The 288358-nt window shown below is 41.2% G+C and overlaps 5 protein-coding genes across 8 annotated transcripts; 3 read left to right on the plus strand and 2 right to left on the minus strand.

Moving 5' to 3' along the window:
- Positions 1–9731: 9731 nt before the first annotated feature.
- Positions 9732–14131, minus strand: LOC115786203 (ubiquitin carboxyl-terminal hydrolase 37-like). Its single transcript, XM_030738257.1, has 14 exons — positions 14088–14131; positions 13637–13751; positions 13497–13525; positions 13285–13342; positions 12734–13164; positions 12171–12335; positions 11937–12068; positions 11713–11836; positions 11467–11618; positions 10738–10837; positions 10527–10603; positions 10260–10368; positions 10105–10162; positions 9732–9975 (listed from the first exon to the last, which is right to left on the minus strand). Exons 1-14 carry the CDS (start codon positions 14114–14116, stop codon positions 9803–9805), a joined length of 1752 nt encoding a protein of 583 aa, XP_030594117.1. The 5' UTR covers positions 14117–14131; the 3' UTR covers positions 9732–9802.
- A 24319-nt stretch (positions 14132–38450) lies between these two features.
- Positions 38451–177185, plus strand: arvcfb (ARVCF delta catenin family member b). Its single transcript, XM_030737112.1, has 18 exons — positions 38451–38657; positions 85066–85224; positions 85724–85744; positions 92791–93431; positions 102286–102791; positions 116542–116725; positions 127328–127445; positions 127598–127769; positions 129248–129265; positions 133351–133422; positions 159272–159399; positions 161368–161518; positions 161787–161979; positions 162917–163028; positions 163424–163511; positions 167998–168089; positions 170465–170577; positions 174126–177185. The coding sequence occupies exons 1-17, from the start codon at positions 38466–38468 to the stop codon at positions 170564–170566; spliced, it is 2949 nt and encodes a 982-aa protein (XP_030592972.1). The 5' UTR covers positions 38451–38465; the 3' UTR covers positions 170567–170577; positions 174126–177185.
- A 2338-nt stretch (positions 177186–179523) lies between these two features.
- Positions 179524–201707, plus strand: txnrd2.2 (thioredoxin reductase 2, tandem duplicate 2). The gene is made up of 18 exons (XM_030737728.1): positions 179524–179614; positions 181522–181587; positions 181670–181726; positions 181836–181980; positions 182242–182316; positions 183436–183514; positions 184001–184063; positions 184200–184270; positions 188429–188448; positions 188595–188686; positions 188784–188958; positions 193790–193926; positions 196497–196592; positions 197137–197229; positions 198416–198487; positions 198853–198950; positions 199385–199502; positions 200996–201707. Exons 1-18 carry the CDS (start codon positions 179539–179541, stop codon positions 200999–201001), a joined length of 1539 nt encoding a protein of 512 aa, XP_030593588.1. The 5' UTR covers positions 179524–179538; the 3' UTR covers positions 201002–201707.
- Positions 201708–210393: 8686 nt separating this feature from the next.
- Positions 210394–233264, plus strand: gnb1l (guanine nucleotide binding protein (G protein), beta polypeptide 1-like). 2 transcript variants are annotated; one of them, XM_030738058.1, is made up of 7 exons: positions 210394–210474; positions 216160–216331; positions 216519–216644; positions 216857–217019; positions 220134–220226; positions 226974–227189; positions 232575–233264. In XM_030738058.1, exons 2-7 carry the CDS (start codon positions 216222–216224, stop codon positions 232851–232853), a joined length of 987 nt encoding a protein of 328 aa, XP_030593918.1. In that variant the 5' UTR covers positions 210394–210474; positions 216160–216221; the 3' UTR covers positions 232854–233264. The 2 variants fall into 2 exon arrangements, with proteins under 2 accessions (XP_030593918.1, XP_030593919.1); XM_030738059.1 differs by having other exon boundaries at positions 210457–210592.
- A 4773-nt stretch (positions 233265–238037) lies between these two features.
- Positions 238038–247907, minus strand: tbx1 (T-box transcription factor 1). 3 transcript variants are annotated; one of them, XM_030737685.1, is made up of 8 exons: positions 247292–247907; positions 245738–246077; positions 243468–243569; positions 242870–243041; positions 241570–241725; positions 240411–240478; positions 239715–239815; positions 238038–239088 (listed from the first exon to the last, which is right to left on the minus strand). In XM_030737685.1, the coding sequence occupies exons 1-8, from the start codon at positions 247473–247475 to the stop codon at positions 238706–238708; spliced, it is 1506 nt and encodes a 501-aa protein (XP_030593545.1). In that variant the 5' UTR covers positions 247476–247907; the 3' UTR covers positions 238038–238705. The 3 variants fall into 3 exon arrangements, with proteins under 3 accessions (XP_030593545.1, XP_030593546.1, XP_030593544.1); XM_030737686.1 differs by having other exon boundaries at positions 239715–239736; positions 240473–240478; positions 245738–246128; XM_030737684.1 differs by having other exon boundaries at positions 245738–246128.
- Between the last annotated feature and the right edge of the window lie 40451 nt (positions 247908–288358).

Below are 288358 nucleotides of genomic sequence, written 5' to 3' on the forward strand. Positions count from 1 at the left end.
GAGTTTAAGGTGAAGCTCCAAGTATTAGAACACTGATGAAGAGTACCCCAATGCCATTGCAGGGGGCATTATTAAGCCATTTTTTCCACACACCTACAATTCTTCTTAATACATGAAATCTCTGTGTGTCTGTTTGCCTGTGAACTCTTCCTGTACGATCAGGACTTGAGCAACCGAAACTGGCACGCAGGCACACTTTAAGCCCCTGATGGTTCTTATCTATATCAAATGTTATGATGTCATAATGTTGCCTCTCATCCACCTACAGTACCAAGAGGCTAATATGACTTAATTGGAGTGTTATGCGCCTATAACACTTCCTAAAAGCATTGTGTCATTTTAATTTCATGACAGTAACATCTCATTTATATCTACAACACTTGAGTCATGCATGCGATATTATTATGTCATCATGTTGCCTAGCAAACACCTAACAACAGGCTAAAATCACAGACCAAACAACACTGTAGCTTAGGCATGTCTTAAAAGTGCAACCGTATTGACAGATGTTCCTATTTTCATTCATTTTGGGGCCACATTAACCCCTCAATTTTCTTTTTTTTTTTTTTTGGTTAAGATGCATGATGATAAGCATTTCCAGACAAAGCTCAGTTGTTTTAATCGTGTGAATGCTGATGAATCAGATCATTTCGCTTACATTGTTATTGCTGTTATTAGGCAAAATCTTTTTACTGCCCTTTTTTTCTATCACAGTGATGAACACACAGAGAATTATGACCACATTCTGCAGCTCTGCTTGGTTTACAGGTCTAAAAACCCAGTGGCACATTATCTGGACTACACTGAAAGGCAGAACAGCCACTCATTTAACAGCATTATGACTCCTTTTTTTGCTAATGTTCAGGTTGACATTTACTGGGTGACAGTTAAGTTAGCTCTTGGCTGTAAATGCTAACAGTTTTCTGCCTGTAACACAGACAGAAGGGTTGGTGTTAATGTTAATATTCTCACCTAATTCTCAAGATAGTGCCTATTTTTCAAAATATTACTTTAAATAAACATGGGAGGGAAATGTACATTACTATTATATGTTCTGGAAATACTCAAGTCAGGTAATATGTACTTCAAAATGACAGTAAAAACTACCTCTGCGAACAGCTGCTTACTATAGTGTAGCTGTGATCTCCCAGAGACCACTGCCTTCCCGTTTATGGTCCTCATGCCTTAAAGTGACTCATGTTCCTTTTTTAAATGCATTCACTTTAAAATGTTTTGTATTATGGAGACCTGTTGAATGTCCTTGTTTTGAGATATGTCAGCTGCAAGGAGTAGAGCTTTATGAGTCATTGTGACATCCTATGGGATCGCATGCACTGAGAACTCACCTCACAGGTCCCTGAGAGATGAAGACTGTGTGAATCACACTGCACAGCTGTATGGTTTATCTGTTTTGGTGAGAGTCATAGACCATACCTCTCTGTGTGGTGCTGGGCCCTGGAGGAGAGTTGTCCCCCCCCATTCGCTTGTGGAAAGCAAGCAACGGCGTCGTCAGCCTGCAACTCGTAAATTCAACCTTGCATGACTGATGCAGAGAAGCTGAAGGAGAACAGCAACCTCTGCCACGTCACATACCCTCTGTTCTTAAGGATAATTAAGAGTTTTCTTTGTTTGTATAAGCTCACATTTGGGATTTTGCTCAGTCTGAGAAGTCTGTTGCAGATTTAACTGTCAGCACTTTGATCAGAGTGAGGCCTCATGTCTAAGCAAACATGCGTGCACTCCTTCGCAGCCAAAATATGAGACTAATTTGCGTTTTGTTTTTGTGATACCCTACAGCTGACGCTTCTCAGTCAGCTGAGAGCCTCCCTGTAGCAGACCATTCTAGCCCAGGCTTCAGCTGTGATAAGAATGCCGTACGTGCATCATTTCGACTATGTCCATAGCTTGCCTTTATTTCCCCAGACACATCTGTAATTGCCATTCCAAGAATGCTCTTTGATTCCTGCTATCACGCCAGGCAGCTCTGTGATTCTGACTGCATGTTAAGCATAATTTGCCTCTGTTACTGGTACAAAACAATCTCATATTCCAGAGATCATTGTATGCATGTTGTTTTTGAAAGCATGAAGCATATCTATCTTTGTTCTGATGTGATTGTGTGAATGTGATAGAGCGATCAAAGCTGATAGAAATCTGTCTTTGAACTTTATCTCTGTTATCAGAAGTGACTCGGCTCCCATGATCACATTTGTCTCCTCTTTGAGTCTTGAGTGACGTTTTATCTCTAATTTGTTGGACCTATTTTGCTTCCGTTTGCCTAAGGAAAAAAAAAAAGCCCGTCTTTACTAATCAATACTGAACATTGTGTTTGTAATCACTGCTACAACACTGAAAACCAGCTTTCCAAAATTCTAATGTGCCAAATGGCCTCCTTAGAATCTGTCGATACTCACTATGAGCCCTTTATGTGTAAATCTTTGATGTTTAGCTTTGTTTTCGGCGTTTGTGTGATTAACCCTCATTAGAGTGCATTTCACAGGTGTTCTGGGACACGTGCCAGCGTTTCCCCATTGTCATCACGACAGATCGTCTATAAACATGTGGCAGGTTATCCTTGTTTATGAATGAGGGTGGACATGAACCAGTTCAATCAATGCCACTTATGTCCCGGCTCATTTCTTTCTTCCCCACCTCCCCCCTCCTCCTCTTCCTTCAGGTTTTCACCCCTTTCACCTCCTGCAGGTGCAGGATAACAGTAGCTTTGGTGATCGTCTTATTTGGATTATACTGTTTGCATATAACCTACCCTTGCCATGAATAAACTGATTATTAGACAAGAGCATTGCTGTCCATGCTTCCTCCTTTGACTGTAGTGGTTACCTGTAATACATAATGGTCATGTTTATCCTCTATCCTAGCTATAATCTGTAAATATTCTGGCAATTTAATATTTAACTCTAGAAGCACCTTTTGCAGTCCAAAAAAAAAATAAATTTTTTTCCACATTTTCTAAATGCACCCAAACAAAGTGACAATGTCACAGAAGCAATGTACAAGCTTCTAACCCTTTTAATTAGTTTTTAGCTCTTGCTCCACAGCAGGAAATATCACCAGGGACTACAAACCTTTGGAGAAACTACAGGGACCAGAGCCTAAATTAAGTTCTGGGGAAGTTATTTAACTTGTCCCAAGGGTTACTCCTTTCTCAAAGTTCAGGAACTTTGGGGGTGGGACTTGAGAAGCTTTTCTAATTGGTTGGGCTTTTTGTGCCAGCCAGTTCAACTCAGTCATCTCACTGTCAGTCTTCACAGTTACTTGGGAAATCCATTTGCTTGCATAAAGTCTAACATTTAGGGCATTTTAGATCAGTTTTGCTGCTATGGTTCATTTGCAAAGCAGTAAATTATGACGTATTACTACCTGAGGAGACCTTTTAGTTCCTTGAAAAGCTTGGGTGGAAATACAACCTCTGTGTAATAGGGATGTAATTTGAACTTAATTAAGGTCATTTTGAAGCTGCAGACTTTTGGAATCTGGATGGGATACATACGCCTAGTATGTTTCATGCTGCAATTAGCAAAAAAGCTCTAATTAGTCCCCAGAAATTTGCATTACATTTAGGAAAATGTAGTTGAATGGAACAACCTGGGGAGAACCCAACGCAGGCACAGGGAGAACATGTAAACTTCACGCAGCTGGGGGTCAAAACAGGAACCTTTTTGCTGTGACGTAACGGTGATACTGACAGTATATATTTGCAGAACTGCTTTTTCTGTCCTAAGGATATTTTAGCATCTTCTGGCTAATCTTGTATGGCTTTGAGTTAAACGGCCATAATATGAACATAGTTACATATAAAGAAATACACCCTGTGTTGCCTTAAAGAGAGTTCAGTTCTACTGCACATAAAGGACAAAAAACAGTCACTTCTTGTTCTGTCAGCTCTTTTTTTAATGATCATCGAGCAATGTACAGATGTATGTCAAAATGCTGTTTGAATGAAGTTCCCACTGCACGGGATATATTATTGTGTCTTTATCGATCCTTGTGTTACACAGGGCAGCAGTTCTTTGACGTGCTTGTATCGTACCTGTTAAACATAAGAACAACAGGGCACTTGAACTGTGTTTGAAGTTTTAATTCAGAGCCTGGTTGCTCGTGTAACAATGTAACCTCGATGCCCTCAGTTTGCATACATTTGAATTTGTTCAAAGAGTTACATCACAGCGTAGCCTCTTGCAGGGTGACTCTGCGTGTTTGTGTGTGTGCTTTTGTTGTCAGGGCTCCAGCGCAGTATTCTCAAAAAGAGCAGTTGTACATTTTATCCCAGGAGGGGGCAACGCTCTGACCCCAGAGGGGAGCCAAGGTAGTGCAGGGTCAATGGAGATGTAACACCCCAGCTGCACAATCTGACAGACCTAATGCAGCTATTTGTAATGGGATTCTTCCCCTTCAGCTCCGGCCCTGTTATCAGTGGCCAGGCGAGCTTGCTGCAGCAGGGCGGAGGCCAGCTCATCAGTGCATCGCTCTCTCAGTGTCTTCTGGGTGCTAAACAAATGATCACATTAGGCTGAGTGAACTGTGGCTGTGTCTTTGAGTTTTTCCCTTTTTCAACTTCAAATTCATTTTTTTAAAAAACCAACATCAGGAGCACAGGAGATATCGGCAAACAAGAGAAAGTTTAATGAAAGAAGAAAATAGATTCACCCAAAGGAACATTGATCATTAGAAGCATTAAATCATCCTTAAACGTCGTCTAAAAACGGATAAGTACTCTGACATCTTTGGTATTATAAGCTGTTGCTTTCTGACACCTTAATCTGACAGCTTTAAAATAAAATGCCCGTCCTGTTATTGTCTGTCTTTTAGACGTCTGTGGATTTTACGGTCTGTGGACTAAACATTAGCAACACACTAAACTGGCCTGATGCTGAATCCACGTACAGTCATTTTTAGAGGCAGTGGGAGAAGCTTTAAACTACCATTATAAACTTGATGTGTTAACTGCGCATGTGGAAAGCTGCCAATTTGCACCTCGAGCGGCTTATTATTTATTTGGAGTTGTGTTTTTTTGGTCACCTGGCAAATTCCACATTCACTTTATTCCACTAACCTCTGTGGTGTGTTTGCTGCTAAATTGTCCACTATATTCACCTGCTAATTGTTAACTTTCCATTTGCTGCTGAGCGGGTTGTGTGCAGCAGGTAGAATGTTTATCAGAAATTTTTCACAGAAAATGATCTGCCTGCTGTGACGGGAAGGGAAATGGATGAGAACAATGAGAGCGAAAGAAAACAGGAAAGTCAGCTGTGGCGCTCTAACAGTGACAGTCTTCACATTATGCATACTAATTTCATTTTTTGTTGATATAAAAATGGATTAGAGCAGCTTAAAGCATATAAATGTGAATATGCACCTTCTTAGACTTTCATAACAATACCAAAGCTTTGTTTACTTTGTCTTCCTTCCCTGCGCTGCCTGTGCTGACCTAGAGAAAGGTCACTCATGTCAGCTCACACTGTAGTCATAAACTAATTTTCAAATCAAATTAAAGTTTAAAAGATGAATAGCCCTCTAGCTCTAAAGGACATTTTTTCCCAAGTATATAATCAGATAGGAAATTGCTTTAATATATCTGAAATGCTTAGGGAGAATGATATACATCAACATATCAACTCTCATTTGCCCTTGACAAGCCAGTTGTAATAATCATGGTGTGTAGCTCTTTGTTTTCTGTTAAGTCTGTGCCCCACCTTCACAAGGTTTTGGTCATAAAAATTGGAGCTCCCCAAGTCAGCTTCCTGCTCCATCTTAATGCAGCTGAAAAAGCCTTTTTAATCACCTAGATAGTGCTGATAGATTCTTCTGGGCTTTGCACAGATTAAGAGAACATTATCTAAAACGAGGGTGAGAAAATGGTCTTTGGTCCTTTAAATACTCACCAGAGAGTCTCACCATTACAGCCTTTTATTTTTGTAATTTTCCTTTAGCCTATGTTTATCCATGGGCAGTTTTTGCACACTCTGTTTTTTTGTTAACCCGCCCACTCTCTACTTGCTAGATAAAGACATTTATTTCATTTTCGTAGAAGCTATTTTCTGTCAGCAGTGTGCTGCTTAGTGTTAAGTCAAACATCAGGTGTACAACATGGTTGGGAGATGCTAGCAGAAATAGGCCTGTACTCAACCACTGAATACACAGGATCTGAACACCTTTAAAGACCTGCCTGCCCATAGTATTCCTTATCACAGACCATGTGTAAACGAAACAGCTCCTCCGGAAAATTGAGCAACATCGGCCTCCTTGTTAATATATACAACAAGGATGCTGATTGGCTGTTTCTGACTTTATGTGAACTCTGCAACCAAACAGATAATCTAACCCAAATTGGCATCGGGCATTGTCTGGGATGCTCGACAGTCATCGGTCTTCTCTACATTACTACATGTTATAGTATGTATTCCCAGTGTCAGAAAAAATATATATATTCTTCATTTATCAAGGACCAGGCGCACACAAACAGCTCTCATAGTAAGGAGTTCAATTTCTTGCAAGAAAGGAGCAGAATACATACACAAAGAAGTTGTCTGCATGTGCTCACTCAAGAGAGGTCTGAGAAGCATTTATACACTTGATTACGTGCAAACACATGACCTCAGATGACAGAAGGAATGCGGATAAGAAGGAAGCTGTTAGTTGATACAGTTTCACCAGCTGCAAGTAGTAGTCCTTGGTGAAGTACAGTCTGTTGTACCTGTTAACTGTGTGCATGCGTGCGTGCGTGCGCATGTGCGCGCGCACACACCGCGCTGCTCCTCAAAGTAACGGTAGCGGTCTGCAGAGAAAGCAGCAGAGTCCCATGTAGAGTTTTTTTTTTTACTAGGATAGCACAGATAGCAGCGTGTCTTGTTGTGGATGATGAAAAATGTGCGGAACACTTCTCAGTCAGGAAAAAAAACCCACCAACATCAAAGTAGACCTGAGAAGCCTTCGAAACCGCTCTCATCCTACGAGGTAACCTGGGGTGCACCTCCAGAGAAACGTGACTACTCTTCGGGTCCAGGCAGCCCGCAACCTTGTGATTAACCTGTTTAGTCCTTGTGCGTTTCCGGCTACTTTATCAGTCAGATAATAACAATCAGGAATAATAATCAACGCATCAATATAAGGACTCACAAATGTCAGCAAATTCCTGGACGGAGACTGCTTAAACTAAAGGAATGGACGTGAGGGAATGAAGAAAGTGAAAAAACAGGAACAAATATGTTTGCAGCCAAAAAACCCCCAGCACACAACCACAAGGTAATTAACACACATAATCCAGCTACACATGCATAAATGCGGACATGAGGTCAGCCACTTCCGTAGACTACAGAGGCCGCAAAGCCCCTGCAAGTCTAATTAGCCAGCATCTAACCAAGCTAGCTCCAAAACAGAAGCAGCTTCAGGTGGTGGAGAACATCAGGATGCAGCTGGATTTGAGCTTTGACTCCTTCAAAGAGTTTGCTTTTGTCAAACACCACATGTAGGTGTTGTTAATCTGCTGCACTGATGCTGAACTTTATTGGGAGTTTATTGTAGAATTTATTGAGTTTTGGAGTTCATATTTTTCTTTGTTTCTCCCTGTTGATGTTCATGTGTGTCCTTAATATTACACACATTTAGCACATAGTGCTGCTGTGTTGTGAACAGTTGGTTGTTGAATATATTTCTTTAAAGGGTACCTGATTAAGTATGAAAATACTAAAACTAATACTGAAACTAACTAAAACTAAGCATAAAACCAAAAATAAAAACAAGCAAAACCACTCTAATTAAACTGATTAAAACTAATTAAAACTAACTGAATTAGAGAAAAAAAAGTACAAACTAAAACTAAACTATAATGTAAAATCCAAAATTATTATAACCCTGCTTAGCACATTTTAATATTGTCCTTTCAAGGTTTGAAAAGTGCTTGAATTTTGGATATAGTGATTGAAACTGCTTGAAATTGTAACCACTTTTTAAAAAATAGAATAAAAAAAAAACTGATTGACTAGTCAGCTAATGAACTGGGGAAAGAAAATGTATGGAAGCCTGTTTCTGCCACTAAAAAAAAAAAAAAATTTTTTTTAAATCGCCATCCGTAACTTGAAATTTCAAGTTAAATAATAATTTAAATGACAAATTTTTGTGTTAATAACTCGAAATTTCAGCTTAGCGCTGCCAATCAGGTAGCTCTAAGAACGAGGTTATTTTCTTGTTACTCAGAAGCAGATACTGTCAGTGCATGCACACTCAAAATGGGGTAGTGGCAATATCAGTGAGCTAGCAGTTTCTAGCAAACTTGAACAAACTGTTGGCACCTTTTTGACCGTCAACAGTCAAAATGTCTTCTAGCAAAAAACAGCTTCATAAAAGGTAAGGAATCAATATTTTTATGTTGATCTGTTGAACAGTTGATACCTTCAGCTTCCTGCTTTCTGGTTAACAAGGAAATGATGTACGGATCACGGAGCTTCCTGATTGGCAGTGCTAAGTCAAAAATATTACTCAATTTATATTGTAAATTTGTTCATATTGTACTGTAATTTTGTGAAATAAAGAATTTTAAAAAAGTGCTAAGTCAAAATTTTGAGTTATTAACATTTTGACTTAACTTGAAATTTGGGGTTATTTTTTCAAAATTTTGAGAAAACTACTTGAAATTTCAAGTTACTAAGTCTAAATTTCTGTGAAGAAACTGACTTTTGACCATTTGGGCAGAGCCTATGGAGTCTAATGTCTAAGAGCTGTTTTAAACTGGATTTGCTCAGAATCTGTAGAATAAAGTTTCCTGTATTAACTATCAGTATTTATTGTTTTCTGTCAAGTGACTTATGGCATAAAATCATCATTTTAATGTGATTAAAAAATATGAAATAATTTTAGGGATGGATGTATTTGTATAAAAATGTATCACAGTGTTAATGTGCTGGAAAATCTTGAAAATGAACCTTGAAAGTGTTTAAAAAGTGCTTGAATTTGATCCTGGAAAAGGTGTATGAACCCTGTATCTTGAATACAATTTTTTTTTGACGGTGCACCTGACAAATAAACTATGAAAAACTAACAAAAACCACTCTAAAAACTAATTAAAACTAACACAATTAGAGTAACAAAAGTTAAAATGAAATAAAACTAAACTATAATGTAAAATCCAAAACTATTGTAACCCAGCTAATTGCTGCTAAAAAGTTGTAGCAATTAGCTTTAATAATATGTTCTTATCAGTCTTTTCTTTAAATTTTTTATTTATTTATTTATTATATTATATTATTATAATGTAAAATCCAAAACTATTGTAACCCAGCTAATTGCTGCTAAAAAGTTGTAGCAATTAGCTTTAATAATATGTTCTTATCAGTCTTTTTTTTTAATTTTTTATTTATTTATTTATTATTTTATTTATTTCATCCCAGAGAGCAAGCCAAACACTGTTTCAAAGAAGAACCCTCTCTACTAGTGAGAAATGACGGTATGATTTGGAAATCAGTCATTTCTCTTATCAATAGATGGTTTGTTCTCTGTAACAGTGAATGTGGGGCGACGGTGGCAAGAAAAAACTCCCTCTTGGAGGAAGAAATCCTGGGAGGAACCAGGCTCTCTGGGGGAATACCCATCCTCCTAAGGGCAGGGGCTAGCAACAGTTGTTCCAGGGGGTCAATAACGATGGTTTCAGATCTTCATTCTTCCCCAACCTGTAGCCTAATACTCTGCTCTCCCATTTTGGCATTCTAGACCTGAGGATGAAGACAAAATACATGTGTTTAACAAGGTGCCAACATATTTTAAAATTCTCTCAGTTCAGGATGTGATGTCACTGCTTCCTTACAATTCTCTTGTAAAACAAGATGTAGGCCAAACGCTGCTGTTGCTCACAGACGTCAAATCCAGTTGTTTCAGAGACTTGTGCATCATTAAAAGTGAGCCAACAGTCTCTTGTACTTTCTGGCCTGTCTTCGGGATGGACTGAATTGCAGGTGTAGTGCCCTAAAAAGATAATAAAAAACAGTCCAAATCAGAAACTTAAAATTACAATTATGGGTATAATTATAATTATAATAATTATAATAATTATAATAATACTTGTATGTATGTAACAAGTCAGATTTTTCTTACCCATTTCTGTGCTTCCATAATGGTTTATGACGCTAACCAGACTAAAGCACGCACCACCCTGAGAAGGAACAAAGCAAAAGAGTTAGTGTCACACAGTCTTAAATCATTTTGGTGTTTAATCTGGTTATCTGAGATGTTTTGCATTCTGCTTTTACCTCTTTAGATGAAACTATCAGGTCCCTCTGCAGCCAGATGGGGTTATGCAGCTTCTCCAGATTGTAAGATGGAGTAATGCAAAACCTCTTGAGATGCAAGATGAGAACTCTGGAAGACAAAAAGATACAACAGAGGAAGATTGAGTGTCAAAGAAGATGGAAGAAAATGATTTCTGAATTATTTTGTTCATAACCCCAGAGGATCAGTGGACCACAGTTGAGAAACTGCTCAGGTCAGTTGATTAGCTCTGATGTGACATCACTCACCTTGGCAGGCTATCGAAGGATGACTCCATTCCCGATATCATCCCTCCGCATTCACATCTAAACTCTAACTCTTTTTCCTGAAGAACAGCACAGAGACAACAGGCTGTATGTTAGAAACAGTCACAACATATGCTCATACACTATAAACACTAACAAAACAGGTGTGTTTAGATAAGTGAAAATACAACTGTGTGGGAACTGGTGATCTTACCTTCAGGTATACCTCTAACATGCCCATGATGGAGCCTTCTGGAACGAGGTCTAACGATAAACCCGTGAAGTCCTCCTTGTGTGATGACTGGACTCCACAACTACACATTAAAAAAAGGATGAAAATGCAGGTCAGACCACAATATTCAGTCTCATGCCTTAATATGAAATAGTCAAGACAAGTCAATATATTTATTTGTGGACACCAATAGTCCAAAAATGGGTGGGTGTTATATTTGAACCCAGTCTATGATCTTTTCCTGACCTTATGAAGTACTTTTATTACCCAAACCTATCAGAGTAGTTTCTAAGGATAGTTAATGATTAATTAATTAAACTGCAAAACTCTGTCCCTATGAGAATCTCAAAAGGAGGTGTAAAACAGCAATGCCTACCCATCCCAATGTGGACATATGGAAAACATTAATTTTGTGTTAATGGACATGAATCAGTATATAAGAGACCAGCCTGATGATAAAAGTCCAGAAAAACAAAGACTTAAAAATTCATGTCTGGAAACACTGACTAGATTAAAAGTCACGACTATTTCATAAACTACTGGTCAAGCACTGGCACCACAGACTTACTGGACCCAAAGTTGTAACCAGTGAGAAACTAACTAAAATGAGTGCTGGTTGTTAGGCACTACCAAAAAAAAACTGGAAAAGAAATGTATAAGAACCGGACCTGCCTTTTCGACAGAGCGCAGCTGTCCACTGCGTTCACTTACCTCTTGCATGTCCTCGTGTTTTCCATTTGGAAAAAGAAGTTGCCTTCCACTGGGCAGGTGTAGCTTTGGCCCAAGACAGCTGCATGCTGCTGCAGGTGAGGGGACATCATTTGGATATGATTCACCAGCAACATTAAAAACTCATGAGCATCCTGGGAACAGAGAAACACATAGAGGAGTTTTCAAACAGAACATAAGCAATCAGAAAGGTGAGCAAAAAACTAAACATCCAACGAGCTGACTCACTTTCTGTCGACTGTCTCCGTAGTCTAAAGCATAGGTGGCGAATGCACGCTTAAAGGACCAGAGGCGGCTGTTTTTAACGCCATAATCTGTCGACTCACGGCAGTCCCTGATGTCAATGAGTCGCCTGTAGAAAGAAAAGGAAAACAGACATTTCTGCTGTTAGATCTGTTGTTTCGCTTTGTTCTTTAGATTTGTGAGGAAACTTTAAGGGTGATGTAGCATACCTTAAGAGCTGAGCCTCAGGAACTGAACTCCACAAATCCTCCTGGCAGCTGATATCACCAATGAAATCCTGTATGCTGAGGAGGCTCTGCAGGCAGGAGTTCATGTAGCAACTGTTTCCGATATTTGGAAACCTGACACACAAACACAAAAGTGATAACGTCAGTGTTAACTCATTCATTTACTTCAGTTTGATTTCTGAATGTGAGCCTTGGCTCTTGTGCCCGTGTACTCACCCAAAAGGGTCGTTAGAGTTGATCTTGATGCATATCCTTTTTCCACCTTCCAAAAAAGAGGATGTAAACAGGGGGGATGTTGCAGGGTGCTGGTGTTGGTCCTGCAGTTTAGGCAGTGTTTCTGCTTTTGTAGGTGCACCATCTTCATTGGAGGTCACGTTTAAACTGCAAAAATGTTCAAAAGGATGGTAAGTATCAAAATGGTAAATGGACTAGCTCTTATATAGCACTTTTCTACTCAGTATGAGCACTCAAAGTGCTATTACAACATGTTTACATTCACCCATGCACTCCCATTCATACAAGCACTTCCATGTTTGCTAAGCTAAGTGCTTTTTAATTAACTATCATTCACACACATTCATACTCCGACGGGACGGTCGGAGAGCAACTTGGGGTTAAGTATCTTGCCCACGGATACATTGGCATGTAGCCTGGAGTAGCCAGGAATCAAACCGCTGACCTTCTGATCAGTAGGTGACCTGCTCTACCTACTGAGCTACAGCCACCAATGGCATCCACAAAGATCCCAGCAGAATTTAGCATTTTAAAATTCGCTTTACCTGGAGCTAGTTTCATCTGCTGCATTTCCTGGGTCTGATTGGTTCGTCTCAGACTCGGGCTCAGACTCGGACTCAGACTCAGACTCGGGCTCAGACTCGGACTCGGGCTCAGACTCAGACTCGGGCTCAGACTCAGACTCAGACTCGGATTCGGACTTGGAGTCGGAGTCGGACTCGGACTCGGACTCAAATGTTTCATCTGCTGCATTTCCTGGGTCTGATTGTTTTGTCTCTGACTCAGACTTGGGCTCGGGCTCGGACTCTGGCTCGGGCTCTGATTCGGACTCGGACTCGGACTCAAATGTTTCATCTGCTGCATTTCCTGGGTCTGATTGTTTTGTCTCTGACTCAGACTTGGGCTCGGACTCTGGCTCGGGCTCTGATTCGGACTCGGACTCAGACTCAAATGCTGGACTGACCCGATTGTTTTTCTGCAGAAAGAAACGAATGGTTCAATTACGCAAAGACAGGGCAATAAATTGTGCTAAGATGTTGTCATTTAGTCCTGATCTTTAATGTCTGATGACAGGGACCTTTTCTATAAAACTTACCTTCCAGAATTTAAAATGCCAGTTGGACCGTTTCTTTGACTGCGGTGCAGTGGTCTCACTAATGAGAGAGAGAAACAAGTTTAGTTTGACTGCTCTGATTCTTCACTGAGGTTAAATCATATAAACATGCGTGCAAGTGGAAATTTTCAGAAAACATGTTAAAAAAATATTTTAAAATGTAAAAAGAATTAATAAAGTAACTAGTTTCTTACCTGGCCTCTGCAACAGAATCACAGTCCTTCTGTAGAGAAAGAAGAAACAAAATGTTATTTTAAAAAAAAAAAAGTTACTTAAAAGTAAAAAGTAAATGTGGAGTCAATGTAAAACTTATACACTTTCTGTCAAACCATACCTGAAAGAGACTCCAGAGGCGATTTTTCCATGTCCTCTTTGTTTTTTTAGTTTTTTCAGCCTTTGGTGGTGAGGCTGAAGATGTTGCAGCATCAGCAACAGCATCCAGGACACTGCTGAGGAAGAAAGGATGAATATTAGTTTCAACAGTGGAATTGTTTTAACAAAGAGTACATCCTGGAAATAACAATAATTGTCATATAATCTCAAAATTTTCACCACAAAAATCATACATTTTATACATTTCTAACACTCATCTCTAAATCTGTGTAAACAATGGACAGCAATATTTATGGTCAAAAGACTAAAAGTGGTGGAAAAAGCTGTAATATTACAGTATTATACAGAGGCAAAGTGAATCACTATACACAAACTAAACAAAGTAGTTCAGACTAAACCACTGCTATTAACAAGCATGAAGCTTTAAATGAAAAAGTTGCCCATTTCTTTACCTCTGCTGAGACGGGTCATGTTTTCCCATGTTTGCTGCCGTGTATTTCTGATTTGATTTCTGTTAAGGAAAAAAAGAAAGAAGAAAACATCAGTAATGGCATAAAAAAAACATAACAAGTCTTTCCATAAAAAGTTTCCAGTTTGGGTCCCAGAGGATATTATTCTTTGCAGTATAATTTTGCTCTCACATCATGTTTGAGATAATGCTCAATAACAGTTGAATAAAATCTGTCCCTCTTTATGGGAAATGTAGTAGTTATTGTTTTCTTTTTAAATAAATGTTCTTGGTTAAAATAGTAGGATTTATGTCCATAATTTTCAGCTCCACCCCATCATATGTCAGCAATTTGTCACAATTTTAAACCTTTTTAGACAATTTCTTTTGAATTTCTTAACTCCATCACAGGCTTTAGTTTTATGTATTGGCCCATGAAGGGGCCATACACAAATGTATTTAAATTAAAAAAAAGATTATGCTGAACTTGGTTAACTGGAGGCCTAAAACAGTCACTGTTTTAGGCCTCCAATTAACCAAGTTCAGACAGAAATCAGAAAATTTCACAGGACTCATCCGTGAAGCACTTAGCTCAATGTAAAATTTCCAAAATACCAACTTTTGGGACCCAAACCCACATTTGCTATTTAAAAAAATTTACAGAAAGATGTGTTTTAGGTCTGTTAAAACTTGCCTTTCGTAGAAAACGTAAACCAACCATGCTTGAATGTGATTTGATCGCCTTAGAACGTTTCTCTTCTCTTCAAAAGTTCAGCTGAAAGTGATATGTCAGGGACCTTCTCTTTAAAGTTCAGTGTGTGACATCATAATGAATATTCCTTTGAAGTTGGCATATTCTGAAGTGAATAACCATCAAACTGTACGGAACTCATCTCCTAGCAACTCCTTTAGATGTTTTGATTTGACTGCACCTGCTGCTGTTTGAGTTACTGTCAGTCAAAAAGAGCCAACATGTCAGAAAATTAAATAACTTTCTGTACTGGAAACAAAATGTAAGTAGCTTGAAAAAAGCTAATTAACAAGACTGCTCCAAAAAAAAAAAAAAACAAAAAAAAAAAGGTGTTGACTAGTCATTTTAATATAGCGAGCATTTAATTTTGAAAATCCAGAACATTTACAGGCATCCTGTTTCAGTAATGGTCATGAGTCGAGCTACAGGAAACACCTTTCTAAGGCCCTTCTGACAGTCCCGCTGCCTAAATGTTGGTTAGTCTTCCTTTAATGTCAAAATAACATGTAGAGACTGTTTATCACCAAATGTCTGAGTGTTTTAAAATTAGGTTTTATTATTAAGTGGGTTTTATTTTGAAAGGACAACACACATTACCACATCCTGTTTACACTAAAGTAATCATAACCACTAAAGCAGCCACACAAGAGTTCATTATATGCAGAAAAGCCAGCATCTTTTATAAGCCTCAGTACAGCTGCAGTCAGAGTGTGCAGGTTATGTCTGATACTGGGAGAATCTAATTTTTAATTTATTGTTTGCTGAGATGTTACTTATTTAGACCTACAATTTTTTTTTCCTGTCAGTTACAGCTTGATATTTTGATATAGCCTATACATTTCTTTACACTTTGATATTGTGCAAAAGTCCCGAGCTGCCCATCATTTTTTCCATAGTTTGCATAGGAGAATCCAGACTTTCACCTACTGTGATTTAAAAAAAAACAAAGCCTTCCAGGCTCTGTGAAGGTCTTTCAGGGTTCTTCTTTGGCTGCTTTTTAAATCATTTGCAGTGCAGTCCTTGTACCTGAAGAGGAATGTGTGTATGTTTGTTTTTTAACAATGAATTATGAATTATTAAAACAAAGCACTTAACAATGGGTTTTATGGAGTGATGAACCCAAATAGCTCGAGTTTTTCACAGCATGGTTCACTCATCACAGCATGATGAGTGAACCATGCAAAAAAGGTGCATTAGACCAGTGTTACCTTGATACATGTAGATGTGTGTAGTGTGTATCTGTGATCAACATTAGAAAACTACTAATAAAATGCCATCTAGACAAGGTTTTCCAACTCGATATTCAATTTTTGTTGTTTTTTTTTTTTTCGTTTTTTTTTTTTTTGCTGTTTAACGTGGCAGTTCTCCCAAGGATGCTCTCACTATTGCCCCAAGTTACTAAGAGTGATCTTCTGATGTTCTCTCTAAGAGGACAACAGACTGTGTTCACCTGGGCATGGAGGGAGATTACTGCAGTATTAGGTTGGACACTTTTTTGAAGGACGTGTCCAATATCTGTTGTTGCAATATCTTTGGATTGTTACAATGAATCAAGCAAAGGTGATATACTAACATTAGCAGCACACAACACGCACGCATACAGTATAGTTGTGCAGTCCCAGTCCTCTCTGCTGGATTCGCTCCTTTGTATCACATCTAAAATGCACCCTTCACTGACAGGACCCTGCAATAATCAATTCATGTTTAAATTTCGATTTTTACTTTGTGTTTCAAAACATTAGCAGTGCGGTTAAATAATCAATTTATGTTCAGAAACATTAGTCAGCAATAACCAGCCAGGCCATTTGAAATGACTGTACAGTGATACCTGGGAGCTGCTTTGGAGAAAGCACTCTTTTGAGGTTTGGTGCTTTGCCCAAAGGACTTGTTGAGACAGCGGAGAGTTAGATAAGATAAGATCGTTTTTATTTGTCACATGCGCAGTTATACACAGTACAATGCACAGTGAAATGTATTTTGTACCTGCAACCATATATACACACACATATACAGTAAAAAAGAAGAATAAAAATAATTCACACCATACACTACATACTATACACACTTTACATGGAATTATAGAATATTATAATATTTACATTGTGCAGTAATAGTCCAGTTAGGGCTCAGAGTTGAGCAGATGGATGGCTTGTGGGTAATAAACTGCACTCTCTGAATGCTCATATCAGATACTGGGATGCAGTTCAGCAAGACGTCTTTGATCATCCACACCGACAAATTCCCTCAGAAAGATTCACTTGTTTTTTTTTTCTTTTTTTCTTGCCGTTTCAGTTTTTATTTGTAGACGACTGTTACATTCATGCACAGATACTGACGTTTTTGTCAGACTTCCAGGTTTTTCCCATCAATGTCAACAAAAATTAAGGCTCTTATTGACATCTCCGTGCCTCTCATTTTCCCCCTCTCTATAATCATTACTTGTTTGTTGGCTCTGATGTGTGTATGTCATATAATGACTGTTACACAGCAGCAGGACAGCTTTTTCTTCCAGCCGGCAAAAAGCTACAAACACCAGCCAAAAAGCACAACAAAGAAAGGATGCAAATCTTTTCGGAGGGCATCCTTTTATTTGGATTCATCGCTCTGACTCTGGTAATCGCCATCAACAATAGGCTTTTTGTAAATAAAATGCCCGGTAGTAGCTCTTCAAAAAAAAAAAAAAAGAATGTCTATTTTTCCAGGATAGTTAATGATTCATTTGGGTACACAAGGATTTAATTGTCTTTCTGGTAAGGCTTGTGTACAATGCCCTGACATCTGATGTTAGATTATAGCTATAAAACTGTGGGCAGTGTTAGAGCCAAGCTGGCATAGAGTGTGGGACCTGTTCAATTAAGAAGTGCGCTGCAAAAGAGTCACATTGTTCTTAGGAGAGACAAACGTATGACAAACAATACTGACTTTCTTAGCTGGAATGTGAGGAAAACCTGCAGTATAATACCCAGAAATATATTTGTGTATAAAACAAACAAACAAAAAAAACCCAGAAACAAATCAAAGATGTTTTTATTGATGGAAAACTTCAACCACACTCGTTTGACAGCAGTGACATTTGGATGCAGCTGAATCTAGGTTGGATTGATTTGAGGTATGACTCTGCAAACACCCTCAAAGGTAAGAAGGGAGTAGGTGCAGGGTTTCTTTTGGTGTGAGGCTTTTTCATCAATAGTGAAGGAGCAGAGCAGGACGGGGCTGAATAGTGAGCAGTGATGGATTGAGGCTCCCTGTCTAGCTGGGTGACGGCTCAGAGACAGTTTGCATTACCCAAGCATTGGTGCCACTGCCCCAGCCTGCACACAGTGAAAGAATATATATACAGCATGAATCCTTTAGCCCTTTGCACAAGTTTCATCCCACCCTGCATCACCTTCCACCTCTCTCCAGACTGAATGCAGCTTTCAAAATTGCTGATTCATAGAAGCTTTGAACCAAAAGACTGTGCAGTGAGACTGACACTAACAGCACAAGTGAAGCAGGCTGAAGAGCAGGTGGTTGACAGGAATTCCTCAGCTTCAAGCTCAGTCTGCAGCATTTCCATCCAGTGCTACGTTATACTTTTACCACACAACATGTAAGATGTGTTGTATTCCTTTTTAAATTGATTTGTTGTTTTTTCATGCTTAAGATCTTCTTTTTGGATTACGATTTTACAGAACATCCCCTCAGTGCTCTGTTGATTTCATCTTGTGTTACATTTTGGTACAGTTTTTTATTATTATTATTTCTATTTTTTCTTTCTTCTCAGAGATGCATTGATCTTTAGCAGGAGTGTAGCACAACACGGATGTGAACGCAGTGTTATGTTTGTGTGACAGAGCAAAAAAAACCCAACATTTTAGTGACAGAATTCAATTAACACTCGTGACAAGTAGTTGTGATTATCATTTAGCATTGCTGTAGAGGATGACAGTAATACTTTCCTCACACTTTACAACATATTTACCTCCTCTTACAAAAAGAAAAAGCACAAGTGTGCACACATCCAGGCTTTAAAATCTAGGTGGAAGGAAGAAAAGATCACAAACAGGAAAAAATGTCTGTGCACTATGTTTGGCTACATTAAATCCAATCCATTAAAAATGCTCCAAAAGGCACCAAAAGCATAAACACAGTAGAGAGGTCTGATTCAGTGACTGTAATTAGCAGATGTTAGCAGAGGGATCAGCTCCAGCTACCTGTGTTGGGACACCTGTCAATGAATGTGCTGGCTGATGAAGCCTTTAAAAAAATCATCTCACTTGGGGGGGGGGGGGACTATCCATAGAGGCCAAAACTTTTTTTTTTTTTTTGCCAGGTTGTAAATAACTCTTTATTCCCATGTGGTTGGGCATTTTAACATTGGAGTCTATGGGGACCTAGTACATTTTGGATTCAGCCTCAAGTGGAAGTTGAAAGTTGCATTATTGATTGATTTATTTATTTTTTGCCACTTCGAAGTTGACTTCATTTTTCATAGACCTTGGAATATTGCAGAAAATAAACAAATGTTTGTGATACAAATTTTGTTAATCTTCACAGAGGAAAGCAACATTTAACATTAAAACTATTTAAAAAAATACCATAGTTGCCTGCCATCGTTAGCAGCACATAAACATTAACTTTGGGATATATGGAGTGGGGTATTTATTTAATATTTGCATTAGAACAAAACAAAACACTCATGTTAACTATGGACCTTATTTCACATGTGTAACTTAAGAACTTACCTCCCAAAAAAATGAATGACAATGCTAATTCATTTCCAGGTTTTAGGATACATTCCTTATGTGCGCCGTTATTGGGATTATTATCAAAGAATGAAACCCCTCTCATATGTAGCACTTTGTGATGAAGTCCTTGTAGTAAGGGTTAGTTAATAGGTAATAAGCAATTCATATGGTGTTATTAGAGGCTTACTAACATATATTGTTTATTAAGACTATTAAAGTGTGTATAGTAGCAGATAGCACTCCATGTTGTAGTGGTTTACACATTTGCATGACAAATGAAAGATCCCCAGTTTGGAGGAGACACAAATCCTGAAGGGCAACTGGTGTAAAAACTCTGTCAAAGTTAGCATGTGGCGCTACCTACTGTGGTGACCCCTTGTGAATGAGGGCTCAGCCACAAGTAGCTTTTCATAAGAACCTAGGGTACTATAAAATCTATTTTCATTTTAGTCTTTAAAATCTATTTATTTGGGATTACACACACCCTGGACAATGTCTTTTTGGCACCCTCCCCTCCGGTAGGCTCAGGGTCATGAGGGCACAAACAAAGACTTAAACACAGCTTCTTCCACAGAGCCATAAAAGCTCTGCTGCAAGCCAGAAAACAGAGTTGACACTTTGTATCTCACTGGATCTTGCAGTTCACACTCTGCATCTTACTCCACACTTAATGGACATCTAGGCCTGTATTATCTTATTTTTGTTGCTACGAATTTATATTTATTCATATTTGTTGCTATTTTTTGTTTCTGTTCTTGTTTCTTGTGCTTATTTATATGCTTGTGAAATTTATATCTAGTTTTCATTTATATTCTGCTATGAAAAAAGTGTGAGCTGTCCAACAGAATTTCATTGCGTGGAAATGTGAAATGATAATAAAGAGCTGGGATAGGAATGGATGGATGGATAAATGGAAATGTGTAATGATAATAAAGAATTTCTGAAAAAGCTTTATGGGTCCTGGTATAGCTCATCAGGTTGCCCAGGTGACCATCATGATGTAAGACTAGTGCAAAGGCCCAGGTATGAATCCACCTCAGGGCCATCTCCTATGTGTCTTCCCTCCCAGCTTTCCTGTCTTTGCTCCATTGTCCTGTCTCAGTAAAGGCTAAAAAAGCTGTTATTTAATTGTTAAACCTTTACTTATGTTGAGTGGTCAACCTCTAGGTGCCTACTTTCAATTGCGAGGTGATTGCACAGGTTGCCGGGTGGGAGGCAGTCTGTCTCCAAACAACTGCACTCACTCTCAGTTTGGCAAAGTTTTGCAAATAACTCCCATCTCTAATTCAGACTGCCAACACATTGCAATCAGTCTGAGTCAGTGTGCGCTAACAAACGCAACTTGCCCATGACAACTTGCCTCTTTGCAATAGGGGACTCAACTCAACTGGTTGTTAACTCATTCTGTTCTGGTTAAATTCCTATATAACATCAAGGTTGTCAACTGCCTGTGCCATTGTACAGTTAAAGCACCATCCTGCTTGCCATAGTGTCACAAATTGCCAACTTGACCCCAATCACTCACCAACTGATAGCAGACTGACTCCAGCGGTTGATCTCCAACCTGTTTTCCCTAGTGTGACTGTAGCATATGCTTGCTTTAAAATTAATACTTTATTATTCAATCATCAGCAGTTTGCGATGCACTTATTAAGAATTAATTGTGTGTTTTTCCCAACTCAACAATATGCTGTCATGGTTAGTAAACTGTGAAAAATACACATAATTGCTTACTTTACTGTCATTATTTTCACGTTAACAGTAATCACATGTAACTACAAATCCATTTACCCCCAATTAGCCATATTGATAGTCATAAGTTTGTCTTGTGAGCCTTTTTAGAAGCCTTCAATGAACTAAATTACCATTAAAGTAGTTTAGACTAGGTCCTATTGAGCTGGCTAGGGTGAAATACTACATGCACAATCATTATGAAAAGTATAATAATATATGTGTGTGTCTATATATATATATATATATATATATATATATATATATATATATATAGACACACACACACACACTACTCTTTGTGCAGGTCTCCATATGTGCATGTGGTGATTGTGGCCCCAACTAGAGCTAGCACCACTGTTAAAGCACCTATTTCACTTTTAACTCTTTTGTTAGATGAGGACTGCAGCAGTGAATTACTCCTCCAGAAAATGGAAATATGCAGAACATATAATTGAATCCGAGACTTTGTGGACACAAGTCTGGAAATCTCATGACTGGATTTTCCTTTTTCATTAATGGAAGGTGGCTAGTGGTTTGCAGTGTAATCATATATGACTAAAAAAGAAACGTGGTCCCATATGGGATCATGTAGCCATTACATTGGTATGTGCTTTTAGTCTCTGCTCACTCCAGCTGAGCCACCTTTTTTGTGCCAAATTCAGGAAATTGTGTGTGTTTCTAAAAGTAGCTGCTTCCTTTAACCAGAAGTGTGGTGGTAGCTGGTTGCATTTAGATTTTCTCCCACATGGTGCTGTCCTTTTAACAGCTGAATGGTATCTTTGTGTCTGATCTAGATATATTTTGAGATGGATAGGACTGTGCAAAAGTCTTAAGTCACCTCTCCTTTCTTTATATTTTGCCAAGAAAATGGGAAATAGATCAAGCAAGTTAGGAAACATGCAAACATAAATGGAAATATAGTATATAAAGCAAAAACAGAGTTTGTACAATTCTAATGAGGTTTAAAGCCAATATTTGGTATGACCACCTTTATTCTTCAGCACAGCCTGAACTCTCTCAGGTAGCTTTCTGTCATTTCTTTAAGTAGTCTCCAGGAATAGTTCTTCAGGCTTCTTGAGGACATTCAAAGCTCTTTGAATTTTGGCTGCCTTTTGTTCTGTTCTCTGTCAAGATGATCCCATACTGCTTCAATAATGCTGAGGTCCAGGGAGTGGGGAGGCCAAGCCATTGCATGTTCCATTGCATGTTTTTCTAGCCAGGTATGCTTTTACTGCACTGGCAGTGTGTTTGGGATCATTTTTACGCTGAAAAATGAAGCCAGTGCCAATTAGATGTTTTCCAGATTGTATTGCACGGTGGATCAAAATCTAATGGTACTTTTGTGCATTCATAATTCCATCAATTTTGACAAGATCCCCAACACCACTGGTTGAAAATCTCCAAACTATGACAGCGCCTCCACAACGTTTTACAGATGGCTGTAGACATTCACATACCTCTTTTCTGACCTCCTCCATAAATTGGATTCATCTCTCCACAAGACCAGGAGTGATGAATCCAATCAGTGATGGTGCCACTGATTTTCAGTCCAGTTCTTGTGTAATTTGGCATACCTCAGCCTTTTCTCTCTGTTTCCCTTCCTTAAGAATAGCTTCTTGACAGCCACCCTTCCACTGAGACCAATTACAACAAAATCTGGCTCCTTGAAAGCAAAGTATGAAGAAATAGGGGGTGGCTCAAGACTTTTGCACAGTACTGCAATTGCCTCTTCCTTTTTGGGGAAGAAAAGTTCCTGATGGACGTGGTGCCTGCCAGTGTTGAGGCACCTGTAGTGACTCTTCAGGTACACTCCAAACACACACACACACACACACACACACACACACACACACACACACACACACACACACACACACACACACACACACACACGGTTTCAAGCCTCATTTCGCATGAATGGCTGTGTTGTTGTGGTGTTTTTCACCAGTTAACTGCAATTAGACTTTGGATTGTCAACAATTAATCATTTGTTCTTCCCTGGAGTTTTTATCCACTTTCTACTGCTAACAATATGTCCTTCATAATTAGACAGTAATCAGTATAAACAGTGTTTATTTTTCTGTAATGAACTGTGACTCATAACAAAAAAACAAAAAAAACAAAACAAGAAAGGAGAGCAAAATATGAAGTGTCACAGTCACCTTTAATTCACAGTTGCTAGCAGGAATTCAGTGCATTCTTTAAATCAACCAGAGCGCAAAATGCGTGAAGTCTTTTGTATCAAACATTTTACACTGATTTTAATTTCAACAGCTTCAAGTCTTTGTGTTTGTGATTTGTTGCCTGTCAGCCGGCTTCTATTTGAAGAAATGGCTGAAAATTAAAGGATTTTCTGTCATTTTAATCCATTTTTGTCCATATCACTGTTTACATTCTGATGGGTATATCTTGTAGTTTGCACACATTTTTTTGTAGTTGGTAAAAATAGTGTGACTGACTTAGTGTGATGGCTCATGTTCTTACTTCTGCTGCAAACAGGGACAGGACAATGTTTGATTTTGTCAGAGCTTTGACGCCCTCCAGCACACACCTGCCTCCTTCCTTACTCATCTCTCCCTCCCTCCCTCCCTCCCTCCCACCGCTCATTTTCTGATACCCCAGATACCGTCTTCTGCTGTCTTTGCATATACCGACAAGAGGCGAGTGTTTCGTCAGGCTGCAGTGGTACACATTACATAACTGACAAATGCAGGATTGAGGCTGCCTGTCATGGGCAAATCCTCAGTTGGATGTTTGAGAGAAAACAGCAGTAAAATACAAAATAAACTCTTCACACAGATACCAAAAGAATTCCATAAATCCATACTGTGTGCTTTATTCAATCACCCCCTGGATGTTATCATTCAATCATACTAAAACTGAGATTATCTGATATGTCATGGTGTTATCATTCAAGGGCTTTACGTTACCGATTATTCATCAAACTGTGACAGGATTTTTAGTGGGTTGGCGCTATTAATCATTTTGAAGGAGAAGTTGTCAGCTTCTTTTTTTATTATCGAGGTTGCGTGACATCATTTAAGTCCACTTACAACAGCTGAATATTATGTTCTTGAAAATTATGATGAATGATTTCCTGACTTTACAGACAGTAATCAGAGATAGACTGATTTACTTTCACTACCTCTAATAATAATATCCATTTAAGTCTACAGGAGTTTCTACTAACCTCATCTGCCACATCTAATACTGAAATTTTGTCTCTCAGCTGGCACAGTAAAACTGTGTGTCACAGGAGAGTGGACTCAAGCAGCAAAATGGATCTGGTAACAGACTTCGTGCTGTGCCAAAGGCCCAGAACCCCTCAACACTGAGTTTGGCATTAAACCATGCAGAGACAAGAAGTAGTGCATTTTAGGATGGTGCTTTTACAGCTTACTTTGGACACAACCAGTTTTTCAACATAGCATTTCTAAACATACTGGTTTTCTTAAGAAAGCATAAATTATTTCTGTTTGTACACAATAACAGAATTATTTCAGAAAAATGAACAAGGTTAATGTTACTGACTTTTTTATTGAGCCATAGCACAAACCACTGTGCAACGATGCGTGTTAACTTTGTAATGCTCAAAGCTATAAAATCAAGTTCAAACTGAGGGTTTATTTACACACAGTATAAAAACTTAAGCAAGAGTTTGAGCTATCGGTTGAGAAAGCATCGTGCCAAAAAACTGAAATAAATCAGTTTAGAGTTCAGAAAAAGAATTGCTGATGCTCACAAAGCAGGAGATGGAGGTACAAAGTTATCATAGTGTTTCCAAAAGAACTGGACAGAGAAGTATCATCAAGAAATTCAAAGAGAGCCTGTGGTAGTTTTTGGTTTTTGTGAAATTATTTTGTTTCTGTGTGCAAAGTAAAATAATGTAAGCGTCCAAAATACAACTAGGCTAAGATGGTGGAAAAGCTGTGCTAGAAATTGCTTGCTTTGTTTAACACTTGGAAAATACTTTAAAAAATTAATAATTCTGTCCTCATCTGTAATTCAGGCTTCAGGTCTTTCCACATCTCTGTTGGCTTTAGGTCAGGACTTTGACCTGGTCATTTTCTTATTAGATTGTGTTCACAGAAAGATTTTTCTTTAGAATTTGCTTGTATAATTCAGAATTCATCTCTCCATCAATGATAACAAGCCTTGCGGGCTCAGATGCAACAAAAAGCCCTCCAAAGCCCTGCTAATACTATCACGATGTTTCACAGCTGCGATAAGGTTCTTCTGCTGAACTGCAGTGTTAATTTAAACTAAAAACTTTTATTTCAGCCCCCAAACACTGTTCCAGTTGCCTTTTGAGATATTCATGTGATCTTTAGCAAACTGCTGTTGCACAGCAGAGTCCTTTGTTCCAGTGGCCTTCTCCCTGCAGCCCTGCCATTTACTCTGTTCTCCTGAACCTCGGCCAGTGCGAGAGCAGCCTTTAGATGCTTAAACGGGGTGGCCAGTGACACCTGATTATCGCTCCATTGATTGAAACTGTGTGACTCTTCACCTTCATATTAACCACTTATCCTTGAGGTTCTTGCCACTGGCAGCAGTTGCAGCTGTTTGTTGAGAAAGCTTACCTGACAGACATCTAAGGATAATATCATTTCTTTAATCAGGTCTTTTTCATCTAGTTTTAGGAGCTGTGTGAAAATCTGATGACGTATATTTAAGGGGGTGGGGGCTTAAAAACGTGAAAAATTAATGCTAAAATCTCCTCTATTGTATTTAAAAACAACTTACATGCACATTTAGGTTTTAGTCTAACATTTATAAACCAAACCCCCCAGTGATTATTCTGTGAGCACCGTGATATAATCTTAATCCGTACAGTGCTGACTTTAGTTTTGCTGTTTTTTTGAATACCTACAGGGATGAGTAATGCCATTGTATATTCTCTAGATAATCTGGTGTCAGCTACTGTCACAAGGTCAGTGATTGCAGTGGGGAGCTCAAACATGAAGCTGAATGAGGTAACGTACTAAAAGTGATGTCTTCATTCTCACAGTCTGCCTGTAATCAATCTGTAACAAATTCAACTTTAAGTAGACTGCTGAAATGTACAAGAAAGAACACTAAATCCGTGCGCAGTCCAAATAACAAATAAGCCGGGCAGTTTCTCCTCCTTCCCACTGTGTACCTTTCAAACTCCTCAGCGAGCTCGCTTACATTGTTTTGGCAGGAAATCTTTCTCCCTCTGCCTGGATTTTTCTTTTTTCTTTCTTTCTTTCTTTTTTTTTTGATCACTTGTTCTTAGTTAACATCTTGAGAGGCATTTAGTTCTGATGAGGTGGAATAATTCCTTTCTGCCATAAATTAAAGCAGCGTTAGCCAAGGTCAACTCTTTATCATGACTCTTGAAACCTGAGTTTCTTGTCTTTTCCATGTGAGGCAAGCCTCCCTGTTTGCCTGGACTAGCAGTGATGCTCTGTAGTTTCCTTCTGTAGCTGCTGCACTTTACACACACTGCACACAGGGGGAGCATTTACAGTACAATGTGTCTTTGCTTTCAGCTTAGCAGTTACCTTGAAATGCAGAGCTGTCAGGGGATTCTGTCTTAGAACAGCATGTTCCAAACAAGCTCCAATATGGTGCAAGATTTTTTTTTTATGTATGAGAAGAGAGAGAAGGATATTTGAGTCATATGTAATCCCGAGGCATAACAATAGTCCTTTCACTGGCTTTAGCTGCCGAGAAGTGTCCGCATAATAAAGTTTGTTGTTGTGTTTGTACAGTAGGTCTTCCTTATAATGCTGCGTGGGCCAACATGCAGAACTGTGCCTTAATGCCTCCCGTTGGGAGCACAGTTGTGAATCCCAACCACATTCTGGTTTTTGTTGCTTAGCTCCGATGTTCATGAATGACTGATGGTTAAGTTTCTTTGGATATGAGGTTTGTCCTTCTGGCTTCTACTGATCCCAAAGGTAAATCTTAGCTCCTGGATCTTTGTGAAGGTGCTGTAAAATAAACACAGCAAATGTTGTCATTGTCATATTTTAGCATGCACATTTAGCATTTCGTTTATATACTTGCCCAAAAAATTAGTCAGATTGCTCAAATGCAACCGCCAGCAACCTTCGTATGTGACTCCAGTTTTTCTGTTTGAGTGCAATGAGGCTCTGACAGCTAAGGAAAGGCCTTGATCAGTGGTAGCATTCCCCAGACAGTCAGGCCTTCACTCAGTCAGTCAGCTCGCTAGCTAACCCTCACTCATTCATTATTAATCACAGAATTAGACTGGGGCGCTCTCTCCAAACGAAGGGGGACAAGTCGTGATAGAATATGCAATTGTCTGCATAATACACAGCAGGCGAGGTATCAGGCGCTGATATGAAGCATAAATATTGCATGAGATTTATGCACTTATTATTGTCAAATGATGGTGGCGGCATCAGGGGCAATAGTGAAGACTGTGAACACAACACAGAGCCAAGACCAGTGTAAATAAATTCTGATCAGATGGAGATATTGTGTGTATAAAAATCAGCTTGAGGCGTGCAATGATTTTTTATATCTTCATTCGCCCACAAAGAAAACTTTGAGCCTACAAGCTGATAAAAATCTCTTCTTACCCACACCCCTTCCTCCATGCTGCCCGGTGCTGGACATTGAAGTGTTATGACCTCCAAAACTTGAGCAATATGTTAGAAATGCCAATTTACCAACACCCCTTTAACCACAGGAACCCTGGCCTGCCAAGTGAATAATCATAGTCTCCCACTAATAACCTCTGGTCAGCTCCACAGAATTGTGTGGGAGGTAAGCACCATTAGCTAAGATGAGACAGGAGTATCATTCATTCATCACAAATGACTGTTGATCTTTTTATTCCCAAACCAGCTTGCTGTTCTGCTGACCTGCCACTTACAAGAGGATTGCATCACTCGTGTATTAATCAAAAGGATACTCTGAGCTGTGACTGTGTGTTGAGATAATCTCAATTCAAGAGCGATGTAAGGCCTCCTCTAGAATCCAAAGAGACAGAGAGCGAGTGAGAGAGAGAGACAAGGTGATAACTAATGCGGCCGGGTTTAGCTTCACCTTTGATGTTTGTACCAGCAATCCAAGGTGCTCAGAGCCTATCTGTCCTTGAAGTGAACACACCCAGGAATCCCTGGAGAGGGGAAGATATTATAATCCCAGAAAAAGCTAAAACCTGGAGAGGAAAGTTGACTTTTTTTTCTACCCCCTCCCTCCCCCTGCATCATAGTTAATGAAACATTGCGTGCCATCACCACTCACGATGCATATTTGGCTTGGAGCTGCATCTGGAAATACTTAACATGGCAAGTGCAGTAGTTCATGTAGCAAATTTTGACCATGAGTTCATGCAGACTTCAGGTGGCAACATTTGCAAAATTGTCCAAATAAAAAAAAAAAAAAAACCTCTTTAAAATTCAGATGATGTTGGATAAAAACAACTTTTTTTTCTTTCACGCTTCATCTACTTCACAGACTAGTAACTCTTTTAAAATGTTTTTTTTTTAATCAAAAATCAGTCTGAACCCCAGTTGTATCTACGCCTATCCACTATTTAATATTTTAGATGAACTACTGATGAACTCAATTTGGGAACTGTGTTTATTTTAAATATATATTCCACTTGAGCGCAGTGTTTCTTGATATGAGGCAATTTTTAAGGAACCATTACATTCTATTAAAACCATAGTCATGAAATGAAAGCTGGCCTGCGAGGAAGTGTGTAGACGGTCGTGTTTGATTTCATCATCAGTGACATCTTCAAGGGTGTAGTCAATCCAGTGGTTTTGCCGCCAGGCTTTTGTTTTCTCAGCCATCAAAGGAAGAAGAGCCTCTGGACAGGTTTACGTGTATGGCAGAATGATTCATCCCATGGTATGAAGCATCAAAACCAATTTGCACTGCAGTATCGGACACTGGCCTTTTCCTTTCTTTCTGTCTGTGATGTCTATATTTCTGAGGTGTTACAGTGTGAATATTGAGGTCAGCTTGACATATTGGTTTGCTGAAAGTAGAGAGCAAGTATTCCCTCATAGTTTGGAATCGCATATTCATCAGAGGGCCGTCTGTCTGCTATATTTATTTAAGAACGATCAGTGGGCACGGTTATTTATTTTTTTTTATTATTACTGTCTATTACTGTTTTGTATCTACTGATATCAACAAAAATGAAAATGCTTGTCTGAAAAAAAAAAGTAGAACACGAGTTCCCCAGGCAAAGTCAAAATGTGTGAAAATATGTTAAGAGCGCTACAATGCTGTGCAAAAGTCTATAGCCACTCCTCATTTCTTTATATTTTGCTTCCAAGGAGCCAAACTTTCTTGTAATTTTTTTAAAGTGGTCTTGAGCAATAGTTTTCCAGGCTGTCTGAGTTGCTTTCCAAGTTTTTCTTTCGACAACGGCTGCTTTCCTCCTCATTTTCCATCCATCCATTTTCAGAGTAATGTTTTTTTATTCAATTCAATTCATATTTTATTTATATAGAGCAAAACACAACAACAGTCACCTCAAGGCACTTTATATTGAAAGGTAGAGACCCTACAATAATTACAGAGAAAACTCAACAGTCAAAACGACCCTCTACAAGCAAGCACTGGTGACAGTGGGACGGAAAAAACTCCCTTTTAACAGAAAGAAACTTCTGGCAGAACCAGGCTCAGGGAGGGGCAGTCATCTGCCGCGACCAGTTGAGGCAGGTGATGGTTGTTTGTTTGCTTACACTGACCTATGAGTCATAGCATAAAAAAGGCACCCAACCCAATGTTGTGTCTACACATAACAGACAATGTAGCAAAGAACCAATTTTGAACTGTGTTTTTAGACACTTTGTTACTAGCAGCCTGTCACAAAAAAAGAAATAGAAAAATAATCCAGCAAAAACCTGACACAGGACCTGAGAGATACATCTGACCCTTCAGTGGATCCATCTGCGGTTCACTGAAGCCTCATCAGAAATGGCCTCAGTGGAAGGGTGGCTGTCAAGAAGCCGTTCTTAAGGAAGGGAAACAGGGAGAAAAGGCTGAGGTATGCCACATTACACAAGAACTGGACTTAAAATCAGTGGCAACAGGTCTTATGGTGAAGAGCTTTGAATGCCCTTCAAGAAGCCTGGAGGACTATTCCTGAAGACTACTTATGGAAATTATAAGAATGCTGCCTAAGAGAGTTCAGACTATGTTGAAAAATAAATGTGGTCACACCAAATATTGATTTTCCATGTATGTTTGCATGTTTCAATAAATTGTTGCACTAACTTCCCATTTACCTGGCAAAAAATAAAGGACAGTAGTGCACAGTAGTGTATCAGCAGTTGATTTCTTACCCTGATCTTATCTACTCTATGTGTCAGTACTACATTGTGCTCATAGCTGCACCTGCAGCCAACAAACATAACCTTCTGTGATGAGTCCCTTTAGTGGACGCAGCAATTGATATGCAACGCCTTTGTGCAACATCCCCTGACATCTGCATGTCACAATAAAGCCTCTCGACTGTGGCGAGCCCCAACATGTAGTGCAAGGGCCCAATTAGCCCTACTTGCGGCTTTAATTTTTCATGTTGTGTTTAATCCACAGATCTTCGTTGGCAGACTGAACAAACGAGTTGACTCCAGCAGAGCTACGCCTCTCTTTCGTGTACTTGTGGTCTGACGGCACTCACCAACATCAAAGGTAAACCCGCCTTTTTCTGTACACCTCCTGCTTCCATTAATCACTTTGCTCGAGTCATCGCTGCAGTAATTGCATTTCCTGATTTTTTTTTTCTTGTCTTGCAAATCCAAGACTTTGCTTTTTTCTGTTATCGCTCCTCGAAGGAGCTTCCTTTCAATTCACTTTGTCGCTCTGGTATCTTTTGTGATTTTTATGTCAATACATTCAGAGGCTTTTTCCTCCAGGAACAGTGCCCTTATTTCCTGAATCTACACAATTAAATCACTGGTGGTAAATGTAAGTAGAAAGGCAATGTTAGCTCTCTGCAAAGATTATAGTGTGTTTCAGAGGTGAACAGGAGATGACGTTGTTCTGATTCTGTTTCTAAAAACAAACTGTGTGACTGAGTGTGTGAAAAAGAGGTGAGAGTCAGTCGCATATGTGCAAGACACCAGGCTTAACGTTTGAGTCTCAATTAAGTTGCAGGTTGTTGTGATGGAAAGAAATCAATTCATGGCTTCTTCAGAAACTTTTAGAACAACAAATATCAAATATCTTGATCATCAGAAAATAATGCGTTATTATTATGAATGAATCAATGTCTGCAAGGCTTCAAAACTGTTTCTGTGATGCCTTGCTGTGGCTAATCTACCTAAGGTTGGGTCACCATATGAAAAACCTGTAGATTATGTGACTCGACAGGCTCACAGTTAATTTAGTTAGGGTGTTATCAGAGTGGCAACACCATTCAAATGAATGCAGCATTTAAGTTGTATTACATATATGTACAGTCATGGTAAAAAGAAAGTACACCCTGTTACCCTGTCAATTCTAAGGTCAGGACATAATAAGAAATTATCTAGTCTTTATTGCACTGTGTCACTACTTATTTTTTTATTTATTTAACAAAAACTAAGCCAAAATACAGAAGCAGTGTGAAACGCTGACTAACAGATCACATCACTTGACTCTAGAACACGATGGTATTCATGGTCGAATCAGTGACTGAAAGGTGCCCAGGCCTATGGCTGCAGGACCTGGGAACAAGGCCAAATCATCCCCCCTCCACCACTGTGCTGACATTTGGTTCCTGATATGTAAAATCTAAGAGCTGACAGAGAGTGTACTTATTTTTTTTTCACCATGACTATACTTTGTAAGTATGAAATACTTGCATAGAGTTCCAAATATTATACAGGGTTTGGTAAACACCAAGGGAATTTCTTTTCTTTTAGCTGTGAAAATGATCAGTTATGGACTCCACGCACCTCGCTAAGCTTTGCTTATCCTGGCATCACTCAACAATACTCTTGTGGGCATTAGCTCTCACTTTAATGTGCCTCAAAGAAATGACGACTGGAATGCTAATTTGAAGGAGAGGCTCAATCCTGGTGACAGTGCATTTCTTCTTTTTATTTCCTGTTGCATCTTTGTTGGAAGTGTTAGTCTCTGCACTACTTAGTGAGATACTCATTGGAAATGGGTAGTCATCTTCCAGTAACATTTATTACAGGGTGAACCTACCAATTCAACTTTTAAAATTTCATTTCTTTACTCTTTTCAAAAGCAAGTGGTATATGAAACCTGTGTCACTGTTTTCAAAGACAGTTGAAGAGATTAGCTATCGCTTCATCACTGTAGTATGTGCAACTGTCGGTAAGTCGTACTTCAGGCTGACTTTCATGTTCTCCAGTATTGCTTTTTAAGAGACACACAGCTTATAAAGCCTTTATGTGGGTGAGCAAAAATATCCAACACAGCAGCTGAGCATCTGTCATTATGATGAATGACTTGGCTGTCAGTTACACTCCATGAGAGTTTTGACATATTGGACTGCTTAGTAAAGGAGAAAAAAAAATCTCTTAAATGGCTGAAATTACTGGCTCTGAAATGACACTTTAAGGTGGAGCAGTACCACTAATATTTCCAATTTGTCTTCTGACTATATGAAACATCAACAGCAAAAGGAGATTAAAGACTGCTCCCAACACACACACACACACACACACACACACACACACACACACACACACACACACACACACACACACACACACACACACACACACACACACACACACACAGTGGGAGGAGCAGGTGTTTTTAAGTACCCAATTGTGCCACAGAGAGCTGTATCCTTAGATGTGCATCAGATGGGTTTAGGCAAGGAATTAATTTGAGCAGCCTCTAGAAGGGCAAATTGGCAGCAAGGGTGGTGGTGGGGGGGTCCCTAATCAGGTGAATGTTCCTAACTCAATATCGGGCACCAATGGTCACACTCAATTATCCTCATCCTCGACCTCCCAGTCCGTTCCCCCATTTCCCTAATAACCCCCTAGCCAACTCCCTCAAGATATACGGCTTCTGCTCTGGTTGGCCTCCTCGGGAGCTACAGATCCAGTTTGTCTCCAGTTTGATTCTTAAAATATACCAAAGTCAAAATGAAACCAGTGGACATTTGGGGAATGTGCTAAATTGTTTTTTTACTCTAGGTTTAAAGATCAATTCGTAGCATGAAAACTGGGAAAAGGGGGTAACAGCTAGCCCAGCTCTGCTGTAAGGTATTCTAATGTGAGTCTGAATGTCACAAATTGGAATGCCATATTGTCTCTTATATATCTGTTTGAACTGTACCATTGGCTGCAGATTAGATTGGGATATGCAACCAGCATTCAAAATAAATAAATAATTAAAATTGTAAAATCACATCATTTGACTACAAAGCATTAAGCGTTTAACACCCAGATGCATTTGGCAAGTTTCCACATTGGTGGTTTCAAACGACAGTATGGGACAACTGCTGGAATACAGCATGATCAGCCATAAATCCTGTTGTGCGTCTGCACGCAGCATACTCGTATCAGCGCTAGAGGAGGAAAAAGAGAGGACAGAGATAAAATCTCTGCCAATCCACCTTTCATTGGTCAGAGAGTTTGTGTAATTTAGGCAGATAACCAGACCACTGGCGCCTCACTCCTTTAAAGCTGTTCTTGAGAATAACATCAGTTCAAATGTCTGCCAGTTTACTACAGAGAGGGGTTTGATGTCATTGGAAGATTTGTTTTAGGGGAGTCCAATAGACCTGATGAATAAATTGCCAAGGATTTATTACCGGATTTTCCAGCAGGCCTTTGAAGTGAGCGACTGCTGCCTCTCATGTACCAATCCACGCTCAAAATTGTGGCCGCGTGGATATATTTATTACTGGGCTATTTTTAGAACGGAGAGTTTGTGCTGAAGTGCATTCACTGTTGAGGAAAAGCCTTGCCACAGCACAAGTGAAGTATCAGCTCTGCACATGGAATATGAGCTTGTTTTCCCTTTAATTAAAGATGTTTACGCCTTAAGAGTAGTGAGATCTAACCCACTTCTCTTTGTGGAATTAATTAAGCTTTTTTTTTTTTTTTTTAATATCATCTCTTTGATTAGTTTTCATCCCTTCCACATATAAACTTCATGTAGTGGCATCCACAAATGACACTCCTCACCCTTGGAGTTGTACTCTGATATGTTTCCACCACATAAAGTTTAGGAGTAAATAGGGCGTGTGTAATTGTGGATGGGGTTAAAAATGCAGACCTTGGCTATGTTTTTATCCCCTCTGACCCAGGCCATTAGCAAACATCTGCTGAACCAAAGGCAAAAAAAAAGAAAAAGGGCTGTCATGGTGGAAGAGGGGAATTTTTCAGATGCCCCCTCCCTGGCCATTCTGGGCTATTTTAAGTATGGCCAGAAGTTGGTGTTTAATGATAAGCTGTGGGGCGTAGCTGACATGCCTGCCATATAATTCCCTTTATGACTCAGGAAGTTACGTTGCCCCCCCAACCCTCTAGGGGTGTGAATCATTAGAGTCTGTCCTCAAGTATGTCCAATCAACATGGTTTATGGGACTCTATTTCTGCCACTTATCTCAAGTAGTGGATAACTTTGAAAACAGACAAGGATGCTATTTTTGAGTGCAGTCATTTCCCAGCTGTGTTTCCATTTTGAAACATGACCAGCTGATGACTGTAAACTCATACCAGCCGTAAATGTTTTAGGGAGAACAATTAATTTCAAAATGGTAGAGTCCCAAGAGTGGTAATGAGAGATGTTGTTCCTTTACATGGGGAGAAAAAGCTTTTTTTTTTTTTTTTTTGTTCAGACGGATGTGGAGTTTAACTTTGGAAACACGTTCTCCTTGGCAGTATTGCAAGAAAGAGTCAGACTCTACTCCAAATAAATAAATGATCAGTGTGTAACAAACTTCAAAGAGGGATTGTGTGCTTCAAAGGCCCTTATTGGCTCTCACCAGGTCCTATTGTAAAGAATGAACTTTTTATGCACGCGCATACACACACACACACACGCACACACACACACACACACACACACACTTTGAAACCCTGTTTTGGTACTCCGAGCTGTTTAAGATTCAAATGGTTGCATCTGCATTGATGATTCCCTGCTGAGCTAAACCACCCCTCCTCAAGACAAGATCGGCTGGAAAATATCCAGAATGCTTTGATATAATGCACCTCCTGACTTGGTGTCAGGGCTTGATTTTTACAAAGAACCTTCTCATTTAACCTTCAAGTGTCTAAAAAAGCATTCACATGACATAATTTCTAATATTAATAATATAGAAAAAACTGGTTGTTGACCCCCTGGCAGCCTTCCCGTTGCTGGGGAAAAATGTGTATTTCCCCAACCAGCTGGCGAGTGATTCCTGTAGGATGCTGGCAGTCACTGGGTGAAATCGGTCGCAAAGAGGGTGCTGCATTGCTGCAGTCACCCACAGTTTCGATGGAAGATGCCAGATTGTCTGCAAGCACTTGCTAACTAACCACCGAGCGGCAGGAAAAATCGGAAAGGTGCGAAGTAGCTGGAATGTTTGCCTTGAAACTAAAAGTTGTGCCTTACCTCTGAAACCAACACATTTCAGTGCGAATGGTCTTTGTTTCCACTCTGCATCCCACTCTTCACAGTTTCACTGCCACACAGTAAATAGTTGGTGAGTGTTTGCAGACAAGTCAGCGTTTTCCATACAAACCGCAGGTGATGGTGCTACTGTAGTGACAAAGCAATCACAAGCAATCAGGTTTTCGGTGCAGCAGCAAAGATCTCTTTGTGACCAATTTTGCTTAGCAACAGCAAGCACTCAACAACCAATTGGGAGATACACATTTTTCCCTAACAACAGGTGGTTACCAGGGGTCACTGACCAGTCTCTGAGTGTGTGTCACTGGGACTCTAGCAGTTGAGCTCATAGTGACTGCCTGCAACCGCTCACAACTATTAAGGGAAAATTCATTTTTCCCTAGCAATCAGTGGTTGCCAGTTGCCAACTGGGGTTTAGGCCTGTTTGACTGGAGTCTTAATTTCCCTTGAAGTGGCAGCTACAGCTGAACTAAATGCTAACTGTTGCGCTTTTGGAGCTGTAGCACCAGCATCGTTTTCCTCCCAAATGGACCTCAACTCTCCCCTCATGCTAGCTGGCCTGAGTGACCCAACCATAGGACAGGACTGTTACATTGTATTACAAGAAAATTTACACCCTCACTCTCATACTGTGATGTACTCATTTTGGCATTTTACTTATGCAACATATTTGTAAGATTTAGGTGTGAATGAAGTAAACATTACGTTCTGTAAAAGCAACCCCTGCAGAAGTAGTTACTGCTCTTTTTATTTTTCTTCATTTGGCTACACAACAGACATGAGCTGCCAGAGTTGTATATCACATTCACATCCAAAGGACACGCCACTTGTGCTGCATTTGTTAAAGGTGTTGCTTGCAAAATGGTATCGAGATCAAATATTTGCCAAGTGATTACACAAATTTGGGGATTGTGGGGTAAAAATCAACCAGGGCATCTGAAGTCCCCGCCCCAGCCTCACTCTGCACTATGTATCATGACTTGTAAATGATTGCAGATTTCTTTAGTGATGTTAACTGCATTAAAAAAATGACATGGTCTCTTAGTGTGGCAGGTCCTAAAAATTCAACCATCTGTCCTAAAATATATATTTTTTTTAATGGACAATCCCACAAATCAGAATTTGTGTCCACCTTGGCACATTACAAGTGGAGTATATTCAATTAATCACATTGTCACCATTCACCAGTGAACAGGGGAATGTGGGGGCCCTGGGATAGCTGCCATCTCTTCCAGGATTGATGTTCCAGCCATAAAAATAGACCTGTACTGTACTGAAGATTTTTGTTAAAAAATCAGTATAAAAAGCACATTTTATTCAAGAATCTTTAAGGAAACAATGTGGACAAATTACAGCTCTTTTTAAAATAATATGATGATGTTCAAATACTTTTTGCACCTGTTTCTTTACCTTTGAACTTACTACAAAATCAGATAGCTAAAAGAGCCATATGATGTTTTCACATCTGTTTTAATCTCTTGCATTTTTCTCTTTTGTCTTCCCTTTCTTTCTCTTTCCCTTCTCTCCCAGCTCTCTGTTCCTCTTTGCTGTTTCATCCCTCTGCTTCTGTTCTGAGTGAGGGATGTCTGTATTCTAACACCTCTCAGCCTGCTTATCTACTAGGTCTGTATTACTGTGGATTTGTATGTCCAACCACCCATTTGTTATTGTACCGTCAACCATCAAGTATGAATATGAGGGTGTGTGCGCGACACACGACGTTCACTGTGGCCTGCTAATGTTATTTGGAAATCATGATTGTTTATGATAGATGGCGGGTGTGCGCGCAGTTTTTATCAGGCCCGAGTGTCCGTTGGGGTAGCTGTGGGAATCTTGCATGTGTTGGATTTGTGCCTGCAACAGTGCTTGTGTGTCAAAATGCATTATGGCTCTCTGCATGACTATGTCCAATGACAGCACCGTTCCTCCACGCTGCCTATGACTGTTCATTTGTAGGGCTGAGATCATATCCAGAAACAAAAAAAATAAATCTTTGCTTTTTGTGAGTTTCCACTGTGCTGTTCCATCCCCTTCGCTGTTTTTAGAATTGGTGGATTAGGTGTTCATTTTTCATCCCTGATATTCTAGCAAATCCGTAGTGAATTTTATCTGTGGTGCCAGGATTGTCTTAATTATAAGAAAGGCTCAAACTTCTGAAAGCAAACACATAATTGGCACCCTGCAGTGCTTCCTCATTACTGTGTTTGCTGTGCTGGCCTGCAGTATCAGAGACTTTGTAGTCACCCTTTATGAGGAGAATTTGAGCGTGTCCCTTCAGGGTGTTGGCTCGAACAACCTCGGTCAGAGTTAAAAAGATTTGTCAGTAACAGATAGACGCTTTGTATTATGACCCTGCCTCCCTTACCCGGTCACCCACCCTAATTATTCCATTTTAATCTGTCACGGTGGTCTTTGTTAAAGCTTGTGTGTCCTATTTTGGCCGGTAAACAAACCTTTTATTTGACTTTGATCTGGAGGCATGCGTCAGCCATTTGAATGCCATTCATCCAGCCTGTTTGGGTCTGGGTGTGTTAAATGACCTGGTGCCCCCTCTTCCCCCTTTTCTTCCTTCCCTTCTCGACTTGGAAGATCTGTAAAACCGCAACCAACACTGGACATGGAGGACTATGATGTTCGCTCGGCCGCCAGCATCCTGGCCTCAGTGAAAGAGCAGGAGGCGCGTTTCGAGCAGCTGACCCGCGCCCTTGAGGAGGAGCGTCGCAACGTCAACCTGCAGCTAGAGCGTGCCAATCTGCCTCCCAACCCCCCCACCAGCCAACCGCTACCATGGCAGCAAGTGGTGATGCAGGTAAATGATGCCAGCTCACTGAACGAAACCTACCATGTATTTCCTTCCCTGCATCTCTCTCAAGAGTGACATTCGCCTCTCCTGCTCCCTCCTTCCATCTGAGCGGGCTCATCCCATCACCATGTTTGCTCACGGTCATTGCTTTTCATCATTCGTGGGACCCCGTAATCTCTCTGTTCAATTTCTCTGTAATTTGGACCCTTGTATCCATTGTATGCATCCACTGTCCTGGATGTTGTTTAATAATCTGCTCTGTGGTGACTCATCTTTAAAAGCGAGCTAATGAGATTCAACCTCTCATTCTGTCTTCCTTCGCCTCCTCTTTCTATGCCACTGCCATCCAATCCCATCTCCTTTCGCCCACTGGTCTTTGATATTGTCTGGTGGTGGTGCTGATTGGATGTGGCCTTTTGCCCAGCCCTGGCCAGCGTCTGGGGGACATTAGAGTCCTGGCCAGGGCTTCTATCAATACTGGCTGACTCTGCATGAGCAGGAAATGCAAGATGTAGAAATGAGACAGCTGCAATCTCCTAAAAATGACAGCAGTCACAACAAGCGCATTGATTTGCATGCTTCAAACTGGCGGAAAATGTTGCATTTAAAGCTTTCTTTGTTAATAACTCCCTGGTCAGGTGACATGATTATCCTGCTTATTTTCAGTCTTTGAGGATCTGACTAACATACACATTTCAATTGTGCTGACTTTCTGAGAGCACCCCCTCATATTTGGACTCTTGGGCATAATCACTTCTTTGAAGAAACCCTTTCAGACTGTACACATGTTTTACTAACTAGAGTTTGAAAGCACGGTTTGGTGATGCAGCACCTGTGGTGCTCGTATACATCACCCTTAATCACAGTGAAGGAGGTGGTCTCATGTATTATTGATGTAGCAAGACGTGCACAGATAGAACTGCTTTGTCTACATTTGCCTGTGGTTGTATTTGCCCTCAGTCAAATTTTGTTAACAGTCAGTGTTAGTGTTCATATTTTTAACGGGCTTGCTGCAAATTTGGACTCATGAAAGGATAATAAAGAGGATGCGGGTAAAGTAAATTAAATTTGTCAGCCCCTCGCCCACCAAAAAGATAATATATTGCTCTGTGTGTGTGAGAAAGAAGGAGGGAGAGAGACCCTCCCCTCCCCAGAGATTAGCCTAATTTGGAGGACAGTGAATTGGCTATCACTCACAGACATCTCCCTACCCCAACTGTTTTTGAACTAGGGGGTTAATTTGGCACAACTGGGTACTACTCATGCACCCATTTCCCTGTTTACATCACTTTGAAATGTCGTTCAGTCACCAGGAATCGTACTGCTGGCTTTATCATAAATGCTTAAATGCCAGACCAATTTGCATGTGGGCGTTGGAGGGTGGAAGGGGACGTTGATCAGTGTCTGCTCTAGGGCAAAAAGCACCAGAGTCCTTGGCAGCAACCTTTGCTCAGCCTTTCTGTGCCAGGTGTTACCGTGCCGCGAGATCCTCTCCATTCAAATAACAATGTGGCATGAGGGATGAGGAATTCATCAGGTTGATCTCTTTATCTCTGCCTCCTCCTCGTTCAGCTCCCAAACACACACACATTCACATACAACCCTCAAGCTGCGTGATGGATTACGATGGAGCATGGATCACTGACTGAAGGTTCAGATTCACAACCCTGGGGCCAGACTCAATGAATAATTATTTCAAGTTGAGGTCACAAAAAAAACCAAAAAACAGACCAGCTCTGATGAAAATCAAATGCAAGTAGACACCTAATGAGCGCAGTAAGCCACTGATGCAGGTAGCACCCCCGCTACAGGGAGCTCACCTCGGTACAGGCTGGGTCTCAACATCAGTGGGCAGTGCACGCTCGTTTATGCCTTTATCACTATTGCCAGCTTTTTAACAGGCTGCTCAGTAGGTAGCAAATAAATAGAAGCGATGGTTTATTTAAACATAGCCGCAGAGCACTGATGCTTTTAATGGTCTCAAGTTTCTTTTGTAAAGCCCTGAAAACAAATTGATTCAAATTAATCATATAAACATGGTTTTACAGGGTCATTTGGAAATATAACAGGGATTTCCACCTTAAATTTGAAGTCAGGACTGTATCATTTTTATGTTGTTTACCCTTTTTTAATATGTTGAATTTGGTGGTAAAGCTTTCGGCTGTATAAATAAACATTTGATCAGCCAATCTACAGTTTTGGTCCAGACTGAGATATCTCAGTGACTCTTGGCTGAATTGCTTTGGAATTTGGTCCATGTTTTCATCGTCTCCCGGAACATGAAGTTTACAGATTTTTTTTCCCCCTTTAAAGCCTTTTCATCTAACACACCATTAGATCGACTTTTTGGTATTTGTAAAATAGCTCAAAAACTATTAGATCAGTTGCCATGAAATTATGAACAAACATTCATGGCACACACAGGAAAAATCCTTGGAAAGGTACAATAAACTTTGATCATTTTTTATTTTTTAGTAGTATACTGAATGTATGAAAACATTACACAAACCCCGGAACTATTTTTTGTAAGAATAAAAAGGAAAAATAAATATACTGCATATAATGGAGCTCTGTCGAAGTGTTTGTCTGCTTACAGATAAAAATGTCTACATCAGACTGCAGGTGTTGAAGTTCTGCACCACCACACCAGGATGAGTCAAGTTTGAAAGGTGTGAAATACTTGTTTGATGGTCAGTTTTCATTTACAAATAGCCAGGATAGCTGGACAATTCTGCCTTAACCTGATGGGGGCTTGAGTTAATGAGTATCATGGCCATGGCCATGATACTCATTAACTCAAGCCAGTAATAAGATTGGTAAATATCCCCAATTTGGGATGGTACCATGGTATTTTACTGAGGGAACCATAAGCAGGATGAAAGGATTTCCCAGCATAATGACAGCATAATGTGTGGATTAACCTTCCAGCTGACTTCCAGCTCTTCTCTACAAAAGCCATTGTTTCTCTTATATTGTCTAGTCTCTCATCTTTCTCATCTAAGACTTTCTGGAGCAGTTGTTCAATTTTCCAGTCTTCCCTAGTCTTGATTTAGCTTTGCCACTGTAGTGTTTGTTTAGTATAACAACTTTCAGTGTGATTCCCATGTGCCAGGGCCTCTGCGTATGATTTGGCAAGTCTGTTTAAACTTTTTGGCTCGCGGTGTGCCTCCCAAATCGCTCCAGACATGCCTATAGCCACACCTTCACCTTCTCAGATTTGATTAAAGACTCTTGCACTGCTCCTGCAAGACCTGTAGGAGCTGCAGAGGAGTGTAACAGTTGGAAAGAAGTACTGGGCCACCTACATGCTACATCTGCAGGAGCTACTTGATGATGGAAACCCATTCCTTGAAGATCTCTGTGCACAGTTTTTGCGCTGATGTTAACGCCAGAGGAGCTCTTCGTGGCAGCTGAGCTGCTGTGGTTCCTAAATGCTTCCACTTTGCGATAATACCATTTACAGTTGATTGTGGAATATCTGTGAAGGAAGAAATTTCATAAACTGACTAGTTGCAGCAGTGGCATCCTATTACAGTACCACACCCGAATTCATTCAGCTTTTAAGAAAGACCCATTCTTTCATGAATGCTTGTAAAGGCAGACGGCATTGGCTAGGTGCTTGATTTTATATGCCTGTGGCGATGGGACTGAACACATCTGAATTCAAAGATTAAGAGGTGTGGCCCAGTGCTGCACATTTTCCTTTTCCTTGCTCTTCTGCCAGTCGGGACCCTGGCATAAGTGAAACCACAGTCAAATTTGAACTATGGTCTCTTCAAATTAAATGAAATTGAATTGCAGTAACCCAGAGCAGCATGAACATCTGAAACTTTATGCAGCCATTCCTCAGTCTATCAGTCTTTTTATTGCTGTTGCCTTTAGGTCAAATATTGTTCAATGTTTGCTCTTTGAGCACGCTGATTCAAAACTAATGGCATTAATTTCAGCTTCATGGATGGATGGATGGATGGATGGATGGAGTTTATTTGCTAATTAGCAAATGTTAGCAAATATACCAACATATTAAAGTAAAATAGTGAAAATGCTAAATATTACCACCCGCTGTCATTTAAGTCACCCCATGTAGTTGGAGTGCACACATCTGAACCGGAATATTCAGATTCAGCATGTTTCAAATATTTTCTTTTCTTTTGGACCTGCGTGATGTTAACACAAGTTACAAAAAAGGGAGATCACAACAATATGCTTTAATCTCTGCATTAAAAAAAAGGTTGTCATAAACAAAGCTGCCCTACTTTCTAATTGAATTCTAATCCTCATTCACTTCAATATAACACTTAATGAATTGCCGCCAAAGAAGAGAATTAGAGTGCTTATGCTACACTGTCCTGCGAGGAAAATCAGAACGGTGCTGTCGGACTCTCCATTAGCTTGTCCGATGAAATCATCGGCAGAGATTCAGTGACACGGACAGAGAAGCCTTAGAATCTGTATCCATCAATAGCTCCAACATGTGATTACTCACACTCTAAGATCACAACCTTTCTTTATTTGCTATCATATTTGCCGCTGGTAATTGATTTTGCCCTGAAGGAGCGTTATCACCAAAGCTCTTAAAGGTCAAGTGGTGCATCGTGACAGTCCTATGTGTTGAGAAAGGCAGACAGCACTCAGACAGCTACGTTGAGGGAGAAGGTGACCTCATTTTATATATACCAGACGGCTGATCTACACACGGCACTGCGCAGCATATGTGTAGATCATATTGAAAGGTGCCTATAGTCAACCTACTTCATTGAAAAGAAAACTTGGGGTAGTTTTTGCACCGTGGATACTATAAAGTGTTGGTGTTTGGTTTTCTGATACTACATTCAGTGGTCTTCTAGCATAGCAGAGGCATATCATCCCTTTGTGCAAATGATGTGGGAAGTTTTCAAAGGCTTGTGTGATTTAGAGAGAGGGAACAGTGCAGCCTTTGATCTGTGCTGCTGTCTGTGCTGAAGATGTACAGGCCCCGGCCCTGCAATGGTACCACAGTGCTCAACCAACAATCGCCCCAGCCTCCCTCCACCCACTTTCATCCCCAGAACACACAGCCCCCCAGCCCTGTCTAAGCACAATGGATACAAAGGGCTGAGGGTGCTATAGCGACAGAAGATCTATCCTTCCACTGGCAGGGCCCGGGAGCCCCTGTACCCTCGTAAATCACCTGCCTAACAATGAGCCTTAGTTTACCCCCTCCCCTCCTCTATCTTCCCCTGTCTTCTTCCCTTGCTGTGGCATCAAGAACCTTCTTGCCTCCCCGTAAACACCCTAATTACCTTGGTGTGAAAGTACCTCCTTTGTTTATTTTTGTATGCCACGCTGTTCCTGTATCCCTCCTACAACACTTTTGTCTCATTACAGAGCAGCCTGCAGAAAAGTCACATTAAAATTTTAATAATGTTGCTTCTTGTTTCCCGTGCTTCTATATGGAACACCTAATTATGTCTCAACCTCAGTTTAAAGGGTCTTTTGTCTGCTGGATATGACAGTCACAAAAAGTTTCTGTTCATATTTTCAAACAATCTTTAGAAAGAAACGCACATGAGACAAAACGAAAGGTACTACTGTTGTTCAGGTGGAAGGCTGGATTGTCAGTAATCTTAGTGTTGATGGTACAGTTTTTCTTTACAGCTTGTTAACATCTAAAGCAGTGTTTCTCAAAGGTTCTCGTTTCAAGATTTATTCATTTCCACAGGTTTTATCTATGATAGCAGCATGACTCTAGGGATGACAGCATAAGCTTTTCTGTTAGTTGCAGAGGTGCTTTGGTCCTGAACAAAATGACATTTGTTAGATGGATGCCATGAAATTTTTGTCACTGCGATGGCTGGCACTTAAAGTTTACATACTACTGTTGACTCTATAGACAGTGCAGTTTTTCTATGAACAACTCTCTGCAGAGTGTGTGTGTATTTTCTTGACAACTGCTTATCCAGTCTACTTCACATTTGTGGGGTGCACTCCTGAGGGCCAAACGACATCACCCCATTGGTGATAAAGGTGATAAAGGCCCTGCAGTTGTTATCAGTGAAAAGATGCCCTTCTCTACCTTAGTGGAAGAAGGATGAGGAAGCTGTTGTCTGTACAATTTATGTAGCCTTCTAACAACAATATGAAGACGTGCACATCTACTATTCACTGTTTTTGTAAACTAGCAAATGCAGCTTTGTAATGTCGTCAGAGATTAAATTTTAACTACGATCTTTTCCTAAGCCTGGTGCCTATCCCAGCTGTCATAGGTCACACCTATGGCGAATTTAGAATCACCAGTAAACCTAACAAGTAGCAAACGGTGAAAATAAATTGAAAGTCAAGTCCAGAAGATAAGCATGTTGACTGGGCTGCATACTTAGCGTGTCTTTATGTGTGCGCGTGTTGCAGCTTATTGATAACTGCACCTTTTTGTAAACCCAAATGGTTAATTCTCGCTTCAGTAACTGTCAGCTGTCCTGCAGTCTATTAAATCACTAAGGTGGTTCTATCAAAACAAGTAACCAGAGTAATATTTCTATTCTATTTTTTTTAATGGCTAGCTCAGTTAGCCAGGCTCATGTTGGAGTTTATTAGCAGTGGCAGAGGGCAAACTTTTTCAAGATTATATTAGATGTTAGCCTATAATGTAAATCTGGATATTGTCATAAATCTGTAATGCATTTAAGAGCTCTATTGTTAAATTATTGCAGCTAAATGTTGGCAACCTGAATCAGTTGTGTATTTTAATGGCACGCTCTGTTTCTTCTCCCACAAACGTCTGCCATCAGTCACTCATGCTGAGCACCTCAATCAACCCATTCTGCACAGGCTCATGCTGTGCAGAATTAAGTTTACAAATCTAATAAATGTATCATACACTTAAGTAGCAGAGACCTTGTCCCACTACACTGCTGAACCGAAAACTAAAATACAAAAGGCATGTACCATTATTGTTTTAGGTAATGTTTTATTCAACTCACCTCAGCATTAAGAGTCAAGTTTGTGGCAGTGACCCATGAATCACTGTGGTAACTGCTCAGAAGGGAAAGGGTAAGTCGTTTTTGTGTCATCTTGGTACAGGAGCTGACATGGAAGGACAGAAATTTTTATTCAAGGTTGGGGTTGTGCATATTCTTCTTGTTCAGGTGAACAGTAAGGGAGAGAGGTTCGGAGGGGAGCTTGTTGAAAAGCCTTTGTGTTGTGGGCTATTTATATTCCTCTGGGGCAGCTCAAACCTTCATCCTTCAAATCAGCTCCAACGCTGGTGGACTTAATGCCTGTCCTGTTGTACCTCCCTGCCATTTGATCACAATCCATTAAACCATTACGCTCACTAAAAGCACTAAGAGGAGCTTCTGAAATCCGCCTCCATTTCCTTTGCCACGCACCACATAGGTGTACAGACAGACTGAAGGGCACTGCCTCGGTGTGAAAGTTCTAGACAACATGGAAATCTACTCATGACGGACACAGTAGCCTAAACGACTGCTCAGCTTGGCTGTTAAATCCGAAGACTGAACTTGTGTTTAAAATAAAGCTCTTCTTTTGCACGAGACCCCAGTGCCGCCTGAGGAATGTGACCTAACCTTTTCCAGTGTCCAGCAAGATAACTAAACAAGGCTAAATGGAAAACAGTCCTCGAACTTTATAGAATAGCTGGAGGTGTTCAAAGTCTTGATTTAATTATCCCCATGAGTTTAACATACCGGTGTGACATTTTTTACTATGTGACTTACAAGCATGTAATCAGAGATCAAATGAGAAACAGAAGCAGCACTGAGCCTTGGTTTTTTTTTGGAGGTTTTACAGGAATAAATTCACGCTTTATTGCACAGAGTACTCCTTAAGGCCTTAAATGCCTTGATAGCTAAGATTTGGAATGAAATCTTTCTTTTCAATTTTGCTTCAGTGTTCTTTATTAAAGGATAATGCAGTGTGAATATTTAGGTGGCTTGCCAGATAAGGGAGTGAGTTTCATCCAGGCCTTTCACAGTATAAACTGCAAACTGTGTCCCCTCACTTTATTAGTGCTCAGCAAATCAATGCAATCATCTAAACTGGCCTTGGAAGTGAATATTAATCAATAAATAAAAATGCATATTTGTTTGGATGCCAGAGTTGCTTTTAAAGTTCTTAGGAAACAACCCAAACTCTGCATTTAGGAACACATCAAAGGCAGACTATGAAAAAATAAAGAACTGATGAATGAACTCAGGAGGGGAAGCCTTAATTCTCAGCAGGGTACTTTACCTGAAATTAGAGTAAAAGTTCAGCTCTTTTAATGGTAACACAAGCAAACCTCCTTGTGTTTGCTGCTTCCTGTAAAGCACCATGTTTTCACCTGTGTGCGTTGCAGCCAATGTGAGCACCCAAATTCTTTGAGTGTATGTGACTGTACCATCATAGCTCCATTCACGACTACCTGTTGACTCTTCGCTCTGCCTGACTGACTTGATGTGTTCTGGCATTGCCTCAGGCTGAGGCACACTACATATCTTGACAAACTGGGGAAAGACTGGACATCACACAGTCTGAAATTTACACACACACACACACATTAAAAAAATGGCATTTGTCTTAAACTGGAGCTGGGCTGTAGGGTCCTTGTTATTGCTGGGATGTTTGAAAAGGGGGGGTTGTGCAAAGAAAGAGGCTCTAGTATCTGAACTGCTTCACAGTGTCTAAAAGTGATTCTTGAACATAGAGGGTGATGGTAATGGCGCAGGAATGTGTAAAAATATCGGAACTTTGACACTCCTCCTTCTCCGGGGGCCTTATTCAAGCTGATCATTCCATACTGAGATAAACACATGCATCCATGGACTTTCATTACTTTTATCCATTAAGCTGATGTGCAAACATATACTGATGTTAATAAGTTATTAGATTTTAACTCCAGAAAGTATGCTGTGCAGTAGAGGCTCCATAGTGTCGAGGTTTACAAGCTTGCGTAACAAGCAAAAGATCCCCGGTTCAGTCCCTTTGGAGGTGTGTAAGGGAGGACATCTGCCAAATCAAACATGTGGAGCTGCCTGCTGTGGTAACCCCTGGTGAATAAGGAAGCATCTGAAAGTAGCTTCTTCTTCTAAAGTAAGCTGCTCATCTGTCTCAAGAGGAATTTCTCCAGCTTTTTTGGATAAAAGATGGACCTTAGGCCTTAGGGCAACTGAATATCTCAAATATAATCATATATAGCAGTAGACATTCTCTTCGAAAGACTCCATTACAGATACGAAAGATCTGTTCAGCTGAAACAAAGGTGACAGGAAACATATTTTGGGGTGTAAAAGTTAATGATTTGGTGCATGTCATCGTCAGACTGTTTCAGATTCTGTTGTTTGTACCTCTTTCAGTGTCCCAATTATGCATGACAAGATGGAAAACAAGGAAAGGCTTAATCCGGTTATAGCTGTTTTTATAAATCTTGCTGTGCAATTACAGCAGTACAACATAAAAACAGAAAATAGAACCTTTTGATCTGAAGTGATGTCATTTAAAAGAGCTTTATTTCCCCAAATGAAGGAAAATTGCCTTTTTGCAAGACAAAAGCCCCCAATAGATTGGACTCTAATCCTCTGCATCGCTGACTAGCCATTTTTCAAGGGGAAAATAAAACACGATAGTATTAGATAAGGGCTTTTTCTGCAAGCTGTGCCATTGTTAGGATAAACAGCAGTCAGCCTGCAGCGGAGCACATCATCTTGCCCTCGGATGGACATAATGTTTGCCATCAGGCCCCTACACTGTGCAGTGATTGTCCTAAAAAAGTGAGGCAGCAAAGTCAGATTTATATTTAAAATAACTTATTTATGCTTTTTTTTTTTGAAAGCCTGCTTTATGTATAGTGGCATATTTTGGTTGAACTTACTCACCTCTTTATTAAAGTTTTATGACAATGTACTGTTTCCTGTGAAATGTATTCTTGGCTGAGTGGGAAAGGAATTCAGAATTAAATGCCATTAAACCCTCCTTTGAAATAGAATATTCTGCAAACATTATTTTATGTAATGAAGCGCCACACATATTTTCAAACTGCTATAGCGGCTCTTACTCCTCAGTTTTTCCTCTCTGAGTTTTTCTACCATAATGAAAAGAGGTGAAAAAGCATAATTTTAACAGATGTAGCTTTATCTGAGTTATCTGGCTGTCAAAGCGTGCATTGTTGCCAAACATTAACCTTTCTACCATCTGTTAAACACCATGCGCCCTGACAGACTAAAGCTGACTTCTGGAGCTTTGATTACAACTCCTGGATTATTCATACACCTTGTACGTGTATTCTGCAAGGCCTTGGTGCGGGGTTAACTGGACTCAAGGGGACTATAGCATTTGTCTGACAGGAATCTTCCACACTGAACACATTTTAGGCTTGTATTATACTGTACTGCCCGGGGTTTTAGTGTACTGAATCATGTCCTCTCTGCCCTTCCTCTGTTGTTAATTGCTGGAAGAGAATTGCTGTTTGATAGCTGTCGAGGTAGAGTTGAAAATACTCGTTTGTCAGTGAAAGGATGGAGACTCAAATGTCTCAGCCACTCGTGGATTGTTTTGCAATTTTGCAGAGGCACTGATGATCCCAAAAGGATGAATCACTCTGACCATGGTGATCCCTTGACTTTCTTCTAGAGCCATCAGCAGGTTGGAGATTTCATGTAGCCAGACAGTTATCACTTTGTGATGTGCAGACACTCCCCGGACGATGAATCCTTCTGACTTTGCTTGTACCCTTTCTTTTTCCTCAGGGAGATTTTTGTGAAACATCTTAGAACATTCGTGCTCCCCTCAGGAATTATTGTAACTGCCTTGGTGGTTCTTTATGTTTTCATATAATGCTGTTATCAGGTCAGAATTTCAATTTGCAACCAACCAGTTTGAATGAATCACATTCCCATCAGCCTCTCCTGTACTGCGTTTAGTTCCAATAACCAAATGTTAACATGCTAAATGAAGATAGTGTGCAGGTGGCATGCTGATGTTAGTACAGCTCTGCCCAGGCCTTGCAGAACCACTTGGGTGGTTATGGATTTATAATCTTGATTAAACTGCACGGAAATCTGGCAGGCAATAAACACGGCATTAAAACAATAAATTGAGCACATGCAGAGCACGATTTATAGATAAAGTAAAGAGCATTGTTTCTTTTCTCATCTGCTCCCTTGAGCATTCCAAAGCACTTAATAGATTTTTAAACAGGGTTATGAAACTCACTCAGTGTCTAAATGGCTTAAATGGAATATGATATTGCAAATCGCATACAGGAAAGAAATGCACTGCAATTTTTTCTTTCTTTCTTATTTTTTTTCTAAAGGTAATGTTGCTTGGCAGAATTCTAAATAGTATTGTTGAAAGTAAATAGATCTAAATGCAGTGGTGCATGCTGGGCCAGGTCTTTCATTAAGAACAAATGGAGCAGTAACATTCTGGGACATGAACTGCCGAGCTGGTGGAATGCAAAACCTCAGCCATTTCACCTCCGTTTGGGATTTCTCCTTTCTCTGTTTGAATCTTTTAGTGCAGTCATCCTTTTTTCTCTCTCTCTGCTGTCTTTTCATACCTCTCTCAAAGTTGTCCTTAGTTAAGCTTCCATCTGGGTTATTAGATTAACATTCCTACTCGCTCTTGGTCACAGTCACAGATATTTGAATGTGAATTCTTTCACGTACGTCCCACCCCTCCCTTATATCAAGTGCAGTGAGAGGAACGCCACAAAGAGCTGGAGAAAAGGAGCTGTGTGTGTGTGTGTGTGTGTGTATGTGTGTGTGTGTGCAGGGTGTAAAAATTTGCAGAGTATGGGGTGCCTCCGCTTCAATAGGGGTAACTTTTGTTTTCTGTGTGAGCCCCTGTCTCTCTCCCCCTCCTCTTTCCCCCCCTCCTCTCTGTCTGTCTATGCCAACAAGGGGGAGGGGTCGACAGGCTGACAGACAGACGCAGCTGGAGTGCATAGATGGAGCTGGTCCCACCCCACTAAGATGCCAGAGATAGACCCAGTGAGAGAAAGAGAGGCAGGAAAGAGAGTGCCGCTACACTTCCAGCTCTTGCTGCCTGTCTGTGAACCCTCCTTTCTATTAACGCACCCAATTTTCTCAGCCCTGGAGGTTTTTATTCTCTAGCCGCCTAACTTTCTTTTTGTTGAGTGAGTATAGTGTGTGTACGTGCATAAGCACAAGAGTTCATTTCGCCCCAAGTCCTTTTCTTGGACTCCTGTTTTTGCTACTGAGGGAAGATCCTGCCTTTGTCCTCTGTCTCTCACCATTTCATAAGTAGCCCAAATCTAGCATCTCTGCAAAGGAGAAAGTAGGGGTTCTTTTTCAGCTATGTGAAACCAGCCTAACATAAGCAGAGTTACAGTGGATGTAAGTGAATTTTACTTTCAAAGTAAAAGCATTATGGTTTCCGCAAGAAATGCCTGTTGCGAACACATTTGTCAGTCTTCCCGCTGCCTTATGAACAAGCATATCAGCGATGTGGTCTCGTTGATCATGAATTCACAGGAATGCCCTTTGATCATTCTGCTTAAACTAGCAGTGCCATCTACATGCTACTGCAGTATTAGTACACGTTTAGTAAGATCAAGGTGCATTATGCTGATGTTCTGGAGTTATGTGTAGGATTATTCTGGTACTTTCAGTGTAAACACGTGTAAACGTGTCTCTTCAGGTACACACACTGTCATTCTGTAGACAGTGGCTACCACATCTACACTATAACTGCTATTATTAAAACATAACATTTTGAAGTCAAACATGAAATTAGAAACTGACCCTTTTATTACAGCTGACTTAATAATGTTTGCGTACACAGGATATACTACTACTCATGGACAACGAACATCGTGTGCGTGTGTGTGTGTATTTCAGGAATCTTATGTTTTAAACTGAAAAAGGGTCACAGATGATAGCGGACCTATACCTCTGCTTTCTGGTGCATTGTATAAATACTGTCTATACAGGCTGCGATAACACATCCGTAAAGCTGTGTTTTATGAGCGTGCGTAATGGTTTTATTTTGAAGGGCACGGCGCCACGCGTCCTGTGTTTCCCTCTGTAACTCCGTGTGGCTGAAGTCGCTGAGTAGAGGATGGCTGCCTGCATCTGAGCTGCTACCTCTGCGCTCACAGAGGGAAAACCCAGCGTAAATAAACAAGGAAAACGTGAGGAGACGAGAGGAGGAGAGGAGGGAAAGAAGAACTTTTTCCGACAGGAGGAAGTATCTGTCACACATTTCCCCGGGAGGTTTTTCTTTTTTCTTTCTTTCTTATTTTTTTTTTTTAATTTTGCGGGAACGAAACGGGATTTTGGACCATGCCTGCTGAAGTGAAACAGGTAGTGTTGCTGTGCCCGCCGGTCTCTCTTTTTCTGCCCTCTTATCGTATTTTCAGCCTCTCGGACTCTTCTTGTCTGTCTCCGGCTCCCAGTTAATTGTTTGGCTTCTGTTGCGTTACCGCTCTTTTATTATTATTATTATTATCGTGAAGCATCGCTCTTTATGGCTTTTAAGTGGGTTTCTTTTTTTTTTTTTTGTCACTCAAACATATGAGAGGAGAGCTTGACAGATTTATCGATGCCCTTCAGGAGGAAAACGCGTGCGTGTGACTGGTTTGCACATGCACTGTGTGTACACATGTGCATTCTGTGTGCATGTACAGTAATGTGTGTTTGTGTGTGGTATTTACATGCATGTGCACAGGCTGCTACAGGACATCAGATATAGGAGTATTTATTTACACCACTTAGTGACCATTTGGCTCCACAAACATGACCGTGAGATATGTTTAGTGGTGGCCCTGCGCAGCCGTGTGTGTGTGTGTGTGTGTGTGTGTGTGTGTGTTGGTATAGTTGTCGTGCACCAAAGCAGCACTGTGACTTATGAGTTCTCTGACACATTCATGGGCTCTGATGTGTCAGTAGCACCTATAGAATGACTGGTGACTCGGGGATAAGCAGTGAAGTATTGAAAGTTTGTCCCTGATCATCGCCTGCAAGGCTCTGAAAGAGCCCAGGCCAAGATTTATAGCTCACAGTGCTGTATTACCAGGAGTGTGAGAGACATGGCATTAAACCCCTTTGTCTTTCACTTGCACAGATACCGCAGGAATGTGCTTTTGTTAGCTCTTGCCAGTGTGTTACTGTGTCTGTGTGGGTGTGTGCGTACCAGGGCATGATGTGCATACATTATTGGAAGTGTTCCCTGTGTTTGAAGCGCATCCACAGACAGCCTACACCATCACAACACTCCTTCCCCAGCCAAGCTTGGCATCGCTCAGATGCATTTAAAAAAAAAAAAACAAAAAAAAAAAAACAGAAGAGAGACATCCAAAAAGAAGCAAAGTGAAAGGAAAAAAAATCTAACTGAAGAAGGTCAATTTATCATCAGTACTTCTTTCCTCCACTGGGTTGAGAAGGGTGGAGTTACTGAACCTGTGTCTGGCAGACAGAGAAGTATGCTGTCAGCTTTCCATATTGCTCTGATAATAGTACATTAACAGTTGCCCTGTGGATGAGTGCCACCTGATAACTGGAGTAGCCTTCGCCAAATAGAGATGCTGATTTTCCCGTCCAGATACATCTTGAAATGGGTCAGAGAGGTGCCCCATTGGGTCCGTGACCCTTGTAAGGTCGAGATGTTTCACATACTTTAGGCCAGGCCGGCATCATGATGTGACCTTTTAAACTCAGATGGAAATTCCTCAGCCAGAGAGCACCTGCTTGGGCAGCAGTGTAGCTAACGTGTGTTCAAGTCACACTTACGCCATAAATGGATTCATGTCACGGCCCGTGTTGTGTTTTGGTTGTTGCCATTACTGCTTTTCTGTTGGGTTTTTTAACAACAGTGTGGAGCAGGAGGTAACAACCCCCCCCCCCCCCCCCCCCCCCCCCCCCAAGATGTGTGGTGGCTTTAAATCACTTGTTATGCTCAGATGATGTACTTGGGGAAATGAGGGAGATGCTACTCTGTCTTGACCTCATCTTAATGCTGCAGGAGAGCTTATGGCAAATGAGTTTTAGCCCACTTAAGATTACTGCACAGTCCACAATTGGTGGGGGAGCCTGCAGCCGACCACGACTGAGTTAAATATAACCTGACCCTTATTTTAGAACTACACCAGCTGGGTTGCGCTCAAATCCTCTGAATTTAGTTGCAGAGGCCATAGCATCCTCAGCTCATGACAAATAGAATAGACCTGGAGAAAAGAAACTCTTTTAGGCAACCCAGTAGTCAACTTGCCAAGGTCTATCAAACCCAACTTTGCTTTGCAAACTAGAAGGGCCTGTCTGAGTAAGAAAATAGTTAATCAGTTATGCAGCCAGACCAAAAGAGGTCTCATCTTCAGGCAGTGGGTTACTGCCAGATTCCTGACAGCTAGTGGGGTTTTCAGCAGTTCAGCTTTCTCCTCCATATTTGATGCTGTTTGATTTCTTATAGAAATCTAAAAGCTGTCAAACTTATTTTTTGTGGGTGTTTTTTTTCTTTTTTCTTTTTAATGGCAGCTCACAAGTCTGGTGTGTCCTTTTTTAAAATTTATTTATTTATTATTATTCCATTCTTCAGGCTCCCCCTTTACAACTACTAAAGATGTTGGGCAGATCAATATTTGAAGACATGTAGAGCATGAGGAATGCCATTGTTCCAGAAGAGGAGGCCATACAGAAAAATAAATAAATAACGCCAGTGACCGGAAACATAGGAGCGCTTAATAGCTGCTGAGAATCCGTCAATGCAAAGGGGGCTGGGCGTAGGAGGAGAGATGGGGGGGTGTCATCATATGGCGATGCGTGGCTGGTGACTGGTGATACCAGATGGCCTTCCCATCAAACAGCCTGTCCATAATGGCCATACCCTGTATATTTCCCATACCGTTCCCATGGCTGCTCTTATTGCATGACCTATGACAGAACATGGCTTGACATGTCACAGTATCCACCCACCACTCACACCACCACCTACTGCGGGTCTGTTTTTGGTTTTAAGCAGCCTGAACTTAATTTACAAGGGGAAAGCTGACACCATATATGTACCTCTACATGATAACTGCCCATTGCTATCATGTGGCTCCTTCAATCAAGTATCTGGATCAGTCTATGGGTTCGATCTGTTCAGTTCTTTGTTATTCTATGTTTGTTATTCTATGTTAAACATTAAATACAATTTGTGATTTATGGGCAAACATGTTGTGGTCAGGTGGGTAGACAATGATAGAAAATCCTTACTGGCTTCTTGTTGTGTTGTTTCCTTTGCTGAAAATGATTCAGCTCAGGATGTTTTCTACAGTTGGTCTTTCTTAAATGTAGAAAGCATCAGGAAAGAGTTCGCTTCAGACATGTTCACACGTATTGAAAACTTGCTGGCAGTGAATCCATCATAATCACATTAACTTTGTCTTAGGGAGCTGGTCTGATCGTGTCAGACGTTTGTGTTCTCATGTGCACCTCTGCTGGGGTCCAAGAAAAGTTCAGGGCTTTAGTTTTTTTGTTTGTTACTATGACCAACAGCTCACCCCATGCACCACCACCCTGATAACATAGCCAAACAAACTTACTTTAAATTTGACACACTTACTGGACACAATTTTTTCATGTTCTGCGACCGATAATAATTTGTGTTGACTAAATGGTTGCCCAGAGCTTGATATGGGATTTTCAACAATTTATCACAGTTAATTGCTGTATTATCAAACAAAAGATTGCATGCAATTGCCGACTTGACCCCATTCAGTCACAGACCGACTCTGTCTTATGGCAACAATGATGGCAGGTTTTAGTGACAGTGTTGGTATGCTTGTCAATCAAATTTTGCCCCCCCCCCTTCCCCCCCCCCAAAAAAATAATTTGGAGCTATCATTTCAAATTATTTGAAAAGGTATTAGTAATTGTGCATGATGCAGAGGGCATGATGACTGTACAACTGGCAGGTGTGAGACACAGATGCACATATGAAATCCACTGAATCACACAATAATGCATAAGGGAGACAAAAACCCTGCTGAACTGAAATCAGAGCACATAAATTTGGTAAATTAGATCAAGTAAATGTTAATAGTGTTTTAATTTTAATTTCCCTGGTTTCTTGGGGTGAACAGTAGGAGGTGCTGCTAGTATTGAAGTATTGATTTAATTATTAGATAACAGATTTGAGTATTTGCATCCTGTCTAAATCTGTGGCACAGAGTTGTTATTTGAGGTTTCCTTCACCTGAGATCTCCTGATGCAACACTATACCAGACATGTGGTCCGCCAAGTATGTTAAAGCAAACACAAAGAAGTATGAGCAAATGCTGTTGGACCCCAACAAGTGTTACACTCCACTATACATAGTATGTTGTTGTCCTGTATCAAATGAACATGTTTATGGTGTTTACTCTGTGGCTGTGTTCTGTGGAGGACTACGGGTCAACTCTTGGCACACCCTACTCGAGCCCCCCCATCTCTCCTTTGCCTCAGCTTCCCCTGTGTCTGTCATAAGTGATTTAGCAGGCTGATAGTGCGACTGATGCAGAGCCTGCGCTCGCTCACTCACTGTCTGACCACTGGCGAGAACCATAATGCTCTCTCAGCTTTCATCATCACGCTGATGGAATTAAAAACAGGTGAGTGGCAGTAAATTGGGAGGCTGGAGATGGATGCCTTCATACGGCTGCCTGTGGAAACAGCAATGGGGAGGAGAAGCGGTGCATTAATTAGATGGCAGCTTATTATCTTGTTAGAGGAGTTTTCTTTTAACCCATGCAAGCTCATCAGTGTGCCTGTGATCCAACTGTGTGCAGGTTGATTGCATACAGTATGCAAGTTCTACTTAGATGCATATCCTTGAAAACTTTACTTTGGTTACATTTTGTACAATTTTGTAGTTGCTTGTCAGTAACTGTTTGCCTGATAGTGGGTTTTTTGTGCTTGTCCAAATATGGTAAGTCTCCTGAATGTGAAGTGTAGACTTGGTATTAGCCTCCTCTACCTTCAACACACAAATATGTACACACACACACAGGCACAGCAATTGGATCCTCAGCTTATTTACTCTGTGTTTGTCTGGAGGCTACGTACAGGGCAGCCCCGTTTAGAAGGAAGTGGGCTGCATGGTTTCCCTGACTGAGTCCAATAAACACCTTCCTATCTGTGGTGCTGGAAGCCAGCAACAAGAGCGGTGTTTTCGATCGGATAGATAAGAAAGCCACTTGCCCTGGAGAGAGCAGAAGAGGCTCTGTCACACTGTGATAGCGGCTGTCCAGAAAGCTTGGGAAGAAGAACGCATCATAATTAAAGTTGTGCCGGAGTCTACGTCAAGGTTGTAATTGTTAAAGTGACAATATTTACATGATCGTTTCATGTCCTTGAGGTGATGCGATTATATAATACAGTGTGGTTGTTACACAGTCTGATGCCCCGTTTTAAAAGATTTAAACATCGCTTTCCACTTTGTTTGTTTTTTTCACTGTAGTGGACTGAAAGTCACAGAAAAAAAATAGGGCTCTTCTCCTTAATGAGGCAATCTATGCAAATTATCTGGTGTGTGTGTGTGTGTGTGTGTGTGTGTGTGTGTGCATGCGTGCGTGTGTGGATGCGTGCATGCGTGTGTGTGCATGTGTCACCACTGTAATTGCCTTTCCAGTAGGGACTGTGGTTTAAGTTGCAAATGTGACAGGTCTTTGGGCAGCAGCATGGGCGATTAAGGAGCCCGTTGATTGATGACACCATTGGTGCAAATACCCATTTCTCAGCACCTCAGTACCATAGAAAAAAACAGGCTGATTTTGACTCTAACTGGCAAATAGAGTGTACTGTAACTCTTTCACTATAATGCTGACTGATTTCCTGCGAGGGGAAGAAAACTATATTTCAGTACAGTTTAAGACTCACCATAAGTGGTTTTACTGGTATTAGATGTTCATCAGAATAGAATATAAGTATCTAAAGACTGTTTAGTGGGGCTTCCTTCTTCCCTTTTCCCACCCTTCCATTACTCCATGCTGGGAACACTGCTGTCTCTCAGTAGCAGAACCTTTAATCAGGTCTGGTTCTATGGCCTTTAAAAGGGCTGTGGTTTCTTTTGACAGTTATGTATAGTTCATATATGCTTGCCGTCCCTCATCCTGCAGCTGGGGACCTCTTAGAGGGGCCTGGAGGGCGGGGGGGTCAAAGTCTTCATAAAGCTTCTCTAAACTAGAAACACAGGAACAAATGCCTGCCTACTTTTGCATTTCTCCCTTTTAACCCCCTCCAGTACCATTCACATTGGATGTGCAGTACATGCAGCACAGCCACAGGGTATAAAGGAGCAGGAGGTGGCTCACACTCCTCTTGCATGTTTTGTCTGGACTTTCTTTTGAGGGATTAGCCCATTTCCTCCCTCTGGGCCAGGCCATTGGAAGCAGTCAGGATGGCAGGGAAAGCATTGATCTGCCATCATCATACCATCTGTCTCATGCTGCCTTCTGGGATTAATGATTCCCTCTGACAGCTCTTTAGTAGAGCTCCATCACTGCCTGCTGACCATTCAGATTGCACTGTCATGTGGCAGTGTGAGGAACTTGCATGCTGCATCTTTGGGTTTATAGTGAAACATTATATTCTATAGGTTTTTTTTTCTTAAAGGCAGTTTATTCTTTTATTGAAGCTACCAGCCACATAAATGTATAATGTACTTGAATGGTTGTTGCCAGATTGGCTGGTCTGAAACAGTAACTAGCTTAGTGAGGCGAACAGCTGTGGTCAGTAATATGGTTGCTCATATAGCATGTGACATATAGTCCACTTTGCAGTATATATTTGCGATGCACCAACTGTTAAATTCTGTGCCAATACCAAAGTTTAAAATAATATTTCAGCTGATTAGTGCCACTGGACTATAAGTCGCATTTTTTTGGGGGGGGGGCAATTTAAGGCAATTTAAAATAATAATGGATTAAAAAACAGGCCGAACACGGTTATGCCTACATTATGCTAATGTAACACATTCAGCTACATGATGCACAATGAACTGAGTATGTGTCTGGTATGTTAACGTAACATTAACAGTTATTCAGATAACCATAGCATAAAGAACATGTTAACAAGTTCACCAAACCATCAATCCATTGAATTCTTCATCCTCTGTGTCACTTCTAAACAACTCCGCACATTCCGTAGGTAAACGAAGCGCCGCTTCCTCTTCTGTGTCATTTTCGTCAGACTCGTCCTCAGTTGCAGTTCCAATTATTCTGCCCTTTCTGAATCCTGACAGGATGGTTTTGGTTGTCCATGCTTTGTTGATCCATCCAATGACTTCCAGGAAAGTTGGGTGGCGCATTCTCCCGGTTGCCGTGAAGCTGTGCTCTCCATCCATCATCCACTGCGCCCACAGGTTACGCAAGACTGCCTTAAAACTCCGGTTCATGGAGATATCAAGTGGCTGGAGTATTTTGGTTAATGTGTTAATAATTTCACATATAAGTCATTCCGGAGTATAAGTCGCACCCCCGGCCAAACTATGAAAAAAAAGTGCGACTTATAGTCCGGAAAATACGGTAGTTGTTTTTGTTTGTTCTTCCTTTTGTGCTAGAGAAACAAATACATCTTTATTTTAAAGAACAGATCAGTTTTTCATTCAGTCTTTCAGCTCTTCATCACTATCTTTGAACATTTAGCCAGCACAAACTGATGCCACACAATATTAACATCATCTCATTTGCAGGTATACTTTTTCAAGATGAATATTGGACGTTGACAATTTTTAGCTGAGCTATTGGTGCACCCCTAGAATATATTAATTTGAGCCCAACTGATGTTGGATTTTGGGGACTGGAGTTGATGTGAAATTTACATACTGTTAGTGTAGAGTAGGGGAAACTTTCTAGCATAAACTGGTTATCAGTCTACTGTTGAGGCACTTCTTGAGTCCTCAGTGCCATCAGCTCAGCAGCGATTCATACTCTGCTATATGTGGACATACAGTATATAAGTGTTGTAAACAATCAGTCTGACAACATTTTTGTCAGTCTGTGTACAGTACCAGTCAAAGGTGAGTGTGTCCAGACCTTTGACTGGTACTGTATGTCCATTGTACTCAAAGTTTTTCTTTGTGTCAAGAGCACGGACTGTTTCTGCATTCATAATTGCAGTACAGAAATACTAACACTAAACTTTTGTAGTAATCACAGTATTTGAGGATGATATTTTATTTGAATGACGATTCTGAGGTTTATATGTGATTATTTTAGCAGGTGGCTCATTTCGAGTGATTTAACATGAAGAAAAAAGAAAAGCAAACCCTGTTTAGATGTAACTGTAGTAGATCCATGTCTTACTTAGAGCTCAGTCACAAAGCCTGTTGGGTATTTGAAGTGCGAGCTGGCCGCTGCCGACCTGCTGGCAGTTGAAGTGCGCTGATGAGGTCCAGCACTTCATTAGAATGCTGCCCCGAACCTCACAACGCACAATAGTTGCTGTAACTGCTTGTGGCTTCGGTCCAGGGAGGAAAATAAAATAGAATAACTGAGGAGGATAGAGGGAAAGTCCAAACCGCTGTAAGCTGACTGGCCTTGGGGCTGCATCGGGCTCTGCTACAAGCTGCCTCCAGTGTAACAGCCTCAGCACTGCCACAAAGAAACATTTTGCTAACCAGTGGCAAAAGTTCAGCCAAACCAGGAGGAGAGCTTCCTAAAATGGGAAAAATAAACTAGTCATGGGCTTTTTCAGAGTTGTGGATTCTCAATGCAGACAGTGGCTTGTACAAAGTTCATGGCCCTCTGCAACAGAGGCATCCAGACGCTGAGCTGTCTGTCATATGCCACTGCATATGATGGCACGGCATTGTTACACATCTCCTCATCATCTCTTGATATATGCTCAGCCCCTTTCCCAGAGGAGCCACTAGTGAACAATGGAGTGATGCGCCTCCTCGCACATTCCACGAGGCTCTATTGAGCTGTCTAATGAACCTCTACTGCATGCGTGGCCTGTGCTGGCTGCTGGGGCTCCGCAAAAATACCATCTTGCCCCGTCACACTCCCTCGTATTTAATTTGTTTGGTATGTGTAATAGGCTGTGAAGTGGAGCATGGTGCAATGTTGATCTGTGCCAACCAGGTCTGCGGATATGGAGGGACAGGTGCCAGCCATCCAGGGAAGGTGCTGTACTTAACACTCTGCACTGGGTTGGAGAGTGTACAGTCCTGGCCCTGTGGTGCAGGCTTTTAGAGCTGCCAGTGTCCTGTTGATCCAGCCAAGCAAGCTTTTAGTTTAGTAATAGGACATCATGTCTGTGTGTTCTTTTTATTTTTTTTTTTTGAAGAGGGGGAAGCTGAAAGTTGAAGAGAAAGGGCTGTCAGTTGCAAGCCAGTAGAGCCACAGTAGACATGAAATACAGTGCATTTACTTTCTGAGTTTATACTCAGGGACATTTAACAGGAACACAAGCTGAGAAAGATCAAGGGCTTTTCTCAGTAGCAGTTCCATTTGTTTACAGCCAGTATACTCGATCACAATTCATTATGTGATGAAACAGTGATGTAGTATTATACATGTAGCAGCTTAAATTGCATTTTTGCTATATTTAGAGAGTGTCAGTGTCTGAGAGGGAGGATAGTCATGGTCTGATAGCAAGGGTACATTAATTACTAAGCCATTAAAACACCTTTTTCCATCAGTGTTTGTGCCTTTCATGTATCAAAAAACCCAGTAATAGCTCTAACCTCTGGGCAGATGCAGCTGTGGTTTTATCTGTGCTTGCAGACGTTCTAGAGGAGAAAAAATACAACTATGGAGACTGAGACTATAAGTACATTGCCTCTAAACTCTAGTGTTTTTACAGCACTTTCCCAAAATGGACCTTTGGCTGCCTTCACCATCACACTCACAGGGGTATTTATTTCCCTATGGCTTTTTCTAAGTTGCCCTTGGTTTCCTCGTTACTTTCTTGTACCCTTGGAGATTTAAAGTGAGTTTCAGTTTAACATCCTGGTAGGTCAGCAGCTGGACTTAGGCCTTCTTTTTTTAAAATTTTTACCTCATAGGATTTAGGACGTGTCAAAAAGAGCGCACTAAACCCTGCGAAGTTCTCGAAGTTAAGCAAACAAAGCCTGTTGACACAGACCTCCTCGAGTTCCCGAATTCTTTCCATCATATTCAAGTACAGTTAAGAAAGGCTTAATCCAATAAAACCCACTTTTCGTCTGCTTTCTGTTGTTCATTCCCTCTTAAATCTGACTGTGTGTCTGCAGCGTGAGGGGTGGACTCTGTTGTTCAGGCCACCAGAGACCACGGGGAGTATTTTCAGTGTCAAGGAGCAGCTACATTCCAGACTTGAAATCTCACATGGGAGCACTCATTCCTCAGTCTGCTTCAAGCCATAAGCGACCTCCCCTGTTTTCCATGTGACACTTGTCCTCAGCTCTTCAAGTATAATGTCCCTGAAACACTGGTGCTAATTAAGGCTGCTGGTGTCTGTAACTGGCCCGCAGAACACAAATCAATGCCCTCCTTGGGCAGTGCATATTCGTCATTTACCAGTGAGCCACAAGTCACAGGAGACCAGACTAAGCATGGCCTTTCTTCAATCCTTCATGTTCTCATGCCACTCATGTTGTGACTTTAACATGGCCCTGTTAAAATCATACTACTAATGGCGATGAAAGCGAAGGGTGCTGAGTGCTTTACTACCTTCCATAATTACCTGCAGAAATGATCTCAGATCCTCAGTTCTTTTTATGGATGGAAACATTTTAAGGGGGAAATGAGTACTCTAGTTCTGTGGTCTTCAATCATAGGACTCCAAACGTTAAAGTACTTCCTGTATCGCTGTATTATTTGACATTATTTGGCAGTGGAAATTCTATACAGGGAGAAGCAGCTGTGGTATGGTAGTGGGAACGTGACGATCTGGGCAGCAACTGTGATAAAGTTCCTGGATACTACTGATACTACCAAGATGTGTACCGAGATGCATGTCAGTGTATATGCTCCAGGTTGTGTGCACCAGACAAGCTGCATGCAGCCCATTTTAGTAGATGGAGTAGTCAGATGGGAAAATCAATTACTCATTCATTACATTTAAAATCTGCCAATTCAGTGTACAGCATGATATTATTTTAAAGTTCTATAAAATTATTTTTGGTCAGCTTGTTGATTGTATACAGGGAAAAAACAAGTCCCTGTGTTCACTAAATCAACACGTTGTCCAACACGTTGTCCAGTCCATTTGCATCACTTGTAACATGACCCATAACAATTTGGCCAATATCAGATGGCTTTTGCCTTTCTTTTGTGTTACTGAAACCTAACCGTCATACAGGATTTTGTGGATGTCAGCCCTAATTCATTAGTACTTTATTTTTTATTTTTTTGGAGTGCTGCAGTTTTCCAAATGATGAATATGCAAATATGTTCATGTTCTGCTATATTAGCGATGACAAATTGCCTCAGTTCTTCAAATAGTCCTGAATTATTCCAACAGATCTCTCTGAAATATGGTCATCGCAGCAGGGGCTGAGAGTTGGATACTTAATCTGTGGGACTGCCTTCAAAGGGAAGGTTCCTGTAACCTCTGCCATGTTGTGGTGTGGAAAACAGTGGGCGCATGCACAGAGGCCGATTTCAAAATTGCAGGCCTCCATCCATGCTTTGCAATCTGAAGCTTGCAGGCAACAAAACTGGCATGATTTCTCCAGTCCTCTAACTACAGAGCCCAGATGCCACAAGCTACTGCGCTGTCCTCTGGACTCCGTGGCAAACAAGCCTCCTGTCTTTTCTCTCCAACTTACCTAATTAACTGTCCCTGTCGGCTGTGGCTGTGCATTTTGAGACTTCCTCACCACTTTGATTAATCTTTGTTCCTGAGTGTTCGGAATCCCCAGCCATGGCTATTTGGTGCCAGTTTGCACCACCTGATCTCTCAGAGGTTTGCTTTAAGTCCAACTTCAGCATAGTATGCTTATCTGCCCTGTTTTGGGGGGGTTGCAGAAATGTGCAGAGTTTAGAGCAGGTTCTGCAGAGGAAGATTTTCTCTTCCTTTTCACTGCAGATAACCTCTCAGGGGATAGGCTGACATCTAAAACGTTTAAAACAAGGTTTCTGTGGTATGTTTACAATGCAGAGGCACTGCGTCGCTGTTTGTGCAAATTGAGCATGCTGAGCTAATGTTACAGGGCCTGCTATGTGTGAATTCCTGTGTATTGTGTATATTTGGCAGTGTTGTGAACTTTGCGAGCAGCACTGCAGTATTGTGCAATGAGGTTGTGAAGTGGGTCACCCTCTCCACAGTGCTGAAGATCCTGTTTCCTCTCTAAGGAGTATGCATGAAAGTTATATCCAGGAGACATCTACCGCAGGCAGACTTAATCATCATTGTGAGGTGACACAATTCTGTCCCATGTGGTCACGGAGAAGCTAAAAAATGATATAAAATGCCTGCAACACTGAATTAATACTCCCTTGGCTAATTACTCAGGGACTCGTCTGTCTTTGCCACGTCTGTTAAAACTTGGATGTACTTACATTAGTGAACTGCAGATGGTTGAATTTCTTCAACTTGATCTTTCCTTTTTTGGACTTAAAATGTTGCTTTTGGATTATTTGTGTTTTATAGTGAAGGCATTGTAATCATGCTGCAGATTTACTGTAGTTGATCTGTGGTTATTTTTTGTTTTTTGTTTTTTTTTTAAAGAAATATTTTTCTTTCTAGAAGTTACTTCTTTTGGCTTGGAATTTCAGCTTGGCTGCTATGAATGATGAGCTTTTGGCTGCTCGTGGATCTCTCAGTCATCCCTGGCAGGCAGAGCTGCCTTAATTGTTGCATGCCTCTGGAACGTGCCTCACTAATGGGGCTGTTGGAGTTCCAATCAGTCAGCGCTGTGTTGTTTCTCTCTAATATCCCAACTTTCTCCACCCGGGCAGCCTTGATGACGCAACAGGCTGCTATAATGTTGGTGACACCACTCAGAAGGCTGTGGCCTGGAGGAATGACATCTCTTTCATGCCACTTTCAGCCTGTCTGATGCCAAGCTGACATCCAGTAGAGATGACATTTTATGTTGATATCTGCTGGGGCTTTTTTTCTTGCGTGCCACTAAAACAACAGGTTTGATGAAATATGATAGCCATGCTCTGAGACAGTTACAGAGATTCATTTCACAGAATCTGTCTAGATGTTACTCCAGAAAAGCCTCAATAGAGAAAGGGAGTGGGGTGTTGTGGGTGCAGATTACAGATGCTTCTGTACTCCGGGAATCTGGCTCAGTGAACACTTGATCCGAGCTGCTAATCCTCTTCGACGTCGCTAAACACTCACACAGGTAAAAGGTCCTACAGATTGCAGTCATGGTGGGGCTTTTCCTGTAAAACTTAAGAGATTTGCATAATAGGAGCTTATTGCTCATTCTCCTGGACTTATTGCGGATTGCAACAGGAATGCCACCATCTTTTCATTGAAGGTGTCCAAAGGCTGACTCATTGTGTGCTGTCCCACAAATCTAAAGATGTGATTTGGGAAACTGGAACAGTAGTGGCCTAATACCACAAATGAGTCATGATCCATGTGATCTCGCCACTTTACCCACTTCACTGTCCAGGCCTGAGCCTCGGAGCAGCCCATGAGGGGTTGTTTAACGATTCAGATCAAGTATTGCTTTTGCTCCATGCTGCTGGCCTTCTCTTTGCACCTCTCTGTTGCTTAATCTTTTATTTTGGCTCCAGAGCAAGTGCTGAAACTCCTGGCAAGGCAAACAAACTTCTAATGGGGGGGGGGGAGGGCTTGTCACCATATGGGGCCTGGAATTCCACCGAATAGCTCTCTAATCTCCACAACATGTTAGGAATCCAGGGCCCTTGTTTTTTTAAGAGAAAATAGCAGTGGGCTCCCCACGTGGCTCCTCTTTTGGTGTGCAGTGCGATAGCAGCATTTTTAGCACCCCGCAGCACTTTGACTTCTGAGAAACATGTACATGCACACATGTGGGAAATCTGCTGTTGTCAGCAATGGGACTATTACCTTTAGGTTTGGAGTTCAAACTAATATTAGGCCTCAGGCCTATTTCATCTACTATATGTCTGCAGTTTTGTAGCCATAAAATGTTCAGAAACTAATAAGAGAATAGTGTGAAGATTATTCCTCTGTGCAAGCTCTTCATCAAGCACGAGCAGATGTAGAGTGAGGTAGTGCTGGTAGGATTGGTGGCCTCAGCTGATCAGGTGTTTCCTTTGCTGAACTAAAGTACTTAGGTGTCAGATATGATTGCCCTGTTCCTGTGGTGCGATGCGCTGAAGGGCAGCGAAGCAGTTCAGTAGCATTGCTGTTGCTCAGGGAGGTCCTTCGCTGACTTGCTAAATGGCCGCTGGCGATTCAAGGCTGTCTGCTTCCCAGACTAACTGATGGCCTCATCTCTTGTTTTGCTTTTCTGTCCCCCAGCTGTTGACGTGAGACTTTAAAGGGGACCTAATATGCTTTTCCTTATTTTTTTCTCATATATGTATGTATACTGTTGCAAACATGTTTAAATGCTCACATTCCTGTTGAGGCATAAAGGAAGAGGACAGTGCTGTAGGCACAGAGTTTGTCACCTGCTCTTCAGTGCAGTGAAGTCTGGGAATCTCTCAGGGATGGTGTGAGTCCCTTTTAAAGTCACGATGGTTTCTGTTTTTACAACCAAAGTCTGTCAGAAGAAAGTTGGCTTAAATGGAGGGGGAGCAGCTTGTTTCAGCCACTTTAGTAGAAAAAAATATGGAGCTGGAAATTATCATAATAGACCTACTTTAAGTGAGGTGAAATGGGTCAGAATTATTACTCATTTCAGGTTCACATTGTAGTTGTAATGTTTTTTTTAATTTTTTTGCTTCAGGTCCCCAAGGACACTTTTTGCTTTATAGTTCCTGTGCATAATTTTTGCTTTTGAATTTTGGGCGAGCACTTGCACATACATTAAACCTAGCAGCTTGAACCCGAAGACAAGTTTGGTTTTGAAACGTTTAAGACAGATTCTCTTGAGTCTTTCAGCAGCAAACCATGCCATACTGGTGAAAAACAATGTAGCATTTCCAAGGAGCAGCCAGATGTGGCTTTAGTTAGTGGTATAAGTTACAATAAACAGTTTATATGACACCGGTTCAGTCTTACTGTGAGAGCTTGTGATTTGTGTGGGCATCAAATGTAGAAGAAATATTTGTCAGGGTTGTGTTTTTGAGGCTTTTGGGGTGGCGGCTGTTGGCGACACAGTAAGTTGTGCGTAAACAGTGCGAGTCATCGTCTGCTTTCCCAGTGTGTGGAGAATCATACGTGGTTAAGCTGCATGCAGTTTGTCTTTGCATCTTTTGGTAATAATCTGAAACAGGCTGTTCCGCCTTTGAAACATTCTGCAGGTTTAGCTGAGGTCTTCAGATATCATACTTCTTTACCCCTTTTTTTCACTGGATCACTGGCCATAAAAAGTTGTTTTCAACATTTTGAGTTATTGCCTAGTTTCTTCCCTAGGCCAGTGGACTATCGGGCTTTGGTCTGTGGGATCTGCTTTAGTGTTTTCTCCCTCACTGGGCCCTTTTTTGAGGCCCTAGTGGGGCAGACAACAATAGGCTTCATATGAAATATTCACCATGACGGGGGCATTCCAGCAAGCAGTTGATATATTCACAGCATTTTAGCGGTTAGATAAAAATCTGCTACGATTGAAAAGAAAAACACAACCCCAATGTTTCCAGGGATGCAAAATAAGATTGAGGATTAATTTTGTTATTCCATGGTGCCTGCCTGCTATCTATCTAACTGCTCTGGCACGCAGTACTGATGGCCTTGCCGTGTCCCTCTTTGTCTCAGTCAGAATTTCATCCTAATGAAATGAGCGTGCATCCAGAGTCCCAAATTAGAAGTGAAGCAATTCTTACATATCTTATTTATTTGCTGAAAGTCCCATGGCAGAGAGACTGGACTCACTGCACTGCCAGTCTTAGCGGGGGGGGGGGTGACGCTCCACAGTGCTCAGGTGGTTGCAGCTCATGTTATGCGCAGATGCTCGGAGTAATTGCAGTGAAGTCTGGGGATCTCTCAGAGATGGTGTGAGTTCCTTTTTAAAGTCTGGATGGTTTCTCTCTCGACGCGTTCCAAACTAGCTCTCAAACGTTAATTTATTTTCATTAAAATACCTGCACGGTTGAAGTGACGAACAGAGAAGTCGGGTGTGGAGCAAATGCTTATTAATGCTGAAAAATGAGTGGTTGCTGGTTCCCATGATGAGCCTTTTTCTTTGGCTGTGAGCTGTTTAGATAAACGACAGACCTATTTTTTTTTATTTAAGACAAGAACCAAGTGGGACAGGTTTTGGGGATAGAACCAGAATAACTTAAATTTTATGAGGAAATGACCATGAAACACTGTTTTATATGCCATAAATTGAACAAACTACAAAGGTGAGGGACACAAGATATTTAGTATCCTGAGAAAATTACTTCTGTCGCTCAGAAAAACACGATTGGACACCAAAAATCTCATTTTATCTTATTTGGTCTTCTGCCATTAGCACCCCGCAGAACTTCACGGTAAAAAGTTGGCGCACTGATTTGGGACAGACCCTTTTATTATTTCCACAAACAGTCATGTGCCACCAATTAGTTGAAGTCTGGCGTGCTTTTATGCATTCAACTTTTGAATCAAAAATCCAATTTTTTCTTCAAACGTTATATTGATTTTTGAATTTCCGAAGTGGCTGCCCATCACAGCCAATCGAAATCAGCAATAAAAGCCGTCGGACAGAAAGCGAGGTCATCAGCGTTTTGATCGATCAAAATCAAACTTGGTCCTTGAACTCATTTTTGAGGAAGCATGAAAATAATTTTCAGCATTTTGCTTCCAAGGGCCTTGAAGTGATCGATAATTCCCTTTGCCTAGTAATAATGGTTATGCTGGTCAAAGACAATTAATTTTTGTGTTTGGTAATACACTGTCATGCCATCTTTTCATGCAAATCTATATGATGTGATGGCCGAATTGGGTTTCATTGAAATGTCTAAATATTTTTCGTTGACTGCAGAGATTATCTTTAAACAAAAGTATCAGACCAACAGTGTCCATTTCAGCCAATCAATATCAAGGCCAAACAGTAGATAGAGAGCCTCTCAGCATTTGTTTTATGTAGGATATTGTCCCCAACATGGATCATTTGATCACTGAGGAAGCAGTACTCTTTAAAAAAAAAAAAAAAAAAGCTATGCCTTTAACATGATCAGATGCATGTGTTAGTGAATATGGCTAAGTAATATTCTTATATTATTAATATATTTGCTTTGAATACACTCAGTTTCTTCATGCACACATTCCCGTCACTTAAAACACAATCTGTTTCCTTAACAGTTTGCATTTTGCCACAGACCCACTTTTGTGTATAAATGCTCACATTCCTGCTGCAGCATAAAGGAACAGGACAACGCTATAGGGCACAAAAGCACAGGATGTTAGCACGCATTGTAGTTAATGCTGTTGGTGTCGGTCCAACCCTCCAAGTCAGTTCCTACGCATTGCTTTTGTAACCTCTGCAATCCTGTGTGAAAAGCTGACTAGGACCTTTTGAGAAAACTTGCATATGTGCGTCTTTTCTAGCAGTGTAAAGCTGACAAAAAAAGCCCTGTGGATATATTGCATTTTCCCAGAGAAAGATTTGCTTTCGATTGTGTGCCTGCTTCTTCTTCTGCCAGAGCTAGCTTCTTACAGCTCTTTCTCATGGAGGATTATTGGAAAAGGCTGTCACTGTCCAGTAAATTCTTTTTTTAATACTCAAATAAAAGTACAGTGGCAATTTTGTGTGTGTGTGTGTGTGTGTGTGTGTGTGTGCGCGTGTGTGTGTTGTGCTTGGGTGCACAGCTGTGTGTGTTTGAGAGAAGACAGAAATATCTAGTGTTGGGGAACATTAGTGTGTTAGCCGATACATTGAGACTTTCATTAAATATGAGATATTGGCCAGTCAGTCTTCCTCTGTGACCACAGCGAGAAAGCTTTTTATGATTATTATAATAATCATAAAAATGATCTCTTACTCTGCAAATGATTCCTCTGTGGCCTGATTTTACTCAGCAGCTTGAGGAGTCTTGGTCTCTAAAAATATGCTGTCAAAGCTGCCTCACCCTGATATAAGGAGCTGCTAACACACTTTAAAGGTGACTTATAATGCTCATTCCCAGCTCCATATTTTAATTCTTGGACTTTACTAGAATAGCTTTGATTAAAATAATCCTTTTTTTTCTTATAATTCATTCTCTGTTGGTGATAAACTGCTTTACCAGCCTCCCTCTGAGTCAACTTATAAACAGAAAGTTGGACAGTAGATGGGTGGGGCTTCTGTGCTCACAGCCAAAGCCGTGCTCCTGAGATGACCATATTAGGAATATCCTCTCTCTTTGACATCATACACAGCTGAGAGTAGGAAAAAAAACAAGCATTTAGCATCAGAAGCTCAGGCTCCAGCCTTACTTGTAAATACACTGATCTCATTATTTAAAATTTTTTTGGACATGGCTTACATGAACACCCACAACTGCAACCGTGTATAGACACAAAGGAAAAGCTTAATAGGTCCAAATGTGTCTGTCTTCATTGAGTGAGTTCAGTGTTTTGGGTTTGTAAATGCTGTCTGGGAACAATTTCCAGCCTGTCTTCTTCTGACTATAATGGGCTTGCATGCCTGAGTCTATGCAGTACATGGTTCTGGATCCAACTCTATAGTGAGTTATTTTTGGGTTCACACGCTGCAGAACTCAATGCACAGCAGTGAGGGCTGTTGAATGCTGCACCCCCTCCCACTCCTGTTCCTGACAAAAGGCTCTCCACACTGTTGGTCTGGCTGCAGTCATCTCACACCCTCTTCTCTATTTTAAGCCTTCAGACAGAGGCCCACTCTCCCCTTGAGTGGACCCTAGTCTTTTTATGTGGGGTAGAGAAAGGGGCCTCTGCTCACCCAAGACATTTACACACACACACACACACACACACACACACACACACACACACACACACACACACACACACACACACACACACACACACACACACACACACACACAAAGCAGCTCCTGCCAGCTGGTGCAAAGGTAACAGCAGAGGTAACCTCCCAGATGGTGCAGCCTCAGTAAACCTCTGCCCTAGCTGCAATGAAAGTCTGGGGAGGATGCTCATTAAAGTTTACTTTCTGACAGGGCAGTTGACATATTTGTCAGGGATATCCCTGTGGATCAGCACACACACACTCACACACACACTGCTCTGAACTCTGTTTACTCAGCCTATGACCTAAACTAGGCTTAATGCAGCCCAAATTTTTCTTTTTCTTTGTTTAGACAATAAAATTTTGTGTTTGGATTTTGATGAACTGTGGTTATTTGTGCAACTGCAACAGTGGCGATATTAATTCAGAGTGAGTAACAACTGTATCCTGGTTTCAAGTTTCACCAAGTTTTTTTTTTGTAAGCAGCCCCGCTCACTGACTGGAAAGTACCAATATTTTGGTCAATGATGAGCGGGTGATTAGGGTAAACTGATTTGGAGTGGCTGCACGGCATCAGAATTGTGGGTAATCAGATGGCTGGCGTGCACCAGACATCCTCTGTCTGACAGAGACAAAAACACACAAACCTCTGTGTTCCTGATAATCAGTGTGGTAGACAGGCAGGCACTGGGGATCTGAGCTGTTGTTGCAGTCTCTACTTCAGGTTATGGACTAGCCTGAAGCACCACTTACTGAAGTGTCTGAAGATGGCCGTTGTTCTTTGCATAATTGCTTTTAGATTATCCATGTTCCCCTGGGTGAACATAGTTGTGTTGTAGATCTGTAGAAAAGTGAAATCTGGAGATTCCCAGACATTTTTGAGGAGGTTCCTGGGATCCCCCAGGAATATGGATAAATGAGTACCCACTCAAAATTAGCCTCAGTGGAGTTTGTGTAAGTGTTAATTATATAATAATGTGTTTCATCTATTATAATTGTCATAACACATGTGTAAATTGGCCAGCACAGAACATCTTGAATGATTATAACACAAAGACTCCTCATTTGTAATAATGAGCTCTAACACAGGTTTGTAGTTCTAATATTGAGCTGAATGTCGATTAGACAAAGGAACTCAAAAAAATGACTTGAGTGAAAATTTCAGTTCAGATCCTCTCTGAATGTGTTTAACAAACAAATGCTGAACAGGTGAATACGCAGAATATATTAACACATACAGTACCAGTCAAAAGTTTGGATTCACTGTGCCCAAACTTTTGACTGGTACTCTTATTTAAATATGATTTATGTTTATCAAACAGTCTTGAAAAAAAGAAAAATTAATAGAGTTCTGTCAGAAAAGGTTACATTGAAGCAGTTCTGCTAGTTGTCAGCTGAGGGTGGCTTCAAAAGTGAGTCAGTCTCCATACACTGATCAAGCATAACATTACGACCACCTGCCTAATATTGTGTTGGTCCTCCTTTTCCTATCAAAACAGCCCTGAACCGTCGAGGCATGGACTCCACTAGACCCCTGAACATGTGCTGTGGTATCTGGTACCAAGATGTTAGCAGCAGATCCTTTAAGTCCTGTAAGTTGTGAGGTGGGGCCTCTGTGGATCGGACTTGTTTGTCCAGCACATCCCACAGATGCATGATTGGATTGAGATCTGGGGAATATGGAGGCCAAGTCAACACTTCAGACTCGTTGTTGTGCTTCTTAAACTTGCTTTGTGGCAGGGTCCACATCCATCTGGATATTGTGAAGGCTTAAAATTAGGGATCTTGCTACTGGTCTAAACACTTCATCCATCCAATGGGTGACGTTGCCGTTATAGTCTATGGGTGACGCAGACATATTGTCTTCACAGTACACTGACTGGTCATTCTAAGTGTTGTATATATTCACTGTTCAAAATACCTCTTCTTCTATAAGAATAAAACATGTTTCTGGCCATCATTTTTGTCATTCTCACCAAAGTAAGTAATCTATTGTCTCTATATAGTTGTGTGGTTCAGGATTATGCTTAGCTCTGCCTGATGCCCCAGAGGACTTTGAAGTACTGGGCTGAAACTTCCTTCCTTTAGGGAGTCATGTCCTCAGCAGGGTTTTGATGATATCTGTCATGCAAACTACCCTGACCTTCCTTGTAGTAGGACAGTTTGTAGCCTGTGGGCTGTCATCACTCCTCTTCCAGCTACCAGCTATTTTGGGTCAAGATCCTGTTTACTGGATACCTCAATCTTCAGAAGTCAGCATTTCCTGTTGCACAGAAAACACAGAACAGCAGCAGATACAGAGAAGTGGGGGTGTTTCATCACTTGGGGGGGTGGGGGCAAGGGGGCTGGATAGAGATGTTTGTGTGACTTTTTGGTTGATTAAAGGCAAGCAGGGGGTTAGTAGCCAGATGCTAGGCCTGCAGCTGGCTGGCTGAGTGGGAGGGGAGCTACATTGAAAAAGCAGCAGTGCCAGCAGAGTGGGGCTTAGCTAGACACTGAGAGGAGATAATCCATATTTCATCTGCATCCTCCTCTTCCTCCCTACCACCTGCAGAGCAACATAACACAGACTCAGAGCATGAATAGTGCATGATACAGAAATAAAACTGAAGAAGTGCCAACACTTTAGCGGAAGAAAGAGATGCCCTAGTGTGGGTTAGTTTGAATGAAGTCGTGGGGAGTGACCTGTGAGTGAATGACAGAATGGCATTACTGTAACAGATTGATGAAAGCAGCAATATATCCAGGGTCTGAAAAAGGACGCCACCCATTAAATTAAAGGAAAAAACTTCCAACCCTGCCCACTCACCGCTTCTTTTGCAGCAGCGCATCAGACACCTCTTCCGTTCGGATCCAGCCAAGAGGCTTTAATCTGCATTCATAATATATACATTCTCCAGAGTGCTTCCCTTGCCATTGAAAATGCAGTTTTCTCTGATATTTTTAATTCATCCAACAAATGTTTGCGATGAAAACCACACTTCTTAGTGAATGAGCCACATCTTCAAAGACACTATTTATTTTTGTATCATGGCTCTTGCTGAAAATTTACTATCTGCTAATTTAGCATGCAAAAAAAAAAAAAAAAGGGAAAAAGGCTCGCTGCCAAAACTATATTTCAGATATCTGCCTCGTTTTAAATATTCATGATCAGCTCACAGCTTTGAAAGTGAGCTTAAAAGAGTCTTTTACTCTCTCAGCCTCACGTAGACACACACACACACACACACACACACACACACACACACACACACACACACACACACGCACACGCACACACACACACACATAAAACGAGCGCCTGGTCTATTGACTCTCTACATTTTTCTCCATAGTCAGTATTCACAGGAAATCAGGTAGTCTTGCATCCATTAGCTTGTAAATGAGCTATTGCTCTTTATTGCCATTAATTTCTGATTAAACATCCTGACTGCAACACACGGTCATCAATAGCAAACCAGTACATACCCCCCCCCCCCCCCCCCCAACACACACACACACACGCACACACACACTCGCGCACACTCTCTCTCTCACTTTTGTGTTTAATGCTGTTATCACCATTCTCATGAAAAATGTTCTTTCCGTAAACTCAAACTCAAAGTTTTTCCACTTCCCACATTGTGAGATGAGAGGGAGCTCTGTCTTTGTTTTGGAGTGATAGGGAGGGCATCGTATCTGTGTACTCTGGTTGACCCACAGATTTCCGATGCGTGGTTGTGTTTAACAGTAAACTCTGGCTCCGAACCCCTCCGACTCTGAGGGACTCAGTTTGTGGAGACGACTTTTCTGCTCTCTGTCTTTATTTAGCTGGAGGGAAGTTCTTCCAGCTAATATTTAACATTATCGGCTGCTTGCACAGAATACATTTCACTGTGCATTGTACTGTGTATAACTGTGCATGTGACAAATAAACATTATCTTACCTCTAAAGTAGCTTTTGGCCTGATGTAGACTGACACTTATATTAAGTCATCAAACACACAAAAAAATGCCAGATGTTCTTAGTTTTACACTCAGAATAGTTCACTACAACTTACTCGCTTAGTCCTCTTCATCCCTTTTGGGACATAAGGCTGCAATCACTACAACCAGATCGTACATAATACACATCAGATGTCAGATCACCCACTCTTTATGCACACCTGCTTAACTACTCACACACGCATACATACGCAACGCGCAGCTTTTGGAGCAGAGCGAGGCAGACTCAGTATCCTTCCATCTGACAGAGGAAAAATAATAAATAAAGTTCCAAGACTTTAGCTCAAGCCTCCTGACAGATTTATCCAGCAACACAATGGCTCCTTTGTAAGACACACACACATTTTGCCTCGCCTTATCAGTTGACCCATTGAAGGTTAGCAGTAAATTGGCGGGGATTTCTCCATCAGCCCATTCGTGCAGCTTGTCCTCTGCCTCTGACGCTGTTGCCCACAAAATAAGCCCAATTCTTTACCAGAAGGTTGACGCAAGGCTGTAAAAATATCCCCAGAGGGGGCTTAATCATGTTTGACCGAGTGCATATTTGAAAAGCAGTTGCAGTTATTGTGATAGACTGCATTAGCTCTGCCAGGTGTTATCTATGCGTGTGACAAAGGCTTTTCAGAGAGAGGTTCCAGTGAGAGCAGAGGTGCCTTTGGGGTATGGGACTTCTTCAGAAAGTTATGGGGTTTCCTGCCAAGATGAGGAGTAGTTTAATTTGTTTCAAAGTGCCATAACTAGGGAATACATAGGAATGAAAGTAGAAGTTTAAATCACACCTGTGCTACTTCTCTAGGGCCAACGTAGATATTTATACAGTTTGGAGATGAAGCACAATTTTGCCAAACAGGTTTGAAGGGTCTATTTTCAAATCCCCCTTACACATCCCACCATCATAGTCCCACAGGACATTAAGTATCTTTCCTAAAAGAATCCTGCTAAGCCTTTTAGTCTTCCGTTATAACTGCCCTGGGCATTATTGTTTTCTGCACAAGAGAAACAAAAAGTAAGTCAGTGACTGGGGGGGAGTTCTGTTGGATTGGAAACCCTGCAGCTGCACATGGAGGCAGTTTTTGGAGAAAGGGTGTCAGGGGGATAGTAATTGTGTTGCACTGGCAGCCCGACCGGAAGTGGAGCATATGTCCCCTGTTCAACTCCCTAAATCTCCAGCAGACCTCACATGAACTGAGCTTCTGGCAGAGCTCGTCTCAGAGCCTCCTCCGCACACTGCGTCCCCCCGTTCCAGTCACCAGTCCTCTGACATACTCATGCTGACAGTGATCCAGAGGCTGAGGGGAGGGGACGCTGCAAACAAGTCACCCTCTGGGATCCCAGAGTTACACCATCACAGCAAACCCACACCCCACCCACCACCCGTCACATGCGGCAAGCTACCTCTAATCTGCTTCTAACGGTGCTCAATTCTCCTTTCTTTCGCCCCCTCTCTCATGGCCGCACCCGCTGTCCAAATAATCAAACCACAGCTATGATTGCTGACCCCTCTCCAAGGCTCATTGTTTTAGTTTGTTCTAATGGCTCCAAATGGTTTCTCCTCTTTTTTTTTTTTTTTTTGTTTATTATCCTCTTTTTCTTTGTCTCTTTGGCTACTGCCTGAAAATCCTCACGACTTGTTTATTTTCGATTTGCTGAGGTCGGCCATGAATTCCATGTTGAGAGTGACTTTCTGGATGTTGGACTCCTAATCTGACTCCAGGCTGTGAATTACGAGGAAAACATATGTGGTATGTGACTCCATGTGTGCAAGTGTGTTTGTATGTACAGCGTGTAATTGATGTCATATGTAAGAAATTATCCGAGTTTTTCAAACATCTCCTGGCCAATTTGAATGGGAATATCTGCCTTTCCAGAGATTAAGCTGGTGTCAAATGTTGCCAGGGGTTGAGCTGGGGTTTTCATCTGTCACTTAATAGTCAGTTCCGAGTGGGGAAAATATGGTAGTGATGCCCTGTCGGGAAGCAATCAAGTCTGAGTCTGTCAAGCAGCCTGGATAAGTTTTGTCCTGTTTCTAGGCGCTGGTGCGAAGGAACAAAAGGGCACATCAACGGAGGGTGGTGCGGGGGAAGTAGACGGGGGACTTCTGGGAAGAGGGAGAAAAGCAGGTCTGGGGTGGGAAATAATGGAGGCGTCTGAAACCAGGAGACCAAGCGTGAAAGAGATGAGGGAGGAAGAGAAGCTCAGATTTGGCTCAGGATCAGTCACCAGAGGAGGAGAGATTAAGGTCCCATCATTCCCAGCTGCATCATTAGGAGTTTGATGCTCTCTCTTTAGTTAGTCACCTTGCAGCGCCAATTGCAGTTTTGAATCCACACGGGCTCTTTGTGTAATTCCAGTAGATCCGCTGTGGGGGGGGTGGGGGGGGTGGGGGTGGGGAGATGGGTTGGTTCTGCGAGGACAGAGGAAGGGAGGGGCGATCAAATGAAAAGCATGCTGCTGAAGTTGACCAAAAAAAAAAAAAATAGACCAGGGACCAATCTGGAGGTCAAGTCCTGAATGCCTGCATCCCTTTAAGTAAGAGTCTGTTACAGTATGATTATGATAACTGTAACTGGCTTATATCACTATATATAATATATGATATCATCGTGTTTTGAGTAAATTTAGGTATAAATGTTAAATTGAGTTTCTTAGCAGAAGTGCCAGTTAGTTAAATTAGCTGGATAGTAACATTTTCTTTGTGCTAAGGTACTATTAAAACCAAATCATAACCATAAAGTATTTTGCATTCAGATTTGGGGTAGTTCATGTAATAATTGTTTAGACATTTAGTTAAAATTGATAAACTTAATTTTGACACTTGTGAAAGCAGCAAATTCTTAGTTCACTGAAGATAACAAGCTGAACTGAAATGACTTGTTAGTGTTCTTTTTTTTTTTTCATTGTAGATGTTGCAAAATCAATTCATAAACATCATATCTAAGCTCTTTCTTTAAATTGACAAAACAGGAAGTGGACCTGTGGGCTTACAACTTAGCCACCTTTTTAGTCCACTGATGACTTTGCAGCCTTGTATTTACCCTTTTAAAGTGTTGAAACATTTTTACATCTGTAGCATTGAATTCACAAATGCACACACGGATCACTCCAGCGCCGGGTCAGATAGACTTCTCAGTTATTCCAGAGAGTTTGGACCTCTGCCCTGGCTGTAACTCAGACGAGGCCTGCCTGACTGGCCCTTGGATGTGACTGAATACCCCTTTTCTGCTTCTTTTTTTTTTACCCTGGGAGAGCATGCTGTTTTGGGCCTTTGCCACGCATTGTCAGCTTGTCCAGTTCCCCTTCCTTTACTTGACTTCCCTTCTGCCTCTGCTTCATCCCACAAAACAAGCCTTGTTTTGGCTGGATGTTTGGATCACACGGCCACAGTTGCTTTTTCATCCCGGTGCACTACGTCTCTCATTCTCCGTCTGTCTCTCTCACTTGCTTTTGAACTTTTATCATGTGAGTGTTTGACGTGAAGAGCCGCAGTGAGGGCAGGTGGTAGAAACAGAAGGGGTTGATGGGAAATTGGCCGACCCAAGGTTAAACAGGGGATCTTTGGTAAAGGATTAATTGTGTAAGAGCCATGTAATGATTGTTGGCATGTCTCTGGAATGAAATCCTGTTAGTCACTCTGCAGGTGTCAGGCTAAAACTGTGCATATCTTGTACGTGTGTGTATGTTTGTGCATTAGGAAGGTGACTCTGATCACACCGGTATGCATTGCCAGGTGGCGATCTGACAGGCTCTGTTGTCTTAGATTGAAAGATTTGCAGTCTCCCTCCCACTGTGTTCAAATTGAGACCTGCACATCTAATTTGTGCTTTAGTGGAGCAGTGAGTGGGAAATGTGTCCCTCATGTATACCTTGCAGTTACTGTCTCTTTAGATTAATTTAAAAAGTTAAATATATTTGACTTGAAACATTTAAATATATATATATTTTTTAGCACTTGAAATCTGATGTTTGCAATCTAGATAGTGACCCCAATTATTCAGAAGTGGCTCAACTGTAGCAAATTGAAGACATTTCTGTAGATTTGTAATTATTCTTTGATCAAATAGTTCCTCATGCAGATAGTTAAGTTGCAGCTTTAGACTGTTTTATATAGGATGAATATGTTAATATGAACTTTGTTGATATGTGATGTCAAGGTTCAGACCTCTGCAGTTCTCACTAGAAAGCAATAAGCTCAACTCAGCAAAGTTTGGGGAAATTGGAAATAAGGACAGCAGATCAAGGGATGCTTAGATCTACAAGTGGATGATGGGATGGAGGTGGAGGTGGAGCTCGTGGTGGGGCTGCGAAATGCTTGGAGTGTACACCAGAGGTGGCAGCAGCTATCTCATCAGCTGACAGGCATCATAAACTAAAGCTGAGCAGAGCACTGGAAGTGTAAAGTTTACTTGCTTTCAGATGCACATGTGGACAGCTGTAATTGTGCACACTAAGGACAAGTAGTTGTTTTATTTCTTAGTCTGTTTGGAGGACACTTGCACAGTTGCTGTCCTTGTAGTGTGGTCAGAGGGGGGTCGCGATGTGCAAAGTAAAGTGATGGCTGGTCTGTGTGTGGATTGTTGGACTTACCGAAAGTAAATGTCCATGCTTGTAGATATTAAAAATTAGGTATCACATTGCAGCTATTGTTAACAACAAGTGTTAACACTCTGTTTCCTTGATTTTTTTTTTTTTTTTTTTTTTTTTTTTTTTTTTTTTGGTGTTATCAATATGACCTCAATTAACTGTGTGTGCACAATTTATACTTTACACCTTGAACTCCTGCTGTACTTCAGGAATGACTAAGCCCAAGTGAAGTTTTCTTGTTGTGATTCTGTCCTGGTTGAAGGAAAGCCTCTTATCTTTGTACACTCCCTCATTTTACTCCATCCCTCCGTCCTTAGACAACACTGAGCAGCTTATTGAACACAGATGATGAATGGGTGCGGATTGACGGCAGATAGCAGGCTGCTGCTAATTGACACCGCTATATCGCTTAATCTCCTGCCTTAGCATTCCTAGTCCTCCTCCTTTTTTTCCTCCCTTTTTTCAGCATAGCAATCCATTATGGTTGAGATTAGTTGCTTTTTAGGAGCTCTGTGTCCCAGCACGATCTATTGTAATGAAATATTCTTCAGAGGAGACTTTTCAAGGGCTCTTGAGTTTTTTGGGGGTTTTTTTTCTGGAAGCATTGATTGTTGTGAACATTGTCGAGTTATGGAAGAGTCCTTAAAGCTTGTTTTCTGCCCAATGTACATAAATGTACAAAATTTCAAACCTTTTTGTTAGCAAAAGAAAATATAAAATGAACTTTACAGTACAAGCACCTTCTAACCACTTATGCTGGAGTTAGCCAGTGTAATAGTCTTTTTGGTCCCGGCACTCCTCAGAAAGATGAGGTTTCCTCTTCCTCTGCTAGTCAGGGTCAACCACACTGGGCTGAATAAAGTGCAGGTTGTACAAATCCTTGGTCCCTCTTGTGAGCCAAATCCCTGTCCGTTTGATGCTTCAGCTTCTCTGCTACCACTGACTGAACAGGAATGATTTAACTAGCAAATCTCTTGCAAGCTCTTTTCTCCTCATCAGAAGTCGTTCAGGCTTTTGGCATGGCTATATATTTTAGGCAAGAAGACATCTTTTTTGTTTTTCTTCTTGGGTACAGAAACCTACTTCTACTTCTCTTGACTAAATCCAATCCTTAACAGACAGGCTTTGCTGGTTTTATGAAAGTGTGTGTTTTGTTTTTTTTTTAATGCGGTGCTCTTAATGCTTTATCTTTATTTTTCAGGTTTGACTCTTCCTGACACACACGCCAGTGCAGTCAGAGTAGTGGGAACACATTCATAAAGATAGCCTGCTCCAGGGACCTGTGGGTATATTATTTTTTTTAGCTCAAAGTGTAGTCTCTCTTTGTTTGTTCTTGTACTGCAGTTTGGGATTTTTTTTTTGAGCTTGGAATCATCTGATTAGCAGCTCCCCTGTCCAACCTCAAAGTTCTGATCACCCCAATACAAACCATTTCCACACAGTTTGCATATCCTCAAACTTCTTCCCCCTTCCTTATCATATTCTCCTCATACCCCTCTGCCACCTTATCATTCCTCTCTCTGAGATCGGCCATTAACTCAACTGTGCTCTACTTCACCCGTCCTTGGCTAAAGGGTATGCTTTCCTGAGGCTCCTTGACTCGGAATCAGCCTCACTTTTCCCCGGGACCCTCAGAAAGCCACGCTAGCCCATGGCCAGACGGCTTTTAATAATTTATTTAGTTGCTGTAATGTCGAGTCCAAATCCACACTTTTATTTATTGCATGCAGAGAGTGCGGGGAAAGCGAATGAGCAACCTCGCATAAAGCCTCTAAGGATCCCCTGCTCTCCTTTCTGTCCAATGCTTTTGCCAAGCAGTGTTTAAACTACTGCAGGATGGCACTGCTGTTATTACATATTCCTGCTGTGACGGCACCTACTGTGGGTTCTATCCGTGAGCCTTCAAAGAGCTGAACATCACAGGAATGCAGTTAACTTATCCAGATTAACAGGGAGATGAAGAGGTGGAAAAGGGGGAGCTTCCATACAGTACTATTGTCCTCAAAAGATAAATCATGCCATTCATGCAGCTAAGTCCATATCCACATCCCCATAGGTTTCCGTCTTTGATTATCTTCACTGAATGACTAATTAAGTACTGTCTTTTTTAATATATGCTGTTTTGTTCTTCATGGAGTGTTAATAAAGAGACAAATAAGCTAAGGAGAGATAGCTTTTATCACAAGTAGAAGCCAGTGAGTGACAAAGGATCCAGAAAGGCGTATTGTGCATATTCCACTGGACGCTGATTTTTCAGTAAATGATGCAGTTCTTTAAACAAAGCTTTACTTTATTACTACTGGAAGACATTGTACATTTTAAATGAGTTGTGTACACACTTGGAGAGTCTTCAAATAATTCATTTTCCATTCTGTTTTTAGCTCTGGGCGCAGAGTCAGGAGTGTAATTTGCATTTATAATTAAACAGAACAAGGATGTTGATTGGCTGCAACTAATCAGTACTGACCTTTTCTTTTTCTCCAGAACATTAGAATGCCCCTCCCAGCAAAGCTGCACTGTTTAGCCTGAGGTCATTGTTTTTAAAAAAAAAAAGTCTTTTCTCTAGCTCACAATGATTTTGTGTAAATAAATGTGTCTATGCAGCCAATAGCCTTCCCAGTCATTAACCCCAGTAATGGGGCTTGGGAGCCTTTTTCCAAATGTAATGACCTAACTCAGCTCAGTTCAGAGTGCTAATTGACTCTTCAGTTACTGAATAGAGTGGAGCAGGTAAATGAAGGAAGTTTTCTTTATTTTCAGTGTACTGCTACCCAGACGGAGAGCCTGGGTCTTTTTCCCATCAGGGACCTGGAGGCTGGAGGGTTGTGGGATTAGGGGAGTGGATCCTAGACATAAAAAGTGCAAACTTTTTGACTGATCAGCAAGAAGGACGGGGAGATCGATGAAGGCTGTGTTTGCCTTTGAAGCCTGAGAGAAGTTGCCCAATCAATGGAGAAGTGTTCACTTATTAGTGTCTTCAAAGACATGAAGAAAACAAATAGTCTCCCTCAACAAAGCGTCACTTAGCGTTTCAGCAAAACACAACAGGGAATATCCCAAAAACTTTTCCTCTTGCTGTCTTGTTGGCCTTCACTCCGTTTCTCCGGTGAGCTTCGTGTAATTGGCCAGACAAAAATAGACTGCGTGGTTCTGTTCAGTGTTTTCATGATTATTACAGTATGTGAATGAATTTGCAAATAGATTACAGTAACTGGGTGGGGTGTCACTAGTGGAAATTTTTTTAGGTTTGTCTTAAGATAAAAATTAATCAGGGTTAAAAAAGGTTAAGGGATGCATTCTGAATGGAAATTATTTGGTGTTTTTTTCATCATTTTAAATTACATTTTGCAAGGGTTGATGGGAACAGGAAGCACAAACATTATTATAGCATTTCTAACACCCTCCAAGAAAGTCCTTACGACCAGTAAAAGCAGGCTTCCTTTTTCCTCTGATAGAAGAAAAACTTTCTTCCACCACACTGTCCAACTGCAACTCTTTTCTTCTCCGCCTTCTCCGTTACTTGCGATTTCCTCTCCTTCTCTTGGCTCCGTGCTGTTTTGGTTATCAGGAATGCCTCCCTTTCCCTCTCCACCCCGAGAGCTGTAATTTTGTCACACTCCAACGCAGCAGCGGGCCATGCCAGGGCGTTGCACCGCCGACCGTTGACTTCATATCATTTTCCATCAGCAGGAAATGCAGCAGGAAGCACATTTTCCTCATGCATTCGAACAAGGTCAGGTGGGGTATGTGGGACTCCATATTCACTGTGTAGCTGCTGATGCTAAGAGCAAACCTGATACCAATGTTAAATTAATAAATTTCCATGCTATGTTAGCTCTTGTTCTTGCAACCAGTGCACTACCTCAGATGGATGGCATAGTAAGCATACAGTACTGTGCAACCTATGAATCATTCAAGCATAAAAATGCTGCCTAACTCAAGGTATAGTATGAATCAGTGTTGTGTTAGATATAGACACAACACTGCAGTAAAAGCATACCTGTATAGAATAAGCACACAGTGGAACACCTTCAGTCATGGACTGGCCTCCCCAGGGCCTGGTCCTCAACATTATTGAAGCAGTGTGCAGTCATCTTGACAGAGAGCAGAACATAAGCCAACATCCAAAGAAGAGCTTTGAATGTCCTTCAAGAAGCCTGGAGAACTATTCCTGAAGATTACTTAAAGCAGTGGTTCCCAAAGTCAAGAGTGCTGCGGCCCACTTAAAAACCAGAAAATCCCATGGGGGCCCCCATTTCTCAATCACCCAATAGTGCCAGCCTGGCTAGAAGCCTGGCTTCACTCTCATCTAAATACAAGAGAAAGTGATGAATTTACTTGAAAATACTCACATGTAAAGTTCTAATGCCAATATATGACCCACTTTCCACTGGGATGCAAACTTCAATAAAAGAGCTGTAAATTTATGTTAGCGTAATAAGCAATATCGCAAACTAACCACCAGTTTAGAGTCACTTTTTATATAATTACATGTATATAAATGTGTAACAATGCATACTTGTGAATAATTTCAAACTGAGGCCCACTAGGGGGCCACGGCCCACACTTTGGGAACCACTGACTTAAAGAAATGACAAGCAAGCTGCCTCAGAGTTCAGGCTGTGTTTAAGAATAAAGGTGGTCACACCAAATATTGACTTTAAACCCGTTAGAACTGTACTAATAAATTGCCACACCTATTTCCCATTTTCCTATAAAGAAATGAGGGGTGCGTTAAGACTTTTGCACAGCCCTGTAACAGAACAAAAGTAAAGGAGAGAGAGATGGTGAGAGAGGGAAAGAGTTGTCAACAGTTTTTGAGTCAAATGAAGACACCTGGGCACAGTTTAAGTCACAAACTAACCTGCCACGAGCAGTACCTTTTGAAGGGTGGAATACCTCCAAACTGCTGACACTTGTTAGCTTCTTCCATGCTATGTTAGCTTTTATTCTAGCAATCAGTGCACTGCTGCCGACACACGGCATAGCAAACACAGACCAATTGAATTAACTGGCCGGTTTTCACTGATATCCAGTCTAGCTTTCTGAGTCACTATCATCCAATATCCAGTCCAAATACTGGATCCGTGCATTGCTACTATTGCACTTCCCCAGCCTTAATCTGCTGCTGTTACAGTGACCTTTCTATAATCATTTTAAATTTTGGCTACCCGAATAATCTTTATTTATTCTTGTGCAAATATTGCATCATGTAATTCAGTAATAACACTGGAAATGAACATCCACGTTCTGACTACATCAGAGGTTGTTGCACAACTGCAAAATTTATGAGGCTCTCCAGCTGCATGTGCTTCCTTTATTGGGAGAACCAATAGTGCATTTGTGCAGTTTTTAAAACTACTTTTTGAAATCTTTGAAAGTTTGTGTTCCTTTGCATGACCTGTATGTATACAAGTACATTATCTCCTGGGACAGACTGAACATGTTTGACACGCTTTGCAAAAATGGCAGCATGTTTTTAATTATAGCCATACAATACGGCATCATTTTCACATTTCATTCATTTTCATGAGTATATTTTTTACATACCGCATCATGTTTGGAAATCATAAACACTTATTATTCATCTCCTCATCTCGGTGTATTTTAAAGCTGTTATTTTCTACACATTATTATTCATGCCGTGTGCTTCACACTTTCCATCTACTTGATGTTCGAGTGTTGCATTGCAAATTGCAGGTGGCATTATATTTAATACACTTCATTTGCAATGTTCTTATTTATGCTCTGCTTCTCTCTGCTGGATTCTAATGTCATTTGTTGCTACTGTGGCCCAATTAAAGTTTCATCTTGTCGCATATCTAATGGATAATTGCCTGGATGCTGTTCTGTTTTTCTTCACTCTATCTTAACAGCTGATTTGAAAAATCTGTCGGTTACTTCCCTTTTTCTTAAATTCTTTTTTTCTCTCTCTCTCTCCGTGCAGGAGCAGAGCCCCAGTAACGCCACATCCCTGGCCATGATGCAGGAGCCGCAGGAGGTGGTGGAGGAGACGGTCACCATCGAGGAGGACCCCGGCACCCCCACCTCCCACGTCTCAGTGGTCACCTCTGATGATGGAACCACACGGCGCACAGAAACCAAGGTAAGACGCGGAGGTGCGCACAGCATGGTTGCAGTGCATAGGCAGGTGATACATTAGCCTGCCTGTTGTTAAAAAAGTTAGCGGTGACCTACGCGTAACAGTGATGATCCATACTTTGTCTGTGTGCTATTACACACGAGCAGGACACCTCAAAGCAGCTGCTTTGTCTTAGCACAGCAATCCCAATAACTTCAGAGCAGCAAAACTCCCCAAAGTCTCTTTGATCCATTTCAATATTGCTTCAAATTATGCTTATGGATTACTGCTTGGTACTGTATCTCCACTCCCAGACTTCCATTCTTAAGAACTCTAAATCCCATAATCCTACAGCCCAAAGTGGTTTCATCTCCTTCTCATGGCTTTTTTTGCTTTATTTTTTTATTTTTATTATTATTATTATGATGATGAGTTAAGTCCCCCGGTGTTCTATCAGTTTTGTGCTTCTTAAAAGCTCCTTTGTTGATTCGTCCTTTACTGTGTTCTTTTGTTTTTCTGTAAGGGTATGTCAGCTAACGTGAAGGTGAGTTGACTTTTATACCCGTATAGCTTTTCCCACCACGCCACCATTATATGTGTGCCCATACAGACTATAGCAGCAGTGTGCAACACAACTCCGCATCATCACAACCTTAAAAACAACCTCTTACTTCAGTCACTGCTTGCTGCTTCCACCTCGGTTGATCTCTCCCTAGCAGAACTCTCTCTTGCATAGTTTTTCTCTGTCTTTCTTTTACACAGGCTCACATTATTCCTTGGTGAGATCATATATTATAAGATAGAGTCAATCATTTTTTTAGCTGTGAATTACAGCTGCAAGAAAATGCTTGACAAACTGCGGCCTTAGCAGTAAATATGTAGGTGAAATTAGAATCAGGTTCTTTGAGTCAGTGAGGTGGTGATCTGGTGCGAATGGGTGCCCCATTTTTGTCCAAGGAAAAGGGATCAGTCAAACTCTGACCTTCACAATAGTGTCTGAGGATGTAAATAATGGCACGAACACATCAGATCTGTGGGGCCTTCACAAAAACAACAGCATCATGCTTTCTCTCTAAAGAGTTTGGACTAATGCGATCCACTTTACTGAACATTTTCCTTAATAAATAAATGTCCAAGTCTAATATTTTGTATGTTATTTGTTTAGGAGGATTCTTTTTATCTACTTTTAGGACTTTTGGGGAAGTCTGATGAGGTTTTAGGTCATATTTATAAAGAAATATGGAAGATTCCAAAGTGTTCAGCTGTAGGTATTAAATTATGAGGTTGAGGAATTTTAATATCAGTGACTTTTTTTAGGCTTCCTGTAGCCTGTGTAAACATTATTTAACATGTAAACCAGGACACAATCATTTTATACTTTCTCAAAAATGCCAGTGCTGCCAAACCTTTTCAGGTGGCGTCAGTAATCTGTAAGCAGATGCTGTCGACTGCGTTCATGGTGTTTTACAGCCGTGTGTATTTCACGTCTAAGCCTGAATTCATCACTGTATTTCTACCAGAATCCACAACAGATTTCCATTTGAACAAACATTATCAGCAGAATAAGGTCAGGTATTGAAAGCGCTTCTGTTTTTTGGGAGGCATTCAGCAATAGCTTTATCTCGCAATATTTTGTTTAGGAATTCTGATGCATATGTGGCTTCAGTCAGCTGCTGTTGCTGGAGGCTTCCAGAGGAGTAGAAAGGAGATGTGTGGAGTCCTTACTCCTGTGGCTGTAAAACCGTAATTAAAAAGCCCGGTCTAATCCCTCATCAGGGAGGACCCACTGCCCTCCAGCCTGTTTACTGCAAGGGGATTGGCCACACAAACGCTCACACATGCTTTTATGCATTAAGACACAAGGCTTGTTAGGAGTAACACACACAAAACGCGTGGCGTAAAATGGCACACTAATCAAGGGCTTTGCTGCCGAGGAAGGGAAAGGAGGGACACTGCTTTTAAGGGCCCACCGCCCTGCGGAGAGGTGAGATTGGGTGTTTTCTGTAAGTCGCTTGGAGGAGAAAAGCAGATTAATGCTCAGGGTGAACTTCTGGAAGACTGTATGTATGTGGTGGTAAACGTATCCAGACCCAGCTGAGATTTTACACAGAGAAGCGCGTCTTGCTCACTTTCCTCGTCTTTCTTTTTCCCATCTCCTCTCCTCTTTTTGACTCGCTTTCATGAGATGTTCCTTTCCCCTCTCTCTTTTTTCCATTTCTCGCAGCAAGTCAGTTTTATTTATGTGTATGTGTGCTCTTTTAAACCAAGGTTTTGCCATATTTTCTAATGCTAACACACTCCTTTCCCTTGATGCAAATAAAATCCCCATCTGACTGTTGAAAGATGAAGCACTGGAGCTTCTCCCATATTACTAATTTGCAAGCAAAAAAAAAAAGTTTGTTCAGTGGTAAATAGTTTTCTTCTAATTTAGTATTTAGGAAAGTTACTCCTTAGAATAATGGGAAACGAAGAGAAAAGTGGCACCCAGAAGGAGCCACTGTATATGCCAGACTGTCGGTGGGAGGAAAAAAGAACAGGAGTTTTGTTGTACATTGAACTGTGTGGTTGAGCAAAGAGATCAGGGTAAGTTTCAGGTGACGAATTCAGGTCATGTTGGAAATGTGTCATATAAAGCTGGAAAACAACTACGAACGGCCTTTCAGCGGCAGATTAACTGCCGGTTCCGTTTATGCTCTCAATCAAGTCAACTCAAAAGTGAACTGGCCCAGACCCTGAATGTGCATATGAGTTAGAGCACATATACATGCTCAATTAGATCCACATTCTACCTCCTGCCCCACCATGCCATGCTTTCCCTTGGCCGCCATCCAGCTCTCTTTTCCTGCTGGCACACACTCTGAATAAAACACCAGTCATTTTAGTCCTAAAGTACAGCTGGACCAATAAAAGCAGCGTTTCTTCTCATTGCTCTTAATGTGAGCTGATGTGAGTGGATGCAGACTACACAAACAAATGGCATTTTCACTGCCCGTCATGCACCGGCAAGCCAACCTTTAAGCAGCAATTGGTTATTATCTTCTGGGGGGGGGGCATTTTCATTTTTTCTTTTTTTAAATTTTAGGACAGACTGTACACTCAACAAGCTCCACAGTTACTAGAGCACAGCAAGAAATGCAAACAACTGCTGCAGCCATGTGACATGGTTTATAAGTATGGCTGGGGCCAACCCTGCATGTAATTAGCTTTGAAATCTGACAAGAGTCTAATTTTCTTAATCATCCTAAAAGTTGATGATACGCCACAACAATGGGGTCAGAAATTCTGCGAATCCCTTCAGAACCAGCTTCAGAGGACTGAATGCTAACAAAGCAGCTAATCAAAGCCAAGCTAATCAAAAGAAATTGCTACCTTGGGACGTTCTTGAAATCTTCACAGCTGTCAATAGCTCCATCTCCTGTGAAGTGCAAAGATCACTAAGCTCATTCCTCTAATATTGAAAATGTCTGACGCCCGCAGCAAAAGCGATTCGACTTGTGCTTCTGAGACAATGTAGTCAACATTGCTGACTGTATTTCTCAAGTCTTTGTCTATATTTACTGCAGGAGGCTAATGAGACACAGCAGACTAACCCACGCGTACGGCTGCAGAAGTGGAAGCTTCCTGACGAATGCCTTAATCAGAGGAACAATTGAGATGAAACTGAACAATAATAAGGGACTTAGTATGAGTCATGAGTTCAGTGAACAGACCTAGTGTTTAAAACCCAAGTTCCAAAAATGTGTGACTATAAAATGCAGCACGTAGCCACTGTGACATCATCCACATGGCGATGAGCATTTCCATGATTATCACCTTGGTATTTTAAAACCAGAGATAACAAGTGAGAAACTGATCTGGCTGAGAAACTGAGGGGCACTGCACTCTCATATGCCCTAAAAGCCTGCTTTATCCTCCTTCTTGGGCGCAATTGGGACCATAACTTATAAAATTAACATGATGTTGTATTTATGAAGACTTGAAACTAGTGATTAAAACCATAACCTCAAATAAACCAAGTGAGGGGGAGTTTGCCCCATCGGCTTCTACAGCTGGACTAACAGAGGAGCCACCTCTTAATAAGTTTGCGAGGTATGTTGATCCTAAAGCCTGAGTTTTAAGTGTAATGATAGTGGCTCTCGGCCAGATCACCATAATAACCTATGCTTGGCACATAACAAGATTTGAATCAGGTTATGTTAAGAGTTTTTGATTGAAATTTGCTTTAAGCACCGTGCCAGGGACTCAAACTGAGATTGTATATTATACTACATTTAAAAGAAAGAATGTCACAATCCTACAATTAAAAAAAAAAATAATAGCTAAATATTTGTGTATTAGTTGTGGGAACACTTCTGCTCCTGTACATGTTTGGCTCCCCCTCTAAAGTCCCAGTTAATACTGATACTGATGCTGACATAGAGAGTCCTAAACACTTTTGGACTACTATTTGGACTGAGGCCAAGTCTTCTGGTCAAGAACCTGACAGATAGCATCTTAGGAGACATTTAGCTGGGTCAGTGGGGGGAGTATTACTTTAAATGGGGACTTTACTTTTCAACTACATCTGTGGTTTAGTGGTGATTCCAGCTCATAAAAATAGCAGTTTATTTGTTTATTAGATCATTTTGTTATTCCTGCTGCAGTTATTTCTGTTTTGCATACTAATGCTTATTACACTCATAATACGTGGATCAAAATATAATGAAACAAAAAAAAAGGTTTCTGACAGTTCTTCCCACATATCCCTCCAACTCCAGGTCACCAAAGTGGTGAAAACCATCACCCGTCGCACCTACCACCCAGTGTTGGTGCCTGACAACTTGTTAGTGGAGTCCAGGCCTGCCACCCGCACCCCGACCCCTACCCACTCTGAGACAGACCCAGTAAAGGACGCCGAGCCTTGTGTGATTTTTGTTGTTCTTGCTGTCCCCTGCCTGCCCCCCACGCCTCTCCCTTTGCTCTTACAGACATTTAGTGTTCCTAACTTTGCCAAGAAAATAACAATTTCAGTTTTCTTTAGAGGATGAAAACTAATCTCAGCTTTTTGCAACCAAAGGCTCCTTAAGGCCTGAATTACTCCCTCATTCTGTCTCACTAACCCCTGACCACCACATCAATTTAAGCTCTCAATAAAGTGAATGCCACAGGGGTTGTGAAATGTCTTACAGTGCTGTAAAGTGGACAATTTGACGCCTGCTACTTTTCCCTCTGTTTTAAGTTTGGTAAACAGTCTAGGACTGTGTCTAACTGCCTGTGGTTTTTTCCTTTTTTTTTTTTTGTTAAACATTTTTCAGTACTGCTGCAACTTTCCATGCATGTAAAAAGAAATCTTGAACATTCCTACATATGCATATATACTCACCACCAATTTAGCAATTCTCTTTTAGGCCTGTTTACACCACTGCAGCATATTTCAGAGGCTCTTCTGAAACCTGGGTCCCTCGCCTCCCGTTGCGTGACGGTTTTAACGCCTTGTGAACTTGAGCGTACATCAAAGAGTGTTTGAAACCTATCCGATAGCTCTCTTTGCAGCCCTTGCAAATCGCCTAAAAAGCTGTGTTAGTACAAGGCAGCCGGGCGTGTCAAGGCTGGGAAGCTGTAACATTCAACATATACCCTCCTCTCAGTTTCTGACTGTCAGAATAAAATAGAATAAAATATTAATAAAAGGTGATAAAAAAAAACTCAATATGAGAAAGAAACATTGAGACTTTAATCTGCTTTTGAAACTTTTGGGCTCTGTTGTGAAGCTTCATCTCTGAGGAAAAGTGTACCAAAAATATATTAAAAATGGAATTAATTAAATGGCATTTATTGTGCCTACGTGGCCACCTCATGCACGGTGTGACATTCAGCCCCGGCTCTTGTTGTTTCATCGAGGCCCAGCATTAGCACCAGAACAGTCTAGACCAGGGGTGGGCAATTCCAGGCCTCGAGGGCCGGTGTCCTGCAGGTTTTAGATGTGTCCTTGATCCAACACACCTGAATCAAATGGCTGAATTACCTCCTCAGTATGCAGTCAAGTTCTCCAGAGTCCTGCTAATGACTTCTATATTTGACTTAGGTGTGTTGGATCAGGGACACATCTAAAACCTGCAGGACGCCGGCCCTCGAGGCCTGGAGTTGCCCACCCCTGGTCTAGACTTTGGGCCCTGCTATGACCCACCACAGTGAACGAACAAGATGAAAGTGAGCTCATTATAGCTCTTCTAAGGTCATACACATCCTTTAGCTGATGTAAATCAAGTGAATGAGCTCTTTGTTTTTTGATGCCGCTCCACCTCAGCTTTGTGCAGTTAAAAATAAATGTAAACTATTCAGTAATTACTGTACTTGAAACATGGAAATGAACCTTGACGTTCCTGAAATAGGCTTTCTTATGTAGCTCACAGTAAGGGTGTAATCAAGAAACAAGGCCAGTGAAAATTTCTATTTGTTTTAAGCAAGTTAATGAGGACGCCGTGTTTAACAACTGGTATGTGGTTTCTGCTTTTGCTCTTGGCACCATCCTCTGTGGTGTGCGTTAATGTTTCATTGTGGTTCCTTGATATTATTACATGCCTGCTCCTGATTAAAATCGAAATCATGGCATTGATGGGAAAATAAAGAAAGCATTTTCAAATTAACAGGGCTGGTACTGAAAGTGAAGCCCATCAGAATCAGGAATGAGAAGGATGTTGTTTTTTTTTTAAGATCTTTTTCTTTTTAAGAGTCTTAAGTTTTCAAATGGGAACAATGGGTCTCTGCGACACCTTGTCAGGCACAACATGAATTGCGTCGGTCCTGCGCCCCTGCAGATGACGATTAATTTTCATCAACCTCATTAATTTTGAAGATGAATTTATAGCCATGGACAAAATAGCCAATTATCAGCCACAGCAGAATTCAGTGGGCAGCAAATTGCTTTCTGTATGGGCAGAGAGCCCAAGGAGGGAGCTGCTGTCTGTCATTCTCCAGCCAGAAAGCCACAGAGATGGCAGAGGAAGCAGAGTTATTTAGCTAAAGGGTGATGCGAGCGTGAGAAATGGGTACATGTCTGGTTAACAGTCCCTCAGGTGCAGACTGGAGCCATTCGGGACTCAAGGTCCAGTGGCCTTGAATTATTTCAATACGGCTCTGTTGCAGCACAGTTTAGTCTACTGAGTTTACAATTACTGTGAATGTGCAGCATTTGGGGTCTAAATTTGGAGTATTTGTCTTGTCGTGCGTACTGCTTTTTGCTAAATTAATTAATCATCGACTTGTTACACAGGCTGAAAATTGAAAGCTGATCAGTTAATACTGCTAGAGGTTCATCTTTGAATGCTAGTATAGCTTTTTGTTAATCAAATTCAAATTTCGGATTGGTCAGAAAATAATTGCAATTAAAAAAAAAAAAAAAGATTTGTGGTATTTGAAATCGCCACAGTACTTACAAGGGCTTAAAGATTGAGTTAAACTCCAAAGTTTAACAAAGTTTCCAAAGTTTCCAAATACATTTATTATATGCATGTGGAGCCTGAAGATGACCATTCTAGTTTAATTTGAGCATAGGTTTGCTGTCATATCATGCTGCGCTGTCTGACAGTATGTATCTGTTCCCTCATACAGGTGACTAAGATGGTGAAGACGGTGACCACCCGGACAGTGCGTCAGGTGCCCCTTGGCCCGGATGGTTTGCCACTGCCTGAAGGCACATCCCCACTGGGCAGCTACACTGATTCCATCGACCGGCGATACCTGAAGAATGGAAGTGACCGCTTCATAACGCCTCAAGCAACCTCCACCCTGACACGCTCCTACAACAACTCTTACAACGATTCATACGGCGAGACACCGGAGAGCCAGTACATTCGCCATTATGGCCTGCACGATGGGTACGCTGATTTGACGGACAACTATGGCAGTCTTTCACGAGGTGTCAACTATCGGCCGCCGCGTTACCCCTACATGCCGAATAGCTACCGGCCAGAGAATAGCTACACACTGCCTATTAGAAAGGATGACTATGGGCATGTGGCACAGCCTCAGGTGCCTATGGGTAGCAGCACTGTGGATCTGAACCGCTCACAACCAGAGCGCTTCCAGCCTGAGCCATATGGTCTGGAGGATGATCGCCGCAGTTTGGGCCCTGAAGAGGAAGAGCCATATGAGCTGGAACCCGACTACTCCACCGCCAACCGACGCACCCTGCCAGGGGCCAACCGTGGTCGTACCCATCGGGAACCTCTGCGTGATGGACCCCGAGTCAGGTGAGGGTAAAGGCAACAAGAACAGAGAGAAGAGGATGCTTTCACATAGGAATCTACTTCTAATCTTTGAAATGGGGAGGTTTTTCTATACAGCCATACCTGGTGTTAATGCTTTGCCTTTGCTATTAATGATTCTGCTACTACAGCTTGCAGGGAATAAGGATTTGGTGAAGGTGTGCAAGTTCATAGAGTTTATGTATTTTACTTTTTGCATTGGAGTTCTGTATTTGAGTATTTTATGCTTGAGCTACTTTGCCTTTACACAAGTGAGCTCTGAGATGAGAGCGAAGAGTACTTGTCTCGTTCCCGCCATAAAAAAAAGACTACATCACAGCAAACAGATGTCTCTTCTCTGTGAGCAACTTGTTGGAGAAAGGAAGCAAGGAATAAATTGGTTTTGATTGCCATTTTCCTGCAAGTAGATAGTGAACATGTGTTTGTGTCAGAGGTAAAGAGGCGGGAATGATTTGAGACGTGATGAGGGAGAGTGGGAGAGGACGGCAGGCCTTTGTCAGCTATCTCGCAAAGCCTTTCCTTTTTTTTTTTTTTCTTAGCACCCTTTGTAGAGAGAAGCATAACTCTTGGCTCCATTGGGCAGAAAAAAGCCAGTCAGCCTCTAACAATAAGATCCCAAAATGGACCCTCGTCTCCTAATAGTTTCCAATCAGTTTGTTGCCGCCCAATGGAGAACCTGGAAAAAATGGCCACTCACAAAGAAACTGAAGAGAGGGTTCGAAGTTGAATTGCTGTGTGTTAAAGACTTCCTTTCAATCAGCAATCTGTAGCAGATGGATATTTTCAAGTTCCTACGCCTTTCCACCAATCTGAGAGCTAAAGTGTTTGGGCCTGAAGCCAAGTCTAAAGCAGGGGTATGGAGGTTTAGGTGCAGCAAAGAGCAAGACAGGAAAGTCTGGATGTGTTTGTTTTTTGTCATATTTAAAGGAGCTCTTCAGAACTTGCAGGAAATTGTTATGTTAATGACACTCTGCACTGTTGCTCACTTTTGCATGGAGCTCGTGATTGCGCTCCATGCCACGAGGAGTTATAATCACCCAGTGATGAGACTTCCCTGTGCTGATTTGTTTGTGATTCATGTATTGGTGTATCTTGTACAGTAACTGAGAGACCACCAGTGCTTCTGCTTCAGTATCACTATGTTGACCCTAAAGTTGACTTGGACATGACTGAGCTAAACGCGGATACATGCTGCATAACTAAATTACAGCAAAACTTACTTATACTTGCTTTGTGCCATGATTTATTGTTGGCTAAAATCACTACCACTTGTTGTAGGAAAGACAATGTCATGGGTCCCATCATACTATGAAGTAATTTAATAAGCTTGCCTTCTTACAAGTAAGATAAAGTTAGCCACATAGCTGTAACTGAGCTATAATACACCAATCTTGCAGTGGTTAATGAATAGTTATTTGAAAATGGACAGCCAGCACACCAGGCCTAGGAGTTTATTTCTCCTTCCTCATGTGAAGTTGTTGGGAGCCAGTCAACAAACTTAGTTGACTTGAATTTTCCAGCTAGACTTGCTCACTGTTGACACTGGGATCCTAAGAAGGGCACTGATTCACAGAGTTCAGGACAAGCACAGACATCGACTCCTTTGGATTTTCACTGAAAATTTGTCAGGCATCATTTACATAGAAATCCCTGCATAGGCTGCTAAAGGAAACCAAGAGAGTCAGGGAAGGTTTCATTTTTAAGTCACAATCAGTCCAGACATTAGCACTGAAAAGCATTGAATACTTGAAAAAAATTGGGACCAAGCAAGTTTAAAAGTGATGCAGAATTCTGCTTTTTTCCAGCATCTTAATTAAACTTACGTACACACCCACTTGTGCATTTCAGAGTACATTGATGAGGATGAGGCTCCAAACAGCAGATGGCTAATCAGAATATCTGTCTTTACACACTTTTGACTTGGCTCTAACACTTACACACATAGTATCTCTGTGTGTCTCTCTCTCTCACACACACACACACACACACCCACTCACTTACTCAATAAAAATCCACATCTTCAGAAAATGAGTCACTCCCCCATCCGCCTTGTGAGAGGCGCTTTCTCTGACAGGCAATTTGTAGCCTGCCTTACATGTGTCACAACACAGCCCTAACAGCCACATACACCCCTTCAGACATTCACACTGACAGCTGCTCATGTGAATGCCCAAACACAAACACACACATTAGGAGGAGCTCTTGAGTGACTGCTATCTGGCTAATTGCCGAATGAAATATATTAAAAAATTTTTTTAAAAATAATGTTTTTTTCTTTTTTTTTTGCTTAGTTTCTCCTGCACTCACATCAAAACAGCAGCGCCCTACAGGCTTTTCCCTTCCCCTAACAGTGGCAGTCAGCTCACTCGGAATGCCCAGTCTCTCCTGAGCACTCACAAGACAATTAATATTCTTCCAAGAAAGGATTGGCGAACCCAGCGTGCTGTAATAAATCTGGGAATTTAAGCACTTTAATAGCAGCTTATCATTACATTGCAAGCCCTCAATTATGCACAGGCAGAAATGAAGATGTTTTGTAATAAAGCTTCTTTATGCATTGGTGTCGAGCACTCATTTCGTCACCTCTGGAGTCCACTGAGTGTTAGCTTGTGGATGGGAATAATGATGTCTTTTTGGGCTTCTCTGGATGTGCTTCATTTTGAAAGTTTAGCATTATCATATCCATCAAGTACAGATATATAGCAAATGCAGAGATCAAAATCCAGACTTTCACTTGAGTCACTGAGCCAAAAAGGTGAGCCAGAGTATGACACGATCTTAACTGATGGATCACATCTCGTATTTCTTTGCGTGGCAACATCTGCATTTGTTGTTTCTCTTTTTAAACACTCAGTTCCTCCCGTTGTCGTCTGTCAGTAATATAGTCAAGCATCCTTTCAGTAATCCTGGTGAACATCAGATATAAGATATCATAAAGCTGTTAGTATTTCAGGGTCCTGATGAAGAACTTAACTTTGAATATCAGCTTTAACTCAAACATCAACATACAGTTGATAACTTTATTTATCCATATTTAAAGTAACTGTACAGCAGCTTTACTGGCCAACCATAAACACACTTAATACCTTTAAATAAATTCCTTTACAGTCTGCACGTGCATGTTGAAATGAAAACTGTCTAGTTTAATTCTACAGAGTAATTGGATGGCAGCAGTTGGTAGGTAATTGTAGCTTCTGTGTAGACTGATGTGTAGAATTAGAAATGCCTGATGGAGCTTCATCTGATATTTTTTTTGGTGCATCTGGGCAGTTTTTACTTTCATATCTTTCTTTTGTAATTTTTTTTGTCTCTATCATGTTTCAGTTTTTTATTTTAAAGTTCTCTGAAACTGCAAAATGCATCATTATGCTTTTAGTAACACGTGATTTGAGAATTGGATTGAGAATAATTAGGGAGAGAATGGCATCTCTGCTCTATCTCTGCTCAGGCTTTGTCGATAAGCTACATGTTGCTCTCTCTTCCTCTCCCCATCCCCCACACTGTCTGGATCTTAGTGCGTCTTACTCCCTTGCGCACCAAGCCTAGCACATCCTTAATGTGTGTGTGACACACTGTGTGTGTGTCCATGAGCACCTTTCTGTAGGTGTGGGTGTCTTCATGCCAGGTTGATTAATAGCTGCTTTTGAACTCTGCCAGGCTACCGAGGCTTCTTTAAACCAATCTCTAATGGCTCATCTCTCCTTAGGTGGTCCAATCTGCTTCACCTGCCCACCTGTGTTCAGGGGTCACTTCCCACACACAGACATGTAAATACACGCAGACACATTTAGTAACTGCTTAATTGAAGAGTGTGGTAGCTTTTCTCCCTTCTCCTCGAGCCTGCCAGGAGGCATTCAAATACAACCACACTTCCAAAAGAGTCATTTTTCTATTTTATTTATGCTCCTTTTGAAAAAAAAAAATTACAACTGTGTTGCATCACCTCAATAACACTTGAAATGAGGAGACCAGTTGTAGTTTCAAAAGCAAAATGCTTCCTGTTCTTGCCTGATTTCACCTGCTCATCATCAGTGTGTCTCTCTACAGTATTTTTAAAGGGTGAAAAACTTGGACTGCAAGACCTGCTGTGAAACCTGCTTGTATTGTTAAGCATTCACTGGGCCTTCACAGATGTGCAGGCTTCCCTGTCTATTTGCACTGTCTACTGCCGAAAGCAAGCAGCATGCTTTTGAAGCTTGCACTGACACCCATGCGCTGCTGCTCCCTCTCCTCTCTGAGTTCTCAGACCGCAGGACAGTTTTAAATGTTGCTCTGTCCATCACAAAAGATCTCGGACCGATAGCAGGCGGAGATATTTTACTGGATTTTGTGTTTATGAATATAGCCTTGAGCTGTCTTGACTGATTATGGTTTTCCTGAGCACAGTTATTAATGCAATTCTGCCCTTAGTGTGCCCATCACCATCTTCAACTCCTCTCTGGTGGGCTCTTTTCAAAGCGAAAAAATTCTTCTTTTATTCCCAACTTTTTTTTGTAAACACGGTTGCTATGCTTCCATTCTGTCAAAGAAACAGTTTCACTTAAAAAAAAAAAAAAATTAATCATGGTGGTATGAAGGAAAAATCCATCAGAAAATCACAGTAATTAAAAAGTGGCTAGATGGAAGGACTCCAGCTTTCTGTTCCTTTCACTTCTCACACCCACAGTGACTTTTGTGTGCAATAAAACAATATTAATTCAAAATGAGCAACATTCTCAACAGGGGACATTCGGTGAAAATCTCATAAATGCCGAAACAGTGTTTGTACATATGAAACGCAAACATCTTCTAAGCCTGTAATCTTTTATAGTCTTCTCTTTTTTATGGGTGTGCAGAAGAGGAGGTTCACTCATGGCCGTGACTGAAATATGATGAAAGTAATTGACAAAAGATGAAGGAATGGAAATATAGTGAAGATGTGACAGAGTTCAGATAAATAGATGAATGCCAAACTTTGCAGAGATGCATACATCTCATATCTATTGTATCTGTTTATCTTTTTTTCTATGCTTTGTGCCGTAAAACAAAACAAGCGCACCCACGCAGTCGTATATGAAACAAATAGCCTGGACATTTACCAGCTCGATTAACATGAGGAGAGTGATCTTCTGTAATCATGCTTGGAGCATCATGTCTGGCTGCAGAGAGCCCTTTCACATCCTATGAATACACCCTCCCCTGTACACACAATGGCGCCAATTTAAATGCAAATCCTGACATTCCCATCACTCAGCCTCAAGACGCCCGCTTCACCAAAGGCCCTGCCGCATTGGCCCAGATCTAAATGAGGCGCGATCTGCACAACTGTACATCTTATCTGTGTATTGAAGTGCAGGTTAAAGAAAGTGCATGAGAAACACAGTGCGACAGATAATGAGGGGAAAGCTGGAGAGAAAAAGGAGATACCGTGTGTGACAAGATATATTGCAGGTTTATGCAGTGGCGCTGATGCTGAGATTGTGAACTTCCCTTCTTTAGCACGGGTTATTTCTGCCTTCCCTTGCCTTGTCATGCCAAATACTCAACAGCAAATGAGATCTCTGAATGCAGTTGTATGCGTTTGGTTCTTGGTGTACACATGGAAGCATTCAGTAAACCACCAGCACGTGCACATGTACTTAAATTTTCCCTCCTTTTCCTTGTAGTGTGTCAGGCAGCTCCATGTTTTGTTTTGTTTTTTGCCAAACCTCAGTGCGGCAGTTGTTGTCCAAATGATGTGCTGTAATCAGGCTCCTGAGCTCTTGATTGGCCCCTCCTTCCATCCTGTGGTTACAGGCTGCTATTGAGATTTGTGGCTCGCCAACGTGTTCCATAAAGATTAGGGGGAAAAAACAAAAAAAAACAACTTTTAAAAGAATCTTAAACACAGAGAATACACCAGATGCCCTTTCTATTTCAGCTTTGTTGTGACTTGACATATGCCTTCAAGCCACAGCCACTCAGCACCACGGCTCTTTCAATTTAGTTAACTTGCAGCGTTTAGCCGCAGGACTGTACTTGACAGCGTTGTTGTCTTACTCCGTCTAAATTAATCCTTCTTCCATCCACCTGAATAGGAGATTTAATATCTTGTTACAATAGTTAGGCATTTCATATCGATTTTCCTGGCAGGAAAGTTGTACCATAAAAGCCAAAATGCCAGTTGTGTAAAAGACAACTCAACAAAGGAGGGAGAACGCGTGTCCTGCGGAGAAGATGGCTACTTAGCACGACCGCTCCAGCTAACTTTTAACCAGCTTCTATCGATTATCCAACTTCCACGCTTATGTAGTTTATCAGCCTGTCTCTCTAAATATCCAAGTCCTTTATCTGGCAAAGGACACACACAAAAAAAAGTTGTAAGATAAACATTGTGCAGAGCTCAGTTTTTAAAGTTTTGCACAAATTAACAAAATGGATTTCATGTAATGTCATGGACTTTGCTTTTTGTTCCACTGTGCTGAACTTGGAAACCAAGAGCTGCCTGATTTAGGTGTGTGAGCATTTACGTTGCGCTGTTTACCCTCCAGCTCTCATTATTTTGTGGAGGGCTTTCCACAACACATGGATATGAATAATTGCTTGCTACTGTTAAAAAGTACGCAGGACTTAAAAGGAACTCCAACTATATAAACTTGCCGGCCTTAATACGCTTTAAATGCCCTGTTCTATACATATTTTGCCCTGCGAAGGCCACCATTATTTTGCATGCTTAACACACTCCACATCCGTGAAATCCTGATTCAATTTATTGCACTCCACAGCTATCGCTTCAAAAGGTGCTGTTTTAAACAACCCACACCATACAAACCATCCAGAATTTGGTTGTAATAAACAGTGGAAAGGAAACAAAAGAAGTGACTTACATCTTCACAGCTTTTCTCTCAATAAGAGGAGAAAAGAGCGGGAAGATGCTTGTTTTGGCACTTTTCTCCTGTTGCATTTGATACATTTAGTCAACTAAAAGAGCTTACAAACGCTGCTCATTGTAAGCAATGACTAAAACCAAATGTCATGTCTATATTTTTCTTCCACAAGAAATCTCGGATAGTGAATGAAAATCGCTTTATGAAATGTCAAAGATATTTCTCCTGCTAGGCAGCAAACCATTCACTACAGCAGTTGCTCCTTCTGAAAGCGAGCCAGCTCAGGCTTAAATTTCAAGGTTTGAACAGAAAACATGTTCATCTGGCTGTAGAGTGTTAAAACTGGGGCCAAGGCGCTTGACGTCACTACCCAGACTGCATTGCAACGTGAAGAAGGAAAGAAGTAGAAAGCTTTCATTTCATTAAGCACTATAACGTTAGAAGTCTTCATTTCCTTTTTTTATGCAGAATGTGAACTACTACTTCACTGAATCTTATGTGGCAATATAATTCTCCCTGCCTCACATGCGGTGTTGTGATTTCACTCAGCAGCTGCTGCACCTCTAGCCCGTGCAGGCAGATTGATAAGATTTGTTCATAAAAACAATAAACCTTAAAGGTTTATGTATGCTAAGAACTTTAAAAGCATAATTAACAAAAAAAAAATTACAGCTGGAGCTCAGTCAGGAATTTGCTGCTTACCACTGACCAGCATTTTGTCACACTACTAACCACCATATATAAGAGGAGAGTGTGTAATGAGCTTAAGATGTTTCAAGCTGTGGAGTATGTAGGAGTATAATAATGGCTGTGCATAAGTACACTGCCCTAATTTTTACCCCCCAAATATTCTCCTTATAGACAAAGAGGACATGTTGGTGAAACAAGCTTCAGAAATGTTCCTTTTAGCTTTTCTGCCAGTGTTAAATTTGACTCCGGTAACATGCTGCGCTTGAGCCCTGCAACTGGAAAAATCTTTCCTATGATTAAAGAAAAAAATAAGTAGCCTGCGCTCTACCAACAATGATCTGTCACTGGAATTGAGTGCCGATATTTTCACCCATGTTTCAAATTGATGAGGCTGTCTTTGGAGTAAAGAGCTGTAGCAAACAGGCTCTGAGAGGTTTGGGAAACAAGAGATCATTAAAGGAAGTCGCCCCCTGCGGACACTCTGAGCTCTGTTCTTTCTCTGCCACTCATTTCTGTCAAAGAAAAATTAGTAAAGCTCAATATGGTTTAAGTCCTTAGGCATAATGGTAGTACTGCTAATAAGTGTAACGCTAGTAGAAGCGTCCCAGAGTGATGGACATTAACATTTCAGCAACTGTATGCTAAAGTTGGCACAGTGAGCAAAGGGAACCCTGGAGGTATAATAGGAGCTCATAGTCCTCCCTGAGGGGACAGCCAAGCTCTCTCTGTTCCCTGGGGGGGAAAGACATCAAATCCTTTCTCTCCTCTATGTGGTGACTTCCATGGGGGGGGAGCTTCACAAGGCTATCCTTCAAAGGCTTTTCTTTGGTATTGCCTTGTCTCTGTTTCTTTGTGAAGTGCCCGTCTTTTCTTTCAGCAATCTTTTCCTGTCTCTCAATCACTCTTTCTAAGACTTTACGTTTCTTGAAATCTGACATCTTTGTTGCTGCCACCTGGCAGGGAGGAATAATACGAGTGTTACGTACCGTATCTCTTTTATTGCAAAGAATTGCCATTACAATCCCTCTGACAAATCTGGTAAAATCAGAAACCACAGATCATTCCATGTTTCCTTCTCTGTCTGTCCCTTTCCTCCTCCATCTCTCGCTTCTTTTCACCTCTTACTCACCCTGTCCTTTGCTTTCCCTTTTCCCCTCATTAGTCAGCAGCTCTCACCTCAGTTGGCTTCTCTGAGTATTTCCCCTGGCTGCCTAATTCTTCTCTCAGACAAATCTGTCTGAGTCACCCACCATTTACCTCGTCCATCTTCCTTGTCCTAACTGTCCTGTCCTCTCTTCTTCCAGAGGGTACCCAGATGACCCCATTGAGGCAGAGCTGATCGATGAACGCCACCCTTACATCCATGGCATGTATTCAGCACCACTGGCTCAGCCAGAGAGGGGTAGCATGGCCAGTCTAGACCGCATGGGTGGCCGACGCTCACCTTCCATTGACAGCATCCGCAAGGACCCACGCTGGCGTGACCCAGATCTCCCTGAAGTCATTGCCATGCTTGGCCACCCGATCGACCCAGTCAAATCCAACGCCGCTGCCTACCTGCAGCACTTGTGCTACGAAAATGACAAGATTAAGAAAGACGTGCGTCAGCTGAAGGGAATTCCTGTTCTGGTGGGTCTTCTGGATCACCCCAAGTCTGAAGTCCACCGCAAGGCTTGTGGTGCCCTGCGCAACATCTCCTATGGCAAGGACAATGACAACAAGGTGGCCATCAAGAACTGTGACGGCATCCCAGCCCTTATCCGCCTTCTGAGGAAGACCAACGACATGGAAGTACGAGAACTCATCACTGGTAAGATATGCTTTTCCACCTTGAATGAATAATTTGGACTTTTTGGACATGCATTTGCTGTTTTACTTGAAGTTTGACGGGCCTCTTATAAATAAAATGATACATCAAGCAGATCTTTAGCTTTGGTTGGCATTAAGAAAGTAGGTATGAAAGTTAGCCTAGCTCTGACAACCTACGTGCTGTATCTTGTTGAGTAATTCCTTAGGTTTTCAAATTAAAAGGTTAACTTTAATTTTTTTGGGTTGAGTTGTATGAACTATTTATCCACAGTCAGTGTACTGCCTATAATACACATTGTCAGCATGCGCCCAGTATGGAGGAGTAAATAGGAGTACTGGCACAGAAGCTAAGCATTTTAGCCACCTGATAGGTTAGTATTAGTTTATATGTATATTTGTAGTATGCTATATTTAACATTTCTCCCAGTAATTTTGCATCAAAGGACAAAGGAGTTACTGGGTTACTGCTACCATTGGTTAGTTTGTTTATTCTTATTGTGTGAGTTTGATGTTTTGGCATAGCTGGGATCCCAACTAACTGTAAACTCACACAGTAACACAAACTGACAAGTCAAAGGAGCTGCACAGTGGCTCAGTGGTTAAAATCGCTGGACAGCAAGAGGGTCATTGGTTTGGCCCTGTGTGGAGTTTGCGTGTTTTCTTTGCGCTTCTCTTTGTGTGGGTTTTCTCCAGGACCTCCGATTTTCCACACTCTAAATCTTGAGTTTCACTTCCCGATCAAAGACAGGTTTTTTTTTTTTAAAAAGTGGTAGATGAGCAACTTCTTTGTTAAAGTAAAATAACCGTTTTGTTAAATGAGTCTGCCATAATCGTCCTCTCTGCATAATAATGCAGGGCTGTGAGTCACGCTATATTAAGAAGCAAGCCTTTAACTGCTGACACACGTTGCTATTTAGCATTATTCATATCTATAAATCATCTTAACATTTTGCAATATGTTTGTTCCCAACATACCTACCTAATTAGCACAGAATTGCAGAACTCCCTGTATGCCATTGACGATCTAAACAAAGCAATTACAGCTGTAATTAGTTATTCCTTTAGCTCTAAAGACATGCATGCAGTATATTGTCATGGGTATGGATCTTCTTACCACTTACTGAACGCAACATACGTTAATAAGCAAATGAGTCAGTCTTAGAGGCATTTTCTTTCAGTGAAGGATCACAAATATCACAGCTGAATTGTAATATAGAACAAACATTTTGATATTTGATTACTTTAACCTCACTACACAGTACTTCAGAGACAGATAGAAAGTGGAAGGATTATCTATAGGAAAACATATAAACATTGATCTCATAAAAGCTATTAGCTGCATTGGGTAATGAAATACTGTATGTTTTTAATTCCTTTAAGAGGTGCTATTGATTCAGATGCTGGGATAGGATTTCTTCTCCTTGACCTGGTAAATGTCATTGGGAGGGGGGAAAACACTTGGGTGTATGTGTGCTCAGTTAATCCCTAACACAACTGGCTTGACCTGACACACTTTTGCTGGTATTCACACATTTGGCATCTGAGAAGGAGCTTTTTGTTTTCTGCGTGAAAACTGAGGAGCATTTTAAAGTGAGAAACTTGACCTTTGTGAAATACAGTATACGCATTAGCTCATAAAATGAAAGGGGCTGCTTTTTAGGTGGTAAATTAGGGGAGGAAATTTTTTGTCAAATATGATTTGATGGTTAGCCGGGTGTTGTGCTGTGAGAATGCAGCCTTAATGGATGAATATTGGTTATAAATTGGCTATCGACAGCTTTAGTCTGGAGGTTCTTGGAGTGTTACAGGTCCTTAAAAACCCCACTCATGCATAAGTGTGTGTGTTCTGCCGTGACAGAGATGTTGCAGTGAGCGATGGCTGTGCTGCAGCAGAAATGATTGCCTTTACAGCACCTTGTTGCTCCCCTTTGTAGCTAAAAATAACCTTGCACCACAAGACAAGGAAGGCAGAACGAAGGCAGTTTTCTCCCCCCTCCTCCCAATTATTATCCAACCCTCTCTCGCTTGATCAAATGTTTTTCTCTTTCATTCATTGTGTATACTCTCGTTCATTTTACCCCTCTCACCGTTTCCTCCCTAGCTCTCGGTTGCCATTGCCAGTGCTCCGTCCCCAGTGAAAACAGGCCAGTCACAATGCAAGCTCAGCTTACAGGCTCAGCCGGTGTGGCTGGAATTGGCCATGTTTTTCGGCAATTAAATATAATTGGGGGATTTAAATACAGGCCCTTTTCTTAGTCCATGTGTTTAAGAGTTTGCTGTTGGAGTTTGTGTAGTCCCTCAGAAACCACAGAGAGGTCTGTTTTCTACAAGGGGAATGGGTGACGTGGAAGGAACCAGGCAGTTTCTTTTTCCAACACACAAGACGGGCAGACAGTGCAGTCGTTCATATTTTTAGAGCTTTGTGTTCGTTCAGAGTAATTCTGTTTTCCCTCCTGGTAGGCTCAGGGCTGTTTGTGCCCTCCAGCAATTCCCACCCTGGAAATGTAGATTATTAAGCGGATTTCTCTCTCGTATGTCCTGCAGGAGATGTCTGGATTTTGTGGACTGACATTCAAGCAGGTGCCTGCTTCCACGCCTTTGTTGTGTGGATGAAAAAATGCATATGGGCACATTGGCAGGGATTTTTAAGCTAGAGGAGAGATAATGTCTAGACATGTGTTTGTCTCTGCCAGGCTTTTGTGCTCTTGTCAATAAATTTTCAGTGTTGTCTCACGAATGCTTTGGCTTAAAATGCAGAAAACATTTCTGAAACTGTATGCAGTTGTGAGATTTGAGATCTGCAATTCGAACTTAAACCTTACAAAGGTGATTTCTGATCAGCCGCAAGAGATCAGAAAGTTGATAGCTATAATAATGTTGCCGCAACCAGTTTGACCAGATTGAATTAAAAATGATGTTCAACACGCAACGATAGACACAGAGCAAATTGACGTTCATTCTGAGTTCTGCTTTTGTAAAATACGAGTGTAATATTCACTCTCCTTCTAGTTCTGTTGTTAAGTGCTGCTTCTGTTCAACACCCAGGTGCTTTGTCTGCTGCTGGGTGCTGAGCAGATTGGTGTAATGAGTTTGTGTCAGAGTTTCTTTGGCTGAAACCAGCCACCTCCTTCTGCTGCTGCTAACAGGGAGCAATTCATAACAGTGAGCTGAAAGACATCAAAATGACCTGTGGCACTGAGAGAGTCACCTGATAATTGCCTGGGCGTCACTGCGTTGCATTGCTCACAAATTTTATCAGTTGTTTTTAACAAACCCAAAATACTGACACTTCCAGTAGTGGAGTGGAGAAAAAAAAATGAAGCCAGTGAGAAAGTGCTTTTTATATGAGTTTATCCGGCCTTCCCACTAAATCTTTTCTAATTTGTTTTCAAAGCAGTCATTTTGACCCGTTGTAGCATGAGAAGTAATTATTATCATTAATAACATTAATTAGTAATGGCTGCGTCCCATTTAGGTGTCCCACTTCTTGGACTTTGATATTTAGCATGCAGACTCGCTCGAACGGCTCACTGATGCACTCGATGCGACTCTGTTATCGTTATTAATGACACCTGTGTTTTTCTTAAAGGGACAATCTGTGAAAAAGCTACGGATACTGTCATACAAGCAAGTCGCAAGGGTGAAGTGGTAATGCATTTGGCTCTTTTTTTCTTTTTTCTTTCTTTTTTTTTTAAAACAAACTGGGTGGGAATAAATGACAAAAAAGGAAGCACTACCTTCAAACTTCCTCCAAAACAGAACACTGAAAGACAGTCATCACTGTAAATGCCTCTAATCACAAGAAGTCAAATAGGATGATAAAGCAGGGTGTGCTTTTTTTCTATGCTCCTCTTGAGAATACAAATATAACTGAATTAAAGATACATTTTTGTTATATTCTCACCACTGTATCTAAATGTAATATATTCATGTAATTCTGCATTAGTCTAATTATAATCAGTGTTAACATAGATGACTAGTGAAGCACTGAGCCATTAAGGTTTCAGTAAGTATGTGATCAGACAGACAGCATTGTTTCAGCTCATCTTGATGCCAACCCACATCAGCTGATGGCAAAATAGAAAATCTTATGCAGGGGGCACCCACAAGTGCCCTCGCATATGCAAACCACCTTGCAACCCACGTCCACTCAAGCTTCTCATTTTTATGCTGTCTGTTGTTACTGCTAACTGTTTTGTTCTGTGCTGGGGTTTTGCTGCTGTAAATCACTGCAGATTGTGTGTGTGTGTGTGTGTGTGTGTGTGTGTGTGTGTGTGTGTGTGTGTGTGTGTGTGTGTGTGTGTGTGTGTGTGTGTGTGTGTGAGAGCTTAAATTTTTCTTATTCCTTGGACATTTGTGGGAGAATGAGTCCACTTTGTGAGGTCTCCTTCTTCTCTTTCTCTTTTCGTGCCTCTTGCATGCCCTCTCTCTTTCTCCCTTTTTCTAAGCTGCACCTCCCTCCTTCTTTACCACTGAGAGTGTGATGGATGGCATTAGAGGTGAGGAGGAGAAGGAGAGGAGGAGAATGGTAATGGGCAGAACTAAGTTAATAGCTGTGCTTGAAGAGCAACATGCCTGCCAGTGGTGCCTGGAAAATTTAATTAGCCCAGCCACAGCTCCAGTCCTGTACCCTGTCCTAGTCTTCGTCCCGCCAGCCGTCATATCCAGGTATCACAGAGAGAGAATGAGACAGAGAGATGCAAAATAAAGGGTGTAAATAAGAGGCAGCACTTGGTTGATACTTAGCTCACAGCCTGTTGGTTTATATCAAGCACTCACAAAAAAAAAAGATTAATCAAAACTGCCTGTTTGCAGCAGTACATGATGGAAGAGGCAGATTATAATGTGCATGTTAAGCTTTCCTTTTGGCTGAATTGCATTTAAAACAAAGGAAACAAAGTCATCACACAGTTATGAGAAAACTCAATCACAGTAAAAGATTGTTGCTGCATGCATATTAGATAACAAGGATTTTCTTCCTTACACCATTTCCTGTTTATGCAAACTGAAGCATAGTTGCCTTTGGAGGTTTTTTTTTTATATATATATATATATATATATATATATATATATATATATATATATATATATATATATATATATATATAGCTGAATGAGTTCTACAGGAATATACACTCCTCTGTGTTTTACAGCCTATTTAGCATATTCATTTTATTACATGCAGCTTATTAGAAACTTATTTTCTGGACCAACTCAACGAGACTGCTCCAGAACTTTTCTCAGCAGATAAACAACATTAATAATAAACCAGAAAGAAAAGTTAAGGTCTGATCATCAAAGTGAGAGATTTCTTTCCCGTTTTAAAAAAGCACACACACAGAGGCAGACAACATAGATAATTAAAACCAATTAAAGTATCTGTTTATTAAATTAAATAAGATTTAATTTATATACAGTATATCCTACCAAATCACAACATTGATCTTCTCGAGCCACTTTATACTGTAAGGGTTAAGACACTATAAAATAAAAAAACAACCAACCAAAAGCTCAATGGTCCAGCTAACCCCTGTTGAGTGTATTAAAATAGTATGAATGAATACTGAGGCAAAGTTAGTTATGAGACATCATGCAGTTCAATTATGCTTCACTTTAATTAACTCAAAATGTGATCTGTGTCATGTCAGTAAAACATATACTATCCTCGTATTCCACTTACAAGTCATATGGAAATAATTAACAGTATTTATTCCAGCTACATGAATGAATAATTAATATTTGTAATACTAAGCTTTATTTAGAGTATTTATTAGAGTAGGCATTTATCCAACTCAATTTAATTGTTTTTTTTTAAAATATTAGTTTTTGTGTCATTAGTTTTAGTGAATTTGTTGCTTTAATATGAGTGAGAATGAGTATCAGGAATAACACTCCAGAAATTTCAAAAACATACAACATTACAAACACAATACTTTTTGAAGTCAGTTGACAAACAGTCAACAATACCGTGCTAGTGCACACTTTTGCCTTTATAGCTGCCTTCATTCTTCATGGCACAGATTAAACGAGGTGCTGGAAACATTCCTCAGAGATTTTGGTCCATGTTGACATGAGAGCTGCAGATTTGTCAGCTGCACATCCATTATGTGAATCTCCTATTCCACCACATCCCAAAGGGTGCTCTATTGGATTGGGATCAGGTGACTGTGGAGGCCACGCCATTACACCACCAACAACTGGAGCCACTGATACAAGGCAGGATGGATCCATGCTGTCAAGTTATCTGTGCCAATTCTGACCCCACCATCTGAATGTCACAGCAGAGATTGAGACTAATTAGACCAGGCAACATTTTTTAACCTTCTGTTGTCTAATTTTGGATAGTCAGTTTGAATTGTGGCCCCAGTTTCCTGTTCCTAGCTGATGGGAGTGGCACCCAATGTTGTCTTCTGCTGCTGTAGCCCATCTGCTTCAAGGTTTGATGGGTTTTGCATTCAGAGATGCTCTTCTGCATATTTTGGTTGTAACAAGGAGTTATTTGGATTACTGTTGCTTTCTTATCAACTCAAAGCAGTCTGGCCATTCTCCTCTGACCTCGGGCATCAACAAGGCATTTTCTTCCAGAGAACTGCCGCTCACTGGATATTCCCTCTTTTTCAGACCATTCTCTGTAAATCCTAGAGATGGTTGTGTGGGAAAATCCCAGCAGATCAGCAGTTTCTGAAATACTCAGCCCAGCCCATCTGGCACCAACAAACATGCCACAGTCAAAGTCATTTAAATCAGCTTTCTCCCACATTTTATGCCTAAATGCAGTGAATTGTTGCCATGTGATTGGCTGATTAAATATTTGTGTTAAGTTATTTATTTTTTTTAATTTCCTTTATCCTTCAAAAGAAAGGAAACAACAAAACGGTAAGTTAAAAAGATAAACATTGATCACCCTCCTCTCCACTGAGCAGGAGAAAGCAGCCACAACACACAGCTCACAAAGGCTCTGACACCAGAGCTCTCTTTTCTCTGGCCTAATCACTGAGTGGAGTCAGTCGTACAAAAAGAATGCCACCTAAGGCAGGAGAGAAAACAGGACACACCCATATACTGTAGGGTTAAAATCACACTATCTAGGCTAAGGCTGTAAAAAAGCTATTGTAACCTCAGTGCCTATGTCATACTTTTTTCTTTGCTTGAATCCTATAATGTAAGACTTTTTGGATTTTGCTTAAGACACACAGATGAGAGTCAGCTTAAATTTTTGTTTGTGAACGATTCAGGGAGAAGTTAGACAAAAAAACGACAACTTGTGCTTCTCCTAGCAGCAGCAGCAGCAGCACTTTAGGAGTTTGGATCACCTGGACAGTTTAGCTTAAATCAGTGTAAACAGACTGCAGACCTAAAGTGGCTCTGGATCCTGCACCGATACAGTAATGCTGCAAGTACATACAGCAAGTAACTGAAGCTCTTGGCTCAGGAGTGCATTTTTGACAGATGACATTCCTATCCAAACTAAGTGCAATTCTTCACTTTTAGCTGTGAAGATATTAAGTCTGGTTGCAGCGTATATTGTTCATGTTACCTGTTAAATTCATGTCTTAATGACATCAAATAACCCCGAGCACACAGATGAGTGTTTATGAGTATAACCTGATCCTTTGACGTGACAGTTGCACAGTCTCTGCCTCAGGCCTGCAAGACAGCGGTACATCCCTAACACGCCTACCTCTGACAAGCTGACATAGGACAGCAAATGGACTAAACTTGATACAGTTGTTGGCCTGAAACACTGGCAGGATGCTGGATGGAGACCGTCACTTCCACAGCACTCTGTCATCTTAAATAACATTCTGTCAGTGGGCTGTATGCCTGTCGTACTTGATGGATCACAGCCACAGCAAAGACATGCCTTTTCCCTCCCCTCTGGCATATGTGATCAGTGCAGAGCTGACTGATTCTGCCGGCCTGAGCAGTGTTTCAGCAGGAGCCATGAAGGTGACGGTGAACATCTGAGAGTGGTGGTTGAAAATGGACTATTGAATCTATTTTGCAATGTAGAAACCTCTGAAATTAGAGGCATTATGCACCATTAATGTTATAGTGGGGAATACACACAAAGCTGAATGTAAAACCATAGAAATAAATGAACAAGATTTCTTCTGTGGATTATTAATGTGCTTTCTGTATCTTCCTCTTCTGTGGCACATTGAAAAAAACTCATGAATTAGTACAGCTTATTTCTGTTAGGACACAAACAACACAGTGAGAAGTTTTCTTTGCCTTTCTCAAGCTCACGCTGCTCATTGTGAGTTGATTGCATGTTGCATTTTTGCTTGTTACAAGTAAAGCTGATGCTAATGATACAACAGTGGCGGTAATCAAGCTGTCAGCCTGGCAGGCATTAATGTTAGCTAGCTGTCATCATACCAAAGTACACACACACACCACAAGTGCGCATTTGTCTTTTAATTGGATTTATGCCTGGATGCTGAGATTTCCTCTCAGATGCTCGAATGTGTTTGTTTGGGAAAAGTGATAGAACTGACCCTGTTGGGGGGGAAAAAAGAAGAATGAAGGGGAAAAAAAGCCAAAGAGATGGAGGAGATGAGACGGAAATGCTACCCTGCTGTGCAGTGCTAAATTCTGCGTGTGTGCACTGCACCTTGATATTCATGCAGTACACACTCACATAGTGTCATATTAACACTCCTCTGTGACTTCATAATGGTGCCAAAAAACAGATGATAATTTATAAATAATTCTCTACTGACTGTGACATCTGTCTCTGGTTATGCTAACAGACCTGTGACTGCGAGCACTGCACTAGTTAGCGCGGCTTTTTCAAAGAAATAGTTGAGCTACTGTCATAGCTGCGGCGTCTGTTCCACAAAAACTTTAACGTTCGCCATAAGCAAGGAATGATCTCACCTGGGATGTTCAAATTCATACTGCTAATGCATCTTGGTTCGAACCTCGGCGGTGGTAAAGGTCAGAGGTCAAGTGAGTGTGGTAACTAGATGATCTAGGATTTTTCAATCACACAGAGCAGGAGAAATGCTTCATGCGTTGTTCGGCATTCAGGAGTTCATATGTTAAATAAATGGTGCCTTCAAAGCCATGATGTTTGTAAGCACTGTTTCTTCATTTCAAAGGCACTTTTTATTGTTCTACTTTTTTCTAACTTACATGTACAAGCCTTATAGAGGGGCTGATACATTATTTGTCTATTTTTTTCAGTCTTTTCTTGCATTGGTAATATTTAAAAATAAATCATAGATAATGTGAATAAAGACAGTTTATTCTACCTTATGTTCATATATTTGCTTAAGACAATTTAAATGTGTTGCAGATATAAAACCACAGGATCCAAAGCTTTTACTACATTTAATCTTTATTTTTTGCTGTGGAAGCAAAACGTACAGTCATGTATACACTTTTTATTAATCCTGGGCGCTTCTCAGTACACAAGTACACAAGTTCGTACTTGCTGGTTCATACTTGGCAAGTCCGGATGGGAGTCCAGAGTAGTTGATGACATCACAGCTGAGCTCAGCTCCAGTGTTTTTACTCCTTTTCCACCTTAATTTCACTGTGCTTAATATTTACAACGGAAATTGGCCACAAAACGCATAATTACTGGAGTGCTTTAAAAAATTAATTTAAAAAAGTGTTTTAAGCACTTTGGCAAAATGCTCGGCTATAAAAAGACAATCAGTGTGCAATAACTTGGAAAGGTTGCAGTAAAGACTGGACTGCTTTGTTCTAGGGTTGCAACTACAGATTACTTTGGTAGTTGACTAACCTGTCAATTATTTTGTCGATTAGTCAATGATTATTTCAATCTTGCCTCATCTGTTCAAGCCTTCCCACCTGTGAGTATCACCAAATACGAGTTTGCAACTAAGCACATTTATTTCCAACATTAATGTGACATCACAATAAATATCAAATAAAGAATTCATATTAAAGTGAATGCTATTTTTATTTTTAAATGAAAATATAATGTGCAAATAAGTAAAGAAAAAAATGGCCTCTGTCCAAAAGTTCAAATAAGGCTTCAAATTAAATCAACAAGATTTTTCCGTGCAAAACAACTGAAAAGTTTACAGGTGATTCAGTTCATGAAGAGGTTTACTATTCAGAATGAACGCTGATATTAATGCGAGAAAAAAAAATAGGAGACAACGTAGCTGCTCCTATTGTCCTTCACTCATTAGCTAACATAACTGAAATGGTGCTGCTTAGCAAACACCATGAGAGCTAGGTACACTAAGAGAAACATTACTGTACAAACATTAACAGGGTATCAGTGCAACGCACTAACTCTCTAAAACGTACCCATCCAGAGCTGACGTCACAGCTCCATGGTGCCGGCGTTTTAAACGCTCACGCATTGCCACATATGTGGTTTTAGAAAACGAGGCATCCACTAAGTTTTGTCGTCGACGTCATCAATTATGTCGACGAATCGTTACAGCTCTACTTTGTTCATCAATTTACATTCAGTGATGTTGGAAGGTGGCAAAGACCTGTATGCGACTAGACTGAAATAAATACTGACTAATCAACAGACCTGTAACATTTTACTAACATACACATCCCGTATAAACTATAACATTATAAATCTAGGGGCGCTGACAACTATTATATTAATCTTGTTACTAATTTATCTCCCTTTTTTGACTTTGAAATTCCACTAAAACTTTGACATTGGCCATAACTTTCCCCCCAAATCCAAAACAGCCAAGTGTTGGCACCCGCTCTGCAGTGCTCTCTCTTTTTTTCTTTTTCTTTTTGTTTTTTCTATCACAGCTTCAGTTTTGCTGATGGAAGAACATCCATATGCTAAAAGAACATCTCAGCTTGTTTTGCTCCAAGAAGTGCTTGTAAAAAAATAAAATAAAATAAAATAAAAAATCAATATTGAATTTGTAGAGTTATGAAATTTACAGTAAACAGTCGAAGCACAAGATTAAACCAGCTTTCTTTCTACGGTGTAATTACCTGAGCTTTGGTTATTTAGTGCTTGAGGGGATATTTTTTCCCTGAAATTAGCCTGTAAGGCTGTGTTTACTCTCAGGACGTGATCTGCTCCCAAACAAGCTGTGAATCAGGTGGATTGTTTTAGGTAGGATGTGATGCCACAGATGATCGTGTGAAAATAAATAAATCATGGTATTCCTAGTGTGGAGCCACACCCCAGCTTGCACATCTAATAAGCATCCCAGCCTGGTGGTCTCTGACACACAGGAAGTCCAGTCTAGTCTGGTCACCAACTGAAAAAACAGAGGGAGCGGAGCTACAGTGTTCCCACTTCAATGGCCGCTGTCACAGAGACGTTTGCATCAGCAAAAATTTATGTTACAGGCAGTAGAGGTTTATTTTGAAGCTGTAAGACAACAAAAAATTCAAATGACTTGTAAAATCGACACTGCACTTCCTCTGGTCACCAGCAATATGCACAGACACACAGATTCCTTGACTTGTTAGTGTGTGATGTAAAAGCAAAGTGGAAAAAGTCCTGAACTAAATTAAGATTTACTGTTTTGTAAGAACACAGCGTATGCATTTTAGTTACATTATGTTTTTTTTTTTTTAAATGGCAAAGGAAACAGCCAAACAAAGCATAACCACATCAGAGGGACTGGAATTATTTTTAGCCCAGATCTGGCTGCTGAGACTTTTTTTTTTCCTCCCCCCTCTGTGTGGAGAGCATGATTTAACAGAGGAAATATTGACTGTCTGGAAAATGTACAGAAACCATTTTAAAGAACTGGGCCAGGAAGTATGACGGCTTCACTGCTCTGCTAATGGCCTGTTTATGGGACAAGAGCGAGTCACACGCTCCGAGTGCCTGTGAATACAGAACTATATGAATGCATAGATATGTGCAAAAGCCATAAGGCTCTGTGCACTTTGGCATGTGCATGAGTGTGTAAATATTTGCTTAATCTTAATCTAGCCCCCAGCTGTTATTCCTTTAGAACAGATGGGGGGGCGGGGAGGCACGCTGGTACAGCAGGTGAAGATATTGTGTGGAAATCAAAAAGGACAGGTACCTGCTCAGTTTTCTGAAAACTATGGAAAGTTAGTTTTTGGGGTTTAGCCAGCTAATTTGGCCCATCCGCCAGCACAGTCAGCACTTATCCAGCAGCAGTGTCTGCATTCATGGAGGCATGCAAGATACTTTTCCTTTGGAAAGAATACCAAAAAGACTCACACTCTCTCTCTCTCTCTTTCTCTCTCTCTCTCTCTCTCTCTCTCTCTCTCTCTCTCTCTCTCTCTCTCTCTCTCTCTCTATATATATATATATATATATATATATATATATATATATATATATATATATATATATATATATATATTGTTAAGTGGATAACTTGCCACTGCATAGGCAAGAAAACAGCCCGTGTTTCAGTACCTAATTGTGAAAGAAGATTAAAAAAAAAAGGGAGATTTAAGTGATGAGATACAAAGACAGAGAGACCTGTGGGCTGGATTAACGAAAACAGCAACTCAGGAACGTGTCAAACATGGACAAGAGAGGGTTTTTTTTTGTTTTCTTTATTTTGGGTTTTTTTATTGCTGATCTGCTGGCCTGAAATTTTTTCCTCTCCTCAAACTGGAGGCTGCCTCGCTTCACAGCTTCCATGTGTCTGAGTGAAAACCCATCTGATGCCGATACTTCAACACAGCATTTTATTTTTTGTGGGTTTGGCTGTCTGGCAGTGCTCCCAAAAATTCCCTCCTCTTTGCTTTGTCTGCCTGCCTCTTATGTGAAGCCTCAGGATGCACATAGCCAGCTCGAATTAGTTTACTTTTTTTTTTTTTTTTGCTATAAAATAGGTTGGCTGTTAGAGAGATTTGCAGCCACCTAGAAAATGCTCTTTCTCCTGCTTGGATTCTTTGGGAAAGATAACAGAGGACGGGGATGAAACAGTGTCTGCTGTTGGATAGAAAAGTTGAAGCAGATCATTTATCCTGATTCAACACACACACACATATCTACAGAACATGAGATCCAAGTGGTGCATTATGTGCAACTGCTGAGAAATAACCTGATGTACCACAAGATCACTGTGGCCACAGTATTGCTGTAGAAATTTTATGAGAATATTATAGAAATATCACTGTGATATGGCTGCTGTAGCAGTCACCCCCTTTCTTATAGAACCGGGATCCTCACATCCAGGTCTCGAGAGCCGGTGTCCTGCAGGTTTTCGATGTCTCTCTGCTTCAACACACCTGAGTCAAATATAGAAGTCATTAGCAGGACTCTGGAGAACCTGACTGCATACTGAGAAGGTAATTCAGTCATTTGATTCAGGTGTGTTGGATCAGGGACATATCTAAAACCTGCAGGACACTGGCTCTGGAGGCCTGGATGTGAGGATCCCTGTTATAGAAGAATAATAAAAACTATTACAGTGTATTTTTGCAATATGGTCAATTGGTATCATGCCTGGATAATGAACATCCAGTCTTCTATTATTTCTCTAAAATGTGGTTTATTGCCAAATTAAATGTGGTTGCACTCTTAAAATCTGAACAAGAGGCTTCTTTGTTTATCTGTTATACAGCTGTTATTAAATTGCATGACTTTCAATTTCTGTGCACAATTTCTCTGTTCCCCATTATATATATATATATATATATATATATATATATATATATATATATATATATATATATATATATATATGCCTCCTCATGTCCTCTCTCTTCCTGCTCATAATCCTTCGTTTAAACCAACTTATTGCTATCCTCTTAATGCGTTTCTGTACTTTCCCCTGCAGGAACCCTGTGGAATCTGTCATCCTATGAACCCCTGAAGATGGTGATCATCAACCACGGCCTGCAAACCATGACCAACGAGGTCATCATCCCGCACTCAGGATGGGAGCACGAGCCCAACGAGGACTCAAAGCCGCGTGATGCAGAGTGGACCACCGTGTTCAAGAACACCTCCGGCTGTCTCAGGTAGAGTCAGCCCTAAAGTGGCTTATAAGCAAATAAGTGATGTTTATAGTTTGATTACAGTTTTATCTACTCATTAAACTCAATTGACTAATAGATTTTTGAGAGATGTAGAGTGTTGGAAAGGTTTGGATTACAGAAGCCCATTAATCAAATGGCTGTTTTTTCATCCATATTTTTAAAAAGCAAAAATGTTTTTGTCATTTTAACATGACTGACATATTTACATATGGAAATGTATCAAAATTCAATGACAAACAGCTGTATACACAGAGAAAAATGATCTAAAATGATTCTAGATATATCAAAAGTGTCTGTTTTACTGTTTCTGACCTGGAACAATTTATGAATTGAATTATTAGGTTTTTCAGTTGGAAAATAATTGGCAAATATTTTGAGAAATTGTGAGTCACCTGTCATCTTCCAGCAGAAATACCTGATATCTGCCTTTTGCAGTTTTCCAAATATATAGATTTGATGCCTTTTCTTTGCCACATGTGGTAGTAATCTACATATTGCTGGGTTTTAGACTTATGATTGAAGAAGACAAGCAATGTGAAGATTTTACCAGGGGCTCTGGGAAAGTAAAATCCTTGTTGGTGATGATATATGGAAATTATTTGCCTTTACTTTGACTGCTCCCCTAGTTTGCAAGGGAAAAACAACACACACGCGCGCGCACTATGTCTCTCTATGTGAGCTCAATGAGTGCCCTGAATTTTATTTAGCCTTAGCTTTATATACCCAGGGTCTTGAATGACAAGAACAAAACACTCTTAAGGTTTTCCAAAGATACCAGTTGGAGACGGGGACAGGTGTGATGTATATAAAACTGCTTAACGACCTGGGACAGGGTCAGATAAGCTCCTAGAAGAATTTATGATACAGCAGATGCTGTGGCTCCTGTGCCTGCCTGTGTCTTATACATGTAAAGTATGTTGATGTCTGCAGTGAGACCTCTTGGTGACTTTGGTTTGTGGCTTTAGGAAAACAATACGCCAATACTTCCAACATTACTTTTGTCTGAGGGTGTTCACGCTTCTTGTATTTTGGGAAATAGCGTTATCTCTGCTTGTCCCAGCCAGGTGCCTGACCACCTTGAGGCTGAGTCAAGATAAATTTAGCTCAGAGTGCAAAGTGTTGCTGCCTGACAGTTGAATATTTTTTGTTTCAAAAGTTAGCATTAAGTTGCATTTCAAAAACATAACTTTTGAATGAATATTAACCTTTATATATAGGCTTTATTACATAAGCTACAGTTATTGCCATCACTGGAAGCAGTTCTTAGATCAAGTGGTTTGACCCACAGCTATTCTTCTGATGCTTTCTGGCCCATTCAAAGTGAAGGTCTGCTTCAGTTCTAAACTTCCCACCTACAGATACTCATAAGGCCTTGATGGTCTTTGCAAGAGCTGCAGGCTGATTGGTTCTCTAAAAACCTGTGTCACCTCAGTTTGACCTAACAGAGTTGACAAAAGGCTTTGAGAAACCGGCTCATATAGCTCTGTTATTGCACAGTATGTTAGTGGCTAAGTAATGCAGCACTGGCCTTGGTTAGCAAGTGAACTTTGTTAACGCTTATTTGTGGACTTTGCAATACGTAGTGAGGTATCTGCAAGTATTGGTAGAGGTCAACTACTAAAAAAATAAATAAATGAACAATCACAAGTGCTGCAGTTAAGGATTCACAGTTGAAACTGCTTTGACGCCATGTCCATTCCTCCCATTTGTCTTGAATGGACCACATTACTGTTCTTCCTCTTTCCCTCACAGTATCTCTGTGGGTGCTCACAGTGGGTGCTGCTGACTCCGGAGCACCCACACAGTCATTGTCACTTATTTCAAAGTAGCTAAATAACATGGTTTCTCTCATTGACATGTCTTTCTCTTTCTGTTGTTACATCATAGCACAAAGATAGAACAGTAATTTGTCCATTATTGCAAGCGACACCTGATCTGAGTACCTTTGGTTTGTCTTGATCAGACAAAACAAAACATTCGTGATCGTGGGTTTTAGGACATATTATGGGGTGGTTTTTTTTTTCTTTTTTTTTTTTTTTTAGTGTTAACATTTTAATTATGAAATGATTCATGGGTCACTTGTCAGTATTTGCTGCTCTACATCAGAGTTTTTAAAATCTAAAAGCTTCTCTGTTTTTATGATTCACCGTGGACAAAATCATGAGCTGAATACATAATCAGGCTTGTGTTCACCGCTAATTCAATTCAATTTTCAATTCAATTTTATTTATATAGCGCCAAATCACAACAAACTGTCGCCTCAAGGCGCTTTGTATTGTGGGTAAAGACCCTACAATAATACAGAGAAAACCCAACAGTCAAAACGACCCCCTATGAGCAGCCCTTGGCGACAGTGGAAAGGAAAAACTCCCTTTTAACAGGAAGAAACCTCCAGCAGAACCAGGCTCAGGGAGGGGCAGTCATCTGCCGCGACCGGTTGGGCTGAGGGGAGAGAAAGACATGCTGTGGAAGAGAGCCAGAGATTAATAACAATTAATGATTAAATGCAGAGTGGAGTATAAACAAAGTAAATAAGGTGAATGAGAAGAAACAGTGCATTATGTGAACCCCCCAGCAGACTAGGCCTATAGCAGCATAACTAAGGGATGGTTCAGGGTCACCTGATCCAGCCCTAACTATAAGCTTTATCATAAAGGAAAGTTTTAAGCCTAATTTTAAAAATAGAGAGGGTGTCTGTCTCCCGAATCCAAGCTGGAAGCTGGTTCCACAGAAGAGGGGCCTGAAAGCTGAAGGCTCTGCCTCCCATTCTACTCTTAAGTATCCTAGGAACCACAAGTAAGCCAGCAGCCTGAGAGCGAAGTGCTCTGTTGGGGGTGATATGGTACTATGAGGTCTTTGAGATAAGATGGGGCCTGATTATTCAAGACCTTGTATGTGAGGAAAAGGATTTTAAATTCTATTCTAGATTTAACAGGGAGCCAATGAAGAGAAGCCAATATGGAAGAAATCTGCTCTCTCTTTCTAGTCCCTGTCAGCACTCTAGCTGCAGCATTTTGGATCAGCTGAAGGCTTGGGGTGGCTGTAGCTCAGTAGGTAGAGCAGGTCACCTACTGATCGGAAGGTCAGCGGTTCGAATCCTGGCTACTCCAGGCTACATGCCAATGTATCCTTGGGCAAGATACTTAACCCTAAGTTGCTCTCCGACCGTTCTGTCGGAGTATGAATGCGTGTGAATGCTAGTTAATTAAAAAAAAAGCACTTAGCTTAATTAATGATGGAAGTGCTTGTATGAATGGGAGTGCATGGGTGAATGCAAACAGGTTGTACAAGCGCTTTGAGTGCTCTGATTGAGTAGAAAAGCGCTATATAAGAACTAGTCCATTTTACCATTTTCAGGGAGCTTTTAGGACAGCCTGATAATAATGAATTACAATAGTCCACTCTAGAAGTAATAAATGCATGAATTAGCTTTTCAGCATCACTCTGAGAAAGGATGTTTCTAATTTTAGAAATATTGCGCAAATGCAAAAAAGCGGTCCTACATATTTGTTTAATATGTGCATTGAAGGACATATCCTGGTCAAAAATGACTCCAAGATTTCTCACAGTGTTACTGGAGGCCAAAGTAATGCCATCCAGAGTAATTATCTGGTTTGATACCATGTTTCTAAGATTTGTGGGGCCGAGAACAAGAATTTCAGTTTTATCTGAATTTAGAAGCAGGAAATTAGAGGTCATCCAGGCCTTAATATCTTTAAGATATTCCTGCAGTTTAACTAATTGATGTGTGTCAGCTGGCTTCATTGATAGATAAAGCTGAGTATCATCTGCATAACAATGAAAATTGATGCAGTGCTTTCTAATAATACTGCCTAAGGGAAGCATGTGTAATGTAAATAGAATTGGTCCTAGCACAGAACCCTGTGGAACTCCATAATTAACCTTAGTGTGTGAAGAAGACTCCCCATTTACATGAACAAATTGGAGTCTATGAGATAAATATGATTCAAACCACTGCAGTGCAGTACCTTTAATATCTATAGCAAGCTCTAATCTCTGTAATAAAATGTTATGGTCAACAGTATCAAAAGCTAACAGGAGCTAGCTCCAAATTCAGCTAACACAGACTGAAATGAAGTGAGTCATATTTGTAATTTGTAATTTTGGGGGAAAAAGTTTAGTCCAAAAAGATGTTGTTTTGTTTTTTTGTTTGTTTGTTTTGTTTTTTTAAAGGAATAGTGAGCTTGATGCTGCGTAACTGGTCAGCACCTCTTAAGCTCAGTAATTAACATGTTATGTCTAGTTTGCAGTGTAAAGATGTCAGTGTGCTGTTTAATGGATGTTCCAAACCATTTCCAGCTGGTCTGAGATATTATTTTTCTTAAGAACCTTCTAGGGGTGGGCAGTATAGCCTAAAACTTAAATCACAATGTTGTAAGGACATTTGATATTTATGACAATACATTATACCTGACGGTGTGTTTTGTGGTGAAACAAGTTTGTTGTTTCCACCTTTAGAAGGAAACATTTTCATGCATAATTTGCAAAGTATTGTGCTTTGTTGGAGATCAAGCCCCATGTGGCTGAACCACTTCAGTATTATTGAAGCGGCTCCCTTTTTAGGTACCAAATTATCATTGGAGGCTGCCGCGTTGCTCTCACTCGCAGACATGTTTGGGCTGGTGTTGTTGCTGTGCATGTGCATGGCGACGCTCTATCAATGATATCACAAGATAACACTTTCTATCATGTAAAAAATTTATGGCTATTATGCTAAAGGACATGAAAGCCTAATGTTGAATGGAAATGGCAAGAACCTACAGCTTGACGTGTCATCTCAGATGATGGCCAGCAGCACTTGCATTGTTGTTTCCAGTTCACACACATTTTATGGCACCTGTTCACCTTTGTAGGAGGTACCAAATGTGCCGCACTGTGTCTAATAGGTAAATTGCCTCTGTTTGAGGCAGAAATCCTCCAAAACTTTAAAATGTGTTCTCTTCATCTTTCTTAAATTCTGTCATCAGCTAAGGACAACATGAGTGAAGCAATCTTGTGTTCCTGTGTTTAACTTCCAAGTAGTTTCCCCTCCCTTTGTTTCTCCTCTCTTACCTTGGACACTCATTTTGGCTTCAACTTAGAGTGACAGACTGTAGTAAAGTGTGAAACATCATGAATGTGTGTGTGGGTTATCGTGCTCCATGCCTGCCTGCGCCTTTTCCTCCTGGGCCAGCCAAGCCCGTCTAGACTGTAGTCCAGAAATCCTCCCACAGTAGATGCTGCGGCTTGCTGGTCGACATCCAGAACAATCTAGCATCCAAGTCCAGCGCAGACCAAAAGCACCAGAATGTGTTTCACATGTTAGATGATTTCCTTATAGTTTTCCCAGACAGAACGTGTCAAAAGTTGCTTGTAATTTTAGAACATTTTAGAAGTGGTGAGTTGAAGAGCAGCATTAATGAACTTGGAGGGAATAAATGAAACGTCTGATATATCTGAGGAAAGTCATAGAATATTTAATCAAGGACACAGTGGACCCACTGCTCTTACTTCTTTCTCATTGTCTTTTTATTTCTTTCATTATCTTTCATATTCTTTATGTTGTTTGTGTGTAATGTGTTTTTTTCCCCCCACCTACTAACACAACACTGTGTCCACACCTTATCATCCTTGATATCTCATTTCTGTCACATATCACAATATCCCGCCGCCGCTCCCGCTCCTTTGACCCTCGATGCAGGCCAAGCTGACAAGACTGTGTCTCCATGGCAACTGTAACTAAGCCCACAGTTGCTTAGACGCAGGGTTTGTGCACTGGGGAGAAGTGCTGATGCCAGGGAGAATCTGTTTACTCACGCCAACAGAGCTTACACCTCAATAAAAACTGGAATAGTTTTATTATAGCAGCCTGCCTCCGCTGTCGATAGGAGCCTGCTTATTTACAGCATTTACGCTGTGGGCTTATTGAAAAGGAAACAGAGGGTGTGTGTATGTGTGTGGTCATGAGTGGTGTTGAGAGTATGGGGTTGGAGTTTATGCTAGAGCTGGAAAACAAGAGTTAGTTCTGAATTGGAAATATTCCCAATAAAAGAATGGGAATGCAAGTGATTCTAGCTTTTAATTCATGCAATTTTGAGTCAATAATGGACCCCCCACATGCATCATGCCCGCACATGCATGCTGTTTATAAAATGCTTGATAAGAGCTGGAGAATGGCTGCTTATTCAAAACTCACAGATGATTCCGTTAAATGCAATTATTGTGCAAAGGTAATTTCCAAAAGGAAAAAGTGTGAGTTGCTGCAAGCGTGGCAGCATTGTGGCAGTCCGGCTTGGAAGGGTCCTGCTGGAGCTGATGGTGAATGCTTGAGATTCAACTGTAGCATTTCAGAAGCGGCTCTCCACTCTGTTTGGCTAAAATTACACATTGACAGAAGTGAGGTCAAGTTACACAGAGCTAATGAGCAAGGGCATGGAGTAGCAGGTCTCTAAATAATGTGACTCAAAAGCCAAGGCCTTTGCAGTGTTCTCAACCCAACACAATAGATTCGAACCATGTTTTAGATAATGCTGCACGGTGGTGTGGTGGTTAGCAATGCTGCCTCACAGCAAGAAGGTCCTAGGTTTGATTCCACCTTTCTGTGTGGAGTTTGCATGTTATCCCCATGTCTGCGTGGGTTTTCTCCGGGTACTCTGGTTTCCTCCCACAGTCCAAAGACATGCAGTTACCGGGGTTAGATTAATTGGTGATTCTAAATTGCCCATAGGTGTGAATGTGGTTCACACCTATGGAGAATGGTTGTCTGTCTCTCTGTGTTAGCCCTGCGACAGGCTGGCGACCTGTACAGGGTGTACCCTGCCTCTTGCCCTATGATAGTTGCCCTATGATAGGCTCCATTTCTATTTGATTTCTACATTATTATTTCTCTGTCAATAGACAGAATTAAGATTTCTTCAGCACTTTGAATAGTCCTGCTTTGCTCTTATAGGCGTTTCCTACATTGGTAAAACAGCTAAGTTTATTTGGCAGTATCATAATTACAGAGAAAAGCCAACAGTGAAAACGACCCCCTATGAACAAGCACTTGGCGACAGTGGGAAAGAAAAACTCTCCTTTAACAGGAAGAAATTTCTGGCAGAACCAGGCTCAGGGAGGGCCAGTCATCTGCCGAGACTAGTTGGGGCTTAGGGGAGAGAGACAGGAAAAAAGACATGCCGTGGAAGAGAGCCAGAGATTGCTTTCAGCACATCTTTTTTTTTTTACTCAAGCATTATGAGAAGAATCTCAACAAGGATTAGATAAGAAGCTCAATCATACACTGAATCAGAAATAGGATCAGAACTGATAAGCCTGACAGATACCAGAACTGAGGATACACATATGTTCCTGAATGTTTCTGCTGACCTTGCAGGACGATAGCAGAGGTCAGCCAAGTCTTCATCCATCTCCATCAGTCCTGCTCCAGTCTTTTCCTGCTAGATGCTCAATTGCCCTCCGATGGCCACACGACTCTAAGTGACCTTCACACCCACAATTCATCTGATAAAGCAGACACACTATATATACTACAACAGGCTGACGGAGTCTGTGCAGGGTGAAAGACAGAGAGATCTCTGAATCCGCACCCACTTGTTTTCTTAGCTTCTAACGGTAAAATACGACACACTGAGATTCCAACATGCACAAGCAATACAAGGACCTGAAAACTTTTAAGAATGCAGTGTTTTCATAAGGGCACTGATTAATTGTGGTGTCCCTTTTACTTCTGCCATCAGAAGCAAGGACAGAAGCACAAAAGCAACAATGTCTTAAAAACATTTTTCACGCTTAATAATGGAAGACCTTGTGTTTTTGAGGAACTAAATATTTTCATTTTCTGCACTTGATCATTGAAAACAGAGTGGTCTTGTTTTGCCATCTGTAGTATAATTTTCTTACTGCATTTGATAACCATCCAAATATGACAGTAAACTCTGCATGGGCAAATTTACAGTCTTAGGAGGTACTCACCGCTCCTGGTCTGCAGACAGCACCTTGCAGTCCTGGCCATTCCAGGACTGCAGCATTCCAACAGAATGTTGTAACATGCTGGGGGTCTCTTTGGTAGTGGGTTCAGTTTTGTCTGACAGTAACAAATGATGAGGAAAAACCACCATATGACAGCTGTCCCCTCCAGTCCCTCTATTACAGAATACAGTAATAGTACAAAAGGAATGAGATTGTGCATGGATGAGGGAGGTAAAGTTAGAATAAGGGACAATTAAGAAAAAGCCTTACGGTACATTAGATGTACAGTAATATATTTGAATTTGATAGTCAAAAACCCACTAAAATTGTATGTTTGCTGCCAGATTACTATTAGGATTGGTAGACTGATGTCTGTTGCCTAAATTTCCATGCAACTCAGCTGCAGGAACTGAATATTCCCACTCAAGCCAGTGCTTGTGATTTCACCAGATGTGCTGTTGTATGTATGCAAAAAGTGACTCCCCATGTCACGCTGCTGAAAGTCTATTTTTGACTGAAGCCACATCAAGCAGAACAAAGTAAATAAGAATGATGGGAAGTTGGATATAATCAATAATTGAACTTACTGAATGTTCCACTTTTCAAATCTGGGTGTGATTTGAATCCTTGTGAAGGACGGAACAAATCTGCATGGACAGGCAGCGTCACAGACACACACCAGGTGTATTCATGGGGTAACAGGTGCTAGTTGTTAAAGCAATGCATGTCAGTTTCCCAGATGTACAGATATGAATGAGTGAATGTCAAAGCAAGCAAAGTTTTGAGCAATGCCAATCTCACACAAAAATATCTGGCCTAACACAAAGATCTGAAAGCGAAGTTGCAGCTTTCTGTGCCTTCTGATATCATTATGAAAGTACCCACACAGTTTTGGTAATGCAGTAACAGTTTATACAGTAAATGCCAGATAGATCAATAATCACTAGAACATATAAACCATAAATAGTGCACTGCCAGGTGACCTGTCCATAAAGAAACAACAGCAGCTTTCTTTGCAGTCTCTACTGACAGATGTACCATCTATAAACCTCCAACAGGACAACTGTTCCCTCAAAGACTGCTGGAAATGAAACAGCTGACAATAAATTCTCGTGTCTGTCTGCCCCAAATTCACTCCTGTCAAATAAATCCAAGGTGGGTTCTACACTAGATTTGTGTGTAGGGGAAGTGGTGCCTCTTTTTTAATACCAGAAGACGAATGGGACTAAGTACAGATTGTCGGTGCTTTCTGCACCGTCCCTACCAAAGATTAGTTAACAGTTTGTTCACTGCAGGATAATCCAGTAGACAATAGGTAGCTTCACCTATATACACATAAAGAACATGGCAAGGACTAAAGTGAATTGTATTTGTGTGCAGGAATTCCATGGTTGTATGGCCTTTGTACATGTGTTTGGACTTATTGTGCAGATCAACAAGTACGTGTTTACAGCTTTTTTGGCTTGTAAATTAATCATCACTGAGCACAGAAGGAAATCCTGATACTATTTTGTTATGTTCAGTTCAAAGAAAGGCCTAAACGCTGGGCACCTGCAAACAAAAGCCAGTCTTTATTTAAAAATGTGCTTGTTGCAACCTATACAGGCGCTAAACTCAGACGCTGATGGAAGAAACAATAAATAAATAAATGAGCATAGAAAACAGCATAGCAGTGGTAGACCTCATACATGCTTCAGTCCCCATGGCACTAAAAAGAGGCCCAGTTCTGCTTACCTCTGCAAGGCTGCCACTCTTCCACAGGCCTAACTGGGGGTCAGCTAATGGGATTATGTGAGTTGGAAGCCCTCATAAATGAAGTCCCTGGTGAGGAGCGGGGAGTCCCTGCTATTCCTTAACCCTCTTTAAAGCCTTGCTTTTCACAGTCAGACAGGCACACGAAGGCTGCACCAGCCCTGCCGCTTATAGGAGCTGTGCTCAAGGCGCTGGGTGATGTAATAGGGATGGCATTTCCCCTTTATACCAAAAATGAAATTTATATTCATAATTTTTTAAAAATTATTTCTAAAGCTGTCTAGCTTTATTGCATTGTACTTCTGAGAGAGGATGGAGACCATGGGTCACATGGAAACTCAGAAAATCACATGGCTGGGGTAGGCTGATATGGGTTTATATTGCACTTTTATTGAACAGTAAGACATCTGGCTGTAATTGTCATCCTCTCTGTGTGCTCGTTATATTACACTTCTTTAGGACTATTAAAAACACTCACTGCCTTCAGTGCTTTTCCTATTCACGTTCCTAATTTTTGAGATAGTATAAATAGTAGTTATAGGAATACTGTTTATAATTAGAGCGGGCTTTCACTGGATAATTGTAGTGTGATTTGGTATCTTTGCTGCTTTATTGGTATTTCACTCTGGAGAACAGCCAGATTCATTGAGATGGGATTTTGGAGATTGTAGTGTCATATTTTGAAATGTATACATTTATAATTACTTTTAGCACAAACTATTGACTTCTGATTATTCTAATTAAAAAAGTCAATGTGAGCCTTTAAAAACTTTATTGCTCACATTTTCATTCAGTTTCTTGGGTGTCCTCTTCTGTGCACACATCCCTCTTAAGCTTAATGTGTGTGTGACTTTGTTTCTGTAGAAATGTGAGCTCAGACGGGGCAGAGGCCCGACGCAGACTGAGGGAATGTGAGGGATTGGTGGACGCCCTGCTGCACGCTCTTCAGTCAGCTGTAGGGAAGAAGGACATGGATAACAAGGTGAGACAACATCTGGCTTATCCACTAACATGCATGCATGCAGCATGAGCTCATTCTAATAGTAGGTAGATGCTGTAGTTTTCTTATGAATTTGTACTGTACAGTATACCTGGGATGAATGTAGTTGATAATGTTCCTATCTTTTTTCTTAGTCTGTGGAGAACTGTGTTTGTATTATGAGGAACCTGTCCTATCACGTCCACAAAGAGGTGCCGGGGGCTGAAAAGTACCAGGACCCATCAGCGCTGCAAGCCCCTGGCTCAGCGGGACCACAAAGGAAGAAGAAAGATGATGCTGGCTGCTTTGGAGGCAAGAAGGCCAAAGGTGAGAAAGGGGCAAGAGGAGGAGAGGTGAAAATATTCAACATTTAATATGACTTAAAATAAAGGCATCACCCACAGCGACACTAACTCAAGAAAACAAAATGCATCAGTTTATTTAGCTGTTTGTTGTTGTAAATGAACGCTGTTAAAATGGTGATAATGCACAACAGTAGCCACAGTGGTCTAAGCACAGTGAACCTAAATAGGTCTAAAACCATGTTAAACTTCAGGTCTTTAAAGTGGCTGAGTTAATCCTCGATGGCTATCATGGTGCATCCTGCAGAGGCTTTTGTCATTATCACCACTGCTTAGCAGATGCGCGATGCACGTACGTGTTGTTTGAGAGGTCTTAATCAGTGTTCTCCCCTGACTGTTATCTGAATAACGCTGTTATCTCCCAGCTGTACAACAATAATGGCCGCCATTAATCAGTCAGCCAATGAGATGTGACTACCAGCCAGCGACCCCTGACTTCTAACGGCTCTTTGGAGAACCACATCAGTTCAGGGTCCAGAAGAACAAAATGCTTACATGTATAGAGATTTATAAAGAAGCCAGTGAACCGCATGGATGCTTACACACATGCGAACACACATGCGAAGTGGATAATGAGCCGTGTTTAGCTGCTGCACAGCCTGAAGGTGTACTCAGTTACGACAAACATGAAATTCAGCTGTAAAGGATAGTGCAGGTGGTAATTAAGCAACACTGTTGGCAATATGCTTGGGAATTTGTTACCTTGAGTAGGCTAAGTTTGGTCTCTTCTTCTGTTTAGTGTCGCCTTTGTTATAAAATATGACATGATAATCAGCACACACACTTTGTTTTGGCTGATAGCCTGATTGTTGGCTCTTACTTCCGTCTCTTTGAGTACTTTTCTCTTCTTCCCACGCATTAATTTTAATTTTTGCACTACAAATGCTGCAGTTTCTGCTGTTTTATGCATAATTTCACCTGCCTTCTTTTCTGAAAGCTGAGTCTTAATATTTTTAAAAGTCTTTCCCTTTTTTCTTCTTCTCTCTCTCTTTCGTGCTTGCTAACTTATCTGAAAATCATTTCCCATTTTTCTTTATACTTCACACTTTTCTCTGTCTTCTACTGCCCTATGCACACCTAAAAATCTATCCCACTGGGTCCCAGTGACCCAGAGACCATCTATGAACTGCTAATGGCTTACTGTCTATATAAAACACTCCTTCCTTTCTTCAGTCTTTCTCTTTATTCAGGTGTTATTTTTTTCCTTTTTCTTCATTTTTCACCTTTCTTATTCAGTAACACATGACTGCTTTTTTTTGATAAAAACTGTTCTCATGTATTGCACAGCTTCATGACACACACACACACACACACACACACACACACACACACACACACACACACACACACACACACAACACACTCCTTTTTCACCATGCCTCTTCTCTTTTCTCCCTGCTTTGTGTTTTTTGGCATTGCTGCTGCTTCCTTGGCTAACTATAGAGGAATGGTTTAATCAAGGTGAGTGCCCCCCCCCCCCCCCTCCCCTTCAGCCTTTCTCACTCAAGCTCTTTCCTCTTCTCCATCCTCTCCCTGTCCTCCCCCCACCTCCACCTCTACCTCCCCGATCTTTCTCCCCGACTGTAGAATATAGTTAGAAGTAGTTTTGGGTGTCCTCCAGAAATCTGAGAAAGTTCCAAGGACTTAAGAAAATCGGGCGGGGGTTCATTCATTCCACACACATTCCCCTCACCATACCTACCCACCATAGCACTGAGCATTACAGACTCCACCTGTCCCAAACTCCTCAGTTTGTTAGAATTAGTTGTTTTGTTTTTTTGTCAGTCCTCTTAGAGGTGAAAGGTAAAACCGGTAAGTCAACAGATCTGTCTTTTAAGTGTTTTTAAGTAGAGCTTGACTAATCCAGTGAATCAGAGATGCAGTAATGGAAATTTAAAGCACACGTTTATCCCCAAATTGAACTTTGGTGTATATTCTTTTAGACGCCAGATAAAACGAAACCCGACAGCTATGAAGAACACCAGTAACTGAGGCCAACTGCAACTCTTCACCCCTTTCTGTTGCACTTAAGCATAAATGTCAAGCTCTGCTGCACACTCTGTTTTTGTCTGCGTTTGTTTGAGTTGTGAGTTGAAGCTTCTGAGAATGTGGATTATTAAAACTGAAATTGATTTTTATTAAAGTTGTCTTGTGCCACAATTTCTATTATTTGGAACATTTGAAACGGTCTGTGCAAAAATGTGGAAATCTGCAAACGTGTACCCAGGAAAGGATTCTTCAGTGGTTAGAAGATTTGGACATTTTGAAAAATACTCCCATTTATGGATCTCTTAGGTTCCTGAGAAAATTCATATTGAGTGATCCTAAACTCAAGGGTGTGTGTCCCGTAACTATTCCATTTTGATGCTTGCAGACAGCAGTGTAGTGTTCTTTATTTTCAGTGGTGGCAGCAAAAGAAAATTCTGACACCATGGCTACTGGCGCCCCATCTTGCCAGCAGCTTGTATCAATCACTAAAGCCTTTTTCAGACATGCATTTCGGTGAATCTGATGGCATCTGAATGTGCTGGCTTCATGTCACTTTTCCATACAAAATGGTGCATTTTCAGGATTTTCCGTCCAGCAGAGATCTCTTTCCCATCCCGTCCCACACACGCACGCACGCACACACAGACACTGCTCTAAGTGACAGTGGTAGAGAGAACTCAGTGTGGTTGTATTTCAAAGCTGGCAAAGCTTTTTCCATGTATGGTAAAACTCACATGACCTTTCTGTCACTGTTGTGGGGATGTTTGGATGAAGCCATAAGGTCACTTTTACTTGATGAGTCAATGAAATAAAAGTGATCTGTGCCTGAACAACAGCACTTTCACAGTCACTTTAACAGAGTGATGACATGTCTGAAAAACATTATAAAAGCTGAGGATTATTATTTATAAAATATAGAAATAAAATATTCCCGTAATTTACATACTGTAAGAATAATTTTTATAAACCCTGTCCATGAATTGCCACCTTATCATGGTGGAGGGGTTTGTATGTCCCAGGGGCTTTTGCCCACTGGTAGGGTCTCCCAAGGCAAATTGGTCCTGGGTGTGGGGCCAGACGAAGAGCGATTCAGACAACCTTGACAAGAGGAAGATCAAGGGAATAGTTTACACAACTACGGACTACCTTGAAGTGATTCTGGCAAACCATCAGGCAACTCAGGAGGGAAAGCGGTGAATATGCCCATGTTACAGAGTGTATAGTCTATGGTGTATAGTCCGGGTGGGGCACTGCTGACTTCAACCAAGGATATAGTCAGGTGGTGGAAGGAATAAATCGAGGATTTCCTAAATCCCACTGACATGCCTTCTGTAGAGCATGCAAAGTCTGGGGATAACGGGGATGACTTGCCCATCACTGGGGGTCACTGAGGTAGTTAAACAACAGTGTTACAGGCCATTCAGTCCCTGTGCAGCTGCAGCGAAAGCTTGGTCCACATTGCTGGCAATATGTCGGACTTATTTCCAGTGGGTGTTGGACTCCTCCAGGGCTGCCCTTTGTCACTGATTCTGTTCATAATTTTTGTGGACAGGTGTAGCCAAGTGGTGGAAGACTTCTGCTGTAGTGGCCTCAGAATCTCACCTCTGCTTTTTGCAGATCATTCGGTCCTGTTGGCTTCATCAGGTGGTGGCCTCCAGCTCAAACTGGAGTGGTGCACAGTTGAGTGTGAAGCAGCAGTTATGAGAATTAGCACCTCAAAATCTGAGGCCATGGTTCTCAGCTGGAAAAGGGTGGACTTCCCGATCCGGGACAGTGATAAGTTGCTGCTCCAAGTGGAGGAGTTTAAGTATCTCACGAGCAAGACCCGGGTCTTGCTCGTGAGTGAGTAGAGATGGAAGCGGGAGATTGACAGGCTGTACCAGTGATCATAAAAGCGAAGTTGTCCATTTACCGGTCAATGGATGCCCAGGTGGCTTAGTGGCGAAGCTGCAAATGCCGCGTTGCGGTGCGGGCAGTGCGGGCAGTGCGGGCGGCGCGGGTTCGAGTCCCAGCCTGTCGCCAGTTTGCCCACGTGTCTTCCCCTGTATCTTTCCCGCATTTCCTGTCTCCCTCCACTGCTCATAAAACGCGGCTGTGGCCAAAAACGCAAAAAAAAAAAAAAAAAAACACACAAATTTACGTATTTACCTACCTATGTCCCTACCCTCACCTATGGTCACAAGCTCTGGGTAGTGACCAGAAGAACAAGATTGCGGATACAGGCGCTGAAAGCTTTCTTCAAAGAGTGACTGGCTTCTCCCTTTAGAGATACGGTAAAAAATGCAGTCGTCTGAGAGGGGCTCAGACTAGGGCCACTACTCCTCCAAAGGGGCCAGTTGAGGTGGTTTGAGCATCTGGCTAGGATGACTGTTGGGTGTGTCCTGGGTGAGGTGTTCCAGGCATGTCCTACTGGGAGGAAGCTCTGGGCTAGACCCAGGACATGATGGAGAGATTATATTTCTTGGCTGGTCTGGGAACGCCCCAGTGTTCCCCTGGATAAGATAGATGAGGTAGCAGGGGAGACAGAGGTCTGAATTTCTCTGCTTAGGCTGCTGCCCTGTGATCCGGACCCAGATACGTGGAAGAAAATGGATGGATGGATAATTTTTATAAACTTCTCTCTAAATAAGTCATATATAAGAGGTTAGAGCAGGGGTTCTCAAATCCAGGCCTCGTGGCCCAGTGTCCTGCAGGTTTTAGATGTGTCTCTGCTTCAACACACCTGAGTCACATATAGAAGTCATTAGCAGGACTCTGGAGAACTTGACTGCATACTGAGAAGGTAATTCAGCCATTTGATTCAGGTGTGTTGGATCAGGGACACATCAAAAACCTGCAGGACACTGGGCCATGAGGCCTGGATTTGAGAACCACTGGGTTAGAGGAAGACAGCGCAAACTTTATTTCTTCAGAATAAAACCTTATATCCTTTAACCTCATCCTCATCCAGGAGGGAGCACTTCATAACTTGTGACCCCGCCCCCCGCCCAATCAGCGACAGGAAATTTTACTTCTGCCTAGCTGAAGAAGACGTCGTTCTGTCTCTGCATCTCTGTAACATCCCATGGGCATGTTCATTTGCATGTGAGCTGACCATTATCTGGCTGGTAATGCTGCAGTCATCCGCACCCCTCATGCTCCTTTTTGCATCTGTGTCTGCATTATTTAAGATGTTTAGCAGCACAGGGAAAGCACTGCTGTTAGGCTGGGAATGTCTGTATACAGTTTGTGATTGTGCTAAATGTAGAGAACTGGTGTGTGGGCTTGCATTCATAATGTGCTCCTTTATGTCATTATGATGTAATGTGATTTCTGTGTTTGTTTTTATATATCACGCTGCTACATCTCTGTACTTTGTGTACATGTAAACACTCATACGTTATTTGTTGTTTTAGATGATTTTGAGCAAAAATACATTTTCCTTTTTCCCTTTTTTCTTTTTTATCTAGTACAAAATGTTAATGTTGTTGTTCCAAACCCCTCTCAGCTTAACCCTGGGGTCTTTTTTCAAAATCCAGTTGTCTGACACTGACATCATATTTCCTCCTCTCCTCCAGGCAGAAAAAATGGTGAGAATGACAAAAGCTATGACACATTGGATCTGCCCAAGCGCACAGAGCCGTCAAAAGGTAGGCCTTTGTTTGTTGAGCAAAATATTCCTCTATAAACACCAAGTCTATATAGAACCTCTCATCTAGCGAGTGAATGGTTTGTTTGGGAGGGGGGCAGGTCATGTGTGTTGGTCAACAACAGTGTGGGAGGCCTTTTACTGAGAAAGAGGCAGTATGTTATTTGGCTGTTGATTTAGCTTTGTGTGATGGTTTTGTGCCTCCAGTGGGACAGTTGATTGTTGGCAGCTTGTGAGAGCATCAATTCTGTAAGCTCTCTCTTTTTTTTTGTTAAATACTGTGACAATGCACTGAGACACAACAAGCAATAATAAAACAGCCTGTTACTGTATACTGAGTTCTACCATCTTCTTACACATTGTACTGTTTTTTTCAGTATTGCAATTAAATGTGAAACAATGATGAGCCAATTAATTGCTAAATTGGTTGGTTGGTTAATCAAGGAAATAAAATTGATAATTTTGCCTTCACAAATGTACCGTAAATATGAAACAATAGAAACTAAGGGGAAATGGCTTGCCTGTCTCGGTCCAAAGGTAAAAATCCACATGTGCACACCTGTAATAATACCTGTCATGCAGGCCTAAAGAACTGCCAGTCAGGAGGGAAAAATGTGTATTCCCTGTCTGGATGTGAGTGGTTGCTGAACGTTGCTGGCAATCGCTGTGAAATTGATTGCTAAAGCCCCAGTCAGACAGGCCTAGAGACCAGTCAGTGACTCCCTGGCAGCTGCTGGTCACTAGGGAAAAGTGTGCATTCCAGTGGTTTCTGGATGTTGCTGGCAGTTGCTAGTGTGAAATTGGGGGTCAGGAGGTTGCCAGCCGGTCTCTAGGCCTGTGTGACTGAAGCCTAAAGCGCAGTAATTTACACAGTAAACACACATGTATCAGCTGTGCCAGGTAAACAATTTCTTGGCTTTGAGTTCCTCGATTCTCATTTGGTTGCCATGAAAGAAAAAAGAGGTGCATTAATCCCCTATAAAATTGCAATTTTAAACTTAAGCTTTTGTTGTTGAAGACAATTAGATATGTCCTAATTAAATGACAGCTGCTGATTAAGACATTAATAAATCTCTTAATTAGCAGCTGGTGAGGTGCTGACCATCTTTCTGCAATGTTAACCATTCCTTAAACTTTTTTACAGTAAAGTTTCTGGTTGCCAAATATTTATACAGTGGAAAAAGTGATTAGGTTGCATATCTGTGTATAGCTGATCCACTGATTTCAATTAATGTGATGAACATGTCTTAGAATTTAAAAGTCATGTAAACTGAATAATGCCATAAGTAGTGCTCACTTACTGGTTTAGGTTAGCTGCATTCAAAAGATTAAAGTCTGCCTAACCTTTACCAAAAGGATTTCTGTTCACCCAATAACTGAGCCTAGAAGCCAAATCACTTCCACTGTGGACTATAGCAGAAACTGTTTGTCAGTAGCACACAAAGCTTGATAGTAAGATGTATTTTGCTTTTACTTGAAAAGTTGAATCAATGGGATTGCTGGGAAAACACGGTTGTTTGTGGCCCTGATTTCATTTTCTTAAATCACAGTGATTTTATTGATGATAGTCACATTTTAAGACTCTTTTCTCATCTTCTAATGCATTGTGCAAACAGATATGGTGTTAGGTAACATGATGAGCATTACAGTAGAGCTTCATCCCCAAACATTGCAGCTGGTTCAAGCAGTAGATTTTGTGTGTGTGTGTGTGTGTGTGTGTGTGTGTGTGTGTGTGTGTGTGTGTGTGTGTGTGTGTGTGTGTGTGTGTGTGTGTGTGTGTGTCATAACCTCTTTGCTGTTGGTATTTGGTGCAAACAGGCAGTTGAACAGGCAGTTCCATAAAAGCAAATTAGCCTGCAGTACAAATGTCATCAAAAAAAAATGTATATTTGCTCGTTTATATGTCAGTACAGTACATTACTCTGTGGGAAAGTGTGTGTGTGTGTCTGTAAGTGCCCTGTGGTGTCTATGGAATTGCCCTGCACTTGTTAAACACTCCTATGTGGTATTAACACATCAGCACCTTCATCAATAGCCACTCATTTACTGTAGGAACTTTCCCCAGGGACCAGGAACCTGTGGAGGGCCCCGGGGTCTAAAATATGTTTTGGGGAAAGTCACAGTTGTACTTTCTGAGAGTTCAGGAACTTTGCGGGTGGGGCTTAGTGTGCTGATTGGTTGACTAGCCCAAATGGAGCATTTCACCCAGTCCATCTCAGCCATCTCACAGTCATGTAACATCTACCAAAGTGATTGTATCCTCCTCCCTGCTGTTTCACTGCTCAGATTCACCTGTCATAATATCAATGTGCTGATTTATCTCATGCTCTTGGGTCTTTAGACAGTGGAAATGCAGACAGCCATTGTTCTCAAGGAACCTTTTAGTTACATGAAAAAAGTTCTTGTAAGCTCCGGGTATATTGGATGGAAACGTGGCTAATGTGTACTGGCAGGCACTCAAAGTCCATATCACTTCCTGATTGACTGTTAATTAGCCACATTAACACGTTAAAGTGGGACCTCATTAAACTAGATCACAATTAATTGCTGTGCTTTTCCAAGTTAAGCAGATTTTGCCTTTTTTTTTTTTTTTTAATCACTCCTAAAGTAAAGGAAAGTAGATGAGCTACAAGGATAATAATTAATATTTTCCACTGGCTGGTTTTTCATGGGTAAAAGCCAAGCTGCCATACTGCAGCTGAGGATCTATAGCAGCTAGGCTTGCGCTGCGATTGCATTACACAATGTGGAAACAACTGCCGTCAGAGTTTTGACTCCAGAGAAAGCAATTATCGTTATAGGCCTAAATGTCATGCATAGTTGAGATGAGTGTATGGGTTCGTGTCGTAGAGAGCGGCCCCGGCATTTTCTAGCTCGCAGACAGACAAATCATATTTGACATTTATTAGCTCAACACACGGGCGAATAACAACAGTGAGATGCATGGATAATAAGCTTAATCACCAGAGCAAAACCCACAATGTCTTTTAAAGCGCATTTATCACTTTTTCTTCACTGGGAAACATCAGTGGCAAAAGCGCTTGCTACTGCAAGACTGTGAAAGTCTTCTGGGTGCCTTCTTTGTTTATCTATGAAAATGTGTATTTGTGTGATTCGGGCACATATTCCACCCTCCACCACCACCATATCCCCTGGTCATCTGGGGAACGTTTGCAGTGAGGGAGCGATAGAGAGAGAGAGGGCAGCTCTCAAGGCTGAGGGAGATATGGGAGATTACATGTGTATCCCAGGCCTGATCTGATGTCAGACAGGGAGAGGTCAATGCAGAGAGCACACTGGACCTGGCAGTGGGCAATGATTAATCTTGTTTGTGTGTGCATGGTGTGTGAGTGTGCTGGAAAAAAGAATAAAAGAGAAGACAAGAGAATAAGAGCTGGTGGGTAATTTCTTTTGACAGCATTTGTGATTACAGTGCTGTTTGAGACATGCTTTGAGGCTTGGGTTGAAACTAGCAATGAGCCAACTCATTAAAGATCCTAAAAGCTTTGGATGTGACGTTACACAGCGGGCCCAACATTGACTATTAGCAGTTAAATGCTGTACTATGTCTGCTCACTTGGTGCTGGGCAGGCAGAGTGCATCAGGTTTTTCAAAATTGTTTCTCTGAAAGCAGCTGCCTGTTATCCCAGAGACCTGTGCTAGGAAGCAGGATTTGGGCTTATTCAGGTAACTTAAGGATTGTTACAAAGGCGGTTCACTTCTTACCAGGATATATCGTCGTGGTAACATTCCTAGACGAGCCCTCTGACCTGTGTGCGCAGGTAGTAGGAGGGTCTACAGTTTTCGTCATGACTGTCATTTGTGGCCATCTATTTGTACTGTGAGTTTTGGAAGGGGACAAAATGTAGCTCAGGTATTAGAATGGCTTATAAAATAATGCTTTCATCATAGCACAAACGTCAGCATGACTAAAGGTTGTAAGTATTATCCTAGGCTGTTAATGTCTCTGTCACTTATTAGCCAAGCACCAATGACTGCACTTGTTAACAAAACATCTTACTAAATGTGAGCAATTTCAGTCGTGTCAGTCTTTTTATCCCTTTACCTTGATTATATGGCCACTTAGTCCGAACCAACTGATTGAGTTATTTTGCCCAACATTAGAGAAGTCTGAAGTTACTGGTGGCGCATTATTCATGCCATCCACAGAGCTGGATAAAGTTAGAGGAGAGTTGTAACAAAAGTAATTAAGAAGTGTGAAAAGACCCTTTTCATTAAAGAGCCAGTGAGTGTGGCAGCCCCTGGGATGATGACACATTTTCCCAGCACTTAATTGAAACCACAGCGTTTACCTTTTAGATTGGAAAAAGGTCAGGGGAGGAGAAGGAGGAGGGAGAGAGTTGTGGTGAGTGTGTGCTGTTGTATAGATCTTTCTTCATTGATTCTAAAGCATTAAAAGGTCTGTAATCTGCCAGCTCCCTGGTACAAAGTCCATGTGATGTCCTGTTGTGCCGATTTGCAGCTGTGTGAGAATAGCGCAGCTGTGCTACATATGAGCAAGGACAGCTACTCCAATAATGTTCCAATCTGATTGTTCCAGCATATGTGATTCTGGTGGATAGCACCTTGCATCTCTGCTGAGCATGTAGTTGTGTTTTCAATGAGCCTGAGCATCCAAAGTGTACGAGTACAAGTGGTCAGATCGTAGCCAAACTAAAGCTAAAAGCATTTTACCTTCAGAAAATGACATAAAAATGACAGGCTTCAGAGCAGCTCAGCTTATAAAAGCTCTTCTTTCATGTGTATTAAGATAACTTTATTTGTGGTCTGTAGTAAAGGGATTCTTTCACATGCCTCCCACCACGAGTGTGTATTTCATCAATTAGGTCAGACTGTATGAATGCAGTGTGGTAAAATGTGGTACAATTTTTCTTATAAACAGCTATATAATTTTAAAATGGAGATTGTGCACTTGTGCAGTCAGCATACAGTCATAGTAAAAAGAACGTACACCCTCTATCAATTAGAATATCTGGGCCTGTTAAGAAAATAATGTAATAATGTAAAATTGGGTAAGTTCAGATAAACAGGACATGACATTTGACACCATGTTTTTATTTATTTAACAGACACTAAGCCAAAATGCAGAAGCAGTGTGTGAATAAGTTCACCCCGTCATTCAGTAGCTTGTAGAATCACCTTTAGCAGCACAAAATTGGAGTAATTGTTTTTTGTATGACTATCAGTCTCTCACATTGTTGTGGAGGAATTTTGTCCTGCTCTTCTTTAGAAGGTTGCATCAGTTCATTGAGGTTTGCGGGCATTCATTTATGCACAGCTCTCTTAAGGACCCGCCACAGCGTGTCAGTGAAGTTGAGGTCTGGACTTTGACTGGATCATTGCAGCACCTCAATTCTTCTTTTTGTTTTTAGCCATTCTGTTGTGGATTTGCTGCTGTGCCTTGGATCATTGTCCTGTAGCAAGACTCAGACTCACTTGGACAGCTAGCCTCACATTTGACCTTAGGATACTTTAGCACACAGAGGAGGTTATGGTCAACTGCAAGGTGCCCAGGCCCTGTGGCTGCAAAACCAGCCCAAATTATCCTCCCGCCACCAATGTGCTAGACAGGTGGTATGAGGTGTTTGTGCTGATATGCTGTGTTTGGTTTTCTCCAGACACTGCATATCAGCACAACAGGACATCACATGGACTTTGGACAGACACTGTCCTTTGGACAGATGAGACATTGTTCCAGAGGTCTTGCGGTTTGTTCAGATGCAACTTTGGAAACGTAATCCGTGCAGCCATGTTCCCTTTTAGAGAGAAGATGTCACCTGGCAACCATTCCAAACAAGACATACTCGTTCAGTCTTTTTCTAATTGACTGTCATGAACTTGAACATCTAACATGCTAACTGAGGCCCGTAGAGTCTGAGATGCAGCTCTTTTTTTTTTTTTTTTTTTTTTGCAGTTTCTTTGAGCACTTTAGGCTGAATTTGCTGGGACATCTACACCTGGGAATATTGGCAACTTCAAATTGAAAATGTTCTTATACCCTTTCCCAGATTGATGTGCAGCAACAATTGCTTCTCCAAGATCAATGTTGATGTCTTTCCTCCTTGGCATTGTGTGACACACCTGAACACTCCAGACCAGCAAACTGCCCAAAGTTTGCTTAGCAGCACCTGGCTGCTACTTGCTGTCTTAATTTCTATGGAAGCAGTAAGGCAATAATTAGTTTTTTCAAATATGGCTTCTGTGTTTTGGCTTAGTTTTTATTAAATAAATAATCACACAGTGTAATATGTCGTTTTGTTAATTTTAGGTTGTATTTAAAACCTGCTAAGGACCTGATTATTTTTTATAATGCCCTGATATATAAGACATTAGAATTGGCATAGGGTGTACTTTTTTTTTAAAAACAACAACACTGTTTTAATAGTGCTGACACACTGAAGTGAGTGAAAATATCATGCATGCACTAAACTACCAGACAAAAAAAAAAAAAAAGTTGACCTGATCAGGGTCTCCACCAGCAGTTTGAGAGATGGGGTTATTTTAAGGTTGCACTCAATTAATGTAGCGCTAGCACCTCTCTGTAACGCTAATTGTGAGGCACAGACGGAGTAACAGAGCTTTGGTTTAGGTGCTTCTCTGCAGTCACAGTGGGTGACAGGAGAGACAGAGAGAGACGTCAAGGAGTTTATTTCCCATTTTTCTCACGTATACCAGTGAGAGAGCACCGAGACACAGTTAGCGCCGTTCATAAAATCTTCTAGCCTGTTGTAGTCACTAATAGTGGAGATAAGTGGACAGATATCAGTTTTCTAACATTTGCCTTGTTATTTATTCCTTTTTAAAATGTCTTTATAGTTTTTTTTCAAGCTGTTTCAGCCCAGGCAGGGCTTGTAATACTATGGTGGAAACTCTGCAATGATGGCAATAAATGAAAAATCAGAGATCATTCTTTCTGCAGGTGTTGATGTAATGTAAGGTATCTCAACTTGAAAATCAGGTAAACTTGGTGGATGAGCACTGTTTGTTCTATCAGTACTTATTCCCACCATGGTGAATCTTTTTGGCAATCTGTGTCCAGTTTCCACTAAGGCTTTTTGATCCCAGCTGCTTTAAGTAGTACTACTTAGACATATCTGACACTAAGGGCAATGTGACGGAGCCATAAAGACATTGTGTTTGAAAAGCTTCGGCGCTTTCCGTGTCTGCCCTTTTGCACTCTCCATTTCTCTTTCTACCTCCACTACTAATTCTCATTTGTCTTGCTCTTTCCCACTGTGGTGCTCTCTCCATCCATGAGAGATTTATTGCACTCCACTCGTCTCGTAAACACACATTGAGCGGTTACGAAAACACCCGCCTTTACAAAGACGACAACTGCGTAACACGTCTCGCAGGGTTTTTTTTTTTCTTTTTCTTGCAAGCCAAGCATTTAATTTGCGGGAGAGGTCTTAGCATTGACAAACAACACTGGTGCGAGCTGTATTTATTGTATTCCTTAACCCACTTTGATATCAGCCCACTGGGGATCTCTATTGTAGCGTAATCAACATGACTGTTTTGCTGTCGCAGTCATCTCTGCCTCTGAAGCATCTCAGCTCTTGATGTCGGAAAAGTCAGAGGCTCAATTGAGTTAAAGAAAATAGAGCTACACTTTGTTTGTCTCTGGTGTTGTCACCTTACATGGAGGAGAAATATTTCACTTAATGGGTCTGTGGCATAAATCTGATTCTTTTAATCCTCCATCCTATATCTTTCCTTATGGTTTAGAAGTGGTGGAGGGAGAAAAAACCACTTGCCCAAAGGCTTGATGAACATCCTCCCTTAGCAGGGAAATGTGATAAAGCAGATCCATTTGTCAAAATAAGGCATCTTTGCGTCATTACGCTGCTGCCAAGTCTATTTCAGACAAGCACAATTCCAGTCAAAGGGAAAGTTTGACCTGTTCTGTGTCTGTGCCTGTGTACATTGCAGCCAAAGGTAAAGCAGAGTGAGGAGAACACATTGCCATGTCCCAAATTCCAAGTTGTGGTACCGTGTAGACACTCTATTTTCATGCCTGTGGAATTTAACACCTCGATAGTGAATGCTGACCCCTGGCTTCACTGTCTTCTTGCTAGCCTGTGACCAGCTGACTGCAGTGAATCATTTGCCCCTTTTGTTAACCACAGAAACACAGCACTCGCTTGTTCCAGTTGCCACTCCTCCTCCATCTCTGCTACACCCGCTACATTTTGCTGCCAGGTGAGACCTCTAATAATGATGGCTTACCTCACGGCCGTCTAACCCAGACACACAGATGGCAAACAAAGCGTGCATATAAGCATACAAAGCTTGCACGGACACTTGGCTGAAGCACATTCGCACATACTTTCTCACCCTCAGCTTCTTGGCTATCTTGACACATAGCATCCACTCCTTGGTTCCAGACTGTCTGGCACCTTGTATCACTCTCCGTCTCTCAGTAGCCTCTGTCATTGCATTTCTCTTGGCATTACACCTTCCTTATGCCAAACACAGTGTGTTGTGTGTCCCATTTATACTGGACGTGTTCAAGTCCAGAGGGAAGTTTACCCGGCTCTAAGAAAAGGACGAATGACTCAGATGAGACAAAACTAAATTGGATGCAAACAAACAAAACCCAAAAAAGAGGTCTTGCATCTCAGGAGACTTTCTGATTAAATAGAGTATAAATAAACAAACAAATCCTAGAACCAAACATTAGTCATAATCATGCGCTTCAAGCTTCAAACTATTCAAACTGTGTATATATTCAAACTGTGTATATTACCATGACCGTAACAGCCACAAATTGGTGGCACCAGGAGATAATTGATGCCTTTACATGAAGACACAGATGTTACTATCCCTTTACACTGTGTACACCTTTGGCTGATTGAATAGTTATAATAGTTAAGAAGTTAAGAGACAAGGCAGCCAAGAAGCATTTGAGACAGAACTCATACGAATTCTAACCCAGTGTTAAAAACTGTGAAACCATTCACCCTTCCTGGATGGCTAAGTATTACATGTAGGTAAGAACCCTGTGAAAGTGTATACTGACAGTGTCATGTCCCAGTTTTTCAACTAAAAATTGGCACATTAACTGACACGATTCTCCTTGTGAGGTTATGCAGTTTTGCGTTGTGTTATTATGATCTTTGCAACCACTGAATAAAATGGCACCATGCCAGTGCCAACTTCTGTCTTTTTTACTCTCCATGTGTTTTTGTTAACAGTGTAGTTGCCATTCAATTGGCTGAACTACGCACAAATGTCAGGTTATGTAGCCGCCCATCTCTTTCTGGGGCTGCAGCTCATATAGTCTATGCTGCACTAAAGCTCCAGTAAACAACAGTTACTCTGCCCAGTGTTTTTCTGAATTTGGAAAACCAGATGATGTTTCATTAAAGCAAGCATAGTTTGGCTGCAAGCAGTAGGTAGAGCAGTTCATACTTTCTCACAGTTCTTTTATTTTTAGACCACTTATGGCTCAGTCGCTCCAGAGTAAAAATAGGACAGCAATGTCCTTGCAACTGGGAAAAATTGATAGTTGCCTGATAATTGTGTTCAATATTTTTGCATTTGGTGATCGATCAAAAGTAGTTGCGACATTCAACTGGTTGCCCAGAGACTGCGTGTGCAGCACCTTATGAGGGTTTTGCCAAAGGGTGCTGGACACAATTTGTCTCTGGCTGGACTGAATGCAAGTAGTTAATGTTTATTTCTGTTTAATGTCAATTTCCATGTATTTAGATGGCAACAGATTGGTGATTTTCACTGATTTGTCAGAGTAAATCATTGTTTTATCACACACAGATTGCACATAATTGCAAACTTGACCCCTTTTAGTCAAACTGATACAAAACTGATAGCAGGCAGATGTCTTATTACCTTGTTATTACCGGCCTGACAATGGCAATGGCAATTTTATTTATATAGTTGTCCCACTGATGATTTGGATAGCCCTGCAAATAGAGCATTACAGTAGTCTAACCTGCTCACTATAAATGCATGGACCAATTTCTCAGAGTCAGTTTGAGATAAGAATTTTCTAACTTTTGATAAGCAGAAGAACATGGATGGATGGAGAAAGCAGTTCTGGTGATCTTATTAATGTGATTATCAAACCTGAGGTTACACTCCAAAATTATGCCAAGGTTTCTGATTTGCTCATTGTGGTTCAGAGAAAGGGATGATAAATATGAGGGGTCAAGTAAAGAGGTGCCAGACTTTAACTGATGAATAACTTCTTCCAGATCGTTTACAGGTGAGAATGTGAACATTGAGCTCATGCTGTCATTTAATGAGAATGTGATTCAAATAAATTAAACTACAAGAGATATCACCGCAAATACTAGAAACTTTGTTCTGGAAAAAAGTATTAAAATCATCACATTTATTTGTTGAAAGAAATACAGTCAGTCTAGTTATGGAGGGATTAAGTAGTTTATTGTAAATGAGAATTAAAAAGCGGAATTAGACTGATTATTGTTAATCCGCTGGGAGATTTAGGATTGTCTGGCTAATTTCATTGACGTGCCAAAGTCACTTTAAGAATGGCAAGTGATGCAGGTCGTGGCTCCTGTCTTCAAAGTAACCATTTCGAAGATAAGAAGGGAGCAAGTTCATTACACATGGTTTCAATAATTTTGCTTGTACTACAGTCTCTAGGGACTGTTTTTCTCAAGTGTGACTGTAGCGTAACTAGTCTAAAACTAAATTTAAATGTAGTTCATTTGGAATTTAATGCCTAGAAATTGCTTCCCTTCCTTCTTCCACTGATTGCTGAGGAACTGGTGATGCTGTGGTGGGCACAGACAAACGCACCTGGGACTGAAAAGAGAAAACATTGCGTGTTTGTGTGTGGGGTGGGGTGGGGTGGGGTGCGGGGTGGGGGCATGTGTGTGTGTGATGTTGCCATACAGCTTTATCTGTGTTGTCTGTCTTTATTTGTGTATTTGTTTTGTGCAGTCACCATTATTCACAGCTCACTGAGCTCAGCTGCCTTTTCCACCAGTAGAGATGGCCCTCTGCTGGTGCGTGTTGTGCTATAATGGATTGACAAAATACAACATTTATCAGAGCAATATCATGTAATGAGAAAGAGGGCATTTGATAGCATTGAAAAACATACCGTCTGGATCTCTAAATAGCCTGGTTTTTTTTCTAATGCCATGATGGGGTGATGTGTGAAGAACATATCCACCGGAGCTTTCTGTAGTTTTGGAAGTCAGGAAAATAATTTAAATACATAGTGACAGCACCACCACAGTACCATAATTTGCTTGTATGTCACCATATTAAAAAATACCCCAGATGTTAATTTTTCCACACACCCCTGTCCCACCTTGCCAAGATTAAATCTGAATCCCTATCTGCTACACCAGCTGTTTGGAGTGCCACCATCCACTGAGCCCACTCAGCTACCTACAGCTAACTTGACACTCCTGTCTTCCAGCCACAGTTTTGCCTTTGTTGTTGCTAATAAACGCAGAAAAAGGACTAATATGTGAATAGCCAGCGGCTTGGAGCTGACATTTTGGCTACTGCGACTCCCCCCTCAACTCCTCAGTGATGAAAAGGGGTGATAATAAGGCATGGAGTGAAAAACAAATGAGGGGAGCAAGAGGTTTATGTAAGTGGGACCGCTGTGTGTTTTGTTGGAAATACAAAGAGGTTTGCATAATAATGCTATTCCTAGGAGAGCTCATAGAGAGTGACTGCTCTACACATCATTAGTGGAGTGAAGTCCTTGCAGATTATTATGTGTTTGTGTGTGTTCATGCATGGCAGCATTTATCCACCTGTGTTTGGCAGAGGATTGTGGGGTGTCTCTAATTCCCAGCACTTCTTCAGTGGCAATGCATAAACTTAACTCTTGTGCCCCAACTTTGCTTCCCCTCAAAAAATACAAAGTAAAACCCCTCAGTGCCCTCTGTCTCCTCCTACTGTGCTCTGTGAAACTCCCAAAGAAGTGCCAGGAATTCACAGTAGCCGGCAACATCAGGCTCTTCAGATGATTAACCATGTCATTCACCTCCCACATATCCCCAAACCTGAGCAGTTGGAGTAAAGTGATAATTATGAGACAAGAACGATTCCAGGAAAGTAGGAGGAAGCACTGTGAGATTTAGTTGCCAATTGGAGCCTTTGTTTGGCCCTGTTCGAGGCACAAGAGTGCTGCTTCCTGTTTCTGTGAGAGACGCTTTAATCTAATTAAAAGCAGATTAATGGCGTACTGACTGGCTTCACTGGAGCTACAACAGAAGCTTAGTGAAGTGGGGAAAAAAAAAAAAACCGCATCCCTTCAGAATTTGCCACTGTCCCATTACCTGTTAAATATTGGCTGCAAACAATCCAGACTGTTGTAAACAGGAGCGCTTAAATGCACCCTAAGGATTGCTGTCCTCCGGTACAATCGAATGAGAGGGTCACTGGTGCTGGCAGGCATCCAATCAAACTGTCCCTTCAATGAGGTTTTACTTGCAGCATAAAATCGGTCCAACTTATGCTGCGCGTCAGGCCAGCGTTATGTTTCAGGTTATATTTGGGGCATTTAAATGACACTTTCATTAACACAGCATAAAATTTGTATTCTCCTTTCGAACAAGTAAACAGAAGAATGGGAAGGGCCAAGGTCTCAGAGCTGTATCAATGTTCCTGGGACTATATAACAGCCATAAAAGAGAAGAGCAGAAGAACGGGAAGCATAAGGAAAAAGTTGTCTATTTATGTGAGAGAGTGAGACGACTGAGTGGGTAGAGGGCGACTTGAAATGCTTTTTGGTTTCTTAGCATTCATAGCCAATCTGTTTGACTGGTCTATAATCAGGAGCATTTTGGATTTTAATGCGCGTCTGATTTGGCGATGGGCTCGTTTAAGCCGGCGGGGGCAAATCATCTCATCCTCACCGCCTTTCATTTGACTCTTATGAGCACACGCAAATCCTAATTCATACAGCTGTCCAAAAAAGAAAAAAAGCAGCCACACGGCTTATTGACACACACAAATAGTCTGTCAAACTCTGCCTCCTTCTCTCTCACACACACACAGATACACATGCATTTACAAAGGACAATGCACTTCACCCTTGAACATAAGGCGATGTTATTATTTAGCTATTAAAGGTGGTGCTGTCAGGGTGTTGCAGGGAGAGAATATATTACCTAGGAAGATTGACCACAGCATCATTGGTGAAGCTGAAGGGCGCTTTAAATGAGAGATGGTTGCTGACGCTAACCCAGACACAGGAAATCCCTCCACCACCAAACACCATCACAGCCATCATCAGACATTACAGATGTAGGTTCTACTCAGGGGCAGAGGGGGTACTTGTTTAAGAGCTGCTGCTTGGGGTATTTTTTTTTTCTTGTTCATATTAAGTGCACTGAATTACGGGGGAAATGAGGCCGACAAAACGAGAGGCCATTGAATGCATTGCACTGAACAAATTTTGGCCTTTTGTTGGTCCATCAGTTGATTGCCAACCCCCCTTTGGAGTATTACTCCAAAGCACTACTGTAAACAGTCATGTGATAGGTCTAAATTCTGCTTTATTGGTAAGTGTTTGCTCTTAGGTAACGCAGTTTTTTCTACTCTTGGCTCTGTATGATGTCATTGAGAATGAATTAAAAATCCTATATTGGTTAGACTCTAAAAATAAGCTGAGGGGTTTGCACCAATGCATCTTTTTGAACTGTAAATCATGCGATGCTACCCTATTGTATAAGGATAAAAATATAAGGCTGAAAGGAGAATAAAAGGTTTTTAAGTTGCATGAAAGCGATCTCTGTGTTATATGTACTGGTACCAAATATTAACTACTGTTATCAGCAGCTTTCAAGCAACAAAGACAGCTGCACCTCTAGTCTGTGTGTGTTTAAGCCTTATTACTTTCCTTCACCCGGATTGCAGGCTCAGGCCCTCGCAGCCACACACACACACACACACACACACACCCACCCCTTAGTCCATCTGCTTTAGTCCTCAGCCGCTATCTTCTGTCCTCGTTCCAGTCACTGCCATATCTCTATTAACCCCCCCCCCCCCAAACACACACACACACACACACACACACACACGCACACGCACACGCACACCAGCAGTCGACAGGATTATCTAGGCTTATTCCCAAAAGGCTGGACACCCAAACTACAAACCCCCACCCCAAACTGCAGCGCACATCATTTAGCTGGTGCTGCAGTGCATCAGTTTTTCTTATTGTAGATTGTAAATGGCTTTTTTTCACCCCCTTTCTTTTCATCTTGATGCCCTGAAACGATCCATGCATCTCTGTGGACTATTTGCCAGACAGCTGTCCCATTCACCATGCAACATTCATAGCTCAGCTCCACTCAGTCACGATTTTTTTTCCTCTATCCAACCTTCGCCTCTTTGCTCTTCATACGATTGTCCTTTCCTCTACCCCACCCACTATATTATTCCTTCCCTCCTTGGTCCCTGTTTACCTGCTTTGTTGTGCTGTTTTTGCAGGTCCCTACTTCCAGCATTGCTTTTTCTTTTCCCTTTCCTACCCAGAAAATCCCCACTTTGTCTCTTTCCTTCGCATTCCCCATGTTCTCCCCCTTCTTTCCTTTTCTTCCTTCTCTCCTCACTTGTGTTGCTACGCAATTTCCTCGTGATATGTCTGTCGGATGTGGAGAGGTGTAGTGTGTTGGGAATCGACTGTAAGGTGGAATTTGTGGTGAAAGAACGACACTGCCCTGACAACTTAAGCTTGTATTCCAGACTTTCAGGCCCAGGTGAACAACTTAAACTGCCAAATAAGAAATGGGAAATGTTGCCATTCACGCACGCACACACACACACACACACACACCCACACCCACACACCCCCTTTCTCTGTGGGATCTCGATCCCTCACTCTCTTTATCTTTATTTCTTCCTCTCTCTACCTATTTCTTCCCCTTTATCTCTTTTTCTCTGGCAGCCTCTTGCTGTTGCCTGAGTTTTTGGTTTCGTTTGTGTCTGGGTGAGGACGTGACTTGACTGAGTAAGGAAAGCAGGCACTCAAGGTGATGCTTATACGCACTCCACTCTCAGAAATGCACGTGTACACACAGCGTCACACACGCAAACACACTAAAACACATACGCACGCCTCTCCACTCTGAAACACTTGATCATCTGACGAAGCTGTTGTTGCACAACATAAACTTACACGAGGCACATGCAGGGCTTAGCCACTAATTACAGCTCTCGGGTCAGCGTTTTGGGCCAGTGGCTGTGGAATTATGGGAATTAGGTAAGTATGAGAAAGATCCTTATTTACAAAATACTCCAAGTTATGGTTTCCAGTTTGGCTAATTCCTGTCTTCAGCACATTACCTCGGAATAATATGCATCCCCTAAATTCTGTGATATGCCCCATGTTTTGCTGTTTCTGGCCCAACTCTCTCCAGTGAACCTCGAATGAGCCGATTTGTTACTGGCAATGGATAGGTGGTTTCCATAGCAACTTTCGTACTACCGTCGTGTACTTTTTCCTTTCTACATATTGTCTACATCAGTAGTTTGAAGCAGTTTTGGCATTTATGCTACATTTTGTGTCTGTGGCGCAGATTTGACAGCTGGTGAGAGAAGACTGAAAGACGGTGGAAGAAACCAAGCAGAGAATCAGGAAAGAGGCGGAGACCGAGGGATAGAAAAAAAAATGTGCTCAATAGCAGACTTCTCTGTATCATTTTTTTTTCTTCCCCATTTGTAGTCAATGTAATGGCACAGTCAAGACATGCATCTGCAGGATGCAGCTGGTAGCCTGTCATATTCCAAAGCAGCTTTTTATGGCTCACAGGGCTGACCAGTACGACAGGCTCTAAAAATGTGTTGACATTACCTGGGAATTGAAGGCAGCCGTGACGAAGTCTCACACGTTTCAAGGGGACCTGTTCTGCTTTTCATTATTTTCTGTCAGTTACACTATATTGCCAAAAGTATTCGCTCGTCTGCCTTCACACACATATAAACTTGAGTGACACCCTATTCTTAATCCATAGGGTTTAATATGATGTTGACCCACCCTTTGCAGCTATAATAGCTTCAACTTTTCTTGGAAGGCTTTCCACAAGGTTTAGGAGTGTTTATGGGAATTTTTGACCATTCTTCCAGAAGCACATTTGTGAGGTCAGACACTGATGTTGGACAAGAAGGCCTGGATCACAGTCTCTGCTCTAATTCATCCCAAAGGTGTTCTGTCAGGTTGAGGTCAGGACTCTGTGCAGGCCAATCACATTCTTCAACACCAAACTGGCTCATCCATGTCTTTATGGGCCTTGCTTTGTGCACTGGTGTGCAGTCATGTTGGAACAGGAAGGGGCCGTCCCCAAACTGTTCCCACAAAGTTAGGAGCATGAAATTGTCCAAAGTGTTTTGGTATGCTGAAGCATTAAGAGTTCCTTTCACTGGAATTGCCATCATTCTCAATTGCTTCCCCTTCCCCTGTCATAATACCACTGGAATATTTAGTAGCAAGAAAATTTTATGACTGGACTTGTTGCACAGGTGGTATCCTATCATGGTACCACACTGGAATTCACTGAGCTCCTGTGAACGACTCATTCTTTCACAAATGTTTGTAGAAGCAGTCTGCATGCCTAGGTGCTTGGTTAATACACCTGTGGCCATGGAAGTGATTGGAACACCTGAAATCAATGATTTGGATGGGTGAGTGAATATTTTTGTCAGTATAGTGTATATACGGTACAGGTACAATGGTCAATACTCATGTTTAACCTGGGTAACGTTTCAAATAATGAGGTCAGCATATGTGCAAGTAGTCCCTTAAGCTGAGGTTTCAAACTGCTCTAAATGTTCAATATCTGTCATTTTTTCTACTCTTGGCTCCTATTAAACACCTTAAGAATGGAGTTTAACAAGAGCTGGATGTGTTTGTAGAGTGCTCTGTATTATTGGACTCCAAGCTAGTGCTGTAAAGCTTTGAGACCCCCCCCCCCCCCCCCCCCCCCCAAAAAAAAGGTAATCCTGACTTGTTATGAATTCTAACACAATTGCATGCATTTGTGTCATTTTTAGACCAGAAAGCCATTGTTTGGTGTTAAAACAGTAACATGCCACTAATTATAGAAAACAAGCCGTAAGATACAGTAAGCCCTAATATTAGTTAATATTAGTAGTAGTATTAGAGCCTATATTCTACTACCAGGCCATTCTGTTATTATTTCCAAATGAAAGCACCTGGATACATGATTTTAAACTTTTACCAGGCATAAAGTGTCAGTGCCTGTTTGTAGCATTAAACACGAAGAGAACTTGTACCTCTAAGTGCCTTGTGTTTTTACAATAGATGATGTGTAGTGTCTGACAACTGTGTTTAAACATTGTTCGATATTGAGTTTGTAAGCCATTTGTTCAATAGGAACTTGCTATGAAGGGCTGTTTCATACTCTGCGCAACTTGGAAAGTGACATATTTCGCCAATATGTTTTTATCTAAAGGGAAATAACATCTCCACCTGACAGAAACTCTAATATAAACTAACACCTCCACCTGAGGGCTTAAAACACTATTGCATTAGCAGAAGGGACATTGGAAACAAACAGCCATTGCATTACTGTTGTCGATCCACTGAGAGACCAGATAGCTGCAAGGCACATTCTTGAGTAAGCCACAGAAAACCTAATACAAATGTGGCTCAATAGTGAGAGACCCAGTGGCTCTGTGTTTGTGTCCAAAGTTCAGTGGCTGAAACCGGAGATATGGAGCATTTCTGCTGGACTTAGTTAAAAGAGTACTTGGACATTCTGGACAGTTGGTGTCAGTTCAGCAGCAGGTTTTTGCTACCGGTGGTGATGTGTCCTCTTTGGACAAAAAAGGCCGCAGCGGGATTTTGCTGGCCTGTCAGCACCGGGAAAGACGGGATATTCCCTTGTCACTGCAGAAACAGCTTGCTGGAAAGAGTCCTTTTGTGCTAAATGATCGGAAGCAAGCTTTCATGGACCAGACTTTTGGTCTTGGTGGAGCAGAACCCCCTACAGTGAACTGGCACGCTGCAGACGGAGAAAGGGAGTGACAAAGAGGTCTACACATTTCCTTTGTGCCTTTAGCTATATATTTTCCCATTTGGTCCGCTCTCTATTTCCCCCACACCCTCCCCCCCTTCTCTTCAACCACACCATCATGCCGGTATATCTTTTTGCTCCAAAACTGATGGGTAGCTGTCCAAAGGTTGGGCCAGTTGCCACCTTCTGCCTTTCTTTGTCAACATCCAGCAAACTAAGGCCAACCACCATGTGGGTATGCTAATGTGTGCTGCACTGGGGCTGCCCGCCCCACAGAGATGCCAATCTGCAGCACGAGCCAACTGGCTATGAGAGGAGAAAATGATGCTTTGACTCCTGGACCCTGTCAGTCTGAAGGGGTGACTGGAGGGTGAACTGCCGTGGCAGACCATCAGCGCGCTCTGTTTTGGCCCCTCTCGGCTTCAGGCCTGTTGGGAGGGCTGTGGGTTGAGAGGTAATGTGATCCTACATCACATGTTTTCCCTCTGGCGTAGGATGAGTACACTAGTGTGTTTTAAATCAGCTGAACCAGACATGGGTCAAATTGATTTTGCAAAAGAGTGTTTGTTTTCGGTGTGACCTACGTGGAGGAGCTGATTTTCACTGTGGTTTGCCGCAGAAGCAATTACACCAGAGAGAGCAGTGGGAAGGGATTTGAAAGTCAATTGCATGTACTTTTGTGTGATTCATACGGTGCATTAACATGCATCTCATATCAGGGTCTAATTACATTCACACCTGACATTAAGATGCATCTTGAGCATACAAATGGGATTCAAATTTCTAATTTCCTAACTATTGAGTTCACTACATGTCCTCTAGTAATAATTCACCTTCACTAGCAAGGAAACATCTATTGTACCAATCCCCACAGATACTGCCATCCATTCCTACCAAGTAGATATATATTCTAAGCTGTTACACTTGCAATACATTCTTCAACTGAAAGCAATTTGTAACATTTTTTTACTCAAAGGAAGAAAGAGCTAACCTGCAGAAATAATAAAATCATCCACTACTCGATCAGTAGTAATATCCTAATATTGCAGACTAAGGCCAGGAGTTATTCTAATAAAAACACAAAGACAGCTTAATTGTTGATTCTACATACCTTCCAAAATGCAGGCACAGTCTCACCTTTTTAATACTGATCTCCCTTTAAAGCAAACTACCAAACCCAGAAGGAATGCATTTTCTGATCACAGAGCCCCTAACAACTGGACATTGTACATTATGGTACCACCACCGTTTCGCTGTCCAATCCTGTTGCTTATTCATTCCGATTGCAGGCACTTCAAACTGGATAGGGGTCAGCATGGTCGCTTTGCCACCTTGCGCAGCTATGCAGCGTCAAGCGACACCTTCCTGTTAAAGCCGTTATTAAGGTTTGGTCTTGGTGAGGCGCTCTCCTGCAGTGAAATGGCAAGGATTGAGCAAGGAAGTTATAACTATCCAATTTTGGCTACAGTAGCTTCTCTGTGGGGCCCACTGACCTTCTTTAAAGCAGGTCTACCTTAATTAACAGATCAATTGCATAAATTATTGTGATCTAATTCTTACCATCCATCATGCTTTGAAAAACTGACATGGTGTATAAACTCCATCCATCTGGTGCTACTCCAAGCAACAACAATAACAACAAAGCATCATTTTCAAACACTGTCTGACTGGAATTGCTTAAGCCTCTGCATAGCCTGCCAGTTTGCTTGTTTTGTTTACATGGCTCCACCATTTACCTTTTAGTTTTAATGAACTCGAGAGAGTCATGACCATTATTATGTTGGTGGCATACCACTTTTAATGATGTGCTGTTTTAGCTGTCGCTGTGCTATGGCTCTGCCCTGCAGAAGTCTTCATTAGCACTGTAGCATTTTCCCATGTGCCTGCTTGTACTTATATAAGGAGGTATAAATATAAAGAGGACTGGCGGGGTTAAATGTATATAAGAATGGAGACTTGATGACTTGAGGCTTCCCCACTGTGGTGGTCTGATTTATTTATGCAGCCTTTCACAGGAGGAGGAGGAGGTCATCCTCTGGCCAGTATACTGTAGCTTTATGAGTGTTTCTCCTACCTTTTTCTTACTTCGGCTTCCATGTCCTCATCTTTCTCTGATGCTCAATCAGAGCAGCTGAACAATGAGAGTAATAGTAAAAAGGTTTGTGAAAATTATTTGAGTATAATATAAAGGATTTTTTTTCCTGCTGTTTTCTATTTTTCTGGCTGCCACTCTCTTCATCTTCCTCTAACTCTCTTCTATGAGTTATAGAAAGTGATCGGGCATCGTGTCCCTCCTGTTTCGATGAAAGCGCTGTGTGCTCTAAGTATACTGGAAATGGAGCAGTGAATAAATAGAGTGCTTGCAGGATGCAGAAAGAGACCCTGTTCTTGATTTAGTCAAGGTTGGTCGATGAACATCGCTTTCATCATAAGAGCTTGGTGTGCGTGTGTGTGTGTGTGTGTGTACACGGAGGTGTTTGAAGAGGTATGTATCGAGTTCAGCCTGAATGCAGCAAACTGTCTAAGAGCAAGGCAAATTGCTCTGGAGACCCGAGTCGATGAGTGTGTGAATCGGAGAGAAGAGCCTTCATTACTGTATGTTCACATACATGTGCTGTGCGTGTATTTGTGTGTGTGTGTGGTGCTATCTTGCTCATCAGTTAATCCATTATCATTTACCGGCCTGTCACAGTCTGTGAAGGTAATAGTGTGGCCACTTGAACTGAATTAATGCTATAGCTCTGTGCTGAGCGTCACTCAATCACTTCGGCTTCATTTCTAACCCAGTTTTCATGCACTGCAGCGCCACAAAGCCGGTGCTTCTTCTGTGCTAATTGAGCTTCACCTCAATTTCTCAATTCCAGGAGTTGTCGCCATCGTCTTCTACTTGGAAAAATAACCTCCCTCTCCTCCCCTCTCACGTCATTTAGGGAGGAGCTTACATGTCAGGAGCATTTCCTGCTTGTGTTATTGACTGTGCCGTTCTGTATGTGTGTGTGTGTGTGACAGCGCCGTGTGTTTGCATCCACTGACTTTATACCGGCAGGAATCTTTTGTTTAGTTTAAGGTAAAGGATAAAATTACGGCTACTAAGATATCAGATGTTAGTCCTGAACCTACATCCACTCTCCCCCCCGTGCAGAGTAGCTCTGTTGTCTCGTCACACATTTGACCTGAAAGCTGCTTCCCTCCTCTACTGTGGATAGTGAGAGCCAGTGAGGCCTGGTTCAGCCCAAGCCAAAGCTTGCAACTAAACACATGGCTGTGGCAAACAGAGGATGAGAATTTATTCAGACACACCAGAGCTGAAGGAGTGACTGAGTTGGTAAAACAAAAGGCTTGGAGAGGGTACTTCTTGGTTGTGACTGCAGACCCGTAACTCAGTCACATGATTCCCGGGAGATGTTTGACTCACTGCCCAACAGTACTTTAGTTATCAAATGAGAGCAAATATTTAAGGATAATGAAATCTAAGAAACTGTGCCATACTCTGGCATACTTGGTGTTGATGTTTGCCACACCAACCCACATGCTGTAGAAACAGACATGCTGTGCAGAGCTCACTGGGAGCTGGCACTGATCTAGTTACATTTTAATGTATTGATTTATACATGTTTGTCTGTGTTTGCATGTTTTACTTGGTGTGTGTGTGTGTGTGTGTGTGTGCGTGTGTGTGTGTGTGTGTGTAACTACAGTGCGAATGTCTTAGGAGACACTAAACAGCAGGGCAACATTAGGATGTCCACCTGCTGAATGTAGGTCTAATATTTACCCTACTTTCATCTCCTGGGTACATCATTCCATGTAGTAGCTAAGTGCTCTGCAGGGGTCATTGACTAGCTTTGTCCTTCCCTAGGAAGTTTTTTTTTTTAAGACAATAATGACTGTGACTTGATTGAGAAGGTGAAGTTGTAAGGCTTGGTCAGCAAGCCACATCCATAAACTGTACAGGAGCAAAGCAGTAAAAGCTTGATTTTTTTTTTTTTTTTGGGGGGGGGGGGGGGGGGGTTGTTAGTGCTTGGAAAAAGACGATCCTAATATTAGAATTTTCCCTACCAAACCGAAGCACATACACTAAGTATTCACTCACCATCCAAATCATTGAATCATTGGCAATCCGATGGATGAGTCTGGGTTTGGCGGTTGCCAGGAGAACGGTACTTGTCTGTTGTTTTTCAGGAGTTGGGCTCGGCTTCTTATTTCCAGTGAAAGGAACTCTTCATGCTTCAGCATACCAAGACATTTTGGACAATTTCATGCTCCCAACTTTGTGGGAACAGTTTGGGGATGGCCCCTTCCTGTTCCAACATGACTGCACACCAGTGCACAAAGCAGGTCCATAAAGACATGGATGAGCCAGTTTGGTGTGGAAGAACTTGACTGGCCTGCACAGAGTCCTGACCTCAACCTGACAGAACACCTTTGGGATGAATTAGACTGGAGACTGTGATGCAGACCTTCTTGTCCAACATCAGTGTCTGACCTCACAAATGCACTTCTGGAAGAATGGCCAAAAATTCCCATAAGCACTCCTAAACCTTGTGGAAAGCCTTCCCAGAAGAGTTGAAGCTGTTATATCTGCAAAGGCTGGGCCGACATCATATAGTGTACTTCTCGTATTGGTCATACCTTGCAGCAGGCCGTATTTCACAGCAGGCCTATTTGTAGGACAATTCTGTTAAAAAATGCTCTAAAAGGCACCAACACCCCACACAATCCTGAGAGGTCCAGTTCAGTAACTCTAAATAAGGAAGTCCGGCAGATTCTCTTAAATTTAAACCCTAAGAAATCCAAACAGGTAAGTTAAAAAAATCACCTTGTTGCATTTGTTATGAAGAGAAATGGAAACCTGTTAATTTTATCACCAAGGTTAGGTATATTAGCAGAACAGTCTACTGAGATTGACTCACTTTTGGGGCTGGCCTCAGGTGGTCTTTGGAGGAAGTGCAGTTTTTGATCCTTTCCTTTAGATGAATTTTTCAGCTTGAGAGGCTGCTGCCTGCTGAAAACAGCTGCTACTACTGGTAACAGCACAGATGATTGCACTGAAATTGCAGTAAAGAAGTAAAAACAAAAATTACAGCTGAGAGGAACTTTTTCATTCCATTATTTGTTTCTCTAAAAAAAACAAAAAGTACTTTAAAACTTCCCAATGCTACTGAGAGTGAGCACTGAGAGTGCTTCGAATATCATGTGTGGCTATATGATTGAAAAACAGGGAGACTCAGGAGTCGTGTTGCATGCTCTCCATGCAACGTCACAGGATCAAATCCATCATATTTAAGTAATCTCATCATGTTTCCAGTCTGTCACAGAATATAGAGCTGTGGGTTGCCCTGAGCCAAGGTGACGTCACACTGACAGCTCATCTCCGTGTCCGAACCGTAATTCTGCCTAACAAACTGACAACAGCAGGCCAAAAGGCGAGAAGGAGACGAATGATGACGACAACAACAGCAACACTTCAGTGTACAGTTGCCAACAGAACTTGACCTGGCTTGTGCTAATTAGTAAGGACCTCCGGGACTTGGTGCTGACATTAAGCCCCTTCCAAAAATGCTGAGTAAAAGGCTCTGGCAGAGATACTTACTGTCTCAACAGTGAGAAAATTCCACTAAAGCTAAAGGAATTAGTTTAAACGCTTAGTGAATTTCCCCTCCATTCTCATCTCCTTTGTTGAACTGTGCATGTCTTTCATTTGTAAAACTCCAATTTCATAAGTTGCTTCACTTGGTTGCCAGACCAAAACCCCAAGAATTTCAAGATGGAGGGAGTGTGGATTTGCAGATTACATTACAGAAAAGAAAGAACCACAATATGCACAGTTTTGGAGCACAGAAAAACCTTCCAAAGGTTCAACATGGCTGACATTTTGTGTAAAAAGAATCTGCCTCGGAGATGAAATGTCTGTCAACACAACTGCCTGTTTGATGCGTTCCAGTTTGCTGAGTGTGCACCCAGTAGGCCCAGAAATATGAGGCACGTGCAGAATGTTGCTGAGTGTCTGGTTTGTAGTCTTCCCCTCTTCTTGTGTAGCCCCTGAGAAGAGAAAAAAAGTGATTCATGTTTTAGCACATGATTACAACTGGGGGGCAGTCAACTCCTCATTCTATTTCCTCTTTGAAAATAACTTAAAGATATCTCAAGCAGCAATTCCAGTAACATTCTCCCAGTCCGGCAGTCCCTCCCATACGCTTCCCAGGGTCTCCTGGGGAAGCGTCTCAGGAATGAAAACGCTGTATTTTTGAGCGTTAACTATTATGTTGCTGTGTTTGAATCTGGCAGTCAGAGACTCAAGCTTCCGCTCGCTGCAAATTATGGGTGCGAGATGTGGATTTAGGAGCACAAATGTCAGTTTGTGTTTATCTTGTACCTCTCGAGCACAAAAATGATACTCTTCCCTCTGTTAGTGTCTCCTTCTACTAAAAAAAGTGAGTCAATAAAAAAGGGCACATTACCTTAAGTTGCCTTTTTATGGGTTTTGACTCGTGGTTTTATATGTGGGCCCAAGTCACACATTACACAATTATTATTTTTTCTACAAGGAAGTACTGAGAGCCTCGTGAACCCGTGCGCATCAATCAAACGGGGTTATGATGTATCCCAGCTCCTATAATATGGGGGGATTTCAAATTGAACCTTGGAATTACTGGCCGCAGAACACATGGGAAGAAACAGTGGCTTATATTTTCTTTCATTTGGACCTTGAGGTATAGAAGAAGGATTTAAAATGGCTTGCACACTCTTGTAGAGGATGGGAAGGAAGCTGTATTTCTGTAAAAGATGATTTTGGCCATCGGTTTTAAAGCGTCAGCTCACTTCTGATCTGAGCTGCAGAAGTCTGTTAAAGCCTCTGTGGGTAATAGCTGTTTGTGCCCCCTGTATTGAAACACTATTGTATTGGTTCTAGCTTTGTTTAGATTAGATGAAGTTGAGTGCTTCTTTATTCTGTTGTAGGAAGTGATGTAGAATAAAACTCAAAAATGTGTGTGGCATTCTGGTTCTTCAAAATTGGAAAGAACTGTTTTGGTCAAGTTATCAGTGTCTGACGGGATGTCTTCCCTCCATGTGTGTGTGTGTGTGTGTGTACCAATGAATCAAGTGATTATGCATGAAGAAAATATCCACCCCTTGGACTCATTTAATGTATCATTGGTCTCCTTAAAATCATTTGTTAGTACAAAATAAGAAAAACCTTGGATGAATACATTTGATTTGATGCGATCCGACACCTCGGCCTCTCCCTGTGCTGGCTCTGTCTAATAGCTGATAATGTAATTACATTTCCATCAGAGGGAGCCCTAATGATTGACTGTGCTGGAATGTCTTATGTGCTAGTGAGATAAACCTCCCTCTCAAATACTCTGGGTTTGGTGAGGGATGTCGGATCAATAAGCTCTCCTTCTTGTGTTCTCCTCATTTATAATTCTGAAGTGTTTTCAATGGTAATGCTTTAGTATTACTAAGTGGAAATTTACTAGGCGCTGCTCCAGCTTTTCTTCATAAAGGAGTTGCAGGCTGTTTCAAACCAAATAGACACAGTGGGTGTCAGTTTCTAACACTGTTTTCCATAGTTTTGCGCTCGGGAACATTTTAGAAAGTTTTCAAAAAGAACTGCGGCCCAAATTTTGTGGTGTTTGTCAAGGTTGTGTGCTATCACCAGAGGTGTTGTGCATTATGGCAAACCCAAGATTCTCTCCTGTTTTGCTGAGCCAAAGGACATTCCTTATGGACAGAGATAAACCTCAGCACCTTCACACAGCCTAACTGGCCTGTCTTTCTGGCTACAGATTCTAACCAGTGTGTTTGTTTCTCTGTATTTCCCTGCAGGCTTTGAGCTGCTGTATCAGCCAGAGGTGGTAAGGCTCTACCTATCTCTGCTGACGGAGAGCCAGAACTATAACACCCTAGAGGCAGCTGCAGGGGCTCTGCAAAACCTCAGTGCTGGACAGTGGACTGTGAGTACTGGATTGGGGTGATGCCATATCCTGTATGACTTTTTTTTTTTTTTTAACTCATTTATGTTTTTACAACCCCTGTCCTCATCTTTGACCTTGTATGTATCCTGCGATGGTACCAAAAATACCAGGTTTGCTCTCACTATAACAGTTTTTCAGTGACACCAGGTTTATGCAATAATAAGATGGATCTGTTGCTCCCCACTTGTCCTATATGGATGCTTGTGCACTCTTTGGTGTCACGTTTATATTACTGTTTTGAAGGGGCAGATTTGAACCCTAACCACAATCCTTTTTAAACCTAAAAAAAAACCACATGGCTAAACCTGTATGTGGTTGATCAAGACATCAGCTAAAGGACTCCTGCTTATCTCCACAGCACCAGCAAGATCTGGCACAACAAAGTACTTGACAGACTGGGATGAAAATGTATTGAAATAAAATGAGCTTAAAAAAAGCAACAGAGCCTGCTTCTAAGGGCCGTGCAAACCGTATAGCGAGTATGGATGTAGAAGCTAATTTCAAGGAAGACCCAATTAAAGCAAGCAGTAGGTAACTCGTGCAAAATGTATTGCTAGCTGGCTGGACTTGGATCAAGAAAGATGATCACAGCATTGTTAAAGTTTGACGTTGTTAGCACTTGTTTCTGTGATGGAAATTGAAACTAAATTAATTGTAGGTACATTTATGATGCTGTACATTTAATGCAGAGCCAGTTTACATCAACAGGAAGGCAACCTATCTAGGTGGAATAATATTAGATAAGGGTTATATCTATTATGTAGCACTCTTATATTGGATATTTGTTTCTGATGATGGAATAGATGAGAAGCTCTACAGCCAGGTTTACACATTTATTCCAGTTAAAGCATCTGTGGAGCTGCTGTCTGGCTCGCAGGCAGCAGTGAATTATCGACAGGGATGGGTGGTAGTCAGCTGCCAGTTTGCGCGCAGCACCTCGGGCAAGAACGGTCACTTATGTTTTCCTGCAGACTGGCTGTATTCAGCCCACAGCAGCATTATCACAAAAGCTCTTCTCTTAACACCCAAGTGTCACACTGTAAATGTGTCTTTCAGTCCTCCAATTTCATCAGCAACAAAAAGCTCCCAGAGAAGTCATGAGTAAAAAACGCCTGAAATCTTGATTTATTTATTTATTTTTCTTGCTTCATGAGACCAGATTCAGCTCTGAGTTTCTCAGTCAGTGTTTTTAATAATTCAAAAGTAGTGATTTTTAGCTAATGTGAATATTTGGAGGTGGAAAAATTGTTTCCTTTTTGGGGTTTTTTTTTCTCTGTTAAGCATGATCAGAAGGCCTGACCAGGCTAACAGTAACCCATGGAGCTGCTAACAGATCAGACTGTCACATCTGGTAGCTGGACAAAGCATGTCCTGCTCCCTCAGAGGATATCAGAGCTTCTACTTTAAATCCTCTTCATTGTTTGCTTCTGCTTGGTACCACAGGGAAGGTTTGCCTATTTTCCAAGGCTTACTACTGCCACCTGGTGGCTCAGCTTTGACTGCCCTCTGCTTAATTGCATCTCTTGGGGTAACGGCGCTCCAAAGAGAAAACTCTTTTATGTCAAGCTTAATGTTTTATGTTACCAAAAATGAGAAGTAAAATCTACTGATGTTTAAATTAAGACAAATTATATCACAAGTCCGTTCAGAGCCCCACTGTGTGATGCTGAGAATTACTCAAGCCTAAGGAGCAAAGATGAGCTGCCTTGTAGTTGCAGAGTGACAGTGTGAGGGTGCACGGCCGTGTGTGAGTGTCAAATGTACCCGAAATGTCCTTTTCAACCTGTGCTGGTGTCACAAAGTTCGCCTCAGCTTCTCAGTGGGACTCACCCAGTGCTCAGAAGAAATTAAGTGTGCTCATATTAGGATGCATTAGTGCGCTTTTATAAAAATTTTTTTTTTTTAAATGTCCTCCTTTTGTTTTTCTGCACTTCTTTTGCCCTTCAGTGGTCCAACTACATCCGAGCCACAGTGCGGAAGGAGAAAGGTCTTCCCATCCTGGTGGAGCTGCTGCGCTCTGACTCTGACAAGGTGGTCCGAGCTGTGGCCATCGCTCTGCGCAACCTGTCCATTGACCGCCGCAACAAGGATCTGATTGGTACAAACCATTAGCAATGTGCATAGCTATGTGCATAGTTTCAATCTTATAAGATTTGATATTACACATTGACAGAAATATAGTATGTAGAATGAGTCTGTGGTTCTTTCTATTTAATGCTGGACTTCAAAGTCCAGCCAAAACGTACTCAGCAGACCGAGTGTTTGATCAAACGCAGCCGAGTATGAATGCTTTCACACGATTTTGTTTTTCGCTGTCATCCCAGCGCTGTCACCAGGTTAACCTTAAACCCAAATTCACCTTATAGGAAGTTATGCCATGCGAGACTTGGTGAGCAACCTGCCCAGCGGTCAGCAGCGGCCAGCCAAGAACCTGGAGGAGGACACTGTGGTCGCCATCCTCAACACAATTCACGAGATTGTCACTGACAGCTCTGAAAACGCACGCTCCCTCATCCAGGCTCAGGCCATCGAGAAACTGGTCGCCATCAACAGGACCAGGTGAGATTTTTCTAAATGCAGTCTGACAAATATTGGACTCTGGTTGAAATTAATGTTGCTTTATGACTGTTTTTGCAATCTTTTTTTTTTTTACTGAGCTGAACTGAAGCAGCCATACATGAAGTGTGGCTATACCACTCAGACAGTAGACATCTAATATTTAGAGTATGACCTTGTATGCAATTTGCATCATGAATCTTTATATTAGCATTCATGTAATAATCATGAATAATGTAATGTGTCTTGTGACGGCGTGAGCTTGGCTACCGCAACAAAAAAGCCGGAGTTTACAGACTCCACAACCCGGCACACATTAATTAATGGGCTTTTAGAACTGGAGGCCATTATTACAGGGCTCTCTCTGAAGCCGCTGTCTCTGAAGCTGGAGGAAGTGTCCTTCCTCCAAGTTGTACTCAACGTTGTAGTAAAAATGACAGTATTCAGACTGATATTTTAAAAAGGTGTATTATATAACCACATTGTTACTGTACTCACTGCAAATAAAAGTGTGTTAGTCACACCACACTTTAAATGTATGATCAAGAGCACTTTTCAAAGGCTTGTCCTTCTGCGGTGATGTATTGATCATACTGAGTCATTCATACGAAGTTCATTCACAGACCAAATAGCTTGTGTTTCCTCTCAGCCTCATGAGATTAGCTTTCTTTGAAGTGAGCCCCCTCCTTCATACCCATATTTAATTAATACTGGTGGCTCAGAGGTAGCTAATGAAAGGAAATGTGCGTTCATCCGGCTGTGAATTAAAAACTAGACCCTGAAGCCGCTCGGGGAACTCAAAGTCTTTGAATGAAGAGATTGATTGCAGCAGCACCTTGCTAGCACACCGAGCTGTCACCGTTTTGCGATTAGGTGAGGTTGCTCACATTAATTGATCTAGTAACTTCTTCTATTAATTTCCTCATTTTTGGGCAACCAGCCAATCAGCACGTGAAACAAAGGCAGCATCCCATGTGCTGCAGACAGTGTGGAGTTACAAGGAGCTAAGGAACGCGTTGACCAAGGACGGGTGGAACAAAAGCCACTTCCAGGTATGAAAGAGTGGTATTATAGAAGTTATCCTTCATATACAATATCAATCTAAAGTGCTGTTTTTGTAATTTCATTAGGCTGGAAAAAATGTTTTTTAAGCAGTTACGTTCACATACTTTTGAGCGTGGGTCGATTTCCCATCCCTGACTTTGTAAAATAATTGTAGGTAACTCTCCATGGACTAAAACGAGAATCGAACTCTTACCAATATTATGTTTACCTCATCAAGACAACATAATGAACTTCTGATACTTATCTCATAAAATGTTACAAATTATTTTCCATGCAGTTCTTACCCACCATTAGGTGAGACAGTTAAATCTTTCCATACTGGCAACTGTTTGATCTGTATTATGATGTTATGATGTGCTGCCTGCGCCATCTCTTCTCTCAGCCCACTGTGACGGCCACTCCTAAAGCAACCAAGAATGGCAAGCCAAGTTACGATGACACCACTCTGCCCCTGATGGAGAAGAACCAAGGTCAGTCAGTGCATGTATGGCAGGGTTTGCTGCTGTTTGTGTCTGTTTAGAGGACTAAATGGGTAGGTTTAGATAGGGGCAAAATGAAAAACACTTAAATGACAGTCTGTTGAAAATAGTCCACCTATTCCAGCTGTTCACCTCATGAAGAAAGCGATGAATGTTTGTTCTCTTGTCACAAGTATAACACTCAAAAATCCAAAATCAAAATAAAGACAATAGCCACATAGTTTTTAGTGTGCAGTAGTGAAAACTAAAGTTGTCCTCCATTTGCTTAATTTTTTATTATTTTTTTTTTTTAAGGTCCTTATACCCTTTCATCAAATTGCTGATTTTCTATTCACCATTCTATCAATCTCAAGGGGCAATGAAATGATAAATCTCTGCCTCTTCAAGATCTCAAGTTATACTTTAAACCCATCCAATGGGAACAGCCTCATTAGCTGCGGTTTTTTAATTTGCTCACTGTTATGTGTAATGAATCACTCGTCCAGTGGGAACAAGCCATCAGACTGATGATAGTATTTTCGACAAATCCTATGAAAACACTGAAACTAAAATATAGTGCATTGTTAGTTCATGCTGGCCATGAATTCAAGCTCAGACAGCAGTCCTGGCAGATTAGCTGATATAAGTGCCAGCCCTCATCAGCTGGTGGCTTAGTTGATACCCCTCTGTGCATTTAATTAGCAAATTTCATATAGGGAATACTAATTAGGTTGCTTTAGCCTGGCTATATTTTGTGCACATCCGCAGGCTGCTTTGCAACCCACCTCCTTCCCAGCTCCACCTTTTCCTTCTGTGTCTGACTTGATCAGTGTCATGTCTGGCTGACTGATACTGGCTCTGTGGGGGTCTTGCTGCTCATCTCTGGGCTTTTGGTCTCCATCTTCTGTGGAAGAGCAGGAAGTTTCCCCAAACAGAGCCATCTAGACAAATATGAATTACTATAGAGTTTAAAAAATGACATCTACACGCCAAGCTGGTTCATACCAAAGACTTCATTCTTTTTAAATGCATTAAAATTGATAAATTCAGTTTTTTAAATGCAGTAATTACTTGCAGTAGTTGAATATTGTAGATTTTAAATGTTATCTAAAATGAAGTAAAGAACTATTGTCTGCCAGGAATGAATATACATGTGTGCTGTCATTTTTGGTAGCAGAAGTCCCATGTTTATTACAGGAAAGTATTATCTAGGCAACAATGTAACTCAGTGATTTATTTTTAATAACATGGTAAAATAGAATATATTCAGAGTCACCATTTAAGAAGCCTGTAGAACCCAAATTAGCTCATAAAGTTATCTATGTTTTTGGTGGAGATTTTCCTACCACAGAGAAACCCTACCCCTGCAGTCCTCAACGCAGGTTCAAACAAAGTACTAACAATTACTGGAACAGGCATCTGACTCAGTGTGTCCACTTTACTGGGGACATGTATGCTCCCCCCCTCCCCCCCATGGCTATATTGAAGCACAGTGCTTGCACATTACTATGTTCATCCCCTTCATGGTGAAGCTTTGGTGTGAAATGTTGCAGTAATGCTTTTCATAGGGGTTAAAAGCAAAAGCAAAATAAAATGGTAACTACACGTTCAAAAAGCATACTTCTGCTTGAATCTAAGATGAAAATGAAAAAAATGAAGGGTAGCATTTTTAGACTATGAGTTTTTGATTGGCATAATGGTGTCAGGGATAAAGAAAATGTCCTCAACGTGAACTGTATGGCTGTATCTGCAAGCAAGAGCTGGGATAGAGGTTTTCTATAACAGCAGCAGTATATATGGGGGTGGGAAGGGGGACTCGTGAAGTACGTTGGCCCAACAGCAAACATCTGATTGATAGAGGAGTCAATAGCATAGCAGCCGTTTTTCCTTTATTTTTGCATCCATACATTCATATGAATCGTGGCTCTCATGTCTGCCCACTCTCAGTTTGCATTATTCAATCACTGGCCGAGAACCATTACCCTGAAAAGCAGCGGCGTTTTGGCACAGTGACTCAGGTTGTGCATGTGCTGCTTTTGTACAAATGGCCTATGAATGCTTTTCAGGCACCAGGAAATGTGGCAGTGGTGATATGATACCTATGGATGAGCTGGGTCCAGGTAAGAGCCAGACTGCATGATAGTCCTTAGCCAAAGAACAGCTAGTTCTCCTCTGATCTCTCTCCAGTGTCCAGTTCTTTGATTTGACATCTCGTATACAACTTCTTTAACTAAGTTTTTTTTTTTTTTTAATCTAAAAATTCAGCCCACAAAGTACTCTCAACTTTGTATGATGGCTCTGGACTGAGCTTCAGACATGCTTTTTGATGCTGTATGCAAGACCCCTCTCTTAATAAGATGTTTGTGCAAGCTGGGCCTGTATTACAAGCTCAACACCAAAAGATGTGGGTGGTTCTCTTACTACATAATGAATATACTTTTAATATATCACAGGCTAGATTCTCCACTGTGCTTCCTTTTAAGCAAATATTCCTTTTGCTTTTAAAAATGTAGATTTGCAACTTTGATTATCTTGTAGCCTTCTCCTATATTTGTTTGTGATCCCTGATGGTTGGAGACTGAGATTACTGTCTACAAATAGGAGGGGTGCTTGAGGAAGGGCATCCAGCATCTGTGCCATATCAAACATGCGGATCCATCCACTGTAGCGACCCCTTGGGAAATAAGACAGCAGCTGAAAGAACCTTCTGCTTGACGTTATTCAATGCTGGTATTCCTCTAGTATTTATAAAGCAGCTCACAAACCCACAAAGGAATTGTGCAGAAAGTTAAATCAGGACTACACACTCTTACCTCAAAGTAGAATTTGATACTTATTTATGACAGGTTCTATACTGACTTTCAATGAGAAGAAGTGTCTCATGGTGGAATATTGTATTTTTTTGACCTTTGCTTTTTAAGTTTTGCACCTTATAGCAAGCAGTTACTAAACCGGTGGGTCATAATAAATGTACAGTAAGCATTCAAATCTATAAAACAAAAGTTTGGAATTCTAACTAAACTTTTTATTTAGGAGAATGCAAAATTAAGGTTCTTCTGCATTGGCTCCTCAGACCCTCAGTTCCTCAGACCCCAGGGCTATGCCATGTTTTATGTACAGTCTGCAGTTCAAAGATAATAAAGGTGGCATACCATTGAATATTTCTGTTAGTGTAATTTTCAAATTGTATACAGTAGATTTAGTCAGTAGATTTATGTAACTAAGCTAATGCAAGACCCTTTATCTGTTGAATATGTGTACTCATAAACCTACACTGAGAGCTACAGTAACAGCCTACCCCGACACTTGATAAATAAAGGCCCTGGGCTAGAAACTATAAGGAGCACATTTTAAGGACAGGGTTTATATTTGACTTGCAAATGCTTGATTTGTTTTGTTTCAGATGTGCTGTGGTGGTAAGTAACATGGGTACTTGTAGGTTTAAGCAAGAAGAAACCGTAGCCGTTTTTACACGTGTGCTACAGCTCTGACCACAGACAAGAGATTAAGGGAGACTGAGCCACTGGGTCACTGATCCTCTTGTCTCTGGCTCTGACCTTTTCTTGGACTTTCCCAACAGAGGTTTTATGTGAGAATGCAAATGTCTGACAGAGTCACATCGGACATTAGTTAGCGCTAATCTGTGTGATGTCGGCTTGCACTCGTGTGCAAAAATATTGCTCCATCAGCTCCCTCGCCTAAATCACATGCAGTACTTTTTAGGCCAACTTTCAACTTTGTGAACATGATAACTTGATAACAAAATGACCTAGGATGTTCAAATTCACAACATCTGTGCATCTACTAAAAATCTCAGACAAGTTTGAATCTTGGCGACCATGACCTCAAGGTCAAGGTCAGAGGTCAAGTTTTCTGAAAATCTTGTGAACTCGATGACTGGAGACGTCACCTAGGACGTTCTAATTGATGCCATAGATGCATCTACTGACACTCTCAGATGACTTAGTTCTTACCATAATAATAATGCCAGTCACAGAAAGTGACGACGGTACTCTCAGAGGTTTATAATTTTTTATGAGTTTGGCATTTCTTACTCCTGGTTCTTACTTAGCCATTTGCTTTTGAATTGATATTGTGAATAAAGTCACTGAGGCTCATGTGCACCCCATTAAGATCTGCTGAGACCTGTAATTATGTGTTCTAGAACTTGTACTTCCAGGGGATTCGTGCCACCTAAAGAGTCTACTGCCAGGAGGCTCAGAGGTAGCACTGGTGGTGACAGTATTTTTGAAGTGTCTCTTACACTTGAGAAAGTACTACTGTGGAAAATATCCTGAAATTGTCCAAAGTTCATGTGAGAAAAAGGCTTGAGAATGTGGGGGCATGTGTAGTTTCCTCTTCTTTCCTGGCTCTCAGAAAAGCTTTCGCTCTGCCTCTTCACTCAGTTTAAAAATAACTGTCTAAACTATTTGTCTCAGTTTCATTTTAATCAGGGAAACAGAGGAATTAGCTGACAGTTGTTCTCTGACCTCATTAGATGGTTACTCTACCATTGACCAGAGGGACAAAGACTGCAAATACAAGACCGGCGACGGCTCAGTGGACCCGACAGAACGGGAACCATTAAAGGTACGGACAGAGCTCATCTGATCTCCGGTGGGAGCAGGGAATAGACAATGAGATAATGATGTCTCATTGAAATATCATCATGTGTCCTCTTCCTCTCTCTCTCTTTTTTGTTTTCTGTGGTGGTCCTCATTAGAGGCTCTTAATCCTATCGATTCTTTAAAGAGGCTGGAAGTTGTCATTCTGTGCTAATGGTGCCACCACAGCTGAGCGCTGTGGACAGCCTCAGATCTGTGAGCTACCAGTTAATTGAGTGTAAGCTTTTGGAGTCTGTAAAGCAATTAATCTGAGACTGATTAAAAGAACCGCCAACAAGTGCTCCTCGTGGAGACAACCCTTGCCTTGGCAACGAACAGACTGCTGTATTATCAAAATGGTCGTCTGCTGATTATACACTGCAGCGTGTCAAGCTGATTGGCAATCCAGCCTCAAAGCGGAGTCACAGGATAATGGCCTCAGAGGATGGCATACATGTGGCAGATGATTCTCAAGTACTTTATTGATCTTCTTTAACACAAGATGGATGGGATTGGCCCTGTGGGACTCAAAAATGAATGCAGTAGTCCACTAAATTCACCTTAGATTACAGGATTTTTTTTTTTTTTTTTTTGGGGGGGGGGGTGTTAAATATTTACTTCTCCAAAACTAACACGTATAAGTATTTTGATAGTAAAGTCAATTAAGATTGTAATAAAGTTAACCTTTCACATTAATATTTGTGTTGTTGTTTGGAGTACAAGTACACATTAGTTTGTTATTGTTGGATAGTTATTTGTGTTTTATTGAAATGGGGTACAGGATGATAGTTTCAGGTTTATAAAATTACAGTGTAGCCATTTTTATTGAATGTGGACTTGTTGTCTATTATCCATCCATCCATTTTCTTCTGCTTATTTCTCTTAACTATTTAAAATTGTAGATGCTCATATTCAGCATAGCAAAACGTTCAGATAATGAGCGCAGTGTATGTGTAAGTAATCGCTGTGAGCCAAAAGCTCAGGCTTCACACTGCTCTGAATGCTGCATTTCAGACAGCTTTTACTGCTCTTGGCTCTGTGTGATGTCATAAACAGATGACGTCCTTCCTATGGTCATCACTGGCACATCGCTCAGGATGTGATCACAGAAGCCCTGCCACCCACAGTTCTTTTTTTGTTTGTTTGTTTGTTTGCAAGGGACAGCCAATCAGAAGAAGGTTGTCTTAAAGGGCACCAAGGTCCACTATAAAATAACCTTATTTTTACAAAGTGGTATTTCAAGCAGTACTACAAACATGACCGTGTGACATCGGCCCCAAAGCTAGTGACCCCACTCAGTTACGCCAGTACCAAATACCTGCCTTACATTTGCCAGCATTAGCTACCATAAACTTCTGGCGATACCCAACCAAGAAAGTCTATTGTAAGGCAAGTTTGTTGAGCAGGGGTGTGTGTTATTTCTTACAGATTAAACTTTTTTATTTCTCAGCTTTTGTCTTATTTATTTAAGTTGTACTGGTTTAAAGTTGGGTCTTGCATTCTGTGTGTGTGTGTTGTGGCATTAGTGTATCAGAAGTTATCTGAGAGAGAGATTGGAGAGATTTTAATAAGCGATTAAAATCTTTTTGTCTTATAATGTATATTCATATTAAAGCTGTCTTTGCAACAAATGCCATGGAGAAAAGTAATGTTTCACAGCTTTCTGTGGCAGAAGTTTCCAAATTGCCCGACCTGACGTTGGACTACCATTGCCATTATTGCTAGTAGTTGTAGACTTGTTACAGGATACAGCCCCATTACATGGGGACCAATCACAGTTTGGGTCCCAGGTTTTTCAGTTGTTCAGCTGAGTTACAGGTAAAATATGGCACTCCGTGTCAGATTCTCATTTATTCAGGTCTTACAAGAAGGCAGAATAACACTAAAGTATAGCAGCTTCAGAAGTGCATTTCAGTGACAACTATTCTCATTATATTTAGGCTGAATAGAGCTAAAGATTTAGTGTCACATCTTGAAAGAGCAGACAGTTTACCCAGCTCAGAAAATAGCAATAATCAAAGTAAGCAGTTGTGTTTGTCTTCAGAGTGTACAGGCCTGCTAGCATTACTCCAAAGCTGTCTTTTAAGTCTGCTGTCTGTACTTCCCAGAGGTGTTCAGCCTGCTTTGAATGCAACTTGGCTATCAGAAATTCTCTCTTTCCTCTTTCTTTTGCATGTTTTGGTTTGCTGTTTTGTAATCAAGCTGAGTTCTTTCCGAGCTTTCCTTAAGGCAGGGAACTAACACTGGCTTCTCTGATCCTGGATGCATGTGTATTTGAGCAGGAGTGTACATGTGAAATGTATTGACCTCTTTTTATGTTTGACTGTGTTTTGTTTTTAACCCGTGCTCCTTTGGCTACAGAATGACACAAATAGGAAACACTATATCAGGAGTAACAGGCCTGCAGTCAGTCTGGTGGACGCTTGTGATGTTAAGCCCCAGCCTGTTGACTCCTGGGTCTAAGTGCATGCATGGTAGGTCTGAAAATTTTAAAAGCACAAACAGGAGAAACTACTCACACCTTTCATGTTGCATCCTTTTCATCCTCAGTTTGCTTCTCACTTCTGCCTGTTTTCCTTTCACTCTCACGCTTTGTCATGTAGACCTGCTGTCACCCTGCACCCAGATCAGTCAGCTGGAGAAATCACCTCTTTCTTTTCATAGAAACTACATTGCAAACAACTTTTGAGGATTTGTATTTTCTGTAGCTTTTCTGCTTTACATGTATGCGCAGAAATTGCAAGAAAACAAATGGTCAGCTTTCCTATCCAGATGTCACCACAACAACCCCCCCCCCCCCCCCCCCCCCCAAAAAAAAAAGAAAAAAGACCTCAGTGTTGACTTCTCCTCTCTGTATTACATATCGCATAGAAAGCAGAGTGACGCTGGTCTCTGCTCTCAATTCAGCACCACCTGTCTTATTCAAATGTATACCTATCCTCACTCATTGCTTCCCCTGACAGTCTTTGCTGAAATTGGCAGCAAATGATGAAGGGAAATCATTCTTCTGCACTCTAGAGAGGTCCTCCAGGGACTCTGTTATCCCTTAATGAAAAGCAGTAAAGAAAAAGAAAAAAGATATGCGTGCACACACACTCAGTAGCTCTTCTCCGTCTGCAGTTACCACACATGACATATCTTGGGTCAAAGCAAGATGATTTTAGATAAAGAATTTGTGCAAGTTGATAAGCTGATGACGGAAGCCAGTGTGTGTGTAATATGCAGGAACGCACACAAGTTTGCACACTATCAACTGGCATATAATGTGTTTGGAGAGGAGATGTGATGGCGGGTGTGTATTTTAAGATCTGAAGTAGATGATTTAAATGTTTTGTATTTAAATTTCTGGTATGAGTGATTTCAAAGAGGCTTATATAACTTGGATTATCATATTCTGTGCAAGTTACAGAAAGAAACTTTTCTGTGCTTGATGTAGATAGAAGTTCACCTTACAGCGCGTGGTGGTTGTGATCTCTTTCTAACTTAAGGAAACAACAACAGAAAAGTCAAAGACAAAAAATTAATGTAAGATAACACTTTTACAAAAACAGGTCCAGGCTGGAGTTAAAGTCTTCTGCTTAGAGTTTGTATGAGCACACCAGCTGCCACCCAACCTGTCTCCTAAAGCAGATGTTACTTGGTTGTTCCTTTTTCTTGTCAAGCAAAACGGAGCAGGATATAAATGCCAAGAGATGACACTCAAGGGATACGCAGTTCATTAAATGTGCCGGGTAGAAGAAGCGGTTCCTCATCAAGCATCAGTATTGCAACAGCTTGGGACTGTTTCCTGTGCATATACTGCTTACAGTACATTAGTGAGTGTTTTCTTTAGAGTGTGATTCGCCATTTAAGCTGATCTGGGTGAGCTGCAGTAACTGTTATTGTCTTGCCAACACCTCACTGCTGTTGTCCTCCCCTCTGCCGGTATCCTCGTGTCAGACCTCGCTGCCTTCCTCACTGACAGCTTCTTATATAGTCGTCTTCATCAGTTCTTTCATCTCCATCCACTGTACTATCATAGGAAATACCTGAAAGCGTAGACCTTACATAGAATAGTATGATTTGTGGTGTTCGTTGTAATTTCCAGCTACAGGTAATGGTAAGGAAACATCAGGTGAGTCGTTTTCACTTCATTTAACATGTGCAGGGTTTTCACACAACACATTAAGCATCTGTTTTACTGTCTCTCGCCTCCATTCTCCATCTGGATGGACATGACTGACGCATTGACTGTGACACCATTTTTCAAGTGCTGTGATAATGCCAGATGATTGCTGTCTGTCAAGAAAGAGATTCAAACCAACATTCACACCTTTTAATGGCAACCTGGTGGTTCAGCTCTGAGAAAATCTGTTTTGCATGACATTTTTAAGGATATGGCTGGTGATATTCTATTTTTTTCTTGTTGTCCACAAATGAAAAGACCAAAACTAACAAGGTATTGCCTGTGCTGCCAAAGTCTGATTTCCCTGCACGGTGAAACGCCACACAACCAACCGAAATGGACGCCTGCACAACTTCGCTGTTTACTCCTGTGTGTGTGTGGGTGTGCGTGAATGTGTGTTTAGCCTAACATATCCAACCAGGGATATTGACAGAAGACAATGCGGTGTGCTCTAAATACTTTCCCAGCTGATAACAGTGTGCCAAAGGATTTTTAACCAAGTGCTGAAATGCTAACATAAGCTGCCTAAAAACGTTAATGTTTGCTGTGTCAGAGAGAGAGTATAAGCTATGTGTTAGCAAGCTCGTCAGCTAAAGCACTTGTAAACATAATAACGCATATCTTTTTCTTCAATGGTAATTAAAGCAGAATGCTGTCAAAATACATTAGCTTAGCAGACACACTAATATAGTGGCCTAACACTGATATTTTTATCTTTAACTTAAGTGACAAAAGTCATGCTGCACATATCAGGATACAGTTTTTGCCTTTTTTTTCCTGCCGTGTGTTGTAGTCCTTTAAGGAGACAAATGTGGATACTTTTGTTTCCTTAAAGGTCAGTTCTTTGATTCAGCAACATATAAAACTGGTTCTTTATCCCATACGTAGTGCATCCCATCACACTGTGGGTTTTAGGTATAATCTTTTTTGCTAGACATCTTTATGAGGAGGCACCTTCACATTTTATAAAGTAAGTGGAGAACCATGAATCGTTTTTGCCTATGGTATGGGCAGGGCCTAATTCTACCTCTTCAGTAAAGCGCAGCAGTGACCACCTATTTCTTTTAAAGGCTTCAGTTCCAGTAGTGAACGTTGTTTGTTCTCCAGTGATGTTTCAGAAAATTCTTATATAGAGAAATTTGATCCAAACGACCAGCTAGGAGGTGAATTATGGCAATAAAAAAAATTTCATTTTGATTAAAAAATAGCTACATAAATAAATACATAAAGGAAAATGGCAAAGGTACAAGACTGTGTATATAACTTTAACAATGAAAGAGCTACTCAGCCCATAATGCCCTGCAAATCCTAAATTCCACAGCAAACTCTAACCTTCTCAAATTTAATTCTTTTCATTATCTGTAGTGGTGTATAATAATAGTTTTGGATGTGTATTGTAGTTTGTGTCGTGTGTGTGTGTAGCAAAGTATAACCTCGTTACCTAAATGGCACAGTGCTTCCTTCTTCACTGCAATCACAACTCATTTCTGAAGTTTTATGCTCACTAAGCGACTTGGTGTCTGAGGGTTTAAACATTTCCATGGTAACCCTGATGTCTACCAATCAGAGACATCCCTGTTTTCATTTAGGATTGTGGATAGAGTAGCTCTTTTCCACAACACTGTAAATAAAACACATTTTAAAAAAAAAAAACAAGGCTGATATAATAATAATAATAATAATAATAATAGTGGAATATTGCCAGCCCTTTCCTTTAAATACTAGTATTAAAATTTCCATCACTCAGAATGTAATTATTTTTTTTAATCAGTGGACATTTTGTACTGAAGCTTGTTATTTACTGTTCTTTCAAACTGAATAGATGTTTCTAATTTCTCTCTTGTCCATGTGCTTCAGGCTTAAAATAGCAACACTCTGACACCCAGCTAGAAGAGGAGCTTTCATATCATCACTGCCATTTCACATGGAACTCATCTTTGGAGTTGGACTCTGTACAGAAAAGGGGATTTCAGAAAAAAAAAAATAATGATCACAACAACTACCCAGCAGCAGCCAGCATTCAGTCATGCTTTTCAGAGAAAAAGTTTAAAAAAGAATAAAAAGTGACTACTCCTACTACTTTCTCATATCAACATTCCCACTGGACATCATGTGAATTTGACAGTTTTGACTCTTGTTGAGCACGACTGGTGACAAGAAACACGGACAGAGGCTGATGATGGCGAAAGGATGGATATGTGATGAGGAAAGTGAAGTAAGCAAAGCAAATGGGAAAAGAATGTGTGTTGGAGAGAAACCTGTTGGAGGGGAAAAAAAATGTTCTTTTATTTTAGTTTTCAAGGCTGGAAGAAGACCTGCTACAAATCTTGTAGGTTTTGGAGAGTTTTTCCTCTCAATTTCTTATCAGACTCTGGTTTTTGAACGTGAATGGTTTGCAACAGGTGTATGTGAAGGTCACCGAAGGTTTGTTTGATGATATGGATACAAGAGAAGGAGAGTAAAAGGAGAGAAAGTGAGCCTGAGAAGAACTGTAGCATAGTGGCTAAACATGTAGTCCCAGCAGTGTGCTCTCATGAACTTAAAATCCATTTGGGATCACTGTGTCTTTTTTCCAAAAAAAAAAAAAAAAGAAAAAGAAAAAAGTTCTATAAAGTTACTTCAATAACACTGAGATGTTTTGAAATCAAATGTGTCAAACTAGTGATTGGTGTCCCTTTTTTTTTTTTATTATAAAGTCAGAGGAGTCTGCAAGTTGTGGTCTGGAGAAAGGCAAGTGGCATAGTGAGTACATGGGATGAAGCTTCTGTTCACACTGCATCACAAAAGCAAGCAAACAAACAAACAAAAGCAACAAAGACTTCCTGTTTAAATGTGGTCGACGTGAATGAGCCAGATGGTGCGTTGAACTTTCCTCACAGAGCCGTGGTTACTCCTGTAACCGCCAGGTTTGCATAGTGATGCAGTTTCATGGTTCCCCAGCTGGTTGCTGTATGTCAATGATGTGTATTAAAGAGGATATAAGAGATCTTGTTTATAAATGATTTGTGTTTTTGAAAAGACAGGCATAAGTTCTTTTTTGTTGAAAGGATAGATCCAAAAGGTTTTTTTTTTTATTTTTGTTGGGTTTTATATAAATGTATATTAGGGCTCAAAAGGACAAAAAAAAAAAGAAAAAGAAAAGATAAATGAAGGAAAAAATGACAAGATTTACTGACTTCTTAGTTGTATATTAATATCACATTGTTTGGAAAGCACATCTCATTTGATAAAAGTTCAACATGTTTGTAAGCAAGAAATAACCACGTAACTTAAATGTGTGTCAATTATTGTTACACAGCCGATCACCTATTTATAGTTTGTGTTTGAAAAGAAAATGGTTACAGGAAGAAAAAAAAATGTTTATCTGGAATTTTCTTGATAAAGGCAACACATCTGTGTTTGTCTGACCTCATCTCTCTGGAGGGATCAGAGGTCACACAGAGGTAACGGGATAGACGAGAGGTGGCAGTATTAATAAAAGTCCCTTCATTTTTCTTACCCCAAGACCAAGCTACCATCGACCCTCCAACACCAGTGCAGTCTTAAAGAGAAATATTCAGTCGTGAGCATGACAAGAAATCTGTACAGATGTGTATATCCTATTCTTTCCAAGTGCCATTTTTTTTTTATATATATATATATATATATATATATATATATATATATTAACTACATTCATTCATTCATGTGCAAGAGGAGTGTACAGGTGGATGATTAGATAGGGTTAGAGGCAAAGCAAAAAGGTTGCATCCCACTGTACAAATTCAAACATCAAGTTTGACCATAAAGTATATATTTTTACAGCGCTACAGGGTGGGCAGCTGAGATGCAGAAAAAGCAGGAGGGACATTGAAGAGAATCCAGTCCAAGGTGGTATCACTCATGCGTCATCAAGGCGAATGGCATGTGCCTGCGTTAAAGTCAGATTTTTCTTTGTGACGTACGTGACTTTATGAAGCTTGCATATTTTACACGGTGTTTACAAAGATGTACGTTGTGGTAAAAATCAATGAACTACAAAAAAGCAACTTATTGTATAAATTTTATTTTCAGATGTTAAAAAAAAAAAAAAAAAAGGAAACACAATACCCAGCATCCCTTTTGTGTGTGTGTGTCCTCAGAAGTGTGTGCTTTCATTGGGAAAAGACCCACATGACTGTCTATTCCTAACTGCACTACGCAGTACCACAACCAAAGGATCTGGAGTTGTATTTACACAAATTCACAATTTTCAAAAAAAAAAAAAATTCAAAAAAGAGGGGTTTTTTTGGTTTTGTGGCTGTGCAGCTGTGACGTACATTTCCCCAAAAAGGAAAATAAATGGACATGGACACACACACATTAAATCAAACAGGCCTACCTGTGTAGATATATCTGAATCAAGACCGTCAAAATAAAGTAACTGTACTACTCAGTAGCAGATGTGTTTGTACCTATCATGTGCCTTAACCTTTTCCATGGTAGATAAAGATAAGTGTGTTTTATATAAGCTCTATTCCTCCCCTTCAGCTGTCATCTCTCCATTCCCTCTGTTCACCTTCTCTCCCCGTGTCAGCCCTCTAATCATTTTCCCTCCACTCATCTCATCACTTCATGCATCCTGCCCCCCCCCAGCCCAGCCCAACCTTCCCCACTCCCAGACCCTGAGTAGTTTAGACTGTTGGTGGGTTTCTGCCCTCTATTACATTGTATTATAAACTTTTAAAAAGATAGAGTCATTGGAAAAATTGGTTTGATTTCCTAGAGGAGAAAAGTTGTTAATGCTTTCGTAGCGAGCAGAGGTGATGCCACAGTGACAGAATGTATGTTAATTTTACTAATACCCAGAGGCAATTATTACGCTTGTTAAACATAACGGAAAAATACTGGTTTGTAGAATATAAATTTGGTGTGTTTTCAATAAATCATGCCTGGAAAGAACGTTTTGCTCGGCTCTGAGTTTTATTTTATATTGTATGTGATTGATCCACCCAGACTTTCATTTGATGCTCGCAGTGAACAGTTTACTGTGGGACTGCCTTTTATTTAACCAAATAAATATTTCAAATGAAAATTACTGAGACCAAGGGGGAACTGCAGAATTCCAAAATGTATTCCATAAAGACAATGAAAGGTCCTTCCTGATGAGATTCTTCCTGTTGTCCATGTTGACATGATGGCATCACACAGTTGCTGCAGATTTGTCAGCTGCAGAGCCATGATCCCAAGATCTGAACCTTGATACAAGGAGGCATGGATCCATCCTTTCATGTAGTTTATGCCCAACTCTGACCCTACCATCCGAATGTTGCAGCAGAACTCGAGGCTCATTAGACCAACTGTCCAATTCTGGTGAGCCCGTGTGAACTGTAGCCTCAGTTTCCTGTTCTTTGCTGACTGGAGTGGCACCAGGTGTGGTCTTCTGATTCAAGGTTCTATGTGTCGTGCATTCAGAGATGCTCTTCTGCATGCCTTCCTTGTAACGAGTGGTTATTTGAGTTACTGTTGCCTTCCTATCAGCTTAAAACAGTCTGGTCATCCTCTGACCTCTGGAATCAACAAGGCCATCGCCCAGAGAACTGCCGCTCACCCCAGGTTTTAGAATATATTGAAGCACAAGGTTTACTGGATAATGGAGCTAATAAAATATAGTCATTATTCTTCATGAAATCAAGCTTTCAGGTAAAAAGAGGTTGTTTCGGGTTTTTAAGATACCTTGTTAACTTGTTAACGGCCATTTTTTAAAAAAAATTAAATGTTTTTGGAATTTCTGAGATAATTATCTCATAATTTTGTTTTGTGTAAAACTGAATGCATTACATCTCCATACATGTGTTAACCTTTGACAAAATAATTTTAACATATTAATGTGCAAATTGTACCCTGCACACAGGATGCTTTGTAGCTCAAGAGGCACACGTGCCTAATAACATTGGTTCAGTCCTCTCAATAAGCCGTGTCAGTACACAGCACGGACTACAACCAGGGTTGTGGAGCCAGTGGCCGTCATTAATGTCATTAATTATGCAATCATTTTCATGCTGTGTTAAGACATGCTTATGCTGTTAACAGAAATTCACATGGCCAAACTTAATTATCTCAATAATCATGGCTTACAAATCAGACTATTAGTTGGAACTGTTGCACTGCATTGTATGTAACTTTATTATTCTCAGAAAAACTCATACAGTTTAATTCGGGTCACTTATTATCTGAGGATTACACTTTCAGCCCATTTCAGTTTGGTTTTAGACCTGGACGTAACAGCTTGACTGCAGTATGCCAGGTAATAAATGATGTCATCTGTTCTCTAAATGAGAAGGAGTGTTGCATTGCATTGCTCACACAGTGAACTATAATATTATTTTGGATAGAGTTAGAGTCATTGATTTTGACATGAATACATGTAACTGGTTTCACAGTTTTTTGGTGGAACTCAAGGAATAGTTGCTGATGATCAGTCTGCTTTATCACAAAAGAGGTCGATACTAGAACCTCAGTAGATTACCTGGACTAATGCCTGGTCTTTCTAAGCTCACCACACCTCGACTGAACTGAGGGCTACTTTGATGCTTTTTCTTGCTTTCTTTTCAGCCTCAGAGGGATAAATCCTTTTTTTGAGACATGCTTGTGGTGATGTACATCCAAACACTTCCAGTGTGCATGAATGTGACTCCAGCTCTGACAATGAAAATGATTAAACCAGCAGCATTAAATCTGTCAGTCTGTTAAAACGTTTGTCAAAATATTTATCTTTCCCTTGTATAATTACTATTCATATAACACACACATACATACAGTGACATTTCAAGAGCTCTTGGGGGCCCCCTGCTGGTGTGGTGTGGCCAAACTTCATGATCTTATTAGTCTGTGTATTCCCCGGCCGGCTCTGATTGTGGCAGTAACTGATGCTCAAATCAAAATTGTTCAAAAGTATCTGAGTACCAGGTTAGAAGAAAAATGTTCTTTCATACTCATGATGTAGAGTTTATGAAGAAGCTGAAAGTTACGCATACAATCTATATTTAAAGGCAAGGAATGGAAGAAATGTAAAGAAATGGCCATTTTCACGAAAGAACATTTATACATTGGTATTTCCTGTTATTAAAATTATTTCAGAATTGGACTATTATATAGGCAATATTTATTCCAGTATTTAATAGATTATATAGCATACTAGATTTCTTATAAAACATTAAGTTAAATGAAATTGTGGTTCTGGTATGGTATTTCTTTTCAGGCAATACTGTAGCCACCATAGTCCCGTCCTGGGTCCTTTCATAATAACAACATGGCCGCGTTCTGCAGAGGCAGACACCGGTGGAAAAAGATTAATTGTTTGCATATATTTTCAAGAAAACTGACAGGTAAGGTCAGGTTATTTAGTTTGGGCTGCGTGAGCAGAGAACTAAACTTGACGGTGTAAACAACTGAAATGTTTCACAGCGCACCAACACGGGAAGAGCTGTCATTTTATCAGAATAATCTCTGTAGCTCCTTAACTTTACGTCAGCTTTAGTTTTTGGAAAACTGCATGGGCTTTTTCATTGTCAGACACTGGTTTTATGGTTGCGTTAACTGGCTAATTCCTGAGACCAAACAGCAGTTTCATCATTCGGTTATTTTCTTGCTTTAAACTCTCAGTACATGATAAGTGGTAAATGGTAAATGGACTAGTTCTTATATAGCGCTTTTCTACTCTGTCTGAGCACTCAAAGCGCTAAAAAGCTTTCACTACACACCCCTCTGTGTTTTGGGGGGAATAATTATACTGTCTGTGGGAACAACAGCACAACGTTTGCTTTAAGACTAAAGTGAGACACAAACACACAAAGTTTCAGCATAATGTAATTAAAGTTGTCATGTAAAGTAAGTGGAAAGGAAAGCAGACTGCTGTTCCTCCTCTGGACTCTGTTTAATCTAGCACAGGACGGGCGTCTTTACAAACCAGTTCAGTTGAGAAGTATAAATGAATAAAGCTGAAAGTCTCCATCACATTTTAATGGCTTGATTTCAAATCCACTGTCATCGTGTAGTGTAGAGCCGTAAAAGTACAGAAATTGTTTCACTGTAAATTCAACAGTAACAGAAACACAACTTTAACTGTACTGATAACGGTTAGAGGTGGGACTCACCAGACACCCCACGGTACGATATTATCACAACACTTCACTCACAAAACTATATTATTGTCATTTTTTAAAACATCTTGCAACATGCAGAGTATTGCAATAACATAAATTGGGATTTATCACCATTTTTCAACTGCAAATTGTCCTCAAAGCGAAACTTTGTCAATATCTGTTTGATCTGGTGAGATAAAGTTATCTCATGCCAGTTATTTTCTTGCTGGAAAATGAGAGTGTCAAGCATACCAGCACTGTCACTGAAACCTGCCATAAATGTCATAAGATGAAGTCAGTCTGCTATCAGTCTGTGAGTGAATGGGGCCAAGTTGGCAATTACATGCCAGCATTTAATTGTGATAAATTGTTGAAAATCATATCTGTTGTTATCTACATAGACAGAAATTTACATTTAGCTATTACACGTGAACTCAGCAACCTTCCTGTTCTATTGGGATATAACCAGAATACAACCAGCTGGCAGCCAGTTGAATCGAGTCCCCTCGAGTTGTGCTCATTAACAAAGACTCATTCAGACTGATGGCAACATGCTGTCTGCATTTATAACTTAGACAGCAATTATTTGCAAACGATCAGCAATCTCTCTGAGTGACTGCAGTCAGTCCAAGTTGGGCTGTGACTGTTTGCAGAAAGGTTGCCTCCTATCACATCACCTGCGCAATCACCTTTTGAGCAAAAGTGGTTGTGAATGTTCAGCTCCCTCAAGCTCTAGGAAACCATTTAGTCACCACAAGTTGTAATCAGTGTGAAAAACATTCAATACAATCACAGGCAGCCACTGATTGTTGTTGTTGTTGTTTTTTTCTGTAGATGCAAGGAGGTTTCTGTCCAATTTTTACTTGTGTGACTGAGCCATTAGCTTGCTCTGAATTAGGAGTTTGCTTTGTGTCTTGTGTTGGATGTTTTTTTTGGTTGAGCCAGTTTAATGTAAGTTTGCTCGGCTCGGTATCTCAGGATGGTGGTGCATGAGATGAGTCCTCTTGTTCGTAGTATTCCCAGAGTATTGTAAATATAGATATTTGGCATCCTTGTATTGATACAATATTGCCACGCAAGCTGTATCAGTGTTTCCCCCCCACCCCTAATAAATAGACTGTGTCTACTATTGATCTGATATTCTCACACAGGAAAGTATGACTATGACCTGTTGGTTATTGGTGGTGGCTCTGGAGGTCTTGCCTGTTCCAAAGAAGGTGGGTTGTTTTCCTTGTTATTCCTTAATTTTTCCACAGTCCTATTACCAAACCCAATAATAATATGCAAAAAATTTTGCAGCGGCACAACTGGGACAGAAAGTTGCTGTTTTAGATTACGTGGAGCCATCTGCCAAAGGTGAAATCCATCCAGCATGCTTTGTCAGTTATTTCCACCAAGTGAAACGGTGATTTAGAGATTCACAGGTCTAATTTTTAAGAATATTGTAAAATGCTTTGTCTCACAGGTACCAAGTGGGGCCTTGGTGGTACATGTGTCAATGTGGGCTGCATTCCTAAGAAGCTCATGCATCAGGCTGCTTTACTTGGTACTGCAGTCAAAGATGCTAGGAAGTATGGCTGGCAGATCCCAGGCACAATCACCCATGACTGGTAGGTTTAACCTAAGCTTAATTACTCTGTGGCTATTATGTCTCAACTGGAGAGAGGAGTAGAGAATGGCACCATCTAGTGATGTAAGTACAGTAAGACAGGCTTTGGCAAGTGTGGCGTGTCCTGTTTTCCTCTGCAGGTTTTTAGCAGCACTCAATTTTGAATGAATAAAAACAGATTTTCTTAAAAAAATTAGTTTGCATTGTTTAGTGCTACAATGCGGTGGTCGGTTTATAGCATTACCTCTGGTGTGTTTTCCAGGGCCACCATGGCTGAGGCTGTTCAAAACCACGTCAAGTCTCTGAATTGGGGTCACAGAGTTCAACTGCAGGACAAGTGAGTGAGAGCAGATCAGTTATATTATTTTTATTATTTTATCTGTTGATTTCACTAATGATGTGTTGTTTAGTTCATTCTTTTATTGAAGGACACAGTGAGTCACTCCTCACAGTTGCTGTCCTACAGCAATAAATGTTCATATTTGAAATAATCATATAAATCATTAGATTGTCTTCAGTGATTATTGTATACAACAGATATGAAATGTTTTCCATGTGCAGTTCACTTATCATGCCACGCTTAAACCCTCCCTCTTAATTTTCCATTCTGTACTTTCCATAAGATATTTATAAATGTTTACACGCCGGCCTAGTTCCGTTTTCTGCTTTTTCTTCATGGCGTCATATTGCTGAAGGCCTTACATTTGTGTTACACACACCACGCAGCTGAAGGATTGATCGTCAGTGACCACATGTTGATAGAGTGACTGGCTTTAGGGCAAACAGGTGTTAACCTGTGTGTGAATGTGCCCAAGCTTAACCCCCAATGTTTTTTCAATCCGGTGAGATCATTTGTTTGGGCTCGAGTATTAATATTACTCATAAGATCATATTTTTTTTTTCTTTTTATTAACAATTAGTCAAAAGAGGCTGTTTGGTAACTAAAGCAGAGACTTCACTGAAACATTTGAACATTCTTCATATTAAAAAAAAAAGCTGTTCTGCTTTAATCAATAATATTAAATACCTGTAGCAGATTAAACAGACAAAGCATATACAGTGGGAATTGATAGGTAATGACGAGTGAAATTAATATGAGGTTTTTGTGTAATTAAACACAAGTTATTGTATAACAAGCAGCACAGGATGAGACCAGAGGAGCATTTCTCTTCATTTTCAACTCTTCTATTCTTGCTGTCGTGGTCGGCTGATCCTTCCTGACATCAACAAATACATCTGCCAGCAAATGTCACCTGTTAAAAAACAAAAAACTATAGACTAATACAAAAATGACAGTCATGACATAAACCACTATTGTCTGAACAAACACTAACTAAACATATGTGGTGTGTGCTTGTTTCTTGTGCAGCTTCCCAAATTGTAACTCCTCTTAAAACCTTTGACAAATATTTGTGTATAATCAGCACCAGCGTTGTGTTTGTTTGCTGTTTTGCAGGAAGGTGAAATATATGAACCTCAAAGGAAGTCTGGTGGATGAACACACTGTCAGAGGACTGAATAAAGCAGGGAAAGAGGTGAGCTGCAATAATAACTGAAACTGGATGTTGGTTATTGAGAATATAACACATTTTATAAATGTTTATATCATGTATATGTTCCATTTGAACATGGTGGGTGGGGCTTCTGTGCTCCCAGCTAGAGCGTTCAGCCGTGCTTGACCATATTAAGGATGCCCCCTATGTTTAACATCACACAGAGCCAAGAACAGAGAAAATGTCAGAAATTGAGAGTGTACATTGGTCTGAAACCTGAGCTTTACCAGAACACATTTGAAATGTTTAAAATGGTGTGTGTCTATTATATATATATGACAGAAAATATGGAAACACATAAAAAGTCTCCTTTAAATTATGACACTAAGACTCACAGAGAGCTCTGTTTCCATCATCACCATCATGCAGAATACTGCAGGGACCACTTGCTTTCATTTGACATTTCCTTGTGTTTTGAAGGAAATGAACAAACACTGTTACTTATCGCTTCCCTCTCCTCTTCTATAGACCATCCTGACTGCCAAGAACATTGTGATTGCCACAGGTGGACGGCCCAAGTACCCCACTAATGTAAATATGGTTTGGAACGACAATACTACTCGCGAGTTTTAAAGAGGAAACTGTCGCCCCTTTGTTGTGTTTAACATTACTGACTTATCTGTTGACTGATTGACATTTTTATTCACAGCTTTAACTGTTATTACAGATTCCTGGCGCGGTGGAGCACGGCATCACCAGTGACGACATATTCTGGTTGAAGAAGTCTCCTGGAAAAACGTGAGGACACCTAGCCACATACACACACATCTCATATTAAACTATTAGATAAGGGAGATTTAAGCCAGCTTGTTTCCTCCATGTGGTTCCTGCTTCTAAGTAACTGCAGGATCGCCGTCATCGTTCTCTATACGTTGCGCTACAGTGAGAACAGAATCTTCAACTTTTATTGCCGCTCTACCCACCAAGCTACCTTGCTCGCTGACATGGCACATCCCGCCGTCACGCACTGTAATCATTCATCAGGGACATGCAGTTTGTTTTTCTCCCTTCCTGTCAGCCTGTCCTCGCCTCATGATTGAGATTAGCGGTGTGCATCCTGACCTTAACAGAACAAGCCCTCTAATCCAGCCATTTAGTGCCTGTCATCACCTGGTTAATTGGTCTTTCCCTGACGTTTCCTTTTGGCACATCATGCAGATGGTGACTAGTGGTTGTGGTGTACCTGGGCTGCGGAGGTTGTTTGCTTTACGGTGATGGATAAGCAGAAATAGTTATTCAGATATTAAAGCTTCATATAAACCTAGACATGTAGTTATTAACTGTTGTTTTTTTTTTTCCATGTAGAATTTGATTGTTTTGGTTTGGGGAATGTAGCAACCTGTTGTATTGTCTTGTTAAAGACCATCCAATGTTTGTGTATGAAGCTAAATTATTCACTCAGAGAGACCACTTGAGCTCAGGAAGTCCTTTGATGTAAGAGCGTGTTGGTTAGTGAAGTCCTCCAACTTCCCCACAGGCAGACAGCTGTGCGTTAGCATTAGCCTCCTCACAGCAGGAACTTAATCACACACTGTGGCGTGAGCTGAAGATGATGCCGTCTTGTCGAGGCATCAGCTGTGCAGGTGAGGTCCAGGAGGCTCTTGCTGAGGGGGGGGGGGGGGGGGGGGGGGGGGGGTGATGGGTGTCTAATCGACCTTGAAGCAAACACACACCCAAATGACAGATTTGGCTTCGGGGCCAAAGTCCAGCCAAACCTGGCTGCCATCGGCATGCTATCAGAGGAAAACAGTGAGCATGTGCCAACAGGACCTTAATACTGGTCTGGCACAGGATTTGGGTTTTTGTAGTGGATATAACTTTGTATCATGTTGTGTAGTGGACACACCACATGTAGTGTAAGTATGTTTTCTATGTTTTGAAGAGAAATGAAACACTGACAGAGCACAAAATGCCATTAATGAAACATGAAAATAGTCACGCATAGATCCATATATGGTTCGTGCTTCTGTAGAGATTCAAAACAGTCGCTAAGTCACTTGATCTTAATGCTGGATGTTTGGCAATTCTCACAATGAGAGCAAATCTGTGGTAAAAATATATTTTTCCTCCTTTCCTCGAGGTATAAACTCTACTGTGGTTTTAGAGAATTGTTAGAGCCCTCAGCGCCTGTTTAAGTTGGGGACAAAATGGCCCTCTTTTGGGCCAGCTTGTTGTCAACGTGCTGTAACCTCGATACCACTGCCTCTCGCATAACTCGAGACACTTCTGTAATAATTTGCAGTAATTGGCCCCAAAGCATATATTTTAATATTACTTTCCAAAAGTCAAAGTTAAAAAAAATGCATATAAACACAAAATCCAGAACAAAAAGAGGAGCTGAAGTAGATAAATCACAATGTGTACAAGTTTAAAAAAAAAAAAAAAAAATCCCTTTTTTTTTTCTTTCATCGCTTTACTCCAATAAATGTTTAACTAGGCATTAAAAAGAACTGTAAATGTTTGAATATCACCAGAAGGCCAATGTAGGAAGACTGTGTACACCAAAAAAATAACCGTGCTTTTTTTCCATACATTATTATTATCGCTGAGCATGAGCCCTGTGACAGATTGGTGACCTGTCCAGGATGTAACCGGCCTCACACCCTGTGACAGCTGGTATAGGCTCCTGAATCAGTGGGGAAAAAATAGGATAGTTCAGCGCTTACTAAAGTTTATCAAGCCCCCCCCTTTAAATGTATTATTTTAGAGGATTAATTATAGGTGTGTCTTGTTGTCTTGTTGGTGTGTAAGGATGGCTGCTCTGTCATTGTTGGACGATAAACAAAAACCGTTTATAGTCAAACCATTTCTTCTCTTTTGTTTTTTTTTTAACTCTGCCACAATCCTTTAATTTGAACCCACAAAGCCATTAGCCTCTATTACTTTGCTCTATACAGTATTTGTTCTGTTTGTGAATAAAAGCTGAAGCCTCCTCATTTCTTTTTCTCCATGTTCTCCAGTAAATGTCTGAATTTTGCTTTCTGGTAAATTGTGAGTCTTTCTTGCTGTTTCCTTTTCTGGTTCAGAGTTTTTTATTTTTTTTTTTTTTTCTTTTTAATATAAATGGTCACTTAAAGGTCTGCATTGATTCATAGTTGGAATTTTGACTTGCATATATGGTATATATATATATATATATATATATATATATATACTGCATATATAGTTTCACAATGGCTGAGATTTATAAAAGAGGATCATGTGAATGCATGGCTTCAGTAATGTGACGAGAATGCATATGCATATTTTTGCCTTTGTGCATACACACAGTTTTATGAAACTGGCCCCAAAAGTATTAACTTCCACCCAATACATAGTACTACATTTGCATTAATCTCATAAATACTGTTATTGTAAAGGACATATACCTACTTCTGAGAAGAAAACCAGTTAATGTACAAGAAAAACTGCTGTTCTAAAAATTCAAAGCAAATACATCAGTCATTGTGTTGAGGATTTAAACACTGACATTCTAGTTCAAGGCAGTCGTATTGTTACATTGTCACCCAGCTTTTGTAAGATTTAAAACAGTAATCTAAAATGTGCATGAGAGAAGAGGAAACAATGTGGCCAAACTGAAATGCTTTCAGAGAATGTGAGCAGCACGTAATAAACAATATCAAACTTGGACTGACATCAGTCCTTTGCAACAATATCTGATAAAATGCGGTGTCTTATTCGTGGCTTTTGAAGAACTGCCCAAGGTTAACAGGCAGACACCGGCTGCTGAAAGCAAAACTCCTTCCTCAGGAGTTGTGCCTGTAGTAAGGCGTTGGCTAGAGTCTCCAGCCACATGCTGCCACTGTGATCAGCCAAGCCTCGAGATATTTTGGATGTTTGTTGGGTGTCTCCCTGTCCAACTTGCTTCTTTAAATGAGATTAAAAAGCTTGACTTTCCCCCTTTATTATTAACAACTTTTTTGGTCTTTTGTTTTTTTTAAATTTTGTTGTCTGTTTTATCACAGTGATGCTTAGGCCTATGAACCTAATGCACGTTTATTGAGCTGATGTATATACAGTTACAATAGATGATTCACAGCTTCTGTTTTCCATTAAAGGTTGCCATTGTTGAAGAGGGTCAGCAGGGTTGTAAAGGTTCAAATCATCATCATCATCATCATCATTGTCCTGTAAAGAATATTTTGTATTTTTAAAAGAATGTGTTGCAGCTGTGCAGTCTCTAAACCAGTCTAACATACTGTCAAACATAATGGAGCAGAAGAAGGGTTGGGGTGGGGGGTTGTCAGGTTCTTAGCGATGAAAGTGTAGAATCATGCTAAACCTCTTTGCCTAATCTACTTTAAGCTACTTCACAATATGTGCTAAGTGCACTGTGCATTGCGTAGATGTGGGGAACATGGATGCCGGGCTTTCAGTGGTAGTGATAGCATGGACGGGCAGGATGTGCCGCAGGCAGCCAGAGCTGTCAGGTGGAGCATACATAAAGGAGGAAGGTCTGTTTTGTGGCGTTAAAAGGGGCCTCATCCATGCAGGTGATGGGCTTCACTCAGCGGGAAGATGTGTGGATTTGAGCCCTTAACATGGCACACCCCTTCTGTAGGGATTAGCCTAAACACTAGCAATTAGACCTCCTCAGTGCTACAGATCTCAGCATGATTACAAGCATGATTCACCTGGACCACACGCGCACACAGTACACACAAAGTTTTTACTGTCGCTGTTTTCTGCATTTTCTTCACACATCCACACTTGTGAGGTTATGAAGTTTTGGAAGTCATCACCTCTCTAATTCTGGGATTTAAAGTAAACATTTTTAGCTTTTAGCTTTGGATTTGTTTTGTTTTATTTGGCCAAAGTGAGCTGCATAAATGATGAAATGTATCTTTATTGCATTGTTAGTTCTGCTGAGAGCTTCTCTTTATTTGTGTTTTGCAGACTTGTGGTTGGAGCCAGCTGTATCCTTTATAGATGAAGCCATTGTGTAAAGTGTGCTGATGATCAGCTGACAAATCGTAAAGGTGGTGTCTTAATAAAAAGTAAGATTGTCATCGGACATTCAAATGATATGAAAAACTGTAATCTTTAACTTGATATTGCTCAGATGTAGCTTTGGAGTGTGCAGGCTTCCTCACAGGCATCGGCTTGGACACCACAATGATGGTTCGCAGCATCGCCCTTCGGGGTTTCGATCAGGTATTGCTCTCTGAACAAGCTTCTGCATATTCTGGGGGTCGTGGTAGAAATTTTTGTCATGTTTGAATTTGGATGTCCCCCTTTTTTATTTGTGCAGCAAATGGCAGGTCTAGTGACAGACTACATGGAAGCCTATGGGACGAGATTTGCATGGAAATCTGTCCCAAACAGAGTAGACAAACTTCCCTCGGGAGCTCTCCAGGTCACCTGGACCAACACCCAGACAGGGGGCGAGCACAAGGACACATTTGACTGTGTGTTATGGGCAGTTGGTGAGTTTGTGTGTCTGTGTGCGTTAGAAGGACATCTTGGAGATCTAATGGAGATCAATATCTGTGAGAGGCAGAAACTCATTATATTGCTCACTGACACCTGAAAGATTAGATGTCCATACTGTACTGTTAACTTGACACTCTGACGCAAGTTAAATGAAGATTCGAGACTTGACCTGTACCTGACTGCTGGGAGTCTTCAGTTCTTTCAAAACATTCACATTTTGGCCTCGATTCTGACTTTTCTTTATTGAACTGATACTTAGCTTGAACATGTCTTCACCTGCATCTTGACTAAGACTTAGTTTGATGAAAGGTGGAATAGAGCATGGGAACCAATTTAAAAAAAAATCACAAACATTAGCTCATAGTAGCATTGTGAAATGCAACATGACCTTAATATGTTGCAGTGAGCCAACTGATGTTCAAGTTCATTAAGTAGCACTTTATCCCCCTTTTTTTTAGAGTGTTTGTTGAGATTGCATCTAATAGATCCCCTGGCTTTAGCCTCATATCCCTGTAATGAAACTCTGGTGTTTCTGTTTTCTTCCTGCCACCGATTTCACTGTTATCCAGAATAGAGTGCAGTGTCAGCAGATAATGCATGAATCAAGGCTGAAAACAAAGTAATAAAGCCTGAGTGATGGGAATGGCCAGGGGAAGTGTTAATCACCCACTCCTGTCTCTCCGGCTCTCTGGTTGAGGAAGGGCAGGATGCACCCAGGCACAGGGTCACCACATTCCCCTCTTTGTTCTCCATCTCTGCTCCTTCCTGTCTGTGCCAACCTTGCGGAAACCAACCTTGCATCTGTCACTGCCATCCCTGCTCGTAACCCTCTGCCTGCCATTACCAGCAGCCCTCCTCCTCTTCTTACTTATCTGTTCATACTGTATTCTATCATTTCACTTCTATTATACCAGCAGCGTGACTAACAATGGAAGGAACAAACTGTCAGGGCCACAGTCATGGGTTTGTTTGTGTTGCATGCTTTCAAAGGCAGCACTTTGCTTCCAAAAAACTGTCCCAAAAAAGGGTTTTTTCTTGATTTGAGTGTTTGCGTGAGAGAGAAGGGGGGGATCCATTTGCCCAGTGCGTGTGACAGCGACGAGGATGTGCGTGACCCTGCAGCTGAGATGACGTTCTTTCTTCCCTCCCGCGGCTGAATTCCCACGTCGTCTCAGCTTTAGACTTTTGGTGTGAATGTTTCCGCTGAGTGCATGTATCAGCAGACACATGCGTGAGATGCTGCTTCGCTTATGTTTCCTTTATTCTTCAGAGGGAGAGTTCAACAAAAAAAGGTTTAAAAACTCCTTTGGTCCTAATTCCCTGTGCACTAAACACCCATGTTTTTCTAGTTTGTTTTTAGCCTTGTTCACTCTACATTTTACCTGATTTGCAACAACGCCACAGTTTTAAAGGAGCTTCCAGAAATTGTCAAAGTTTCCTCTCTGTTGGTGCCGCTAGCTGAAGCTCCTCTGAGGGCTGTATCTATATCAATGACAGCTTTTGTTCCCATACAGTAAAGTGAGAACCAGTAACAATGTGGCTTTTGCTCTTTGATGTGTGGATGCAGGAGTTATGAGTACAAGGCCACTTCCTTTTACTGCTGCCTTACACTAGAGGCCAGGCAGGGTCCCAGGCCTCTGTGGAGTTATTAAAGGCCAGAGGGTACCAGGGGACGGTATCACCACCGTCTACCACATCCTTCTCTATGGCCATGCCTCCCTCCACCTTTCCCCCGCTCCTTCCTGACCTCATGGCTACTCCTATGTCCAGGTGTGCCCACAGAAACACATCAGGAAACAGAACATTTGCACACTTCCTGCCATGCATACAGAGAGTGGGCACATTAGTCTTCCTCCTCACTGTCCTCTGCACTGCTCAAGGATGACGTTTAAAAACATTTCCTTTTTGTTTTACAGGACTTTTGCTGCTTTTTAAAAAAATAAGATTTGATTTCAGTTTTCTTTTTCTCCAAGTCTCCAGTTTAACACTCTGCTGACCTGCTTCATCCGGTCTGTACGAGTGTTATTTGATCCGACTGAAAATGCCAGCAGCACAATCAACCAAGCTCGCAGTTGTCATCACATTTCAATTAAAATGTTGCTGAAGTTTGATTGTTGCAAAAAGGTACACGAGCTCACATATTACCATCAGATCCTGGCCCACTGAACCAGCGAGAAAAGGACAGGGAAACTCTGACCGTGTTCTTTGGTTGGCAGGAAATCGTGTGTTCTCACAGGATTTTATCACGCAAACTAAAACGCTCAGTGGGATTTTTCTAGTTTGACACACTTGTTTAAAGAATAAATACATTAAGACTTTCCCTATTTCCATGGCATCTGCTATTCTACATAGAGCTACTCTGCAGTTATTCTGTATGAACTGATGCCTCGAGAATATCTCGTCTCGTATCTGCACGTCGTTTCATTTTGTCTTTGTTTATATGATTGATGAGATAAACACCCAGCCTCATTTTACCTCGTGGAGGCTTGTTGTGGCTAATTAGCTTACCAGTTCCTTATACTTGCTGGATGATTGTGTGTCATTTGTCCAAGTTCAAACCTTATCAGCAAGCCAGTTGTTGTTGTTGTTGTTGGTTTTTTTTTGTTTGTTTTTTTTCTTCCCTCCAGGTAGAGTGGAGCATGCTGCAGTACAGCAGTGACTGGAGTTACAGACAGGAAAGCCAGACATGTAGAAAGAGTCTGTACTTTCTCTCAGATCTCTCAGAATTTATTGATAAGTTTTTATGGGCCTATTTGGATATTTGCTATTTAGATTATATAGTATACAGTGTCTCAGTTACAGACATGCATTTGTGTCAGAGAGGTGTGCCTTTTGAAACAGGATGTAGACCAGTATCAGACACAAAGTCTCCATTTAAACTCTAGGCAAAACTAAACTAGACTAAACAAGTCAGCAACAGTTAAATTTAACCTACAAGTGCAGTGCAAACATCACTCTGCAATATGAAACATCTTACAGGCTGTCATAAAGCACTGGTTAATCTACAAGTTTTAACTGCTGACCTCATTCAGATAAATTGTTCATGTCACATGTGAAGACAGTGTTGGAATTACACATTAATAAATGAGGTCCTTTTAATAAATGCATTTATACATTAAATAAATACTAATTAGGACCTGATTTATTCTTAATGTTAAATTAATAATATAGAAATAAAAAAAAATAGAAACAAAAATACATTACAATTCAATCTAAATACAAAAGATACAATTTCTTAATTTTATTTTAATTTACTACAAATTATTAAACTAGAGAATGACAAGTATTGCAGTGTTTGGGTCTCACAGGACAGGAAAATATTTAGAAGTCCTTCTCTCGGGAATTGTTAATGACTGCCTGACTTCCCTGACTCCTCCCTCTCTGTGCTCTCTAGCCCATTAAGCCACACATGCTGTAGAACCTAAGACAAGTCCCTGTAGCCCCCCTGGCCTGAGAGGAAGGGGAAGGACGTTGTTCTTCGGCTCCAGCCAGGAAAAAGGGTCTCGGGGGTTTGTTATTTTTGCTGTCCGATAGCATCTACATGGGCACCTCAGGGCTGGGTGTTTATTGTGCTACCCACGCAGGTTGCAAAAAGCTATGTTGAGAATGGGGGAGCATGTGGTCCATGCTCCATCACCATGGAGACTTGGTGTTGACAGCATCAGTCAGCCGTCCCCCAGGAAGTGTCAGAAATTGCACCTTGGGATATCCCATGGGGTCAGTGGGATACCCATTCACAGCTGCTCATCAGCTGACCAGATGAATGAGTTTTTGCCTTCAAGTTACCAGTAAAGATGCTGTGTCAAGATTTGTGTTGTTATCCAACCAACATCCAAGCCTAAACCCAGAGATATTAAACTTACAATATGTAGAACAGAAAAAAGATTCTCATAATTGAGATGTTGGTAAAATTATTGGATAGCTGCTGATTTAAAACCTTTCTCTGTCCAGCATGCCATTTGAATATCAAGCAGGCAAACAGCATATTAGTATCTAGTCTTTAGACATCTCTTGTAATTTTCAGAGGGCTGTTTGTAGTACACGGTGTGTGTCTGTCCTCTTCCACACTGTATATACACAGTATATTTTGTTTGTGTGTGTGAATGGACTCCACTAGACCCCTGAAGGTGTGCTGTGTTATCTGCACCAATATGTCAGCAACAGATCCTTAAAGATCCTGTAAGCTCCGAGGTGGAGCCTCCATGGACTGGACTTGTTTGTCCAGCACATCCCACAGATGCTCGATTGGATTGAGATCAGGGGGATTTAGAGGCCAAGTCAACACCTCAAACTTGTTGTGCTCCTCAAATCATTCCTGAACCATTTTTGCTTTGTGGCAGGGAGCATTATTCTGCTGAACGAGGCCAGAGCTATCAGGAAACTTTTTCTGCAATTTGAGCTACAGTAGCTTGTCTGTTGGATCGCACCATACGGGTCCATGTGCATCAATGAGCCTTGGCCCCCCAATGACCCTGTTGCTGGTTCACCACTGTTCCTTCCTTTGTCCACTTAGTGGTGGACTAACCACCGCAGACTGGGAGCATCCTACAAGAGCTGCAGTTTAGGAGATGCTCTGACCCTGCCATTGGAAATCAATCACAATTTGGCCCTTGTCAATCTCACTCAAATCCGTACTGTTGTCCATTTTTCCTGCTTCTAACACATCAACTTTGAGAGTAAAATGTTCACTTTCTCCCTAATACAGCCCACATAAACAGTGTTATTCATTTCACCAGTCAGTGGTTATAATGTTAGTGTGTAGTCCAGGAGTAATTAATGATGTCGCTCTCTTCTTTCTTTCCTAATATTTCCTAAAACCTTCAGGTAGAGCTCCTGAAACTAAAGCCCTGGGGATAGACAAGCTTGGCATTCAGCTCAACAAGGAGACGGGGAAAATAATTGTAGGTGCTGATGAATCTACGTCGGTGCCAAACATCTATGCTTTTGGTGACATTGGTGAGGTAAGCTTTGTCAACAGATGTCACATTGACAGCAGACACTGCCTTTATAAGGGTCTGAAGTGGACAAACAGCACAATGCTACAGTGGCTGAAGTACACACATCTGGCCCAGAGATACATCATCTCAGTTGTATTCTCTGTTATATTAACATGTAATTCTATAATAATCACATCATTGTATGTTTGCAAACTATGAGCTGGTTGTCTTGACTGAAATTGCAGAGCTGTTATTTCTTACGCTGATGTTTATTGGACAGAAGATGAGCTAAAGTTAGGACTCTCCAAACTAAACAGACGGTCAAGAGCCTCTCAGAACCTTTTTTTGTTTGTTTGTTTGTTTTTGCATTTGAAGCCGAGTCTTTTCTGCCACTACAGAGAAGGTCCAGATTTATAAGATTTCAAAAATAAGCTTTTATGACACAAAAAGGGACGTGAGAATTTATTTTTGTGTTAGTGGATTTCAAATCCATTTCAGTATCCAAACACTTCACTTTATTGTCCGACTTCCAGTTCTTGCTAGAAATACTTAGACTATATTTAACAAATGTGAATGAAAGTAAGAAGCAGTTTAACATAGAAAATGAAGCAGTCAAAAAGGATTTTGCATTGGTCTATACTGTGCATTAATAAGGATATTCATATTTCAGAATGGTTGATGTTAAAAAAAAAAAAAAGAAGTAGGGAAACTCTTGATTAGCATTGAAGCAGAAAGGATGAATGCTGAAAGCAAAACAACCTTAAGAAAATAGCAAAAATTAAAGGCTCTTTTTCTCATTTGTTTTTATTAATTTTATTGTTTTTATTAATTTGCTTTAGATGATAATTTTTTCTCATAAGACTTCAACAGGCCAGCTATATCCACAATGCTCTCATTAGAGGCCTCACTAACAGCAAGAGTGCAACAATCCTTGAATCACTGCAGTAGCTTTTTTTTTTTTTTTTTTAAATATTATTCTACTTGAGCATAAAGAAGCATCCAGACTCTGATTAAGTGAAGGTGTGCTACGAGCTACTCTTCAATAAAGCCCCGTGTTACAGACTGAAGCAACTGTGTTAAGACTAGTTATACCTGCTGGATGTAATGTGGTATTGTTTTTTTTTCCCCACCACAACCAGCTGTATACTTCCTTCCTGCCTCCAAGCCTCATGGCACACACCAGCAGTGTCTTTTTGATTGACAGCTTGCTATGATCAGTTGTGCTGCACCTTAAACTGTCTCTCAGGTTTACACAGCAGCAGTTTTTTTTTTTTGTTCTTCATTTAAAAAGCTCAGGGGTTGATGTCCCTCCCAATTTGTCCAGTGCTTTGATTTATTTTTTTTTTCCTTTTCTTTCTTCCATCTTAGAACAGAGTGCCAAGAAATGCATTATAATGACACATGCTGTCTGGTGTTTAAACCGTTACTGGAAGACCAGAGTGCACAGCCGCATACATGTTGAAGATGTTTTTGGACAACAGGATGTGCGGTGGCAATTTAACAGGTTTAAGTCATGCCTTCAGAATTGCCCTGCAGCGTTACTGTTTCCTGCGCACTTCAGTCCTACGTCTGTCTGCCGATGTATCCGGAGCTGTATGTTTGTCTCTTTTGGCAGACTTCCAAAACAATAAATGCAAAAACACAGAAGCAGATTTTTTTTTTTTTTTTTAAGTGAGTGAGACAGTTTTAATGTTTAGCACTTGTTGCTTATGTCACTCACTGACTCAATATTCTTCTTCTGTGGCTTTGTACTAATGTATTAATATGCATAGTTTGCATAGTCCATTTGTATGCGTTTAGTGATAGAATTAAACTGATGTTGTTATTTAATCTGAAAATGAACTTTTTATGATTAAGGTAGGAAAGGAAATGGAAAAGACAGGGTTAGGGTTTGGAGAAAGACCAAAAGAAAAGGATAAAAGTTTTCTAAGACACTTGAATTGAAAGCTGTTGCAGAAAAACAACAGCTGAGACAGAGCTCCTGTACTGCTGATAAAAGTATCAGTACAGAATGTGAGGAGGACACTAGACGAGCCCTTGAGTCCACGCTGCACTCCACTCCACTGTTAACTGAGTAGTACGCAAAAGTCACTTGTAAATGCATTAAAAAAGTTTACCTGTAAATTTCTGCAAGTCTGCTTTGCAGAGTCAAGAGCCTGAAGTGAGACTGTTTGAGCTCATGTATCATTGGTATGCTGCTGTCAGCGTCTCAAACCTGACAATCTATGCTCAGCTAGATTGTCAGGTTGGAGCTGTTGTATTGTGGGGGTGTGTTGCAGCTGCAGGAAATGTAATCATATGTTGAAGGTCACAAATGTCAAATGCTGTTTAATAATTTAGTGACTTATTGGTTGAATAATTTTGCTAATGGGCCTTTATGGATTTATGTTATTAAACTTAAGTATTATTAGTTTAAAAAAACACTGAATGTTCTCTGGCTCCTACAGAGGTGCTGGTTATTTGGATTTGCTTAAATCTGCTTCTCATTACTTGAAGTGCAGATGAAGGGTGATTAAAAGATACTGTTTGTGACTGTGTGTGTGTGTGTGTGTGCGTGTGTCAGATTTACTGAGTTCAAATTTCTTCTGCTTTAGGGGCGTCCTGAGTTGACCCCAACAGCCATCAAAGCAGGAAAGCTTCTGGCTCGCAGACTGGCAGGTCAAAGCGCTGAGCTCATGAACTATGACAATGTAAGATACACATACACACGCCCGCACGCACGCACGCACATACACACAAAACAGCATCTTCCTTGCTTGTGGGGTCTTCTGCATCTATTATATTATGCCTCATTTGAGTCTAATTATGACCATTTCTGCTGTTTTCGTGGTTGGAGTCTCTTATGTACTCCCCCATCCAGCCCCATATGATTCATACCATAATGTGCCAACATTTTCCAAAACATCATCATTCTTCTTCCTATGTATACTTTATCATCCTTCAACAAGTCTTAATGAAGGCTTTATTATAGTTGTTTGGGTTTGCATCCTACAAGAGACTAACATAAGACCAAGACTAATAAGCTGCTGTCTATTTGATACGATATTCACACCATATTAATCTGTTTGAAATATGTCACTATTTGTATATGCAGTATTTGGAGCGCTTTTTTTTTTTGTTGTTAGTGAAATAAAAAGCCGAGTATTGAGATTTTCAAACCCACGTGAGGTCCACGATAGGGCAGACATTTTAATCAAGGACTTTTTAAGTCTGTATACTTATTTTGTGTGACAGGTGCCCACCACAGTGTTCACCCCGCTCGAGTACAGCTGTGTAGGTCTCTCTGAGGAGGAGGCTGAGAAGAGGCACGGAAAAGACCGAATAGAGGTAAGTTTTATGGCTGTAAGGCAGCTCGAGGCAGCAGATTGGAAACAATATATCCCGAGTGGATTTGTAGTATTTTCATATGTCAAGATTTCATAAATATGTCCATGAAGCAGGAAAGCTTTGTGCATGCCCACAGAAGCAGGCCCCTGCTGGATGCTTTTAGCTAAAGTACAACAAGCACTAAGCTTAAAGACATTAAATGGAGTAGAGCTGACCATTCTTATAAAATACCTCACTTAGGATATGATATATTGAAGTATGTGAAGCTACAGATGACTTAATATGTGACTGATGTAACAGTTAACTTTAACTTTGAAACAAAAGGTAATTTAAGGGCACTTTCATTTAAGTGGTCTGTAAAGTGGTCTCTACACCATTTGTTAATATAACAACTGATGTGGCAACAAATTGCATTTGTGTCTATAGCTTTGCTCTATTGTTGGTTTATTCTCTGTGCTAGTACTCGATGAATGGCTGCATCTCACACATGCTCAAACAAAATGACACGGCCAGAGCTGGTGGCCTGTTACTGTCAACACTGTGCATTAAAAAAAAAAAAAGCACAATGGCCCCTAACACCTAAACAAACACTGACACACAGGTAAACAAAGCCATATTTTATCCTCTTGCGTATGTGCGCCATGTGCCAGATGATGGCCAAAAGCTGCGAGATCATTGATAAATGGTTTAGACGTCAAGCTGGGTGCTCTTGGAGGTGAGTGACAGGTGAGCAGTAGGCCTGATTGAGGTGTGTATGGGGTGATGACAGGTAGGCTGAGATCTGAAGAGGAACTGCAGCACCGGGCCCCGCCAGCTGCACGGCCCTCGCGACTTGTGCCGGCACGTTCGACCGTAGAATGAAACGCGCTAAATGCACGTCTCAGTGAAGACTTTGAAACCCAATCAGCACCTTAAAGCAGCGCTGAGATTGCTTTTCTTTTAGGCAGACTTTAACTGTAAGACAAAATACAGTACAGGGTATAGGACTATGACCTGAACATTTTTTTATTCTAAATAAAATCTACATCTAATGCTAGTGGAATTCAGGTATTTGTTCCATTGCTGGAATTGAACGTTTATTTTAGTTTACTGTATTTTTACCTTTTTTACACAAATGCATCATGACTCATGACTCCTATATTATTTTTATATTATTTCTCCTGTTCATGTGATATGTCCTGTATAGGTCTACCATGCTTTCTACAAGCCCCTAGAATTCACTGTTGCAGAGCGTGATGCCAGCCAGTGTTACATAAAGGTAAGACTCAGCTGCAGAGGTTTTTTTTATTTATTAGTATTTTAAATGACTGTATCATATCTTTTTGTGAATGCAAAGGACATGAGTTGCCAAAAGTTGTGCTTCTGTGACTGCATAATTGTAGTGAACATCAAACTGCTGCTCAATTGTAATTTTGTAACGTACTGACTCAAGAAATTAGTCTGATTGATCTAGCCATTTCATAATCCTTGTATCTGTGACACATGGAGTCAGCTTTAGCATCCACTTGTGCTGCTCCACCAAATGAAACCATAATAATGATCCATAAAGGTAATCGTTGGTCTGACAAATGAGCCACACACAGCAGATAGCAGCTAAAATAAGGAAGACCTTCTTGGCTTCAGGTGGTGTGTGAGCGGGGTGGCAATGGGAAGATCCTGGGTCTGCATTTCACTGGTCCAAATGCTGGAGAAGTCGCACAAGGCTTTGCTATGAGTTTCCAGTAAGTTAATAAATCCTCAATTTTATGTGCATGTTTTGGTCACATTTATTTTCTATTGATTGTGTTAAATTTATGTTGTTTTTTTTTAACTCTCAAAGTTACCAAAATATATGGAACGTATGTGGAAAAAATCACAAAAATCTTACCAACATATGTTGGAAAGGTTTTTGTTAGGTTTGGCTGTGGTTTTTCCACACACCTTTTTTTCTTTTTTTTGTCTGTGATTGTAATACTGTGTGATTTCAAAATGATCAGACTCTATTAACACTCTCAGCAGTCTTTACAAAGGACACTATTTTTATCTTCCTGTGGTCCTCAGTGGATTTGTTGTTTTTATAATCTTTTTTTCATGAGAACAATTGTGGCGATGTAATGACGCCATACCTAACGCAAGTAAAAGCAACTTTGAAGGACCTCTTGTTTGTGTGTCTCAGGTGTGGAGCGACATATTCTCACCTGGTACAGACAGTTGGAATCCACCCCACCTGTGCAGAGGAGGTGGTCAAGGTCCACATCACTAAGCGCTCTGGCTTGGACGCCACAGTAACCGGCTGCTGAGGTTAAGCACCTCGGCCTCTGAGCACACAGTGAGCACACAGGCTCCTCGGGTGAAGTCAGGAAGTAGTTAGACTAAGTTTATCCTGCTCTTCCTCCTTGTAGCTCTCCAGTTCTAGATGGCCTGCTGTTTTACTCCACTGGTTCCTGTGAATGAATGTCTCTTCATAGGCCAGTGATGCAGGTTATGTCAAGTGATAACCACAACAGTTATTGTACAATTTACACAAATGTCGTATACATGCTCTAAAATCACACAGCTATAGATGAGGTTCAGGAGAGGTCCGCCACAGAGCAAGCGTCTTTTAAATAAACAGGCTCATCAATCAGGATTACAGCCCGCGGTCAGAGTTTTGTTGAAACCGCACGAGAAATATAGACGGGGTCCGAGTGTTCTTCTGAATATATATTCTGCAAATATTGTTGTTTCTCTGGCTGTACTTCCTGTCCATTAGTCTTGTAGGTGACACATACCATACACCCCCCCACCATGACACTGATGGATGGCCCCAGGGCCTTCGCCACAGCGACACCGCTCCATTTCCCATGGACACACACAAATAGTCGACGGGGCGCCTGTCAGTCAGCCAGCAAACTCCCGGGCCAGGGCACCCCAGCTTGTTTACAGCCGAGCAGAACCCCTGCATGTTTCCTTCTATGTGCTCCACCATCCACATGCATGGAAGCAATACAGTGGGACTACTAATATGCGCTGTCAAAAGCTGTTTAGATGCCACATCCCAGGCACAGAGACCTCTATCTATTGATTAGAGTGCTGTGAGTGAGAGCTTTATTACAGCTGCAATACTCAGCCTCACCTAGAGGCGTCACTGTTGCCCTCCAGTTCTCTTTTTTTTTTTTTTTTTTTTTTTTTTTGAGAGGCACCAAGAATGACAGACAGGATAGTCAGTAGTGGATAAAACATAAACCTGAATACATTCAGGCTCTGCATTTAATCCCTTTAATCCCCATAAAAGAGATGTGCATTTGGATGAAGCTGGAAGGCAGGGTGCTTTTATTGGAGCCAAACTGATAAGGGTTATCTGTTGTGTATTTACATGAATGGCAGGTTAGTTCTCAAGAGTCATCACCCTTGAAGATAAGGTGAGTTGTTTATATCAATAAAGCAGTAATGGACCCCTACAATTTGCCAAAGTTTTCAACCTGCTGCCTCTATTAGACATCTTGGGTTTATTAAGTAGATGACGAGGGAGGAGGAGGGCTGTCAATAAGGAGGCTTGCAACATAAAATAGCAGTACCTAAGAGGAGGCTGCTCAGTGTAGTTTATTTTTATTTGAAGTCTAATCTGCCCAGTCTGATTAATGATTCTGATGAGGGGAGTGACAGTGTGCCAGGAGATGGAGAGATGAAAAGGAGAGAGCTACCAGGTTTATTTGGAACTGGGCTGGAGGAGAGAGAGAACTGAGTTCCAGCCCCAGTTAGGGAGGGGGGGGGGGGGGGGTCCTGTGTGCTCTGTTCAGGGCTGAGGTGCTGACTGAAGGACCCTGACCTCCGCTCAGCAGGAACAGCTTGACTCTATCACTCGGAGCACAGAGGGCTCATATGCTGCGGCACTGCATGGCAGGGGCCTTGGGAAAGGGAAGAGGGGGCGGTGAGGAGACAGACAGACAGAACCATCCAAGCAGCCAACCAACACAACACCAAGTGGTGCCCGGGGTAATTGAGTCCATGTTCCTGTGCTTAACAGGCCACTTCAGAGACCCCAGGTTGGGCCCAAGGCAGCGTGAGGGAAGTCGTTGAGGCCATCAGTGTAACTGTTATGTCTGTTTGCTTTTTGCCCTCCATTTCCCTTCTGCTTTGTTTTATCTGCTGTTATTTTATGCACAATATGATTGTTCAAACGCACAAAATTAAATAGTATTTATTTACATTGTTTAGCAACATTTCTGTCTAACTTGAATTATTTCTGTTCATTGTTGATCAGTCACTCTAGGCCCAAGTTTTGACCAGATAGCCTCAGCTGTGCTCCGCGGGGGGTCAGGGTTCAACTTTCAGGTCAGCCAGCTAATGATGACCTGCACTAAAACCCAAAACTGGGGAGTGCAGGTCTGATGTCACCTGGCTGCAAACTTTAGTAGCTGTAAATAGAGAAGTGTCATTTTCTGTTAAAGCTTTGTAATACATAATTTATATGTAAAGTAATAACACATTTGGATGCACTGTCTGTAATAAAGTAATGATACCGACTGATTTAGTGTTATGTGTCCTAAATAAATGACTGAATGGTTGTTGCAAATACAAAAGATCAAACTGGTTGTTTAAAAGGCAGGAAAAATGCAGCTGAAAGCAATGAAAATGTTTAAAAGAGGAAGTCGGCAATAATGAAAGTGTAACTCTAAATCTATCTGAAAGTATCTTCAGTGTTGATATCAAGCAGTGTCACAAGGGATGGTTCCACTTTGACCCTGAGTTGTCTCTGCTGACAGGCACCTCTGCTATACAGCCCTGTCACTCAGCCCTCTGCACCAACAATAGCAGAAATTCCACTGTGTTTGTTTGGTTAAGGACAGAGCTCTCCGAAAACCCCTGAACCTCCTTAGGAGCCACAGCAGCCTCATTCACCCTAGGAATGAAGTCGGTGTCAGTCCTAACCCAGACAGTGGGAGTAAAGTTCACCCGTCGTCTCAAGAATAATCAGCTCCATTTAACAATTGTCTCTCTTCTGCCGCTCCACAATAGAGCAAACAGGCTAAATCCACCTTGAAATGCACTTAGTAGAACATGTCAACATGCCAGGGTGCGCTCCGTTCTACGCTCCGTCTTAATCCAGCCCATTGAACACTGACAGTTATCTGTGAGTCAGACATTCACAAGGCCTTTGTCACTTCAGGTCTTGAGCTCTAGCATCCAATGCTGGAAGAGCAGATCCCTCATACACATGTTAAAACACACTTGCTGGGTATGCAGCCTCACAACAAGCAAAATCCTTGGGAGGAGGAGGAGAAACGGATACATACCTTGTGTAAACATTAGCGAAAAATGGCGCTTGGTACAGAAAAAGCTCAACCTAAGAGAGGATTATCTCTGAGAAATGAATAGGGGCCAATTATGACTGCCTCTTGTACTGCCTGTATCTGGCTCAAGAGCTGTCACCCTGAGTTGCCTGCAGGGCCCGGATGGAGTGCAAGAAGTATGATTTTGGGGGGGGGGGGGGGGGACTCACCAAACTGGTCTGTTAGATTTTGCTGCTTTCTCCCTCATCTAGCCTCCAAGTTTAAGAGTTACCCTCTGAAGCCAAGTATGAAATCTGTAGGTTGGCCCTTGAAGAATGTTTAGAAGAGGCTTTGTGGTTTCACTGGCATTAGCTGTTGAAATTTACGCAACTCAACAAAGTCACTGTCATCACAGCGAAGACATTTAGATATGCAAGTTTGCAGTCTGACTCCTCCATCAGGAATGTCAAGGTTGTCTTGTTTGCTCCACAGATTACATACTTGGTTTTGCTACAAATGTTACCTCTAAAAAAGACTTCCCTCCCTATGTGACTTCTTGTTCAGCCGCACTAGGAAGAAGTAATGGGAGTCCTATTGGTAGCCCAGCAGAGGTGAGGGCCTGTGAAATGAGCTTATCTGACCCCTGATAAGAACAGGATACCCTCAGGAATGGTCTAAATTCAATACACATGACTCTGCTGCCTTTATCTGAGAGGATGTGGGTGTTTGAAAAGGGGCTACATGTAGCACAGTGGTTTGGCTTGGACTATCTAGATCAGTCCAATAGACTACAATTGTACACAGAATACCACCATTTGTGGCCACCAGCAAAAAAAAAGGGTGTGCCATAAACAATAGTTTATGGTTCTGAATCTGAAACATTTTTAAAAGAACAATTATGATCAGAAGCCTCAACCTCTAAATCATCTAGTCAGGTCTTTTGCCACACAGGAAGCTTTCTTATTATTTCTGGAAGGATCACAAAGGTTTAATGAGCTCATGTTTTGTGACAGCATACAACAAAGAGATGGTGTGTGTGTATTCGTGCCAAACTATGGCAGTTTGGACTGTAACAGTGCATGCAAAAACAATCCAACACATAATGTTTGAATCTAAACAAGACATGTCTGGTGTTTTGCATTTGGACTTGCACGAATTGTGGTTCTGTTGTTGCACCTTTTCACAACCTCTTAATCATTGTCTGTTTGATCTGCTGCACTTTTTTCCCCCATCAAAGCATTTGACATGTAGATTAATTGCTTGAGTAATTTCATTATTGTGCAGTTACAGCGCACCTTTTGCAACTGCCATTGGTGCTGGAATGAAATAGGATCACAATAGCGCTTAGTGTGGAAAGCCTGGCTTTATCGAGCTGAAAAAGTGAACCGGCATTAAGCTGCTTCAGAAAGACAAACTAAAGCTAGTGTGATTAGAAGGACTCACTCATTAAGCTTCAGATAGGAGAACATTTCCGACAACGGAATGACACAGCTGAGAGAGATGCTGCGGTTTCATCCCGTCACAGCCTTCACTCAGAGGAAATGCTGCTGTCGATCTTCTTGTTGTCTACAAACATGGCTGTCAATATTGTAGAGTCTCTCAGCTGGTCACACCATCATTTGTCCACCACTGTAGTCCAGACTAAAACATCTCAATGATATCTATTTTATTGTCTTTATTATTATTATTCCCAGGGCATGAAACCTACTAGCTTTGTTAATTTTCCCTGTTGCCACTATAAAGTTAATGTTAGTGTTTTTCAGTGAAATGCTTCCATGTCTACTTATTAGTTTATCATTTCCACTGTAGATGCATTCACATCTTGCTTAATGATTTTAATAATAATTTTGAATGGTTGTCCAGTTTCCTTTCCATGACAACCATCATTGGGTCTGAATTAGAGATGTCTGTAAGAAAATTTCACAATATCCTCAGTTATACTGCTTAGCACAAATCAGGAACTGTGTGCAGACAAGCTAATATCAGCATGTCCACATTCCTATTGTAAACATATTGGTGTGCTGACATTAACATTAGCCAGCCTATTCCACTGAGTACAAACCATAGACTGTATATAAAAGAAGGACTTAGTCACCATGACATCACACATTGGGTTTTGGAATTATGCATTATGAAGCCTCAATGCATTTTTTTTGCTGCCGTTAAGTCAACTTTTTGGAGTCACAAGACACCATATTTGGGGATGGAGTCCTAAGTTATGCTAATGCTAGGAAGCTTGGTTAGCAACTCTAACTTTACACCTTAACACAAACCTGAACAAAACATGTGACTTATAAAATGATTCATCCATTAGGAGTTATTAATGAAGGGAGAAGCTATAAACAGAGGTCAAAACCAGCCTGCAAACATGCTTTGTAGTGCGGATAATTTGGGCATTTTATCACGGGCTTCAGATACTGAATTGCATTTCAAGGCAGCCTCAAGTGGCCAGTCTAGGAACTGCAGGGTTTTTTTTTTTTGACACTGTCAGTTTTCAGCCCTGTAGTTTTCCAAGTAGTACAAGTAGAGCTGTTAAGCCTTATCACCTTGGATTTGTTATTTTAAATGTTTGAGTATCTGTGTCATTTCTCATGTTTCTCATTTCATTTTTTGTATTTAAGTAGTTAAGACTAAATATATGTATTTTCTAGGACATTTGGAATCAAATATGTAAATTGCAGAATTATTGTGCAAAGACTTAACTAATACAAGTTTTATGCTACATTTCAGGCTGAAAAAAAAAAATAGTCAAACTACACTGACTAATGTGCCCCAAAACAAAACAAACAAAAGCCACACAAATAGTTTCAGTCTGGTTAAACCTGTACTAAGACTAAATTCCTCCCAATAAAGACAGTTTTACTGTACACTGTCTTTATTGGGAGGAATTCTGAGATCATCAACTTAACAAGTGTCTACTTAGCAAACAGCTTCATTTCATTTCTTACAAACGGTAGCAGAGCAGAGAAATCATCAGTAGTAACACTGAGTTGACAGTTTTCCCCTGAATGCCTCTGCTCTGGGGCTCTGATGTTATCAGCTTAAGTCACATCACATAAATCAAAGTACCTTCCAGTGCCACGAAGACTTGCCGCTCTGCAGCCAGCACATATAAACTCACAAGCCTCGACCCAACTTGGACATACTTGTAGCTGGTACTGATTGCAGTTGCTGCTGGTGGTCCTGCCTGTAAACACGGGTATGGTAAGAATACTCACAGACAGTCTGAGCTGCAGAGACGGTTCTCGTTGGAATACACGCTGAGCTCTCCCTCTGGCTGCTGTCGATACCTCTGTGATTGATTGTCTTTCCTGTTTATCCAATAAAAGCTCTGTGTAGTAAGAGGAGCAGTTTGTGAATGAATCACACACATACACGCCTGCGCATTTGGCATATTGCGTGCATGCGTTCACTTTGTACAGGAGTTCACAGTTATACCTGACTGTATTTATTTTTCACCAATCTTAAGAGGCAGTGGTATATTTTGAATAAGTGTGTGTCTGTACAGTCCTGTGTGAATGTGGATGCATGGCAGGAACTCTGCCATGTACAGCCTGGGTTTGTGAGTCTGCACTTACTACATCTTGTAAGGCAGCATTCAGTAAACACTAACTTCTCTTAAAAATAAGGTTGTGTAGAGGCGCACCTCTGCTCTAGAACACACACTGTTCTAGAGGAGGAGTGTTACCATCACAGGCAAGCTTTGGCGTACCCATGCTCACAGAGGCCAGTGTGTATTTAACCAGCACAAACTCAGTAATTATCATTCACACTGTAACCTTTGGCCTTAATGCCATCCTGTATGACAAATGAAGAAGGAGCATCAGCAAGAAGTGCTCATTACTGTATGGCTGGAATTACTCATCTGGGTTATGTCCACCCAAAGGCCCTTCAGACTGTGTTTTTGTTCTTTTTGCTTGCAGTGGAAACTGACATGACCTGAGTATTTAGATAAAAATAACAAGGCAATCGCAAAAGTACAATGATCTTTTTAAAACATAACTGGTGCAAGGTCTGTTACCCAGTTAAGTCAATACTCAATCATTTATTTAACAAAAAATATCAATAGATACCATATTCTTCAGTGAGAATCGGGGTTTTCTTGAATGCACAACTCCCTGGAAATCCCCTCAAAGCATTTCAATCGGATTCAAATCTGGCTTTGATTAGACCGTTCCATAACCCTCCATGTCTTTTTGAGCCATCACTTCTTGTTTGCTAGTGTGCTTTGGATCATTACACTCTTGCAAGGTCTGGTTCAATTTCAGTTTTCACACAAATGAGTTTTAATTATCCTCAAGCACTCTTTGATATCCCAACTCGTAAACATTTCCACCGACAACCCTGACAACCTGTGTTGGATTCCTCTGTGCCAATCGTGTCTGTTACTGTGTCCAAACAGTAAAGGCCTGTTTCCTGTTGCAAATCGTAACTTTGAATCTATTCCTTTTTGTTTCCTTTTTGGACGGCAAAGACTTTCTCCTGCCACTCCTTTAATGTAGGTTAAATTTGTCACCTTTATTAAGAAGTTCTGTTTTCAATGGAGTCAAATGTTTGTTGGTTCAAATATTTTAGAAATATGTTTCCAAGACATGTAGGGGTCAGAGATAATCATTTTTCTTGTTGCTCTGTTGCTCTCAGTAGATACAACCATGAAAAATGGCTTCATCATTAAAGGGGAGTTTAAAAACTGATGATAAGAATATTAACTTTAGACACTGGGTACCTCCCCTTCTTCACTGTTGCAAGGGAGGATGGTTTAGCAGTGCTGATATGGCATTAAAGTTGCATTTAGGTCTAATCCTCAAAGTGACAGGCAGGGCAGTCACTCTTCGCCCTCTCTGAGATCTCTCCATTCACACCTGAAAAACCACGAGCTGGGGAGGCCTCGCCATTGCGTTTTATGATACACTTGGATTCAGCACGTACTCCCATTCACTGTATCTTCTGTTCTGATAACTCAGTGCATGCTTGTCCACCAACACGTAAAGCTGCTTTTATTTCAGCATGCAAGTGGGAGAAAAACTCCTCGGTCAAACTGTTCGCAGTGTAACTCGCTGGAAGATATGCTGACTACTTGGCTTTTACTATCAGGGCACAAGGATGACGTAGAGAAACAGGGACAATAGAAGAGAGAGACGTGGCAAAGAATTCTAAATGGGAGAATTCTCCAACAGCAAAGATGGTGGTAAAAACAACTTTTTAATAAGAAAGCTGAGGGACAACAACCAAAACAACAGGTCTTTTTCATAGCACACATTTGTAACTAAACCCTTCGAAGCTGACCTTCACTTTTTGTCCTTCAGTCTTGCTGCTGTAATTAGAGGCTCAGATGCTTCTGACGGAGTCTTCCCTTGCTGCGTACATTTATGAGTCGAATCATTAGGCTACATATTCATATTCTTTTTAAAAACACATCTTGAAATAGATGTTTGACATTTTGGGAAAATCGATTTCTCACTAGTGTTAGAGAAGATCAATACTTCTCACAATTCTGTGTGAAAAATGGAAGGCTGGAGCAATTAGATTGTAACCTTTGTTAAGCACAGGAGGAAATAGCTCTCCCGCTTCTATCCAGAGATAACAAAATCTGCCTTCCTGCACTTCAGAATCTCAGTAATTAAATGAGACCTATTATGCTCATTTCTAACCCCATATTTTCACTCCTGGGCTCCACTAAAGGAACTTGGCATGCTTTACAGTTCAAAATAGTCCATTTTTACCTTACACTGAGCCTTGCTGCAGCTGCTGAGTTTAGCCACCTGTCAAGCTATTTTAACTCAGATTCCCTTCCCTTTTAAGCTAGTGTTTCTCTGATTGGATGCCCCTCACAAATGGAAGGTTTAAATAGCAGGTGGGTGGAGCTTCTGTGCTGACAGGAACTATAGCCCTGAAATGGTCATATTACAGATTTCTGCTCCTGTTGACCACATATAGCCAACAGTAGAAAAAAAAATAGTTTCAAACAGAACATTTACAGCAGTCTGACACCTGAACTTCAGGCTTACAGAGATAACATAGACTGACCTCATTATTTGGAACTTTGGCCAGAAAATAAGGAAACGCATGCCACATCTCCTTAAATATATTATACATATAATCATAAATTATACCGCATATAGCGAGTTAAAACAATATATTGAGCTATTTCCTTTTTTCACAGCTAACCTAAGCTAATAGATTGCTTCATATTTAGTGGACACATGATGGAGGCACCAAGCTTCTCTTCGCACTCACTGCATAAACTGAATCAACACGTTCCATTTTTCTTAAGCAGTTTACACAGTTTAGTGCTGAATGTACTCACTTTCTATTGTTAGTATGGTTTTTCCTTACTATCAAGTATGCAAGAGTTTCATTAATTCATTAATTAACAACCACTAGAAAAATACTGTATAGTGTGCAGTACTGTATCATGTCTTCTTTTGTGTCCTGTGTTTCTGGAAAGAAAATTTCTCCTCAGGCTCCTCAGTCTTTTCGTACAATACCTCTCTGCACCCAAACTATGTAGCCATGACTTTACGTCTCAGGGTACAGACAGAATCATGGTACTCCCATCTATTTCTGTCAGTCTGTGGTCTGCCTGCTGTTCAGCCTTTCTAATTTGGTGATGAGCTGTAAAGTGACCTGCTGCCCCAGCTCGAACAAGAGTGGGATTCCAGGGATTTCCTTACTGGGCCTCTTGGGTTGGATGGACGACACTACGCACCCTGTTGCCCTCTCTGTGCAGAGTCCAGGCCACTTGCTCCAGAGGGCACCCTGGAATTGACCCCCTACACCCACCCGGCCCATGGGTAAGATGAGATGCCAGGAATAATTGATGACAATGTAGGCCATGGTATCTGTCCAGGCAGGGCAGGGGACTCCTCTTGCTTCCACCTCCTGCTGAGAGGTTACTGCCTCCTCCATTTGCGCTAATTGGTGTGAATATACGCTGCTCTACAACTGACACTCAGCCTCTTCATGTATGTCATTAAGTGCTTGTGTATATAACCTGCCTCATTAGTGAATTAGATGCACCTCAGCTTTACAAGAATTTATCTTTACAATAATTTGGCTTTGATCAGGGAGGTGATAGTGTTATGTTTTTATTGGATGAAACACCGCGGGTATAGTGTGTCTGCAAATAAATTCTATTGCCTAGAGATATTTTTCTCCCTGTTATTTTCTTTTTTAAGTTAACTGAATGCTATTTTCTCTCTTTTGGGGCTTTTCTGTTGCTTAGACTATGAACCCTCTTCCACTGAGCCACCTGTACTCTGTATTGTTTCATTTTTGGAGTGTGGGGGGATTGGCTGTCTCTAATCCACGACCACAGAAGAGGTTTAAAACACTCTGGTTTCATCTAATCTGCCAGCTTAGACCTAGCCGAGCTTGAAACCCCGCTTTCTCCATGATAGGAATGGACAAATAAAGGTCTCTCCCACCACTCCCATGAAAGGGCTCTGTGTGCTCTGTGGATTAGGGCCCTGTATTTTCTCTGTCTCTCTTTCTCAATTAGACTGAAAAAGGGTTGAATAAAATAGACTCCCCTGTTCATGTAGTGTTGCACGGCTGTGCAAGTTCAATATTTCCCCTTTTTAGATAGCGAATGTTTAGTGGCTCTAAAAGACAAAATAAACTTTGCACGCTAGGACACTGGTAATGTTTTAATGTGGAAAGTTTTTGTGAAAAAAGGCCTGTTCATTAGAACATAGACCAATGAAGACAAAATCTCTGTAATCCATAATCATTAAAGATTCTAACATTGACTTTATACATAACAGGGTGCTGCATTAATCGGCACTCGTCCGTTTTTTCTTGTCAAATAAAGTCTTTGTAATGAATTGGAACTAGAGAGAGAGAGAGAGAGAGAGAGAGGGAGCGAGAGAGCTTGGATGAATAAATGACTGTTCTGTTCAGGCACTTTCAAGGACAGCTCATAGTCTGTAAACAGAGGTCCTTCATGCCCGGCGCATGTCATGTAGCCTGTCCCGCAGATGCTCAGTGAAAACACCGGCGCCTCACTCAAATGGTATTTTGAGCATATTCATTAAAGCGGCTTCTTTTCACATATTGCACCTACTATGCCCAGCAATAATCCCTGTTATGTTAAAAATAAGGTGTATACGTTCTTGAAAAAGCTGCTGCAGGTAGGCTGTTTTCGAGCCTGTCGCTAACGTTAGCCTGTTTGTCACTAACCAAAGTATTTTTAAAAAATATAATGTTCTTAGTTTTTTTTTGTTTTTTTTTTTGCCAAAGCTTGTATAACGTGTTAGCTCCAGTATGATAACGGACAGCTCTGAGTGGAGAGCCGGGCGCACTATATTTAAAACTCAGCTCAGGTCTCCTAATTCACAACTCTTCGCTCTTCTCTCGGCAAATAAATTCATTTTATTATTTTGCATATAGTTAAGCAGCTTCTTGTCAGCCCTCTGAACGGTATTAATACGAAAGCTTGTATTTATTTTAAATCCACTGCTACTGTGGATAAAATACACGGTAGTTCACATTACTGTAGGTCAGTGAGTTTAAAAGTACAATTTTTTTTTTAAACGACGTTTGTAGTGATAACAAGACTACATTTCTCATGAAATGTGTTTGAAGTAGCTGTGATGGAGTTTTATTTATTTATTTTGGAATAATGGTTTGAGTGGGAGAAATCAGAACAGCAGGGTCTTTTTATTAAAGTTATTATTTGTAAATCACCTTTTAAGTGTGTGCACTGTTTATGGATAGGAGTGGTACCGTCCTGGTTGTCTATGCTATCTTTGAGATTCAAGTCCTTGTGGGTATTTACAGGTTTAAATGTTAGTTATTATATTAAAAACAATAGGGATATACAGTCTTTGAGAAATTTATTCTGTGAACTTTTCATACTGGTGGTTGTATTCTATTTCCCGCGATGATGCACAGGTGCTGGACAGGTGTGGTAAATGGGGTTTTGTTTACTCCGTCACATTTGAGAGTTCTGGTTGAATTCGGGACCTGCTCACCATGTACAAATAGTTAGCACGTTGTCAAACTTTTCACCATTGATTTGTGCATTCAGTCACTCATCACTGCCCCTGAAGTTGACTGACAGGTGAAGGAGTGGGGGATGTGCTGTCTGACAAAGCTTGCTGTTTCTTGTGTTCCTTATCCCTTCAATGCATGATGTCTTATTTGAATCAGAGCACAATAAGCATGTACTTGTTTTCCTATATTTGCTGCATCGACAGCATAATCCCCATATATCCAAAGGCGATCACACCCAAAATGTGCAGTGATGTATGATGACACTTGAGCTGTCGACCCTCTTGTGTGCCTTTTTTTCCTCTAGTGCTCAGGTAAATGACCTCATGGAGGAAATGGGTGATAATGCAAACAGATAAGGCTCCCGGTACCTGTTGACCACAGTCAGAACCTCCTAAATCAGGACCCTCTGACACGGTGCTCCATCAGTGCCTGCATCAATGACTCCCACAAGGCATTGAGCCCTTATCTGCAGTGGCCCCTGCTTAGCATTCACGCCATTCACGCGAACAATGCTGCCTCTTCCCGCTCATTGGATCTGTGACTGACAGTGGGTGTTGGTGCACTTGTGTCTGACTTCAGCCTCTATCTGACGCTGGGCTGTTTATCCAGTCCAGATACCCCCACCAAGACACAATAAAGGGTGTGTTTCTTCCTTGCCACTTCCCATTCTGTTTTTCTAGCTGCACTTTTATAATGGACCTTGCTCTCTATTTGGCACATTGGTTTCCTCCACAGGAGGACCTGTATTAGTTGGGAAGGGGGAGGGTTAAGGCAGAAGGGTGACTAATGGTTGTAGAGCCAGTTCACCACCCACTGACCAGCCAGTGAGGTGGAAATGCCATCATGGACAGAAAAAGCAGGGAAACCACAGATAAGAGCATTGGCTTTGATAAACAGCTAATACTGAAGTATGACTAATAGCTGAGGTATGATGTAGCAGCCACAGAGGGCATTGGAACCTTTTTTATGAAGTTTGTTGGCAGAGAATTTGAAAATTGTTGGTGTGATAGGTCCTAAAGTAGATTTTTCATTGGGAGAAACATCTAGAATGGAGCTTTTGAGTTATGTGTAATCTGCTTTGGGTTTTCATCATGCAGCTCAGATCTCATATTTGATGAGGTTGATATCAGAGCACAGCATCTTGGGATCCCATGCCTCTATAATGGCTCTTGTGAAGCTGGGGCATTATAAAGCTTCTATAATCAACCCCTGTGATCAGTATATCCCTCGCTCTATGCTCTTATTTATGAGTGGCAGAATCTGGCAAGTCAGGAGCTCAGGTGGGTAGCGTCCGATCACATGATACCAGCACTAAGCAAGGAATGTGCTGGGGTCTCCCCTCCAACTCTACTGAAAAAACGTTGATGCCCCATATCATAACGAATACCCTCTCTGTCCCCTCCCTCTTCATATGTGCAGCGATGCTGAGGAGGGGAATGAGTGGTGCTGCAGTCGAGAGGGGCACAGATAGTCGCTGTGTTTGATCTGAAGGTCGCCAGCCCCTTGCTGGTGTTGAGAGATCCTTGGCGGATGAGGCTGGCTCTCATTTAATAACATGAAGGGGAAGCGGACCTTTCTCTCATAATTAGGCCTAATTACCCTGTAGGTGTGGACAGACGGCCCAAGAAGAGACAAACTGCCTTTATCCATGGACTTTGAGTCAGATTACCCAGAGCTGTCTTATCTGTTACAAGGCCAGCAGGAGCCTCAGTCTTCCTCTCCTGCTTCTTCCTGCTGACTCCCATATTCAGCTCAGGTATAATAATCGGTCTGATTTATTATACACGACAAAAAGTTTAATTAAGTTTAGGTAGTTAGTGTGTTTTTATCATGTGGACATGTTTAATAAAAAATCTGGGTCACTTAGAGAATCTTCCTGACCTGTTACTCAGTCACTTCCTGAAGCCTTCTTACATTTATTAAAAAAAAACCCAGTACATTTTGGAGAGTTACGTCCCCTTGACGCTCTTTGATGGAGTCCTATCTGCCAGCTTTACTACAGCTGAACCACTACAGAGCATAAGCATCCACAACAAGTGAAAATTATTAGTTTGACAAATGCCAGGTCAGATTTTTCTGGCCTTTTTTTTTTTTTTTGTTCACATACATTTGAGTGACATTTTGTCACCTTGTTGTTTGTTTATAGTGTCTTTCTCTCCCTTCCTGAGCTGCCTGTATGTTTGTGTTTGGGTTTGTAGGTGACTCACTTGCAGCCACGACAGCAGGCCCATTGTTGGGGCAGTTCAGTGGAAATGCTGATGCTTGGAAAACCTCACTGAGGAAGTAATGACATGGGGAAAATGGCCATTCTACTCATCTTTTGGATATGTTTAGTTTTTCAGTTTTCGAGCCCTGCACCGTGTGTGTCCGTCACTGTCTCCGGCTGTTGTCTTTGGTTGACAGTGAGCTGTAACTGCCACTGGAAAGTTCTGCAGGTCTGTAGCCAATGAAAACAACCAGTTTCAGGCCTATATGTGACTCACAGAACCATGCTGCAATGGGAATAATAAGGGAAGCATAACCCACCTGTTATCAGGGTAAGCTTCCCCCGTCACACACGCGCAGGACTCAGGAATGTTGTCTTACCCACCCATTCACAGGAGGAGCAGCTTCGCTCTCGTTCCTTTCTCCAAGCCTTTGTGTCTTGCTGTAGTATGACCAAGCAGTCCTTCTGCCTTTGTTACTTGCCCCTTTTCCAGATCTATATACAGTAGTACTTCAGTAATAAAGTTGAGTATTGTCCTAACATTGGTTCCAGCACTGCTGTCGTACAAACAGAGGGTTTGTAAGTTGTAATGAAAAGTTCGAACACCTGCAGGAATTGCGTGCATAAACCTTTCAGCATTTAATTCACATTAATTGCTGCACAAAATCTGTTTTTTTAATGAATGGAAATGGCCTGCTTTCTATGAAACTTACATTTATTGTGTTCTTTGCCACTTACCGTTGTACCATTAAAGATTTTCAGTCAACTACTTACAGGAAAAAGCAGATGCTTTTTTAACCTCTGCTTTATATATTAATTCATATTATAGCTGGTGAAGTAACCGTGTCATTGTTAGACCATGGGACTACACTGTTATTTGCTTAATTAGGCAGATTGATCAGGGGTCTCCGTTTCTCTGCTTCACAGATTCACATGGTCAATTTAACCACTAACCTCCTGAAATGAGCTGCTCCTGAATGCCTCGGGCTCCGGTTTCAGTGTCTGCTGATTGCAGAGAGCAAGGGTTATGATAAGTAAAAGTAGGGGAGGGGAGTGAGTTTGGGCTGGAGAATAAGGTTTCCAGTTTTAGGTACCTTTGGGGATGCATTCAAAAATAATACCATTAATCAGTTAAAAAAGATTAATTAAAATTTGGTGTAGCAGCCATGCATCTTAGAGAACTTTTTTTTGTGTGGATTTTGGCTGTCTCAGTTATTTCTCTTTATGTATTCCCAGATTGACTCCATGAAGTTGAGATCAGGGCTCTGTGGGGGCCATACTATCTGTGACAGGATTCTTCGTGTGGCAGATTGTTATGACCTTTGTTTCATATTTGGGCTCATTGTGTTGTTGCACAACAAATTTGGGAGACAACAGGCATCTCTTGGATGGATACCAAATTGGAAGTACCTAACCCTCCCAGTACTGCCATTATCATTGCCACACTAAAGCTGATGCATTGGACAAGAGTCTGATATATCAGCCCATAGATGGATAGTTAATGTGATTGGCTGATATTCACCTGTTGTGTCACCTCACATTCCATGTCACTTCATCAAATGCCTCCCACCTGACTGTCTCAAAAAATTCCAGGGGAAGGAGGCAGAGAAATATTCACCCTTTGGCTTTGTGTTGGCAAGTTTATTTTCATGTAAAGAAGTTACATTTTATAGTTGATGTCTTACTGACTTGCATGAGCAGTTGGGATCCATCAACCTAAATTTTGTCCTGATTGAAAAATGGTCCATTTCAGTTCACTGACACCAGGATTTTAAACATGGAGTTAAGATGACTGATGGATAGCATTTTATGAGCTGTGATATCAGCTAATCGCTACGAGTCGCTCACATGTGATTGTACTGCAGTTCACTGTTGAAGCATCATTTCCTTGCGGCATGCCTGTGGTCGGGTTGGTTTCCTCAGCTACCCAGCCTACAAACAACTTAAAAGCCTGAGCTGTTACCTCTGCCTCTGGGACAGCGGCCATGGATCAAGAGGAGTGAGAAGCCCGAATCTTTCTCTGTTTACTGTAATTCAGCTGTCGGAGGTGGTGATTTATGACATATTGAGTAAGAGAGGTGCTTTCATGCAGACTGGAAGGAGGAAGCCTGAGAGAGCCACAGGGTTTGTACCTACTAACAATAGAGAAAATACAGACAGTGCATAAAACGACTGTCTGCTGCGTGGAAGTGAAAGGCTCGAAGGCAAAATGAAGCTCATGGAGAGACTGTGCTCAGTGTTTGTGCAAAAAGAAAAACAAATGACAAGTTTTCTGCTGATTTAACTTGTTAGGCATCCACTTTCATCATATTCATCTAAAATGAGTCCAATTAGCCTATATTGAATGGAACACAGAAACTGCAGTCTGACGGCTATTTATGGAGAAATACAGTCTGCACTGTAAGCATTTCCAACCTTTCCATTTTATTGCTGTCAGCCTCAGCTGTGTTACCATTACGTACGCGTTACATTTAATGTGATATTTTTTTCTTGCAGTGACTGCAGTGGGGCTTGTTTTCAGGCTTCTTTCATCCACATGTTGATTGCTTGACCAAAGGATGTCTCGTCCTGCTCCATCCCCCATTTACACCCTGAGGGGGGCGGGTGGTCCCCTTAACACACTCCACTTTAGCTGCCATGGAGATGTCACTCCTCTCCTGTTTTCTGGGTGAGTCATGTTTTGATCCTACGTCCTTTTTTCATTTTTTTTAAGTATTCATTTCTTTGAACAAGAGCAAACCTTACCATTTGTATAGCTGCTGTAGGTGTAGGTAAGAACAGAGCTCATTAAATAAAAGGTTCTGTGTGTGGCGTGGTCATTAAAAGGTCTTTGTAAACCAAGGATGGTTTTGCAGGACAGGAAAGGGGAACATCCATGTCTGGAACCTGAACAGCAGGAGGGCAGAGAAGATCATAGAAGGTCATTCTGGTAACTCTGTCATCTGGGTGAGCACACTGCAGTCAGCAGATACAATCATCAGGTAAACCTCTCAAGTGTCTTGATTTGTACCCTTTTCTTGCTTACTTTGTATGTCAGGTGTTATTTATCCCCGAATTGGTTTTATTCTAAGCATTATTATTATTATTATTATTAGAAGACTATCTAGTGATAAAATGATTTTGTTTTAAAAAGTGTATTGTAGTGAGTAACTGCAGCTTCACTCTGGTTTTGCTCTTTCTGTTGGTGGAGCAGTCAGGGCCGGGACATGCAGGTCTGCCGGTGGGATGTGAGCGAAGGTCGCAGTGAGCTGGTGGAGTCTGTGTGGACCGGCTGTGTGGGATTCTGTCAGTGCTCCCTGCTGGAGACAAGCTCTGCAAACCACCTTCTGGCCTATGCTGGGGAACAGATGGAGGAGGTTAGACATCCCTGCCTCTTTATCAGAATATGCTGCAACCTTTATTCACAGTTCAAAATAATCCCTGTTTATCTTATACTGGGCTTTGGCAGCCCCTCAGTTCATCCTCAGTCTAAAATGAGCCATTTTATCTCCCTCGCCTGTTTTAAGCTAACTGTCTTCTTATTGGCTGAGCTTTGTGAACAGAAAGTTCGAGCAGCAGGTGTGTGCTTGAGAGAACTATATTAAGGACATCCTCTTTCACTGATATCTTACCATATCATATGATACAGAGCCAAGAGTAGACAAAACAGTCTGCAGCCTGAGCTTTTGGCTCATAGGGATTAGTTGTACTTATGCTGAACTCATTATTTGAAACCTCGCATCCGGACGTGTGCCCGGGTGCGAGGGCCCTCTCATTGCTGCTTGCAGCTTTAATTTGAAACTTTGGCCATGTTCAATATGAGCATCTGCTATTGTAACTGTATATATATGACAGAAAAAAAGAGAAAGCATAAAGTTTCCCATAATAGGAATAAAGAAATCTTATTGAAAAATGTAATGATTACAGTAACGCGTTACTTTGGAACACTTTGCACCCAACACTGCGATAGCTGATATTCGACTGCTATGTTAGTGCAACCCTACATATTTACCTATATCAAATTTGATGAGTAACTTTATACTCGCTTTCATTCTGTTTAATTTTTAACTGACATGGAAGGATTTCCTTTATAAACAGCTCAATTTCCAAACTTCCTGGTGAGCAGATTAATTGGTTAAATCGTCTGAGTTGAGTATGCAAAAAAACATCCTGTATAAACCTGACCAGACTTGCTGTTGCCAGTTAACTAAATGGAGGTCACACATATTTGTGGTTTTTGTTACCGTAAACGTGCTCTTGGAAAATTGTGTTCCTCACAGTTGTTTTGTTACAACAAAACTCTGTCATCTTTCCATATTATGACACCGCTGTGATCTTTTGTATTTGATGTGATCCATAAATGTATTGAATCCATTCAAGTAGTGTTGACTTGACTTACGAGCATGCACTTTGCAGCCAGAAACTATCAAGCCGTGATCTAAATGGCATCATTAACAAACCTGCCTTCATTGTGTGAGTCAGCGTGCACTTTGCAGGAGAGGAACTTGATACCAGACACCATCTAAATGTCTGTTCATTTTGGCTGTGGTCTAAATCACCAAATGAGAATGCCTAAGAAAGCAAGTTTAATTATGCTATTTCCTGCTTAAAAGGCTTTATTGGCTGGTAAAATAGTCAAAGTAGCTGTTTACATTTTTATCTTTGAATAGTGGCTTAAAAAGAAGAAAATCCCTGTCCGGTCCTGATGGTGGAATGAAATCATAGTTTTGTCTTTGAGGTTAATTCTCTACACCCACACGCCTGTTTGGTTTTATGTGGAGCCAGTGTCTGAGTGGTGAGGCAGGATGGGACAGCCAGCTATTCAGCCATCTTTTATTGCCTCCAGATTCATGTTACGTGCTCTGCTGTGGAGGAGCTACATTTGAAAGGGTCGGGGCGGTCACCTGATCCAGTCAAACGTGCCTCTGCTAACCTCGGTCCAGCAGGCCAGGCATCAGGGCGCCTGTGACTCCCAGCACCTCAATAATGCCATTGTCCCAACAGACACAGACAGAGACACACCGACACACCCGTAAACGGCAGACCAAAACAGGCCACACTCGATTTTGTCATTTTGGCTCTCCACCCCATTCCACAGACATAACTGACCAAGACAGATGCTTATCATGCATCTGCAAGTAAAACACCCACATTAATGAATTCCCTCAAGACACAATACATAGGCACTTGCCACAGAGTGCTCACAATGGCGTGATTCAGTGCCTCGGGCAAAATATGGGTCAATATTTTGTTATGTAACCAAGAAAGGCAACAGTTTCCATCTGAACCTATTTCAGGTGGTTTTATTGTTTACTGCTCTCCTGCCAGCAGATTTGCTGCCACGTCAGAAACATTAATTAATAGCGTGGGTGTTTTATTTATGGGCAGTGTGATGCCACACAAGAACAGTGATCACCTGAGGCACAGAGAAGTCCTTAAAGGCCCTCTTTGTCAGGCACGCAGAGGTAAACATGCAGGACAGATGTGGCTTAGCGCTAAAATACAGATCGCTTCCTTAAACGGCTGTTTAATCTGAGGCCTAATGAGAATGAATATGAGTAGCGTATATCATCAGCACGGAGAAAGTCGAAGGAATGAGCTTTGGTCAGGATGTGGGGTACACGCAGATACGCGCGTGCATACACACACACACACACACACACACACACACACACACACACACACACACACACACACACACACACACCATCATTAGTCTGTGTATTTTTTATCAGAATCAGTGCCAATGTGTGCAAGAAAACACCACTCAGGTCGCAGGGTGAGCCTTTAGCAGGATTTATTATAGACAGTGAGGCGGCTGCGCTGCACTGATGGATGATACTGTACTGCTGGTTGGAGGCTCTCAGATCTGTAGAGGTTCTAACAAAGCAAGTATAGATCTGGGTTGCAACTTTGTTATTTGAATGCAGAAGACAGACAAATCCCAACTTGGCAGAAACTTGCAGACAATTAGATTTTGTGTGTATATGTAACTTTGTGCCAGTAATGAAAACAGAAAGTCTGTTAAGTAGGTTAGTGAAAAGAAGATGAAAAGAATGAGCATAAGTGGCATATATACTGCTGTTTTTAGCTATCGGGGGTGATCTGGCTCTAGGGATGGCAGCACTGTTTGGCTGGAACATGACATTGATTGGGACGAAAGCATTTTAACGCTGATGAATTGCCATGAAATTTTGCACAGAAATCCATCGTTCTCATGAGATGTATGCTACTGATTCTGGTGACCCGCTGACTTTTTATTTTCACCCAGCTGAATATCTCAAGAGCCACGACACGGAGAGACGCCACATTTTGCGCAGGCGTGCAGTTAAAAGTAACAAGTGAACATCGGCACGTTAGAATTATCATTGTCAGTTTCTTTGCAGTGCAGTGGTACCTTTTGAGCTCACACAGTGTTGCACAATATGGCTGTAACAGGTTCTGTCGTCCCTAGGGAGTTTTGACCTTTAATTGTCACGGGTTCTCCACAGGTCAAGATTATCGAGCTTCCTGGTAAGACCGCAGTCTGCACACTTGTACCAGAAGAGAAGCTGGGGATGGTCATGTGTCTAAAACTGTGGCAGGTAAGCATCAGTGTCAAGTATCTTTTTATAGCATATAGTTGGGTTGTTTTAAAGTGGACCTATTGTGTTCTTGGACTCAGCAGTGGAAACTCTAAAGTGTCTATTACTCCATTTTCAGCATCATTACAGTACATGTTGAGATATGCTCCAATACACTGGAACATTTACTGTATGAGTGAAATTTAAAGTGAATCTACCACGCTCATTTACAGCTCTATGTTTTTGTTCTTGGACTCTAATATATTTCCATGAGTCATGGTCCAAAATTATACTGATTTGTCTTAAACTGGGCCTCGGTGTAGCCTCTCAGTTTATCCACAGTCTGAAATAAGTCTTTTTAGTTTCTTCCATCCTCCTTTCAGGACAGCTTTCTTCTTGATTGGTTGCCCCTCGTGAACATTAAGTTTGAACTGCGCGCACGTGCAGAGATGTGTTCCTGAGATATTGTCTCTATTTGACATCACGCAGATCCGAAAGTAGAAAGAAACTGTCTGAAATGGAGTGTTTAGAGCTTTTTGAAACTTTGGCCATGTTTAATGAGCAGCCGCCACTGAAACATGACAGAAAATAAGGAAATGCATGCAATATGGTCCTTTAGGCCTGATCAGTTGCACTGCCTCTTTGTCAAATTCAAAAAAATCACACTGACAGCCAGCAAATGATGTACCTTTCTTTTTCCTACTTGTTATAAATACTCATACCTCTGCACATACCTGCTTCATTCTGATTGGACAGCAGCCGCGATAAGTCGCTAAAGTAAACAAAAAATGCACACGTGAGATGCGGCTCATGATTTACAGCTTAACAACTCGTCCTGCACCATTTTTCCGAGCGTTTCTTCTCAGCTGGCAGCGAGTCCCAACACTGTAATTAGAGTGTTTGGAAAGGCTGGGGGTTCACAGCCATATATCAGCCTGCAGCTGTACATCCAATCTGATCTGGGCAAAAAAGTTACAGCTTTCTGTTTTGTGAATGCTGTTGAAAGTTTTATTTTCCAGCCATTAACGCAACCCTGTAATTATTTTTATGGTTAATTATTAACTCTTTGGGTTTAGGGCTGCAGGGAGGGATTGAATGGGGGTTTTGATGCAAGACTGTGGATGGTTTGCATAAATTTAATGAGCTGTGCAGTTTACAGGCAACAGAAATCAAAACACAGCTTATCATTTTAAACCCCAGAGTGAGGCAAGCTGCTGGCCTGTGCACATTCAGCCTGCTATTCCTGTAATGCTAATTAGCGTTAATAAGTCAAATGCAAAGCCTATAAAGGTGACATTGTTTGCGATATTTTAGAGCACAGTTCGAGTCTCAGTGCCTGCTGACACCATGTTTGTGTTTTTTTTTTTTTCTGTTTGCCTTTGATTTCACTGTTGCACCCACCTTTCATCATCTGATTTATGAACCAAAGCTGGCTGAGCGTTGAGTGCCAGGAAACATAATGATCAATTATATCATTATAAATTATATAATATCTTTGTAATACAGCACAGGCAGCTGTCTGACTTCAAAGCCGAAGGGCCCAGGTGATTGTAAATCATTTCGGGCTGATTCCTTTCAAAGCATGTGCATCTGTTACACTGACTGAGTGACTCGAGAGGTTCCAAGCACTGGGAAAGACTGAAAGCCCAGTCTGTGGGTGCATTTGCGAACACACACGACCCCTTCTTTCTCTCACTATAAAACACCAGCTGGCAGGTCTTCTCTCAGTCACATTAAATGCTCATATGCTGCCTACTGTTTCCTTAACCTTACACAGCAGGAGGCAACGGCTGAAGCAGCTATCCCCTCTCTCCACCCTGTCTCTCCCTATCACACACACTCCAGGAAGAAGCCGCTGCCAATTATCTCTTCTCTCTGTCTTCCCACTCACCACCCCTCCCTCTTTTATTCCCACCACTGAGAAGCGATTATCCTCCTATACTTTTAAGACAGACTCACCAACAGATTTATTGTCAGCCTTTAAGACCGCTCTGCTGGAGTTTATGGAAACGATTAAGTCTTAAGCGGCACTTTCTTCCAAATTCAGCCACAGTTCACCCCATTAAAATCCCACCTAGCCCTTAGTTGACTATGTCATAAAGGTGACAGAGCTTATTATCAGATTTTTCTGCATCTGATCAGCTATGAAGCTGTGAACGATGGAGAGTGAAGGAGGAGGAAAATGCCTCCACATGTGGGTTTGACTTGTGTGCCGATGTCAGGCTTGGCCAGGGGGACAGTAGTGATATATGATGTGCAAGGCTTTTAATGTGAACAGAGGCTGGCGGGGGGAAAGGAAATGTTCCTATACAGATATCCATCACTCTCAGCTCATCACCTTGCTGCCTCGTGGCCATGACATCATGGTGAGACCGGGACGAAAACCGAAGGAGGCGATTGGTTCCTTATGTTGAAGCAGTGTCTGCCTGAGGCCTGTGGTGGCCACATCAGCAAACAAACTGGTCCGAGGGTTGTTCATGATTTAGGCCAGAATTAGAACACAAGGAAATGACACAGAATATTTATTAGCTTCATGATGCCATTTTTTTCTCCAGTTACGTTGTTTATTGTGTGTATTTTTTTTTTTTTTTAAAGGGAATCTAAATAAAGAACACAATGTTAGTATAGATGGTTCCTTTGCATTGTCCTTGGCACATGTTACTTTTAAAAATACAGGAAAATTATATGCCTGTAAACTGTATAGAATAGGTTATAAAAATATTCTTACATATGGCGGCTGTGGTCCAGGAAGTACTGTGGATTCTCCAGTCTGCATGTAAAACAGTCCGTGGGCAATACACCGAACCCTAAATTGTTCCTGATGCTTCATCGGTGTGTGGGTGTGTGGGTAAAAAATGTTTAAGGCAAAGAACAAAGCACCAGTGAATGTAGCTTATACCATCAGTAAGAGTTGAAAAGCATTATTTAAATACCAATCCACTGACTGTTTACCACCTTATGATGAACATGGGCAAACAGTACAGAACACATTCACCAATAAATGGGACATATATACATATATGTGTTGCTGTCAATAAGTCAGTGTCATGATGCATAAAAAATTTACATTTACATTTTTTTATCTCTCACTTGGAAACCAGTTTATCTTTGTTGAGTATTAGTGTCATTTCTGGCTGTTTTTTTTTTTTTTTAAATCACTGTCTTTTTATTAAAGTTTGTTTTCCTTTATACATACAAAAAAAAAAAACAGTAGGTACAAAAGAACCAAATATAGAATAATACTACCATTCAAACATAGCCCAAGAAATAAAAGAAAAAAACAAAATAATAAACAAATAAATGATAATAAATAAATAAATTCAGAAAAATTTCTGGCTGTTTTGTGGACACTGTTTTGTGCCAGTCTGCTCCTATAGATTAGCACTATAGTCTTTAACTGTTCTGAATAAATATAGGACTATTGTAGTAGATGGAAAAAAATAATTTTACATGAAAATTAGATGACAGTTACAGTGAAAGTTGGATTCTTGTGCTTGTCTAAATGAAATCATTACAAACATAATAAGCACAAGTTTGACTTGATTTTACAGTTGATGTACAAAAAGTCAAAAAAGAGAGAAAATCAAACAAAAAACGGTCATAACAGCAGACGTTCCTGGCCTTAGATAAAACTGAACTGCTTTAAGGCTGCAGCTGCACTTTTCTTTCCCTCTCATAGTGACAGCCATGAGAGGAACTTACTGTGATTTATTCTGCTCACATACGTGAAATAGGCTCTTGAGCCCCAGTGAGAAAATTTAATGACCTCTCTTAAGATCGTTGAGCTTTGTCTATTTGATAAAGATGTCTGCATGTCCATTCCGGAGAAAAATGGGAAACTTGGAAGGAGATTGGCTAAAAATTGGGGGGGGGGGGGGTTCACCCTGTTTGAAATGTTAAAATTGAGAAGTGGAAAGATGTAATGCCCGATTCTGAAATGTAAGATTTTGCAGCTTTCCTGATGTAATAAAAAATTATTTTTAGGCTGGTGGTTACACAAAACAAGCAGTTTTTAAACATTCAAAAGAGTTTCAGCAGACATGAGAAAGCAGGAAAGGATCAATTGAATGTTCAGTTAATTCTAACACTGGTATACTGCCTTACAGCATGTAAACTTAGACTATTTCAATTCTTAGTACAACCTCAATTCCAAAAAAGTTGGTATGCTGTGTAAAATGTAAAATATGGAATTTAATGATATTAGATGCCTGTGATCTTTTGTCCCCTCAGGCAGGTTAAAGCGCCAATATGCACATCATGAACATGATCCAGACACGGTGCCGTCTTCTTTGGGCCAAACCTCATTTAAAAATGGACTGAAGCAAAGTGGAAAACTGTTCTGTGGTCAGATGATTAGAAATTCTTTTTGGAAAACATGGATGCCATGTCCTCCAGACTAAAGGAAGAGAGACCATCTGATTTGTTATCAGCACTCAGTTCAAAGGCCTGTATCTCTGATGTTATGGGGGTGCACTAGTACCTATGGAATTGGTGGATTGCACATCTGGAAAAGCATCATCAGTGCTGAAAGGTAAATACAGGTTTTAGAGCAACATATGCTCCCATCCAGAGGCATTGAATATTTCAGCAAGACAATGTCAAATTTATTATTAAATTTATATTTATTATTCTATTTATTGAGATGTGTTGCTGTCATCAAATTCAAAATGAGCCAGTTTGAGATTGTAAATCATTGCATTCTGTTTTTATTTACGTTTAGCGCCCCAACGTTTTGGAATTGCAGCGGTTGTAATTTGACTGGTGTTTAGCAGAATGACATTGTGACATATTTGTTAAAAGGATACAAATCAGCCTGTAGGGTGTCCCTGTAGCTCACCTGCTTGAGCAGGCAACCCATGTGATGACATTTCAGTTTGACTCCGCCTCAGACCTTTTTCTGAGTGCCTCTCTGCTCTTTCCCTACTTTCCAGTCTACACTTGACTGTCCTGTTCACTAAAGGCTAAAAAATGATTTGAGAAAAAAAAAATCAGCCTCTAATTACACTATAATATGCTATGTAAATACAGCTATAAAAACATGGCTGAATGTCACATGGCATTGTCATCCTAGGGGAGACGCAGAGTAGTCTCCTCCATTGGTCCTGCATCTCCAGCCAGCTTCCATCCATCTTTCCAACGACTCTTCAGTGATGAATCTTCTCCCAGAGCCCCAGCCCCACTCCAGCAGAGAGCCCTCTTGTAGAAAGGCCTGTGGAGGATATAATGAATTACATGTCTACCCAGGGTTCCCCGACCTCTGACCCATGGCATCATCAATCAAGGAGGTCCTACACTTAAGTGAAACGGTGGGCCCCTAGCCTGGAACGCTTAGCCCAGTCCCTGCCGGCAAGCAGGGGCCACTGATTTTCACGTGTTTTTATTTGTTTTCATAATCCCTTAGTGTTCGTCCTTGCTGATGTGTTTGGAAGGAATACACGACTCTGTCTATAATTTGTTTAAAGCTGCAAGAAGAGAAATATAGGGCGTTAAGTGAGAAGAGGACTTGGACATGAGTGGAAAAAAATGGCAGACCCAGCCTCCTTGCACATATGGAAAAAATTTCTCACCCTCCAAGCTTCTGCATGGCACTGTGCTATTTCTGGAGGCCTGATGGTATTTTATAGTAAAGGCAGGAGTTAGTGTATATGTACATATCTGTTTATTCACAGGTCACATTTGTGGATTTGAAAGGATGTGTTTATGGGAGAACTGAGCCCAGTGTTTGTGTTTACAGAAAAAATGTGATTTTCAGAAAGTGGGATGATGGGAAAAATCTCACCAGGTGTACTTCCCTCGTCCTTCACTTCTCCCCTCCAGCGGTGCATATATAAGGCAGCTACTTTTCATCAGCCCACCTTTATGTTCGTGTTCACAGACATGATTTACAAGCTCAGCTACACCTCCACTCAACCTCTGTGGCTGTTTGATTACACTGGTGTAGAGGAAGCAGGCACTCAGAGGTTATCTGTGGACTCACAACAGTGGGAAGGCACAGCTTTATTATTCTTTTCAAATGTTGCACTGCTTACTTTGCCCTATTAATGCGCATTTAGCTACATTTTATGGTTACCATAGATTGCGCTATATATTTAACAGAAGTTTTTATTTCATCTGTTGCCTGTTTGCACACTCGGTTTCATTTCATTTCATGCGATTTGAAAGATTTACTCTGATGGATTCACCAGTTGTAAACATTCAAGCTGCATCTGCAGTGTCAGGAGGTGAAGTGGATACGAGGCAGGATTATATGTGCTGGTTTTATATGAAAAGCATAATACTAGCAAACATCATCAAAACATAACAAAATATTGAAACATGAACACATTAAAGCAGAGAAAAACCACAACATTGTATAATGATGAGATATTTAGGAAGACATGAAGACAAGATCTCTACTGGACGCCGAGAAAAGCCGTATTTTTTCAGTGTTTTATTTTATTCCTCTATATGATGCAGTATTCTATCCGTGCAGGCTGTGATGTCTGTGGCTTAGTGATATAGATGAGGAGCAAAGTGAGGAGTGGTGTAATGGAGTGCTGGAAAGAGAGAGCAGGAAGCTGACGAATGGAGCCCACAGCATTTCTCTGAATGTCAGCGGGAGCTTCCAGGATGATAACCTCTGCTCCTCTCAGCTTCCAGCACCGCACAGCGGTTTCTGTGGTTTTTGCAACATGGCTCTCATCTCACATCTTAACTCATACTTCACTTTCTATTCCCTCTTCCCCCATCTTGTTGTCCCTTCTCCCTCTTGTCATATTCCTCCCTCAGCCAGACTCGGGGCCCGGGCCTCTCCTGTTAGCTGGATACGAGGATGGTTCTCTGTTGCTGTGGGACGTAACCCAGAGGTCCAAGTTGAGCCAAGTCAAAGCCCACTCTGAGCCTGTCATGTGCCTGACCTTTGACACCACAAGTCTGAGGGGCGTATCGGGCTCCTCTGAGAAGACACTTTCCTCCTGGATGCTGGATGAGCAGAGCAACCTGCAGGTCAGTAGAGGACATGTTCTAGAGTTGACACACTTTTTATTTGCTGATGAATCTTCGCAGCCCTGTCAGGTGAATTTGTTTATGATACACCTGCAGTAACCTGTAACCTGTAGTGATTACTTATAAAATATAGTTTTAATCATTGCTTTTAGCTAGCTGTTTCAAGTATTTATGATTTACATTGACTTGACTGCTTGCTTGTTAGCTGGTCTTCCCTTCATTGCAAATTGCAACATGTAGTGCTAGGGTGTTACAGCTGACTCAGTGTGTACTTGCTTTTAAATGAAATAATTTTACCTATTTTGTCAAATTAGAGGTAATTATTGTAGCTATTTTAGAAGTATTCCATAGGATACAAGCACCTCTGTTGAGCTGTTTGTGCTTATTTGTACTGGTTACTAAAGTATTCCTGGTTACGATCTCAAACATGCCTACTGGCTAACTAATTGTTGAACAAGAAAATCCATTGAAACACTATAAAAAGGTAATGGAGGAGACAGGAGCAGAGGAGTGTTACCTTTCTCTAGGCTTGCTTGGAAAACATCAGGGGCCAAAGAGGAAGAGGCTCAGCAGGGCTCCAGGGGCCATAAATCAGCTGCTGGTTACACAGCATTGGCAGGGCTGGGGGCCAAGGGCCAAGCTGGGGCTGTCACTCCAGAATCTTACCACCCACATGTACACTGATACACAGTCGCATATTAGGCCTCAATATGTTCACAATATCAGTGATTATAGGCCTGGAAAAATGTGTGTAGTGCCCTGCTGTAAAAAAGAGGAAAATCTGGGCATACTTAATTAATTTAGCATACAGCATTACTCTTGATCATAATACTATTAAAACGCAGACAGGCTATCAAGTATATGTCCTGTCTATACAATAAATCCCATGCCAGCGCATATTCTGTAACACCAAAAGAGATCATATCAGCTTTGTACCATAATTCATTTTACATAACAGCCAACGCCTCAGAGACTTAACGCCTCATTTGAAGCTGTATTTTCTCTTGATTTCATGAGCAAAAGGGAATGCTCCTATTTTTCAGCCAATCCCATGAATCTGAGCCAAGGGGAACCTGAGGCTGATATAGTACACTCCTGCACGGTGAAGCGGTATTATTCTTTCCGAGGCTTTTTACAAATGAATGCTTGAATTAGAAATATTTGCAAAGCCCCATTTTTTTCACCCCAAATATGTGTCTAGAAAAACACCACGAAGGATTTGATTCAATATACCAAAAACAGGAGGAGAGTAGTTTATTTGGTTTATTTTGCACAAGCAACAAAATATTGATTCAGCATGTAATCCAGGATGAGTATGACAGGCAGAAAGCACAAGGAGAGGGAAAGGATCCAACAGGGGCTTTTAAATTATTCCGAAGTGCAGCTCAGTGTGACGTCCAGACAGCCATCCTCAGTTCTTCCCACAAAAGTATTTTTGTGTGGCCGGAGTAACCGGGGGGGGGGGGGGGGGGGGGGGGCCTGCCGGTTGGTGGACCCTGGCCCGGGGTCCTGACTGATGACCCTTGAGAGGTAATAAAAATATCAAAACCTCGGAGGCCCCTTAACCAAACAAAAAACACATCTGCAGTAAAGGGAACAGTAGTTCACAGTGGGAGGCTGCAATAAAGGCTGAGGAGGCTGTAAGTGCCACAGCATCCCACTTCCCACAAATTACCCCTGCAACACAGTCCAGTGTAGCGGAGCTGGCTGGCAAGGCAGATGGATACTTTTTGTGAAATGGTGGGGAAACTGAATGTGACACAACACAGCGCAGTTATGATTTAGTGAGGCTGAAAGGCCGTGAAGTGAGCTTATCAAGGCCAGATAAAGACAGATAGCCTCAGGAATGGAGGTTAATGTATTTCACATGGCTTCCAGAGGCCTTTATCTTCTGTTTGACCTGGAAAGCCTGATATCATTTCATAGCCATTTTTCCTGTTCTGCTGTAGTGTGCATTTTTTGAGGATTTGTCAGGGTTGGGACTATGTTGTATGAGGACGTGGGCCTAAGATTTTACAAGCTGTTAAACCAGATGGACGTTCATTTAGGTGGCCAATCGCAAGCACTGGCAAGTGCAGTGACGGGTTTCTCCTGGAGAAAGAAAAAGACAGCAGTTGCAGACTGGAGGAAATGAAAGCGGGTATAGGCAGAGGAAGAGTAACAGTGTAAATCAAGCATGTCTGACAGCGAGCTATTGCTGAAATTGATGACAGTTCTCTACAGGTGGACATCCTGCTCCTCACATGCAGCGCACTGTGAAAATATCTCCTGTAGTCACCTGCATGATTTCTTTGGGCAGCCACAGTTCTTGCAACCGTTAGCTAGTGCTGAGTCATGGCTTTTGTGGTCCGCTCAAGTCGGGCACAACTTCAGTTGTGCTGCTATTATAAAAATCCTCTCTGTTTTTATGGAGCTCCACCCCTCCTCCTCCTCTTCTGTCTTTTCTGAATGGGATTGCTCACCTGACACATCCATCTCCTGTCAGCCAGAGCCAGGCTCTAACAGACAAGGTGACAAAAGGCTGTAATCTCCCCACTGCCAAGTGTGATTCAGGGACAGGGTGTGTCAGAAATACCTGCGAAAACCCTTCCAGCCGCTAGACTCGAGTGAGTGAGCGATGATGGGCCGTTTCAGTAGATCAGTGTGAACACCAGGATTGGTGCCAAGACTAAGGTTAAAGACAGGAGGAAAAAAAAAAAAAGCGGAGCAAAGCACGAGTGAAACCTGCCAAGCGGATGCTCCCTTTGAACATCGGCTCGCTCTGGTGAGATGCTACAAAAGAAGATCGTGGAGTGTTAGTTTGTGTTGGATCTGTCATAGGCCCAGCTGCTGAGCAGAGCTGGTAGCCTCCTGACAGCTGAGAAATCTGGCGTTTAGACAGCAAACTTGTGCGTGTTTATCTGCGTGCTGTAACGCAGGCCAAGAAGGAGTGTTTCCAAGAGAAAAAAGAAAAAAAAAAGAATGATGAAACCCAAAGATGGATTCTGTCTGTGATGAGATAGTGAGGAAGCAAAGTGAGGAAAAATGGGGTGGAAATAATATGAGCCAAGACTCCCCGGTTAGAGCTAATGGATTTCATTACCGACTGAGAACTGGTTAATGGCAGCACTTGAAGTCAGCTGCATTTTCATTTAGATGCGGTGTGGCCCTGCAGCAAAAGCAACAACGCCGCCGCTGGAGAACATCGAGTTAGAAAAGATTGTTTCCTTTACAAGAACAAAGAGGAGTTATTCTGGCATTTAGAAATAATATTATAATAAAGGGCCGCAACCATTTTGGAAGTTTTTAACATAAATTAATCTACAGATTTTTTTTTCTTATTCAGTTATTTATTTTGACTATAAAAATGTCATATGTTTAAAAAGCCAATCTAATTACTTTTTCTAGAAGACAGTCAACTCAGAGAAAAAAAAATTGACCAGCTGGAAGCAGTATTTCTTTATCTTTTTTCTTTTTTTTTGATTGAAGCAGTGGTTTGACATTTAGGAGCTTAGCTTAGCTTCACACAAAGGCTGGATTCAGGGAAACAGGGCGTGTGGCTCTGTTCAAAATACCAAACTTCAAACTTCAATGATGTTGACGAAATGTTCATCAAAATGGATTAATCATTAATCCTAATGTTTGTTTTTATCGTTATCCAAAGAACTGGTTCAAGCGCACATGAGAGACCCCCAAACTGACACCATGACACCAGTCCAAAATTAAGTGTGATTAAAATAAAGCCGATGTGGAGTTTTTAATTTGATAAACTAACAGTTTCATTTAGTCAGCTGATCGTTTCAGTCGGCACTGATCGCTGGCAACTCAGGAAGCAGCAGAGCTCCACATGAGCATCATTCATTATAAATTATAGCACAAGGCAGCCATTTTTTTCCCCCTTACTACTTTTTCTCTCCACTTTCTCAGACAGAAAGTAAAAACAATTAGCCAGCCAGCCTTGGTGAATGACCATCACTACATCATTAGCCATTTACTGCTTGCAATTGACCCCTTAATGAAACAAATGCCTTTTCCTGACACAAACTATGGGAAGCAAAACAAACAAAAACAGACACTTAAACCCATCATTATCAGGACTCTAATGCAAACCAGATGGAGAGAGGTAGGGGCATACCAAATACTTGAGGTAATAACAAAGCTCCAAACAATCTTTCACCCCCTAGTTTGCTTTGTATCTGTGTGTCTGGCTCTGCTGGTCTAAGTGGGCACACAGGTTCGTACTTGTGATGATGGTTTGATTAACAAAAGAAAAAATGAAATCATATCACTGTCTTTTCTGACCTTGGCTTTCTTGCTGTTATGATCAATGACATTCCTCCCTGCTCCCTCTCTCCCTTGCATTCCACTTTATCCACTTGGGCTATGAGTACCTGGCTTATATCTTCCACATGCAGCTTGTGGATGGTTCCTGCCCGGAACAGGAGCACGCAGATAAATTCTCCCAACATCTCCTCCCCATCCAAACCATTAGTCTCCCTAGACGCGACTTATGAAGTCAATTTTACGCTGTCCAGTTTGATTTCAGCTCCCATAGCCAGATGTTTGTGTCTCATATAGTGATGTAGTGGAGATCCCTACCCTTCAGGAAGAGCACGTTCACTTCCCCAGGAATGCCCACCACGCCGGGCCCTTCAGAGAGCGCTCTTAGCCACCATTCATTTTCATTTGTCAGAATGTTGCGCCTTTAGAGAGATGGATACAGTCTGTGGGACGCTGTTGATCACAGGGAGAGGGGACTGTGGCTAATCTTTAGCAGGCAGATGTTACAACGGTATATTTATCAGGTCTCTCTCCACTGATCAGACCTTTCAGTGTGAATGTAATTCATCAGAGGTGCTTAAAGCAACAAGGTCTCAGCAAACAAGTATTTCAGCAAGATGGTCTCTCGCTTTCTTGCAAACTGCGACGCAGGTAACTCACAGCCCCGTCGTGCTTACAGAATACGCCTCCCTAACTCCAAACCAAATAATGGGTCACTGAGAGATTTACTCGCGGCCCTCGTGCCCTAATGTTTTATGGCTGATGATTGAGTCCCAGGAGTATGCAGCCAGGTTCAACAGACCTCCAGCCTCACACTTGGACCTCAGTCATCAGATCAGCTGATAGCCTTTCCTTGTCAGTGTTTGCCTTGGCCACATTTTCCCAGACGGCAGTGATTAATTGACAAACTGATCTATTAAGTCTGCCTGTTATTTTTTTTTCCTGTCTCTATTTGCATGAGAAATAGGTTATTTGGTTTTACATTACTAATACAGTTGGGGGAAAAAAAGAAACCGCTGCATCCCATCCTTAAACCTTGGAATACATGTAAAGATGTCTTTGCATTTGTGTTTTTGTAACATGCCATCACCTGTTCAGATATTTTTCCTCTTTCTGGTTTTACAGCTGCAGGACTGTGTGACGCTGGTCAACCCCGGGGTGTCCCAGCTGTGCATCCGGAAGGATCGTAAACTTCTGGCATCAGCAGGCTGGGACCACCGAGTAAGAGTGTTTGGCTGGAAGAAGCTCCGACCGCTGGCAGTACTACAGTACCACACCGACATGGTGCTCAGTGTGGCCTTCTCTGACCACCAGGACCCCAGACAGAGAGTGCTGGCTGCTGGATCGAAGGACCAGCGAATCAGCCTGTGGTCAATTTACAACGAGGGAGCGGACACGGCCTGAGTCACCGAGCTCGGAGTGGATATAGAGATTTGTGATCAATACTTTAACAGTCATCTGTACTGATATAATAAGGCACCAGTTTGTGCTTTTCATGTACTGCAATTACAGTTGAGCCACAAAGCTAAAACGTTCTCAGGATACTTTAGAAGAATTCCTAATAAATCTCAATAATGACAATTTAAAGAAAAAAAATCCTCTTCATGGTATAAAGTTGCAGTAAGTTGGAGTGTGGCAGCAAATACATGATCAGAATTGATTTCCATGTTCAGTTTTTACAAGATGGACTAAGTGAAAAGTCATATTGATAAATATGGATGCCCCCCTTTTATATTTTTATACTTAAAATGTAATATGGAGATGAATACAGTGTGTTATGTTTTATTTATCTCTTTGTGAATAGTGAGGAACCAGTGATCGTGACCAGTATCCTGGTCTCCAAAATAAAATACTTTTCACACGTCATGTTTTAGTAGTATTATTTTTGTATTTGAATATAAGCTGACAGAGCTGCACCAGCAGCGTCTCCTTTTCTGTTAAATGGCACTAAATGAATGACTTTTACCTGCTCTGTGCAGCTATGTGATTGTGTGATCCGAAAGCAGATCTGCTTCAGTGGACATGAATTTAAGGCATATGCCGCACCTGAGCAGCTACGTAATCCCACGTTGTTTTTCTAGCAGGTTTTAGCTTAACACACAGGCCCTGCAGTCTGACCTGAGCTGTTTGTCAAACAAAGTAAATCACAGCGTGGACACGGAGAACACAAGGATGGCATTGCTCTCCCTGGGTCAGGATAATCTGTTTATGAAGCGATTTTTTTTTTTTTAATAAGTGTACCTCCTTTGTGAATGAAAACATTCACAAAGAATCCTTCAACCCTCATGCCAAAAAGTGTCAAGCTAAAAGTAAAGAAAAGGTACAATTTAATTTCCTTTGTAACAGAAGTCAGTAGACAGTTGTTAGCATTTAGATTTGTAATGCCAAATAGAGACATCCTTTTAAGAAAATGACATTTGTCGAGAAGGCCTTAGAGAAAAACAGAGAGGTGTTTTTCTTTTCACCGTCTCTCACAGTTTCTTTGCGGATCAATGAGCAGCATGGGAGCTCGTGTGTTACCGCACCGTGCCGAGAGGTCGGGGTTGGGGGCCGGGGGCCAGAGCTTCAAAACGCTAGACGTTCTGCTTCGTAACGACTTTGGCTCCTGGGATGATCCCAAGTTGAGAAGCTCGTCATGCTGTACAGGAAAAGGCCTGAGAAATCAAAGAGCCTGGGCAGCGTAATGGCCTTGAATCATTAGCCAGCAGAGAAGAGATGAGGTCGTTAGTGAGACGAGCTGCTTTTCTGTGAAGCTACTGCCACAACCAAAAGTGTACCTTTTTTTTTTCTTGCTTGTTTGTTTAAATGCTATTTATACTTGAAATGTATTGAAAACTTTTATTTCTTTTAAAAATCAATGTAACCCCCCCCACCCCCGCCCCCTTTTTTTGTATTGTGATAAGTGTAACAGACTTCCCCACAGAGTATAGGTTTTGTCTCTGACCCTTCCTGTGACATCTTGCATTCATAATTGCTTCCTAACTCCCCTGTTGGCTTTGAACAAACACTAGATGTGGGCCAGTTTCCGTCCATTCTCTGATAAATCAAATGCTGGGTCCATTGGTGTAGATGTTTGCTGAATGGAGCAGACAACAACCCAGTAGCCTCACAAGTGCCTGCTGGTGTGGTGGTAAACCTCATAAATCACTTCATAATGGATCATTTAGGAAGTCAATAAATGGGGAAGGGAGACTGTCTGCACAATAGGCCTTGTGCTTCACTTATCACCTAACATGTGTCTTCCCTGGCCCTTAAGGTCAGAGGTCAGCCTGGTTTAGGGATGGGACATAATCCGTTAGGGTGCACGTGTGTGTGTGTGTGTGCAGTCAGTGCTGTCTCTCCCTAAGCCTTCATGGATTATATTACTAGCTAAGACGTCACACTGAGACTGATTATTTAGACATTGTGAAAAAGAACGGCCATAAGAAAATAACCCTTTGCCTACAAGCCAGGATCAATGTTTTACCTCATGGCTTAGTTGGCTTTATTTGTTTTTTCATATGCGAATTAAGATAAATGTATCTAGGTTCTTGCTGTGTGCTGGGGATTTGTTTTGATGTTCCACATAAAATATCCGTCAGCAGCATCATGCACAGAATAAACCGTAGCACATTTTGCACTGGTTGAGAGGCCATCGGAGGGGGAGAATATGTAAAGCATGTGTTCTGTTTTTTAGGTAGCTAGTTTGCCTGGCTTGCTTTCAAAAAAAGTGTCCCCCAGATACTGCAGGAAGGCTCTGCAGCAGACATGCACACCTAGGTGAAATGGACGCACCCTGATAGGCCCGTCACCACAGATGTTCCAGATGCAGCTGAGTGTCAAATGATTCTTCAGGTGGCGGCATCGTCCTGCTTAACCCTCTTCATGAGGGAACTCCTCGGCATCCTGTCTCTGCTGCCATGACAAATCCAGGCACATCACGCAGCTTTAAGTAGATTTGTGTGAATGACACTGAAATATTGGGCTTTAAAAATGGAGCAGGCTTGTTGAAAGCACGGCAGTGCCATTTCAGGTGCACGAGTAGAAATGTAACATGCAATATGCATGTGAATATATCTTCAAATACAGAGACCATACTGATTATGTTTGGTTGATACTGACTTGCAATTCATCACAGTTTCTCCAGTAGGCGCAATTTCTTCAATTTTCCACTGCCTGAGGGCTTCAGCGTCAGGTCTAGACTGATGCATTTTTTTCATACCAGGCACACACATTTAATAAGAATCTTTTCATTGTTCTACATAATTTGGTATAAATTAAAGTGCTGTGAATGGGGCAGGTCTGAAGAAAATAACACAATTATTCAACTATTGTGACTAAAATTTTGATATATTTGCAGCATTTAGATTTACATTATGCTCTGTTGCAGTTCATAAAAAAATACGGACCTCAAGTCCGCTACGTTTATTTGACAACCTTAGTTATGTAGTAAAGATTTCCAATGCATTTTCATAGATTAAACAAGGTAAAAGTAGACAAAGTAGCTGTATATGGTAGAACAGAAATCCCTGGATAAAAGACTAATATGCATTTGGGTATTTTAAAATCTTGTTGCTGAAAATGCTTCCGTGATTTTCTCAGGTGTCAGTGCAGAATATTTATGGATCATTTTTATATTGCAGTTTTGCCATTTTGCCGAAAAATTTTTTTATACTTAACTGGGATTTTTATTATTCGTTTTTAGGCTAATTATTACTTTTTAAACTCCGAATTAAAGGAAACACCCTTACAGTGCAAAACAGATACAAAGACAGCGTTAAAACTTCCACGGCACAGTTTGTACTCGGGATAAAGGGAGAAACGCGCTCTTCGTGGAATTGCTAGGCCTTTTGAGATTTCTTGTAACTGAAGAAAGTTTCTTTGTTGTGGTCACTGACTTGAGGGCGGTCAGAGTTGCTTCATCTGGTTTCACCGCAATACCACGCGTGTATTAGCACAGGCACTGATGCGCCTTCAGTGCTGTGAAACCTGTAATTAGTCCGAAAAGAACCTTTTGACCCTTTCTACCCGCCTAGTTACCCTCGCCTAACCCCATCACATGTCCCGGGAGATGCATAATACAGTCTAAGGAACAAACCCATGCTACCTGGCTGGTCGTCAGCACCTGCTGAACGGATTCGGTTTATGGCCTTACACTGCGAGACTGCGTATCCGGACTGGACACGCAGGAAAAAAACAAAACTAAAAGATAATGAAAGGACTGCGTGGACTATTTTTGACGGCTCGTAACACATTTCCTTTTCTTTTTATAAAAATTTTAGAATAACTTGTATCGCTTTTAATGATGACCTTATTGTGACTTCATGTGGGGGATTTTAACACTGACAGATAGTACTGTATTGCCCCCCCCCCCCCCCCAAAAAAAAACAACGAAACAAAAAAAACCAAAACAAAACAAAAAAGCCTACTAAATAAATAAATAAATAATCAAACCTGTTAGTCATCACTGTCCAAATTTGCTTTTTAACCAGCCTTACTAGCGCGGCCTGTATGTAGAGCCTTGTTGCAAAATAAATAACTTTTTTGTCACCACCCAAACAAGAAAAAACAATTATGCATCTAATTAGTCCGCGTTTAAATGAGTGGAAACATTATTTAACCTCTGACACCTTTACAAGCCATTAAACAGCCAGGTCGGGCGCCCTCGGGCATCCTTTCCCCGCTGCTCAATGACAGCTGGTTTCAAGGGGGTGAGGGAGAAAAACTATTGAAATGAATCATTAGTTTACGTTTCCTTTTGTATCGTGACAGGCACAAATCCCAAAGCAGAATTGCCCCCCCCCCCCCCCCCCCCCCCCCCAAAAAAAAAAGATTAATCTTGACACCAAAGCATTCCTCATAGGACTTCAAATAGGAGATGGAAACGGCTGCACAGATAAGAGGAGGGTCACATTCTCAAAATATCGGCTCACTGTCCCGTTATACATGAGCAATGATATCCTTTTGACAGGAAAAGGGGAAATGTGGGGTATTTTTCCTGTTTGAGCACCATAAAATGTTATTCCTCTGTTCTGGGAAGTTAGTGCCGGAAAACACAAAATTAATTCATTAAATCATTTTTGAGAAAATAATTTGAATGTCATCTAAAATTCTCACACATCCTCTAAGTCACACATATTTAATTTGTGTGTACTCACTGCCCTCTTGCAACAAATTTAATTCATTAAACTACTAAACTGGAGTCTGTAATGTGACCAGGGCCCCTTTACTGTAGTTCAGGAAAAGTGTGTGTTGAAGTACTATGTATGGGTGATGAGTACATTTGTGTGTGTCTGTATGTGTGTGTGTCTGTTTATAAAACCAGGTGCAACTTTTTACATTTTGAAGTATAGTGGGGTTTGATGTTTAGACAGCTTCCAAGTCCTGCCTGCCAGTAACAGCTGCTGCAGCAGCAGCAGCAGCAGCGGACACCTCGGCCTATTTCAGCAGCACAAATCTGGTTAGAGAAACTTGAACAATGCTGTCAGAGACGTAAAGGCCTCTTCTTTTTTAACCGTACCTCTTCAGTAGTGCCACAGCAGACCGGAGTGAGTAGAAGATTGACTGGAAGACCTCCATTTTTATGAATTACAAGAATTTAATGTTTATTTTATAGATACAGAACAGTCATTCTGCTTCGTTTGTTTACTTTGAATTGCTGCAAGTCAGTGCCATGGTACAAGCTTCTCAGAGCGGCTCAAGAGTGTTTCAAAATCAAATCTTGAATCTTGTATTTTTTTTTCTTTTTTTCCTCAAGCAAAAACATTTCAATGTGTTTCGACACCCTCTCTGATGACATGCAAACGTCTGGTCTACCTAGAAGGCCGGTGGACTATATAACATATGGCTTTTTTGAAAGCAATAAAAACAAGGCAAATCAAAAAGTGCATCCAACACAAAAAAAAAATCAATTCCAGTCTGTGATGAAAATCTGTGTTAAGTTGAGGTCTTTTCCTCTCTCCTCAGTTTGCTGGCTCAATGTCTGCACTGCTCAGGTAGGAGGTGGCCTGATGTAGACCTATTGCCATTTCAGTTCAAAGGTCAGAGCACACCTCTTCAGGGGCTTAGAACAGATGCCCATTCTTAACGCAAAGATGCATTTCCTTTAAATAAATACAGCAGGGTTTATCCAGCAGAAAGGAGTTTCAGCCCATGATTGCACCCTGCAGGTTGCATAAGCCATCAACAGACAGGATTGTGTTTCCTGTCTGTTTCCATTCCCACGGTGCTCTGTGTGTGTATGTGTGTGTGCTGTTAGCCCTGGTGGACAGCAGTCATTATCTTGGCCCGTAGTCATAGTTAGAGGGGCCGCTGGTGGCTGAGTACATGTTAGTTGTGGCGGGGTTCATGTGGTGATGATATGTGTGTCCTCTGATGCCAGGTATAGGGTAGGGTGACGGCCTGGTCTTGGCTCCCAAGTAATGTTCATAGGTGGTGGGGTACTTGTAGGGGTGGTGGTGCAGGGTGTCCGGGGGTAGAGGGTGGGGATCTGGCCGAAGGTCATGGGGAGGGCTGGGCCGGCCACTTGTGATCGGGACGGCGTGGAGGCCTCCTGGGACGGGCAGGGCGGGGCTGAGGACCCGGGACATCAGCTGGTGAGCTGGGTCTGCGTGTATCGGCGTGCCGCTAGGGTCTCGCTCATATTCCCGCCTACTGTCTTCTGTGAAGGCAGGGACATGAGAACAGTCAACCAACATGAAAATACCCAGTACTAGCAGTATGCGTATATTTTCTGCATTCAAAAGCACAATAAGTTCTAGAAGGTAGAGGTTTTTGAATACTCAGTGTTTTGGATTGAAGAGTTTGCATTATAATACTCAATAAATGAGTAGTATTTACAAGTGAGGGCAGAGTTTAAGTAACTAAAAAGTGTTTTAATAAACATTTAATGGATTTAATTCTTATTATAGAAACTAATAAATACATCAGTCATCGTCATGTCAAGGAAATCTAATTTTCATTGCCTGTTTTACTGCGGTATGAAGCTGTGGTCTGTTATAAAACAGCATAAGAACCCCTATTATGTTTGCAGTGGATGACATTGACTGGCTGATATTTGATGTTTAATTAAAAGCCATCACTGGGCTGATACTGCAAATGCATCACTGGGCTTCTGTTAAAGATAAGGAGAAAAAAAGAAAAAATAAAGCAAATGAAAGAAGTGAAATATGCTGACAACTGAAATAAAAGATAGTATTTAGAAATGTTGAATGAATTTGCGGGACGATATTTCATGTTTGGTAGCAGGCGTGAGTTTTGAAATGAAACAAAGAGCGAGCTGCAGACCTTTCTCTGTGCCGTTCTGCTGAGGGGGAGATGACATTGGGTTTCTTGTTCTGGCAAAGGCACTCATTATTGGCAGAGAGCCTGGTCTGTGATTCCTGGGCCTGGAGCAGGGAGAGTGGATTCAGTTACTCATTTAATGAATGTCAAGAGCACAGTTTCTTGATTATGTATTAAAATGATGCACATTTTAAGATTCTACACTGCTGACTGACAGACCATAAATTTAATTTACACTGAATTAAACGTGAATCAGCCTGACATTACTCAGATTATGGTTTTCAAATAATAAAAACTCCTCTATACTTTAGTGCAATTCCTCATTAATGCTTTTAAGGATGAAGTGATCTGAATCATTTCCAGACACAGAAGAAGTATTTCCATTTATTTAAGTTGCCTGAGTAGAGCAGCTGGGTGGGGTTTGCGGCCTTGTCTCGAATGCGAGTGTTGGATAATCTGTCAGTGACAGAAAATCACACTTGGCTGAGCTTCAAACAATATCCAATGATTTCTAAAATTCATGGCACCTTGTCTTCTTTCATTTGGCAAACTCCACCCGTCTGCCCCACGTGTGACATTAAATAAGCAACCAAACTATTTTGCTAAAGCTTTCTGGCCTGAACAGCTCGATAGTACATTTTTTTCACAATCATGTGGAAGCATGCCAACAAGACTGTAGCCTAATATTGAATAGCTCACCAGTCCTCTGGGTCACAGTCCCTGAAGCCCTTTGCAAACGGGTTACTGGCTATCTTCAGCTGTGTGATCTGAAATGTGAAGACAACATGAAATAAATCAAACTGCCTTCCCCACTGAAATCACTGTATTTAGTTATGAGGAAGGATAGCAGTGATAGTCAGGTGTAATAAACACACACACACACACACACACACACACACACACACACACACACACACACACACACACACACACACACACAACTGTCTTAATTAAAACATGCGTGTAAACAGCTGAAGGTTTGATGGCTACAGTATCATCTAAATTAAATGTATTATTATTATTATAATTATTATATTTGTGCTCTTCTGTAACATTTACACCTACAAATGTCATATGCGTGCAGTAGTTGCAGTCATAATTTTTAACATAACTTTAATAAGTTCATCATCTTCATCTTCATCATATAATTTAATAACGTTTCAGATTAAATGTATGTATAATTTTTAAATGTTAGCTCAATTTACATTTCACAAGGAAATAAAATTCTTAAAAGCTTCACGTAAAAGCGAATACTTTAAGCATTTGACATTAACATTTAGCATCAAAATGGATTTCGGTTATTTTTAGTCCTTGTCCCATCTCCACGCGCTAAAGGGAATATTAATCACCCGCTCCCACACACTTCGATTCGACGTAAATAGCTGAAAGGAAAACTGAACCGACTTTCCTTCTATCGTTTCACTCGTTACGAGTCGCTCCGAATAAGCGATGAGCGCACTGATGTGCGAATGTAAACAGACGCGGAGACTGATGGAAAACAGAGCAGGAGCCGCGCAGGGACAGGATGCAGGCTGAGCCCACAGAGCAGAGGGAACATTTACGCGGAAAAAGCGGAAGCATTTATTTATTGATTTTAAATTTAGGATATATGCACAAAAAGAGCTTACATTGAAAAATAGAAGTTAAAAAAATAATTAAGTATTTAATTACTGAGCTGAAGTTCGGTTGAAAGAAACACGGTTACATTACTTCTCTGTAGGTGATATGCTCCTCCTGCTATCACTGCAGTATGCACATCGTGCTGGAACAATATACAGTTTATATATGCGTTTACTTGCTGGGTTCTCTTGCACGTCAGACCATATGAGGTTGATGGAGGGTCATAAAAGCCGCTCACCCTGTGGTTCTGGTACGCCGTGACCGCTGTGAAGCGGGTTTCCTCAAAAACAAAGGTTTTGTAATTCTCCTCTGCGTATTTCTCGCTGTCCTTGCGGGGATCCACATAAACCACATGAAACCTGGGCTGGTAGCGGTGCATGGAGTTCAGAATGATCTGTAAAAAAAAAAGGCAAAGAAAGCCTACTGAAGGACCATCGGCTTAAAGTCAATAATGAAATCATTTTCGATCACACGTTAAAAAACAAACAAACAACAAACAAAAACCGTGTGATCCAAAATGATCAATAGCGAGACATTAAATGAATAATCAAATAAATAATAAAGTAAAATAAACGGCATTAAAATAAAGTACAACGTGGGTCGGGTTCGATCTGTTAAACATTTTAACCACGTCAGTCATCTCCAAGATTTTGAATATGAGTAGAATTACTTCGCTAAATAACACAAAATGCAGAAATAGCCTTGCACTACTCATAAATTCCGTTGTTACATAATAAACAGTAATAATATTCGAAATATATAAAAACCGACTGAGGACATATCATGTGCATAGTTCTCAGTTAAACACCGATTTGGCAAAAACGGAGCAAAAAAACATGAAGCAGTAACTTCGATCAGTTATATCTCATTTTTCTACAGTGTTTGGTTAACAAAAACAAAAGCAAAAACAAAAGACCCCAAACAAACCCCAAAACTCCCTTTTTTCTTTTCTTTTTTCTTTTCTGATTTTTAGAACTAATTCAAAGACAAGGAAACAGTCAGAGCGGAAGATCAAGCAGGAGGGTCTGAAATAATTTCCAGTGGTGAAATATTCCACTTCCTTGCCGTCATTTTTGGAGGAAAGCCTCGTGTGCGGTGCCGTTTTTTTTGTGGATGAAGAATAAGCTTTTGGCAAATTCAGAGTGTTAGTGAAGATATGGTGGCTTTTACTACTGCTGAATCACTTACATCAATCAGTTTTAGGGATAAAAAATAATAATAAAAATCTCTATCACTCTGTAATATTACTTTTGTTTTTCTTGGGGGATTAAATAGTGAATTTACAGTCTTTAGTAATTTGACCGCTTGACTTGTCAGTATGATAATGACGCTTAATTATGCTCTTTACATAACCAAATAGGCCGTCATCTATATTATCTCTGCAGTCAAATAAATATTTTTGCTTAAATTATTTGCTTAGTTCAGCTACTGAAATCTTTATAGTTTCATGAGAACTTAGGAGGACAAAGTATCCGGACACTGGGTGTTTTTTTTTTCTGGCCAAACACGCGAGCATTTAATTCCGGCACTGTACTCACATGTCCGTTGTCGTCCAGGAGGTTGTTAGTTAACTTTAGTTTATCAAAAGAGACGATCTGCTTCATCCACTGTGCGCCTTTGGCCGGAGAGTCTGGGTGGTAATGGACTCTGCCCGGTGTGGCAGGATCAGCTTTGCCCGCCACCAGCCACGACGAGCTGTGGAAAGCATACCTGAGAGGGCCATAAAAGGAAATTAAGACACAAGGCTGGATGTTGCCCGCTTAGGCATGTAAAATGTCTATGCATGTGTTGGCGTGTATGAAGACTTAGCGACGCTACATTAAGCTATCATGCACTTTAAGATAAAGGAAAAAAATATGAAAGTTAATTGATCAGCAACGTATTTCGAGTACAGGGTGGGTAACTGTGAAAACGTCCCACGTACTTCAGTATAAATATATACATGTGATTACTGTTAACCTGTTATTTTGTGTTTTCGTTAATATTTGCCTTTTTAAAAATAATTTTTTTGCTCGTTCCCGCTGAGTGGGACCTATAGAGTCAGTGAAAAGCGAGACTAGCACAATGTTTTACAGTCCTGTCCTGACTGAAAGCGGCGTTTTACTTTTACATGTCTGAAGACCTCTGAAAAGTTACCTGTAACGTTTGTCATCTACAGGCAGGAAGTCCATCAGAAGCATGTAGTCTGCCATGGGATCCATCCCAAATATTTTCACTTGGAAAGTTGGAAACATTCTCCTGACAGAGGAAGAAAAACACGGTGCGACTGTTAAAAAAGCAGCAGCTTTAAAGTATTTTAGGCGCTTGCTTTGAGCATTTTATGTCTTAAAATTTTTTTTTTTTTTTAAATAAATCTAATCGTGTGTGCGCGTTTGTGGATGGTGACTTATTGTGAGGAAAACAAATGATTATGATTTTTTTTTTCAAACTGTCCATTTCGCAGGAAAAATATGTTGCTCGAGGCCCAAAGAGCTTAATTTTGCCCGAGCTCGAGGCTACAACGAGTCAGAGGTTTACAGCTATTGGAAATGACGTGATTTAGTCCGTGCGTGACCGGATAAAACGCTCCCTCATCTGAACGGAACTTTGCGTTTGTTGCCATTTAGCGTTTGTAACGTCTGGCAGGGCTCTTTAACTCCTCTGTTGGTCTTTTGATGAATTCCAGAAATAAGGTCTAATCACATGTGTATACACACGTGCTCGTAGCTTTCAGCCTATGTGTGGCGCTGCTTATTAGAGCGCTCACTTTTGCATTTTTGAACTTTCCATCATCTGGATTATAAGGGGGAAAAAATCCACAATGAACTGAATATGAAACAACAAGAAGAACATTCCTGCGTACTGATCCACTGATGACCCGTGTTATTTTCTTAACAATCATTTTCTCCTTTGACGGCCGAAATTGGATTGAATCCCTTTTTGGCTGTTTTGCTCTGAGTTTTGGTCTAAGCTTTGGCCCCTGCAACCCGTGTAGTGCAAGGGGGAAAACAAGCGCTTGTTTTCCCCCTTGCACTACACGGGTTACTATGTAAGGGAGATCCATATCCTCCAAGAACATGAGCCGAAAGTTGAGTAATCCGCCGAGTCAGTGAAAGGGATCCTAAAATCAACGCTCAATTAACGTCAGTGTTGTGGCTAGGTGAGGCTGAAGGAGCTTTTAAAGTGCTGCGCAGCAGATCTCCTTTCTCCTGTCAGAGGGTGCAGAGCGGGGAAACCCAACCCGCACTTTTAGGATTTGAGCAATATCATGCCACTTTATGGGTTTTTATATAAAACAAAGCCTCGTTTAGTGTTAGTATAAAATGAGCACGGTGAATGTTAATGAAACACTCAGTTGGATCTTCCTAACGGTCAGAGGTCAGCATAAATGTATCTTGCCTAAAGATACAAGCAGAATAAAGCATTTATTCTGCAGATCTCGTTAAATGATCATATTCCATTTAATTAATAACCAAATCCAAACCAGATTTTAGTCCATTAAATGCAACCAAAACTGAGGTTTGTGAAACCGAAAAAGGAGAGCCGCTTCCATAATTGTGAAATTGAAAAAAGAAAAAAGGCCGAAAGAAACCAGACAGCAGCACTGTAATCAGCTTGTAGGATCTGATCCTACAAGTAAAGACTCATAAATTAAAGACCACAATATTTTTTTATATAACAGCAGCGCGTAAAATTGAAGCAGGATGAGGGCAAACCGAGAGTCACACTTATCCTTATTAGATCTATAAAACGCAGCAGGATGAGATCAACACGGTGTTTAAAGCCGACACACACACACACAGACACACACACACACACACACACACACACACACACACACACACACACACACACACACACACACACACACACACACACACACACACACACACACACACACACATCCAAAAACAAGCCTCCATGCATTCGACCTTACTTTTAAAACATCTCGAGAAGCTGGTGTGTTGTTTATTTTATATAACCAAAGAGATAAAATGTGATGTGATGGACAGAGATATACGTTAACAGGCTGCTGGTCATTAATTTAAAACATCATAGGTCTTAATGTGCGTGGCACAAGGTGATGTGTCAGCTGCCTGAACCCATGACGTTATTTAAAGAAAATATACACGGCTAAATAGCATTATTAAAAAAATGTATGCAGTATTTTTTAATGAAAATATTGATTTTGATTAAATCATATAGCTTCATTTTCAAATCTACAGTTATAGTTGCCATCCTGTAAAGGCATTCGCACAAAATTATAAAACGCTTACTCATCCCTTCCTGATTTGGTTCTTTCCTTAGATGTGGGGGTCGCAATTTGTGTTACAGTATATCACAATATTCTATCCTCTATTATTTTTCTAGTCTACACGAGGAGAAAAATAACTGCTGCCTCCGGCCTGCGTGTAATGTACACTCACCTGCCAGCCTTGGTAACGATCATCTCCGTGCCTAGCTGGTTAAATTCGTCCCATAAAGCTTTCATCTCCAGCTGAACGTTAATGTTGGCAACTTTCGGGTTCTTCTTTACTATAGTTTTGTTGTTCGGCGTGGAGTTTGAGGACGACGAGGAGCAGTTGGCAGTCCCGTTGTCGTTCGACGGGGCCTGGCCCGGGTTGGATCCCGGATAGTTGTAGCTGTGCTGAGCGGCCGGGCAGGGCTCGAAATGGGACTCATGTTGGCTGTAGGGGTCCCCGGGGGACGGAGAGAGGTGGTAGCCCCCCGGCGTGTTGAGGCTGCTCAGGCTGCTCGTCGTGAAGGCTGCAACATCGCAAAAATGGGACAGCTGCGTCAGCCACGGACTGGATATGGCTGAAATCATCCCAGAAAACTAGATTTACTAAATATGCCTTGCACTTCAAGTCGATTAAAACATAGACAGTGAAAACAGAAGCAGGATTCAATGATCTCCAGATGAAAGTGTCAAGCACAAATGCACCCCTTTCGGTTTAAAAGTTTCCGTCTCGGCTGTTCAGTAATCCCTGAGGTTGCATCCACTGCCTGCATACCACAGGCTGCCTGATCTAAAATAGCAGACGTCCGAAAAGAAAAGAAATGTTTCCAAAAGAAGGGATCCTGTAGAATCTCTGAACTACTCGCAGAAACTAAGCTCGAGTGCGTGTGAATTGGTTTTCGCTTGTGATCGATCGCGCTGCGAGCGGCCTCTGTTGTGCGCTGCTGCAGTGTGTTAACACTGCAACCCAGTCTCCTCTCTTATCTGACGCAGAGGGCCTCCCCTTTGCGATAAAACCGGTTCTTATTTCTATTTAGATAAGGAACTGCAGGTAATGTGCCTTTTCTTCGCCTTGCAACCAGACTGATTGACAGAGAAGTGCGCCCCTTTTTAATGGGTTTTCCGGCACTCATTTAACTTTTGGATAAGGATATCACCCCCGTTAACAAACAATGGAGGATGTGCCAGGCAGAGGGGAGTGCAAACGCTTTACAAGGTAAACACACATCGATTTGCATGAACAAACAAACAGGCAGCAGGTGACTGCAGCCTTCTCCTTATGGACAAATAGATGCATGGGATGGCATTCACCCCCCTCCAAGCTTGGTATGATTATTACGGTCTGTTTTTACCATTACGCACAGGGTGCCCGTGTAAACCCTCCTCCTCTTGGCTTCATGTTGAATGTATGTCCGCGTATTAAAGTTGTTTCTTGGTACACCGCTTTGGGGTTTTGGCACTGTACCCCCGCCCCCCCAACTCTGACTGCTTTGTTTCCAGATTTCTCCTCCCTGATGGTGAATACCGCGAAAAAATCTGCAGCATTTTAATAGTGGGTCAACTTTGCCATTTTTTTAAAACAGAATTTTCTTCTATACATTCCAAAACAACGGACTAATGTGCGTGGTTTGGGCATTTCAAAAATGTCGGAGAACCAGGCAAACACAAAGGTGTTAGGGAAATTTCGGGTGAGGCGTACACATACTACAACAGCTCTACGGGCATCAGCAAACACAATTACCTTCCATTTCCCGGGTGACAGTGCTGTAGTGCATTTTAAAGGAACTGTGGTTATGCAGGTCTGGCTTGTCCAGGCCGGTGCTGTGTTTTTCAAACGCTGCGTTTCCTGTTTGCTCTGCAGCCGAAATCAGAGAGGCAATACTGAAAGCATTTGCCTTTGGAGAGAGGGGACCGCCGTCGTCCATAGGCAAGAGATCGAGTCGTTAAAAGCCGTCCCTCCTCCTTCTCCTCCGCTTTCCAACCGCGCAGAAAGCTGGAGAAGGCTGTGCACGGTGGAAAGGAACATGCGCTAAAATGGGGGGTTTCTCACATTCCGCCACCGGCGCTCCGTGGGTGCGAGAGTCTGGGTTCTTAAAGGATTCCCACGACTACCGCGAAGACGCCAAAAGTCTGGCGATGCTCTGATTCATCTGACGAACCCCAAAACGCGTCCTGGTGTCAAAACATAGTTCATCCGATCAGAAGTGAGAGAGAGCTTCCCCTGTTTCTCCTCCGGTCGCTGGCGGGGTGGTGTCATCTGAGTCCTGCCTTGAGGAGAAGCTACTACTGCTACGAGAATGTCAAAAGTGAGCGAGATCCACGCCTCCCCTGCATCACTATAGGAAAAAAGTGTCCGCGCTCTGCACTCAATGTTTTATTTCAATAAGACCTTGTCAGTCATTTAAATTCGACTCCAACGTCACTGCTACAAAGAGCGCCACATTTCCAGTAAATTCTGCGACTGTGCAAGCGTGCGCATATTTTAGCCATCCAAGCTCAGACAAACTTCTCATGAGTTTACATAGAACACGAGGGGCTCGAGAGCAACAATATTTCCATATTTTATCAGTCTTTTATGCGCGTGTTCAGTCTGAAACTGTAGTTTTCTTTAAATAAATCTTGTAACACAGAGATGAATATAAAGTAATCCACACATTTTACTTCTTTTACAAATGCTTTGAATGTTTAGTGAATCAACCCCCCCCCCCCCCCCCCCCCCCCAGAAATAAGGATATTATTTTCAATGCAAGCATAAAGGAAACGTGCATCTGGGAGATGCAAGTCAGAGGATTCACTTTTGGCATAAGTATCCAGCCTTGCGCACATTTATTCATCTGTGCTTTTCCAAAAAGCCATCACATTCAATTAGTTGCATGTCAGACACACCTTGATACACACAAGACAGACTCACAGAAACGGCACCCTTGCAGTCAGTAAAAAAGAGACGTATACACACACGTGGCATTTGAGGCTGGAGTTGGACTTGACCTCTCCACCTCCCGCCTTCAGTATCGCTTTGTTGGTTCTCAGCTTATCGAGGTTCAACTTTAATGTGCAGCAACTCAAGATGTGTTTTGCTGGAAGCTGGTGCGATAGCGACCGGATAGAGTTTAATTTACACTGGAGTCAGTGAATTAAGCGTGAAAGCAGCAGCGGGGTTCTAATGGGATAACGCAGTTAGAGGATTAGCCCTATTTGTTTTGGATGTTTCTTCGTGGGAGGGAGGGGGCATAAATAAACTACTGCAACGTACTGTTTGGTAGGAGATAGATAGATAGATAGATAGATAGATAGATAGATAGATAGATAGATAGATAGATAGATAGATAGATAGATAGATAGATAGATAGATAGATAGATAGATAGATAGATAGATAGATAGATAGATAGATTTTGCATTGATTACAATGTGAAAGAACCCTGACGCTGTCAAAATATTGTAAACCATCAGCCACATGATATATTTCTCCCGGCCATTTCTTTTTTAAAATCTGATATGATGCCATCTATAGAGGCTCACTTCATCATTGCCAAGTCGGAAGCTTCCTTTGTAAATAGTTAGGTGATAACAGACAAAATACAGGAGGCCAGCAAAATGGGAAGAGACTGTGTTGGAATTCGTTCAGCCGAGGCCAAGGCACTGCGGATTCAGTAATGTGTGAGCCTGAAGATTCACTTTTGTGAAGAAATAAAAAATAGTAATTAATTAATTAAAAAAATCTAATTTAATTCGCCCCACGAATATTGCAAAAGTTATATGAAAGTAGATAAATATTCAGATCAGCAACCAAAAAATAAAGGGACAACAAAATAGCGTTTCAATGAGTAAAATACAGATTTTGAGGCGTCAGCGCGACTGAAATGGGAGATTGTTACTTGTAAAAAAAAAAATAAAAAAAAAAAGGAAAGAAATCATCGTTGCAGCGTGAAAAGAAGATAAAAAATACCTGCAAACTCTGTATTAAGAGCAAAAAAATAATAATTTTAACGATGCGTAGACGACCATAGAAAGGCTGCCAGGCTGATCAACGTGCAGTATTTTTAAATGGTATTTAAGCAGCTTTAGCGGGAGAACCATTTTAATGGCAGACCACTTTAACCACATTAAATTTAGCCAGTTTAATGTGATTGAGTTTTGTGTTTTGACTCTATAGGCCTGTTTGCGCTGCACTCTCTGATAGAGTCTGCAGACTCTGTCACGAAGAGTTAAGCTCATGTGGCGCAAAGCTGACATCTAGACAAAGTGAGCAAAGTATGTAAACAGCCCCAGCAAACAGCTCTCACTGATTAGAGGATGCAGACCTGAACAGCGTTTCTTGGCTCCCTGGCTGATGGATGCAGAACAGTGACATTAGGGTCTGCTGATCTCTCAGGATAAAATCCCCTTTACACTGTGTTTGGTCATTTTTATTGAAAGCATGAAGTAAACAATATTTTCCACTGAGACAAAATTAGAGGTTAAGTACTGTAACAAAGCATTTTAATTAATTGTTAATTGTAGACTCATAGTGGAAATCAAAGAACAACCTTGGATTTTGGTGATTTATTTCCTGATCGGACTCTTTTAAATATTAATTTGGTATGTGTTTTGAATGTTCAGGAAAGCGCTCTTGATAAAAGAAAAACAAAACAAAACAAAAATAGCCTTTTGTATTTAATTGTACGCGGAACTATGCGTGAAAGCTGTACTGAGTAATTCCACATTATCACCTCGAGCTCTTTATTTCGTTGCTTATTGTGGCTAATTAATGCACTGCGCTGTAGTTTTACTCTAGTTAAAAGAATATATTCAGTTTGAAGCGGTGATGGGCGCGACTTTAAATTTCACAGATTTGATTTCTTTAATCATTTTAAAATATTTTTGCACCTGCTTATAGGACTGAGATTTTACACGGGGAAAACACTCATCCCGTGCCATTTTTTTTCTAATCAATTCCATTATTTCCCTGACCCAGCGCTGTTATTTCAAGATGGTACACGGAGATATTGTGAAGTCAGGCTACCCTTCAAAGGTGACAAACATAGAGCGACCTTGAGTATTTGCCGTGCGTCTTGACGCGCGTGAATACGCGCGCAAAAACTTTCCAATAAGAAAATTCCAAAAGTAGGTTGGTGTGATTGTACTTCTGTCTCCGTGGCAGTGGTTCTACACATTTGGACGATCAATCAGTCACACACCGCACATATTTATGTAGTTGGTGGTCTTCCTGATGACTCCAACGAGAGTATCGTTGGCTTCTGTTCCTCCAGTAGGAGAGGCCTGTGTGGTCCTGTATGTCCTGTTGTGGTAACATGACAAATCACCAAACCAAAACTTCTCGCCCATGCCTCATTAAATGGCACAGATCTAACATCGAGGCTCGATGGCTAGTATTTTCGTGTAATTAGTAAACAGAGATGTGATTGGTTCATTGGTATATGTGCAAGGACGTGTGTGCGCGCGCTCTCTTCTCTGCATCTTTCTGCTCAACCCCTCTGCTTCTCCCAGACACACAATAAAACAGCTTATCATCTCCTCTGATGTTTTTACAAAGCCTGTGCTGTAGTGATATTTACTTAGCCTGTCTGTCCCGCAGCTAGTGTGATAAAAGTATTAATTACGCGCTCATATATTTTAACAGACAATAAATTATAGCCTCTTCCGCTGATCATAAAAACAAATAAAATAAAATAAATCCCAGTGATTTTCACATTGTGGCTGAAGCTGTGTAGTCGGCACACTCCACGTACAAAACCCTGTCCTATCCAAATATTAGTCTAAATCTCAGTGTAAAGAGAAAGAAATGAGAGGAAATAAGCCGCTGACCGCTGACAGCAGAAGGCCCGGGGTGTCATCTCTCTCTGCGGGGCTTTAGCACATGCACAGAAACGCACCTTTACGCAGGAGGAAAGACTCCAAAAGGTGAATAATATAGAATAATTCCGAGGAAAACACATATAAATGTAGGTCTAAACATAACTAAAATGAACTGAATTTAATTTAAATATTAAATATTTGTTTAATAACTAAGCAACAAGTGAGCAGTTGATTCATCTTATTGTAGAAAAACGCTTCAATTTGTGTATTATTTAATGATGTTTACATTATTCATATTTAAAGCAATTATTTATCAACACAAAGAGTACCCCCCCACCCCACCTGAGACTATTGCTATAATTTGCCACTGGAAACGCTGATGATTATTAACAGGCTCATCGGGTATTTTCTAATTTTGTTATTTTGTTATATAACGAATATAAAGACTCCCCGTTTTGCTGTTATATAACCCATGTTCTCTATGAATAACTCATTATAATGCGATCATTCTGTTTTCGCTCAAGTAATCAAAATTTAAAAAAAAAAGAAGTATTTTATATAACACATAAAAAGTTTTTAGTTTTTTTTTTGTCTTTTTAGCAGGTGCAAACTGGTGTCTTGCAGCACTACGGTCTAATTTTGTAGGCTGCATTAATTTGTGAATACTTTCATTCATTTGTCCCGCTTTATTACAAAAAGAAAAAATCCCCCTTCCCGCTGAATGAATCGGCATTTTGAGTTTTTCAGTAAAAACGTCCAAACATTTGACCACAGCGATGAATATTTCTCCGATGTCCATCATTATTTGTTTTTCATTTGGCTATTTCTAAGTCAATTTCTAGGATCTGTCACTGAGTGGTTATTTGGATATTTTGAAGACTTTTTTTCTCGTGGCGTGGGTTTGTTGCCATTATGAGTAAATGATTTAGAAAAAAAAATATATGTTTGTTATTATGGGCACGCTGATTTAGAAACTATTTTGTTAAGTGCAGCTGCGGAGCCCTTAAATACCGATGGTATTTTACACTTGGTGTTTCAGGTGTTTGCAGAGCTACAGCATCCTTCAATAGCTTTTCACTCATGCGTAAAGGCGCCCTCAGTACAGTAATCCAGGTACACTAATAATGTAAACATGGCAGCAAAGGAATAATGCATGAATGCAATCTAATAACATACAAATTATAATAAGTCACTGCAATGTTCATTCCAAATGTGAATTAATTTAGTGTAAATGTTTCATAATTGGTAATCTATTTGTCCAGTTTGTTGGGTTAAAGGACGCTTAATTTTTCTTTGCGATATTACACTGAATGCTTTCGTCGTTGAAAAAAGACAAAAAGAAAAAAAATGAGCACATTTCCTTGTTGACATATAAATGTGCTTTTCCTGTTCAGCCCTGTTCTCTTTGTATTTTGGAGGTCATCATAAAAGGACATGCATAAAAAAAACACAATGGAAATGAACACAATGGCCGCCCAAAGGTGAAAATCATGACTCCATCATCTCCAAACAAATTCCAGCATATATTCCCACACTTTGGAAAAACATGGAAAAACAGGCGGTAGACTTTATATTCATATTCATTGCAAAATAACCCAAAAAAGATGCAGGTAAATGTTTCTGGAACACTGCAGCTTTCAAAAAAAAAAAATCTTCCTATAAAAGTAGTTATAGTGAAATGCATGCAAGAATTTCTTCATAGAGTCTGAGGTTTGACGTCTACACTTCCCGTTCTGTTTATCCAAGCTGCAGAGCATGCAAAATTAAACATAAACAAAGACAGAAAAGCATAATTTTCACTTTCTCCCTCCCCCTTTGCAGTTGTCTGGAAAAATGTGTGCCAGTGCTATTTGTTTATTTTGGGCAGGAAGATCCTATCCTGTCTTCTCAGAGGTAACAAACACAGGCCTGACAGCTGCCAACTGTGCCCTTCAGCACGCTCTCTGCAGCCTGGTCAGTATGGGCTAGCTCGACTACACCTCAAGCAACACTGTGAAGGAGAAAGGGGGAGCAGGCAGTTATGATACAACTGCTATTAGATAGCTATAGGATACAGTTTATTGTAAGGCGCTGCAGAGAGAGAGAAAAAAAAGAAGTAACATACACATAAACGTGTTTCTATAGCTGATCAAGCCATTAATATGGCAATAATTTCATGTGATTCTCATGCATTTATATTCTGAGTGCATAGAGAGTCTGAGAAAGCAAAAACAGTTTGGAATGTGAGTGTAGGACATAGGAAGGGTGGAGTGGGGGGTGGAGGGCGCTCAGAGTCAGATCCCTTTACAAAATCACTTCTTCTCTTTTCCCTCCCATCTTTGTTTTAAAACTGGGAAGCTTTTAGCTTTTGAAAAGTATCCTTTTCCTATCTGTTGCATGGCGGCCCCAGACGTCATCACCTTGCCTCTCCTTGCAGCCCTATTGGAGCGCCGGTAAATAGCTGGCATTCCTGCCACAAAGAGCTGATGATGTGGGCCCGGGGCCTCCGTGATCTCCCCAAATTAATTAAGGCCTTTCTTCTCTCTGAGCAGGATCTGCGGCCTTTGTCTCTCTAATACGTCTTAAGCTCAGTATTAAATGCAAGGGCAGAGTCTACGCTCATTATAAATCTGTCACTGCCTGCTTTGCTCCTCCTGGCCTGGCCTGTGATCCTAAATAGGCTTCAGTGTAGCAGAGCAGCCATCCTCCAGTCTGGCTCTTGCCCCTTGCCTCCTCCTTATCTGACGCCCCTCCTTGCTCCCCACCAGCTTGGTATTTATTTGAATATGAGAAGCCCTGCTTGTTGTTTCTGGCAGAGGGGACTTGAGTCTGAGACCCCCTCCTCACCACCATGACCACCACCTCGTGCCCCTCGCACTCCTCCAGCTTCTTCCATCCCTCTATCCCCGGAATGCTCCCTCCATCTGTCCTCCCTCAGCCACCTTGGTTTGTTCACTCTTCACTGGCCTCTGCTGATTTTGTGAACTTGAATCAGAGCCCTCTGTTTAAACACCATTACCGACAGGTTCACTGTACATGTGTGTGTGTGTTTCAGTACATATGCATATATTATTAACTGGTTTCCCTCTCTAGCAGAAATTAATAAGTGTGTTAACATATTTAATGTCCTGAGCCAGCGAGGTGGCCAGACTCTGCTTCTTTTCTTTCAAAAACTCATTTGAGAGAATATTTCCTTTAAACTTCTCTGTGGCCAGAAAACGTACCTTTCGGGGCCCAATCCTTTTCTCCACCTCACTTCCTCCTACTCATTTTCACTTGGCTCGTGTGGAGAACGGGTCCAACGTCAGGGGTTGGCAAGATGATGAATCCTTCGTATGTTTCAGATATAAAACAGTTAAGGTGCTTAGTGGGGTTGGTAATTAATTATGTGACTGCAGGTTCAAGACCATCTTTGGACCAGCAGCAGGAAATGGATAACATGTTCGTAAGAGCAACCCCCACACCGGCCCCTGACAGTGAAATTAGAGGATCAGAGGCATGCAGGGATTTGACCTTGAGGAATGCCAATACCACACCCTCAACTGGAAATGCAGAACAGAGGAAACTGAAAAAATATGCTACAATGTGGCTTTTTGTTTGGCCGTACAGGAGATTTTTGGTTGATGGGGGAATATCAGGCCTTCCTGTGCTCCTCTTCCAAGATGAAGCAGGAAGTCACACTGAAGGTAAACAATGTGCAGAAATTTAGTGGAGTGGAATTTAGGGCCCCATCATCCCTGTTGGCGTAGGTCTGCTCCAGTTAATAATGGACATTGTACCTACCACCTCCCCCAACTGCTTCCATGCAGCAAATATTTCCCCATCTTAGAAAATGTTTACACTCAGCTTAGGTCAGTGTAAAACGACCTGCAGCCTTCGCTCAGTGGTGGTTTCCCTTGCATCAAACGTATCTCGGGCCTTAAGGTCACAGATCTTGCTCTGTGCGTCTCGTCCCCCCCAGTCACTCACGGAATCTGTCAAAAGCAGCCTCCACCAATCAGAGCCAGCACTGGGCAGTCTGATGCTAATTACAGTGATTCATCTTGTCAGGCACTTCCTGCCACCACATGTTAGTTTTGATCTCTTCCTCTCCAGCACGGTGACAGTGAACGATGAGGGACCATGTGGCCTGGGCCGGCACTGTGCCACGGAAACCGGCACAGAGTCTCCACACTGGCCACAGCACCAGCATGGAGCTCCATGTCAGGGTTTGGAAAGAGCAAGCCCAGTAGGGAGTGGGGGAGATTTTGCTGGCTGGCTAATTGCAGACCTGAAAGTGTAACTTTAGGTGATAGGGGGATTAAGGCATGTTGACTTGTGTTCACTGGGGGGCTAAACTGACACTCAGTTCCCCCAGAGTGGACAGTTCCTGAAGCCCCCTGGAGTTGGCTGGGGGGTCTGGGTCACATTAAGGGGGAACTGTGTGGCCTGTTAGGGCAGACCACATGACCAGCTCCTCTAAAACAAGCACTGCTGTGTCCATAATGTCAAACACTTCCTCCATCTGCATCCATTAGCCAGCTCCGGTGGTGGCGAGCAACATTTGAGAACCGAAGGAAAACAAAAGGTCCAGAGATTACATTGCCCTTCTGTAATGAAAAAGTTCCCTCTCCTCTTGTACTGAGCTAGGAGGAAAAATTTACTTTGTTTCATAGCTTGTAATTAAAATAATATTTGATTGTATTGTTTTTAGTATAATTTATATACAATCTGGAGTGTTTATTGTAATCTCACAGACTGTTTCTAACATTTGTGCCTATGTTTGTATTTATGCACTGTTTACAATCCTGTGTGGGATTTCTAGATGATGTTTACTCACATGAATTAAGAAAAAAAAAAAAACAGTATTAGGTAAAAATCATATTTTATTTATTTTATAGCCCAGAAAACTAAGCTGCCTGAAACAGTAGTAAATATCCTGTGTTTTTCTTTTAGGTCCACTGAGTTTTTTGTATTAAGGTGCAATCTTTATTACATATCCTTATTAAAACATACATAAAAATAAGTCACATTAATAAACAAATGCTCTATTCTAACATCAAACTAACATTCATAAGCACACTGAATAATCACACATCATCGAGAATGTTTATTAATATTTGCTTTTTTTCAGCAAAGCATTGAGATCCTTCAACACACCAGTGCTAAATTACTGGTGCACAGCGTGTTTAAAGTGGGCTTCGCAATATGCTGTACATGAAATATACATGATATATTCTATAGTCATGTGATATCTAACTAAAAGTTTTATTTATTTATTTATTATCAAATGTTTCATGATATAAAACTCAATATAAAACAAATATAAAAATAAAAATCTTAGGTTGATTATATTTTGTATTTATTTTTTGATTAGTTTTGGCAATAACAGAATCCTCCAAAGTAGCCTACAAAACAAAACAAAACAAAACAAAACAAAACAAAACAAAACAAAACAAAACAAAACAAAACAAAACAAAACAAAACAAAACAAAACAAAACAAAACAAAACAAAACAAAACAAAACATATGGGTATTTTATAGAAATTTTAAATAATTTCTAATTAAAGACGTCTGATTTCCCAATAAAACTCTGAGTATGCTTTAGAGCTGTATTCACCAAGCATGACTGCCACAGTTCAAATACCTTTATTTAGACTGATATGAATCTACCTCCCCCTGACTTTCATACGGGGCATTCCACAAGCACTTACTCTTCTCTGCTGCTTTGTACAACATGGACGGAGCTTCTGACAGTCAACCCGGGCAGCACGAACAAGCAGAAATCTTTCCTGTCATCCATGCTGCAGTGGTCTCCATGTGGTTCTCACTGAGAGGGCCTAAACACTGGAGAGAGCTGGATGTGGGGGAAAGAAAAGAAAAAAAAAAAGAAAACACTCTGTTGTTTGGGTCTGCTTTCCTAGCTCATTAATCTTGATTGCAGTCATACAGCTTGTCTCACAGACTGGCATATTTTCAGCCAGCTTGAATGTAATGATATTTATGAGAACATGTCCTCACTTGCTGTATGTCTCTTACAGTATCTGACATCATTGTCCTAGATACTGAGATGTGTTTACATATGACTAAGAGGAAGAAGGCTGGACATTAATATTCTTCACTTTATGTTTCTTTTTTTCTTTCACTGAATTTGTAAACTAAATCCATTTTTGCAGGCCTGCAACATCATTCCAAAGTTGTTTTAATCACTGATGAAGAAATCACAGAATCATCGAAATCATTTAACAGACTTATAATTTAATAAGCTTTAATGTGGAAAGTTAATTGAACTATTTTGTTCTGTTGAAGCTTAAAATCTGCCTTTTGAAGCAACATCATATTAAGCTAAAAAAAAAAAGAAGTTCTTTTCTAGCTTTTAATATGTTGTGTAAAAAAATAGTTAATAAATGCATCCAAAGTGACATTATTTTTTGAGAGAAAGGTGTAGATACTTAATAATTTGCGTGGTGTATTAATCCAGTTTTTACATACATAGGTAGGATTTTCCATACAAAAAGACAGAAAATTTTGTTCAGTAACAGTAAAGTAACAAGATAACAATTTTTCACATACATGTATTTTTGATTAATTGCTATTTTGGCAGCCATAATTTATTTTGGCACAGCTGAACCATCATTAAATTCAGTATATACAGATATAATGTTGCATGCTTTATAAAACATTATTCATCTGATGGCTGCAAAAGCAAATCGCTGCTTGACTGCTGGTCCAGGCTGCACCCTTGCAGCAGTTTGGTTAGAAAGGCAATACAGTAGAGTGCACGAGTGTGTCTGTGCATGTGTCTTGTAACATAGGCCTTGGAAAAAGCTGTAGCTCCCCTGTGTGGTTTGCTTGTGTAAGAGCACCTGTCACAGGAGGGGGAGAGGTGGGCATTTGGGCATCAGGGTTGAACCATACAGCTTCAGTGGCACAGCGAGAAGTAGAGCTCGCTCGATGAGGTGCTGACATTAATAAAGGCAGTCGCTCTATCACTCACTGAGTCTAATGTACCTGGATTAAAGCGGCCGCTTAGCTGGAAGTGAAACATTGCCTATAAGCTTTGAAATCGTGCTGCAATGATGCTGCAGTGAGTTAGCATGGGAACATTACATGCACGTGCTCTTCTAGTCAAAAAGAAACCCAGATAATCAAACAAACAAGCAAACTCTGTCATCACACATGATGCATGCCTGCATGCAGAGACATTCTTGCAGGGTTTACTAGACTTTAAAACAGTCACTCACATTTTTGTCATTAACTGTGTCTTTCAACTTTCTGGCTCATGGAAGCTCAGAAATGTGCTCATATATGGACACAAAGGTATTTGGCCAGAGTGTAGTGATGTTGCTCAGTTGCTCCCCTCTGGACACCGGACCCTCCCCACCCCCCCAAACCATCCAAATATTTACCTGACATGTCTCTGTGGGTGGTGGCCCATCTACAGAAACATGTATACACAAATTTACAATGATGGATTATTTCACATACAGATATACACATTTGGTTTTTACTGATTTGTGTTTTGAAATCCAAGATTGATGTCAGCAGACAGACAATTTTCATTATTTTTTTTTACTTTGACCATTTTCATACCAAAATGTGTACAAAGCCTACATATATTTAAAATAGCCTTGGTAGCACGCAGATCATCACACGAGTCAATAACTTCTCATTTTAAAGTGAAAATTTCTTAGAAAGGTATTCCTGTGGATTGAAAAATAAAAATCCTGACACAAGTAGCTAAATGCAGACACACATTCGCACACAAACACACACCTGCACACATGCTTAAACAGAAGTCCATTCCCGTGTCAGGCCTCATTGGTGTCAACACTTTGAAGTTGTCGGCTGCTTGTTTACTGATACAAATTAGCAGGTAGGCGGCCTTCAGAAGAGCAGAGAGCGTGGCAGGCTTTGTGGGTGGTGGGTCCTGCTTCTAACAATGCAGTCCAACTCATCTTCTTCTATATATCCACTTTTACAGCCCCTTATAGTGATGGAATGCTTTCAGCTGGGTTCACCTCTTAGAAGGGCCTGAGTCAAGACACTAGAGGCTCTGTGTGTGTGTGTGTGTGTGTGTGTGTGTGTGTGTGTGTGTGTGTGTGTGTGTGTGTGTGTGTGTGTGTGTGTGTGAGGGGGCTGGCATGAAGCAGCATGGCCTCCTGATATTTAGATTCATCACTTTTCATAGATGTGTTTTTGCTACATATTCTTTGTCTCCTGTGATGACCAGGAGTCTGGTCAATCAAAAAATTTATGTCTCCCAGGAATCTATAAGTAGCATAAATTTGTATAGTATAACACAATATTAAAATTTCATTTAAAAAAATTGTCAAAGTGGATGTTTTTTTCACTAAGGGAGGAAAAAGACTTTTAACTTAGTATATTTATACAAATGGTGTAGGCTGCCTATTCATAGTTAATGTCACAGAGCATTATAGTTTAATTGGAATACTAACTGGGAAGTCACTACAGAACAGAAGTAACAATCCTAACAGGTATTTTTAAACTTTCATTTCAGTTTTTACATTTTCAGCCACTAAATATCTACAAGAGTAAATGGAAGACAGTGAATTTGTGACTGTTTTTTTGTCAGTCTGTCACTTTATGACAGCTGTGTGTGTGTGTGTGTGTGTGTGCGCGCGTGTGTGTGTGTGTGAGTGGGCATGTGCAAAACAAACTTTGAAGCCCTGCCCCCTCAACCCCTGAGTAATGAGAGGCATCATTCCATCACAGTGTGAATCTCTGAATCATGTTTCAGTGTACTGCTTAACATACATCGCAGCACCCCCTTTAGGTCATTTGGGGCAATACTGTAACTCTGAATCCCCTCGGTTCTGCTGCCTTCAACAAAAAGTGAGGTACTGTGGTGACTTTCTGATTTAAATGATGAACCATGTTTTACAAGGAGAATTTGTGTGTTATGGACTAAGGCTGCGGTTTCTGCATCTGTTTGAGTGTATGTGTGTTGGGGGGTGTTGATTTCGAAGGCTGCCGCCCATTCACCCACTGCTTCTCCCCCAGTGGTTTGTGACAGCCATGTCAGTCACTAAGTGTGTGTGTGTGTGTGTGTGTGTGTGTGTGTGTGTGTGTGTGTGTGTGTGTGTGTGTGTGTGTGGGACTGTTTGCATTAGGGTGGCCTGAGTAAACAAGACTCAGGTTACCCCTTAAGGCTTTTTCATATTATTCATTCCAATTTAAATCTGGAAAAATATCACATGGGCGATGGGAGTAGATTACTTGGTAGCATCAGATCATATTTGTTTTTAAGTGCATTGAAGGCTCAGATCGCATGTTGGCATGTGATGGAGCTTGACGGCTGAAATTGTGTGGGTCTTCTAACATGTTTGATATGCATTTTAATCGTCCCTCACATTTGGGAATATGATACTTTATTTTAAACCACACCAAATCCAATCTTTCATCATAACTCCACACTTGTGTGTTCTAATTATATATATATATATATATATATATATATATATATATATATATATATATATATATATATATATATATATATATATATATATATATATATATATATATATATGCTTTTGTGTGGTGTGTAAATCCTGGAAGGCTACAGTGAGCCTTACTGTATTGGTGTGTTGGATCAGTTTTTTAATTTCTTTTAAAACTACATGGTCACTTATACTTTTTGCCAACCTGGCGCTCTTAAAAAATGAACCAATTATCCATCAGAAGTTAATGGACTCTTTGCGTTGCCCAGCTTGAAGATCTTTGAGTTTCATGACATTCGGCTTTACAGTTTTTGCATAATCTTGCAAAAAGACTGAAAATACACCTTTGCCTTTTCTTTGCATCTTACATTGAGAAGAACAGAATATATGAAATGTAATACAGGTGATACAACGTGCAGGATATCTACTGTATGTGATATAACATACACTACGTGTGTGTTTAGGCTGAATTCAAAGCAGATTTAATTTACCTTTGTTTTTTCATCACTTGTCTGTTAATGCAGTCTTTGTTTCTTGTGCACTTGCTTCTGTGGACAGCTACTACTGATCATCTCATCTTCTTGTTTCCCTTCCTATTCTCCTGTGTCTTGGGCTTTCCTTTTCGCTTTTACTCTATTTCCCTGGCTCCCTATCCATTTCCCACCTTCCTATCCACCACCTCTCTTCCCCCCATTTGCTTGATTTATCCCCCTGCTCTTTTTTCCCTGGACCACATGGCCCGGCAGTTTGCCCTAGACCCACTCATCCAGAACCAATGTCATTCAGATCCAGTTAAATAAATAGCCCTATAAATTTTCTCCAATAATAAGCCTGGATGCTGCTGGAATGTGTGGCGGCTCGTTGGGGACGAGTCCGGAGCGCAAAATTCACTCAACCCAGAGCTCCAGACAGCTTGTACAGTGTGAGAAAGCATGGAAGCTGTGTGGATGAAGAGGAATATGGGCTGAGAAAGTGTGTATGTGTGTGTGTTGGTGTGAAGGGTGTGGAGGTGGGGTTTGCACTCTGAGAGTCACAGTAGGAGTGGGTGAGTGGGAAATTGGGTAATAGGTGGGAGAACCCAGGCCCCTGTCTGTCTCCCTACCTGGAACGAGACCTCAGGGACAGTTTAATTCAGCCCACCCAGAGACAGAGACACCAATCAGGCCTCTGTCAGAGAAGTGAGTTTGCGTGGGTGTTGCCTGTGCAGCTGTGCATGTGCGTTCATCTGCACATATGTTCCCAAAATGTATTTCAGTGGGAGTAGGAGCAGTACAGCTAACTTGTTTGCATTTACAATATAATCACACCATCTCTAAATCCTTCAAAAAAGCATGTGAGCACATCTGGACGTTTGAACTGCAAATATGTTCCCTCCGTTATAGAAAATGTGTCATGCCATTTATAATGCAAGCTTTAAACATTTTTTTCTAAAAAAAACAAAACAAAACAATGGAAACAACAAAAACTTAAAGAAAACAGTCGTCTTTTGTTATCTACAGAGGAAAAAACCCCGCTGTGAGCAACAGAGCTGAGCAGCATTAGAGAAGATGTGTCAAAAGATCTTTAATCGGCACTCACTTCAAACCCTGATATAGAACCGTTAAGCTGATAAATTCAAGTGATTTTTATGATGTGAATAAAAGATGGGAGATTTCAGGAGATGCAGTGCAATCTGCTAGATCAAGTCACTTGTGAAGACTGATTCTGTCTCGCTGCACTGAAAAAACTTGCAGTCCTCTGATAATAGAGTGATGCTGCTGGGGTAAGTTCTCCTTTAACAAATGATGTGACTGAAGGCAGATACTGACTTTCAGACAAATGTTTGTTTCTTTTCCTGTTATTACTTATGAAAAAAAAAAAGTCAGCTATAAAATTTGTCTAATGTCTTAAAAACAAGAAGCCTGACGTGGGTCTAACTGCAGTTTCTGGCTGGCAGCATGTGAGAAAAATGTGTGACCCCTGCACCTTCGTGCCGCTACAAGTTTCTGTGGGAAACACAGAAACCCAATATTATTTCTCCCACCAACAGAGGGATGTGCTTAACAGGAGGAGGTGGGACGGCTGGTGGTGGGTTGTGAAACGGTGTTCACTTCATATCACGGCTCGGTAGCACCAATGAGTGAGTGAAAAAGAGAGAGATATGGCACATGAAAGTATCAGCGTGATACACCTCCTGTAAAGCTGTAGCTGCATACTCATTGGATGGCCCGCCCTCCGTCAACTATGTGGGCATTACCTGGCACTATAAAACAAACACACCCAGCCTGGTGTCAAACTGAAGGAACTCTATTTTAGGGAGGAGTGAGTTGCCGTTTCCACTGACCTGGAGGTTTTGGAGGGGTATTGTGGATAGACGAAAGAGCACCCAGCACCTCCCCACTCCATCCACACTGCCTGACTCCATCCCACTCCCTCCACCATGTCCAGTTATGGAGCTGAGTGACTGGTCCACTGTGTGATACCAGTGACCCGAAACCCATTTACTGCCTTAAATCGCTGCCCCTGACCACCACCCCTACCTCCACCTCTCTCTGTTGCCACACCGCCAAACTCCTGTCTGTCTCCTCCAGAGGATGACAAATCACCTTCACCACCATAAATGGGGCTCAGGCCCCACGTGGCTCCTGGTCCCCTCCCTGCAGCCTGCCCTGTCTGCTTAGAGAACGGATTCCTCATCCTGAAATGAAACAGTGGACCTGCCCACCCTTCCACCCATTCCACCCACAAGAGCTCCAGCTTATATGTATGTGTTTATCAAATCTACATGGAGAAAATAAACACTGTTTGAGCGTGATGCTGACAGATTAGCTGGAAATATGAACACCAGCCATAATGGAAAGAAGTGGGCATTTATCACCAGGAGAATGGATACTGTTTCATGTGTGTGTACCTGTGTGTGTATGCTACATCTCTGCTGAATGAAATGATCCGTCTGAGTGTGTGTTTGCATATCTGTTTTTTTGTAGCTTATGTTTGCATACCTGTTGCATGAATTGGTCTGTGTGCGCGCGAGTGTGTGTGTGCTTACTACATAACCGTCTGGCTCCCATGTGAGGGAGTAAATCTATCATTCCTGCTGCATTTACCTACCACTTCACAGAGCCGCATGTCCAGTGTAAACAACAATTATCACTGCATGCAAATGAGCCTGTAAGCCGCGGCCACAAAGACCCCATTCACTCTCGGCATGGTGTTTAACTGGCACATGAATCTGATACCCAGTTTATTCCCGGGTATTGTACACTGATTCACTGTCAGTCACATTCTGCTGTGCTTCCCTTCAAACATACTTTAACAACCTGCGTGTTGTGGAGCCATTATTAGATTTACGACCAATGCCAGTCCACATAAACGTCCACTTGACAAACCCTCTGTAAACACAAGAGACAAGATTTATCTCCTCCTCCTTTTTTATCCCTAAATTTCCTCTTCTCGTAGCTCATTTTCCTTCTATCATTCCCTCATATTTTCCCTTTTTTGCACCCTCTCAAGGAGATGTAAGTATCCTTTTTTCTTTTTTTTTTTTAATTAAATCACTTACCTGGTTAATGTTAATGTTACTGACCTGACCTGATGATCAGTGATCAGATTTTACACAAACATGTTCATTAGAATAATTGTGGTTTCTTGGCATTCCAGGGTGGTTCTTCTTTGTCCATCAAAATTAATCATTCCTTAGAAACTGACGCTGACTGAAGGCTGAACAACAGCAGCACATGTTGCTGTGAATTACAACTTAGGGCCCCACTGGAAGGTAGGAGAGATTTATAGGACACTAATAAGCACCATCCTCTCAGCAGATCACACTACAAGACACTGTGAGTGAGAGTGAGAGAGAGAGAAAAAGAGAGGAACAAGGATGAATTAAAGGATGTGCTTGCAGATGAAAGATGTTGGATTGTTATACAAGAGTTGTTTGGAATGTGTGCCGTTTACTGTCCTGCTGCTATCTGTGTATAGGTGATATTATTTTTTCAACTCATGGTGAATTTTAATATGGCCTTGAAAAAAAGAAATAGGACAGAATAAGGAATTATACATGAGGGCATTCCCAGGTGGTTTTTTAACACATACAACTTCTCTACTGAGACTATTTTTTCCTCAGAGGAACAGCCATGAAAATGAATTTCTTTCTCATTCAGCTCAGCTCTGAGTGTGTGTCTATATGCGCAAGTTGGTTGAGCAGTGTGTAAGTTAAGACATGTTCCCTGTCAGCGCTGCTTTTGGTTTGAAATTGCTGCCTCCCTGTAAGATCTGCTTTTGACAGAACAACAATACCATCAAATCTGCCTGAAGAAACTCACATAAAAAGAGAGAAAGAGAGCTTATATGCTGATGTTGCATGTGTACTCATGTGCAAAGACACACATAAGCACCTATTTGTCCTTATTTGTTGTGTGTGTGTGTGTGTGTGTGTGTGTGTGTGTGTGTGTGTGGGTCCTTGACTATCTCTGTGTGTGTTCACCTGTAACAGCGGCTATTCATTATGCAGAGATGAGCTCATGAGGGTGGGTCTGACTGAGGGACCAGTGAGTGTATGGGCTTGCAGCCCACTTCAAATCCACTGTTAATCCTGGCTTTTCACACTGGAGAGTTTAGTTAACAGAGAGCGTGGTGGGTGGGTAAGGAATGGAGTGGGACAAGGTTAAAATGCATTTGGATGGTTCACAGAAGGTAGTAAAAGTATGTATTTTTATTTCTTTTTATTTATTTTTTTATGAGCATTTCCAACATATTTGCAAAAGTGCTTCAAACCTGTTGGGTAAAAACATGAAAATGCAAGAAGAGAGCATTTTTCTCCTATGTAAATTTTGACTTTAATTGATGATCATTTTTCTTTTAATGTTGTGCAACAGATTCTAAATGGTTTGTTTCTACAGTGATGAAGAAAACATAGTACTTCATCATAGTAAACATAGTAATTCATCCTAAACAAACCCCAAATCTGAATGCAAACCGATTTTCACTATAGCCCTGTGTAGCAGCACATTGGCCTATTGTTACCTAACATAATAAAGTAAATATGGCAAATGTATACAACAAGTAGCTGCCAGTAAATTGCAAATATTTGAGAAAAAAGAAAAAGATTTCACAGTATTCACAAGACAAAAGCAAAATTTCAAGAAAAAATAATTAGGAATAAAAATATCCATCCATCCATCCATCCATCCATCCATCGTCTGCCACTTATCTGGGTCACAGGGGCAAGCATATAAACTGTCCAGTGTGTCATGAGTCTGACACGACACACTGTCCAGCTGAACATGACTTAAACACCTCACCTAGGAGGTGTTCAGGAGGTATTAGTAATCAGATGCCTGAACTACCTCAGCTGGCTCCTCTCAGTATGGAGGAGTCTGGACTTGTCGCCTGATGCTTTGCCAGAAATGCCTCAAGGCCAAGTGATAGCCTTCTTCCATGGTGTCACTGAACTCCTTTCACATGCAAATTTATGCTTCAGCCACTTTCAAAGCCACATTTGATTTAGCCTGCTGGTACCTGACAGTTGCCTCCAGAGTCCCACAAGCCCACAAAGCTTGAAAAGACTCTTTCTTCAGCTGCCGCCATGACAGGTACCAACCACTGTGTAGCCACCTGAGCAATGGAGTTGAGGAACACGGTCCACTTGGACTCATTAACCCCAACCTCCTTAAGAGTGCCTTCAAAGTTCTGCTTGAAGTAGGAGTCCAAGAACTTTCAGATCAGGATCTCTGCCAGACGCTCCCAGCGCACCCTCACTACATGTTTGGGAACACCGGTCATGTCCAGCATCCTCTCCCACCACCTGATCCAACCTGATCAGTTGACAGATCAGCTCTTTGCTTCACCCGAGCGTCCAAGACATATGTCAGCTTAGGCTGTCTCGGTGACAGGTGTACTCATTAACACCTTAATGTTTGAACCCGGTGTTCTTTACGGACAATCTGTAATTGGTATAGTCAGCAGGTTCCTGCTTGACTATCTCAAGCCACACGCTGGTTGTTATGGAGAAATGTGGTTTCAGTATATGTTCTGGGGCAAGGCTGTGAAGGACTTAATATAATATAATAATACAAATAATAAGTAACATTAAAAAAATATATTCTAAAACAAATGGACAGCCATGGTAGAGTTAATAAAATTAGGGTAACAGGTTCCCTTTTCTTGCTTTTCATAAGAAGTCCATGGAGTCTTGTATTAATATTTATTTTATACCTTTTGAGCAGGTTGCATACAGTACATGATATCAAAGCTCAGCTGAAAATGGAAATTAGCTTGAAAAGAAGGAAAGGAGGAAGGAAGGGGTGATGGAGTTACGATGGCCAGTGTTAACTGTTAGTAGACCTGTTAATACCCATTCAAATTATTTTACGCTATCACAATTCTAGGACCACCATTCAGAACACTTGTACACATCACAATGCCATCACCTAACCTAAAGCAGCACATTGTGCAGAGGTGTTAGCAGTGTGTGTGTGTGCATGTGTGTGTGTGTGTGTGTGTGTGTGTGTGCGCTTCTGCTGCCACAGCTAACAGAGCATGAGAGCAGTGAGCAGCATGTAGCCACTGGCATGTAGTCTGCAGGGGATCTGGAAAGCAGAGAAAGCCCCAGGGGGTTTGTCTCGGTTTCCCCACACGCACACTTTTTAAAGTGGGCGTCACTCCCTTCACTGCTCTCTGGTCCACAGCCACACTTAGACACTAAAAAAGGTGAAAATCTTTTGCAAATAATGAAACTTCATCCTTTAAGGTTTACTGTTCTGCTTCCCGAGCCCTCTCTTTCTCTTAGCCTGATTGAGTGTTACACCCTGTTTTCGTCAACAGAGAATTTCACAGGAAACGATGGTAATTAAGAAATATTGATGCTGGATACATCTATTTGCTTTTCCAAAATGATCATTAGTAAAATTCGGCAGCAGTCGTTCATCACTGTGGAGAGGCATTTGGCACTGGACACACACGCTCACTGTGGGCCTATCCCAGCATTTCTCTTGGCTCTTGACTTCATTAGAGCTTGATTTGCTGTCCTCCAAACATGTGTCTCTCTGGGAGATATGATATAATGACTGGACTAACTGTTAATCTGTCTTCCATACACACTGTAAAACATGACATACCTAAGCAATGCAAGGAGATGGACAAAATACTGGAATCGCCACGACAGGAGTGTTCACTCTGGTTGTTGATAAGCTTGTGTTAGCCTTAAAATGACTCTGATGATAAGTTTTAAGAGAAAAATAAGGCAATTAGTAAGGCTCCTTAGAGGCCCAACATTCAGCAGAGTATCAGTCACACAGCACGAGAGATTGTGAAATCACTATAACACACTGTATTACTAAGGAAGGATACTATAGTTAGAAGTTTCCCTTTCAAGAAATGTTGAATTCCTACTGTATAGGAATTCAACACAGGAATGACATTGGATTTTTGCTCATATCTGTAATGCTGCAGGTATTGTACACACGTTTTCTGATTTCAAAGGAAGAGTGGTGTGATTATCTAAGTTTTGTGAACGTTCAAGCTTTAGGCTGATATATTAATTTATCTTATGTCAACTTTTTTTTTTCTTTTCTGTTTCAGAGGTGCCTGGGGGTGTCCATGCTTCTGCTGCTAAAGTCATCTGATCAGGAATGAGAAAAGGATGGAACCAGAAATGAGCTTCGTTATATAAAGTCAGTGGGATTGTTGTACCCACTCTTTGCCACATCAGAGGAGGGACTGAGACAATGTACATTTTGTTTCTTGTTAAGCCTGTTTTTGTTTGAGCTGTTGGTTTGTACACAATCCCTATAAGCCCAAAAGGGAGGTTTCAGACACTTCTGGCCCTGTATGTTGTCAGTGAGAGCCAATATCCTCTATAAAGTCATATCAAGGTTGCAACCCTGGCTGAGACTGTAGAAGCCCCACCCAGTGTTTTTCACATTTTGCTTTTGGTCTCTCTGATAAGACATGTAGCCATTTATGTTTTACAACTAGGATCCATTGTGCTGTTAAGTTGGTATTAAACCTGAAAGTGGAAGCAAGTCTAATTTGCTAATTTTAATAACATCAAAATAACCAACCTTATAATGATGTAGTTGCTATGTTCCAATATCTCAACATTACTTGAGACTTAATGAGACTTCCTGGTAGTGAAAATTTGGTATTCCCTGACCAGTTGGTGAGTGGTTGCTGGAGGATGCTGGCTGGTCTGGAAACATTTGCTAACTAACCATCAAGTGAAAGTGAAACTTGCAAAAGTGCAGCACAAGCTGGAAAAGGAGAACATTCACCCTCTTCATAAAAGTTCTGTTTCTCCATTGAAGTCAACATATTTCGAATGGTGCAACTTTTACTTTATAGACAAACAATGCTATTTTACCTAGCAACAGCAAGCGACCTCCTGCAACCACTTGCAAACCTGCTTTGCAATACCCACCATTCCCTATTGGCTGAAGGTTGCCAGGGGTCACTGACCAACCTCTAGGCCTGCATGACTGAAACTTCAATCGATTTCACAGTGACTGCCAGCAACCACTTGCAACTGGCTGGGGAATATTCTTTGTGATCACCTGTCCATGAGACTAAATCTAGTCTTATGCACATCATAGATTAAAAAAAAAAAAACCCCACAAGAAGGCTGAGAAGCTGCTGTGTCTCATTACTGTCTGATCAACTGAATCCGCAGTTGGTGCACACAAGAAGGATAAACAGTTGGGAGGAGCACAAACCCTGCAGAACTGGAAAACATAAAATGAGAGCTGATGCATCTTTCACCTTTTGCTTGCATGCACAGGTTTATTTTTACAAGAAGTCAATGAAATGTAATGATAGCTCTGCAGGATTGAAAAGTCATGTGCCACAGAGAGTTGGCTGCCTGCAGGGTTTCATTCCAGCCAAATACTGCAGCAGGTGATTTCTCTCTCATATTTTTGCCGTCATCGAGATCACGTGACCAAAACTTAGGAATAGGAAAAAAAAATAAATTAGAGAGAAGTCCTTGATACTCCGATTAGTTTTGAGTTGCTGCATGCCAGCCTAAATACTTCTATTGCAATGCTCAGAGGTGTTGGCACTTCAAAAACCCTTTTAATCGATTTGTACAAGATATTTTGACTCTGCACAGAGTATTGACTTAGTGTCTGCTGGGATGCTGTTTGAAGACGGAGGGAATTGACTCCAATAGCCCGACTAGTGAAGGTCACACTTTATATGTGCCGAGAGTGCAGCAAATCTCTCTGCAAATCTCTCTCATAAACACGACCAATCTGCTGCTGTACAGCTCTGAACTCTGACCTGACAGCAGAGCAAAAATCAATTACTGCTCATTTGGACTGAGCCTGTCTTGTAAGTGTGTGTGTGTGTGTGTGTGTGTCTGGACAGTTGCGGCAAAACTCTGAGCACAAAAAGTAACAAAAGAGTGATTTATGATGGTCTGTAGGATAAGTTAAGTGTTAAAAGACATAGTTTGCTATTACTCAATAAATCCTCACGATACCTTTACAGTCAAAGCTGGACTCATAAATCAAGTTCAGCAGTGTCGAGTATTATCGAGACATGTTTTAGTAGACACTGACTTGTGGAAGACTGAAAGGATGAAAAAGAGAGAGAATGAGGAAAGCGTGAATCATTACTGATACAGGTAAGCTGTTTTCACTGCACACCTGAACTTCTCTAGGCATCACTTGGCAGAGGTGCATGTGAGAGCACAAAATGTCCATGCAGTCAATTTGGACATAAACTGATTTTTAATCTTCACCACATTAATTCTCAGCTAGCACCTGGACATCCTGTGCTCTGTCTCCTTCAAGCTCTACCCAGGCAACTTACTTGGCTGTAGTATTTCCAGCAGTGTAAATGCAGAAGTGGGCTATTTCCTGTTGTGTCCCACATGTGAGAAATGACAACTATGAAAAATATCCCGGCCTTATTCTTACAAAATTGTTTGAAGTTCATATGTGGAAACAGCTACAGTGTTTCAAGTTGATGCGTTTAAAAAAATACAAACAAGGGTTTAAGCAGCTGTTCAACTGACACTGACCTCCCTTGATGAGCTTAAAGACAAAGTTCCACATAATGAAAGTAAATCATTTGAAATGAATATTTAATGCTCACTATAAATCTGGGGAAAAAAAAAAACCAAACTTTTGAGCTTTCTTTTTTTTTTTTGCCCAGTAACTTGTCCCTGTGATTCCAGAGGTCTGATTATAGAAGGAGAACACAATATTTATGTGCCAATGAAGAAGACCGGTTTTGGAAAAAATGCTGAATGTGCCGCTGCATAATATAAATCTTACTTTTATAAATTTTCAGGATAACCTTATGTTTTGATTGCAATTGAAGTATTTGTCATAGAAAGTACTGACAGTAGACCGCAGCAGAGTATTGGAGATAGTTTGGTAACAAATTGTGAGCCTCTAAGATATTCATATCTCTTAGTAAGCTGGTGCTACAGTTCCAATATTTCCAATATTCCACTTCTCCCAGAGTGTTATATTAAATATTTTTGCTATTAACTGCCCATAGATGAGCCCGGTCTTGCACCCAGCTCAACACATATATTAGATAGACAAAAGTACTGGGCCACTTATATATTTAGCCTACAGGAGCTGCTCAGCCATGGAAACCCATGCCATGAAGATGCTGGAACACAGTTCTTGTGCTGATTTTAATGCCAGAGGAGGTTTGGAACGCCACAGTTATTGAGCATTGGTGACTTTTATGCACTACACACCTCAAAACTTGGTGACCTTGCTCTGTAACTTTGTAACTTCCATTTTGCAATAATACCAATTATGGCTGATTTGAGTGCGGCATTCAAATTCAGTGAGCTCTTTAGAGTGACCCATTCTTTCCCTAATGTAGAGGCAGACTGCATGGATAGGTGCTTGATTTTATACACCTGTGGCAATGGCACTAAAAACAACTGAATAGAAAGAGTAAGTGGTGTGGCTCAACATTTTTGTCCACGTAGTGTATGATGTTTGGTCAGAACCCCTTGGCACCATATTTGAATGCACTGGTTTCCCCTTACGCATCATATTTGAACATCCAGTATCAATGTTGCAAACAGGCACGGCATGACAAAAAGACAGCATGTGACACCACAGAGAATAAAAATTTGTATTAGTCAGGATTAAGTCGGGCAGCACTGTGAGAGTCGGAAAAAAGCACTTCATCAGTTTCATTTTTTTTTCCTGTCGTCATGAGCAGTTTGTTCTGAGACTGAGCAACGCCGCCATTCAAGAGTGAGGAGGTCTTGACCACCAACCGTGATCAGCCCAAAAACCTTTGCTGTGACCGTCAATGTAAATGTGTTCACATATAACAGCCAACACATTTGACTACACAGTGACAGTTATGTGATAACATTGCAGTGGCATATATTGTGTTGTAGCACAATATATGTTTGATGCCGTAATGTCATCAAACTGACTCAATAATTTATTAGCTGGCCATTCCTATCTGACATTTTAAACTAAAGTATAATGCAATGATTTTCATAGTTACTTGATTTGCAATAATACAATAGACACAACAGAGGGACTACAATAGTACATCTATATTCAAATATCTCTGAATTATCTCTGCCTGGAAGCTGCGTTGTCATGTGCCCATAGATGTGTTGGTCTTTTGGTTCCTTTTTTTTTTTTTTTACAGCAGGGTCTCATTTACATTTCCGAATCACCTCGCCGTTAAGCAAAAGGGAATAGGAGGAAAAAAAACTGAAAGGACTCCGTCACCTGTTGTGGCTTGCAGCACGCAGTAAAAGGAAAAACGCACATGCAAAACTCTTTTTCTGTGGAAAACCCACAAATGCTGCGTGAGCACCATTCAGTGGTTTCCATGACTTCATCAGCAGGCACAACATTTCAATCTAATTGTGAAACATTTAAAATATTTAGACCGTAAACATGTTAAAAACTTTATGTTTTGGCTGGTGAAAGTCACTGTATCTGTGGCTCAAATTAAACACACACTAGAGATGTATGTCAAGTTTTCCCAAGTTCCCCTTTGAAATAATTATGCATCATTTGCATCATTTGCGGATCTACATTTGAGAATCGCTGGTCCATGAGGTCTCATCTAAGTTTCCAGAGGTTACCCTGATGTCCCCGTGTGACCCAAAGGATTCAGTGGAAGACTGCTGGTAGGGGTTCCTCTTTGTGTGTTTTGGAGTCCACTACCTCCTCCAGCATCTCAGGAGGTCCAGCTGGACCTGGCAGTCCCTCAAAGACGCCCTTCTTTTGCCCCTTGCCCCTGGGGAGGGCAGCCTCTGACATTTATGCAAAGTCAACAAGACCTAATTGCGGGGTCAGCTTACAAACTAAATTCCTCTTGAGCCCATTAACAACTGCAGTTAATTATAAGACAGGCAGACGGGTGTTTGAGTGTGAGTGACAGTAAGGTGAAAAAAGAAGCTCTGAAGCATTTCTCGTTCATCACAGATACAGCACGGAAAGCACATGTGCACAAAGTCACATTAGCCTTTTCTAGATGGACCTCCCAGACTACAATAAATCTCTTCTTCATTGGTCTTTGTGGTTGGGATTTGCTCTAATGAAGGAAAAGATCAGAACAGTGACTCAGCCACAATCAGACCAATTTTCCTACATCTTCGATGTGGCAGCTTGACAGTGGGATCTATCTGCCCTCTAATTACACTCTTGGAAATCTAAGGGCACATTAATCTAAAAATCAGACAGTGATATAAGCTAGGGGGCTGGAACAGTGTTTCAAATACAGGTTATGTGACGGAATGACACAAAGTACACACAGCACAGCAAGGGTTGCTCTATTTACAGTACAAGCTGCATATATGGGTACAGGAACTGCCAAAGCAAAACTGCCAACTGCCAAAGAACATGTTAACATCATCTGTTTCTAGAAATACACATTTTATAAATCAACACTGACAAAACAAAGTCTATAATTTGATGGTTTTACATGCGTGATTGCTTTGCTTTTTATATCATTATCTTCAAATCATGCACAACTGACAGATTGTGATTATATCATGCACAGACAAGACAGGTTGCTTGCCAAATTATGTACAACTTTTTCCAGTACTCAAAAAGTCCCAGTATGGATGGTGTCTGCAGCAGCACTCAGAATTACTCTGTCATAAACAGCAGGTTTATGACATATCGTTTTTGTTGTTGTCCTGCTGTAATATTTCTCCAAGTTAAAATAAATGGACTTCCTCAGTTTTATAACTGATTTGCTTCAAATCCATTTCATATTTCTTATAAGGGAAAATGCAGTGAATGTGGGGCCAGCAGAGGCACTATCAGGCCTCGTGGCTCTAAGCCTGTTTTATTGAATTCTCTGTCGTCCTTATAAAGGCCAGGCTAAGACGGGACAACAGGTGCTAGTCTCAAGTGGAACAAGCATTAGGATGTTCCCTTTGACCCCAGAGGGAGACTGGACAGCTGCAGTGTCTGGGTTAGAGTACTGGTGGGCATGAGGAATGAGTGGACTGACAGAGCTCCCCAGGTTCCAGATACTGTTTCCAGGTCAAGGCCAAAGAAAAGCTGAACATAGATAAACACGTACAGTAGTCCAATAGATACACTTTATCGCTGAGCATAGACTGAATCATGCTTTTGTGCTATCTGACCAGGTCTGAAGCCTAAAGTGTTTATAAATATTCCAAGCAACCATAATTGAAATAAATAGGTGAAAATAAACCCATAATTCAGACAGGCAGGTTAACAACATTAATATTCCCGCGCTCCTTTGTACACATGCTGTGTCTTCGGTTTCCTTTCTCAGTGGAATTACTTGCTTTTGGCAAAATGCTCAGCCTGGCAAATTCTAACAACTTATCACTGGTCATTTCATATAACTGCACAACTATGCATCAATCTAGACTATTGGGAGAATAATTAGCTAATGAACTTGTGACTGAATCCATGACCCCTTCCCTTAGGTGCACTATAGCTTTTGTTCTGAAAGCCAGTTTTAATCCACATATTTACTTGGGGAAACTCAAAGGTAAGAACTAACTTATATATGACTTGCTGCATATACAGTACCAATCAAAAGTTTGGACACACTTTTGACTGGTACTGTAGACAAATGTGAACAGATTTTTATTATTTTTTAAATTTTTGTTAAAGCTTAGTTTAGTCAGGAAACTGACTCTTTCTCTCGTGAGAGTGGCTTGGCAAAAATAAATAACAGGGAAATTATAAGAAATATAAGAATACATATGCAATACACACCCAGCAGAAGCTTTATTTGTTTTGGTTCTGCAGTGACCGTAACGTAACTGGCTCTAAAAACAAACAATAAGCTAGTAAAGGGTAAATACGTAAAGTAAAATCAAGTGTTTTTGAACAGTTTCACACAGCGACGTGTATAACCTGACCTTGTCAGCTGTTTCTTTCCAGAGGTTTTGACTCAGATTTTCTTAGAAATACGAGTAAGTTGCATTGCAGAAGTAAAAATGGTGCTGTGATAGAGTTTGGTTGTCTTTAACTCCCACTGTGTGCCTTGAGTTGGCCAGCCTGGGAAGAAGAAGGAACGTGGTGGACAAACCAAGTTTATGGAGGTGTTTATGAAGGCTCCTAAAACAACAGCAGAGCAAATTGCTGGCACAGTGCTTGGTCCATTTCTCCCTCCTCTTTACTCACTTGTGTTCTCTCGCTCTGTCTCACACTTCTTCACTCACCCTACTACATTCTCCTCCTTTCCGTCCAGCTGCAGAAGAGGAAAACCCCTAACCAGTTGGCCAAGGAGGCTGCCGGCCAGTCAGCTGGCCAGAGGGCCCTGCCAATCATCATCTTGTTCCTCTCATGCAGTCTTTGTATTGCATGAACCTGCTGAGGTTAAGCCAATCGACACGTTTAAAGGCCCCCACCAGTTCCAACAGTTTTTAAAGTTTAAATGACTCTGACTGTGTTTCACTGTACTAAATTACAGCTAACATGCTAACATCATTTGATTGATGTATACCAAGATGAAAGTGAGAATTGCACCTGCATGAGGACTAAATGTGCAGTGGTGCAGTGTAGTTATGTATGTGCCTTTTTGTAATGAGATGTTTCCAGCACAATATTTGACACGGCCCAATTAACAGTACCATATTAACATCATTATTTGTTTTTACTCAACCACATCAACCAAGATTTATTGAATGTGCAGAATAAGACTGCACCAGTTATGAATTTGCACCTGGGCACACATCTACAGCACATCTGTGTATTTATGTGTTGTCTTAACATTTCTTCAGTGGGACGTTTGCTGAGTACACATGCTTCTGTTTGACAAAGCCCTGTTTCATAATCTTAAAAACACCCTGTAGCATATAAAAGCAGCTACTATTAACAGGGAGAAGACTTTTACAGATTCCCCACCTGGCATTTTCTTAAGCTTTTCACTAATTAACATGTTTGTTTCTGTGCCAATATGGTAATATGTAAGAACATATTTATATTGATGTTCGTCATTTTAGCACTGAAAAATTTCTAAAAGGTTTTTAACCAGATGAAGAGAGATTTCATTTGGACTATGCTGTTAAAATACAGTGAGGGCATTTTGAACACTAATGAGCCATGCTTCATTTAACAACTGCTAACCCACAAATACAGGAACAATGTGCAATAATCAAGACTCATTCAGGAACTGGCACTCCTAAATGTTTCAACTACTGTATATCTTACCAGCTTGGAAGATTCAAAAAGTCTATGACGAATTCTAAAGGCCTTTACACTCCTGACGTGTAAAATTCTTGCAAATGTTTTGTACGTTAAAAATATTTTTCAAACTCACTTATTCTTAACGCAGGTGTTCACTGACCGCATAATTTTTTAGGACAAATTTGTGACATTTATTTTTTCAGATCAAGTTAGATTTTTTCCGACTTTCACAAGCATATAAACAGATCTGACCAATCAGATCGCTGCATTTGGAAACAAGTGCGCTCGTAGCTCAAAACGCACACCAATATAGTGAATACAGTGACATGGAAATAGTCGACGCATAGCTAGATTCTTCAACTCCTGGATCAAACCATGAAATTCTCTCTGCTGCTGCTATCTCGTGAGAAGTCAATGTGCCCAGAATCTCAGTTTCTTCCCTTTCTTGTTTAGAAATATCCGGACTTTATCACAATCATCGCTTCATGTTGACTTCGACGATGTCCACTTTTTTCACAGTGCGTTTTATAAGCATTAAAGATTTGCAAAAACAATGTGTTTGGTGTGTATGTAGGTTACACGACAAGTTTGCATCTGAAAAATTTGCAATTTTGTGTCGTTTTTTTTGCATCGCGCTCGGTGTGTAAAGGCCTTTAGAGTAAGAAGAATTGAAAATATTCAAGGAAATGCTAGCTTGCTAATCTTGGAGCTAGTAGTTTTTTCTAGCTAAAGTTACTGCTAGGTTAACCATCTCTAAATGTGTTTTCCCTGATGTTCCATTTGAAATATCTTGGAATGCTTCCTGGCCAAAGTCGAGTGAATTCACTAAAATTTACAGCCCATCTCTTCCAAACAGGAACATAGGGTGCTCTCCATTTAGCCAGTTGTAGTGTGTGTCAAAAAGAAAATGTCGCTGATGCTTATTCACACTGTGGCGTCAGTTTAGGCCTGCCGGGCTGCTGGGCTTCAGTTGCAGAAGCCTTGAATACACAAGTAAAACCACCCATGTCCTGTCAGCATTTCCTATTTCTGCTTGGTGTATGCTTCCACTCTGCTGATCCCTGTGTATGTTTTGGTCTGCGTTAGGAGCACGACATATTTGTTTGCCTAGTATTAAAATGGCATTCACTCTAGTTGCACAGTACACATGACTGTTCACACTGAAAAGAATAATGCAGATGTGTTAAGCAGACAAACAATGAATAGAAATCAGATAATTAGTTGTGCAAATATTATGCTTTTTCAAGGAATGAAATCAAGCACGAGAGAGGATTCACACTCGAGTGCTCTCAGATAACTAAACATGCAAGCACATATTACAGATATAATACATGAACATGATGCAAAATGTGAGGCATTTTAAACCATAAGCAAAGTAGCTTAGAAAACACAAACTGAAGGGAAAAGATGCCCTAAGGGATGAGACACGTTGATAGAGATAAGCCATATACAGTGGCTTGCAAAAGTATTCATACCCCTTGAACTTTTCCATATTTTGTCACATTACAATATACAATATACAATTGTGAAGTGGAAAGAATGTTTACATGTTTCAAAACATTTTATACAAATAAAAAACTGAAAAGTGTGGTGTGCAAAAGTATTCAGCCCCCCTGAGTCAATACTTTGTGGAACCACTTTTTGCTGCAATTACAGCTGCAAGTCTTTTAGGGTATGTCTCCACCAGCTTTGCACATCTAGTGACTGAAATTTTTGCCCATTCTTCTTTGCAAAACAGCTCAAGCTCAGTCAGATTTGATGGAGAGCGTTTGTGAACAGCAGTTTTCAGATCTTTCAGATCAGCCACAAATTCTGGATTGGGTTTAGGTCTGGACTTTGACTGGGCCATTCCAACACATGAATATGTTTGGTTTTAAACCATTCCATTGTAGCCCTGGCTTTATGTTTAGGCTCATTGTCCTGCTGGAAGGTGAACCTCCGCCCCAGTCTCAAGTCTTTTGCAGACTCCAACAGGTTTTCTTCCAAGATTGCCCTGTATTTGGCTCAATCCATCTTCCCATCAACTCTGACCAACTTCCGTGTCCCTGCTGAAGAGAAGCAGCCCCAGAGCATGATGCTGCCACCACCATATTTGACAGTGGGGATGGTGTGTTCAGAGTGATGTGCAGTTTTAATTCTCCGCCACACATAGCATTTTGCATTTTGGCCAAAAAGTTCAATTTTGGTCTCATCTGACCAAAGCACCTTGTTCCACATGTTTGCTGTGTCCCCAACATGGCTTCAGGCAAACTGCAAACGGGACTTTTTATGGTTTTCTTTTAACAATGGCTTTCTTCTTGCCACTCTTCCATAAAGACCACATTTGTGCAGTGCACAACTAATAGTTGTTCTGTGGACAGATTCCCCCACCTGAGCTGTGGATCTCTGCATTTCGTCCAGAGTCACCATGGGCCTCTTGGCTGCATCTCTGATCAGTGCTCTTCTTGTTCTGCCTGTAAGTTTAGGTGGACGGCCTTGTCTTGGTAGGTCACAGTTGTGCCATACTCTTTCCATTTCCGGATAATGGATTAAACAGTGCTCCGTGAGATGTTCAAAGCTTGGGAAATCTTTTTATAGCCTAAGCCTGCTTTAAACTTCTCCACAACCTTATTCCTGACCTGTCTGCTGTGTTCTTTGGACTTCATGATGCTGTTTACTCCCCAATATTCTCTTAACCAACCTCTGAGGCCATCACGGAGCAGCTGTATTTGTACTGAGATTAGATCACACACAGGTGGACTCTTTTAGTCATTAGCAGTCATCAGGCAACTTCTGAATGCAATTGGTTGCACTCAGAGAAAAGGGGGCTGAATACTTTTGCACACCGCACTATTCAGTTTTTTATTTGTAAAAAATGTTTTGAATCATGTATAATTTTCGTTTCACTTCACAATTGTATATCACTTTGTGTTGGTCTTTCACATTAAATTCCAGTGAAATATATTTGTGTTTGTGGTTGTAATGTGACAAAATATGGAAAAGTTCAAGGGGTATGAATACTTTTGCAAGCCACTGCATATTTTAGCACTACTGAATAGTCTGTGTTATATATGCATCTGCATGTTTTATGACAGCACTTATAGAGATCAGTAATGACATGTGTAACGTCACTCAAAATAGCAGAATGGTAACTGAGCTACTGTGCAAATCAGTGAATACTAATGGGAAGTCAATGACCACAGGGGGGTGAACATGCCTGCTTATTGATACAGATTTGGGCAGAATCTAACGCACTGCAGTCCTTTCAGAAAAAAATCATATGTGGCTTTATTTTTTTGCACATCATTCACAACATTGTGCACCTTATGAGTCTGTGTATGTGTGTATCTGTGTCATCCTGGATGCTGATGTCACCTCCTGTACATACTGACTGCCACCAGACCTTTCCATATATACCGAGCTGCAGAGTCCATGTACCAGAGTCACTGACAGTACTAATATATTTTTAAAATTTCATTAAAATAAAATCCAAGTCAACACACCAAATATGTGAAAATAATGAATCCAGAGTAAGTAAATTATAGTAAACTATTTAATTTGGTACAAGAAGTCAGATAATGTCTCAATAGTCACAACTGACAAAAAGATTAACATCTGTAAATGGAACAGAGTGAAATTTTAAGATCTTAATTCATTCGTCAGTCTTTCCATGAGTCTGCCTCCTGAGCTTGAGGTGTGCTGTGGCATGCATGGTGTGAGAAATCAGCTCCTGGCAATCTGCCAAGCCTGCAGTCAAACAAAGAATTGATGCTATGCCCTCTGGGCTTTTCCTGCCCGTCTCTACACCAACTAGTATGAAAGCTTCACAGCCAGGAAAGATTACATATCTTCTTTTAAACCTTCCTGTGTCCCTGCCAACTACCAAAGGCTAGGAAGAACTGGAGGAGGAGGAGGAGGGCTCTTCATGATAATAGAATGTTCTGCAAGAGGCACTGATTCAGAGTTAAGCGTTGTTCCCTGTAGGAACACAAACTCCTCTGCCTCAAAATGACAATTTAAATGGAGAATGTTATTTTATAGGGGTGACAAATTGCAGGTATCTCTTGTGGCTTTGAGTGAGCATTTCAGGGCGGCTCGCCAACTTTGCCGAGTGGGAGCCAGAGTTTTGACAGACTGCTGCACCTGACCGTGCACAATCTCCGAGATCAGTTGTCGTAACCCAGCAGCAGCAACCATCTACCAATAAAGAGAAGCGCACACTCAGGATGTCCCACCCACTTGGCAATCTCGTCCAATGATGACGGCAGAAAGTATGTCCAACCATCCATTTTCTTCACTCTTATAAGACTCTTTAATGAGATGATGAATGACGTGGTATCTCCCAGCAGGATGGCCACACACACAAAGCTACTGCATGAGGTTTATACATTAATTTAATCTACACTACTGGCAGAAGTGTAGATCATTTTTCCCTGATAGTATACTGCATTTATGCACAATTTAGCTCTCTGTCTCCATCTGTCTATGTCTCAAGTAACTTTTAATACAGCGCTCTCTTTGTGGATTATATTTGTTTTAGCTGTATCGTAGAGACCGCGCAGCTGGCAATACTTGAATTAGATCACTGAAACAAATTTAATTCATATGGTTAAAAAAAATACATATCTTACTCGTTTTCACTTCTGCTCTTACTCTTAGGAGCAGATAAAATCCTACACATGCGTGGAGATTATTAGCCCCCCCCAACCCCCCCCCCCAAAAAAGCCCCCCAAAAAACTGCAGACAGGGATCAGATATCTAAAGGAGGCAGTCTGGATGTATCATGGGTTTATACATATGTACCATTCACACAGAAGTCACAGGTCTTGCAGCGATTCCTCATCCAAAATTACACAAAAAAGTATTTAAAATTTCTGTTACGGTCTTCAATCCTCCTGCTTCACCCATGAGGTTCACTCAAAAGACTTTAAACATCAGTGCTGATGTATTATTGACAGGGTATACAGCACAGCTTGTGAAAACAGCTGTATAATGTCTCCTGCACCTCTGGGGCAGCAGTCTTTTTAGCCAAGTGTGCCATGGGTATCCCTGTTACTCTGTCAGCTCACCATAAAATGGTCTGCCATGACATTTTGTGCACATTTTCATCTGAGCTTGACTTTTGAGCTTTGTTTTGTGATTAAAACATGTCCAAGTTAATAATTGACCCACCAGCTTCAGCTGTGGTTTGTATTAGCATTTGGTAGCATGCTATGTTGCTAAACAAAGATGGTGAACGTAAAAACTACTAGACATCTCTCCAGAAGCACTGTCAGTGCGAGGATGCTGAAAGTAACATTTAGGCTCCATGTTCAAAGCGTAATTCATTTACATTTGTTGAAATTGTGTAATTAGAAATGCCAGTTTTGGGGGCATTTCCTAGTTTCATTGACCTACTTGTTTTAATGCAAATGTATGCTGACACATGCGTTTGTTCCTCACCAGCTGATACTAGCCACATGATGTGAAAACTATGCCAGTCACATTGGATGAGGATGTGCAATGCAATTCAAAGCATTCACGGCATTTTTTGGCTTTTTTGGTAAAATAGTTTTCAAATAATACCTTTAAATTAGTTTTATATTGAAGTCTCTGGAGCTTGAAAAAGGCGACTGGACTTCTTTTTGTTTCTTGAAGACGTTTCACCTCTCATCCGAAAGGCTTCTTCAGTTCTCAACCAAATGGTGGAGAGACCCAGGTATTTAAACCCCTGTGGGCGTAGTCCCCTGGAGGTGGTTATGACCCTCTATTGATCATGTGCTTGAACACATGTGCCCAGGTGTGAAGGGGGCGTGGGTCATATTTAATCAGTGGTTTCAGTTGAAACCAATTTAGGACTCCGCTCCATTGTTTCCTGTGGCCTATTGAGGTCACTGGAACAAAGGTGTGAATGGGGGTTGAGACGTCTGGGAAGGGAGCTCAGGACAGCACTGTAAGCGGGGGAAAGTTGGTGACGTAATCCACCTCCTCTGTTCAATGATGGTTGTTCACAGTGGACATAGATGGCTTCTTTCACTCCTCTTTCAAACCATCTGTTTTCCCTGTCCAAAATGTGGACATTGGCATCCTCAAAAGAGTGCCCTTTTTCCTTCAGATGCAGATGTACTGCTGAATCTTGTCCTGTCGAGGTGGCTCTTCTATGTTGTGCCATTCGTTTGTGAAGAGGCTGTTTGGTTTCACCAATGTAGAGGTCCGAGCACTCTTCACTGCACTGAACAGCATACACTACATCGCTGATCTTGTGTTTGGCGGGTTTGTCCTTGGGATGCACCAGTTTTTGTCTTAGGGTGTGACTTGGTTTGAAGTATACTGAGATGTCATGCTTGGAGAAAATTCTTCTGAGTTTCTCTGACAAGCCTGACACATATGGGATGACAATGTTGTTCCTCTTGTCCTTCCCATTCTCTGTAGTTTGTGTTTGGCCTTCATTCCTGTGCATCTTAGCTGATTTGATGAAGGCCCAATTGGGGTAACCGCATGTTTTGAGGGCTTTCTTAATGTGTGTGTGTTCCTTATGCTTCCCTTCTGCCTTAGAGGGAACACTTTCCGCACGGTGTTGTAGGGTCCTGATCACCCCAAGTTTGTGTTCCAGAGGGTGGTGGGAGTCAAAGAGGAGATACTGGTCTGTGTGTGTGGGCTTCCGGTAAACTTCAATGTTGAGGCTTCCATCTTCCTCGATAAGCACCGCACAGTCCAGGAATGGTAACTTGTTATCTCTGGTGTCCTCCCTGGTAAAACGTATGTATTTATCCACTGAGTTAATGTGACGAGTGAAGGCTTCTACTTCTTGGGTTTTGATTTTGACCCAGGTGTCATCTACATATCTGTACCAGTGGCTAGGTGCCTTCCCTTTGAAAGAACCAAGAGCTTTACTTTCCACTTCCACCATGTAAAGGTTGGCTACAATGGGAGACACTGGGGAGCCCATGGCACATCCATGCTTCTGTCTGTAGAATCCATCATTGTATTTAAAATATGTTGTGGTAAGGCAGAGATCTAAAAGTGCACAAATCTGATCTGGGGTGAAGCTGGTTCTGTTCAGTAAGGAATCGTCTTCCTGTAGTCGTCTTCTGACGGTCTCCACTGCCTCAGTTGTAGGTATGCAAGTGAAAAGTGAAACCACATCAAAGGACACCATGGTTTCATCTGGATCCAGTACAAGATTCTGGACCTTGTTAGTAAAATCTGTAGAGTTTTCAATGTGGTGGGGTGTGATGCCAACAAGCGGTGATAAGATGGTGGCGAGGTGTTTGGAAATGTTGTAGGTGACCGAGTTTATACTGCTGATAATGGGTCGAAGTGGGACTCCTTCTTTGTGGATCTTTGGGAGTCCATAAATGCATGGAGTGGCTTCTCCAGGGTACAGGCGGTAGTAAGTGGGGCGGTCAATGGCTTTTTCCTTTTCAAGTTGTTGCAGGCAGCAAACAACTTTTTTCTTGTAGTTGCTTGTGGGATCACGTCTCAAGACCTCATAAGTATTGTTGTCACTGAGGAGTGTAGTAATTTTATATTGAAAGAAATGCATTGCTGAATAATTCAGATCTGCCTAATTGGAGTGGCTCAGCTGGCAGAGGCTCCTACAGTCCATGTGTGGAAGTTTCCTGGGGCAAGATACTGAACCCTGAGAATTTTTTTTTTCCAAAAAAAATGTTAAAAAGGGAAATTTGCTAATCTGCTAGGGATTGTGTTGTGATACATCACTCTAGCCACAATGTGCACTTTTCAACCCATAAACATACTGTAGTTTTCATTAACTTATTGCATGAGTGCTCAGTATTCATGGGTTGGATTTGACCTGTCTTCAAACTCAGCTTTCTTTTTTCACAACAAAACAATAAAATAATGAATTAATTACAATATGACACCATGGCTGTTTTTTTTAATTTATTTTGGAGTCCCAGTATATAAGGGAAATCACTAAGTATTTGAGCAATACTAATAACCAAGTGCAGAGCCATGATTGTTTTGAGTTCCTGTGAGGAATAGTAATGTCTACCTGTGTCTACCTGTGTCTTTGATCCAGGACCAACCCACAGAGCTTTGCTGGTTGCAACTCGCTGGTGTGATTTATGTTCACCACCACTCTTCCTCTCCTACACTTCGTGAAAACACACTCGGTAGTATCTTGTACTTGAGTGATGCTTTGAGCCCAGCTGTGTGTAATGAATAAACCAGAGATGTTCACTCTGGCTTGCATGCTAATTGCCTGTGGGACTCTTCTCCGTGTTACACTCCTGACTAGTAGACCACCCATGGTGAGGAAAGGGTGCATTCGTCTCCACTCCAATAAAGTGTGTCATTATCTCCTCGCCTGTGATGTGCCACTACATCAGTAAAAAGATAAATGCTGTAATAACATGTAAGACATCTCTAAGGCAATGTGATTGATGTTGCCAACTTGTTGGATACAAACTCTAGTGTTTTGAAAATGTTGCATTGGTGAGTTTTGCTTGTTTGATTCTCTGTGTCAAGTTCAGGATATATTTAGAGTAGACCTCTACGCTGCTAGGTCTGGCCCAGCCGGTTTTGCAGGGAGGCTTTGGGGTAACGCATGATTGGAAATAGGTGGTGCTTGATGCTGGAAAAGCCACTGCTGAGTGCGAGCAGACTTCCCTTCTCCTGACCAAATCCTCTTTGGCCATGGACTCGCCTGTGTGCCAAGACATGCTGACAAGGGCCTGAGCTAAACCAACAACTGGGCTGCTTGATGAAAGGGATGAACAGTGGGGGGGCACGCCATGAACTCCACGGTCAGCCCACAGTCCTGATGACTCTATCCCCAGTTCCCCTTTCACTGGCACATAGTATACTCCACCACAGCATAAACTTCACCACAGGGTGCTGATGTTCTTTTAACATCGCTGAGCTAAACCGAGCAGAAGTGCTGCGACCTGAGCTCTGCTGTACTGGCTGTGGGCATACACACTGTCACAAATAGTGTGTGTGTGTGTGTGTGTGTGTGTGTGTGTGTGTGTGTGTGTGTGTGTGTGTAGCTGGCTTAATACTGATGGAAAAGAATAATGCAATCTGACACAAAATATGTGCTGGTGGGAACTGTGGAAAATACAGCAAATTAAATAATTAAAAATGCCTGTTTCTGGTGTGTGTCTGTGCACATGTAATCTGATGAACCCAGAGCTGTTGCTGTTTCAAAAACTGAAGATGAACCCTACTGCTCTGCACGTAGGATTCTCGTTTGTCTTGTTTTTCCATTAATGACGTGTGTCAAAAGGTAAGACGGAAGTCATTTCCCACCATTTACAGTGACCCATAATGTGACTGTCAACTGTGAAGATCTGTCTGGGGTTGAGCAATAGGAGGCTTTTTGTCTTATAGATACAGTATGACATGAATGTGTTTGTCCTCCATGCAGACAGTTAACGTGTGCATGTGTGGGGAATGGGGGTGTTCTTGGTTAGGACAAAGAAAGACCCAGCAGAGGCTGTCAAACTGACACTGAAAAACCACAGCTCATCATCCAAGTGATACAGTGTTTTGAAACAGTGGGAGTGGTACGGAGACATAAGAAAATGTAAAGTGACCACCCAAGGTTGAGAATATAGCTGCAGGGAACAACACAGATTGTGAACAAGAGAGATCTTGGCTTCTGACATGTCCCTGCAGCAGGCTGGAAGACTTCCTCATGAGATTCTAATGAAAGTAGCAGAAACAAACACAGCCCTGCAGCAGAACATGCTATTTGTTTTCCTTTATGCACACCACTGTTTGCTCTGCTCCATGTGATGTCAGGCATGACAGAATATACATATGATTTTATTTCTCTGATCACAAGCTCTTTTTTTTTTTTTTTTTTTTTTTGGCATATGGAGCTCATCAGAGATGACCGACTTGTTAATGCTGGGATTGCTCAGCTGGAAAGTTGTTTTCAAGTGCTAGGCCATTGAAGAAACACAGTGAAATAAAATACCAGCCAGAGCCACTTCTTTGAGCTTTAGAGCTTTCCTCCTTCACAAAGAAGCCAATCCTTAAAAAGCTTTTGCTTGTGGAGCGGAGCACGATAAAGCTTCTAAGAGCGGGTCTGCATCACTGTTCCTCAGATAACGATCAGAAGGTATGATTGTACTCTGAGCTTTTCGGTGTTAGCGTGTAGGCGACCCGCTGGCCATCCAGTCAAGCTGAGCACGTAGATCGAAGCGTCTCAGTTTGCCCCTAAACATATTTTAACACTGGAAACTCTCTGGGGCTGCACCATGGTGGTCTTCATTTAGCCTCTGGAGGCCATTGTGATTATGTGTAAAGGCCAACGGAGACACATTATCCTTGGACAAAAGTGTTCATGTCCCATTTCTCCTCAGCAGCTGACTTACTGAAGCTGTTCTGATAGATCTGCAAGCCATGAAATATTTGGCATGCATTTGGCACACAAATATGGTTACTGAATGCATGGTGGTGTTTTGGAAGGTGCACTGATGAGTCAAACACTACGCACGTGCGCAGCTGCACCTGGTGTGAATCACCACTGCACTGGATGTGCATTTCAGTGGAGGTTCTAGCTTGGGTAGCTTTGGACGTTGTCACTAACTCATAAGGGGATTATTGTGAGCATAATCTGCTCTAAAAACAGAACTCATAAGCCCACATTAGAATCTGCATAGTACATAGTATATTATGAGATGCACACAAACACACTCGCATGCACCCACTAAAAGGATGTAATTACCCTTGTGTGTACTGGGAAGGCAGACCTGAGGATTCACACAGAGCTCTTGGTCATAAGTGTTGAGCAGCTGAGTTGCTGATTTGCTGATCAGGTTACATGTTGCAGTCAGTTGTCAGACAGAGTCACAGTGGGAGCTCAGACTCGTATTGTAGGAGGCAAATGTAGCAGGCAGACTTTTCCCTGCAGCTATCTCTTCTGTTCAGGGTAATCGTGGGCAACAAGATACACAGAAGCTTAAGAATATTTTCACACAGCCGCAGTTTGAGCTTATCCCAAAGTGATTGTTTTAGAATTTGAGACCTTTAAGTTGAAGAGCAGGTGCACATTTTTTCCTCATCCTGTTCCATTAAAGTATCCCTAATAATCCCAAATTTGTGCAAAATGTATGTCAGTCATGTTCTAAAGACAAAAGTGCACGAAGTTTGATGTGAGACACACAGTCTAATTACCTTTAACTAAATCTGAGAACCCATCACTTACTATAAAACTACTACATGAAAGGATTTCTTTAGAGAAAAAAATATCTGCTTGTCGTGTTTGACATTCTAGCCGTTTTGGGTTTAAATGCTCTTGGCTTCCCAAAAGTAAAGAAACACTGCGATACACAAAATTTTCTAAACTCTCGCATTTCCAAGAAAGTGATCAGTGTAGCGGTTCTCAAAGGTGTTAAAATCAAGTGTAGCATTCATGCTACACTTGACTAGCTGCCTCCAAAATATATGTCACATTCTAAATCATGTATTTCTAAAAAGGTAGAAATGAACAAAAGACATACATAACTGGACTTCTCTTTTCTTTTTTTAGATTCCTGAAAGGGTTTTGAGTTGACTTGAAGTAAAGTGATGGATGACGGAGAACCTGCACAGACATACAACACGGTTATGTCTTTAGGAGTAAATGGACATCCAAACATATGACTAAATACAGTGATGACTGCAGATCGCTATATATCAGTGTTGACATATAATGGTCTGCCACCCAGAGGTATCTTTAGGCCAGTATAAACACAGCAACATAAGCAATGTACACATTTAGTTTTACGGGAGGGATAAATTGATCTCAGTAAAAGCACACATTATGGGTCACAGTAGTTGTTCATCCCTTGCTTGGTCATCATAAAATGCAGGAAGACAAGACAAGAGAGTGTCTGAGATGATACCATCCACAACGCAGGTTTAGTCATTAAGATGCTGCTGTGTGGTTTGATGTGATACTTAATGTTTTCTTGGGGATCAAAGATTTGTAATTCACTGTGAGCTTAAATTCTTCAAATATTAAAAGTGTTTACAAGAGACATGAATTCCTATGCTGCACACTCACACTGCTG

The sequence above is a fragment of the Archocentrus centrarchus genome, chromosome 9 (assembly GCF_007364275.1).
Source record: "Archocentrus centrarchus isolate MPI-CPG fArcCen1 chromosome 9, fArcCen1, whole genome shotgun sequence".
Taxonomy (NCBI): domain Eukaryota; kingdom Metazoa; phylum Chordata; class Actinopteri; order Cichliformes; family Cichlidae; genus Archocentrus; species Archocentrus centrarchus.

Excerpts from the sequence above, each read along its gene's own strand:
- LOC115786203 (XM_030738257.1), bottom strand. The coding sequence starts at position 14,116 with ATGGGAAAACATGACCCGTCTCAGCAGAG. Across the intron at positions 12,336-12,733 it reads GCAGATGAAACTAGCTCCAG|TTTAAACGTGACCTCCAATG; the intron begins GTAAAGCGAATT and ends ACATTTTTGCAG. Across the intron at positions 10,604-10,737 it reads TGTTAGAGGTATACCTGAAG|GAAAAAGAGTTAGAGTTTAG; the intron begins GTAAGATCACCA and ends GCTGTTCTTCAG.
- arvcfb (XM_030737112.1), top strand. The coding sequence starts at position 38,466 with ATGGAGGACTATGATGTTCGCTCGGCCGCCAGCATCCTGGCCTCAGTG. Across the intron at positions 133,423-159,271 it reads GCGCACAGAGCCGTCAAAAG|GCTTTGAGCTGCTGTATCAG; the intron begins GTAGGCCTTTGT and ends ATTTCCCTGCAG. Across the intron at positions 163,029-163,423 it reads GGAACAAAAGCCACTTCCAG|CCCACTGTGACGGCCACTCC; the intron begins GTATGAAAGAGT and ends CTCTTCTCTCAG.
- txnrd2.2 (XM_030737728.1), top strand. The coding sequence starts at position 179,539 with ATGGCCGCGTTCTGCAGAGGCAGACACCGGTGGAAAAAGATTAATTGT. Across the intron at positions 182,317-183,435 it reads AGAGTTCAACTGCAGGACAA|GAAGGTGAAATATATGAACC; the intron begins GTGAGTGAGAGC and ends GCTGTTTTGCAG. Across the intron at positions 183,515-184,000 it reads TGAATAAAGCAGGGAAAGAG|ACCATCCTGACTGCCAAGAA; the intron begins GTGAGCTGCAAT and ends CCTCTTCTATAG.
- gnb1l (XM_030738058.1), top strand. The coding sequence starts at position 216,222 with ATGTCTCGTCCTGCTCCATCCCCCATTTACACCCTGAGGGGGGCGGGT. Across the intron at positions 216,332-216,518 it reads ACTCCTCTCCTGTTTTCTGG|GACAGGAAAGGGGAACATCC; the intron begins GTGAGTCATGTT and ends ATGGTTTTGCAG. Across the intron at positions 217,020-220,133 it reads CTGGGGAACAGATGGAGGAG|GTCAAGATTATCGAGCTTCC; the intron begins GTTAGACATCCC and ends GGTTCTCCACAG.
- tbx1 (XM_030737684.1), bottom strand. The coding sequence starts at position 247,475 with ATGGACGACGGCGGTCCCCTCTCTCCAAAGGCAAATGCTTTCAGTATT. Across the intron at positions 243,042-243,467 it reads GTAGATGACAAACGTTACAG|GTATGCTTTCCACAGCTCGT; the intron begins GTAACTTTTCAG and ends TGGCCCTCTCAG. Across the intron at positions 239,816-240,410 it reads GACTGTGACCCAGAGGACTG|GCCCAGGAATCACAGACCAG; the intron begins GTGAGCTATTCA and ends TCCCTGCTCCAG.